The 288,358-nt window shown below is 40.5% G+C and overlaps 2 protein-coding genes and 1 long non-coding RNA gene across 4 annotated transcripts; 2 read left to right on the forward strand and 1 right to left on the reverse strand.

Moving 5' to 3' along the window:
• Positions 1–54,446: 54,446 nt before the first annotated feature.
• cdh8 (cadherin 8) lies at positions 54,447–156,967 on the reverse strand. 2 transcript variants are annotated; one of them, XM_056371828.1, is made up of 12 exons: positions 156,409–156,967; positions 153,791–154,307; positions 117,541–117,835; positions 88,578–88,697; positions 80,204–80,371; positions 79,754–79,941; positions 73,632–73,879; positions 64,698–64,834; positions 61,522–61,643; positions 60,664–60,781; positions 56,789–57,040; positions 54,447–56,598 (listed from the first exon to the last, which is right to left on the reverse strand). In XM_056371828.1, the coding sequence occupies exons 2-12, from the start codon at positions 154,046–154,048 to the stop codon at positions 56,111–56,113; spliced, it is 2,394 nt and encodes a 797-aa protein (XP_056227803.1). In that variant the 5' UTR covers positions 154,049–154,307; positions 156,409–156,967; the 3' UTR covers positions 54,447–56,110. The 2 variants fall into 2 exon arrangements, with proteins under 2 accessions (XP_056227803.1, XP_056227794.1); XM_056371819.1 differs by having other exon boundaries at positions 54,447–56,604; positions 156,409–156,966.
• Positions 61,660–66,775, forward strand: LOC130166304 (uncharacterized). Its single transcript, XR_008827130.1, has 3 exons — positions 61,660–63,403; positions 66,068–66,375; positions 66,581–66,775. It is a non-coding gene; the product is annotated as an uncharacterized LOC130166304 (long non-coding RNA).
• Positions 156,968–175,903: 18,936 nt separating the features above from the next.
• Positions 175,904–181,608, forward strand: LOC130169889 (uncharacterized). Its single transcript, XM_056376937.1, has 3 exons — positions 175,904–176,289; positions 176,519–181,523; positions 181,570–181,608. The coding sequence occupies exons 2-3, from the start codon at positions 177,420–177,422 to the stop codon at positions 181,606–181,608; spliced, it is 4,143 nt and encodes a 1,380-aa protein (XP_056232912.1). The 5' UTR covers positions 175,904–176,289; positions 176,519–177,419.
• Positions 181,609–288,358: the final 106,750 nt, after the last annotated feature.

The raw sequence follows: 288,358 nt of genomic DNA on the forward strand, positions 1-288,358 counted from the left end.
AGCTTTTTGGCGCACAACAACATCTGGCTCAACATGTCTTCATGGGTCCCGAACACGTGTAGAAACAGTTGTGAACAGTTTATATGTATTTTATACCACATTGTAAGGATTAGTTCAGGTGTAATAATATCTTTATGGACAATGATTATGGCTACGTTACACTGGTAAACACCCACACCCTATACACACCCATATAACTGCTGTGTTATTACTGTACTGCTTGCACCTATTAAATGGGGGTTAAAATAAAACGTCACCCGCATACTTAATTTGTTCACTTTTTAATGTGTACGTTATTCATTGTGGTTGTTTACCTTCCTTTGCTGTCTAACAAACCTAATCATAGCTGAAGTGTTACCCCTATGTTCTAAATTGCTATAGGAATAACGCAGGAGTATTATACAAGGCTCAGACTTGATGAAAGATAATAGGCATAATCAATAACAACATTTACATTCAGGCTTGTTATTTTTTTTGTGCACGGGATTGAAGTTTCTTAAATAAACCACTTAAGAATTCTGTCTAAAAACAGTTGTTTAATCTTTGCTGTGGCTCTGGAGGAGCTTTCTGAAAGTCTGAATAAATAACCCTGGAAACGCCATCAGGTTTGGAGACTACAAATGTATAGCAGAAAGCCTGTGTTAAAACCCGGGGGTGTGGAGTTTGTGGGAAGAGAAAGTGTAATTAAAAACATTCAACTTAGTTGCATTATGGGAAGTTTAGGGGCCATGTCCCACTGTGTTGCACCACTATGAAACTCGAGGCCTCAGTCAAAGCTCTCTTATAATGTTTTAAATCATTATTACTATTATTATCATATTTCATCATGGGGTTTCTACCAGGGGCTGGCACTATGTTATTAGACTTTTCTGCACAGTCAGGCTACAGATTATGGATAAAATGGTTTCTTCGGAGTAAATCCTAAGGAATTCATAAGGATTAAATCCTGATATATTTGGTGCCATTTAATGATATTTTTTGAAATGCAAGGTTTGCAATCTTCAGTAAAAATCTGTTGTGTCTCCTATGTTCGATAACTCCATATAATTTCATCTTGGCACAGTTGACAATAATGCATCAGCAGCTTTTGACAAATTATTGATTCCCGACTCAGTATGCATTAAATTCACGGTAACTGTTTGACAGAAGGGATAATTCAATTCTCTTTGCACAGAGAGCTCTTTAGTCATGACTACACGGCCTCGGAATGGCAATGCACCGGGCTACGTTATTATACCTATCAAGCACACTAATGATCTACCTCAGGGGCACAGGTACAGCAGAGTAATTTATGGGAGCTGGCAGAAATCTACAGGCTAATGCCCTCCATCAAATGTCCACAGAGAAATATACAGCGCGGCACACTGTATGCACATGTCACTCTGCGCTCCTCTCTAAACAAAACCGCATCATGTCATTTTGTGTGATTGCCACCTCTGTTATCGTTCCTTTTTCTTTTTTTTCCTTTTTTAAATACCACATGCCATTTGACAGCAAAGCAAATGATACGTTGAGTGTTCCTGTCACTTCGCTGTTGGTTTCTGAGAGAAAATGAAAGATACGTTTTGGGAGACAGCTTAGGTGTGGTAGCTATCACAATAACCTTGCCCCCCCCCCTTGTTAATTCTTCTTGCTGCAGTATGGTTGAATGGACAAAATCCCTGGACAGATTGATACATCGTGCTCACCAGAGTGACGTGAAGAGCCCTCCCCTCATACCGTCACCACCATTACCTTCCCCTCCCTCCTCCTCTCCACCCTCCCGTCCCCACGAGCTGCAGAGGTGACAGGTCATAAATCCCTACAGACATGAGTGTGTGTGTGTGTGTGTGTGTGTGTGTGTGTGGGTGGATGGGTGGGTGGTGGTGCGGGGGCACGGGGAAGGGAGGGTGATGAGGATGATGGGGGTGGTGGGTTGGTAGCTGCAACACAAACCTGAAGGAGATTTCTCCTCATGCATAGAAAGCTGTTTCCCCCTCACCGACAATGTTTCCCTCAGGGATGCTACTGCCAACTCACTGCATGCAAAGTAGTCTCTCCCTCTCTCTCTCCCTCACTCTCTCTCTCTCTCGCTGCATGTCGTCTCTCACGCTCTCTCCATCTCTCCCTCTCTCTGTGCAAATGGGGTACGGGTCTTGGGGAACTTTGTGGCGCGGGATAAAAGGCGGGGAGCGGCGTCTCATGGAATTCGCCACCCTCCCTATCATCCAGATGATCCTGAATGCCAATTACCCTCCCGAGCTCTGCAGGGAGCGGCCTGTCACTCAGGATGCGGCTGGTGTGTGTCGGGCATTGAGGAACCAGGCGCTACGAGTTTGCCATTGGAGGAGTCAAAAGCTCTGTGTTACTCCTCACTGCCGGACAGCAGCGGGACAACCCATAACACACTGCTAGCACACTCAAAGGCCTCGTAATACACGTTTAAAAAAACATGAAAAAAAAAAACTCACTTAAACACATCTGCACTGCCTAACATGGGTAGGCTACATCAACAGGTCGAGGAGCTTTTGGCTCTGAGTCTGGCTTCAGTGGTATTATCTAAAACTAATTCTGTAATGCAATTAAATCCCAGGAGAAAATATTGTGGGGAGAACAAATTAAACAACAAATAAATATAAAAAAGGCATTACAGCTGCTGTAATCTATATTTTATATTAACAATTGATCAAAGAAGTATGTAATTTGAAAGAGGTCACTCTACTATGCTGTCCCTCTCAGCTTGTTTCAACTCACTGTTTTGGGTTTATGGCCTGCAACTTTAATGTTTAGGTGCACTCTCACTGCTCTCTTCAGTGTTGTTTCCATAGCAGGTGACCGCTTCCAGCAGACAGACACAGTCAGTGACTAGCTTGTGGACACAGCCAAGTCAAGTCAATTTTTATATGTATAGCGCCAATTGACAACAGAAGTTATCTCAAGGCACTTTCCAAATAAAGCAGGTCTAGACCTTCTCTTTATAATATTATTTACAGAGACCCAACAATTCAATTCCCACCAAGAGCAAGCGCTAGGCGACAATGGCATGGAAAAACTTCCTTTTAAGAGGCAGAAACCTTGAGCAGAGCTGGACTCAGGGTGGGCGGGCATCTGCCTCGACCGGTAGGGGAGAGATAGAGAGAGAGAGAGAGAGAGAGAGAGAGAGAGAGAGAGAGAGAGAGAGAGAGATAGACAGAGAGCACAGAGGACAGAGAGCACAGAGGAAAATAACAAGAACATTCAATAGTAATGTAATGGCAACTGTAGTGCTCCTATTAATAAAAGCATTACTGACAGCTAATAACATTAATAATTATCATTATTAATTGTAGTACATTTTAGCAGGTTTAGCAGCAGGTGTTTAACAGGATCATGGGGCAGTAGGTGGTTTGCAGTTGCAGATCCAGACTCTACAGCTGCAGCTCTGGAGGCGGGAGGACCTGAGAGGAACAGGAAGGAGATAGAGAAGAAGGGAGAGAGAGGCACACAGCCTGGGCGCTCATGTGCTTTAGGGAAAAAACTAACAGCTAGAATGATGCAGTGGTTTTCAGGAAGTTCAAAGTACGGTGATCTCGTCGCAGAACGACCTGGACTATACTGTGCTGAGTTTACTGATTTAAAAAGCGGAACATTTAGGTGCTTGAAAGCCAGATATTTCCCTCAAGCGTGTTATTGGACTTACATTTGTTAGAAACCCAACTCCAAATTAATGCCAATGTTTCTCGGAATCTGCAACATTTCTAATTAAAGGGGCTATTTGTTTTGTTATTGCCACATAGCTCCCTCCCAAGTAACCCTCTTGTTTTGCTTCTATTGCTATCACCGCTTTTCTAACTTCTCATAAATGCAACGATGGCTGAAGGTCTTGGCAAGATTGGTAGACCCTAAGTAAACAACTGCTAATGCTAATTTTGGCTATGTAGCAATAGCAATAGCTCCTTTAAGAAAATGTTTGCTAAGACGTCCACCAGGTGATAATATGATCATGTGTTTACAGCCTGTTTATGCTGCTGCCAAGTAGTTGGAAGTGTATTTTCATTTTTTCCCTATTATTTAAGACCATATATGTCAGCAGTTATTTAAGTAACTTAACTTGAGGGGTAGAGCCCAGAACTTGAAATGTCAGCTCTAGGCTAATTACTGTAGCTAACCTAAGTATCCTATAGCCAATGTACATTTATCAGCTTTAGCACAAAGGTAAAATGTTGCTCTATTATTTCACCTTTCTCCTTTGCCATCTACACTGGGCTTCACTCTAATATTTTCACTGTTGAAACTGATTAAATCTGTACATAAAGCAAGTGCATCTCCGGTGATAGTGGAAATACAACTTCAGCCTGCCCTTACATTGAAGAGGACAAAGATATGTTAAAAACCTGTACACAAGGAACCTGAGCTGCTTTGATTTTTATGCTACAGGATGACATGTGACTAAATATAAATAAAAAGCTTATATAAATGTCAAAGAATGAACTTTTTTTTATAAGGAATCAACATCAAAAAGTAATTCATTCTTTGTGACCTGACAAAGCCATACTAACATTTTCCTACCTGGACCTATGTTAGGATGGCCTATATTATCTCTCCCTCATCATTTTTTTCAACCACTTTTTGATGATTCGAGCAGCACCACGCTATCGGTCATTCTTGTGAACAGATGCTGCCCAGATTTCTCTATGTATTGCCATTTCGTCTTTATTGCCAGCTGGCTTATCCGGCACTGATGGAATTGTTAAAAAGCAGATATGAGCAGAATCTAGGAGGACCAGCCTTTGTCAGAGCATGCGTTCCCATCAGATGAGAGCATGACGATAAGAATCTGAGCAACGCCTGCAGGTCGTGTCACTCTATGCATAACAATCCAGGGCTGTGTGGCTGAAAGAAAAACACTTTGAGACAGGAGAGAAGGGTGCTGAAAAAAAGCAGTGTTTTGGTGATAAATATGTATAAGATGTCTTGACTCTCCTTTTTGGCAGACCTGAATGATCAATATTGCACAGCGCTGTGTTTCAAACAAAGAAACAAAACAAGGTCTTGTTTGTACTGTCTGCAGCTATTTACAGGTTGATAAGGTATTCATGTCTGTGTATATCCTTTTTTCAGGTCAGAAAATACACATTAACCGTAAATGATGTTTGATTGCCTGTGATGACCAAGTAGACTTAAATCCATTAAAAATACATTGATATGCAATTGCTTTTTTTGTTAGTTTTTTTATTTTTTTATTTCAAAAATCTACATGTCTTGGTCAAAGAATATAATTTTATGGCAACGCATATGCAAGGGGTAAGTATACCTCACTGTGGGTTCAGAAGGAGCTATGTTACTGAGAATTATAACCGTAGAAAATAAGTGTACAGCCACACAAATCACTTAGCAGAAAGGACTACCCTGTACTGGCTCCTATGGACATCATTCATCGTAATTGGTAGTTTGCTGTGCTGTATGTTTTCTACACAAAGTCAGTCTGTGTTCTCTTGGGTGTTGGTTCAGTGAATAGGGTGACACGGTCACTTTAAGGGATAAGGTAGTGCAATATAAAGGACTCACTACTTTGGTCTTTTGGGAGGGGAGTTGTTGTGGTTCCCGGGTTCTTTCTGTGTGTTAATTAAGGACACACATGTTTGTGTGAAAAGAGCTAGAAATTGCCTGCCACTATTTTCTGCAATTTCTACATTGGTGACACCGATGTGGTCAAATGTAGAAATTATTATTGATTATGTTATGTAAATTAACACACAAAAAGAACCCGGGAACCACAACAACAGTAACTCCCCTCCCACAAGACCACAGTACTGAGTCCTTTACATTGAACTGCCTTCTCTCTTAAAGTGACCGTGTCACCCTATTCACTAAACCAACATCCAAGAGCCCCGGATCGTCTTGTCACTTTTCGATAGCAACTAACTGTACCCTCCAATCGCCCTGAAGACGTAGCGCTGCTCAGAGGCCGTATTATAAACTCTTCGTCTTGTACACGCATCGAAGGCCGAAACACTTGTCGACTTGGTGAAATGAAAGAATCCGAGTGGATTATCAGAACTCTGTTGTTTAATTAGGAAAGTATAAGCATCAACTTAGTCAATATTTCATTTACTTTTTTATCCATTTTATTCTATAATTCAGTCTTTATTTTGACCCCATCTGTACAGCTGGGCACACATGATACCGTTACAGTATAGATTACTCACTGTCAGTGGTGGCTATTTTAAGCCAGTGAAGAGGTGGCTGTATCTGTGCAAAGAAGAAAAAAATATGTTATTGCTGAAAGTCTCCATCCCATAGGTATCTAATAGTAGGTCCTGTAATTATGATGAATATATAAAACAACATGACTCTAACCCGAAAAGAAAGTTTACAGAAGTACTTCTACAGTTTTTGGATTCCCCTTGGTGTTGAACATTTTGAAACAGCAGTAATGTCATTCTGACCTTTGGCTCAAGTCGCCACACCATCCTGCTGCATATACGGGCAGAGCTCCTGTGGGGAGGAAGATACAAGCTGGCATGCCGAACACCACTCGAACAAACCAGGGCTTTAACGGTGCGAGAGGACGTATGCATGTGATCAATGGAGATTGCCTGTAAAGGTCAGGTGGAGCTGTTGGTAAACTCTGAAGTAAAACTGGTGATGAGCTTTGACTTTGCCCCTTGATCAGCATCTAACACTCGCCTGGTGCATTGTGCCTGGGGAGCAGTTTGCAGCATTACTGGGTAGTAGTTGGCTCCTCTTTGCCGCCTGGTTGGAGAAAGACTGTGGGGCAGACAGAGGCAACGCCAGGAAATAAAGACAAGATTGATTAGTTTTATTTTGACACACACACACACACACACACACACACATACACACACACACGCACACACAACACTCAAACCTCCACTGCCAGACAAGCAGCCAGTCTGAGTGGACACACACACACACACACACATCAAAATCTGTCTTGTCTGCTGATTTAGCCTGTCATGTTGTTCTGGCGGAAAGAGTAGTGTGTGAACTAGATTTAGTTTTCCATTATATTAATTACTACTCGTAGTAAGGCTCATGTTTGTGTGTACATGAGTATGTGTGTGTGTGTAAGTATGAGAGAAAGAAAGGGAGCAAGAGATTATACTGTGGTTTTGTGCACTTAAGCCTGATGGTTCCAAACCACACAACTGACCTCAAAGATAATTTGGTCACAAAAGAGAAGAATTCAATAAGAAAAAACATATTTTTGCTGCACACATTTCAGTATGGCCAGTGCAGCCAGATCCATAATTGTGAATGCCTGTGACTGACTCACTGACTGACTCCCTGACTGAATGACTGAGTGAGTGATCATATTTCCACCACTGGTCAGCTGAATGTCATGTGACTGAGTGGAAGTTTCCTAATTGGCTGTTGCTCTTTCAATATTAACTGGTGCAAACAGTTTCTATTAGGGGGAGCTTTTACAGGTTGCAGTGCTGCTAACTTAGCGAATTTGTCTCTAGTTTAAGAGATTTTCTTTTTCAAACAAAACTGGCTATAAACCTAGTATATAGCTGGACTGTACATAGGTGCCAACCATGGGCTTAGGGCTACACCTCTTGTTTTCTGACTTTTCTGGATTTTGTATCTTTAGTTGCTGGATACTTTAACCTCATCAGGACTCTAAAACCTGCTCAATAAAAGAATCCGTCTTTGGTTTTATTATCTGTGTATTGTAATGCAGGAATACTTTTCAGATTCACCTAACTTTAACACAACAATAATGAAGATTTACTGTTCAGCAACTCTCAACTCACAATCTGGTCACACCAGCATTTATAAGACATCGGTTCATTCACTGTCACTATAATCAGTGGGTTAGTTTGTAAAGGCAAAATACATTTGTTCAATTCAGCTTTTACATTTGGACCACTGACCAACTGCGAACCATCTGGACCACATGGACTTTTAGGGAACTGCATACTGTACCATCCAATTTGGCACCACTCTGCTCTGCTGAATGAGAAGTAATCAAGCTTTTCTCTTTGTGCCCATTGTATCACAAATGAAAATTGCGACAGTCAATGAACCACTCTGCAAGACCTGCAGGCACTCAGTCTCCAGATCTGTGTCCAAAATCACTCCTTTGTTCGCTCATTCATTGCTCCCTAACAGTCACTCAATATTTGACTCTACAGTGAACAGTAAACTGAGATTGTGGACACTTATGGCCAATCCTCATTTTATGTCATCACTGACAGGTGTATGACTGCAATTTTCACATGAAATGTGATACATTGTGTTGTGAGATTCTTGAAAGAAAGTACTGGACATGCCATGGACAATTTCATAATAGCTAAAAATAATAATAAAGCTAAATGGCAAGAAGTAAATATAGTTCCTTATTTAACAAATACAGAGTACCACCTATGTTGCTAGCACATGTCAATCAATTACACTGTGCCACTTTCTTTTGTGAGGACATACACAGTCTACTAACTGATTTGCAGACAGTATCAAAGTTTAAAGGTTTAAAGGATTTCCATGTTTTGTTATTATAAAGCAGGTCTAGGTTCTATATTAATACTGTGAAAGTATCAAAGCGCTCAGTCCACAGAGAAATGCACACAGCCTGTATTCAGAAACTGAGCCTCAAAACAAGCCGTCAGGACTTCTGTGACTTTGTGATGTCACAACAAAGCAATCGCCATTTTCAGCCATGCTCCAAGCCCCACCCACTTGCACCTATCATCCATCCTTGCAGGATTTGATTTTGTTTACCTGAAATCTGCTAGATTTTTATTTGATAACTCAGAAAACAGACAAAATCAATCAATCAATCAAACTTTATTTGTATGTCACTCTTCATACATGTTAGTGCAGTTCAAAGTGCTTCAGAGACGATTGATAAGCTAAAAAGAAAAGGACAAATCAAGTAATAAAGCTGACAATGACATACAATAAATATGCAACCTTTCAGACCACCTGCCTTTTCTACCTGCCAAGAAAAGTATCTGGCATTTGACCCAACAACACCACCTTGAATTTGGTTTTGTTCGCAGACAGAACAGAAGCTCCTAATGGCAAATGAGGCCACATACAAAGGGAGGCAGCTGTACTGTATCCACTGTAATCACTTGAAGGAGAACATGCATCATCAAGCTTATACACTTGATCCACACCACAGAGACTGCAGCCTGACAGCCCGTAGCACACGTTAGCGGGACAATAACAACCAACCTGTCCGAATAAACACATGGACGCGTGTAGCGATGAGCATTTTGTCAAGCTGTTTATTCTTTTCCCTCCTTGCCAGGGCACCATGTGCCACGAGGCATCTTGCTGCAGGCGAGGCAGGCGTGCACTGGCTGGTCCTATGTGCTTTTCAACATGGCAGCGCCGCACGCAGGTTAATATGATAGTCCCCTGCCTTATCTAATGTGACGAGGGGCCTTTTCCTGGCTGTGCCACAAAGCTGCTTTAAAGCATCTGTCAATGCCCTCCCCTGGATAAATGTCATGTGTGGAATATCTCAGGTGGCAGCTGTGCCATGGCAATGGCAACGGGAAGAAGCCAGAAAACAGCCCAAAGACTTACACTCCTAAACTTGGGCCAAGGGAGGAGGTTTCTTTATTTTTTCCCTTTTTTTAAAACAATTTGCAAGGTCACACTTCAGGAGAAAATAAAAGATTTATCTGAACTCTATTTCTCTTGGAATTCAAAACCTGTAGTGGACCTTTTTCCTGTTTGCTGCTGTACATTTTTCAACCATTTATTACTATTTATTATTTTCTGAATAAAGATGTTTGCTTCTGCAAAACAAGACACACTCAGAGGCTACTTTTATTCTCAGGGCTATTGACATTGACATGTCTTTTTAGATGGAAAAAACTTCTTCCTTCACAAACTGTTTCTTTTCTTCTTTATTTTTTATGCCTTTATTTCGCAGGTAGAGTGGAGACAGACAGGAAATAAAGCATTTTAAACAAAAACTATCTCCGTCCATATAGCGGTTCTAGCCCCGTATCAGAAACGATCTCCATACATACAATCACACCTGCCCAGCATGTACTATATATATAGTACATGCTGGGCATGTGTGAGCCGGAGCAGTTTTTAGATTAGTTACACAAAATGCTATAAATGAGGAACAGCAAAGGCAGTTGTAACATTAAAATACAACTAAATTTAACTTCACAACAGCTTCTAGCAAAGACAACAAGGTCAGTCGCAATTGGTTGCAATTTGTTATTCATGTTGCTTTCACTTGTTGTGGCTGATAAGACCCAATCAGGGAGCGACCTTGGAAGTCTATGTCATTTTTTCCAAAGGTCTCTGTTTCTGCCCGTTGAGACTACAACACAACCCTGGACTTTTCAAACCAAAAGGAGGTCAGCAGCGTTTCCAAAAATCTCAGTTTTAGCTGTTCGAAGGGTGGACGGCAGACATAGACGTAGAAAAAGTGTTGCGTTTTGAAACTAAAACGTAGTTGTGTGGGCATAACCTTAGGGTCACAAGGAGTGGGGTGGGGTTAGGGGTTGGGGGGTGTTGCTGAAAAAGCCTGCAGTACACCTTTCTTCACCAAAACAAAAGCTGCTGCATCCACTGTATTAATGTCATTAATACAGTTTAAATGGAGCCCGGAATGTGGAAGTGGCTGAAATTAAATCATCATGAATGGAGCACCCATGCTACTTATTGGTAATAATGGTTTTTCTTTAAAGGGAGATCAGTATTCATTATATTTTGGAGTCACTATTACTACTACTCGTGTCCTTATAAACAGGCTGAGAATTTTGGATCAATCAAGACTGAACATTTTACTGTAATATCTTGCATATGCAGAATTTTCTAAAGCTTTCAAGGACACTTTATTCTCACTGAATAATGCATTGAATCACTTTCAAGAAAACTCAGTGGCATGATGTTACTTCTTTACATGATCACTTCAGTTTACTGAGATACAGTGAAAGTGAAATATATGGTTATGATCATTCTGAGCACTGGATTATCACTGGAGGAGTTTTTCTTACATATGCAACTATTCTCTTTTTTTACTGTAAGTTGTCTTTTGTTCATACAGGGCACAGCCTTCGTCAGAAATTAATGAGTTAGATTTAAAGATTAATGGTCTAATTAATTTCGTTCCCAACTACAATTTGAGATACACATGTTCAGATGGTGAGCAAGGTGGCAGACACCCACACCCATACATTTAGACTTATCAGAGAAATCTTTTTACACTGTAAACAATTTTATTCATTCTGTGATCTGCACTGTGTATCCTCTCTGTCACAGATTAAGATGACATATAACAATGGAAAAATTTGAATACAAACCTGATATGATTTCCTCCTGCCCCAAAGCCAGAGACATGTTGTTACTCTTGTTCCTTGACTAGGATGTTTGAGCTTCACAGTGCGGGAGGATGTGCAGAGTGTTTCACATTCCCCCGCTGGAAGTTTCTCTGTGCTCATCTTGCTCTGGCTGTATTTTAAGCAGGACTTTATGACATAACAATGAGTTTGGAAACCAGTCATGGTCCAATATGTAACTTCCACAAGTTTGATCTAGAAACTTGAAACAGAATTCTCAGTGAAGAACGAGACTTCTTATGTCTGTAAGTCAAACTTTTGAAATGAATATTTACATATTCTTAGATTATGATCTTTCAATGAAGAAGAAAGGTTAGATATAATTTTAAAATATATTTTTTACTCTTTCGTTGAAGTCTTTATTCAAAAAGTATTTTTTGTCTTAAAACATGTCTGGAGGAGTTTAAACAATTAAATTAGTTATGTTTTGGTCAGATCATTATATTAGCTAATATTAAACTGATCCATTGAAGCATAAATAACCAGGCTGCTGAGATATTCAGTGACCTGGTGAAACATTTAAGGATTTCAACTCAGTAACATGTGATGCATCTATGGGAAAGCGTGAGGGACAGACTTCCTCTGGTCAGGGGATCATTGCCCCACAGACCCACATTTTGACCCACAGAGCTCAAAATGGACCATGAATGGGATCATTTTGAACTGAAATTGAAACAAGTTCTAAATGTTTTCATGAATGATCTGCTGCCTGTCATTGAGTTCAGTGGTGATTTTTTTTTGCAGTTTGTGTTTTAATCTGTTTTGTATGTATTTGCATTTCCTTGTTGAGTTTCTTGTATTCGTATTAGAGGTCCCTTATTGTATGATAGCAAATTTCCATATATTTCAAAGCAGGTCTAGGTTCTATATTAATACTGTGAAAGTATCAAAGCGCTCATTCCACAGAGAAATGCACACAGCCTGTATTCAGAAGCTGAGCCTTAAAACCAGCCGTCAAGACTTCTGGAACTTTGTGATGTCACAACAAAGCAGTCGCCGCCCTCAGCCATGCCCCAATCCCCGCCCACCTGGACCGACCATCCAACCTCACAGGATTTGTTTTTTACCTGAAATCTGCTATATTTTTATAAGATCACTCAGAAAACAGTCAGCCAATCAGAAAAGAGGATCCGAGCCTCTCTTCTGATTGGCTCACGAGCTGTTGTTAATAAAGCTCCAGAGACAAGCCTGAGAGAGGAGATTTAAAACTACACTGACATGGTTTGTGGTTCTTAAAACCACAAATATATTTTCTTATGGATCAAAACTTTAACTAAAACACAGGAAAAGTGTAAAATATGGACTTTTAAGGCCCATCATACAGACACTGCACGCTAGCCTAGTCTATGTTTTGGTGATTTCAGTAATTATGAATTTCGACATCACATTCACAATCATAGTTCTGCACCTTTCTGCTCTCTGACTCTACGTATACATAAATAAGAAAGAAAGAAGAGAACACATAAATCTTCCTGGAGTCTAACAGTCTGTCTGCCAAAGTGAATTTGACAAGTACCAACTGATTGTTCCCGAGGCAAAGAGAGACCATCTTCCAAAAAAGGATGGATTTGTACTTAACACTAGTTTTGCACTGCACCACATTTAAACTGGAGTTTCCAAAAACAAAAAATTGTAGAAACTAGGATTAAGCAGGTAAAACTAAGGACTTTATGAGAATAATATAATAATGAAATAAAACATACAACAATAAAATATCAAAATAATGTGGCCATGTGGAGGTCTGCTGCGATAGCAAAAGAAGACTATTTCAGTGGAGCAACTTGAGAGCAGTCAAATGATTTCAACTCAGTGTGAATGTAGATTGCTGCTGTTCTACTTATCCAGCAAGGATGGAGAAGCCAATTCTTTCCACTCCAGTAAAGACTTGGATAATTGGAGTTTTGTATTAAGATTGACACCAGATGAAAGTTGGTTATTAACACGGGGTGAAGCGTGGCAGATTGTTTATTAGAATCCTGTCACTATTTACAACCCAAAACGGCAGTGCCTTGACATTGAGAGTTCAATTGAAAGTGAGGTATCAAATTGATATTCCAGCAAAGGCAAGTTTGAGCCGCACACTTTTGTTTCCCCGTTGCTTTTGAGTCGACTGATTGTACAATAAATACCATGAGATGTCCATTTCCAACTTCAAATTGCTGTTATTTATCGCAACAGAAGCTGCAGTCTTGTAGGTATGTGGGGAAAAAAAAAAAAGGTTTGCATTTGCATTTTATCCTGTCTTATTTTAAATTCAATCAAGGAGGTGGAACAGAGGTGAATCAGCTGCCATCACAAACAAACACCAGTGACATTTAAAGTGAGGTGAGGACAAAATTTCTCTAGACTCAAAACTGAGACTGAGACAGTCACACACATTAATGACAAAATACACATATTTCAGTTCTACCTTTATTTTGAAATAAATAAATAGATCTGTCCAGGATGTACCCTTTGTCAGCTGGGATTGGCCCCAGCCCCCCTGCGACCCTCCAAAAGTATAAACACTATAGCTAATGGATGGATGGAAATAAATTTAATAAATAAAATAACATAAGGCATTCTCTCAGCCTTTGCTATTATAGATTATGTTTAAATTCAATGAAAATAAACTTCTTTCTTATACTTTTAAAGTTAGAATATGTAACCTCTGCACTTTAAAATGTCTAAAAATCACTAGTTATATAGTTTTTGAGAGATATATATGATTTTAATCATGATAAGAGTCCGTTTCATTTGGTTGTCAGTGGCATCACATCCCCATATGCACATGTGTAACACACAGAAGTTTCCAAATGTACTTTTTATCCAGTTTTGAGCCACATTTTAAATTTTTAACATACGACTCCCAGTGAAAACCTCCTGAAGGAAAAACAATGTGGGTGAAGACAACAACTCCCATGATGCCACCTACCCATAGTTCACAACTTGGACTGGGAGACACCTAACAGCAAAAGTTTAATGTTTTATTATGTTGCAAAGTCATTTTCTGAATATCAAATCAGGTATAGCCTACATGCTGTTGGGCTGCTGTGAGGCTGAGTATGGGCCATTTATATGTCTACATGCACGTGTTTGTGTGCATGTGTGTAACACATGCAGGTAAAAATGTGCTGTATAATGTATATGACTGTGTGCGGTGTCTTCTCTCAAACTTCTTACTTCTACATCTGTGTGCTGTCTTGTCCAACTCAGGATCCTTGGCAAAGCTCATCCCTGTCATTAGTGTGTATGTGTGGAGGGGGGGTGGGGTGTGTGTGTGTGTGTGTTTGTGTGTGTAAGGCAGGTGATGTCTGGTTTAGTGGCTGAGCATTGCTGCTTTACCGGCCCAGTATAAGTCAATGTGCAGTGATCTGCCATATAGGTAAACCAAGTCTGACTCAATCTCTTTCAGTTGCACTGGTACTGACTCCTTTTCTCATTCTTAATCTCCCTCCCTCCCTCACACACACACACACACACACACACACACACACACACACACACACACACACACACACACACACACACACACACACGGACCGAAAATGTTACAACAACCTTATCTGAAGCACACCAGCCTCCTAAAAACACCACGACATGCTTAATGAATCTGCATGGATTTTGCAAAGTAAAATCTGCCTCTACAGTATGAAATCACTTGATGTGTTTTGGACTTGCCCCGTTACATGTTGCAGCATCCTGACTTCAGCCCAGCAGTTTCAGTTTCTAGTAACTGATGATGACATGAAGCTCGAGGCTTTGGCAAAGTGAACATACCACAAAAATTGGCTTATCTATCATGCTATACAATAAGGATTTACAAAAAAAAAAGAAAAATGCAATGTTCTGCAGCCCCCCCCCCCCCCCCCCCTTGCCCTCCAAACTCCCCCCTGTCTCCCTTTCTCCCTTGTTCACAACCAACAGCCTGATTCCCTCTGATGACTGGTGAATAGAAATGGGAGCAGCGCTAAATTATGCACAATGGGGATATCTACTTTCCTGTTTTCTCACAAGATAACGGCTTGTTGTTCCATCCTTTGTTATGGACGATGCGTGCCCATGGGATGATTAGTAGAACAAAGGATGGGAGAAAGCAAACCTGCTTGTAGTTCAAAACAAGTTCTCCATGCCTTTGAAGATGCGCACTTACTTCAGGCAAAAGTGGGTTTGGAAGAGGAGATGTGCACATCGTCGGATGTGCGCACACACATATACACACACACTAACAGAGCAAAATGATAACCCAGACCTTTGACCAGTTTGATCCCCCAATCTGCTGCCTGACGACACGCACATGTAATTAAGGAAGTGCTTGAAAGGGAACAGATAGCATGAACCCTCGAGGTGAAGGTTATGAGAGCGCTGTTTAGCAAAGATATTTGATCCATTATACATTGTTTGTGTCTACAGCTGGTACAACGAGAATAATAAATATTGTATTAGCATTGGGACCTACATCTCCGTCTCCCAGACAAGTTCATAACATTCTTGGCAGGGAAGGGTGGGACCTCCTGTGGCTTTTTCTTCCAGTCCTCCTCTGTTCTTTTCCCTCATGCACGCTGAGATCAGTAGCAGGAAAGACTCCTTACAGGATGCAACACGTGCGCCTCGGCTAAGCGATCGTTGCATTTTTGATTTGGCCAAGGAGCAACCGGAACACAAGCATCAGCAGCTTTTTAAGAATGGTGATTGCTTTGTCAGAAATCAGACCGCTGCTCCTGTCGTCTCTCAATCCCTCTGAGGTTTTTGGCATTTGCCATTTAGCTTGTTGGCAGTGCTGCAGTGTGAGGTATGTGCTGCATCTGACAGAGAATTTTAAATGACAAAACGTAGTGTTTGTTAGAGCAAACCCTTGCAATACATTGCATTGCAATGTAAAGGGGTTGTTTCTGATTACTCAACTTGTTTTCTGAGGGCTTCATGATAAAGTGTTTGTAACTAAAGGTCCCTTACTTACTTTTTATTCCTTCCAGACCGTTGTGTAATCCACAATCTTGCTGGAACTCGCTCAGATTTTTATCACTTAACAAGCAGTTGGAAAAAGCACCAGAGGCAGACGACATCAGTTGTCGGTGAAGACCAGACCAAAACAGAACACAGCATTGACTCAATAGGGGAGGGGTCAGAGGTCACTTACTGGGAGTCAGTGGATGTGTTACAGAAATATCACGAAAGCTGTTCATATCAGACATCAAAAGATGACACCCTCCAACAGAGACAGGTGTTACAATAAGAGCTGTAGCTATGATTTTTGAAATACTGAGGTCATGACACCTCAAACACCCTGCCGCGCTATAATATGTCCTAAAAATGTAATTGCCTACATATGTAATTCTGGGAAAATAACCTACATTTTTATGTAACATATCGAGTTTTTTGCATACATTAAAATCAGCTGTGTGTAATATGTGTGTTATCATGCAAACATCATACATACCTGAGGACATGACCTCAGTGTCCATGGTTACAATGTCCGTCATCCACTTTTAACAGAAGTTCCTTATTGTGTTTACATCATGACACCTAAACAAGTTTAATTTGCTGAAGAAAGCTATGGATTACAGTCAGAATTCAGGAAACAAAGCTAGTAAGCAAATCTTGAGTTTAGAATATTCTATCAGCAATACCCAGCTGAAGATTTTCCTGCCTTAAATTATGTCTTTCTTGATAGTAAATAAAACATAACTCACAAAGCTCTACTGAGCAGTAATACACAATTTGTAAGAACAACTTTTCAGGGCTTTCAGGTTGTGAGAAATAGCTCTGCTGATATCTTTATCTAGACAGGGAGGCTTCACTGAGAGCAATGCTGTATTTCTCAGGAAGGACCTGTTCACACCGGGAAGCTGCCCAGCACAAACACAATGGGATCACAGATGATTTATCCTCATCTGGCATAACCTGCATTACCATTTTATATTTCTCTTCAGGTGAGGCTTTAGCATCAGTAAGATCCTATGTTACTGTCATAATAATGTACTGCACAAGCATAATTAAGTGCAGCACAATAATACTGGTAAAGTCACAGGCAACTAAACAGTCAGTCTAAACATTTTTAAAGGTTCCATATTTTACACTTCTCCTGTGTTTTATTTGAAGTGTTGAAGAGGATATATTTGTGGTTTTAAGAACCAAAAACCATCTTGATGTATTTTACATCTCCTCTCTTTTTGGCTTCTCTCTGGAGCTCTAGTAACGACAGGTCGGTGAACCAATCAGAAGATTGCCCAAGCCCAGCTGTCATCTGTTTGGTTGTGACATCACAAAATTACAGAAGTCCTGACGGCTCATTTTAAGACACAGATTCTGAATATGGATTGTGTGCGTTCTCTGTGGACTTGGCGATTTGATACTTTCACAGTATTGATATAGAATCTAGACCAGCTTTATAATCAAGAGACATGGAAAATGTCACTTTATTTAATATGAGACCTTTAAAATGAATCTCTCATATGTTAACCTGACATTTTAAAACTGTATTTATACATCTCTTCTACAAATACTAAGTTGTGATTGAAAAAAAAAAAAACCTATACTTATTTAACTGATGACACATACATTCACGCTACAACACGCTAAAATCGGACATACCTACCACTCTATTTGTAAAATGTAGTGACATAAATCTGCATGACATGACTCCATAGTACAAGTCACTTTCAGCTGTTTCAGGCTGAGACTCAGTTACATCAGGAGTATTCCTAAGCCTCAGTGGGAAGGTTTTATAAGTTGACATTGGGTTTGAATTCAGCAGAAGTAATCCCTACCCAGGGGAGAGTCAGGTAAATCTTTTATGCACGTGTAATGGATTTTTACTTGTGTTGCTGTGATTCACACTGATGATCACCACAATTCTACTGTGCTTACCACTCCACCAATTATTATACATCATTAATGCAGTAGTTGTTGTGCATATGCTCTGCTGTCGGCCCGCATCTGTTGTTAGACGCAGGTCCTACATATGGTGGGCGGTATTCACTGTGTGTGTGTGTCGTGCAGTCTGCTGTGTTTATGGCGGGCTGCTATGCCCTGACAAAGGTATTGACACGGCTCTGCAGTGTTCTCTCACCTATAAATGTCTTGTCATCGAGAAGCAATTTCAGAACTGAGCCCTTGAATAACTAGTCTGGTGTTATTAGTGTCACAAACCTCAAAAAGCTCCCAATGGACGGCAAGAGGGAAATTCTGCTCTGACCACTGACCATGCTGTCAAGAACAACAGGCCAGACAATCACATTCAGGAGGTGTGAAGATTGACTCAAGAAAATCTTGTTGTTTTTAAAGACAATTGTGAAATCTCCCATGAAGAACCTTGAAGAACAACAATGAAAAATAAAGTTTTTAAAAGTCTAAAATGAACTACAACACCAAGCACCAACAAAACATGTTCATATGTAACTACTGGAAATTACTGGAGTTTTTTTAAAACATTTTTGTCTCTAATCCAGAAAAGTGTGACGTTTTTACAATACAGAAAAATAACAGGGAGGCCAGGATAGGCACAGGACTTTAATTTTACCACGTGTTGTAAGGTTTATAATAGACTACTAAAACATTTGAGATCATGGAAGTATCAATCGATAAAACAATCAATACTCACTCTTAGCCACCCAAATCAGACAGCTGATCTTATATGTGTTTTACTGAAATTCTGAAATCTGATTGTTCGACCACGAGAGATGGTTTAAGATACTTTCTAACTAGATGTTAAAGAATGTAAACGCATTTGTCTCTTCATGATGGTTACACAGTCTTTACTCCTCCAATCTGTAAGCGTTTATTATTGCTTGTGATAATTGCAGCTGGAATTACACTGACACTGTCAAAGACCAAGATATTTACCTTGCTATACTAATATGTATAACCTGTAAATTACTGAGAATTATTTGTGTTTCTATTTTAACATTTCTGGGCTTTATGGCACTGGTCACATGATGTTACTCAGCCAGTCATTGCGTATCCAGTCAGTGAGTGACATAAACATAAGGTGAGTTCAGCCATTAAGATGTGTGGAAATTGTTTATTATAAAAATGGTTGAGACTGTTGGAGTTAACAATAAAGAAGAAAAAAAATGGAAAGTCAAGATACACTTTCTATTTCATTTTGTAAATTTAAGCACTTTATTGTTATTTTTCAAAAAGCCCTCTGTTATGTAGTTATTACTTATTACAGTTGTTATTATCCTTGAAATGCTAAAGGAAAATATAGTTATTATTACATTATTATATACATATATATATATATATATATATATATATATATATTATATATATATATATAGCTATATATATAGAAAGTATTGTTATTATTTTAAATAGGACACAGACGTTGTTTAGCTTGAAGGACTTGTTGTTTTGTTTATACATTCAGAGATATTTGAATATCATAAAGACGTTAGCGGTGTCCGTGTGAGCACTCCGTGTGAAAGGTTGAAGAAAAACATAACAATTCTCCTCAAATATATCCTGGTAGTGCAAATGAGTTGCATATGAATGTGATACAGAGATTTTCCTTTTCCTTTTTTTCTAATATACTGTTTCTGTCTGTGTGAGCAGTGGACCTGTGAAAAGGATAGGAGCCAGAAAATGTCCTGGGTCATGTTCATGTTTCAATATCCAAGGGAAAATCCAGGAATATGGTATTTACCTGTGGTCCACGACTATATAAGATAAGTAAAATGTAATTTCCCTGTGCAAATATGTGTGAAATTAAATACACAAAAAAGGACAGCTTTACAGGGTCTGGATTTATCCTGGCCATATTTACTTAGTATTTTATTGCATGTTCAGTTTAAGAGAGAGAAATATCACAAATGAGTTTATGACATTTCATGTCTGGGTGGTTCCGGATTTCTGTGTGGAGGCAGCTCGGAAGAAGATACGGGGTAAGTAGTTCTCTATTGGCAGTGATATACCACTCTATCAACAGGCTGAAGGAGAGCTCTGATCGAAACAAGCCACAAATCCCCTCAGAGTACATTTTTATATCAATGATAAGTTGTAGATGATAAACAGGTTGGATGCACCGTGTTTAAATCTCATCAGAGGTCGGGCATGGAGTTCAGAGGAGCTTGCAGTCCCCCGTATGCATCACAAGTCAAGCCATTTACATGCCAACTTCTCCAGGTTTCCAATCCATTTTGAGAGTTAGTCACATTTCCGAGTCTGGATCGGCTCGTTCTGCCCTGAGACGTTGCCAGCTACAATCAAACTGCCTTGAACTTTAACCAGTCCAACTATTTTCATAAGCTCTATTTTTTATATGAGGTGACGAGAGCACTCATCGCTTCAACCTTCTGGGGGAGTGTTTTTCATGTTTTTAACAATGCCTTTCAGCTCTCACAGCCAATTCAACATCTTGAGTGTAACTGGCACCCGGTTTTCAACCCTCATATGCCGAAGTCATCCTGTGGGTGGTTTAACATGAGGAAATGGAAATCACTGGCTCCAATAAAGTAGTTAAATGCAGCATAAATGGCACATGGTGCTATAGCCTTCACAAGTAAATCAAACAGTTGCCTGGAGTGTAGGATAAAATCAATATACTTTGAAGAATCGTTCACATTACCAGTCTCTCAGACTTTTTCTGCCAATGAAATGGTGTCCAAAGGTTGAGAGAGTGCTTTTAAGACATGCATATTTCCATTTCCTGAAGCCATTCTTGTTAGGACAAAAATGTAAAGGACAAATAAGAGAAAAAATATCATCAAAAGAGCGACACCGAAGGAAAGACCGTGCTATACAGCTCCAACAGGAAGACAGCTCAGTAAGTACTTCATTGGCAGCTATGTATCTCTTCCCCAACAAAACTTAATTTCAAAAATTGAAATCATACATCTACACTTCCTAGATTAATGCAGTGCAATAAACAGTGATTATGGGCCCAATTTCCTCAGGGAACCCCGATGTAGTGTGGAGAACATACAATTCACTTGATTGATCAGTCCAAATAAAAGGAAAAACTAATCAAACTGTGAATAATGTGGAATAACTCCCTGATGGAGCCATCAATTGAATCATTTTCGTGTACTTTCTAACATGCTTGCCTTTATAGCATATTCTTTTTCACAGGGAGGATCTGATGCAATACAATTATTCAGCTACAATCTCCCTAATGCTGCACACAGCAGCGTTGCTTTTGAAAATCAATTTCAAACAAGTTCATTTTAAAAAGTCACATCAGAGGTGCCACAGATGGTAAAACCCCAGCCTCTGAATAGACCAGACTACGGGGCAGCCAAAAAGACTCGTCTGTATAAATGTATGTGGTAACAGGGAAGCCTGGATGGATCAGAATCTACAAACTACAACTAATACTATGTAGAGACAGCTGACAAATTAAAGTTAAAACCTTAGTGGAGGAACAACAAATGCCTCAAGGTCAATGAAAAATGAGTTTGTTGAGTATGAAAATGCTGTGAATCACACGCCGTGACCTTCACAGTCAACATAAACCTAAACGAACAACATGGGAGATGAGGGACCCTCATGATGGACTGTGCTCTCCACCACCACCATCACAACACCAAATAAGGGACGGTATATCCTGCTTGTTAAAATCAGACGGGGCAAGAAGAACAGGACAATAATCCTGCATCGTACAGGAACGCTGTGGTTAGTACAGACGGTGAAACTTGGACCAGCAGGTCGATCTAAAAACTGTCCTGGGTATTTCTGAGGAATAATTTTAGTTACCCTTTGCTGTAACCCCTCTGACATGTGATAATGCTCTGCAAGCTGCCACCACCCAAGAGCTAATGCTGAAATTTGTTTTTTTATATGGGCAGGTTCACCCCAAATTACATTGGAGTGACTATATATGTATGTTTTTTTTTGTTGTACTCTGTCTCTAAGTAAATGTAAACTTTTTTTTTTTAAAATTTCAATTCAAGTGAGTGGGAAAGTGGTCTTCTTCTCAGACTTTTGGAGCCCACTCTGTATCTGGGATATTAGAGAGATGTAGATTCAAACCGAGGCTGTTGCGAAACACGATCTGTTTCAACTATTTTTGTTTTGGAAGTTTGTTTTGGTTCACTATTCTCAATCCTGGTTCCAAACTGACGCTGCGTCTGAAACCTTCCTTGTACACAGTATATAGAATGATAATTTGGAATACGCAGTACTAGGCACACGGAGAAACACCCAAAGTAGTAATCCAAAGCTGGAAGCAGTTTTTATTTTATGCAGAGTAGAAAATCTCAACAGTGCATCAGCAAAGCAAATCTCTGGCTTTTCTTTGTCTGAAAGAAAACTAGCTGTCACAAAGTGCCAGCAAAACAGATCATCTGCCATTGAAATGACATGTTATTTTTTGTTTGTTTGTTTTTCTGCACTAGTCAAGTAGCTTTGCAGCATTACACTTTAGTGTTAGAGCTGATATCCCCATGTTTTACAAAGACTCTACATTGTTTTGTAGTATCATGTGCAGCAGATAAAATCTACTGGAGACACAGTGAAGATGTTGGGGACAATGCTTTCGCTATATTTAGGGTCCAAAGTGATCAATGAGCTAAAATCTCATGAAGTGGAAATTTTCCTTTGTGGCAGACCTACACTTGTAAAGCTGTTAAGTAAAACCATCCAAATCCTCCCCCAACAGTATCAATAAAAACACACTTGCTTGTTGTGATCGAAGAGCCATGTCACGAAAAGAGGACATCATCAGCAAATATATTAGTGCAAGTGAAAAATGATTCTAGGTGAGGGTGTTAAGCAATTTCTGTGTGTGTGTTTGTGTGTGTGTGTGTGTGTGTGTGTGTGTGAATGAGTGATCGAGGGAGATTAGTAGAGAGACAGAGTGAGAGAATGGGAGGGGAAAAGCAGAAGGAAAGAACAATTTGTACATCTCCGCCCACAGCGCTGCCAGCTCTGTGATGTGAGGGTCAGAGTGTGACTAACCTGCTAGCTCTGGCTGGGCTGCCCTTTCTGTCTCGCTGCACCTGTTTCACCACATTAAACACTTCACATGTTCCTCAGGGTCCCAGCTCCATACTGTTCTTTACCCTCATACACACAGCCTCGGAGAAAAGTGTTCATACACACATACGCACTTTTATAAGCACACACACACACACACACACACACACACACACACACACACACACACACACACACACACACACACACAGAAGAACACAGGGCTACATTAAAATGGAGGGAGAATGAAGGTCGAGAATAATAAAGATGATGTATTGAGTAAAGGTTATTCTGTCTCTAAGATGCTAATTGTTCTGTCAACAGTATTCATTTGCCAGGACTCCCAAAGGGCATGCATCCATTTTGTTTGTTCCAAGCAGATGGGTTCTCTCGCTCCCTGTGTGCGTGTGTGTGTGTGTGTGTGTGTGTGTGCCTGTGAATGTTAGCGCCATGTTGATATGTGCCTTTATTTATGCATATGTTGTGTGTTTGTGGTTTGCACACATTAGCATGTGTCGCTGTGTACCAAAGAATGCAAGTTCAGATTAGAGGCCTCTGCATCTGCATATGTTTGTATGCGTGGATCCATTTGCACAATGCAAAAAAGAATGAGGCGGCAGTCAACTCTGAGGGTAAACTGAACACTGTCACGATGGTCGGGCTGTTTTCAGCAGGGGCATGACTGGGATTTGAAGATACTGAAGGCTCCAGAGTATTAACAATAATGCAACCCAGTGCAACCTCAAAACTCAAACATTAGAGGGGGGTAAAAAACAAAAAGTATGAACAAACCAGTAAAAAAACAGACTTGAGCACTTAGTTTTGCAGTGATCTGTTGAATTGCTTTATAAATCACCATTTAATCCTGTGCATACTCCTGACACATGCAGTCCAAACGCCTTGAAGATCACGAAGACGGATTTGAGAATTAGAAACATAAATATAAATTATAATACTAAATACTATACATTTTAAACAGCCAACAACTGAAGGTCTGCAGGACTTACTGACATATTGGAGAGACGTCCGCATATAGACTTATGAACACGCTGCCTGCGTCATATGAGTGTGGCAGCTGACGTCGCTGACCTGCTGCAGAGAGGCATGCTCACGTCGCTGACCTGCTGCAGAGAGGCATGCTCACGTCGCTGACCTGCTGCAGAGAGGCATGCTCACAGTGGCTGCGTCTCTGCTTTGTTGCTGCAACAGCCAGCTCGGTCTCTCTTTCTTTTGACAGAAAACGTCACTAAAGTGCCACTGTCTCCACATGCAGCTGCTTAAATGGTTAAAAATATATTTATATTTTTGTATGTGAATATGACAAAAGGTCTTTTCTCTGTCTATTTATGCTGGTGCACGGCACGTCAAGTCTGAATAAGAGGCGGGAGGCCGGATCTCTATAGCATGTGACGCGCCCGTCTCGCAGCCAGGGTGTCCACTCCAACCTGTTAACATATGCGCCAAAATGAAAACCAAGATGTCACACACATGCACTGCATCCAGTGTGTTCCTGGCCTTAGACCAATCCTGCCTGGTAGACATTTTGGACACATGAGTTGGGACAACCACTGTTAAAACTAAGTTTGCCTAATGTGGTTGTGTTCTCCATCAACAAAAACAAAATATGACAAACTATGAACTATGTGGTCTTTTAAGTTGGAAGACTTGACAGCAGCAGATGGAATATCAGATCTGTCTGGAGCGACGAGGAGACTAATGATACAATGGAACAAAAAATTATGCCGTATTTTCACGGGTTTCCACCGTTTGAAGTGTGGCTCTTTTTAAACGTGTCATTTTCGTTGTGCTCTCTTCTCCTGCACTGGTACTTTGGGTTATTAGACGTGGGGTTGTGTGAGGTGCTTATCTATTGTCAGTCAGTGTACTACCTGCAGTAGGTTCAGATCAGAGCACTCTCAGTTTAGAAGAGCAGCAGGAGCACCGGCATAGAAGCTGAGTGATGTGCTGCTGTGGACGTTGCCATCTGCAAAGACGTGTTTCACCCACACAAAGGACCAAAGAAAAAAAAAAACAACATAATTTGAAGTACATGTTATGTATTTTCATCGCTTTATTTTGCCATCAAATGGCCCCTTTCCTTTTGCAAATTTTTTTGCAGTTGTACCACCAAATTCCTAACACACTTGTATCTACGCTTAGCTCTGCCTGACCCAAACAGCTGATACAGTTCGCGCCCAAGTAGTGGAATAGTGGATGGAAACACACATTAATCATACATTGTCTGGCCTGTTAAGTGCTGTATTTTTGTGGGGAATTATTTAGTAACAAAATAGTACAAAAACAACACGTGAATACAATTTCAAGAACTCTGCCTTTACAATTTCTTGCTCACTTTTTCCTGTTGATATTTAGTTTCTTTGTTATTGACTTCAGTTTATTATGTCTTTGTACTCTTCGTCAGCCTGGCCCAGGGACAAACCACTATCCTGTATCTCCATCATTACAGCTTCTGCTCCTGTGTCTCTCTTGTTAAGACTTAACTGACCATCATTGCACTGGTTTTTTAAGCACTGCACTTCCCAAAGATCACCTGTCAATCAAACAGCTGAATGTGATGTCTTGAATGCGGATTCTGTGTTAATGTTTTGCATTCACGTTGACTCTCGCTGCTCATTTTAACCAACAGCCAGTGTATTTTATTTTTCTGAAAGTGTTGAGTTTGAGTATATCACTCTCACATTAAGTGAGATGACATGTTGATAAGGACAAATAAAAAAATAAAAGTAACTGCAAGAGTACGTGCAACCTGAAGGCTGCACCAAAGAAAACACTTCACTCTGTAAAGGTCAGTGGAGTTTATACAAGTGCTGCTTGTGCTCTACATGTATATAAATCTCATGCATACTTAAAAGACAAGTGTTGAGATGAATGACAATAAGACATGAGGTTGAGTCTTCAATTCAGCGGCCGAATGTTCAAAGGCGGGGATGGAATAAATGGCTCTCAGTGGGAACAGTAGGTTAGTACCTTTGCCACAGGCCTGCTCTCAGTTAAAGAGACCACTCTGTCAGTGTGGCCGGTAATGAGGGGCACACAGAGACACAGCTCACACTTACACTGTACAGTCTTAAGGTTAAATGAAATGACAGTCTCTCTTTTTTGCCTTAAAGGTCAGCTGAATATTTTATTGCCAGTCGGGCCTGGCAGTGTATTGAAATGGTAATGTAAATACCACTACAGGACAGCTTCAGTGAGGGAGGTCCCCTGAAAGGTCAGCCAGTCTCCCCACTGCTCCCTCATATTCATATACACAGAAAGCAGCACACACACACACACACACACACTGGTGAAGAAACACTCACAAACACGGTCGTTCACTACATGCAGATGCAGCATGAGGGGCAGACTCCCTCTGAGACACATGAAGTGTTAGCGAAGATGCAAACAAATGAACTTGCGCTTCTGTGTCTGTGTACACTTTTATTAGTTTCCTCCTTTTTATTTCTATCACAATCTGTGTTAAACTTCAATGCTCTGGTTCATTTTGCAGGATCATTAGGGAAAAGACAATTTCCTTCCCAGAGTCCAGTCGTGGGAATGAAAATGAAAAGACTCTGATTGGCTGCTTAAGGGCAAATATCTGAGGTTGTGACTGGTGAGACACATTTCTCTTTTAATGCAAGGGGAGGGGTGGGGGGCGGTGGTAGGGGTGGGCGGTTGGGGGGGGGGGGTGAGGGTGGATGGGTTTTTGGGGGGGCAGAAAGTAATCTTAAAAGCCACATTTGATCACAGTGGGAAGGTTTCAGTGGTAGGCAGAGCAAGCATAAGTCAATGCTAATATAGGCTGGTATTATGCGGTTGCAGGTGTTTCTCTGCTGTTACTTTACCTCTAATTGCTGGAGCTGCTTGATCTTGCTGCTACATTCATTCTGACAGGTGGAAATGATGATAGGTTCTTCATATTGAAGGAACAAGCTCCTGTAGACTGGTCACCACAACACGGAGGTGGCAAGACTGTAGGGTATATTATTAAGGTAACTGTACGTTGACTGCATTATAGGAAAGAAAAGAAGGAACATTTGGGTGCTGAACACAATGGACATTTTGAATTGTTGTTATGCATCCAGTGCAACTGACTTGTTAGGACACCTGAATGTAAGGGAGTCATATTTAATATTAGTCACTCCTGTGCTTTTCTTGTCATAACAAGTCACAATTCGCTCTGTTCAAACTGTCTACTAAACTACTGTATGGCTGCACTGCAACAGTACTGCTGGTCATAAAATGATCAAACTGTCAGCAGCAAAGGATGGAGTGCTAAGAGGTTGTATCATAAATGCATATCCATCCACCGACAACCTTTATCCAATAGAAAACAACTTTTATTTCAAACTGGTGCCTGATCGTATGATATCAAAAAGGCCTTGAATCTGTGCCACTATCTTAATCTCTACATCTGACTAATTAACACACTAACTACACACTTGATTGTTTAATCCATTAATTAGTGAGTTTTACAGGTGCTGGTGGGCAGACGTTACTTTTGGACAGAGCCAGGATAGTTTCCACTCTTTATGCTAAGCTAAGATAACTGACTGCTTCATATTAAACAGACAGACAGGAGCAACCAGTCCTCCAACCTGAACAACCATGTAGGTCGTATCAACTTTCAACCCTCTGCTTCGACCCATAGGAGTGAACTTGTCATGGTTACATTAATAAACATGAAGACTGTACCAACAATGGCCTACCTATCTTTGTCACCATGGTTACTGTAATAAGGGTAATGGCTTGGTTAGATTAAAGTAAAGAGTGTGATTTGGGTTAAAATAAGTACTTCCTCAACATTAGACGATATGTGTTGTCGTGGTTACAATAATAACAACATGGTTAACTGTGTCAAACGGTCATGGATAACAGAAATAACATTAACAGCTACTTTCACGTGGGAATCAAACACTGCCCTGTCTGATATTCCTGTGTTTTGTTCATCCATCCATCCATCCACCACAACCTGCTCCTAACATGGACTTTGTCTCTTTATACTACGTCATCGCACTTTTCCCTTTGCTCAGGTCATAATTATTACGGCCACTAGATGTCACCTAATAAAAAAACATAACTGTGGGTCATAATAACTTCCTGCCAAATGACCGATGGGCTCTTGACATGAGAGTGGTGTCAATCGTCTCATCTAATGTTTGGCAGTAAAGTAAATGCGTGTATTTCCCAAGATGTCAGCTATCCCTTTAAAAATCTAGTGTTGTAATTCAGAAAAGCTTGATGGCTGTCAGGTAAACTTCACTCTTTGTGATACCAGACTATAAATAAAATAAAGATTCCCTGCATACACAGGCATGTGTTTTCAGTTGTGAATGTTTGGGCCTCTGCTCAGGTTGAAGGTGGGCAGAGCAGAAATTATATGAGGTCACAGTCTTTAATGAATGCTGAGCACAAGCCTAATGACAACTTAGGTGGCTATCTGTGAAGTGAAATGAGTTCAAACAAAATTCTTCTCAAGTTATGTAGGACTACACGAATGTAAAATATAAATGTATTTTATTTGTGATGGCATATTGACATGATAATATCAGTGAATTACATTGTACATAGTTGTATACAACACTACACAGAGGCTGACTACCTACTGGAGCTGAGAAAAGAACATATGGTCACCATGTTGTGAAAACCATGTATCTCCATAAAGTCAGCTTTTCGTGAGCTGGAAGCACGGCTCTGTTTTCGGCTCTGTGACAATGCATTGCATCAGCTAATCCAGTGTTTTTTTAGTGGTTTATTTAGCTTTATTTTAAATGTAGCATTACATCAATCAAAAAAAGAAACACCAAGTTCTCAGGGTTTATTTGAAAAATGCAAAATCACCAAATTTGGAGATGGGTTTCATTTGACAAAAAAAGACAGAACTCTTGCTGTGTTGAGGAGCTCTTTATTTTTGGGTCAGCTGCTCCAAGTGCATTTAGCTGTTTAGGAGACAACTTGCAAGACATTTAGGAGACCTAGTAGAGTTTTTATGGATATTTTACATCCCTATTTTATGTATATATGATGAATACAAGAACCATCATCCCTGCTTTAATTTATTTATAATGTCATTCAGACATTCATTTTTTCTCTCATATCATTTTTACAGACAATGTTGGAAAGAAAACACTTTGTTTTTTAATTGTGCCATAAAGCCTTATGGGGTTATATAATTATATAATGTCTTTCACTGTACTTCTGCACGCTATGCAACCCTGAGACTGTGTGATATGTGGAAAGTGGATAAGTAGTCGACAGTAACGTGGTCGTTTTGTCAATAGACAGGGAATCATTAAAGTTTTACAGCCACATTTTAAAATGAAAATGGAAGCCTCCACCCCCTCCACACATAAACACACACCCAAACACACATATGCACGCACACATACACACAAACATGCATGCGCACGAACACACGCACAGCATCTCCATCCTCCATCCCTCTCTTCATCCCTCACCTCCCTCCATTTGATTTTGTCTGGGGTCAGCAAAGCTTCCTTTGCTCTCTTCCTCATGGATGCTTTCCAGGCTGAGTTTTCACATATGCTAGGTGGTACGGAAAGTTGCTGACGCTGGTGTAACAATGTGGAGCCCTGTAGAGCACATCTGTGATTTCAGCCCTCGCTGAGACCATGCAGTGCAGCAGAAATTAACCTACTCTCATACACACTGGTGGAAGGCTAGAATAAGTTCATTCTTCACAAATACCACCAAGTTTTTGTTTGAGGATCAAGTCATTGATCCTGGTGCACTCTGAAACCACATTAAATGTGTGCTGTGAAAGGCTTCTAACATATTTTTCCCAATGAATCCCTTCTGTCAGTTAAAGGCATCTTTCCCCTCCAGGAATCAATTAATTGAATGTAAGAAATAAAGCTGTCAGTGACTGCATTATAAACATTATGAACCCCAGCTTTTTTTTTCTCTAGTCACATTGGTATCTGTTGATGTACAACAGAATCACAGAGCAACTAGGGAAGTAAGCAGGATTACACTCTTAGTTTACTGACATCAGTGGCCCAAAAAGAAGCTACAGAAAAAGAAGGAGGAGAAGACCCACTGAACTGTAAACACTTCAGCTGTGCAGTATAGAGAAAAATAATAATAATGATTATAATAGCCTGACAATGACACTCCAGTAACAATACAGAGTCCTCTATTTTCCTGCCACAATGCGCTGTCTATGCTTTGTCAAAATTACTGCAGCTCTTGCACAGAGAACCCTACACCTTGATAGTAAAGAAAAGATATTAGTGTGATAACTGACTTAATATAATAAAGCAGAACAGAATTAAAGGACTTGGGTATGATGTTACATAGCTATAAATATGTAAATTGAATAAGAATATGTCTGAAACCTTGTCTTGCATTAATAAAAGCTGCTCCACAATACACCATAACTCCTCGTCATTACACATGTTGACCAAAAGTGATTAGTTAGACAGCTTATACAGATTTGAGATGATAAATCACAGTATGATTCGCTTGTTTACTTGCTGCTTCTGCCTCTTAAGGCTCAGGAAGAAAAGACTGTTTAGGTCATTTTCTAATGCGCAACTACAGTTTCCAAATGCATGTCTATAATAATGTGTGCAATATCATAACTGATCTCAGAATAGTGGAAGCTGAGTCAAGGGCAGTTTAACAAGCACACTCGTCTGTAGCTAATTGTGGCTAGTCATACGTCAAAAATCAGAGGATTATCCTCAATGCGCAAACGTCCCAAAAACGCTGCTTCCCTCTGTGCTTGACAGACGGCAGGATTTGTCAACAGGACTCAGACCACGCCAAATAAAAAGACTGAAAATATAGATGCAACAGCTGGAGGTCAAGCTAGCTTCCAGACACAATAGCCTGCTGCAGCCACAAGAGTGCAGCAAATTACAAGATAAATAGTTTATTTGTCCCCTAGGGGAAATTCATGTGTCTTGTGTGTCATTGTTGAAAATAATAATAATAATAATAATAATAAAAACAGTTAATAAATAAACAATAATAATTAGATTAGTCCACTTCCTTTGGCTGAGGTGTTGTATAGCCTGATGGCAGTGGGAACAAAGGATCTCCTGAACCTCTCTGTTCTGCAGCGCAGTGAGATGAGACGTTTGCTGCAGCTATAGTTGCTTCTCTGTCCTGCCAGAATGTTGTGGAGAGGATGGTGCAATGTAAGATGGCCTCCATCTTACATTGCACCATCTTCTCCACAACATTCCTGAGTGAGTCCAGACTCCTGCCAAGCACAGACCCAGCTTTTTTCACCAGCTTGTCCAGTCTCTTTGTGTTCATGTCGGACATGCTGCTGCCTCAGCAGACTGCAGCATGAGAAAGTACATCGGCCACCACTGACTGATAAAAAATGTGTAGCATTTCACTGCAGACATCAAAGAACCTGAGCCTCCTGAGGAAAAAGAGCCGGCTCATGTGGCATCTGTGTGTATGTATTTATAAGTGTTCACCAACTCGATGTCCTTCCCTCGAATGTTGACTGGCTGAAGGATGGGCCTAGACCTCTTAAAGTCGATGACCATCTCCTTGGTCTTGGAGGTGTTCAGAAGGAGTCAGTTCTTGTCGCTCTATTCACTTAAGGCCATCGTCAGATCCCTGTACTCCTCTTCTTGCCCGTTCCTGATACTCGCCACAATAGCTGTGTCATTGGAGTATTTCTGGATGTGGCATGACTCAGAGTTGTATTTAAAGTCTGCAACATACCAGGTGAATAGGAACAGAGCCAGAACAATCCCTTGTGGAGCCCCAGTGCTGCTCATCACTGTCCCTGAGACACACTTACCCAGCGTGATGTACTGTGGTCGTCTTGTCAGGTAATCCACAATCCAGAACGTGAAGCAGGGATCCACCCCCATCCCTTCCAGCTTGTCTTTAAGGATGGGGGGTTGGATGGTGTTAAATGCACTTGAGAAATCAAAAAACATAATCCTCATGTAACCACCTGGCTCATCCAAATAAGAATGGGTCGGTGGAGCATGTAAAGGATGGCATCATAAACTCCAATGTGTTCTTTGTAGGGGAACTGTAGGGGGTCTAGTGCATGTTCAACCTGTGGCCTCAGAAGGTGGAGAAGCAGCCGCTCCAGGGTCTTCATGATGTGTGATGTGAGGGCCACTGGTCTGTAGTCATTTATCTCAGCTGGTCGTCCTACTTTAGGGGACAAGACATGAAGTTTTCCATTGGACCGGGACCCTCCCTGTTTGAAGGCTTAAGTTGAAGATCCTCTGGAGAGGCTCAGACAGCTGGGCTGCACAGTCCTATAACAGCCTTGGACACACACCATCCAGGCCTGTTGCCTTTCCAGGACGTAGCCTCTTGAGCTCTGCCCTTACCTCCTCAAAGGACAGGAGACTTGACCTCAGTGTGGAGGGAGTTGCAGCTGCAGTGTCAGGTTGTGAAGGACATGCTGTAGGAGAAGCTGCAGCTGAAGCAGTGGGAGAGAGAACAGGTGAGGCTGTGTCAAACCTGCTGTAGAACAGGTTGAACTCATTGGTCTTGTCCAAATCATCTGATGTTGCCTTGCTGTTCTTGTCCTTATAGCCAGTGATGGTCCTCATCCCATTCCACACCTCTCTGGTATTGTTGTGCTGCAGCTTCTTCTCTACTTTCCCTTTGTAGTCCTCCTTCACCTGCTTTAATCTCCTCTTCAGCTCATGTTACACACACCCGAGCTTCTCCCTGTTTCCATCCCTGAAGGCCTCCTTTTCCTTTTTCTGCTTGAAGAGGGTCTTGATGTTACTGGTGATCCAGGGTTTCTTGTTTGGAAAGCAGTGTACAGTCCTTGCTGGTATTACAGTGTCCATACAGAAGTTAATGTAGTCCGTGGTACATTCAACCATTATATCAAGGTCAGGGTCCTTTGCTTTTACCATTTTCCTGTGACTCCAACAGGACATTCCAATCTGTGCACTCAAAACAGTCAGTCTCTCAGAGACTGACTGGCCTCCGGGGTCCAGTTCCTGAATGAGCGGGTGGTTGCAGCCTGCCTCAGTACACAGGGCTTGTAGGAAGGCTGAAGAAAAAACAGATTATGATCTGATCTGCCAAGTGGTGGTAGAGCTGAAGCAGTGTAGGCCTCCCTGACATTGGCATACAACAAATGCAGGGTCTTATTTCCCCTTGTGGGACAGTCAACATGTTGAGTGAAGCCAGTCAGGTGAGAGGTGAGAGTAACATGGTTAAAATCCCCTGATTGCAATTCATGCATCAGGGTGCTGGGTCTGTACTCTTGCAACAGTCTCGTGAATGACGTCACACGCGACTGCAGGCTCTCTTCGTGGTTGAATGTAAACAACAATGGCGATGATGTGTGAAAACTCCCTCAGTACATAGTACGGTCTAAGACCAACTGCCAACAGTTCAATATACCGACAGCGGATCTTCTCCTTGACTGTGATGTGACCGGGTTTGCACCATCTATTGTTCACAAGCACAACCAGTCCTCCACATTTATTCTATCCACTTGCTCTGGCGCCTCTTTCCGCTCGTACTGCAGTGAAGCCGGATAAATCCATACAATGGTCGCAAGTGTTGTCATTTAACCAGGTCTCCGTGAAACACATGAGACTACACTCAGGATATGCTCGCTGGTTCTTCAAAGTGCCTCCAGTTCATCACACTTTTCAGCCAGGGAGTTGACATTTCCCATGAGGGTCGATGGTAGAAAAGGCTTATATCTCCATCTCCTAGCCTTTAGTTTAACCCCAGCTCTGCATCCACGTAATGGTTTCTTCAGCTCAGCCGGTATGGGATGTTTAACTCCATATCTAGTAAACTTTAAAAGCAGGAGTTCTTCCTTTGTGTACATTATTTTCCCCATCGTCAGACGAAACAACGATGCAGAATAAAAAACATCGATCGACAAAAGAATATACTAATATTTACAAATATATTGCAAAAACTACGAGCTATGCGGACTCGCTGCCACTTGTTACCAGCGTATCATTTGCAAACAGAAAATATCAGATGCTTAATGGGACAGTACGCTGTTCTGAGATGTAGGGAGAGATATTGCTTCTACCTCAGTATCATTGTAACTGATGTCCTGATGTTTTTAGCTTTAACTGGGAAAGTACTGCTTGCCTCGCTTGACCTGATGGCAAACAACTGACTGACCCATTAGATTGTGACACACATTTCTTTTCTTGTCTTTACAGGGAAATTGCAGTTCTGGAAATGTACTCATCATCCTTTACATCATACATTTGCATGGCCCAACCAATATGGTGAGTACAGGTCGAAACTGAACCAATAAGCAGCTATTCAAGATCAAATGGAAATTTACAGGGGACAGTTGGCAGAGTATTGATCGCCTTTTGTTTCACCTCTAAATAAGTAGAATATGACTTGAAGCAGGATGCACATACTCATTCCTGCCTCAAGTTTCACTCTATACTGATAATCTACAATTGGTGGCGGTAATTTATGATCATATGTAGCAAGACACCCACAAAGGCAGTGAAGAAGAAAATTGCAAGCTAACACGACTGGAAACAGTTCACAATCTTAAATATAGATAAGTTATGCTTTACGAATGTATACCAAGGAAGAACATTTTGTTTGGCCTCAAGGATACACACTGAAAACTCAGTTCAAAGAAAATTCAACAGGGCAGCAGTGCAGCTCAAAATCATGGTAGTTTACCACAATAGTTTTGGCTACTTGTGGCAGCAGAACAAGCTGAAAACAAAACTTTGACAATATATCACTGTATTAAGTTGCTAAGGTGAGGGCGTTGGCAAACTACTGCTGATTTACACATTTTGCAGACATGGAAAAACAACAGCATTAATATAGAGTCTGTTTCTGATCACTTAAAGGATGTAAATCCTACATCTCTCTCCGCATGTAGCTCTGCTTTGGAGTCCACACACTCCAGTGAAAAATACTGCATATTTAGCTGTTAGTTGATCCACTATATGTTCACCATGTCTTTGTCTGGATTCTGTTTGATCAAGTGCAGGAAGGGTACCATGGGTTTATCAGAGCTTTTTCATCAAAAATAGCTGCCTACTGTGTTGATGGGAGCAGGGAGACTAAACTAAACAATAAAGAAGCTGTGGGCCATAAAACAAAAACAATGAGCTTAAAGAAGTTAAACATTGTGTGGAGCCGTGCAGAGCTGGCTGATAATTTTATGTGCATTCATAACAACAAGCAACACCTTCCAGATTACTAATATAACCAATATACTACTAATATACAGTATAGATAGATAGATACATACATAGATACATACATTATTTATCCCCAAGGGGAAATTCATGATGTACTACTAATTGTAAATAGGTAGAAGGTAAAAATATTGATCAGTGCAGCTTAATGATGTATTAGTCCAATTATGCCTATACATGTATATAACAGACAGAATTTTCCAAATCAGAGTGGAAGTAAAAGCAGCACTAATCATCTTTTCACTTGTACTTCCAAACAGCAGCTCTGTGGTCACACAAATCAGATCAATAAGACAAATAAGGATGGTCTGAAAACAAAGAGTGTGCCGCCCAAGAACTTCATGACCCTATTTATAACTGAGGCTTTGTCCATCGGAATAATGATCCCACAGCAAGGCTGAGACATTTCTCCAGGCTGGGATCCATATCCCTGTTAAGGCTGCCACAGCCAAACACATGCCAGGAGCAAGAAAATAACCCCTGGCCCCTTTCACGTCTTACATTATTCAAACTTGTACTGTGGGCTTTATCAGTCTTCTGAGTGATGGAGAGGTTGTTTGTTAGTTTGAAACTCCAAAAAATTTGACTTTGACTTGATCAAATCTGACCAGCCTTTTAACTTTGAGGAGACGGAACATGTGGTCGGAGTAGAGACAGCGATTTGGTTATTGTGGAAATAAATTCCAAATATCTAATTCATGCAGGCTAAGTAAAGTGAAAAAAGGAAATGCATTTTAGAGGAATGGCTCAATGCAAATGTTTCATTTATGCACAGAGTAATGTGGTTTTCAGGAAAGACGAGGCACTTAAATATTAGTAAATTCGATAGATGGTCTCATCCACTGTGTTCCCTATGAGAAACCAAACGCAGAAAATTGAATTACATACTGTAGGTTTTTGTCTTTATTTCCATAATATAGAACTTTAATGGAATTACTTCACTAAGAGGAGGATTTTCATTCATCATTTGAAATTCAGATGGGTGCATTGTGGGGAAACTTGCTGACAAAAGTGAAACACATAAAAGTGAAACACAAGGCTGTTTCACCCCATTTAATTAGAGACAGCAGAGGAGGACACAGAAAGAGAGGAAGCGTGAAGACATTCATGCTTACAGAGGAATATTAATAATCACTGTTTTTTTAACAATGCTGTGGAAAATGAAGACTAAATACTCTGCTTGATCTCTATTGTCGCCATCATTTATGTCGGGGCAAACACACGCCGGCAGACAAAGCTATTGGATTTATAATGCATCAAGCTAATATACTAGCACGGACCAATCATTAAAGCTTTGACATATTGATCATACAAGGATAATTCAGGGTTAATGCGTCTCCAGCGTTCTCTACCTTTAATTAGATTTAAATTTCTGTGAACTGAAAACTTATTAGGGGAGAAAAAGGTTAGGGTTATAGATTTTGTTTATTTTGCTGGAGAGTCTGTTTTAGGAGGGTTTTTATATTTTACTTGCCCCTGGTTTTACTTTATTTTTTACTGTAAGGAATATATATACTGTATGTATATACATATATACATATATCTTACATTTCAAGTACATAATTCAGAATATATTCAGAAATAAATGCAAATGAGCCAATTTTGTAAATAAGATTATTTTAATAAAACTTCAAAGGTTACTGAACAAAAAGAGCAAAAAAACAACAACTTATCTTTAGAGCATGATAACTTGGTAATGGTTCACATTAAACTACAGAATCAGTGATTTCTAACAAAGCCCTTGTTTGTTTGTGTGAGTCTGACTTTGGACAATACACTTACATGAAAAGTTAGAAAATATTTGGAGTAGTCTTACCGTTTGTCTGGCGCATTGCGGCTTTCTCTCTGTGTGTTTATTGATTGATTCTGACCCGCCATCTTTGCTAGTGATGTCTAGAGTTACGTCACTGAATTGCACACTCCTATTTGCTCCAGTGGGTGCTGTCACAGCCAATCAGAGTGTCTGATTCAGAAGCGTGGCTGTCAGTTGCTTGTATGAACTAAATGGGAGCAATACTGTTTTATTCTGAGCTCAGAGTGAGGAAAGGTTGTTCTGAGTTTATTGCAGTGACTGAAAACATACAGAAGGATGTGACCAGTCAGATATTTAGTGCAGCAAGAGCTTTGGAGCTGATTTTAAAAGGAGCAGAAAAAAATGCCCTTGAATATTGCCCAAGAGAATAGGAGCACTTATGAACAGATAAAGACATCACCTCTAGCACAACCCAAACAAATGTGTACAACTTTCTTTAAGTTTTCTTTTTTTATTATGGTTTGCAGTACTTTTTACACTTAAAATAAGGAAAGATTCATGCAGCTATCATTAATATTTGGTTGGAGAACCCTTGTCAACAATACCAGCCGCTAAACGCTTCTTGTAGCCATCTAGAAGCTTCTTGCACCTGCCTGCCACTCTTTCATTGTTATGTGTTCAAGCTCTTTTAAGTTTGCAGAAGTAATTTTTGCAACAGCAGATTCCAGCGCTCTTTCCAAAGGTTTTCAATGGGATTTAGGTCAGGACTCATTGCTGGGAAGGTTAAAACAGTCCATCTTTTCGCTTTTGTGCTGATGGGCTTGTGCTTCGGGTTGTTGTCCTGCTGAAACATCCAAGACCTTCACCTCAAACCGTGTTTTCTGACACTGGGTAACACATTTCTTTTTAAAAATGCCTTGGTAGTCTTCTGATTTCATCATTCTTTTGACACATTCATTGCCTCCAGTACCAGAAGCAGCAATGCAGCCTCACAGCATGATAAAACCTCCAACATGTTTAATTCTTGGTAGATGTTCTTTTCCTTATGGGCATCATTTCATTCCCTATAAACAAAGATGTGCTGTATTCCCAAAGAGCTACCACTACTTTGGTTTCATCTGTCCATAGAATCCATATCCCAGAAACTGTGACTTATATGAATGTTTTTCAAACATTAGTCTTGCCTTTTGTGTTGTCCTCCATGGTCTTCACCCATGGAGCACTACTTGGTTTAGTGTGCAGCGTATGGTTCAGGCTGAAACCACCACTCCAGATGACACCAGGTCAGCCTTAAGCTCTTTAGATGTCTTGTACGGTGTTTTTTCCACAATCCACACCAACCTTCACAGACTTCTGTCATTGAGTTTCTTCTTAACGTCACATCCTGAGCATTTCCGATGCTCTCAGCCCTTCTATGCAGTAAACCATCATTCATTGGTTAATTCTGTTCACATGAAAACTGAAAATTAAAGATGAGTCTTGTTTTTTTCTTTTTAATTGAATACCTCAAAAGGATGCCAGCATTTACATTTATTTCTGAAGATTTAAAGATACTTTAAATTCACAGGTGCCAGTATTTTTCGACCATGATTGTATACTGTGTATGTGTTTACATCCAAAAAACGCTGTTGCTCTTTGCCATATAAGGAGGACAACAGTCGGTTTTGAGAAACTAGCTGTGGATATTTCTAGATAGTAAAGATTGCACATACCCTTAACTCTTAAGAGTGCTGTTGATGCTAGCCAACAGACTCTGTCACTTCATTTTGTATCGCAGCATAAGTATGGGAATGTTACTTGTAAATACCCTACAATATAATATTGGATGTTCACCACCATGCTACCTGTTCTGCTAATGGGTGAAGTGAATATTATGGTGCTGAAGCTGCTCAGTAGCAATGAAAGCTGCTGTCTATGGCCCATTTGCTCATTCACTGATAGTGGTAATAACTTTTTTTATTGGCTAATTACTCATTCCTGACGCAAACTAGATTTCCATCAAAATGTTATGCAAATCCCAACTGGATTTTGAGAAAATTGGCCAAAGAAAATACAAATGAATATGTTTCCATCAACTGCACGTATGTGAGTATACTAGGATTTGGTTCATGGAGATAAACAGTTGGTGGCACTAATTCCCCAGTGGATGGAAATGCACCTTTAAGCTACTAATATCTAATAATAGCTGATTTCTAATAATAATTGGAGTTGAGATATTAAGGGGGTGTTGGAGTTTCTAAGCCAAGAATATATTAGAGAAATTCTGGGGAGGGTCTCACATCCCCATCCTGATAATTTTCTTAAGGCCTTAAGTCACAATAAGATCCTAGAAAGAGAAGAAAGTGAGAGTGATGCATTTAACTTTGGTCACCAGTGGTAATGATACAACCTCATCAGAAACATTGCTCGTTCTAATAATAGGTCTTGGCATAAAATCATCGTAGACCTTTGAAACACACACCTACACACAGAGATGCATTTTTATTTTTTATTTTTTTGCCACAGGAAAACTGATTCTGCTCCAAAGTCGTGTGTATAGAAAGCAGCACGTTGCAAAAGACAAAAGCACTTTGCATACTTAGCCAATTAGTGGACGCTCACTTCAGTTCTGCTCTGCCGCCTGGCGCACCAATTCAGGGCACATTCTGTAGTCATCTAAGTAATCAGTTAGTACTTCCAGCCTCCACACACTCCCAGAGCTGCATTTAGAGACACTGTGCCATTTAGACCTAGAAGAACACAATTAAAATTTAAATGTGAAGCTAAACTCTTTGTGCTTTCTTATGTGTCACTTACCCTTGTGCAATGATCACAGAGATATAAGCCTTTTAACTCTGTCTGAACTCAGCATTTGCTGAATTTGCCCCCCCCCCCCCCCCCCCCCCCCCCCCCCCCCCAGGCTTTGGACAAATCATGCGATTCATCAGATTTCTGCAAAAAAAAAAAAAAAAAAAGCAATCAAACTGCAATTAACACAGATTCATGTCATGTTTTTGGTGTTGAGGGAGTGTTACACATTTCCCTTTCACTTTCTATTCAGCCCATTACAGAGGAGAATTTCTTTCAAAATGCACAAACTAAGATGTTTTGCCCACTCAAATCACAGATTCACTTCATTTTCAACTGAATAAATGTAAAGTGATGAAAGAGAGTTGATGGATGAACAGGAAATCCACATAGATTCCAACATTTTTCTGTGTTTGGCTTCTAAAATGCTGGACTTCTATCAACTAGTTTTATGTGGATGTTCTGTAAATGATATAACTAGAGTTTAAAAATAAAGAAAAAGTAACTTGGTACTTTTGTTGTATTGGTATTTAATTGTTTATTCTACCTCAGATGTAATCTATTTATTTCCTCACACACCATGTGGTGTTTTGTCGGCTGCCATCTTATTCTTTATGTTGTGGTCTGTCTGTATCGAAGTGGAGAAATGTAACTGTGGGGTGCAGTAATAAAGCGATGCAGTGTCTGCAGTAGAAGAAAGTCAAGCAGGTCCACAACATTATACAGTAGTTTATTTGTAAACTTGTTTTTTCTTTTGTTTTTATCAGTTTTCATTTTCCTGTGCAGCTTTTCATTTGTTTTGGGTTTTTTTTTCTGCAGTCTTCAGACTGCACCTAACTAATGCATGATGGAATAGTTAAAGTTGATTCTTAAGCTAGCAGCACACTGATGATGTTGCAATGATACATGCATTGATTAGAGGGAGCGCTAACCACTGAGATGAAATCTGTAGCTTCATGACATGTTATTGGCGTCAGGGGAATGCGAAACATTTCCCTTTCACTTTCTATTTGTCCCATTAGAGATGAGAATTTCTTTCAGAAACACATTCATCCACAGATTCACTTCAGTTTGAACAGAAGATGAGCTCATAGGAGCTAGAAAAGGAAATCCACATGTATCCAGTATTTGGTTGGACACTCAATGATTATTACCAAAAAAAGATAGATTGTATCAATGTAATTAAAACTATAAAGATTATAACGTAGAGTTATGATATGTAACTTTTCCACATTAAAAGGTCTACAAATGACTAGACCTACATGTTTTATGTATTTTGAGTTGTGTACTTACATTATCCCAAATGTTTCCAGCAATTTTCAAACATAGAGAAATCTCTGATTTTAGTCATAATGGTCTGTTTCAATTGGTCGTCAATGATGTATTCCCTATGCGTCGACATTGCGATTTCCTGTCAGAAGCATCAAAATTCACTTTTTTATACAGTTTTAAGTCACATTTTTATGATACACTATTTACATCTAGGTCGTTTTCATCTATGTATTTTAATCGGATGAAGGATTTTTGTCATCAGACGTTTGCTGTCAGAGAAAGAAGCTGAGCAAACATTAGGCAGCTCAGCTCCCAGCCACTGCGAGATGTCTTGTGCCTGCTGAACAGCGACAGTGAAACACTTATTTTTTAACGTGAAACTGCTTTTTTCTGTGTTTCTAACAGTTTTAATCCCTTAGTCTGAATGTCTGGTTCATAAGTTATCACAAAAACAATCGAAGAAAAGGTTCGGGAAAAAAAAGCAGTCTCAGCCCCCAACCTTTCCTTGATGTCCTGTGTTTGCTGTACAGTGTTGGCAAGACACTGACTTTTAATGTGAAACTGCTTTATTCAGGGATTTTAACGATTATAATCACCTGGTGTGTTTGTTATGGCGAGGAGGAGACCTCTGTGGTTAATTCAGCTGCTGGTAAAAACCTGCTGAATGACTGGCACTGTAGGAATCCAGGGGAGAGACTTCTGTAAAGTTGGTGAAGACACTAACTCCCATGATCCCACACTACTTCACAATGTCATTAAACACCATCTTTTATTATTGTTTTCATTGAGAAACCATAAGGTTAAGTGTTGGATCCAAAATAGTCATATACTTAGAGACTCTACCTACTGTATTCACATGTGATGGTCATAGTGATTCAAGTGCTGTCTGGATGAGGCCACAGAAACAGGCAGCATTAGCTGTATGCCAGCAGCATGTTAATTATTACATTATTACATTTAATACCATACATATATATATATATATATATATATATATACACACGCATTTAATATCAGATTATTTCTACTTCTAGTCCCATTATTTTTCGAATGCAATAAAACTTTTTAAACCAGACTTCAGCAAACCTGGACGTGCAGCTTTCAGAAGCTATGAGCGAAGACAGGAATGTGTTACAGTTTACTAAGCCAAAGGTGCTTTATACTTATATACTCGATGACCAGCATGTCAAATTGGCGTCTGACGAGTGGGGGCCCCAATCCTAGAAGTTTGGAGGCACCTGTGTGCCTTTATTGAAGCCTTGAACTGTAAAGCAGAGAGCATGTTTTATTCAGATTTCAGACTGAGGTGGAATCTGGTTCCCTTCACTTCCATCTGCAGCTGAGAGATAGCCAGGGATTGATGCACAGTTAAGGGAGGAGGGTTTCAGTGTAGTGGAAATCATTTCTCTCTCTCTTTCTGTCTCTCATTCCCTCTTTCTTCTTTTGCTTTCCTTCATCTCTGTTGCTCCCAAAAAAAAGCAATATTCATGTAGTTTACTCACTGCTTGTCTGCCTCTCTTATGCTCCTCTTTCTCTCTCTCACACACACACACACCACTGTACACGGTTAAGGCTGACTAGGGTTACTTGGGGAAAAGGGTCTGTGAGTGCACACTGCTCATGTTGAAACGGAATCTAGAGTGTGTATTACCTGAGAGAGAGAGGGAAAGAAAGGGGCTGGGGGGGGGTGGGGGGGGGGTGGTGGTAAAGTCAAGGAAGAGAGGAGGAGGAGGAATGGAGCAGAAAAGAGAGAGGAGAGGGGAGAAAAAGGGAAAAAAGGTTTAGAGCAAAGAGGAGGAGAGGAGTGCCGTTGTCCCCAGGGACATAATTAGGTCCAAGAAGGCTAATCATTGGACATAAAATACAACCTCTCTTCCTGTATTAACACATAACCTCTTCCCTTCACTGCCGGGGGGGGGGGGGGGGGGGTTGAGGACCCCATAATCATTTATCCGGTGTCATATCACTTCCAAAGAACCTGTGTGGAGGGCTGGGACAAGGCGGTTTGAGGCAAAAATCATCTGCATCAAAAGCTTCCATGAATCAAACGCATTTCAATGGGAACGACTAACTGAAGTGCTCTTTCTTTCTTTCTTCTTCCTCATTTCCCCCCTTTCCCCCATCCTCTCTAATAGCTCCTGCTATTAGAGAGGATGGGGGAATGACAGGGGTGGGAGGAAGAGAAAGAAACCAAGTGCGAGAAAGAAAGGGAGGGGGGACCTATACGTCTGGCAAATTAGCAGGCCTCCTACTTTCTCTCTTCCTATGAATGAGTTGTCTATCTGGCTCAGTTCCTGTGCTCCCCACTGCTCCGCTGCTCAGTTGCGTGGTAGGTATCAGCCATTTGCCAGCTCACCAGGGTGCGTTTAGATCTGTCCCCCGATGGCCATATTGGAAAATAAATGATCTCGGGGTGAGAACATATTTTGTGATGATTAAAACATGAAGCGTTTATGAAAGATTTAAATCAAATTTTTGAACTTTCAATCTGTTTCATCAATGCACATGTTGTTTTAGGACATTAATGGATTTTAATGATGCACAGATTTTGGGATGAGTCAATAAAAGTGTTTGAAAGAAGCTGCTGTTGATCTGAATACTGTGCTGTCAGAAGTGTATCTCAGCTAGCTATCAGTGTGTCTGGACAGCAACATTTGGCCTGCAATAACCCATCTCTTCTCCCTTTTTTTCCCCACCATTTCTCTGTCTCCACGTCTGCCCCGTTCTTGCGCTTTCCAAATACTTCTCTTTCTGGGTATCTTTCCCGCTATCTCACCTCCTGGTGACTCCCTGTCCCACAGCCCTGCTGCGTCTTTTGCTCCCCTTCTCGTAAAATACAATATTTATCTCAGTCTGTTTGAGTTCACTCACCCTTATCATTGGGTGTGCTCCCCCTGGCTCTGAGGTGGATTAGTCTAGGACTCATTGACATTACATTGGTCATGAAATATGCATATCACGATCAAAGGTGATGGCAAGAGAGACGGCATCTCTACAAGAGCTCAAAACCTGGAGTTGATGTGCTTCTTGAAACTGTAAGCGTCAGTGAATCACATTGTGCAAAGCTGAGATGTTATAAAATTAATTACTTAAATAAAACATAATTTAAGGGGGTGAATATATATTGGTGCATGTGTGTGTGTATGTGTGTACAGTGCAAAGAGTGAAAAAGAGAGATAGAGATGATCAATTTATGTATTTCCCATAGGTGTGCACAGAATATTTTGATTTAGACACTTTGATTTTGATTTGAATTTAATGGTATTGATCGTTTATAACAGAGCCCAGCTGGAGGTGGTTGCAGTCATCTTTTTTTACCTGAGGCTTTGGACAGAGAAGACTGCCAACTCTTTCATTTCCCACATCAAAACATCTCACAGGATGAATAATACATTTGGGGCGGGAGAATATTAGGTTTAAACCAACAGGATTACAAGGCAAGGAACATCAATATATACATAAATCCTCTGAAAATAGTTTCTGGAATTTAGTATACATATCCAAATAAAAGATCTGACAAGATTTACTATGATAGAGCATAGTCTTTTTTAATGTAACAGAATGTTTAGACAAGAGTTAAAATATTAAGGAAAAAGACTAAAGACATGTTCACATTGCATCCATAAAACAAAGGTTTTTTAATGTGAGTGTTGTGTTGGTTGGTGCAGTGTTTGCCTTTTCAGAACTCCCTTGGTTACATATAGGAAAAAGCTTATGGTTTAGGTTAAAGGACCTTCGTTGTCATGGTTATAATAATGAACATTAATGTTGTGGAATGGATATGAAGTGGATAAAACAAACAAGGCTGACTATTGGTTTCAATCAAGAGGCAACCTCCCGGGCTGAAAAATGAAGCCAACACTGAAGTACCGAACCTTCAGTTCCTCAAATGACCACTTGAGGCCGACAGTGAGTCAATCCACATACACTCCCATTTTAAAATGTCAAACTTTCCAGCAGAAATAAACATGTTTACAGCCTGGTACAAAAAACGGTTTTGGTCTCTATGGCTAATTTTGCCTTTCATGACAACTATACTTTATAACTCACCTGTTTACATTTTATTAAGGTTTAAAGTTATGCATAATTGAGGGTGTGGCCGCTTGAGTGACAGGTGGGTCAGTTTATTCTTGCCACAAACCAGCATGCACGAAAGTCTCAGCACAACACATGCCCCTCCTCTGCGCCCATTTTTGGATTAGCCGTAAGTGTGGCAGAGTCAGACACTGCCAAGATGGCCACGGTGAAGCAGCCCACTCTGAGCTTCAAAACTCCTCTTCAGAAACCTATAGGTGACATACTACTACTACTACTAATACATTTTACTGTCTCCCGTGACAAAATAGAGTGTTTTGTTGACCCCACCTGCTGCTAACATGGATATTGTTGCTCTTCATACTACTTCACCTGGGTTGTACTATGGCTCGTAATAAGCTGCTGGCTAAGACAATGTAGGGGCTTGATTTTTACAGGAGGACAGTCTTTATCTTTCAGTTCAAGCAGTGGTCAACACAGCAATTGGCTGTAAACACAAAGATTAGCCCAGCTTGGATCAAAGTTAAACAAATCTTAACTTTTGGCACACCCCTTCAATTCATTCTGCTACTGTGGCTAAAAAAACAAACAAATAAAGGACAATAGACCCATTATGATCCTTTGTGTGTGTTTGTACATGTGCAGACTCTCTTTAATAGTTTTTATTGTTGTGTTTGTTTAATTGCAGAGCATGTTACATAATTTGCCATACAGAAAAGATTTTTTGATTTGCTTCCCTTTGATTTGTCTAAACTTCAGTCCAGAATTGTTGTCCCACATAGCAAACTGCATCCATCTGTCACATAAGTAAGTTAAACTAAAAGCAAAAGGCACTTCTAAATAGCTTTTCTGGCAAAGATCTTTGTGCAAACAGACACTACAAACATCACAGTCTGAAGTGAAAATGTGGGTCTAAGTCTATTGGCCTGACCAAAGTTCCTCCACATAAAACTAATATCTATTCAAACTTTAGATGCCAATATAACAATGCCATATTGCTTATACAGGGTTTTAGGAATAACTGAAGACTAAAATGATATGTTACTGAGGAACAGACTGCTACAGACTATGTTAATGAACCAGTGTCTAGTGAACCAGTGTCTAGTGATTAGCTCCTAGATATCTGTGTCTCTACATGCTGACCAGTAGCTTAGTGAATCGTTCCTCATTACCTCTGAATCAGTTGCTAAATGGCACATGTCCAATAACTAATCATTACTTCCTTATTATGTACAGATTAGTTACTTTTTTGTGTTCCCTCCAGTAAAGTGGTGCATACTGAGTTGTACTGGGGACGCGTCATTACTTCATGATTACCTTACCAGTACTTACAGTTTTTTTTTTTTCACTTCCCCTCAGGAAGAGTATCATGTATTCTCATTCTTTCTAAAACTTTTTTCACTTTATTGTGAAGTGTTACAAACAATATACAAATTTAAAACTGATACTTTATCATGCATCAAAATATTGTTCCCTTAAACCACATACTAGAAAGCAGGAGTTTGGCAAGCCAATCGTAAAAGCCTAAACGCTCAGTTAGCAATAAAGAGGCATGGTTATCATTTTCAAATCTAATTAAGACCTATTATGATACCAAAAGCTCCTTGTCTCAGCTTCCTTAGATGAATGACGGAAATAAAACAATATGGAAAGCAAAATATCAGTTGACGCCTATAAAAGCAGTTTGAAAATGAAGACTGATTAACCAGTGATTATAGATTTTGAACATTAGTGTGTGGTAATTGTAATATTAAATACATTAGCACACCAGTTAACCTTGTCTTTCTTCTGCATGCTGTGGAAAGCATTGCAAAACTAAGTTTCTACTAATATATTTCCTACTGTGCTACAATATGAGGTAAAATGGCACAGTTAATGAAACACAACTTAAGATTAGAAGAAATGTTTTGAAGGTTTAAACTACGGATTCATTACGATGTTATTTTTTTTAAGTAAAATTAAAATATTGTAATAACAGTTTGTCCCTTTATGGTGTTGTTCTATGTAATATTAGAAATATGTTTACAGATGAAACCAAGAAATTAGGTTTTGCTAGGTAGTAGAATGTCCTCCTTTAAAAAAAAAAAAAAAAAAAAAAGCCTTATCCACAGTTACGTTTTATTGTCAGGCGACCTCTCGTAATTATGACGGGAGCAAAAGAGAAAGTCAGGTGACATAATACAAACAAGTCAATGTTGTGTGGAGGTTAGGATGGATTTGTGGGCTGACAAAACACAGGACTTTCACATGGGAGATGAACATCAGTCTCCTGTGTGAAAGTCCTGCGTTTTGTCAGAGTCCACAACCTGAGCTGTGTGTTCATTATTGTAACCATGACAGCGAAGGTCCTCTAACCTTAAAGAGGCTGTTCGTAAGTTTTCTCTGCCTCAAAACATGGTTTCTTGCCGGGAGTGGGTGGTGGTGATTTTCACCTGACAACAGCTTCAGCCATCGTTGTCTTGCATTTACAAGACAAGAAGTTATAATAAAACCTCTGAGCAGCGCAACATCTTCAGGGCAGATTGGAGGCTACAGTGAGTTGGACAAGAGTTATTGGTGAGTAAAGGAATGAAGTTTGATGCTGAACCCGCAACTTATTTTATAGACTGGTAAGTCAGCTGTTAATGCTAACGCTAGATATGTAGCAATAACAAAACGTAAAAATAGCCTGTTTAAGGAAGCACTTATTTGAACCCAAACTACGATTTTCTTCCTAAACCCTACCAAACCATGACTATTCCAAAACTTAACTTTATTGTAACCATGATGTCAAAGGACTGGTACACCTAACTCCCACCTAGGGGTCGTATTGTAGAGTACGATGAAATCGCTATTACTACTACTACTATTACTACTAATATGGTCATTTATGTTGGAGGACGTGGGAAATAGTATTCATCATAAAATTCCCTCTCACCATATGTTTCAAACTGAAAATGCAAAGAAAAGCAAAACACAATCACATCACCTTTTATGTTAATGTGGCAAACTTGCCAGCGTACAGTCGCCTCTTCACACATCCAGTAGATACAGAGCAACATTCATTGGCGTTCATTCAGATCATCTTGCTAGCTGTCTGTCTGTTGTTCTGTGCTGGGTAAGTAGCATACAATGGGTTTTTTTGCTGAAAAAAGCTGCCTGCAGCGGCTGAGAACCATGCTGTGAGAGCAGTGAGAGTGAACCCAAACAGAAAAGTTGGGGGCTGGAGAACCAAAAGATTGAGCTGAAATGAGATAAAAAGGAGAAGGGGAGCTGAAATAGTATAACCTATTTATTAGAGCTTATAAAGCTAAAAAAAAACATAATCAGAATATAAAACCTCATCTACTCAGGGTGTTTATACTGAAAGGAAAATAAATAATGGAAACCCATGATGCCATGATGTTGCTGTAAAGTAATCAGCTGTAATAACTTCCAACAGTGTAGGTGTCAAACAAAGATAATCCAAATGCAGTCCCATGCATCTGCTCATGAGACTGGCTCTGTAGTCCAGCAGGGTGGAGCTTCCTTCATCCCATGAGCAGCTGTGAAGGGACTGGCCGGCTCAGGAACTGATTTAGATTCCAGCTGTTATTTGGCTGAAGCGGAGACAGCGGTGCACCGCAGAAACTGCAGGACGGTTATGGTGCAATTCTGCTGGCTGTGCTATTCACCAACAGAGGTGCTAATTAATGCTAATTGCAAGAGGGGGTCAATTATACACTCCATGGTGCATGAATAGGACCACCGTGTTAGCAAGCAATGAATCAAAACAACAGCTATCCTCTACTTTGCTTAAACCACAAACACAAAAACATACAGGTGTTGCATTACAGGTATAATAAGATTGATTTTCTCTTCCCTTCGGTGCAAAATGATGTTTCTCCAGGGGAAGAACATAGTTGTAATACAAAACCAATAATTTAACAATTACTTGGATTTGTGCACAGATTTCTGGCTTTTGAAGCTGGTTTGGAACAATAACTTTACACCCACTACAACGTCAAGACAATGAAGTTCCTACTGGCCTCCACCCACCTGCAGTCCCACCTGCTCAGCAGCTGAGGATGCTGGAACAAAGAATCAGCATGCAGATACACTGTCTTTTTGTTGTCTGTTTTTTTATTATTTTATTTCTTCTGTCGCTGGTTTGCTTTCTAGATTACTAAAACATGACTTTATGGTCATTTTAATTACAGGAAACTGTAGAGAACAGGCCATGAGTGAAAGAATAAAAGTTTAGCTGAACTGAGTGTCAAAGTTTGCTCAATTAGCTTGGGCCACACAGTCCTTCATGTCAAGGAAACTTTGAAAACTGCTAGCAGAATGAATTAGACCAGCAGCTGGGACCATATGGTGTTTATGTGGTTTGGCGGTTCAGTGACCAATGGTGAAAACACAAGATTGGTTAGATCATTAGAGTGATTCTTTTCCAGTACAGAACATTTAATGGGCCCCAAAAAATTGACTGTCCACTCCAGAAACGAACTTTGAGACATGCCTGCCTTTAATCTTTGATGGTTTTCATTATCTTTTGTTTAGACAGGTCCACTTACGACTACATATAGCTGCACCTGATCGCACTGTTTACTTTGATTTTCTTTTGTAGTCGTGTTGTGGAATATTTCTCGCAGCAACCTCAGAAGATCAAAGTGGACTAAATTAGACATGTAAACATTGTTTGATGGAACTTAATTAAAAAGTTACACTTAAGGTTATCCTGCCTGAATATGTTCAATCATAATGAGGGAATAAATTCTTATCATAAAGAAATGGGTTTGTTTGTGAATTCTGCTGGGACTTTGTTATTGAGAGGAAAAAGGTAAGAGAACTATTTGTCTAAGAGAAATTTCACAGGGCTTCTTTTTTTAATAACACATATATGTTTGTACAGGCTAATGAACTAGTTTTAATGAATAAAAAATCTTTCTGAGATCTGAATTAGATTAGATATGTTTAATTACTCACAGTCATTTCCAAATTCTAGAACACCAGACTGAGGTACGTTGTAATAACCTTTGTGTGGACTGAAGTGGATGAATAATGCTGGATTTTGCAAAGAGGGGCCAAAAGACCTCAGATTCACTATGCTTCACTTGGGTATTGTTAATCTAATAAGCGCAAAGTTTGGGAGTATGCATCATGTATTCACAATTGAAAGTAAAATGATATGGGCCTGAAATCGATAGTCAACACAAAGTACAATATATGCATACTGTCCTACTCACTTGTAGTGGTAGCTCATCATTTGAATTTTATTTGCTGAGGCTTTGAGAAGTCCAGCAGTGAGATACTAAAAAAATGATACCTGAAAACATGGCACGTTTAAACTGGGAGCACTTAGAAGAATAAGAATAACTTTTAAGAGGATAATGTTGATTGTATTTACCACAACCACTGAGCATCATTCAGCGTCTTCCACTAAAGCTTTGGGTTTGAACACGTCTTACTCGCCAGCTCTTTGATACATTTTCTTTTCATATGGTTGCGCTGTGCTTTGTGTAGCTTGCTTTTATACTCTACTTTTTGTCTTCATATAGTCCACACTGACCACATTCTGTTGTATATTTTCTCAGCTTTCAGTCACTCATGTATTTTCTGTATGTGTTCAGTTTTAAACCACACAGCCTTTGTTTCCCAAATTGCCAGAATCTTACTCTGCATTTCCCTCTTTTAGGGAATGTAATTTCACTGGCTTGATTATATTATATGTATCTGGTTTGACTCCTATCTGATGCTAAAAAATCTGCCTGGTAACAGTCCCTTCAGAAACACACCAACACAGTGCTTATTGACTCATACTCTTAGCAACACGAATGAAATTCACTGCCCATAAATAAAAAAAATATTTAAAAACTGGAGGTGGAACTGGATACTACTACTTGATGTAAGTGGGAAAAATTCAAATTAGTCCTTATTAACTAAACTTGAGGCTCTTATTTGTAAAGGTCGTTCTAGTTTTACAAGCTTTAATACTTGTGTTGATACTGTTCTTACTTGGTGCACATTGCTAAAGGAATTAGTGTTTAATCAAATTGCCAGAAAGTAATTGGTGCACAGCAAACCTGGGGCCAGGTAGAATCCACCTTTAGGCAAAATATAATTAATCTACCATGTGTAGTCTGCAGTGTACTTGATAGGCTTGAAGAGGTCCACATACATACGCAATACAGAGTGGTGGGAACGGGGGATCAGTTGGAATCCACTGCTCATTTTTGCTCAGGGCTCCCTAAAGGCGTTAATCCAGCCATTAAAACAGTACAATGGTAAATATGAAAAAAGAAGAAAAAATATCAGGAGGGACATGTCAAACCATGATATTTAGGTTATATCTCAAAATCCAGAAGAGAAAGCAGCTTTCTTAATTTGTATGCACCAAAGTTTGTTTGTAATTGAGGGCATCTCTGCCAGGCAACAGTAATTACAGTTTCTACACCACGCGAGCCAGAGCCACAGGCCTGCCTTATAAAATCTGGCACATATCAGCAGGGTACAACAAGTGCAAGGTTGTCACCCGAGGGACACTTCCATTACGTGACAAAAGTGAGAAGATAATTTGATTTACTGTTTAGTTAGGCAACCTCTGTCAGACCTGCAGCCATACACAGCAGTGGGGGAGCATGAAGATTGACTACAAATGAGTCTGCTGACCTGCCGAGGTTACACATTCCAGAAAACAATTTGTTCTATCATTTACTGGGAGATATCGGTGGGTAAAATGTGTTCCATAGCTGACTAATGGATCAGGTGCATAAAGATAGCAGCTTTCAGGTGTAACATCACTTCCAATCCCAGAGGGCAAATCTGAAATACCAACCACATTTTGGCAAATTTGGAAAAGGTAGATGTATGTTGCAATGTGGAATCGGACTGTGAGGTTTCTCATATCTCTGATCTCAGACATCAAATGTGTTTAAAGGAGCTATTTGTAAGTTTTGCTATTGCTACTTAGCTAGCATTAACAGCTGTTTACTTACCAGTCTAGAAGAAACATTGAGAGTTCAGCATCAAACTTTTTTCCTTTACTCATCAAGAGCTGTCTCCAGAAGTGGAAAGCAATGGCAAGTCTTCATCTGTCACTTCTTTTCTTCTACTGAAGTTAGTATGCTAACCAGTTACAGCTGGACTGTCTCGTGACTTTCCGATACCGAGTCAGTGTAGCGTTCAATCTGCCCTTAAGAAATAGCATGTCACAGGACAAATTATAACCTCATGTCTTGTAAATGCAACCATGGCTAAAGCTTTTAGCAAGACTGGTATGTAAACAGCTGCTAATGCTAACAGTAGCTATGTAGCAATAGCAAAACTTACAAATAGCTCCTTTAATCTTATCTATATTGTTTTCGTTACAAGAATATTATCCCTCTCCAGTGTGTGTGTGTGTGTGTGTGTGTATGTGTGTGTGTGTACTACTCTATATGTAGGCATAGAAGACTGATTTTGAGCCTTTGAGTTAACTGAGACACAGTCAGTAATTGATATGATCAAAAGCTTTTGTTATTTGTGAGAAAACTCAATATCAGTTAAATTCAAACGAAGTCTAATCTTTAAGGATTAACAAAGAAGAGACAATGTTCAAAAAGGAATTTTAAAAAAAGGAAATACAGGAATAAAGAAAGAAAATAGGAAATTGCATGACATCTAATCTTTGCTCATTAAAAAAAAAGTAACAGTGGCAGACAAGTATTACTATTAACACAACATCACAATTTACATCTCAGACTATTTAATGTATTGACAGCTTTTCTTGTTTCTCCCTGTGTATATAGTTTCTGAGAGATTTAAATAAATTAAGATCATGATTAAGACACAATGGTCTCCAAGCTTTATTTCTCTCTTTGATTAAAACACTAGTGATGACACTCAGCAGATTAGGTTGCATCAATCTAATAAGACTATATTATACGTGAAAATAATATTTTAAATTATATACTGTCTTGGCTGGTGACATAAAAAGAGATGAGAATATACACCACATTTATAGTGCTTGTTGATGTCACCCTTGATTTCCTCTGATTCACTTTTAAAAGACTACTGCTGTTCCAGTCAGTGCGACAGAGACCAATCCTACAATTTATTTGAACAGCACTGACGGCTATATCCCTCTGAAAGTTGAATTGTCACAACTTCATAATGTCATGTTCATAATGTCAAACTGATAAAGCACATCCTTAAGACAGTATATTTTCTGAGCAAGCAAAACAGAAACTTTAAGGGATGAAAGGTTGCCTTCAACATTAGAGACATTTTCAAGCCAAAGAAAAGCTGCTGGAAGGGGAAAATGATAAGAATTAGAGATTCCTTTTTTATCCCTGTTGATGTGTTTTTACCTCTATCTTTTTGCTGTTTTGGGTACAGGTTCAGTCTAAAGCGGTAATAATAGAATGTTGAGTCAAGTGGGTTAAAAGTCCATTTTTTGCTTTCCACAGCATCAGGAAACTGACTTCTATAGCATTCATGGAGTGCAGGGCCAGAATATGCTAGGTGACTAAGTCTGAGAAAAATAATGCTACAGGGCTGCTTTTGTCTTTATCACACTGTTTTATGACGCATATGCCTGCCAAAGCGCTTTAAGAGATTCAGCAGAGCCGTCCTGCTGTTGTGAGGATGGGTCCAGTTGTGCTTCCTGCTCTCAGGCTCTGTTGTTGGGTATTATTCTGTGATGTTTCAAGGCTTTTCATTTGAAAATGGCCATAACGAAAATGCCGTCAAAAGAAATGTATTACATTGCTAGTAGTTTTTTTAGAGGGGGTACTCTTATGCGATTCACAGTAGTACTGTAGTTCCATAAAGTTGGAGGACTTGCGAGTGACCGATTAAAAAAAAAAAAAAAAAGAGTGGTTAAAATGAAAGCAGCGAAAGCCAGTTTTGTTCCTATAGTAGGTCAAATTCCAAAAGCACTGGATCCTACATTTCCCATAATGCAACCAACAGCACCTCTTTTTCTCTTTTCCTGGTGTTTTCAAACTCTAAACATAGCCTTTCTGTTATAGATTTGCAGCCCAAGCTCAGGCAACCCTGACATCACTATGACATCATCAGGGTCATTTTCTAAAGCTACTTCCACAGCCTCAAAAGACATCATACAACCATTTTCACAAGCTGAATGGTGTCCTCTTGACGTCTAAACTGACCCTTGTGTGAAGTTGGTGAGGTGTTCCTTCAACATCAGTGACATTCCATCTGTGATTTTGTACTGTCATATCTCAGTTGCGCATAAGAAAACCACACCCATTCAGCAATATTTATAAAAATATATTTCACAAAGTAGGAAACAATACAGGGTATCTTAGATTACAGTACAGGGAGTAAATAATTGAACATACACATTTATAAGCATTAAAGCACAGTAGAAAATATGATCTGCATGTAGTACTATTCCATATATATTGTTTAGTCTACCGAGAACTGCCATAATACTGTATCAGTACAAACTGAGTATGCACGCAGCTGTAGTGCCATTGAGATTCTCGTTATGTGCAAGAGCTAACGTGCAGAGACAAAACCTACCACCTCATTGAAAGCTAATGACGTTAGCAGTAACTCTATGTACAGTACAAGTCTTTTTTATTGATATCATACAGTGTAAGCACAATATGCACATGGTCTGGATTTGTGTTTTCACTTTTCTTGGGGCTAATGCAATCTTTCCTAAATGAGATTGGAGGGAGTCACGTACTACACGTAGGTATCAATTGGACTATTGTGCTCAGACGGTCACTGGCTGTACCCCAGGATATATCATGAGACATATTTCACACAAAATTAGCATCGTGTCAGAAAAGTCCCATTCCTGCGTTTCCAATTAATTAGATCATCTGTAGTTGTTACAGTAACTTAGAGCTCTTGTTTGCCTGCTTACATCTAGTCTATGTCATCATCTGCAGTAAATTCATGATAAAGATTTGGCTCTTATGAAATAGTGATCGAGTGGTTGAAAAAACAGCTGAATGTGAAATAATCTAAACACACTCACTTGAAATTGTCAGCACAGAAAAGAAATGATTTAAGAACAGATATACAAAAACTCAGAACAATAATGAAGAATCAACACGTCTCTTGTCAAAAAACAGTAGATTACAATTGTATTTAATGTTGCTTCTGTAAAAAGAAGGCCTCAGAGTTTCTACATTTGTCTTTTTTGTCTTCACTTAAGTGTTTTATAGGCTAGTAACACTTGCGACCCACACCTGTAGCATGTAAATACAAAGGGTTGTATAAAGCAAGCCTTTCCAGGCTTTAGATAGTTTATAAATGTGGCCACCAGAGAACATATCAAATGATAACAAATTCACCTTAAAGCCAATACTGGTTTATCTTTTTGCTTTTTTTTCAAATCATACATACATTCATCATTGTAATGTAGACCATATATTGCTTTTTCTTCGTCATTTTGTTTCAGATCACCGGTCAGCTGGCAGACATGAAACAAAAGTCCTTCTGCAGCTTCCGTAGTCCAGCTTGCTATCCATGGAGCATGGAGTATATGTGTGTCTGCTCAAGCTTCAGGCAACCCAACAACATCCATTATTTCCTTCCATTGGGCAACTACCAGCAAACCCAAGGTTTTTCTGCTACTGGCAGTCACAGCAAATGACTAACACCCAAAATACTGCTAGACACTCCACGACGGAATCTAAGTTACACTCCACAAGAATCATAGATCTCCTAATAAAGACATTGTTTGGTTCAACAATTACAATGCGCTTGACGTAGTGGATGACGACTGCTATACCTCACTCTAAGAAGAATACAAAAAGGTGGCCTCCCTTGTTTATTAACTGTTTTTTTTTTCTTTTTAAACACCTGTTTTTAAAAGCCAGCAAACCCCCTAGCGTTTTAACACACATGTGGACAGAAAAAAAAATCTGAAAGGTCTTTTTTTTTTTCTAACAAACCAAAGGTCAGGTCTCGCGGTCGCTTTCGCCCACAGAGTAGAGCTCCCCAAGTCTTCTGAAGCGTGGGCCCCACTCTCTGAGATAGTCATAATTCTGGTCCGAGTCTGATGACGCCGTCTCCAGCGAGCTGAGGGAGCCGGCAATGGATCCACGGCCCTCGTATCCGTAGATCTGTATGGAGTCATAAGGCGGCGCTGTGGGATCATTGTCTGCCTCGTGGAGCCGTACGTTGATGAATTCGTCTACGTCCACGCCATTGGGGCCTGAGTGCTGGCCCGCCCGGGGCATGAACTGCAGGTCTGGCTTGATGTCCTTGCGCGGTAAGTAACCATTGATGCCGTCTGGGTTCTGCAGCGTGGCGATGTCGAACGCCTCCGTGTCCTCCTCGCCGCCTCCTTCATCATCGTAACGGATGATATTCTCTCTCACATCCTCGTCATCCTTGATAATCAGAGGTTCATTCTTGTGTCTTCTCAGCGTAACAAATAGTACTACTATTACTGTCAGAAAGAAAGTCAAAACAAGGAGGAAAGAAAGAAAGAAAGAAAGAAAGAAAGAAAGAAAGGAAGAAAAATAGAAAGAAGAAGTCTAGGTCAAGCTTCGACAAGTGGATTTTCTATCAGAACAGATAAATCATCTGTTAACCCACTTCATGGTAATATTTCAATACAAAAAACACCTCACCTAACAGCAGGATGATGCAGGCCAGGATGGCAATGAGAGCTCCCATACTGAGGCCGATGGGTAAGACGTAGGCCTCCACGTTGCAGGACTGGACGATGCCGTCTTTGCTGCAGCCACAGACCCGGATGGTCAGGGTGTTGGTGCTGCTCATCGGAGGGTTCCCGTTGTCCGTCACAATGATTGGCAGGAAGTACATCTCCTGTTTCTGTCGTCGGAAGGTATCATGCTTGGCTAAAACACTGATTGAATTATCTGTCGGAGAGAGAGGGGTACAAAATCACAGTTTTTTTGTTTTTTTTTTGGAGAATGTGTGAAAAAGCCATTATTATTCATGCTGGTGACAGATTGAAGTTCTATTATTAAATTGTGTGAATATCAGTGCAGCATGAGGGTAAACTAATTTCACATCAATCGTCACTATAGGCTTTTTAGCATTCTCACATTCCAACGCCGTAGATGGGTTTCAGCCACCTTCCCTTTTGGTCGACAGTCCAATTTGGGAATTCTGAAGGAAGGCGAGCCCCAGTTTGCTGTGCCCTTTGAAAGCTGAAGAAATGAAGGGACCACGGCAGGCGACGCTGGCTTAGAACATGGCACATGTCGACCCAGAAAGGTGCCAGCTGCTCTTTGATGACACTTCTGTGAAGCTGCCTGCTCATTAGCTGGCTCTCCTTACCCCTGCTCACATTATCAAACACTTGCATTCCCATAAGAATATACTCCTGCTGATCTTATGGAAAATGTACAAGATTTCTGATAGTCTAACCTTTGCCTCTCTGCTTGAGGGTGCACTGACAAGAGGGGTGGGAGGGTGTGGGGGGTAGATCTTGTACGCTATAGAGAGACAGCCATGTTGAAACATCTGCGTTGACAGAGCAAACTTAATCAAAAGATGCAATGCTTCATGATGGAATTATTTGCTTTGCACGATCTGTAATTGATGTGAACATATGCTCAGATTTATTTTCTTACCACTGCTGCCACAAAGTGGTGCGCTCTGCTTTGTGAGCACCGACATGTCCTACTTCATTTGGATCACTCTGCAGTGCATAGCGAGTGTGTACTAAGTATCTACTACACTATAATAAAGCATCAGGGCTTGTCCTGGTATACAGGTCAGTTTCATTTTCCTGGCAACTTTTGATGGTAAAAATAGAACTAAACATCAAAGTGAAAACAGCGTCGTAGATAACCTTCAAACAGATTGAACTCACTGGAGTTACAGGATTGTTTTTTTTATTTTTTATTATCTTTTATATATTAACAGTGTTTCATCTGATCTGATTAAAACCCGGTGTACATTAAAATATTAATCATCACCATAAGAAAAGCAGTGGCTCATTTTATTTTTTAGCTATTAATAACTTAATATGTGGGAGGCTCCAAATGACAGTAGTGACAGCAGAAGTGACACTTACAGTCTGGCAACTTTCTGAACTCTCTGAAGTCTCTTACGATTATGTGAGCAGCTACACACGGTGCATTCATGAATGTCAAACCAGCGGGACTTAAATGGTTTTTAATAACATAATACCAAAGGACTGGAAGAAGCAAAAGAGGTAATGTTAGAAGGTCTGATTTCGTCTAGACGCAAATACTGACTATTGTTCAGGTGACACTTTGTATCACTTCTTTCCTACAGGAACAATTGAGTCTGATTGCTCTTCTCTGCTGATTATATGGATATGTTAATATGTGCTGCTTTATTGTGTAAGTCTAATATGAAGCGGTGAGTGGTTAAGTAGTCCACGTGAATGCATACAAAATAAACATATATGCTCATACCGTAACACAGTGGTTCTCAACCTGTGCGCCGGGTCCCCCTGGTTAGATTGACAGCTCTTTATTTTTTCCATCACAATCGAACTTGCACCAGTAAATGTAGTTTGAAAGTTATGAGGACAGTGTTACAGACTAAGGACTACACCAATTAAAATCGAAACTGACTGATGTTGACATTTGCAGGTGAGTTTTTGAGTTGTGTGGCCCCAGAATTTTGGCTGTTAGTAAACCAGTCACTGATACCAGTGTGTGCACTGCAAGGTGGTGATGCCACAAAACCAAGAAACGCAAAAAGATTTATTTCTCCCTTACAGACATATATGTTGTAAAAGAAAAAAGAAAAAAACAGAACTCCAGCTGGACTTCAAAATTAGTGTATTTAGCTTTTACTAAGTAGCAGCTTCTGTGGCCACAAGTAAGGTTGCCACCCGTCCCGTATAATACGGGATCGTCCCACATTTGAAAATAAAACACTGCGTCCTGTATTGAATCAATAGGCGACGCAATTTGTCCTGTGTTTTTGTTCATCTCATGTCTCTCAGTCCCTCAAAGTGCTGTGAATAATGTAATGTCAGGTAAAACCAAACCAGTTGTAGCCTACAAGTGGATTGGAGAAGTTTATCAATTAGCAATAGACTAATTAGAAGTTTATTTCTGGCATGGTGGTCAGTGTGTTGTCTCAGTTACTAAGGATGTGATACTCCGCTCTGCTGCGGCCCCCGCCACCTCAACGCAGACTTGTCAGTGTGCTCAGTATCTTGTATACATTTGGTCAGAACCTCAGCCATTTTCTCCACTGTGGGCAACCCCTAACCTCTTCACTGTGCAATCCCTACAATTACACTCATCATCGCAAACAAAAGCAGCACACAGAGGCTCACGGGAGCCTGGCACTCTTCAATGAAGTGTCTCCCACAGCTGCCGATTCAGCCACTGAAGTGTTTGGGGGGGGGGGGGGGGTTGCGGCGCGACTGGCTTCTTTCTTCTGTTTGGAATTAGCAATAGACAAGTGGTTGGTGCGGTATGTAATATATAGATAGAGCTGAACCACAACATATTTATTTAGCAATGCAGGCTTTTTTATTTATTTATTTTTTGCTGTGCTATACAAGTGAAACATTTCTAGCAGGGTTTTATCTGTCACGTCATCTTAATAAATGATTAAATCTCTGTTTAACAAAGGGGCAGGGTTCAGGAACCTGCGTGTATTCTGAAGTTGATCTGCACTTAAGCCTCAGAATTATGCAGCAAATCTGTGCCTGTTTAAAAAAAGCCTTTCATTTTTGACTTACAACTTTGACAAGGGTTTTTTTTTGCATATGTGACGTTTATTTTTTTTATTTATTTTTTTCCTCTAATTATTGCTTAATGTGTCTGGCGGGGTATGTCTATACTAAGCTGAGGTTATTTTTCCATTGCCTGTGATTATTACACTGGCATCTCATCTCTTCCTGCCTGCTAATGTACCTGTTTGAAAAGTAAAAAGGTTTTTATTTTTGTCAAAAGTCCATTTGATGACCCGATTTTTATGGACTCTTTCCTCCATCAGAGAGAGGCTGCAGTAAATTAGCCTGCGGGCTCCTTGTCGAAACAGAAGGATAGTACCATATGAAGATTTTTTTGCCCCAAGCTGAAAACATTACACAACGTCATCATGAACACAGCCTGTTCAGAGCCGGGCATGGAGGGGATTGCAGCAGAAGAGGAATGGAATAAAGACGAGAGAAAGACGGCAAATAAACCAATCAAGAGTATTTAGCAAATAAATTTAGCACCATCTGCCACACTGCAACAGCTCCTAGGAAGTCATCCTACATTGAGCCGCAAGACTACCAGGAAAAGCCATTTGGATCCCATTCATTTAGTTTCCCTCAAAACGCACTGGGGAGTAAAAAAGAAGCTGGTGTCCAGACAATTTCACATCTGCTAATTGTGAGCTACACTGATCCACCAGATTTCATCTCCAGAACGGCTAACATGCCGCGGGTTAGAGATTAGACTGGAAAGCCATTGGAGAAATTTACAGAAACTTCACTCATTCTGTCACAAGAAGAGTCGCTTCTCTCCGTGTTTTTCTTTTTTCTCTCTCTCACCTTGGTTGTTTTTGATGGTGAAATTGGGGTTGTTGAGCATCTCCGGGACCAGGCGGTAGTCAAAGTAGTGGCCCTGGATCGGGTCGTCTTTGTCCACTGCGCTGACGGTCTGGATCACCTGCGTTGAAAACACAGAGATGAGAAGATATATAGACGAGGGCTCAAAGCCATTAGAGGTGGCAGCCTATTTATTACCCTGTTTTTTGCCACCCGAGATTGCCTCAGTGTAATACTGGCTGGATCACACCTGATGAAATATACGCTCTATTCATTCCTAGAGTTTGAGATTATTATCAATGAGGTCCTGTCTCGTCTGGCACACTTTCAGGCTCCTGGCTCTATCTGTTAATCTGTCATCATAGGTCTTATCGTGCCGTACGTCTTTATGATTGATTGGAAATTAGAATTCAGGCCCTGCAGGACAGTTTCCCTTTTTCACTTCCTCTTTTTTTTTCTCCCCTTTTCAATAAAGCCCCCTATTGTACATACACAGGTCCCCTGAAAGAGGTCGATTGATGAGATGGAGAATGCTAAGTACTCGTCCAGGATTTTTGGCTGGGGGAAGCATTGTGCCATCTGGAGCAGGACATGAAAGACAGTCTTGAATTATGATCCACTCTGATCAATCCTGACTGCTCTCATTTCCCCTTTGCTCTGCTGACACTGTGTCAAGGGAGAACTGTTGCAGGGGAGAAAAGGACCGCACTCCCACCTCCTCCGTAGTTTCCCAGGGAAATAAATAGGCTATAATTCACTGTGGCCAATCATTAGAGGGGAGGAAAGAAAGAGAAAGAAAGCGAGAGAGAGAAGGAAAGTGATAGATCACTTGTTTGATGAATGAGCCACCTCTTTCCTTACCTGTCCAGGTTTTCCATTTTCACACAGAAAGGCCTCGTATTCGGCAGCAAACTCAGGGGCATTGTCGTTTATGTCCATTACTCTGATGGCCACAATTGCCCTCGATATCTGACTGTGATTCCCTAATAGATGGATAGATAGATAGATAGATAGATAGATAGATAGATAGATAGATAGATAGAAGACAAATGACAAGTCAATGAGCAAAATACAAAACTAGGGTGAAAAAAAGGGAAACAAGGTTACGCATGAAATCCCAAGTACATTCTGTGACCTAGTTTTAATTTCCTTTATTTTCAATCTTTATTTCTCCCTTCATTTCCTGAGCTGATGGGAGGACAGATGATAAGCCACATCAATCTACGTTTCAGCTGGTATCAGTGATGCAAAACAGGATTCTAGGCAACAGAAAAGAAAAAAAATATCTCATTCAAAGTGCTTTTGAAAATCCCCTGTACACTGTAATGTTTAAAACATGAGGGTTAAAACATGCATATTAATGAGTCACTGGTAACTGAAGTCTAAAAAGACAATAAAAGGCAGTTTAATTAGATTAGATTTTGATTGGAATTATTCATCAGGGGTAATTGACAGTCCCTTTCGAGAGTCCACGTAAACTGTTGTATTTATTAATCTGTGGAGCAAATGCCAACTTTTAGAGCAATTATCTATTATGTGGCCCCGAGAAGGCCATGTCGCTTTGGCCTGTTTTTTTTTTTTTTGTTTTGTTTTGTTTTGTTATTTTTTATTGATTCATTTATTACAGCAATTACAATTACAGCAAATGCAATGTCTTGATGCTTTAGACATAAACCTAAGATTCCCTGAGGAGTGAGGCTGTTTTTCATCGTATACATAGTTTTAAAGTCAGACTATGTAACCTTTGCTAAACTGTGGCCATTGTGGTAATTATAAGAAAATGTCATTTGTCTTGATTCCCTTGCATTCTCTTGAGCCAGCTGCAGGGCTGCAAGACCTAAAATGGAGAGTAACAGGAGCATTTGTAGAGAGACACAGTCTCAGCAAAGGTAGATACCTCATGAATGTCGCCTTGACAGCATCTATGTAAAGTTAATGTTAATTACTACAAGCCACAGGTTGACTCATAGACTGTAAATGAAGATGGATGTAGCCACCTTGATGTCACCCACAGGTTTCTGAAGAGCGGTTCTGAAGCTCAGCTGCTGCAGTGTCTGACTCCACCAAAACTCCCAGCTAGTCCAAAAATGGGCGAAGACGTGGAGCACAGACGGCGCGTGACGGTTTGTGGCAAGTATACGCACTTAAAGCGGCCACGCCCTCAATTATGCAGAACTTTAACTCTTCATAAACTTTGAGTAAACGGGTGAGTTATATAAAAATTCACCTCCCATACAGTTGTCAAGAAGGGGAACATTAGCTAAAGAGACCAAAACTGTTTTTTAAACTCGAATGTAAACATGTTTATTTCTGCTGTAAAATTGAACATTTTAACACGTGAGGCTGTAGGGATTGACTCGCTTTTGGAGTCAGCCTCCAGTGGACATTGGAGTGACTGCAGTTTTTAACACTTCTCTGTTGGCTTCGTTTTTCAGCTGCTTGACTAAACCTCGTGGAGCTGTGGCAGGAAAACTTCAGTCTTCAGTGTGATGAAATGAGATATATTTAACTTTTCATTTATGTCACAGTCTAACATTAACTGGTATCATGAAACTGAACAATTACTATAGAAGAGGAAACAAATATATTTTTATTTGCATGAAAATGTCACAAACGTTTGTCTTTTACAAATATTTGTCTTATTTTTCTTTATTTTATTGTCATCTTCTTTTTTTGGAGCAGCGGACAGGATGCCCCAGATATTCAAGGCCTCCAGCGGACCGGTAGACGAGTTGAGAAAGAGGTAAGCAGTGAGGAGAGAGGAAATTGACAGTCTGATAGACAGCATAGATGGATTAGGGCAGAGGGAGAGCGAGAGACAGAGTCCCTCCTCCTTGCAAAAGTGACTTTCCCCCAGCAGCAGACAGGGAATAGAATCTGATTAGTCAGATGTCAACTGGTGCGAGGCGGCAGAACGTGTCTCCGTTTGGGTGGCAAATGGCATCGGGATAGAACTGGGAACACATCTATTCCTCTTCACGCCAGAGAAGACACTGCTTTCCCCTCCCTGCCCATGAAGAATAGCAAAACTGCCATATTTATTTTGGCAAATTCCTATTAGGTGTTCTCGGAGATGCCACTATCTCCAGCCACAGTTACTTTGCCAAGAGGCATGAAAACGCACTTTAAATGTACGGGTGCAAGACTTCACAAGGCAACCAGCTTATCAAATGAGACACTCTCAATTCCTCCGACGGGGCTGCTGCTACGGTGGTGGGATTTGTCTGTACTGCACGGCCAAAACATTATGACAGTGTTTGAGCTTTCATTTATTCTGACAATTAATGTGCGTTTCCTTTGATTAAGGAAAGAAAGGGACAGATAGAGAACGAGACAGAGAGAGAGAGAGAGAGAGAGAGAGAGAGAGAGACGGATAGAGATAGAGCAGAAGAGGACAGGGGGGGAAAAAAAAGTTACAAGCTGTGTAAATTTCTATTCCAATAGCCTTAAGGGGTACATTAAGCTTTATCACAACATACAGCCCCCCTGAAACAATCTGTATGCAAATAAAGCCTTACATATGGTCTGAGCTGTTTGTAGCTCTGCCGGCAAGATTTTCTACGTAGTCAGTGAGTTTTGCGGTTCGCAGATGTTCTTTAATCTGTAATGGATGCTGGCATTGGAGCAATCCACTCTGGAGCATGTCTTTAAAACTGTTTATTTGATACGTCTTAATGTTCTTGCATTGCCACAAATTGACTACTGAGCTGTTTAATTCAATCAAAACTCAGCAAATTAACGTATTTAATGCCTCCGTGGATTCAAATGCTAATTGTTTGTGCCATACTCTTGAAGCGATTAAAGAGGGATGGTTTACAAAGCGCCATACTGTCGAACAGAGGATTGTGTGGAGCAGGTCAGTGATTCCTTTTGACTGGAGTCGCTCAGAGGAACCTCCTGCAGTTCTCAGTTATTTTAAAACTTGCGTGCAAATGAGAGCCTTGACATGACGCTGACTTTGGAAATAGGGCATTACATTTCATAAGGAAGGATTGTGCGCAGCAGGGGAGAAGCAGATGCGGGCAGAGGTTACTTACTGACTTCTGTGGCGGTTACTGTGATGTTGTGCCACATGTCTGTCTCCCGGTCCAGCGGTTTGGCGAGCGTGATCTTCCCATCGTCCACATTGATGTTGAACTGCCTCTCCAGGTCCGTGTGCCGATCGATGAAGTATCTGCAAAGAGACAAGCCAGAAATTTGAGCCAAAACTGTTGAGCGACGGCACCGCCAAAGTGTCTTTAGCAGCTCCTTCGGGTGTTGCGGCTAACGGGACCTTATCCATCAAGAGAAACCTGTAGATTAATGCACATTAAAACCAGCAGGAAATCAATATATTATCATCTGAGGAATAATTACAGGCATCACATGAGCAGCAGGAGGCATTAAAGCCTGATAAGGCCCAAGAAGCCCCTCCCCCCCCTGCGATCATGGGTGACCCCCCCCCCCCGCTGCAGAAAAAAAGACCATTAGTAAATGTTATGTCAGGGTAAGAGATGGGGTGTTGTTAACCCTGTTTGGGCTCTGTCAACACTCAATGGCTCCCAGAGGCTTTGCATTAATGAGTTAGGACAGCATTGTGTCACACAGGGGCTCAAACAACAGAGGGTGGGGGCGGGTGAGAGAGGGGATAATGGATGTAATGGAAATGAACCAGTGACCGGCCTGTTATGTGTGACCTTGTCTAGCCTTAGGGAAAAAATGATTTTCTTTTCTTTTCGAAACCACCAGTCACTATTAGGTTCTTGTCAATAAAGCAGCTCGTGTCAGAGTGACTCAAACCCGCTTTCAAAGGAAACATTTGACAAACTGTTTCTCTGTGCCCCTATTCCTGTGACACACTGACTTTTTGAGTCTTGTACAGTCTTAAAAAAAAAAAAAAAAAAAAAACAGTGGCAAGACATAAAACTCCAAAAAAAAAAAAAAACTCCAGCAGCGGGTATGAAATTGGAATGCACATAAAAGAGAATTTTCCGATGCCATTTGAAGCTGTGAAATCGCTCTTTCATGTTGCAACACGCACAGCGCCAATTCTTGGGACGAGCCCACACAAAACTGACTAAAAAAGAATCTGTCATTATGGGTCATCTTTGGTTTCACACATTTCATTAGCCATTATGTGTGACTCTCATAAACATCCTACTCACCCAAAACACAAGGCCACAGTGATTCACGTGAGCTAATTACAACGTGTACCGTGTACAAGTGTTTCCATACCTCCAGGACAAACTGTCCCTGTTCCTCTCTCTCTCTCTCTCTCTCTCTCTCCGGCTCACTCCTACATCCCCACACAATCTCTTCTCCCCCTCTTTCTCACTAACAGAAAGTTGTTTTTTTTCCTCTTTTCCATCCAGCTGGGTCTCAAGCTCTTCCTAATCCAATCCCCCCTATCCATTTTTTTTTCCCTCAGACCCTCTTCCCCACACAGGCATCCCTCAGTCACCAGGCGCCCTGCTGACCCTGTCTCTCTTCCCTCCTAACCCTGGGTCTCGTAACCATCTCGCAGTGGAACCGCTCATCCCTATCAGTGCAGACCTGTTGGCAGGAACCCTGCAGTATTTATATGAGAGAAAGGAGAGATAGAGGAGGGGTGGAGGAAGGAAGGGATACGGCGGGGGGGTGAAAAGAGAAATAGAGGAAGAGCAGCAGAAAAAAGCCCAAGACAAAGTCACAACAACAACAATTTATATGAAGGAGAGTGCTGCTTATACAAGAATGGTAAGAAATGAAATAAATAAACCACTGGCCCAGATTCCAATTGTTGGGGAGATGTACCGAGCCGTGACATTTCCATTTTTGAGATGAAATGGTGTAAAATCCTCTAGACGCCGGGCTGGGAGAGGTCCATGAGGACTCTCTCCCCCCTCCCCTCTTCCTAACTCCCCTCCACCATCCCTCCCTCTCTTTCTCTCTTGCCCTGCAGACGCAGAGCACTTTCAAGACAGGCAGACAGCAGCAAACCACCTGGGAGCAGCCTCTCTCCTGCAGACTGAGTGGATCCCAGTCAAACGCTGACAGCCTCACGTGGAAGCGAGGAGACAGACCCTGAAATGTTCTGCCACCTGTCACTCAAACTGACAACGTGATGTGAAAAGAATTAAAAGCAAATAAAAAATGATATCCGAGCGTAATATGTGCGCAGTTTTCTTGAGTGTGATGTGGAGGATTGCAAATGCGTGTCTGTGTGTGTGTGTGTGTGTGTGTGTGTGTGTGTGTGTGTGTGTCGTCTCGTTTTAGCTTTTTTCACAAGCCTTGAAACGGCATTGGACTGACCTCAGCCGAACAGTCAAACGTCACGTTAGAGGATGTTTGTGCCAAATATTTCACAGCAGAGTCGCTCTCTTACGACTGATGCAACACACGTCCAGAGACATTCAGCCTCGATATAAAACAAACATAATTTGATAACTGAGATGCATCAGTGTGACAGCAGAAGCTGCTCCATGCATAAAAAAAGATAAGTAGGAGTTGTAATCAGTGAGATTGATACTCTCGTTTTCTTCCTTTCATTCATGATTCCTGATGATTTTGCACTGCATTTGTCACAGATCACCTGTCAATCAAACGGTACAGCCAGGAACGTCTTCTCCCTTTGAGCGTCTGTGTCAATGCTTTTTGTTTCTTTAGCCGTCGTGGCTATCATTGCTCATACATTACCCAGTGATTTCCTTTTCCACCACATAATGAGTGTGAAATGATTCTCTCCAACGAAGACGAATCAGCGTTTATAAACTAAATGTGCAATAAGATTTTAACTGCACTATTAATCAGTGACACATACTAGCAACACAGGCTTGTTTTATTATGATGTAATAGTCTTTAAGCTTAAATTGAATATTAAAAATGGAGAAAAAAAACAAGCAAGGACACAACAACACAGTGGCAATCCACAACATCCTCCAGCATCAGACCTCAAGCGCTGGTCATGTTGATTCATTCAACAGCAAAACACTGAATCCTGTTGCATGCTGGAGAATGTAGGATCCAGTGTTATTGGAGCTGGTCGATATTTAGGTTCTCTCAGTCTCTGCTTCTTCTTCTTTTGATTGTTTCTCTTGTGAGTCCCCCTCTTCATGAGTGCAACACTCACTGAAGTACTGCTTCAAAACATCTATTTACGTCAGACAAAGATTTCACTGTGCTGCATTAACACTGGAGCAATTTTTGAGGCTGATAAATAAGAGTTTTTTTAAAAAAATCAGACACTGATGTATGAGTGAATATTTTTTACATAACTATCCTTGAAACCCTTTAAAGTGAGACCAATTTAGATTAACATCAACCGCTATGGCGAGAGTTGATATTAATAAATATTAAATGTCATGTACCAGTAGCGTCCTGTTATAGAGTAAGAGTTATTAAGTCAGGAAACTGACTCAGTAATATAAGTTACGCAGCAATTTCTGTTTAAAGTTTGTCACCATAAGCTATTGGTCATACCAGACCAAGCAAGAGCATATTAGCAAAGCTCCTGAGCATATTAAATTGATTAATGGTGAGTTTTATAGCTTATGAATTAAAACTTTCAGTTGTAAGAGAAGGGATGTATTTTTCCTTATTTTAAAAGTCGCATAGTGTCACTTTAAATGTAGTTATTGAAAAATTGTGACCATCCAACCGAAACACTTTTTTCTTTTCTTTTTTTTTTTTTTTCTAGAACCTGAAAGATTTTTACTTTCAAACCATCAACACACTGAAGAATAGAGCCTCTCCTCTGATTGGCTAAATGATTGGATGAATTTTGGATCAAATTTCAGGTAAACAACCAAAGAAACCAAATCCTGCAAGGTTGGATGGTGGGTCCAGGTGGGCGGGGCTTGAGGCATGGCTGACAGCTGTGACTGAAGTCTTGACGGCTGGTTTTAAGGCTCAGTTTCTGAATACAGGCTGTGTGCATTTCTCTGTGGACTGAGCGCTTTGATACTTTCACAGTATTAATATAGAACCTAGACCTGCTTTATAATCAAACAAGACATGGACATCTACCTTTATACAGTATGGGACCTTTAACAAAAGTTTTTTTTTTGTCATTTCTATACTTAAGTTTGTAACTTATTAGCATATATACTCACATACTAATACATACCATACAATATCGGCCATGCCAGTATATCGGTCAGGCTCTAGTTAGCAAGCTGTAAAGGTTAAACTGCCTTGGAAAGGTTTCTGTGGACATTTGTGTCTCTCCTTTTTTCACACCTGTGCATGTGTTACAGTGGCTGCTGGGTTTTCATCTCCATTAGAGTGTGAATGTGTGCATCTGAGTGACTGAGTGCCTGTGCACGTTGGGAAAGAACAGGTGAAAAGATCAAGAACAAATGCTTTTTTTTTTTTTTTTTTTCCCCAACAGAGGACAAAATGCCTCTGTGACATTCTTGCTTGTTATTAGGTCAGTAACTCCACTGGGAGGATCACAGATGTAGAACTAATATTTTGCCGTCCCCTGAATGCTGACCAGTTGTGTTTTAACTCTCCCTTTTTTTTTCATTCAGGTTGGATCCCAGGCTCTTCTTTTACCAGGAGTTTCCTTGAGAGTCCAAAGTTACATATAAATAACGAAATATCAAAAAAACCAAAAAACAGTACGCTGACATTAAATTTCCATTCATTTCAAAGCCATCTCCTTTACATGACTGCTTGTATTACCATATGCAGCATGTCAGCTGTCAGCTGTGCTATAACAACATAAGAAAGCCTGCACAAAGAAACAAGCTTTACAGAATTCCATTACATTCCTACAATTCCCTGCAACAATAAAAGAAGATAAAAAAAAAGAGAGAGAGAATGAAGACTAAGATGCAAACCAAACATGTTTAAAATCCAAAGCAGCAGATTCTGGCACCACTTGTCACAGTATCAATATTTTGGAATAAAATACAGTCCCCGCTATTGCATGAAATCCAGCAGTTCGTGTCAGACAGCTATAGTGACTGCCAGATGTCACATTGCTTTTTATTTGTGATCAGTCAGGTAGAAAACGACAGAGCACAGGCTCCAGAGAGAGGCAATACTGGGGGAGTATTTCATGGAGTGCACCTGAAATGTTGTTGGTTGGATGCATTAAGTACAGCTAAGGGGTTGTTTGTCTCCAGAGTGCAGAGGACATGGCAGCCCACCAGAGCACTCGCCTCGAGTGGTTTAGATGCAGACTGGTTTGGTCTGGTCTGGCTCGGAGGGGTAGGGAGGGCTGGAGGGCTGGAGGGCTGGATGGGGGGGGGGGGGGGGGTGAGACGGAGAGCGATTCTAATCAGAGCCGGTCGACATGAGAGCTGGTTCAAATGGTGATCAGATGAACGTTCGCAGCAATGCTGCCATTACTCCTCTGCCACTCCTCCGCTATAGATCCTCCTTCACTAACTATAGCCTTTGTTTTTGGAGCCCCTTCTCTTTCCAATTTTCAAAACACTAAGTTAGAGAATAAGAGACTCGGAGAAAGAGACAGAGTGGAGAGAGGAGCACAGCTGCAGGCGATAAGTATAAAATACGCTTACTCCAAGTGTAAAGATTAACACCCATGTGTTGCAGCTGATACACTCACGACTATTCTCACAAGAAAACTTGGTTTTTCAGCTTTTTCCAGTTTTCTTGACAAATATTGATAAACAGATAAAAAGGCTATGGTTAATAATATAATTATTTTTATACAATAATAGTCCTGTCCAGGTCTGTTTGCTTCACCATTTTTAAGTATGTCACCTAAAAAAAGACCAAAAGACTTTTTATTTAGAGCTGCAATGATCTATCAGATTAGTTGATCGTCAAAATTGGCAAATGATTAGTGATTTCTGTTCCATTTTTAAATAAGAAAAGTGTGAGGATTTGCTGCTTCTTCTGTTTTAAGTCAAATTGAATATCTTTTTCTGTTTTCAACTGTTGGTCACACCTTGGACTCACTAACCGGGGTGGACAGTAACAAAGTACTATTACTTGATATGAGTACATCACTTAAGTATATTTTCAGAGTATCTGTACTTTAGTAGAGTATAATATTTTTTTTGGGGGGGAAACTTATGGCTTTTACTCCACTACACTTCAAAGACAAATCTTTTGACTTCACTACATTTCTATGAAGTACTCGTTACTTTGAAGCAGCTTTTATTCAGCAGAATTAAGTATCTTTTATTATTATTATTATTAAAACTGTGACAGGCCATTCATTGTGTTCACCACTAGAGAAAAATCAATCACAGCCAACTCCTACACTGTCAGTCATGTTGTGCCTGCTGCAATTTTTGAACCGCTCAATTTGAACTTGGCAGTGGCCTAACAATGGTTATGAGCTGTGTCAGAACACTGCCATGCTGTTTTGTGGAGGGTGGGGGTGTGTTAAAAAAAAAAGAAATACAAGAACAACAACGGCTGTCCTTATGTTGATTCCATTGTATTTTTTTTACAGACAGTTCTAATGTTTTTGTAGCTTATTCTACAAGTTTTTTAACCTACAGGTTCTACAGTCAGTCAGTCATTAGTAGGTTGTTTCAGAGTCAGTCGGTTCTGTGAATTTGGAACAATACAACAATGTTGACATAAAAAAAAAATTTACTTGTGAATACTTAAAGAAATACTTAAAGAATACTTAAAAAGAAAGTACTCCAGTACTTTAACTCAAGTAAAAATGTGACTGAACAACTTTCACTTGTATTGGAGTAACATTTGATCAGGAAGATCTATTCTGTGAGTCAAGTGATGGAGCTGTGTACTTTGTCCACTTCTGCAGGAAACTCTAACCGCTGTAGGGAAACATCTATTGATGCTAAGCTAGGGCACATCATCAGCGATGTATCCTGAGGTCATTGGGTGTTTTCTGGTCTTTCCAATATCAGCCACCCTCATTCAGGTGACCCATCCGAGGCTGATCAACTTGTGCTCTTATAGCTGCACTCTGCCACCAAATTATTTTTATTATTACTATAAAAAATAAATGGCAAATTACTCAATAAAGCAGATAATCATTAGCTGCCACCCTGTATGCACTGCAAACAACCTAAGTCAAAATATTTGGCTTACTAAGATTCTCCACTATTTAGAACATATTTCTTTTTCTCGGGAGGGGAATAATTGAGGCTACAGCCTTCTGTCAGCCAGTATATGTGGAGGATTAAAATCTTCCAGACTGCAATCATTTTATCAGCCGAAAGCTCAGAGTTACAGGCTAATACAAACCCTGGCTAGGAGTAAAATCAAATGGTCTTTGGTGAGGGTGATTCATCATATTAAGCCCTCCATGACAATAGTTTGTTTCATCTCATCCCACCACAAAGAAAACACTTGACATCTGTGATAGATCATGCTCATCTTGAAGATTTGCAGCAGGGGTAAAAAAAAAAAAAAAAATGTATGTTTTGGACTTCAAAGAAAATCACAGAGATAAAGCAATTTGTTGTGACAAAATGCAAACTGGCAAGTAAATGTCTGGTTGTGTGTGTAATCTTTGAGCACTTATTCTCCCTGTTGATCAGAGGTTTTACAGGAGTTGGCAGGTGATTAATGCAGCGTTCTATCAGCCACTTACTCCTTCTCCTTCTTCTTTCTCTTGGAGAATAAAATTGAAAGTTTTACTTCAATTAAAAGAAGATTTTTCAGAGGGCTCTTTTCTGTTTCTCTGACTGCAGTGGATTTTTCTTTTTTTTTTTTTTTTCGGCCTGACAGTCACACAAAGTCCTTGAGCACCGATCCATTCTGAAAATAACAACTTCTCCACAAAAAAATCATAAAATTGGTGATTAAAAGCATAATGAACACAGCGAGTGCAACTGAATGACCTCAGGAAAAATAGAAAAAGAACAATAGAGAGAAACAGACTGCAAAAAGGCAAATAGCCCGCTGCAGTAAGACTCAGTTTGAACTCCATCATGCTCCAAACATTTAACAAGTGCCAAGACAGGATGTTGATATCTGGACAGTTTCACGGCGGCAAATGTGTGAGGACTTTGTGTCAGCAGGGTGCTGCCATCTGCATTCATGCTCATTCATTATTCAGCTAATTTTTCTTTCAATAACGGCGCACTGAAGGAGACAAATAACAAGTAGGCAAACATAACTAGCTGTTAATACGGGGCATAATTCAAAAGGATGTGCTATTTTGAGATGATTCAGTTTAATAATACACTGGACTTTTGTACACATAATATCTCACACTGGTTTCTCAGTCTTGCATCGACAAACTTAGGAGCACTGTGACATGGTATAAGGACAGAGAGAGGCAAAAGATGTCATTATACATGAAATATACTTCTCCTTTTACCAGGGGAGGACATCATGCAACCTCAGGGCTCAATTCCTCCCAGCAATCTCATCACTAAACATGAGGATGCCACCAGAAAGGGAGAAAAAAAAAAAAAGAAACCGTAGACTGCACCAGCCCTGCTCTGTAGCCTCAGCCAATCTATGAAACCCAGCCTGCTCTCTGCTCGCCATGCAATTACACACAACCTGTTGAATGTTGTCCCGGGAATGCGGTCAGCAAGTCGCTAGAGAATTAATGAAATGCCAAGATGGAGGGAGAGCAATTGCCTGTATAACCTATCCTCAAGGTGCCCTTGTGGTATTTCCAAGAATAAGTCACACAAGTGGAGAATATAGCAGGGCTGGTAATACAGTGAAAGAGAAAAGTTGCGCCGCCTTCAACTCATAATCTACTTCTTCTTCTTCTTCTTTTTTTTGTACATCTGTGGAAATGAGAGTGATCATTGAGTCACTTCCTCACTGGAAGAGACACTATGGCAGTCTCCAAAGGTCACTGGCAGGCATGAAGAGATTTAATTGCATGCCTCAGAATCGACCCTTTTATTAAAACAAGTCATTATAGCCTGAAAAGAATTTGTTAACCTGTTCTCTCCATCACTTCTTGAAGTTGCACTAAAGAGCTTTTTTTTTTTCCTCTTCCAGACTTGTATTTGTCAGGTCAGTCAATAGCAGATGGTTAGAGGTTTTTTTTCTACATTGCTCACTGTGAACTGCATTCATTCTCGTACCTGACGAGGCTCCCACTGGAGTCCGGATCCCTGGCGGTGACTGTCCCTATGACCGTGTTGATGGGGGCGTTCTCATTCACTTCCAGTAAGTACATGGGTTTGGAGAAAATAGGAGGTTCGTCGGAGTCTTCGACCACAATCTTCACTGTTGCTGTGTCTTTGAAGGGTCCGCTGTTGCCGGGCTCCAAGCGGATGTTGGTGGCCTCGACTTTTAGCGTGAAGGCTCTCTTGTTCTCGTAGTCTAAAGGCTGTGGGGGGGGCAAAGAGAGGAATGATCAAAAACTGCTTCGTTGTCCAACAGAGGTATCCAAATCACTCAAGTAATGTAATTAAGTGTAATATAAAGATGCTTTATAGATTAAAATCGACATTTTACAGACAAAACATAAGATCAGCTCATGAAATACAATGCATTGTTATAGATTAAAGGGACACTCGACACAAGTTTTACACACTGCATCCAGTTTTGACCTCGTCATCAAGGTCACCTTGAATTGGAAAAGAACAAAGTCAGAGATAAGAAAGTCTGTGTTGTTCACCAGGCAGGAAGGATGTTGTGAAAGACGCTATCAAGTTTCATTATAGGGAATGTATCCAGTGATTTTGGAGCCTGACTCATACTAGGGACCAAAAGTAGGGAGAGATCTTGGTCTCTGCTGCTTTGAAATAATTCTCTTTTAAGCTCCTGGACCCTTTTAAACTACCCATCACAGAGCAGTAAAAGTTACTTCCACCTCACCCAGCAAGATTAGGAACAATAGAAGAATCTAAAAGAGGCCACTCTGCATAATGAGTAGTTTTGACACTGTTGCTGAAAATGCTTTTAAACTTGAATTTAAAGGTCCCATATTTCACACTTTTCCTGTGTTTTATTTGAAGTGTTAATACCCAGAAGAAGATATATTTGTGGTTTTAAATCATCTCAATGTAGTTTTACATCTCCTCTCTCAGGCTCCTCTCTGGAGCTCTAACAACAGGTCGGTGAGCCAATCAGGCAGAGGAGGAGACGAGCCACTGCGCGATCGAGACATCTGAGGAGGATTATACTCTCCTGGAAGAATCACATTAGCCAGCAGCTAACGTTAGCAGCCAGCCTGTTAGCGAGATGACACCGTCTTCTGCGGCACTTTTACAAGACAGGCCGCAATGCATGATGGTCTAGCTTTGTGTGCATCTTCTGTACATTGCATTTTGGTGCGCTTCATGACAAATTTGCAGTGCACCATAGAGTGGATAAAATTTACAGTTGAAAATTCGAACAGCGCAACAAAATGGCCGATTCACTATATAGTGGACTATAAAGTGAGCGAGTGGATGTTCTGAGCAGGCCTTTGATTTATTTATCTGATCATCAGTTTGATTTAAATCAAATCAGTCACAATAAATGACAATTATTGACAGAGTTGCACATCCTGAGAATATTTTCCAGCCTTTATCGGCATGAGAGAACATAAAATCTCTCTGCTAACACTCTCTGTGACAGCAGATTATTTCACAGTGCCATCACAACCAGCTCACATCAAATAAATAAAAAATTGCTTTGTGCAGGACATGTCATTGTGTGACTGACATATCTGTTTAATCTCTGTTTTCAATTGCTATACCGTATTTCTTTTAAAGATGCCTCTTCATTAATATTTAAGAGAAAGAGGAGAGTCACAATTTTACTCTTCTGGCATCTCCGAGGACACCCCAGACTGTCACAATTTCATTCTGAATCACCTCTGGTCGCTCTCATACTACTAGAATAATGGGATCAAGTCACTTCCACGCTCCATAACCAGGATTTATAGGGAAATCAAAACTGGGCCTTGCCGCTTGAGGGGATGGGAGCTGGCTTGGGGAAAAGGCGAGGACTAAGAGGAGGGAGATGAACAAAACGAGAAATGTATTCAGTATGAAAAAAAAAGAGGATGAGAGCAAGAGGAATTGTCCCTGAGGTCAGACAGGGCCAGTGCTGAGAGTTCTGGGGGCAGAGGGGGCATGTGGGTGGAGGGGCGTCTGGTCCGGCTGCGAGACAGTAGCAGCAGCCGAGGGGACGGGAGAGGCGACCCAGGGCTTTGACTTCCACACTCCTACACTCCTGGCATCAGGACACTAGTAGACAGACCTAAGCCCCTGAAGCCTCTCCAAGCCCCACTCCTCCACAGTCAGAGAAGCTATTTGGAACACTTTCATTATTAACCTCCCCTTCTTCTCCTCCTCCCTCTCCTCCTCACTCCTGACACCAACCCACCCTCCGTTCCTTCCTTCTCTCTCCCTCTCTCTCTCTGATCCTGCCGTCTGTGCTGAGAAAATACAGAGTGTGGCTGGACCGCAAGCCAATGGATTAATTCAGAGTGTAGTGGAGAGTAAGAGCCTGTATAAGGTTGTGGCTGGATAGTCAAAACCATTATATGGAAATGAGGAGAGGGAAAAAGGCCTAAGTTTTATTAGGATGTATTATTTGAAAGTCATTTATTGGTACAAACATTGATTTGGATGGCTGATGTCCAACAGAGGTGATGCTATCTGGCACTTTACTGTTATGTAATGTCTTTCTTTCTTGCTTTCTTTCTTTTGTTCTTTCTTTTTTTATCGTAAGTAGTTTCACATATTATTGTCGGAATACTGAAATTCTGCCATTCAGTGTTAATAATATGAGTCAACACTGGCTATACTGTAAAAAGTACAAAATTTAAATCATTAATCATCAAAATTAAAGCTGCATCATCCAATGAAACTTAAAGCTGCAAATCTGGAATATTAAAGCTGCACTTTTGCTTTTTGTTTGTTTGTTTGTTGTTTTTCTGCAACTTAGCAGAACAAGCTGTCAACACAACACTTTTTTTCTTTAGCTGTTGTGGGCCATGAAACCAAAACAATGAGCTAAAGGATGCTGAAACTATCCACAGTTGAGTCAGATGATTAATTCCTGTAGGTTGATCCCTTTAACTGACCAATTTCACATCGTTCATAACAACCTGATCTATTGTCAATATAAAAAATGCTGATTAAAGCAGCTTGACAAGAACTTTTTTGACGCTCTTCACCTAATGTAGCACCACATTGAATTAATCCAGGAAAAATAGGCTCACGTTACTTTGCTTCCCCCTTATCAAAATATTTCAGTGTTATTCCCACTTGACAGCATGGGGAAACAACTCATTACATTTGTTCCCAGTGTCCTAACAAAGAGCTGAAAGGGAAGGGGGTTGGGAGGGCTGGCATATTTAATTACACCAAATCCACTTAAATGGTTTAAGGAAAACATGGCAGTAAACAGCTTCTTTGATTAGCAGAGCAAAGTTTGATTAAAATTATTTTTCATTATCAATTACAGAATCAAATAAAGCATCTATGCAAGCTGCTCTTTTAAATACTGTATGTTATCCTAGCCTTGGAATCAGGATGCAAGTCATATTTTGACCCATTCAAATTATTAATTCAATAAACGAACCGAGCGCTTTGAATGAGTAATCCAGAGAGAACCACTTTGATTTTTATTAGTATGCATAGTGCTACTGTTGTACAACTACCGTTGATTATTAAAGAGTTTCATGAGTGTAAAAAGAAAACTGTCGAGCTACAGTATGTAGCAGGTTTTTTGGAGTCAAGGTTGCACAGCCAGTTTTCCATTCTTGTATGATCCTGAACAAACATGGCTTAGCTGAATGATGCTAAATTTCTAAACAGAGACAGCAACAGACACATTCTTCTTTCTCCTGAGTTGACACCCCCTCGCCGCCGTGTCCCACACCACAACCCTGCTGTGTCATTCTTCGGTCTCTCTCAAGCGTTAGCATCAAATCAGTATGTACACAGGCCATTTAGAGACTTCAAAGTTCAGCGTTGGCTGCAGGGGTGAAAGCTCAGCATCCCACTAACATCCCTCGACAGGCCTGGGGGCTGGCAGATAAAAAGCTTAAAAACCCAAACAGCAAAGAATCTCTGCCCTGGTTTGTGCCTCTCCAGCCTCAGTTAGATCAATATGTTTTAACCTTGCCGCAAAGGATCTTTAATAATTTGAATTCCGCGTTAGATGGCAGTTTACAGTCCCGTACAGCTGTTGACAGGGACAGGGTGTGTTGGAGAAAGAGTCACGCTGAATCTTTTCTTCTGTCAGGATAACACTGGTGAGGAACAAAAGAGCGACGGCATAACAACTGCTTCTTTTAAGTCGTCTAAACTTGGGACCCCGCTGTCTGGAGGGATGCAAAGAAACACTAAGTGTGCAAATGCCTCGCGACTTTCCCAACACGTTATCATCTATCTCGCCTTAGTGATGTAGGCAACCGACTCAAGGGCCACAGAGAGAAAGCCGAGCAGACATGGGAAGAGTGAGGCTCTCTGCGGGACATGGAAGTGGAGGTTGCCTAAAAGACTAACACATTTGACATTTGCTTTGTCAACAGTTAGATTTTATGACTTTGTGTCGAGTTTGTTCTCCAGTGCTGATGTTTTCTTTAGTGGCAGTGAATCGTAGTCTCAGCAGATTGCCTTAGCTCTTATACATTCCACCTCCCACGCAGTTCATTGTTCACACTTTGACAAAGTCACACCGCATGTCCTTGGGGTAATGTCATTTTACATCACAACACAATGGCATTCCATGTTTGAGTGATGTATAGCTGTTCTCTCCAGACACTGAACCAACCATGACTCAAGACTTGAGAACGCCCATCCATCAATCATGCGTATGATTCAATATATGCAAACATCTTCTACCAGGCACAGCTTCTATAGACTTAGGATACAGAATACATACATATATAAATAGCATGTGCTTTGGCTATCTTTGATAGCATGTGTTCAAATCTCAGTTTGATTTTTCACAGATGTCCTTGAGATGCAGCTTTGTCTCAACTTGCTTGCAAGTCAAAGTGTTATTAAAATGCATTGCAGTTTTCAAATGTAAATTTCAGCATTGAGCAGAATATAGGATTTCATGCTCTAAATGTCTACAGGCGATCAACAATGTCCAGGTTCAAACTTCTACAGCTTTAATCCAACTTTTATATTCATACTGCATGTGTCTCATGTGTCTTAGCCTCTGCCATACTTTTAAAATGAACTGATGAATACAATGTTGCTAATTCAATACAATGCTCCACCGACGACACATTGCACTGTGTCATTATGTGCTAATGTGTTCGCCTCAAGGTGAAACAAAATCAGGTTTTATGACGGGAATGTCGCTTGTTTGCCTCGGGACCACACACCTGGGAATATCTAGATGAACAAATTTAACATGTATTGTCTTTTCTTCTTGGAACAGCTACTGCCAATGTACCCTTGAGTGAGGCAGTTACCCAGCAACTGCTCTGGTGAAGTTCCTTCAAAGGGCAGCAGTGGAAAAACTCCATCTCTCACATGTGGATGTGTTAACATTGCAAAAAACTTTGGGTGCAGTCCATCTGCTCTTATGGCGATGGTGATGTGGGTGTCAGCAAAACAGAACTTACCCAATGTTAGAATGAGGGCTTGAACACATTTACAATATGTAGCGATTTGCTATAAGCTAAAACAGCTGCAGCCCAAAAGACTAATGTGAAAATAACAGTATAGTGTAAGAAAAGGAAGCTATTCAGACTTCTTATTTTCACACATTTGCCAAATGTGTTTGAATGTCTACACCTGCTGGAATATTCATCTTTTACTTCAAGCAAGCAACATGTGAACGTGATGTTTTTTTTCTGCCATAGGTTTTTTGGAATTGACAAAAATATAGGTTTTAGTAATATATACAGAAAAAGCAAATGCTCCTTTAGCTCCCAAGCTACTCAGCCCCCAGTTTTTTAATATTTAATGCTACACTTTCGAGTGAAGCCTCCTCTCAAATGCTAAGGCATAGAAGTGGTACAGAAGAGGCTCAGCAATCTGTCCTCGTGTTAGCATGCCATTTAGCAAGAAAAACATGATTTATTTTTATTTTTTATACAGCATTTGCCCATGCCTTCGAGTCATTAGCTGGTAGCAGATTGATGTAGCTGCTATACCTTTTCTGGCTCACATTAGAAAAATGCACCTTGTTGCTCCTGCACCCTGCAACCCACGGCCCCGGTGTGTTTGACAATCGGTCGGTGAGTCACAAAGACAGAGATCATGAAGAAGTGACTTTAGCTGAGTTTCTTAGGTCTTACCTTTTTCAGTCGGAGAATCCCCTCCTGTGTCTGCGTGTCCGTGATAATCTCAAACACGCCTTGATCGTCTCCCTCGATGACGCTGTATGTTGACTTGGCGTTCTCACCGATATCTCTGTCATTTGCCTTCACCTTGCCGCCCATTTTCCCTAATGGTAGGTCTTCAGGTATTATAAACTCATACAGACCTGTGGAGGAAGAGACATAGCTCTAGAAATGTTGATCAAATTAAACTAAATCGTGGAAGCATATTACAGCACTGTATCATCATTAGACATTGCCGCCTTTATAGAGGAATGAGCTTCTTAGGAGCCTGTTTGATGAAATTTAGAAGATAACATTTATTTTTCCCAATTATGACCAATCAGAGAAATACTCATTTAGAGCGGCAGTCATTTGCTTCTCCTCGTAATTCGATTTGTGATGTTTTAAGGTCGCGAAGTGACTCACTTTTAGAGAACTTTGGCGGATTGTCGTTGATGTCTGTGAGTGTGACGGTGACTGTTGTCGTTCCAGACAGGCCCCCCATGTGTCCTCCCATGTCCTTAGCCTGAATGACCACCAGGTACTCCTCTCTCATCTCCCGATCCATCCCATGGAGAGCAATTTTTATGGTTGCTGGAGGTGGAAACAGTTCATAGCACATTAATGCAATTATAAACATGACTGATATACTCTGCACAACATTTTAATGATGCTCATGAGAGTATGCACAGGCAAGCATAAGAAAAAAAAGCATAACAATGCCTACAGTAACCTTCATGCCCACCTGACTCTCGAGGTTATAATATGCATTATTTCAAACCATGACTTTACAAAACAAGAGCTCCATACCGAGTGGAGGAGGAGAATTCCCTGCAAGTTTATTCTCTTAAAAAGCAAGTCTCTGTGAGCATAGCAAGGTGGTCATGACTGAGCCAGCTCCAGCACTGAGAATCAGCTGTGTTTGTTTTCAAATGCGTTCTTTCGCTGTCTGCAGTCATTTGTATTCTGATTGAGTGTGAATTATGCTGTCTGTCTTGTATAATCTTGAATATTGTATGCAGAATGGACCTTATTGACTCTGCCACAGCGCTGAATATAAAAAGGGCTCAGCACCGGCATATACGGATAATCCACTCAGGAAACAGAGGCCCGCAGGATCATCAAATGAATATAAAACCCCTCATAAAAGCCAGGCTTTGGCATGACACCCTGCCTCGGTCCTGAGCTGCCTCAGACAATGAGAATATGCTTAGCTATGATGAAAAACATGGGAGGGGTTAGGATGTTGTCTGTGCCTCCATTTTCTATTCTTGAGATAGATATTCCTCAGAGATGTAGCACAATTTCAGGGTGATTTTTGCTTTTGGAGGTCACACGCAACACTGATGATCTAACAACTAGAGAACGTGAAGGACAAGAGTTTGATATAACAAAATAACTACCTCATCAACAAGGTTGTACTGGGGGAAGGAGCTGTAACCTTGTTCAGAAAATCTAAATTATCCAATATAACAAGCTTTCTTTCATTTTACCATTGTTTCACTGGGGTTGGGGTTTTTTCTCCACCATAAGCATTACATGTTGCTATTACCATCATTCTCTATATAGCTCTATAAATCATGAACATCTGCAGGGTAATGACTGAACAAGCAACTTTATGACAAGATATATTTGTAGTTTTAAGTATCAAAAACCATCTCAATGTAGTTTACATCTCCTCGCTTAGGCTTCTCTCTGGAATCAGTAACAACAGGTTGGTGAGCCAATCAGAAGAGATAGTCTGAGCCTCTCTTCTGATTGGCTTTCTGATTTTAGGTAAACACTCAGAAAAAACAAATCCTGCGAGGTTGGATGATACGTCCCGGTGGATGGGGCTTGGGGCATGGCTGAGAGACATTGTTGTGACATCACAAAAATATAGCAGATTTCAAGTAAACACTCACAGAAATGAAATCCTGCAAGGCTGGACAGTGGTTTCGGGTGGGCTGGGCTGAGAGTGGTGGCTGATTAGTCGTTACAGAAGTCCTGATGGCTGGTTTTAAGGCTCAGTTCCTGAATACAGGCTGTGTGCACTTCTCTGTGGACTGAGCACTTTGATACTTTCACATTATTAATATAAAACCTAGACCTGCTTTATAATCCAAAAAGACATCTTATACAATATGGGACCTTTAACTCTTTGGGGTCACAAATATGACGCAATAATAATAATAATAATAATGATAATGATAATTATGTAATGAACTTTTGAACTTGTTTAAACTCAATTAACAAAGGATTGTAGCAAGTATATTATCCTACACAGACATTCAGGTTTTGTTCCATCTGCACACCTCAGTAGAAATCCACATTTATCAGACCAGGCTACAGTTTTCCAGTCTTCAGCTGTCCAGTTTCAGTGAGCCTGTGCCCACAGCAGCCCCAGATTTCTGTTCTTGGCTGACAGGAGTGGAACCTGACGTGGTCTCCTGCTGTTGTAGCGCATCCGCCTCAAGGTTGGATGTGTTGTGCATTCTGAGTGGTTATCTGAGTTACGGCAGCCTTTCTGTCAGCTCCAACCAGTCTGGCCATTCTCCCCTGACCTCTCTCATCAACACAGCATTTCTGTCCACAGAACTGCTGCTCACTGGATGTTTTTGGTTTTTCACACCATTCTGAGTAAAAAAACTCTAGAGACTGTTGTGTGTGAAAATCCCAGGAGATCAGCAGTTTCAGAAATACTCTGTCTCGCCTGCCAACAACAATCATGCCACTGTCAAAGTCACTGAGATCACATTTTTTCCCCAATTCTGATGTTTGATGGTGAACATTAACTGAAGCTCCTGACCTGTAGCTGCAGGATTTTATACGTTGCACTGCTGCCACATGGGGGATACCATCATACACAGCAAAACAAAAGTCTAAGTGCTAATTTATCATGTCAGAATTAAATCCCTCTTTCAGCACCATGGATAGCACCACACAGCAGGGCATGCCAAACCACTTATTTAGAATTCAGTATAATATAAAATGATCTTAAAATACAAACATAAAGAATAAAAAGGCTATTGTCACAGGAGTCTGAGATCTGACAGTGAAATCCATTTCTGATTTTGACTGGCCATCGGGAGCACTGGTCGGCTGCCACATCAGTGGGTGGGTAAGAAAATCAGAAACGCCAGCAACTCGAAATGAGGCAATACGCTTACTGCAGCACGTCAGAGCAATAAAAGCCTTGTCAGGAAATAAAGGGTTTCAGTCCACAGAAAATGTTAAAGGACTAATTTGAAACGGTTACAGGAAGTGTTGAGTTTGTATTAAAGGTCCCATATTTGTGACTTTTCCGGTGTTTTATTGGACAGGCTCTGAGCCTCTCTCGTGATTGGCTGACTGTTTTCTGAGTGAACAAATGAAAATATAGCAGATTTCAAGTAAACACTCAGAGAAATGAAATCGTGCAAGGCTGGACAGTGGTTTCGGGTGGGCTGGGCTGAGAGTGGTGGCTGATTAGTCGTGACAGAAGTTCGAGAAGTCCTGACGGCTGGTTTTAAGGCTCAGTTTCTGAATACAGGCTGTGTGCATTTCTCTGTGGACTGAGCGCTCTGATACTTTCACAGTATTAATATAGAACCTAGAGCTGCTTTATAATCAAACAAGACATGGAAATCTATCTTTATACAAAATGAGACTTTTAACACGTAACTTTAACAGGGCAAACATGAGTGAATGAAAACGAGGCTTCATACTGAAATACTGGTATCACCAATTATTAAACAGAGGGAATTAGAAGTAAAGACTGTTAACCTCTGCAGCTGAGGTACATAAAGGCCCTGGTTATTATTTTAGGAATTACAGCAGTTGCTGTAAATCCCCCACAATGACATAATAGAAACTGGAACACTGCATACAGTACAAAGTGCATTTTCTCACATCCTTGTATATATAGATGGGTAACATTAAGAGAGTCTGAAGGACAAAGTGAGTGAACATAATCACAGCATCATTGACTTTTTAAAACATTAACTTTCCCAATTAAAAAGGACTTTAATATAACTCTTCTTATTATTCCTTCTGCTCTGCTAATAGGAATAAACAAACATATACGAGTGTTTATACTCCACACATTGTATTATGTCACTAGTCTAAGCAGTAAAAAACAAAGTAGCCTATCACGAGTCCGATTTTAGTAAGATCTCTGACTGGCATCAATGAGGTAGGCCTACCTCGCTTTCACTCACACAAACAAATGAATCCATAAATAAAAACAGCAACACAAACAACACTAGTACTCTCTCTTCCACACGCACACACGTACGCGCGCGCACACACACACACACACACACTCTCAAACATACTTCAGTTATCCTGCTAGAAGCAACACTCTCATCTCTGTTGATCATCGTTAATTATTCAAATTAATTCCTAATCACTGAAAAGGGAGGATAGACAAACACTCATTTCCATAGATATTTGCCTCAACTTCTTTTTCTTTTTTCTTCACCGACCATTAACCAAGTGATGAATTGGGGCATGATGTTTATTTATTTATTGAATGCTTTTCATTTCCAATGTGGTGTTATAAGTGTCAAATGCATTCTAATGGTTGTTTTCCTCTTACCTTTTATTTTTCATTAACATTCATTAAAACATCTGGCTCACTTGAATGAGCCATCTGCGTGTGCTCCCGCAATCGCACAAAGCATGAATGCTAATCCTTAAACTGTCCGTTCAGTGCGTTTTCTATAGCCACGCTCCGGCTGCTGCAGACGCTCGGAACGCTGGGACGCCTATAGCAGTGAGGACGAGCCCAAATTTCCAAGTGTTGAACCGAGTATTCATCTTAATTATGTACATAAATTTTGAGACTCCCTTTCTTTCAGCTTGTTTATTGTGTGCTGTTTTCCAAATTGCGAGTCGTCGATTTCCATCTCATTTCTTATTAATGTAATTTCACCATTATTTAATCATATTGCTTACAGACACATGTTAAAAAGTCAGCTGAAAAAGCAATTAAAGATCCAATCTGGAATCTGTTTCGAGATAACTTTATGCATCATGACGCTGCTGAAGAGTTTGCCTTGTGAAAGGAAGAAGTAATTATTATCATTATTGTTATTATTACTAGCATTATTTTAAATTCATAAGCCAATGATGTTACACAGCAGCATACGAGTGCTGGCCCATTTAGCATTTAGGACGACCAATCAGCTGATGGAAAACACGCAACTTAGTGATGCAAAGCTGCACTTATATGACTCATCTGATAATTTTGTAGTTTTAATAATGAATTCCATGCGGCCCTTTGTTGAATTGTGGTGATATTGAGTACATCATGATCAGATAGGGCTGTGGCATTCAAACCATCAGATGACCTAGTTAAACCGGGACAAACACAATAGAGAAAACCATTGTATTTGTCTGAGTGTATTCCAGTGATAGAGGCATACTTTTGTCCTCAGCCACCTACACGTCTAGCCCACACTTCCAGCTGGGAGAGGCAACACTAACTCAGCACCCTCCTGGTTCAGTATAAGGGCCGAGGTGATTTTATCATGTAGATTCCAATCACCTGTGGGTAATATCTTGTGTGTGTGTGTGTGTGTGTGTGTGTGTGTGTGTGTGTGTGATGCTTTTCATTTGTGCTGTCATTAAATGTTGTCTGACGAAGCCTGACGTAAGATCAAATGTTGCATTATTAAATTTATTGGAAGCCGTTGACACAGCTTATAGGGTCTTACTTCCATTTCACTCATCAAATCAGCTGTGTGTGTTTTTCTTATTTAACACATTAAACAACATTTTTTTTTTAAACTTAACATTTTAATTAAAGGTATACGCTCCTCAATTTAGCTATGGAGCCGCCAGTAACACGCTCTTTTTTTTTTTTTTTTGCCTCAGTGCACTGTTTGTGTTTTGAAACATACGCGAGTGTGCAGCTGCAGAGGGAAGGGGGTAGGAGAAGGGAGCGAGCCTGGGAGCCTGACTGAACAGCAGCCACATGCAGCGATAATCCGCCAGCATCTCAAAAAACAGATGGGCTGAGTTACCTGCAGTCCTGTTGTTGTTACACAACTTTTTTTAAGCTATAACCAACACGGTCAGCTCCTTTTTAGCGTGCATTTGGTAATGCTGTCCCTTATGGGCTTGCTAAAAAGGGGTGAGGTTACATAACAGCATCGACATATAGAGTAGATAGTGGTTAACGACACACATTAGCAGCCATGGCTATGGTCTTATGATAAGTGTGTTTTTTTTTCACTATAAATCCCTGTTTTGTCCTTTCGGGAAATATATGAATTTTAAACCTAATGCATCACAACACAATTAGATTACCTCAGGTGGGCCAGCAGGTGGGAAAGCTGTTGCATCTCCACCTGCTGGAACCTGTGCAACTTGTAGCACCTGCAGGCAGTGCACACGCATATTAAAAAGCCACCCTCTCACTCACTGCTGTCACCTCAGTCTCTTTTTTTTTTTCTTCATTGGAATCCACAATATTGGCAGCACAGAGACTGATGCTGCCAAAACCCAGGCAACATTAGAAATCAATATGAGCTAATGTGAAACTAAACTATGAATGTTAATGAATTCTAATGAACTGGTTGGTTTAAAAGATGCTGCAGGTAGAGGATGACCCTCCAGCCTAAATGTCAGCGTGGAAGAGGAGTTTCTGTTGATACACACCTGAATGTTCATGTATATTCATGTAATCAGGATCTAGATGTCTTGTTGATGTTTAGATGTCACAGTTTACCAAGTAGCCAAAAAGCTAAACTGATTTCCTCATAGATCCATCCTGACTCCTAGAAATTATGCTTTACCAATCATGTTGTGATGACAACATAATCGTCTGGATTATGTTTGGAGGCAACATCATTTTAGGATGAATAATACGCCGCATTTATTATCAGCCATGGAGTCACTAGGAGGTGGCTGTGGTTCCACTGTCACACAGAGACTAGGGCTCAGTAGGGAAAGATTTTTTTTTTTTTTTTTTTTTTTTTTGATGAAATGTAAATAAACATTTTCTGATTTAAACTTGTTCTGTATGAAACCAGAGCACAGTCTGCAATGCTGCCAGTGTCTACACACACCCAAAGTGTAAAAAGGCTGTAGTCAGTACAAGTGCAAATTGCAGGATCAATTATTTTGATGGAAAAAATACATTGACCTTGAACATTTCATTGATATGTTCAGATTCAACATGTTTGTGACTTAGGAAGCAAAGTAGAGATTTCTGGCAAAACTTCACCTCCTTCCAAGGAGACCGGAGAGAGGAAAAAGTCTACAGAGGTCAAAACTCCAGCGACACTCCAGATTGATGAGCCTGATGGAGGTCACAAGCCTTAAGTATGTTAATTAATAACATTTGCTCATGTTATTAGAAAAACCTAATGCAGTGAGCATTATGATGTTGGGGGAGCATCATCTCTCTGTTTGTTTGTTTGTTTGTTTGTTTGTTTGTGATTTTTTGCTGTTAACAGCTGCTGCTACCTGCTCATTAGTATTATTGTATGTTGTGTATTCTGTTGTGTTGTGTTATGTGGATTGCATGTATTTTTGACTGTTCTTTACTGGGAGAAGACAAAGACAAATTTCCACTGAGGTGGACAATGAAGTCAAACAAATCCAATCAAATCCAATTATGTTTCCTTCAAAACACATTTACTGTTGCAATTTAGTTGTATAGAAACATCATTTCTGGGAGACAGGGTTGGATATATTACATTTGAATATTTCCATTCAAATCAAAGTTGGTCATTAACAACTTTGAACATTGGGCATGTAAAGCACAACGACTCATACCAATAATGTTCTTCTTTGAGATGCAGCATGTCTCAAGATTTTTGCCAGAGTAAGAGCAGGGACTTTTTTTTTAGAAAACCCTGATGCCTTCAAGTTGCTGCGGAAAGCTTGAAAACATTTGGATAGCACTTGTCAACAGTTGTAATACTTTTATTAGAACCGCTGCAACATGGTTGTAGTGGTATAACAGTCAGCTATTAGACAAGAGATTGTCAAAATATTTCAGCTGGAGCAAGGAACTTTTTCGATCATTTTCCACTTGATACTGCTTGCTTAAAAGCCTGCTTGCTATAGCCCTGCTATAGCCTGAACACCCAGTTGTTTTCCTGGTGTCTGATACACAGTTGGGCCCTGAGAGCTTAAGACAGGCTTCACAGTTGAGGTGTGACCTTAACACGGCAAATTTGCATCTATGCACAATAAGTTGGACCCATCTAAGGTAAAGTTATTCGTAAATGTCATTCGGATGTACTTACCTAAAGACTTGGTCAAACACTGATAGCCTGCTACTTGACCTGAGGTGACTTTGTAAGCTCATTTATCTAAGTCGACAGTGGTAATGAAAAAGGACAATGTTTAAATACTAAAAAGGTTTTGGCCTAATGTGCTTGGTCCTGTCTAGAAGAAGAGGACTATTGAAATAATCCTTAGATGTAATCACTGTCTTACTGTAAAGTCTATTTCTTTCCTTTTTGTCCCATCATGGGCGTGGCGTTCATTCATTACATTTTGTAATACATTATGCTCTCCATTGGTTAGAAACAGACAAAGGATTTGCACACTGTGTTAATAGCTCCCATTAAATTTAATGAAGCAACGTTTCGATCTCACACAGATCTTCTTCGGGCTTTGTCAGGCAAACAGTGACTAACAGCACAAAGAGCTCCATTGTTAGGCTGCCCCACAGAGGTGTCATCCTTTTATGTCTCTATTTTTAAGTCATAGAGATTATATTGGTCCTCTCTGTTATTGGGTGTGTTGCGTTTAGCATGCCATGTCTTCCATGTTCAATTTAAGTTGGAGACAGTAACAAGTCGACAACTACTGTGCTTACCTGAATTAGGGTCTACGGAAAAATACGGTTGTCCCTCCAGTATACTGTAGACCAGTTTAGCGCTGTTCCCATACACTGGATCGTCGGCATCTGAAGCTGTTACCCGGGTAACTGGGGTACCTGTGGGACAGAAAGACAGTTATGAAGTATAACTCTGAAGGGAATCATCTCTACATTGCTGTGAAGTGCAGTTTGGAAGTGCTGAGGCAATCGAGATGAGACTGTTTGACCCTAAGTGGGTTTGATTTGTTCGAAAGTCTCATCTGTCTCATCTCGTGTCAGACTTTTACAACCCACTGCCAATTGTGCAGCAGAGTAGATGAAATCTGGCAGTTTCTAAGAATTTTATCTGCATTGTTTTAATTTCCTAAGCAAGGGACTGTATGAAAATTATTGGGATTGGGAGGGAAGCTGAACCATATGGTTCACTTAAAAAAAAAACAACAAGACACTATATGATTGTCCAATGGACCGTCTGCTTGAAATAGAAAAATTTGACCCTCCCCTCTAATGTATGAAAATAATACAACAGACAACAAATACTAAACTCGAGCTGCACAAATAATTAAAAGTGGCGTTCTTTTAAACTTAATATGTAAATGCAGTAATAATTTTCACAATATCCACCAAACCTCACATTAGAAACGATGGCAAATTGTGCATCCCACACAATGAAGTTATCTCTTCTCTTATTCATTGAGTAAATGAGCTGGTCATAGGTGGCAGCTCTGTGAAATAAGAAAAGGCTGAAATAAAATATAATTTCTTTGTGGGAAAATGTTTGTCCAAAACATCAGACTACCTTCACTAAATGAGAAAATACACCACCTTCCATTTCTCATCTCTTCTCCCTGTAATACTTATGTACAGTCCCTAACTGGATGCAAAAAAAGAACCCAATTCAATGTTTCAGTCTTGAGTTCAAACTGAAAACAACACGATATTTGAACCAACATGTGAACCCACAAAAACAAACTGCAACTGGTAATGTGCCTCCCCGTGCCCTTAATTTGTCTTTCAATTGTGTGTTTACAGTCCTGGCATCAAAGTGTCAATTACTTGCAGCAAAATGTGACATGACTTCAGATGAAATATGTTGTAACGGGTGTCTGGTAGAACTGAGCAAACCAGTCATGTCAGTGCTGATTAGTCACCTTCGTAATGCTAGCTTCTGCTGGACATGTTAGCCTGTGTGCAAATCAACATGATAGTGATGGATGTGTCACATATTCATTATAACACAGCAGGAAAAGTAATCATATCTACAAATTGACAAGTAATACATGTTTTTCACAGCTGTTGGTTTTCAAGACTTTGCAAAACTTTGAATAAACACACTAACAGGTGTATTGCAGCACCTGAATACACTATTGAAAGATAATCAAATGTACCATATGTCTTTGATACTTATCACTTTGAGCAAATCATAAGCCTCAGCACTCAAAGAAAAACACTTTACTTTCTGTGAAAACTTCACTCAATATCACTATTCATTTAAAACCAGTGCAGTCAGCCATTACCTTCACAGCAACAATATTCACTCTAACAGAAATTAAGTTTTTTATTGAAGGTTTGCAGGAAATGTATACAGTGGCCTTCATCAATACACCAACTCCGCCAAATGCTCAAGGCAAATCAGAAACTACATTAGTGAGAATTCAATCCGCCATTGACAACTCCATTATAAGGCATCTGAAAAAAAAAACAGAATACAAAGTGACTATTAACGCAATTAAACGTATCCATTTTAAATCACAATGACCTAGCTCCTCATCAGTCTCAGTGTGAGGGAGTGGTGTGTCAGAGGGAGGGGGAGGGGGGGGCGAGCTGACGTGCTGACAGCGAGCAACGTGCTAGCAGGAAGCTACAGATGGTATGGTAATTGTTTCTGTGAAAGATGTTTGGAGGTGTTCTGACAACAAAGGGAGATGTCCCCCGTCGCAGACAAGCACGGGTCCTGCCACAGGCGCCGAAGTCTGTCCAGTGTAGACAAAAAAAGACTCGTAGCGCAGACCTCCGCCAAGTGTGAGTTTTTGGCTCTCACATTGTGATTCAGAGGCTCCAGTCATGAATTAAAACATGAAAATAAAAAAAATGCAGTGCCAGATGTGATGGAAACACAATCTTCACAAAGTTTACATTGTGTAACCCACAAATCAGACATCTGTATTCCACTGGCACGCTGAAACCCCCCCCCAAACTCACCTGCTGACCGATGTGGAGCACAGAGACGACTTAAGATATATGTCTAATTTACAAAACAAACTGGGAATATTATGTCAAAAAAACATTTCCGCCACAGCAAAACATAAAGGGCCCTTTCATAATCAGCCATTCACGAAAGATGTTTTCCACATCCAGCTACAGTTTGTGAACTCATCTCCCTCTTTACGCCGTCAGCTACACGTGTCCGCCATTGATTAATAGTCGCTGCTCTGTCTGTGGTCCTGCAAACAGCAAAACAAAGCGAAAAGCCACCTTTACACTCTAACTGGAGTAGGAGTTTCACTGTTGCAACCCAATTATTTCACAGTGAGAGAGCCTCAAGTGGTCCTCTGAGACGGAGGTGTTCTAGTAATTCATAGTCTTATCATGACCTATGCTGTTGTGTTGCCAAAGCTTACCTTGTAAATTTCCTACTGCTTGTTATACCCCGTGCCTTTTACTCTGTTTAGATCACAGCAGATCAATGAGCTCCTTTTTGTTTCTGTGTTTCTGCTGTGTCTCAACGAAAAAAAAAACTGCACATTATAACTGGATGTCAGCTGCTGATACACTTGGAATTTTCTCTGCTTAGATCACTTAGTCCCAGTTTACATGAAAAAAAAACAAAAAACTGTGAGATTCCAGTTATTTCACAGTACGTTTTAACGCTGTGCATTATGGAACTGACTGTACTATAGGAAAACACCTCAGCATATGATGTTAACCGCATCTGCTATTCAGAGTTTCAGCATGTGGAAATGTCCCCAAACGTGTTAGATAAGTAAATAAAATATCAAATAAATTGGTTGACATAATGTAAGGAAACATAATTATATGAATTATATTCCACAGATGTTTGCAATAATCCAAATTGGTGCACTCATGCAGTAATGCTGGGAAGCAAATTATATCCTGTGTGCCATAGGTGTTTGCCAATTGTCAAATGAATAAAATGAAAGACAGCTAAGGAAATTGCACCTCTTTTTTTCCGCCAGAGATACAGAGCCTTATCTGCCTTAAAGTTAAATTACTACCACTACAGAGGGAGAAGGCAGCCATCTACACATCCCTAATTATGAAAAGTACCTTCGTACTTCTAAAAGGTGTCTGACTATTGCAAACAGGCTTTATAAATTCAGTTACACTATGGATTGAACCAGGGGTAGTAGAGGGTAGGAAAAAATCTTCATAAAAACAGTGGAACTGGTGAAGCATGAAATAGCTCCCTCTTTCTTTCCCTCCCACAGGGGTAAAATGCTCCTCACCACCCCTGATAAAAAAAATGAAGGATTAGGAAAGCCAGTGTTTTGGTCCTATTTCAAATCACTGCAGATTAGTTCATCCTTCCCCTTGATAATGCGTAGAAATTTCGGGGACACTGCAGAGATGGATGCAGCTGTAGGCCAGGCAATCGGCACAGAAACTCAATTGTAGGAGGGACATTGTCTCTGGCTTTTATTTGAAGCCTGTAGCATTGTAGCAATTACAATAATAGCAACACAACACCTTTAAACTTCCGGGGATGAAAAAGCTGAACGGTTGCTATAAACAAAAGCCGTGCGGGGAGGAATTATCTATGTAAAAAGCCTACAATGGAAAATGTAAACATGAAATGCACATGAAGTCCTGTGCGCTCCACTGCTTTGGCAGCTTTTCTGCCAGAAAACGTGTTACTTACTGTACACACCATTCTTGGTCAAACCTGTTAGAGATGTGGAAGTAGGTGCAATCATGCTATTTCTGGTCCAAATGGATTTGTCTCAGGCTTCTCCTGCTGTCTAGCAGATGCCCAGACACTGAGAGATTGCATGTAACCTTCTCTTGGGAAAGCAAATCTCCTTCTGTTGGTTTGGGCAGTAACCCACAGGGTGACACACATTAAGCATGTATGAAAATACAGCCTGCATTCACACTTGTTTTCCCCCGCTGAGTGTAATCTCATTAATCATGTTCTCAAGTTCACACGATTTAATACCATGACAATAATTTCAACACACATCAATTCCAAAGGTGCCATTATTGTATATGAGGCATTTACATCAACTTTACAGCTGTTTTGTTTTTTTGTTTTTGTTTTTTTTTTTTGGGGGGGGGGGTTGAAGGGCCTGTTGTTTCTGAATGGGCCCTACAATAAAGACATGAGGGTCTAGCCTTCTATTTTATCAACTGAAACAAATAATAGGGCACACACTTCCTACTTACTCTGTCGGCTGACTCAGTGTTAGGAAATCAATAGGAATCTCCTCTGAACCAGGGAGGGGATAAATTGGGGGATGCAGCCCGATTAGACACACACTGCCAGTTGAAGGACATTGCAACTAATTTCTATAACATGCTTATTTCCATAGAAGTATTGCAAGGATAACCAAACAGTGGAAGGTCATAAAGATGTGGGTTTGAGCCATCAAGAGACAGGAGAGGGAATTAAAAACTACACTTGTCTACAACTTCATCTACAAATAGCAAGTTTTTGGACTTGCTATTTGTATCGCCAACATTAAAGCGGTACAATTAACAATTAAAACAACAACATTTCAGTTGACACACAGGAATTTAATGACAATGATTGAGTATCTAACCCCTGCTAGTGGCTGCTGAATGATGGAAGGAAAATAGGGAATACTGTATTTTCTTGTCAAATAACCAACAATAATGACCACAATAAAGAGTGTTGAAAAAAAGATTTAAAAAAAGATGAAATAAAACATTATACTACTCTACAAAATGATTCTGCAAAGATGTGGCTCACATTATGTGATATTCTGCAAAGTGCAAAACACTGCATTGCACAAAACTATTACCAAGTGTTCATTATAATATTTGCATGCACACAGGTTCTATCTTCCAGTAGCTCTAACAAGAACATGAGCTACAATCTTTTTTTTTTTCTTTTTTTTTTTTACTTTTCGCCCTTATTGATCAGAATTCACCCATAGTACAACTCAGCAAACCACACCACAGGGAAGCACTCTCAGCTCAAGTACCATCATACCTATAATCACTCAAAAGAATGTGTCATTACAGTTAATTTACTATTGCCGGAATGCTAGATTCTCTTCAATATCCCTACGTCCAACAAGCGTGGCAGCCGTGTAACATCCCGGCTCTGCTCAGCTCGGACCAGCTCAGAGGCGTGAAGGGTAGAAGACAGGGGGCATTCATATGTATGCAAGCACTGAGCCATAGAGAAGGGATATCACTGAGGCATGGGGAGAGCTGTGGGCTGCATGAGGCGTGGGGCTAACAGTGCCCTGCTGTGAGCCCTACCCGGGTAAAACAATACTGTTTATGTCTGACTGGCTTTACGCTGCAGGGGTTGAAAGAGAGAGGGAGAAAAACAGGGAGAAAGGGGCAGCGGGGCAGAAGCACAGAAATGTGGATGGTTTATTTCTACTGTATATGCACAAAGCAGATATTAGATATTACAAAGTTTTCTTTGAAAAAGAAAAAAAGAGAAGAGGAACACACCACACACTACAGCCATAAGTCAACAGCAGGTGTGAGCAGCTAAAAAATGTAAAATGCTGCTCAGAAGAACTGAACAGACATGACTGTTTTCAAAAATTTCTTCATAAAATAAATATGAAATTTGTTATTATAAAATGTGAGCTTGTTAGCTACAAGCTACTTAGTGTAAACAAATTGCACACAAACTAGCTGCTAAACGCTAGCTATTGTAGTTAAAACTATTCCAATTAATAACATTATTAATGGGTCGTTTCCTACTATCCAATTGCTATCTTCATTAGTTTCCAACTGGCAACTGTTAACAGTACCTGGCTAGCAGAAAACACCTGAGAGAGATAGTTAGCAACTAGCTACTGCAAACAAGTGCATTTAGAAGCTAAAGAAATTAGACTTACGTTCACAGGGTCACTTCAAAAACAGCTAAAATGAATAGAAATCTTGCCCCATGTCTGCTAACTGTTTGCTTAGTTTGCCATATAAATTTTATTATGTGATATCACTGTTCAGAGCTTGTTGCTCTGCCCCAAGTGGTCAAAGAAATCCATGTATGCAGGTTTAAAGAGAAAACTCACAATATAAAGTTACAAACTAAAAATTGACCTTTCATTCAGCTAACCATTTAAACTTACAAGCTTCTTTTTAACAATGCATCAATCAATCCCACCCCCGCTCATTTGTTCATTAAAGCTCACATTCCAGTCTAGGTAGGCTTCCATCACCGAAACAAAAAATATCTTCACACCAAACAAGCATGCAATCTTTGTCTACTTGTTTAGCATGTAAGCGATTATGATGTTACACCTGTGTTAAATGTGATGTTATCGCTGTGGCATTGTGTTGTTTACATCTTTTTACTTAAGTAGTTTGTTATGGTTTTCTAACAGTCCGTTTCAACAATTCTGTGATGATGCGTTGGCCCTATTTCCGGCATTTCTATTTTTGTTTTAGCTACAGTGTCTGAAGTGCATAAAGACTACTGAGCGTCTCACTAACATTATAATGTTTGTACTCAGGTACATTTTTGACATTGTGCTGGAAAAATCTTCACAGTTAATTACTTTTTTTCCCACTTGCTGTCAGCGATAATTTGATTACTATCAACAATTAGACTTCTTGATTGTGGAGCGACATGATTAAATATGAAAAAGCCGTCTATTATTCAGAAATTGCAAACCTCAGAATGCATTCATTGGCCAATTAGACAATTGTTCAATGAAGCCATGTAATAAATGATGTTAACTCGCACTTACTGTAGCTGTTCCCCTGTCATTTACTATTAGTCAGGAGATAAGTCTGTTTTTTTTTTAGTCAGTAAATAGTTTTTGTCTGATCTCCCAGCTATCGCTTTTTTTACAACAGCACATTGAAAACTAATGTAATGAACCCAAGCATAGTGCAAATCTAATAATGCATCCCATGGCAATGACTGTTTAAATGAGTCCAGCCTTCACTTAGCCACAGTTCATCCCCCCCCTCCCACTTTCTAGGTCAGAAAGATGGCGTGCCAAAGCCTTTTTCTAAAATGGCTGGTCTGTGGGGCTGGACTGTCCCCTGATAGCGCCATTGCGGTGACAGGAAAGTGATTATGTATTGATCATGATCACATAGACACTGGTGTAGCTCTCTCTCCTGTCTGTGAGCAGAGAGGATAATAGCTCATGATCAGACAGGGAGACTGACAGCACATCTCTCCAGGCAGTGTCACCAGCTTTATTTTTGGACAGTAGCACCTATTTGATTGAAATGCATGGGCATGGATGGGGAATAACGCAAGAATTAAGAGGTGATTAACACTGTGAGGCAGAGTGTTGTCAAATACAAAGTGTAGTGCTGTTCTGTAGTGTGGCAGGCCAAAGCTCTTGATAACACAGAAACGGTTGTAACGAGGTGGAGAAAACAAGCGTGTCGAGGCATCCTCTCATCCATTCATCCATCCATCCATCCATCCATCCTTGTTCATCTATTCTCTCAGAGGAGAAGATGACATACTTGGAGGACCGCCAGTTGATTTTCAAAGCCAGTTTTAGATTCCTGGGCTGCAGATGGGCATTTATGGCAACACTGCAGATGGGCATTAAGGGAAACCCTTAAAAAAATAAGCATGCTCATAAACAACTGGCATGTGCGAACTTTTTGTCATTTGCCAGAGTACCCTCAAACCTCCCTCCCCTTTATTTGTCACCATTTCCACCAAGGATCCACAGCCCAGGCTGTGACTAAAAGTGGAGGCTCTACTGTAACATGATTTCTTATATTTATATCATGAGGATGTAAGCATTTCAGATTACAGGGAGGCATTGTAAATAATTGCAATGCAGGGAAAAACATGGTCTCCCTTGGTCCATCAGTCTTCATAGCAGGACTAATGCGTACTCATGTTAAACTGCGTGTTTCAGCAGGGCCGCAGGATGCAGCAGAGGAACAGGGCAAATGAATGAGGAACACCCTGCGGAGGCTGAAAAGATCAGGATATACTGTACATGTTTATATCAGGATGTAGCATACTTTTCAAAATTAGACTTGGCCAACATGGGCCAGAGGAGGGCTTACAAAAGAAAAAAAAATATCTTGAAGATAAGATATGGTTGTCAGCATCCAAGAAATTGCTCCCCAGAGCCAATGATGGATAAGGGATGCTGCGCTTTTGAAGAGCAAGGGGACCGTCACACTTAAGCACTTACATTGTCATTGTTGTAGTACAATTACTAGTCTTTCATAAGACAGAGAGGGAGCCGTCACAGAGAAACAGGGGACAGTGTGTGTGTCTATGTTTGTGTGCTTGTCTGTGTGTGTGTGTGTACATGACATCCCTTTTTCAAGGAGTTGGCTACTGAGTCTGCTGCCTTGACAAGCCGTTTACAGGAACGGCAGGAACAAAATAATTAAGAGGGTCCTTTGTTCCCCACTGATGGCCGTGACATATGCCGCCATTTTAAAGGGTTGTGTCATTGATTCACTTTAATTAGTTCATAGGAAATGTGTGCAACATGCAGATAGAGTTCAGTACTGGAAGTCGAGGACCGAAAATTGGGCACTTCACATGTTTAATTGCTCCCAAGGCATTTACAATGGCAAGGTAATAACAAAGAATAAGGCAAAGTATATTTTCTAATGAACAACTTTATCATGGGTAAATGAACAAAATGTTGCTTAATTTGAGAACTCTGCCACAGGGCCAGGGGTGTTTAATGTGAATTATGCTTCCCCCCCAAAAAAAATTAAAAAACGGACGAGAAAAAACAAGTTTCAGCATAATGCAAAACTGTGGTGGGAAATGAACTTGCGGTTAATATTTACTACATCAGCACTAGCTCCTGAGAGTGGAAACCAACCAGAGATCAAAGTTATTACTTAATACCCGAAAATGAATTACTTATGTATACACTGTTGCCAAAATGCCCTTAACAAGGCGTGTAGCCCAATACAGTTCCAGCTGAGCTGCTCACAGGCCAACAGTAGACAAGCCCTAGTGTGTGTGTGTGTGTGTTTCCATATTTCTGTAGGTGTTGGTGTGAATGCAGAGCCACAGGCAGTATTATGGGAAACAGGACAGGATTATGGTCATGCCAAGAAATGAAAGGAAGCACATTACAAAAAAACAGTGTGATATTATATAGGGATTTGATTCAGTTATAATATATGTTTTGCTAGTGTTCAAAATCGGTTAAAGGTCATGTATTTTACACTTTTCCAGAATTTTATTTAAAGTTTTGATCCATAAGAAGATATATATGTGGTCTCAATGTAGTTTTACATCTCCTCTCCCTTCTGTTTGGAGCTCTAGTAACAGCAGGTCAGTGAGCCTCTTCTGATTGGCTGACTGTTTTCTGAGTGATCCAATAAAAATATAGCAGATTTCAGGTAAACACTGAGAGAAACCAAATCCTACATGGTTGGATGGTGGGTCCATGTGGGGCATGGCTGAGAGTGGTGACTGATTTGTTGTGACATCACAAAGTTACAGAAGTCCTGACGGCTGGTTTTAAGGCTCAGTTTCTGAATACATTTCTCTGTGGACTGAGCACTGTGATACTTTCACAGTATAAATATAGAACCTAGACCTGCTTTATAATCAAGAGACATGGAAATCTCATATTATACACCTTTAAAATGAATCTGACAAAATGATGACAAGATAGGGATGCCACAACTAGACAAAATAATAAAATTCCCTTTATAAACAAAGAATATATAACAAGATGGGAATTGGTATTAACGGACGGATATCAAGTAAAAGGCACCATGTCTTGCCCACTTCAACTTCCTGTTTGAGGACTCTTGCTTAACAACAAACTGCACAGTGGCCCTGCTGGTCTATCAAGTTCTCACAGCAAGTTAGCAGCAAACGTTCTCAGAATCAAATCCTCCTGCCAACCATTAGGCCACATCAGTAGGACAGAAAGAACAAATGATATCTCAGCAAACTCCCCTTGAAGCCCAGACAAAAAGAAAGAAGCAGACAGCACTGTGCAGACATTGAAGAAGCCTTGCCAATTTAAGACAAGGAAGAACACAACCAAATACCAAATTATCCACTTGGGATTTCTTTTCTTTTTTTTTTTTGCCACAGTGAGTTAAGTCAATCAATTTTCAATTACAATGTTGATCACAGTTTGTGATTATTTTTTAAAGGCCCATTTTCTCAATCAGCTTCCTACTAGGAGCAAAGGAGTCGTAGATGAACATGAAATTATCTGCCAGCGTTGGTTCACATGAGATGAGAGATTTCTGAATTTGAGTTTCGTCTTATCGCCAGTTGAAGCGAGTGAGGCTCAACCATGAAAAGTCATGTCTTCTTTGCAAAAAAAAAAATAAAATTTAAATAATTTTTTATTGTATTCTGACAATTGTTGGTGGGTTGTTTGCTTATTGTTACCAGACCACTCACTGTCTGTCAAATCTGATCAATGAATCACTAATAAAATGAATTACAAAATAGTGTGAGTAAAACAACCTGAGTATGGGACTAAAATTCAACTAAAAGTAATAATAAGTAATGAGAACTAAATTTAAACTAAAATCTTAAAAGAATTACACCAAATGACCTTTCAAGTGATTTCACTGTCAAAGACAAATTTCCAATGTCAGAATGAAATCATTAGTTTAATATTATCATATATATTTTAAGTCTGGGTTACTAGTGACGTTCAATGACTTTTAGCAACTTCTCCAGCACCAGGAAGCATCAAACAGAGCTGAGAATGTGAGTCGTTTGGTTTGAGGCCGGCCTTTGGAATGTAACACAGTAGTGATCCACAGTCGCTGCCACATGTATAGAAGGAATGTATACTCCGGGTAATACTCCGGGGGTTTACAGGAAAAGTCAATTTGCTTTAGGTGTAAGTGTGAACATTCACATTCTTTCACAGTGTGTTATTTTCATATTCTGGGGGCAGCAGCAGCAGCAGCAGCAGCAGCACTAAGGATGATGTTTCATTAAAAACAAAGGACAGAGTTGGAGGGAAATGTTGCGGTCGTTCTCTCAGCAAGGACTCCCCCAGGCTGCTGCAGTGCATGAAGATGTTCTCAGTCAGTTCCATATTTTCTGCTCTTGCAGCCTGCGGAAGTCAAATAAAACGCCAAGCCTCGCCATGGCAGTGGTAGCACATAGTCTGTGGCCCATAACTCCAGCAATTGGCCCATCTAAAAGCAACGTGTGACAGAGGTCCGTCACCTCCCACGCAACTGCATTAAGACACTGAACTCCACTGATTCCAGTCGTACTGTGGGTTTTAGTGGTGAGCAGCGTCTAACTAATACACTCTGTCATCTGACAGCCGTCCTGGAGCGAAAAGGGTTAAAGCGTTTTCCCAGAGGAATGTTGAAACGTAGTACGTCTACGTGACTGGTGACTTAATGTCTCCGTCAGCCGGTGAGAGTGGCGCTATGCTGCTGTCTGACAAGCAATCTATCACAGAGAACACACAGACAGAAAGCTGCCCGCTGCCACATAAAGTGTCCGCACGACAGTCATGCTCAAGTACACACCTATGGCACACGCACACACACACACACACACACACACACACAAACACACACAAACACACACACACACACACACACACACACACACACACACACACACACACACACACACACACACACCTATATCCGCAATGGAGGTAGACATACATTGATGCTCTTGTTAACATGAAAACACAGGAAGACAGACAGACTCTAAGCACCTAACACACCTCTAAACTCTCAAAGTAGTTGGCCAACAGAAAAAAAAAAAAATGACAGAAGAGGAGAGCGACAGAAATGGTGGAATGTGGATTTACACCCCTAGTAATCCCAAGGTTTGTTTACACCAGAAGTGAAGTGAAATTTTAAAGGGCTATCTCTGTAGTGTGCTGGAGAGCAGATTCACCCAATTACACAGCAGCCCCCAGTGTGACATAGTAAACCTGCTGTAGGATTGACTGTGTTTGTGTTTGTGCGTGTGGCTTTACGTGTGTGTATGTGTGTGTGTGTGTGTGTGTGTGTATGTGTATGTGTGTGTGGACATCAGACTGTGACTGTGGTAAAACCACAAACTGACTAAATCCATACTGCAGCGTCGAGAGCAATACAGCTACCAGTGCTCCAATACACAAACAGCCAGAGCAGGAGAAGTCTGTGTGATGCCGCAAATCAGCCGCTGCATGACGGCAAGACAGGAGGCTAAAACACAGAGTAACCACACCTGAATTAAGTACCAGTCTGCAATAAAACAGTACAAAAAAAACAACATTTAAAGACCTGAACTAGAAATGAGAAAAAAAAGAAAAGGTAAAAAACTTAATTACAAGCAAGACTATAAATTTTGATGACATAAAAGCAGTAAAAGTGTGGCAAGCCTTTTTTTTTTTTTTTTTTTTCACTTCCCCTTCATTGTATCAGACAGCTGAGGCATGGCAACAACTGTACAAGCCGGGCGAGGGCTTTAGTTAATGGGGACAGACATCAAGAGGAGGGCCTCGCCCTCGCCGGAGATTTGATCCTTTCGTCTTATCTGCTTCTTTTTCAAATGACCTTGCTGTACTGACTTTTATGCCTCTCCCCTTTATTCTCTGCAGGTGATTGGATGGGCCTCTCTGGTCTCAAATCTCTGCCACCTTGATGAATGTGTTCCACCCCCATTTTATGTTGCATTGACCAATCCCACTCCACTACCGGCTACAGAATGCCACATGAATCTTGTCAGTATCCACTTGGAGGTGTACTCACACTCACACTCACACATACACACACACATACACCACATACAAAATGAAGATATTACTAACCGCCCTCTTTTTTTCCCCTCTTTAAGTCATTTTTTCTTTGTTTCTCTTACTGTTAAACTAAGTCTACAGTCTTTTGCAGGAGCCACATGCAATTTTAAAAAGTGCTATTATCTCTTTCAATGGGATGCAATCGCAGCTTTTAATTTTAAGTACTGAGTGCCAGGTGCCCGCAGGGTCCAAATAACTATGGTTGGTACCTCAGACAATTAATAATGCAGACATGGAGGGATGAGAGCACAGGAGATCCTGTTCGTGCAGCTCCACGTTCTAAAATCACCTGAAGCATGACAAGGGCGCACAGCCTCCAAAACACACACCCACATTCTCGTTGACTTTTTGGCTGCAGAGCCACGGGGAAAAAGTTCTTGCTATTTTTTTCAAAAAAGAAAAAGAAAACAAAAAAACAAAAAAAAAACAAGAGTAAGTGGGGACGACATTCTGCACAATACATGATACAGCAGGAAAAAAACGCACAGGAGCAAAGAGGGATGAATGCAGAGAAGGAAAAGTGTATCAAAAAGGCCCTGCAACAACATTAAATATCCACAACTCTCCTCTTGAATAATTAATAGGTGAGCCACGGCTGCATGCTGAAGAATGCGTATGAGAAAGCATCCTGGCATCTTAGCAGATATGAGTAAGCATTTGCCAAGTCGGAGGTGCGAACTGGAGCCCTCCTCATTTTGCCTGCTATAGCGATGATGCAGAGCGGACCTCCCACTCACCAGCATGACTTCAAACCATCCCTTGTCACTTCTGGCTGATATGTAACACAGCTGATAAGCACACACAAACACACACACACACACGCAAACAAGCACAGACAGACTCACACACAGGAAAAGTTAGATTACTTCCACAAACCATGGAAATAGAACTTTTCAAGTGTCATATTTGAGGAATCACGGACCGAATTTCATGAAGTCCCTCAAAAATATTTTCTGTCGTAATCATCGACGATGAATCCCTCCCAAAGTTAATAACTAAAGCTGTAAAATGTTGCTGTGTTGTGTACGCATAAATAAATGAAGGAGCATCAGCAACAACATTTCTAAAAATGTCCTCTGTCTAACACTGTAAACAAGAACATGTTGTACAGTTCAGCAGCATTGCAGAGAGAAAGAACTCGGCTCAGTGTGTCATCTGTGGAACAGGGGGCAGATAGGCAATTAATGAGTAAGTGTATGAGTGACTGAGTGAGAAAAATCTTTCAGCCGACCTACACCACATCTATCGCCAGCAAGATGTGGTATGTGTAGTGAGGACACCTCTCCATCTGTTGAATTCCACCGAGCGATAACACGGTGGGTTTGAACAGAGCTCTTCAGGGAGCTCTCAGATCGCCACATGGTCCTCTCACCTCTCATGATTCAATGTGTTGGGATTAACACTGGCCAGACGTGGAGCCGGCCGTCTTAAAGAGGATGTGAAACAACCTTACCTAAAATCAGATTTTAAAAAGTTGTTAAAGTCACGGATGAAAAAATTATTTTTGTTATTTTCTACCCGAGCTGTCCAGCTGGAGGGCTGCCATGTTGGAGTGGCGTCATTAGCGTAGGTCACAGCGTTAGTTGTTTTCTGTTGATCGGTGAAGACAGTGATTCTGAATACACACATCCATGTGTAGTCATGCACCTTGCTGTAACAATATCCACCTGACTGGCATGTACAGTGCATTTTATTAACATCATTATCTCTGTAAACTCAGCAGATGGTATATTATAGTTATAGTTATATCTTCAGTCTCTGTTCTATTTTTGTTTTTATTTATACTATTTATTATTATAAATATATTTAAGATAGTCTATAGTTGTTGATAATTACGCCTTTAATTGTCTTGGTTTCTTTGATCTAATTCATTGTTTTGTATTTGATTTATGTCAAGTGGCTGCAGTACACTAATTTCGCTGTGGGATTAAAAGTACTCCATTTATCCATCTAGTATCTTTTAATTAATGTCTTGTTTCCATTCTGGTCTTCACTTACATTTTTTTGTTTTGACTAGGTGCCATTAGGTAATAGTTGATCATTTTTGCAGTGCAGGACCAATTCAGGGCTCCAGTGCTATTTACACAGTATGTAAGTGTATAGTGTCTCTACTGGATGGACGGTCAGACAATCTTGGGGTTGAAAAAGTAATTTGTTGTTCCAAAAGTACATTATTGTGCCCTGCATTGGTTCCTGATGACTACAATGTTTTTTTTTTTTATAATTTGCCACTTGACACGTGTGATGACTTTTTGGCAGTCAGGCCGTGTGAAGGAAAATCTAGCTAAAAACATTTATTGCACCATTGCAAAAAGGAAGAAAGAAGATGATCGTGAGGAAAGCAACCGGATTGGGGATTATCTAATGTTTGGAGTCCTGACTGACTGCTTCGGAAAACGAGGTGAATGCTTTCGGGCCCGGGTGTTTATAATGGTTGTAGTTCATTTTTCATTTCTGACAGTCATTTTTTTGCCTGCTATATTCTATAACCGATGTTCCAACAGATAACTCCTCTCTTTAGGCTAGGGGACGCGTGTCTGACTGTGTGTCGAGGTGGGGGGTGGGGGTGGGGGTGCAACAGGCGGTCATGATTGCCACTGTTCGTAGTGAAAGATGTGATCAATGAGGGAGACTCTCAGAGACTGTTTTTGACAGATGTTGGAGAATGATGATTTTTTTTTTTTTTGTGAGGAAATATGCCCGTACCAAAAAAAAAAATGATTTTGTCGGTATGGGCATAGATGATGTCTGTACCTGCCAGCTCGTGTGGGTTGCTGAATGCCGTCTCTTCCCTGCCAGGATGGCACGTTGCAGTGCCCTTTCCCTGCAGCAGACTGGTGCCTCTGTACCGCTGCTGTCAGAGGATGTTGGGCGGTCAGCAGAGCACACGTTATAGGTGGTGAAATTGAAAACAGATGGAGCAACTTCAGATTTTAGTCTGAAGCCAAACAAACCCCATGACGTAAGAGGTGAAAGTACTGCATGATAACGATAGCTATGAAAGATATAATGGGATTTCTTTTGGCTTTTATATGCTTACATATGTCGTGTTTGTTATATATTTGTTGATTGAAGTGGAAATCCATTCTTCTGTTGACTTTTACTTAGTGGCTTTTCTTCAGTTTCCATCTTTTTTCGAATTTCTCCCTTTTTGCTTTCAGAATTTTCTGTTCACCAAGCCTCCTCTCCAGTCATTTTTTACCCCGTCTGGTATTTTTTCTCTTTTCTAATAGCAAATACCAAAGCAATACCAAACTAAATGAGCTGACTTTTTTTTTGTTTGTTTTTTTTTCCCATTTTTCTGCTTTAGTAAATCTTGCTTTGATGGTTTTTGGAAGTTTTGTTATGCGACCAATGTAATTACATTCAAGACTATTAAACAAGGCACATTAAGTAAAGTCAACATACCAGAGTTCTATCTGACTTCAGCAACGATGGACCTATGTGCCAGAACTGACCTGGAGAGCCCACCAACACCTGTCTGCTTGCAAAACCCTCATCCTTCATCAGCTGAGCTCCCCCGTCATCTGACCCTCGTTGCTCAGCAACCATTGTGTTTTTGGTTCCCACTGAAAGATGTTTGGTGTCAAGGCGAGGCTTCAAAAGTCGCCAAAACTTTGCCTCTGCCGTCTGTGAGTTGATGCCTGTAGTTCTAAAGAAGTAGATTGTACCTCGAGTGTTCAGAGGAAACACTTCACCACATTCTTCATTTTACTATTGCCAAACTAAGTGATTAGTTCAACTGTCATTTAAAGATCAACTTTATTGATCTGTTTGATTCTGACCTCTTCATGAGTTCCTTATTAAGTCCTTATTTATTCAGTTGCTTGTAGACATTTAGCTACAAATAAATCCTCATTTATCACCAAGTCGTGGTCGTGTGTAGTCCTTCAAAAGCAGAGACAGACACCCCTGTATCAAGAGTTTACTACTTGTGATTACAAGACTGATTCATCTGGTTTGACTTTAAGTGAAGGGGGTGCCCCGATTTTGAACAAATGCAAATTTAACTTCGAGTGTAGCAGCTGCTACATCTGCACTTATGTTTGCAGCAAACGTCACAGGTCTCAGTCGCAGGTGAGATCGCCGTGGAATGGATCCTATTGCTGTCAAGTACACACCTTTTGAACTAACTCAGGTCCTCAGTCACATAAATACTTTGACTTTTGTATGAAATGACACCATGATCAGAGCCACAGAAATGTTTTTGTAAGAAAAAATATGTCACATGTATTGAACATGTAAATAATCCACATGCTCCAGTGTGATACAAACAGCATTGTGGCAAAAAGGCTGTGTATCTGTGGTGAATTGTACATTGATGAAGCAATAACATATTCAAGGCCGTGCTATACTGTTTGGTACTTGTGTGCAGTGGGTCACAGGGTCGTGGGCTCAAGGCCACCTGCTGTACATCAGTGCTACTGTACCACATCTGTGTTACTGATATTTTTTGCTGTTGAGTGCAAAAAGGCTTTATCTATACTACAAATTTAAAATGCTTCCATAAAATATGTCATATCCATTAAAGATAAATATAAAAAAAATCTTCCATCAATGTCTGGGTTGCAACAGCCCTTCAGTTTGCTCTGCTTTGTGTCAGCTTACAGATGCCTGCACTCTCACACTGCGGCATCAGAAGGGCAGTGAACAGAGGCTGACTACAGGCTGTGGTCAGTGCACACACAGGATGTGCCTTTTTGACAGCTGGCTCACGTTAGGGGTGAAAAACGAAGGCTACTCAAATCATTAACTAAGGTATCAAAAGCACAATTGAACAGCCCTTCATTACCAGTAGGTCTGCACTGAAGCTTTATTCAAAAGAGGGTAAAGTAAATTTGCAAGTCATGGTGAGGGCTACAAACCAGTGGAAATGATGTCTTCTGTGGCTCTATAGGAGTTTTGTGAAGCATGAGAAAATTCTCTGTCTATGCGGTTGGAGACCACAGTTTTTGAACTGAAAGCCTGCATTATAGTGAGTGTGAGGTTCGACGGACATTGCCATTTACCAGGAACGCAGGTGTAACAAAAGACTTTATGTTAAGATTCAGGATCTGTCGTTTGGAGCTGGACCAAATTAGGGACTAAAAATTGGGATATCTCAGTCTACCCTGCATCGATTTTCTTTTTTTCTCTTACAAGTCTCCAACTTTATGGAAGTGCAACACCACCTCACTGCAGTGGTCTTTTAAATTTAGTCATCATAATAGGCTGTGTGAAATTATTCTTTCATCGTGCACCAGCTGTCTCTAATAGTGCCCATCAGTGACTCATCGGAAGTGTGCAGATTCAAAATCAAAGCCAGCAGATAACAACGGCTTTACCATCCATTCTGACCCAGTATTAATCCAGTGATGGTTACAATTAGTGCTCCAACTTACGATAATGTTAATTATTAATCAATGTGCTGTTTATTCTCTCAAATAATCCATTAATCGTTTTTGATTCGTAATTGAATTGTTTGGTCAATAAAAACTTATGAAACTGTGAAAAATGTACATTACAGTTCATGAAGGAACAAGGCGACATCTTAAAATCGTATTTCTGTTGGTTGGACAAGCCGAGTAAAAATAAAAGCAGCATATTCTTACAAATGAGAAGCCGGAACTGTAGGGAGTGTTTAGTATTTTTGATTGAAAAGTGACTAAAACAAAACTAAAAATAACTAAAACAATTAATCAATATCATATTAGCTGCTGATTAATGTTCTGTTATTTGAAAAGCAATTAATCTGTTTCAGCCTTAGTTAAAATAATGCTTTGTCCTACATCCAGAGACATTGTGAGGAAGTGCCACCACAACACTCTCTTCAGTTTGACTTGTTTTCAGGAGGTAAAGTAGTCAAATATTCGTTCATACATGCGTTTCAAGGCTGTAAAAACCTTCATTACAAACACTTAATTAAACGAGTAACCTGGGATATGGAAGACGATGTGTTTTTTTTTTTTTTTGACGAAATGTTTTTTCATTTGTTAATTGTAAGACTGAAGCCATTAACATTAAAGAAGAAATTGCATTCAGCCAAGTGAATTTTATTTTCAACCTTTGCTTCCTTCACGTCCCATTGTACCACTGTTGACCCTGTTACATGAAATCAATTTAATCACATCCACTCAGTGCAGCAGCACAGAGGGTGGCATCTCTGACAGCCTCAACTATTCACATCCCCCTCATCATCACAAAAAAAAAAAAAAACGGGCACACAACAGCGTGCACACATGCCCTGTAACACACACACATACACTCACACTCATTTACCTTCGCTTTCATGAACTTTGTTTGTTATTTACCTTCTTCCTTTTCATTTTTCCTCCTTTCTACTTCATGGGCACAGCCAAAAAAAAAAAAAAAAAAGAGAAGAAAAGGCGACTTTGTTTGAGAAATGACACTATGGCTACAGAAAAAGGCTGCTTTTTGTCCTTAGTCTCATTGAGAGTCTTTTGCTATTCATCGGGGCAAGGCAGCCAGGCCAGCGAGGGAGGCAATCTTATGCAGATCACATTGAAGGGCTTCATTACCTAGAAGCCAGCTACTTTTTGTTCTCCCTCAAGGGAAGAGTGAGAGAGAGCATTAGCTTAGCAAAAGAGAGCGATGGTGAGCAAAAAGAGAGGGAGAGCGAGGGAGGGAGGACATACAGAGAAAGAGAGGGGGGGGTGAGAGAGTGGGTTACAAAGAGAGTGCGTCTCTGCGGGCTATACAAGGGAGCGGGGACAAATTACACCTGAACAACAGCATCTTTACAACCGCACGGTGGCTTTATGCTAACACAGAGAAGGTATGTTTTTTTAGTAGTGGGCTTATATGAATTTGTGCATGTGTGTGTGTGTGTGTGTATCTGCCTGCATCCTTTAGAAAAGAACTAATGCCCCAGGAGGCTCTAAAGGGCTTGTATTACTGTATCTGGACAAATGACTGATGATGCTCCATACATAATGCAGGGGTGCATTGGATAATAAATAACACTTGATGAATTACTGATACACATTTGTATGTGGTACTGAACAGCTGAGACTTTTGTGTATGTTGTTATTATCCCCCCCCCCAACAACATATGTTTTAGGGGAATACATGACTTTCCCTTCTTCCCTACATAATGGCAAAATGTGAAACAAAGAGATGCTGCATTAGCAATGACTCTCTATCAGCTGCTGGTGCACCTACAGGCAAGAGCAGTGAAGAAGAATGGATATACACAAAGGAAAAGAAAAGGGAGTCACTAGGTTATTGACAGGTGACAAGTATCACAGACACAAAGAGAGGTGAATAAAAGCCAGCCTACAAATACACCCACATACACACCAACGCACACGCACACACAGATACACAAGTGCAGATGCTGTTGCCAAATGAGGTGAGATAGATAGGAGTAGCAGGTTATTTACAGAGAAACTCCTGCATGTCAGTTAAATCCTTTCTGCCTCGGAGGCCTGTCCTATCCCCATTTAGCATGGCCACAGAAAAGGGCAGGCTGGCATGCACGCTGCCTGGCAGTTAGACAGGCCTGAGAGAGTCAGAGCCTTGGCCAGGTTCACTGCTCTGACCTCCTCTCACCCCAGCTCAGCCTGTGAGCCGCCCACCACCATCACCACAGCGCCGGTTTGCCGCGTCCCTGCCCAGCCCAGGATACTGCTCGTCAGATGTGCCCCAGCCCAGCACTGGCCCAGCTCTGGCCCAGCTGCCCACTATGTTAAAGGGCCAAGGGCCCCCTGCCACTCAGTCCATCTGCCAAGCTGCAGACCAGAGTCTAGGATCAGAGAAGAGAGAGACACAAACACCAGACACTCTCGCTCTTAGCTCTCTGCTCAAAGCTCAACAGAGAAATGCCAGATAAAAGATGCACTATAAATGTGCTTCTTTTACTTTATGTGGGTTGCTGTGACCCTGAAATACTGCAAGGGTTTATACAAATTAAACTGCATTTAATACATTCAGACTCAGATTTTCCAAGGCCAAGATACGCTCAAGATATACTGCAAGATCAGCAAAGTACAATAATATTTTTTAGGTATATCTAGGAAGGAGATTTTTATAGAACATCTGGCCCAAGTGGAGCATGAAATGCTCTCAAAATAGCTCAGCTTTCCCTTCATTGATCTGAAAGATGGCAATGTGTAGAAAAGTAAGTGAAGAGTAATACGAGTCAGAGAGATGGATAGATAGATAGATAGATAGATAGATAGATAGATAGATGAAACAAACAGTATTTAATAGCTGTCCTTTGTGCAGGATTATGTATGAGTGTATCACATATAAAACTGTGTGGGTATTAAATCAAGCATGATCACAGTGAGTTTTCTACGGTTGCAATGTTGGAAGCATGAGACGATCAGCTCTGATAAAGGTCTGCATCTTGCTCATTTTCATACGTCTCCCCTTGATCAAGTCTGCTCATTTATCGCCCAAATCTGTGATGACAAGCCTTTACATATTTTCCCAGCTGCCGGTGGTGATGAGAGCGTAATCAGAAACATCATTAAGGCCCTACATAGACGGCTGTGCCTGTTAGCCCTGTTACCCACACCCATAATAACTCTGAAAATGCAAATCAACTCCAGGTAATCTATTAATGTCACTTCAATTTTATGTCTGCGTTCCAATTTAGCGGATCTTGACACTTTTTGGCGAGGATCCGTGCCTCTGTATAGGTATTCATTTTGGTGGAGGTTTGTGAGAGCACGGCCCATGCGAACAGGGGACGGGCCATCTGTCTACGTGCCCGTTTATTAATCGCCCTGATAATGAAGCACACTCACAGCCCAACACTCCTGGGGCATCTCTCACACGAGCTCCAATCCTGGCAAAACAACGTTCAGCAAGTTTGTTTCGCCTGTGTAGCAATTATTGTCATTTGCACCCCCTGCTTAGTGCAGGGAGGAGGGTCTAGTCACCTCCTCCTAATTACCTGAAGCGTCACTTCAGGACTTTGTAATTTTCAACTACATCGCAACCCCCTTGTTAGCTGCAGAAGGGTAGCAGAGCCTCATAATTCCAGCATATGGTCGACAGACATGGGGGGGGGGGGATTTGTCAGCTTGTACTGGCCTTAAAGTCGAAGACCCCCATTAACAGGAAAACAGGATCGACTAATCCTGTGAGATCTGTGCAAACCATGGAAATGAATTTTAATTCTAACCATGGCGGGGGCTTGCACAAATAAGTAAGAAACTTACTTTTAATTGAAGTGACAGTGAAACATAATTATCTAATGAATATACTTATGAAACTGAGAACATAGGAGAGACGTGGAGAGGTAGAGTATATCAAATATTCATTTTATTAAATGGATTGATAATGATTTGAATTTTCATCCCTCAATTAAAAGACAGATCACATTACGTGCCTGAAGATTAAAATGAGGAGAAATTACACAACCTCTGGATTTGTAAAACACATAAAAAAAATCAATTAGATAATCTAAAAAATACTACGTATGATTAAAGCTGCGCTAATTAATATTTTTATATTTACAATAGATCAGACGAGTACACTGAATGCAGAAAGGGCTGCTCATAGTGATGAAGCAAGAGAGATTATATTTATATACTAGTAATTTGCAACAGCCCATCTATTATTAATATAAAGAGGAGATATTGTTAATTAACAACATTTAGCAAGGCATGAATTCCTGATACTGAAAATTGGTAAAATCTTCATGGGCCGCATATTTAATTTGTTTTTCCACCAAACTATGAGCTTTTTCAGCTGAAACAACCAAAGCATTATTAAACGGTTTATGGTTATTTTCCGGCACTTGCTTGGTTAATGTTAGGGAAAGACTGTTAATACAGAAATAATACTGCTGTGACTTCCAGCTCCAGACACAGGAGTTCATTAGCATTTAGCGAAAATCACAGTCTTTCCCTGACCTCAACCAAAGTGCTTTTGTTTCTCAATGTAACCACAGACAGGACAAAGGATGCAAACCATGATCTGTGGTGTCAAAGTCGTGCACTTGCTACATCCCCCGCCCTCTGACTTTTGTGTGGTACATAGTACTACATACATACTTACATTGTTTAGCACCTCATTCATCTGACAATACCAGGCAATAATTGTGTTGCTCATTAGAACGTAAATAGGAAAACAAATAGTACACACTATAAATGTAATTTGTAGGAGATAGCAATTTTACTACAGTGACCGAAGACTGAGACCAACTCAGCAAAAAAATGTATAAAATAAAAAATACAAGCAAGTAAGGAGATTTCAAACATGGAGGACACATACATTGCATTAAAAAAAATGCTATAAATAATAAACTCTGCAACTTGTACACAACGGAACAAACATGCTCGTAAAATGCTCTGTGTATAGCTAATATCGCAGGATGGAATAATCCCTGTTATTGAAAAGTGGTTTACATATTCATCAGTTTTATTGTCATCCACACTGTCCAACAAAGTCAGTGCAGTGACTGAAATAAGGGTGTAAGGTTTTTCAGACAGGACAGCAAACTGTTAAACCGATAGAAAGGTCCTATTTTATTTTATGTCTTTATAGGCTGATTACCCCCCCACACCCAAAAAAAAAAATCATTGTCATAGAAACCACAGCAAAGCCTAAGAACTGCAGATGCTGTACTCCTCCTGCCTTTGGATATTCACAGAAAGCTCAGAGGAACTGGAGTAAATCTACCAACAACATATGTTCTCTCAACAAAAATAAAACATACTTCTACGAGTCTAGTAAGAACTAGACTCGTAGAAGTACGTCTAGTTCTTACAAGACTAGTTCTAGGCTGGACTATTGCAATTCCTTATTATCAGGCTGAACCCAAAAAGTCTCTAAAGACGCTCCAGCTGATCCAGAGTGCTGCTGCACTTGTACTGAAAAGAACTAAGGGATCAAATCTTTCCCATATTAGCTTCTCTGCACTGGCTGAATAGAATTTAAAATCCTCCTCCGCACCTACAAAAAGCCTTTACTGGTCAGGCACTATCCTAAAGAGGTCCTAGTTCCCTGTTACCCCAGAGTGGGGGTCAGGGTCCTCAGCTGTCTGGCTCCTCCACTGTGGAACTATCTCCCTGTTTGGGTCCGGGAGGCAGCCTTAAAACTCTCTGATAATGCTTATAGCGAGGGCCGGCTTCGGCTTGCCTTGAACCATCCCCTAGCTACGATGCTATAAGCCTACACTGCCAGGGGGCTTCCCATGATGCACTGAGCTCCTCTCTCCATCTGTACGCATTCATATCCCATTAATTCATCTTACTAACTCGCCATCTCTTCTCTCCTGTAGTTTGTGCTTTTTTGTCTCTCCCCTCTGTCCTGTTATTATTATTATTATCCATCTCAATATGCACCCACACTGAGCTATGCCTCTGTAAGTAATATTGTTAAGAGTAGAGCCTAGACTTATATGAAAAGTGTGCTGACATGACTTGACTCTCTTTGAACTAGTTTGTTTAAGAGAATTAACTTCACTTTGATTATTATTTACAGTCTGCAGCTCGTAGGAATCAAGTATTTCTGTTTTTGGCTACAGAAGTTTCTGTGTCTGAGTCAAAAATTTTGAAATTAATTTAAAAAAATGTATTTCAATTTATCCAAGTATATAATTTAATGATAGGCTAACCACATCATATCACATACAATGACCTGCTGTTAGCAGTGCTTTAGCTGTTGTTTTCTTCATGAATTGAATTTTCCGTTGCATTATTTCTTTTTTTTTGTTTTTTTTAGTTTATTTATTTATATGATAAGGACAATGCAATTTCACATAGTTGCAAAACGGTGAATGAAACTAATGTGTTGCACAAAGAGTTTATAGGTATCGCTAATTCTCGACTCCTGTCCCTTGTTGGGCTTTTACATGTGTAATGGAATTAGTCAATTAAATTTTGTAGAATAACAAACTGAATAACCAAACAATTTCACTTGATATAGCCCCATTCAATTAGCTAGTTAGCAGTTTCTCTGTGGCAGAGAGTGCAGTAAGCACGATGACAAGTCCTACAGCAAACAGATAACCAAACCACAGTGCAGTGACTGCAGCCTGGGCAGCTACAAAGCCAGATTTTATTTAGTTGCAGTGTCTGTGAGCTCTCCAGTCACTGCACTTGCCTTCTGTTAAGTCTTTGTCTTGGTTTTTTAACAAAGCCTTTGGTTTCTAACCTACAACCTCATTTCCTCATTTCCAGCTTTTTTACAAATTGGCAGACATACAACCTCAGCATGAAGTTTTTCTCTTTTTTTTTGGGTTTGTTTGTTGTTTGTTTGTCAGGTAATGGTGCACAGAGACTAGTGAAAATCTGACCTACATTTGTCACCTGGCTTGAAACGTGACTCCAAACGAATGCTAATGTTGCTGTGTGTCTGCTGAATGTGTAAATATGACACTGGTTTCTGACAACTTCATAATCTTAATATTATGTTACCTTATTTTGCTGCACCATAAAAAATTGCAATTTAACAATGAATGCAGCTTCAAAACACATCTGTTATCCTCAGTTACTCAAAAGTTGACATTTTGGAGATACGTTTTTTTCCAAGCAGCAAAAAAACAAAAATAAAATAAAACCATGGAACCAACACAGAAGTGCCAAAAACTGCAGTTCCTCGAATGGCCACTTGAGGCTGGCTCCAACAGTGAGTCAATCCCCACTTAAAATGTTCAACTTCACATACACATAAACGTGTTTTCAGTTTGGTACAAAAGAAGGTGACAACTGTGCGGAGGGTGTATTTTTATACGACTCGCAAATTTTAATTTTATTAAGGTTTAAAGTTATGCATAATTGAGGGTGTGGACACTTTGACTGACTGATATTTTCTTGCAAATAATAACTGTGCGGTTATGTGACGAACAGAGCATGAGGAAGTCTGTGCTCCTGTATATTGAGGTGAGTGATATTACATTATTTAATTTAAATGTTAGCACTAATTAGCAGGTATCGGTGTCAGCGCTCACAATACTCGGCTCGTTAGCTGAGCTCATTAACTAAGTACTTTATATATACATACATGCATATATGTATGTTTTTTTTCTCCCGACTACAGCACCGCATAGCAACACTAATTCAACCAAAGACAGACTTGTAATAATAATGGATCACTGGTGAGATCAAACTCTATTCTGACTGTCCTCTCCTCCTGCACAGCCACCACCTCTGCTCTCCACTTCCTCTCATTGTTGCACTGTACTTTCAGAGACAGTCCACTAAACAATTAAAATGGTAGTCACCTCCATTCTCAGCCATTCAGGAAAATGAAAGTCAGAGAAAAGTCACAGAAAGCCACAAGTCTTATCCGACCGGCCCTTTTAAAGGAAGAACAAAAGGTCTTTCTCCTTCATTTCCCATTAACCTCTATGCTCCTCCGCACACAGGAAACATGGTGACCTCAGCGGCCCATGTCACATATCTCATCCGGCTGTGGGTACCGCTTCCTATGGGGGATGGTGACATTCAATGAGGAGGGGTTTTCTATCGTGCCGTGTAGTGCTTGATAGATAAAAGGTGGGTGTTGATATTTGTCCGTGGTCTCGCTGATACCCCACGGATACAACTCTTGTTAAGCGGAGGAGCCGGTAAGACATTGATGAAGTCTGGAGCGGAGCTGACAAGCCAGTGGATAACATCGTCAGTGGATTAGATTCTTTTGATTGTTTGATGCAGGTGGATTCATACACGAGCACACTCAGCACTGTCTGAACTCAACGCCATACATAATGCGGCATCTCTTAGCACATGTCATAATTACATTTTAATGCTTCCCGTTTTCTCCTTGAGATTTGGTCGTGTGCAACCCAACTTATTTTAGGCTCCCTTTCCCGTGGACTTTATTAGTTACCCACTGCTCAGCACACTTTCCAGTAATCCACTGAGTCCTGCACAAATTCTCATTTCAGTGCGATAAAGACGAAACACCACGATGGAGAAACCGGTGATTTATGAATATGAGGCAAGAGAGATGAATGACTTAGTGTTGGTTTGTCCAGAGCCTCCGATTGTTCCCTGTAATGCTGCAGCACATGAAAACTTAACAAGAGGAAAACTAGTTGCTGAAAGAAAAGCCTTTCAAGCAAACAACTGAGCTTTCGTGAATGTTTAATTAATCAGTAGTGACAAAAGGGAACAACAGTCAACAAAGAGACGCTTATTTCTTATGCATTATTCCCACTGGCAAATCTGTCAACTACCACTTTCCTCTCTACCCCCATCACTATTGGCTGTCCCCGCACTGCACTGACAAAACCCCTTGGAGAGCTACAGTACATTTCAACTGAGATCCAAAACAATGAGCAGCAGGGATCAAGTAACAGAGTTCAGACAGCGAGAGTTCACTGTTATTCTGTGTTTACATGGATACTTTTGCATTGTGTTTTGTTCCTTTTTGTTTCCACCGCAGTCGCAACAGCAGCAGCCGCAACAGCAGCAGCAGCAGCCGCCGCAGCAGCAGCAGCTAATAAGAATCAGCCACAATGATCATGAGGATTCAAAGCTCTGAAATCACTGTAACCTCAAAGAAACGAGTGAGAGGCTGCAACCTACAGATGGGATTTACGAAACAGATTCCATTACATACCTAAGACCATCTGCTCTGGCGTGTTATGTCAGCTTCATGACAGGTAACAAGAGGAAGCTCGATGAGAAAACACAATAACAAGCGCATACCGCCCAACAACAGACCTCGGCACCCCTGCTGAACCCCACCAATGTCAAAACGGCATAAAGACACACTCTGATCTCCTTCCTGCTACATTTTCTACAAGACTCCTGCTGCTCTGGGGTCAGTGGCAAAGGCTCCCCTGACGAAAAAAAAAAAATCAAAAACACACACACAGTGTACTGATCCACATGTAGGCCTTTCTGCCCGTCCTAGATGAGCTATACATTTGAATGATGTGATCATCACGCAGCGGTCATTTAAATGCATGGCTGCAATGAGAGTGTGAATATATGAATACATTAGCATACAGTGAAATGGAAAGTGTTTGCAGTGGTTTGTGTACCAGTTTTGTGGGGGCTTGTAGAACGGTAGCTTGTGGCAATTAGCATCAGTCAGCGCTGTCAAACTAAGTGACAGTGTGGTGCTAACAATTTGTGAGTGTAAATGCAAAAAAACCCTTTTATGTGCTTTTGTTTGGCTTCTTCTGCTTTGTCTATAATTACAGCGAAACGCTTGAATCTAGAATTAAAAACTATCTATGTGCAGATTTTTCTCTGGTGAGGTTTGTTAAGCTGTAAGAAAAAAAAAAAGTTAAATGCCCAATTCCACATAATAGGGTAGTGCACAGTGGTTCCTACAGCTGCAGTAGTCCAGTCATTTATGAAATATTTCAGTCTCAGCCTTCTAATCTTTCCATAAATATTTGATCGTAGTGATCACCAGCTTCTATCACTTAACTGACTGCATACATAAAAATGTTAAAGAAAGCATTAAAGATTCCACATATCCCCAAATGGTCCAAACCATAACATAGCATGGCCCTTGACCTACACTGAGTGAAATATAGCATTTTTTAAATCCTTGCCAGAACAGCAAGTGATGTATCCACAGCACACATGCTGCTGTAACTACAGCATGTCAGAAATGCGCTAATGGTGCTTTTTCACCTTCTGCACAACATGTCTTTGACTTCCTGTGTGTGAAAGAGTTTTATAGCTTGGCATCTCCTGCTTTCCTTGTGTTGTGAGTATTTTAAATTTACAACATAAGGCTGCTTGGAACATGTTTTGCATATTGTTAGTTGGACTTCTTTGTGAGTGGGCTGTTTGTAGAGGATGTAACATTAGCATTAGGCCGCCTTGTTTGGTGTCTGTTGACACTGAAGCCAGTTGTTCAGTCGCAGCGCTGAGCTACGGGTGAAGTTCTAGCGATTTGATTTGATTTATCATTCTTGTATTTTCATATGCTGAGATACTTTTGGCGGGCAGGCTTGTAAATAGGCATACTCATTTCCTCTTGCTGTTATTCACTCATTATTTTTTATGCAATAGCCCATTAGACATCAGCCGTCTTAGAAATCTCACACACTGATTAGGCGGCTGCGTGCAGCACAGACCAGAAATAAAGTCTTGTCCATTATGACTTACCAACAGCAGACATTTCTGGAACAGAGGCTCGGTACGGGCCTTCAATGAACTGCGGCGGATTGTCATTTATGTCCTGGACTTTGATGATGAACTCGGATGGTGGCTCCAAGGGCTCGTCCGTATCGGCATTAATGACCTGGGCTGTTAGCGTGTACTCGGCCTTCTCCTCGCGGTCCAGCCTCTTCATGGCGTGGATGTCACCTGTTAACTCGTTGATGGCAAAGATGGTGCCTGCCCCCTCACCCGCTAGGACATACTTGATGTTCCTGCTGCCCACATCCAAGTCTGTGTGTAGCTGCAATCAAAAGGCAAAAAAAAAAATCATAAATTTAAAAGTTTCAGCAGAGTCCACAGTTTGATTCCACTGTGTAAAGAAAGACGAGGGGCTTTAATGAATTCAAGTTGATATGCTCAGCACATTCTACAAGTTCTCCCCATGTAAATGCAGATCTGTGTGCGGTGTGACTATAATGTGTTGTTCTATTGCTGCCGCACTTTGCGGCAACTGAGTGTAACAGGGATACTAAACGTGGCTCACCGTAGCCTACACTTTGCTAAATGAGGCCCGCTGGGGACAATAACTTCATAAGTAGCACAGGAAATGGACCTTAGCCTACACTGTTCCTCGTTATACATCGCAAATACATCATACAAACACACATTGTGGGGGGATATTGCTCCCTACAGTCTGAAATTCACAGAAGAAGCTGGGAAGTGCTTTGCCTGTGCATTCCACAACACTGCAAGAGTAGAAAAGTATCAGAATTCATAAAAAATTAAAGAGGAAACTCTGCACACGATGATTCATGCTCACAAATAACTAGCCCCAAAGTTACTGGACGATACAACATGTTCCTCATTATTTTTGTAATTACAGTTTCATTAGTTCACTAAAGCTGCATTACGTGCTAGGCTGAGTGGTTGGCTCCCAACCACCACATGGGCTGAGTATAACTAATGAGTCTGACAATGCTACATAAGGCCATTGAAACATCTGTGGACAGAAGAGCGGGCGAAACCTTCTGCTGTTTCGAGTTAAAAAGGTAAATTGGAAGACCAGCAGATACAACGGTGCGGAAAGAAAGAGGTCAGAGGAAAAGAGAAACACTAGAAGCTTCGACATGAGGGAAGCAGAGAACTTTGCTTTCTTTACATAAACAGAGACAGTGCTTCTTCATACTGTAAGTCACCTTTCATATAAGCCTCTTGATCCCCAAGGTGAGTCACTTTCAGAAGGGGAGGAGAGAAACACCGAGGAGAACGTTTATACAACTCCGACAATGTTCGGCGTCGCTGTGACACGGCTGGCAGCCCTCCGCTTTTCAGTTTGTATTTTTGTTAATGTGCATTGCTCTCAAAAACACACACACACACACACGCACAGACACAGTCGAGCACACGGGCAACTCATCAAAACATCTGTATTCAGCAGCTTTAATTTCATTTCCTGCCACAGTGTTTCAACAGAGACTCCTGTGGGAACACGGTTAGGGTGCAGAATAGCAAGGTAGAAATCTGTCGGTGAAAATCCTGACCTCTAAACCCCCCCGCAATGTCTTTATAAGCCGGCTTTTATGCATATACCGTCTCTGAGGTGTTGTTTGCAGACACTGACAAAGCACATTCACTTAAATTGTCACACCTTGCACTTTTGTTTTCCTAATTGTGCCATCATTTCACATGAATGATGTAGCTCATTAACACAAATGCCTCACAACATCCTGCACACTGAGAAACTCTTTAAATGAGCTGAAATTAATGATGGTCTGTCATTGAGTTTTTTATCCTATGTGAGACTTGTGTGCAGCGGTACGCCTGCAGCTCAGCATATATGACTGTGTGCGTCCACGTTTCTCTCGCAGGGTAGTAACTTCACTGTTTTAGCTTGCATGTTGGATTTGATTTGCAGCAACAATTTAATCCTGGTGTGCTTGGCACTGACACTCCACTACTTGACTTGGCACTAATACTGGATAAGTGAGGTCACCCCTAGAATGTGATGGTCTTAAAATATGTCAAAATATGTCTGAATGTGTTCATTCTGGATATTTTTTCAATGTCAGAGTGAACTGACAAGCTCAACTTTTACATTAATCATGGGATGTTTGAAAAACGTATAATTCCTTGGCAAGTGAGCAAACTAAATATATGGATGAGGACTTTGTAATTCAATCACAAGCTCCAGAGCAAGCGAGTAAGTCGACCTTGTAGTTGAGAATGTTTGGTCACCTACTGTTTCCAAAGTCAAGAGTGAAACTCAGGCACATTTGATTAGTTGATTAAGTTGCACAAACATATAAAGGCAAATGAATGAGAGTACACTTCTTAAAATGAAATGGGCAATAGCACATATTGATTTGGTTGCACCATGACCAGGTAGGGTCTCTGTTTCCCCACTGTCAATCAATCAATCAATCAATCAATCAATCAATCAATCAAACTTATTTTGTATAGAACCTTTCATACTGGTTCTACAGTCGAACAACTTGATAATAAGACAGTATAAATATAAACAGTTAAATGATTGAAGACAAATGCACATAAATGATAAAAGTGAACAAACAAAACCAATAACAGATGAAAGACAATAAAAACAAATATATAAATGGCAATGAAAGCATTTTAAAAGAATAAATAAAGAAATAAAAGTCACTGTAATCAAAGCCATTACATGTAAAGATATCAATATTTTAATAATATTAATAATAATGAAAAACCATTTATAAAAAAGTAATGTCACCACTCCTGATGGCCACACTGGAGGTGTTCGATACATGTATGAACTAATCTTTATAAATACATTTGCAAAATAAACTGACTACACAGAATCAACACTGACCAACTCAGTAGCTTTGAGCAGTGGAGCTCCACTGACTGGGTGCCGTTTTCAGCTCAGCCGTAATTCACAGTTTGTTATTTCCTCATTTAAAGTCTATTACAAGACTGTGAATGCCACAGAAACAATCATAGTCTGTAGTAACACAGTTATAAATAGTGCACAGATTTTAACCTTATGTGCTGCGCCTGTATAGGTTAGCTTTGTGAACGTGACAGCAGCAGCTTGAAACCTGAAGACTCAACTGCTCAACAACTTACTGTTGTACGTACTGAAGTGCATTTGAAAAGTGATGGGACTGCTTATGAAAAAAGCGAAGGTCAGAAACAGAGACCACGGAGCTAATGCCAGGTGACAACGAGGAAGGTCCGAGGCACAGGCCGGAAAGAAGAAATGCTGACGGATCAGAGCTCAGAACATTATAGAACAGCCTGATTTATTCCCAGCTCGACACCTCTCCTTCCTAATATGTTCAATGAAATCTTAAGAATCTTAGGGTGGGCATTGGACAGCGTGTCCAGCGTAATTTCTTCAAGGTATAGACAGAACACCATGCCGTATAGCCATTTTCTTAAAGCAGGGAGGGGAAACTTTCCGCTCTCTCAGGATAACCCTTCTTGCTATGGCCATATCAAGCCTGAGGGCTTGTTGTAATTCAGGAGGAAGAGTCAAAGAGTAGTTGGAGAAACCCAATATCATCAAGAGACAGTCAGGGATTAACTGTCTGCTGTATATGTCACTGTACAAATGAAAAATGTCATCTCAAAAACTCCTGAGCCTGGGACATGACCAGAAAGGGATGACCTAGGGTCCCATCACTTGACTCAGACTTATCACAGGAAGCAGAGACAGAGGGAAAAATCCTCTTCAGCTTGGGTTTGGAAAAGTGCAGACGACGGATGACTTTAAACTGAATAAGCTGAACCCTAACCTTAGCATTGATAGAACATGCTTTTTATCCTATCTAACTTTTTCACCTATAACTCATCCAAAATCTCCTCATCAGTATCCTCGACCCAGGCCTCTGTAATGTGGAGAGAAGGTTTACCCAAGAAAAACACAAACAAACTGTGAGATTAAATGTTTTGTGGTAAGGATTCTAGTCATAAGGTCACAGAAGTTGTGTTCATCATATCAAAGGGAGGTAAAGGCTGCCTGACAACATTTCTAATTTGCAGATAATGACCAAAGTGTCAAATAGGGAGATCAAATTTCAATTCAAGTTGAGCAAAAGATACAAAACGATTGTTAATGTAGAGATCCTCATAGACTGGCTGTTATCTGACCAATGCGAAAAAAAACCATCCATCAAGCCTAAAAGAGGGGTTCTGACATATGGGACAATAAATGGACAATCAATTCTGAGAGACCCAGCACACCTTTTATTAGCCTTAAGATAAAATCATCCTTCAGTTGTTTGATGAGGCCCCCATCAGTGACGCTGCATCACTAGAGGGGGGGTGCGCTTACTGAATCCGACAGTGACAAACACAAACTGCACAAAGGGCTCTCTGACCGTGCCTTGAATTTTTACCTCCACCCAGAAGGTTATGCTTTCACCCGTGTCTGTTTGTTGGTTGCTTTGTTTGTTTGTCTCTCAGCAGGATTACGCAAAGAGTACTGAACCCATTTGTATTGAACTCAGTGAAGGTATGGGACATGGGTCCAGGAAGAACCCATTATATTTTGGGGCAGATACGGATCATTTACTTTGAATTTGAATTTTTTTCCTCTGAGAACTGGTGTAAGTTGTTTGACATTGGCCTTAGTGGAGGTCTGCTCTCTACTGAACGTATTTTCTACTTTAGGGCATTGATTGCTCTCCTTCTGGACAGTTGTAACATTTAACTTTTTATTAGGTAACCAAATTATATAGCTGTCAGGGCCATGATGAAGTCTGGCTGACAGGTTAATAAAAATTGTAGGTAGATGAATAAATGCTCCACTTTAAAGAAAAAATGGCACAAGGTGTGCTTTCTTTTCAAGAAAGATCCTCACTTTTTTAGAAACTGCCACTTTAACTCTGCATTCCCTGAAAGTTGAGGTGACCTGCCTGTTTCCAGCTGCAACACTGATGTCTGCTCTAAACGTCTTGGTAAACAGCCATTGTGGAGTGAACAAATGGTCATCTAAGAGTGCAACAACTGAAGGGTCTGTCACAGGTCCCTGGCATTAACTAAGTTGCCTGGGCAACTAAAACATCACCAACAATCAGGTATTGGGCAGATAGTGGATACTGGTATACTGTAGTCATGATGATTTTGTGCTACAATGCAAAGTGGAGGCACAAAGCACTGACACAGTATTCTGAGCACAGAGCGAAGGTTGTTTGGACACACGGATCATTGCCCAAACTGTGTTTATTTTGAATTTGACTAGTAATAGTGGTACTATAGTGAAACCTTGAATAAAAATGGAATATATACAGTCGTAATGTGTGGTTCCATTGTACTTGTCAACAGTGTAAACACTGATTGCATTATTGTATGAATGTAAACAGAATCTATCATAAAGAAGCCATAATGCCATCAGTGAATGCAGTGTGTGTATACGGGTTGGGTAAGTTATTCCGACTCTCGCTTTAGTCGCTGCACTCTGGCTGTTGAAAAGAAAGACATACATATATTTCGAAGCTGCAGTTCAGGATGATGAAGAAAGCCTTGGCTGACTGAAAAAAATTATCCCATAGCAGTACTTTGCAGTGCTCTCCGCTTTGTGCCACTACTGCTGTGCATGCCCCTACACACACACACACACACACACACACACACACACACACACACACCTCCATTTACCAACCACAACTTCCAATCAGGGACTGCATGGGACTTCTTACCCTGTCAGCGCAGGAGGAAATACGTCAGTGCCTGCTCAAGATGAGCTTTTATGGCAATCACTTGAACAATCACTGTGTCCTAATGAGGAAGAGTGTTCAGATTCCCCAATCAGGCCCGGGCTACGCATGCTTAAGCGTAGCCCTACAGAGAGAACTAATGATTTTGCTGCTTGTCAGGGCCAATGGTTAGATAGGATATTTGCTCCTCCTTGCTCCTCCTATGTGCACCAGTAGGACTGGAGAAGGAGAGGGATACTGAAGCAAAGAGGGAGGAGAGTTTGTCACTGTGATGTAGCTTGTCAGCTCCTGTCTGCTAGAACAGACAGTAGCTGTCTGCTGCACACAGCACATTTAGTCTGGGTCAGAGATTACTTCTTTGTCTAAATCTAATCAGAGAAAACAGAGATATACATATAGATACTGTTTGTAATACAAAAAAGTACTACTAAGATTCTGTACTTGAGTCAAAGTATCAGTACTACAGTGTAAAAATACACCGTTACAAGCTTTGCATTCAAAATGCTACTTAAGGAAGTGTGCTGCAGAAAAATGGCCGCTGTGACTGACATGTTATTATATGTGACATTATTAGATCGTTAATACTGATGCAACAGTGTGTAACCAGCATTGTACTGTTGTAGCTGATGGAGCTGCAGCTTTTTAATCTTAAACGCAGTGTGGAGTAAAGAGTACATGTTTCCCTCTGAACCAAGGGCGTAGGTTTGCATATGGACGGTAGCGACATATTGTCCCAAGCAATATTTGAGAAAACTTGTTTGCACTGTTTCAGGGTCATTAGTTATTCCCAATGTGCCCTTCCAGAGACTACGTCTCCAAGACACTTGATTTAGGCATACTAGCATTTGATTGACTGACAGGGCGGGGACTATATTAGGCTCACGTAAGGTACAAATATTGCACTTCCTGTCCGACACGGGGGAGGCGAGAGCGAATCAGTATCCAGTAAATTATAAGTGTTAGTCCAGACCTCAAGCATGGGCAAAAAATGTATTTGAGATTACTCTCTTTCCTCTATTTCCTGAACTGCACACATAACTTAATTTTGTCCATGCCAAAATGTTTTGTACTTTGTAGGTGTCATGCCACCAAAAAAGAGACATCAGGAACTTTTACACCATCCAGAGTGTCAGTATTACATAGTGAACTAACTAGCCAGTAGCAAAATTGATTTCAAATGAAAACCAGCTAGCTTGCTAACACCGCCAGCCTTACGTTATTAGATTGTTAATACTGATGCATCACTGGGATAGCAGCATTTTACTGTTGTAGCTTGTCAAGGTGGAGCCAGTTTTAAATTAAAATCAAGGTGAAAAGGGGAACTGCAGCACTGGTAGGACTACTGAATATAAACATGTTGATGTTGGAAGCAAACATATGGTTTGATTTTTCTCTTTTCCATTAACAACTACTTTTCCTAAAGTTAACTTTTAGTCTTTGATCTGTTACTGTGTCTGGTTTTTATTTAAATGTAAATATGTAAAACCACATAAAAAGTTGTTGTTGGTGGTCTCCCCACCAATGTTGAGACCAAACCTACACCCTTGCTCTGAACTGTAGTGGAGTACAAGTGCCTCCAAGTTGCACTTATGTACAGTGCTTGAGCACGTAGCTCCTTTCCACCACTGTTATTTATAATAATACAGTATAAAACACTTGATGACATTTAATGTAGCAAATGATATAAACTGGCAAAGACACAGAGCAGCAGGAAAACATTCTGTATAATGCATCACTATGTTGACTCCAAATGTCATTTTTAGTGCGATCCTGATGTGGCGGAGATGACAGGCTTGTTTAACCGAGGTTGCATGACCAGACCAGGCAGTCATAGTGGTGGGGAAATGTCATGTTAACCATTAAATATGCAGCAGACTGCATGTTGTTATGTAAAATGTATGGGAACCCCAAGGCCATGTGCTGCGTGGACTAGTTTACATAGCACCTTTTGTAACAGCCAGATGTTGACCTTTTTCTATTCAGTTCAGTCAGTTTTTATGGCCCACTTTTCCTCCTCATCTGGTCAATGTGACCCAGTCTCACAGAACAAATCCAAGGAATTCATTGAAGAGGGCGTCGAGGACCAACAAGGGGTAATGTATTACCCAAACTGGTAAAATTAGAGCTACCATTTTTTTCTTTTTTCCATCTGTACACCCTCAGGCAACTGTAGCCTAAATAGTTACTCTAGACAGATTCTGCTCAAACATGTCTGGAAATGAATAGTAGTTTCCTCCCATTTGTTGGATTTCGACTCTGTTAATTACACCTACATGAATAATCTGTAATTCTAAATATTGCAATAACATTTTGAATGTACGGAACAGATGGTGCGATGCATGATATATGATACACTTAGCTATTCTTGGGAACATTTTCCCTCCAGTCTGTCTCATGGCACGTAGTGTTTTATCAAATTAGACACAAAAGTTCCCTTCTGGTGTGAACCACAACAGACTTTTTATTGTAGGAATCCATATTGTGAACATTAGAAAAGTCAGAAATATTGTGGCCTCAATTTTTCATCATATAAATTTAAAGGTGAAAATAAATACTTAAACGTCCCATATTGTAAAAAGTGAGATTTCCATTTTCTTGGTTATAAAGCAGGTCTAGGTTCTATATTGTGAAAGTATCAAAGCGCTCAGTCCACAGAGAAATGCACGCAGCCTGAATTCAGAAACTGAGCCTTAAATCAGGCCGTTAGGACATTCTAACTTTGTGATGTCACAACAAAGCCGTTAGCGCTCTCAGCCATGCCCGAGGCCCCGCCCACCTGCACCTACCATCCAGCCTTGCAGGATTTGGTTTCTGTGTGTTTAGCTGAAATCTGCTATATTTTAATTACATCACTAATAAAACAGTCAATCAAACGAGAGGCTCGGAGCCTCCTCTCTTCTGATTGACTGGCTCACCAACCTGTTGTTACTAGAGCTCCAGAGAGAAGCCTGAGAGAGGAGATGTAAAACTACATTGAGATGGTTTTTAGTTCTTAAAACCACAACTATATCTTCTTATAGATCCACACATCAAATAAAACACAGGACAAGTGTAAAATACGGGAACTTTATATAGCGATAAGATTAATGAATATTTTCTTCTCTTGTGAAGAAATACAGATTCTTCTCATAACTCAGTTAGAATAATACTCTTATCCATTGATGTTCTTTTGCACTGCCCACAAAGGAATTCAATCCATAGGGATTTGTGGGTATCTGTTACAAGAGAACAATAATCAATATTGCTCCCGGGAGATGTCAGACATAGTATTCACGAAGGGCCAAAAAGGGGAAAGAGTGCCTCGCATGTTTTCCCATTTATTATCACTGCAGACACTTGGAAAGAGATGGTGTCATGACCCACATACAAGCAAAGGTGGTGGTTTGTAATTGAAGCCAGCTCCACTCGGAAAAGGTGCAGTAATTACAATCAGCACGGAGACCAATAGTGTTGTATCTTCTCTCCACAGCAATTTTTTTTTCAGCTTTCTTTTATTTCACAGGGAGCTGAATTATTGGCGAAGCTTTCGCCTTCTGCCTTCATTCTGTTTCATTTTCCTCTCGGACAATCATAAATTAATGAGATAAACAAAAGAACAAGACCATTTGTGCTGGATTTGTGTGCTATTTGTACCAAGGTCAATCAGGGCTAATGTGTGCTGTGTCCATCCCCTGCACTTTGAGCAATGGCACATGTGTTGCATTCACAGCCACCGGCGCATTTATTGCGTCTGGAGAATAAGTCAAAGCAGCTACCTTTAGTACAAGAGGGCAACACAATTAGATTTAGCCACCCATGAAAAGCCTTTTGTTTGCGAGTGCGGATGCATGGGAGGATGCAATTTTAATCATAGGAGGGTACAATGTCACTGCAGAGGAAGAATGGGGAATAAAACAATTCAGCATAATACATCCAGGCTGTCGGCTACATCGGCTCCCACTTCAAGAGTGACCTATTGTGTGTTGTTGCTAGAACAAGACCGCATCAGACGTTCAGCCTGTTCACTGGTGTGCAACCCTCAACTCCAAAAAACAAATTAAAAAAAAAAAAAACAAAAACATAAATTAAGACTTCTGGTAGAACATGTGTCTAATTCATGGCAGCTTTGCATGTCGAGCTCCGCAGCCAGAATTAAGCCTTTTGCAAGAAAAAACCTGTGATTTGAGCAAAACAAACAAAAAGAAAAAAGGAGAAAAAAAAAGAAATGTTGTAAACAATAAGAAGACAGCCGTGGAAAAGTGTAAATGAGCTCAGCTACGGGCGCCGTGGCGCACATGCTGCGTGTTAAATAGAGGGAGATTTTTTAGCATTAACCTCGACTACTGTCATTACCCTACCTGTGGGCCCCGAAACTCATCGGTATACACAGCATGCCGAAGGTGGGTGGTTGTGGAGGGGAGGGGGGTGGGGTGCAAAACAAAACAAGCTTAATCAAGGAGCACAACAGTTTTCTCTTTCTTCTGTGCGGCTGACCTAATCAAATCAAGGAATGAGATTGATTTCACGAGGTGCAGATGGATCCCGTAGCAAGTCTAATTCAGTGTGCCGGCTCTCCACTATGATGTGTGTTTTCTCGGTCCAGATGGTGCTGCTCGGGTTTGTAATTCATATTTCAACATTTTACTCCCCGCCTGCCCTCCCCCTCCACTCCTCTCCACCCCCTCCCTTCCCCTCCTCCCACCATCTTTCTTTCACTTTTTCTTTTTTCTTCCTTGCTCAAGGTTTACCGACTGACTGAACGAGTGTTGACGTGGTTAAGTATCACAAACTCGTCTGTCAGACATGTGATCCTGTGATCTTGTTAAATGTCACACGCAACACATGCTGACGGGCGAGTTTCATGGTCGAGCTGTTGGAGCTTATGCCTGGGAAAGTAAAGCAGAACAGGAGAGTCCTGGCTCGTGGGGAACATGATTACTACAGTACTTGAAAGCAGCATTGCTGGAAGAAATGCTCAGATCCCCGATAGATTGGTGCTGCACATTAAAAGCTCCATTAAGACATGACGGTTTAAATTAGGGCAAACACTTTTATATATTATTTTTTCTATGTATTATATTGACATGTTGTGGGGATGGTGTTGCAGTTTTTTTAAGTCTAGAGAAGGGTTCAAAGAGAACATTAATAACAATAACCCTGTGGATGGCCTTAACATAAAGTTGAGTCTACCACGCCCCCCCACAATATTCTGTACAATCTTAAAAACTCCTATCATCGTTCCTTTTCTTTCTTTCTTTTTGTTCGTATTAAGGCCTATCACTGTGATAAACCAATAAGCTAATGATAGGAACTTTTATGTTGTCGCCACCGGATCACATCGTAAACTTGTTAGCTATCTCGGTCTGATTGCGCGGTAAAACATTCCATCCATGGATAGTTGCTTAGCAACAGGATGAATTCAAAGGAAAGACAGTTAAGACACAGATGGTGAATCGCCAAGTGATCCCTCCTCCATCAAACAAAAACGAAAAATTGAGCTTCCTACATGGCCTCTGTATTGTTACGGGGTGAAATGTGGGTCGCCAACATTTTTGAGATTTTCAAAAAAAAAAAAAAAACAGTTTTTAGTGGTACTATTGTACTATAGTAGTTTTACTGTTTTTGCGGCTGTTTTCTTGTTCCCTTTCGTAATGTTTACTTGAGTGGACCCCAGGACGAGTGGTTGATACTTTGGTAGTGGCTAATGGGGATCCAATTAAACAAATTAAGTGGACCATGATTTGGAAAAGGTTGGGAACCACTGGTATAAGCTGATCATTGGTTTGTATTCACTGCTACTTTTCAATCTAATGCATGAAATGGCAAAACGTAACTCAAGCACAAGTACCACAAAACTGTTCTTAAGTGCAGTATAAATGTACATAGTTACTTTTGCACCTTTAGAAACTTTTTTTTTTTGCCAAAATGTGAAAGTATAACAGATTTCATTTTCATGCACACACTGCACCGTATGTAAGGGTACAGTACGTACCTAATGTGAATCTGTGATAAATTAAACTTTAATAACGATCATTAAAAAATACTGTGAACAAACCTGCAGGTGGACAAAAAATCAAGTCTGATTTTCTTTCTTCTTCCAATCAGTGTATTTCAAGAAGTGTTTCATATATCGCATACAGAGACGTGCACAAATTTCCATAATTGGAAGACATGCAGTGTTGGAGCCATTATTTGGGGCTTATTCCTGCAGAAAAAATGCAGATGTGCTCCACAGTGCCTGTTCCAGCTGTCAGAGTCATTGTTCTCAACCTGAGAAGCCTTGCAAATTAGCCAGTTTCAATGTCAACTGCCACTGCTGGAAAGGCATGCATTGTTGCTGTTGAACATTCCTGCAGGTATATACTGAGTTTTCTGTACGGGGTCTTGAATAATGGGCTCTGACGGCTTTGGCTAACCTCTTTTGTTTTGTCTTATACTGAGTCTCCACTGCGGGGTCCTTTCTGAGTCCAGATCTGCAGGCTCTAGTTCTATTATATTAATTGTTGATGTTCAACAAATGCAGGTGATCAGACAGTCATCATGTAAAGACAGCTGTAGTTAAAGCATCAGATTGATGAGCAGCTTATAGAGCGAGAGCAATTGCTGCTAAAAGAAAGAAAAAAAAAAGAAGAGAAAAAAGGATCATGACCTGTATGTGTTAAACATCTAAGAATAAGAGCACTGATCTCACCTGCAGTGGGATCAATACCCCAGCAATACTATTTTGACTAAGTATCTTTTTTGTACATCAGCAGCTTCTGCCAACCTCCAAACTAACAAAGAGAGACACAGACAAAAGGCTTTGCATGTATCTGCTGTAGTTTCTCCACATTCAAAGCCAACGTCCCTCTCTATGGGGATGCAGCTTTTAATAGGCAGGTATTGGAAAGCAGTATTTGCTCAGGCCTAAGAACAAAAGGCAGTATAAATGAGGGCTTCATTGGCTATATTAATAATCATCTGTGCCTTCTCCTTTGAGAGGCCTGTGATATCGAGTATCATTAGACATGCAAATAACAGCTCCATTTTCCCGTCCCTGGGATTAGGAAGGAAAGAGAGAAAAATGAAGAAGAGGCATGGCTGTGGCAGAAACAATTAAGCCATCCTCTTCGCGGAAGCACTTGGCAGCCAGCTTCAGACTGGTAAGGGGGGACAGGAGGGGTCCGTTGGCTAGGCAGCAACGTCAACACGCTTGTCTGAGTGAATGTGCAATTGCGCAAAGCATCGCTTTAAGATGTCAGATCACCTTGGAGTGGATGGCTGCTACAAGCACAAGCACTCCTTCTGTGTGTCATGATGCCACTATACGTGTTTCACACTCTGTCTGGAACACAGACCTGGAGATGGAGGGTGAGGGAGGGAGGGAGAGGTGAGGTGAGAGAGGGAAGGAGAACAAAGGAACAAGGAGCAGAGAAAAAGTAGACAAGGGGAGAGGACACAGTCATCTCTGTTGTCTTATGCGATGACATGTTCCTTTTATCCCTTCCCTCGCCCCACGCCGTCGACCATCGAGTGCATTACCACGTCGCTCAGAGACAAAATTCCCCCAGCCTGCCTCTGCCACATTAGACAAATATCCTCTCGCACTTACATAATCACGTCCTCTGGCTAAAAAGGGCCAACCTTTACAGCCAGTTGCACCACTCCAATAGCACAAAGCAAGATAAATGATATCAAAGCCCTACAATGGAACGGCACACTCAGATGAAGTACAAATAAATATTTTCATACATTAAAGTTAAAGTCGTTTACTTTTCCCTTTGGTGCTTTGGGCATGGAAATTGCCTCTCACCCATTTCCCTCATTCCCTTGTTACCTTCACTTCATTTTCAAGTTATCCTCATCTTTCTACTCCTTGCTATCACATAACAAAGCTTGCCTGAGCTTGGAAAAAGAAAAATCAATCTTTGTCTGTTAAAAGGCTACCGACAGAAAAGTAAGAAAACCAGTTAGGTCTAGGGGGTATTAGACCTGTAAGATCCGGCGGCTGAATTAAAGGGGCTGTTTTTTTAAGACCAATAAAAACAGGTAGTTTCTCTGTGTCAGCCTATAAAAGCGGGGGAGAGAAAAAAATCATTAAAAATGCCAAATCTCAATGAGAGGCTGGGTATGAAAGCATGCAACCCACCAAGTTCAGTCCATCAACCTGGAGACAAAGATAAGACAGTGAGTCAAAAAGTAAAAAAAAAAAAAAAGTAAAAAGTGACTCCCTGAATCGCTCACGTCTCCTCACATCTCTCTCTCTTTCGCTGCCTTCCCCTCTTTATCACTCTCTTTCCTCCTCTCCTGCTCTCACTCTGTGTCTTTTTCTGGAATCGCCCATCGGTAATGTCAACAGAGATTTCACGGCACAGTGCCGGTGCATCAGCCGGGCTCACATTTCCCCTACCTGTGATTTACATCAGAGAAAAGGCTCATGGGGGATTTTCCATGCCAATGGAGGGAGGGGAGTGGTGGCAGTGAAGGTGGTGGCGGTGGTGGAGGTGATGATGAGTGCATAGGGGGGTGGGGGGGTGGGGGGGGGGAGGATGGAGTCGGTACCCTGGGGCTTGACAGAGCAAGACACTCTAACAATGGTGGCGTAGACCACCCGGCTGAGAGATGCTTTTACTGCAAAGAGAACCTGCATGACTGCATTCAGGCCCGGCTCCTTAAATGTCACCATCCTGCTTACACAGCAGCACATACTGTAGGTCTGACTGAGTTATTTCCATCATGGTTCGGAACTGGAGTGCAGCCTTCGCGGTTAAACGTATGTATAACACGAATCACAGCTGAAATACAGTATATTGATGTTTGGATTTGCTATTTTGAGTCTATATATTGACACACAGAAATAACAGTACATCAGAAAAAACGAAAAACACTGAATAAAAGTGTTTGTTCATTCAAATTACTAATAAAAAAAGAAAGGAAATAATTGCCAAATAACGTAGATAATATATAAATGTTGGAGTACAGGGACCACATTCACAATTCTTTGCTACGATAATGACAGGCAGGCTGAGAGGAGTTTGGAAATTACATGTACTGAAACTTTATTGCATTATTTATTGATCCAAGTCCTATTTTAGTGAAGCTACTTTCATTCTTCCAGATAAAATCAGTTCATTCTGTCGACTTGACCCCAAATAACCCCTGGGACGCCCCCAAACAACGAGGCAACATCGAAATGAGGTGTTGAATGGCTTTTCAGAAGTAGTACAGTAAATGGTAAATGGACTGCACTTATATAGAGCTTTTCTAGTCTTATCTACCACTCAAAGTGCTTTACAATGGAAGCCACATTCAACCATTCACACAGCACTTTTTCCAGACACATATAGAGTTTCTTTCTACCATATACACACATTCATATCACGATTCAGTCGTTTTGATGTGAGCACATGATCGGTATCCAGACATTTTGTAAAGAAGTGAAAGATGGAACGATTACTTTGATTGGATATGATTCAGAGTCACGGCCCCTTCTGTGTGTATTAGCAGCTTAGCTTGTAATGTAATGCAAAACTAATAGGAATTGTTCTCTGTGACAATCCCTACAATGTCGCATTTCTAGAGATGTAAGTTCAGTGAAAGACTATGAAGATGTGTTGAGAATACTAACCACTCAGAGACACTGAGAACCCCCTCCTGACCAGAGTTCAGTGTGTGTAGCTGTGTCATAGCTGCTGTGTTTTTGTCTGTGCTGAGCTGATTAAGACGCGCAGCATGGCTCTGCATGTATTTCAAGCTGGATGGATACGTATTGATTGTTAAATCTCCAAACCTTAATAAAAACATGAGATAGATAAATGAGATGTTTTCTCATATCTGCATTCGCATTCCTACACGCAGACGCTGTTTGCGCTGGTTTGATTTGCTTTTCTATCTCTGAGATTTGGAAATGAAGGAATGAAGGAACACTGTAATAAACATAATTAAGAAAAAAAAAAAAAAACAAAAAAACTTTCTACCAAAGTGTTGACAGGTTGTTCCGTGAATTAAACACAGTAACAAGGGCACTTTTTCAGTACAGGGATGCTGCTGTGATTTTCTCATGTAACTTCTCAGTGTTGTAAGAGCTGCACATGAAATTCATTCAATTGATTGTGTTGGTAAAATCTCAGCCTTAGAAAAGGCAAAATGTGAGAATACTTAAGGAAACTTCTGGGTCAGTGTTGTCTATTAATGCTTATTTACAGAAAACATTATTTTTAAACAAGATAAATTGAAGACACCTCTGATGAAAACTTTTAACCTTGTAAATATGTCCATATGATGTTCTTATATTATACAAGACATATCATGAGTGAAATAATCAGTCAGAACTATGATGGTATATTTCCACTCTGGGAACAGAATAAAAAATAGAATTAAGAGAATAGAATATATATAGAATATAGAAACCAGAATAAAAACAGATTCAGACAGCCAGGGTTTCATACGTCACAAACCTAAGGAACCAATGCAGTCAACCGGGGGGGGGGTTAAACCTGAAACCTTGGCAGTACAGAGAGCGAGAGTTTGCATTAGCACAACCACTAACACTGTGTCAGCCACAAACTAACAAACATAAACATAAACAAATAAAAGATGCTAACTACGCTAACCGTTCTTAAACGTCTGCTAGCCGCTGATTTCGGTCTCAACAGACTCCTCGTCTGAGCCTGGGTCTGACTGAGGCTCAAACATGTGGCTGAGTCTCTCTGATGTTTCCTCCTCTAACCATCTCGATACTCTCTGCTCTTTCACCTGTCCACCTGGAGCCAGCAGGTGGTGGGCGGGGCACAAGGTCTGATTCAGAATTTCTCATTGAGGAAGTAAGAGTACATGAGCTTCTAACCCCTCTATTTTTTTCCCACTTTTTATGTGGGAAAACCATGTTATTTATAAGTATGTATTTTTACAGAGAATAAAACATGTGTTGAGAGGAACTTTGATAAACAATTTTCTGTAATGAAAGCTTATTTCTGATGGACTTTGCTCAGAGGCCTCTATTATTTAACTGAAACCCAGAATCAGCCTCATGTATCTGTGATTGCATGTAAGCTCCCAGCGTGTGTGCTCCCTGTGTGTTCCACATGTCCAACCAACAGAGGACGCAGTTAAGTGAAACCGTGTTGCGGTGGTTGTCATGTCCGGAGCTAACAAGTCGGGACACGGCGTTGCCATTTGTCTCCCATAATGAGACATGAGAGCTCGCAGACATCTGAAGGAAGTCAGCATCGCAAAACGACTCCTTCCTGGAAAGACACACAGCGAAGCTTGCCAGGAAGGCAGCCAGTGTGTGTGTGTGTGTGTGTGTGTCTGTTTGTGTGTCTTAGTGTGAGTGTATGTGCCTGAATGAATGTGTGCATACTTGCCTCCCTTGCCGGCTTGTTTGTGTGTGTGTGTATGTGTGTGTGTTTGTGTGACAGATATGTGTGTGCACCCTTGCTTGCTAAAATGTGTGGAAAACACAGGCTGTGGTGTGTGTACGTTTTTCTGTGTGTTTGTGTTTGCGCGCGTGTGTGTGTGTGTGTGTGCGCGCGCGTGTGTCCCTGTACAAATGTCCCCTCCCTATTACAGCTGAGTAGTAGATGGATGCTGGCTGTCACACCTGCCTGACTTTGTTCCTGCCAGATGCGGTGGGGTCACAGGGAAAGCGCCCAAATACTCATCAATCTCAACCATTGTCCAACATTCTTTCGGCTCCAGCAACAGCTTCCAATATCCATTTAGTCGCTCCAGATGCTGGCAAAAATGCTTACATACACAGAAACCGGGTGGCCAAACCTATTGACCTGCACCGTTGGCACGGACAGAATAAAAAAACAAAAAAACAAAGGACGTCACAGGCTCAGGAATAATATCTTAGAGCCCTGTGACAAACAAAAGTTTAACTTTGCATTCACCTGGTGAGGTCTTAGTCGTCATTAGGCTGCCAGTAAAAGAAATTGAATTCCCGAAGGTGACGCCGTGAGCAAGTGCCAGTATACGTCCTGCAACCAGAGGTCCTTTCATTTAATAACATCAAAGCCAAAGAGAGCAGCTTTTGGAGTCATTGAAATAAAAACAAACATAAAAAAAACACTCACATGTCATCCAGGTGAATACTGGAAGGTTAAAAGTCTGGCCGTAATATCCAAAAGCAAAATAATGTGCATCATTTTTTTGGTCACAAACACATCATTTTGCCTTTGTGAACGCACCAAACTCAATTACATTTGAAATACACTCCTGGCCTCATACAAGTGCCACAAAGAGAAGCCAGGAAAGTAATTTCCATCATTCTGGCTCATGCAGAGTTTTGCAGTTCCCTTGACAGGAAACAGCACTTGAGTAGCCAATCCGCTAATGGGAGGGAGAGGAATGGAGATAGAAAGTATAAACCTGACAAATACATTTTATCCTGCTGGATAGTTTTTCTGCTTCCTACCGCTCCAAGAAAAAAAAATAAAAAATGTTTTTTGATGAGTTTGAAATATTTATAGCGGAGAAACAGACACAGAGGAGAAGTTTAATGGCACTGAGTGAAGACAAGCTGCTGTAATGGCTGTAAGCAGGGGAAATCATCGTAGAATTGTGTTTATAATTTGGTGGTCAGATGCTATTGCTGTAGGTCACACTGTCATGTTCCAGAAAGATGTTTGGATGCAGCAGCAGATCAATTTTTTTTTTTTTTTTTGACATAGCATAGTTACTGAAGGTGCTAAAATGCTCTAAAAACAGTAATAGTGTGAAAATACAGCTCCCTCAGTCTCCCTGTCTTCCTTTCAGCAGCGTCTCTCCTGGAGTCTTTTCTACATTTTCATCTCTCGGCTCTTTCTCTCCCGTTTTTAATTCTCCCTCTCCTCCTCCGGGCCACCTAAGGGTTGGGAAATAATGTACACAAACATAACAGGCGAACGAGAGAAGTGCTCGTGTTGTTTACGGGAGGAAAGTAGAAAAAGAGCGCACGAGAAATAAAAAAACAAAAAACACGGTATGTGTTTCCATCCCCGCACCCATTTTAGTTGTGAGGAAATCAGAAAGCCGGGAGAATTCCCCTCAGTATGCAGATGCACTTTGATGCTGTCACTCACACGGTGTGGAGGGTTAGGCTTGGTCTCCGCGCCGGAGGCTCATGACCACACTTGGCAACAAGGAGCTATTATGATCCCAGCAACTTTGGCTCCCCCCTTCAGTCTCCCCTCTGCCTCTCTTTGTCCTTCTCCCTCTCCCAAATGGGTCACCCACTGCGAGAGACTTGATGCTGACGGTAACACCACGGATAACCAGAGTTGGTAATGGAGGAAGGAGGGGTAAGGGGGGGGGTTGATTGATTTATCCTGTGAACCAAGCTGATCAGTCTCACACACACTCACACACACTGACAGAACCAGCACCAAGAGGTCTGCCTACTTAGGGTGGAAAGTAATTACGGTAAATACATTTACTCAAGAATTATATTGAAGTATATTTTTTTTTGTAGGTGTTTGTTCGACTTGAGTATTTTTACAATAGTTACCAAAGTAAAAGGAGGTGATTGGTTCTTTCACCTCTGGAAATATGTATAAAAAAAGGATCCCTCATACTGTAACAATTACAATGCATACTGTAACCATGATGTGCCAGCACCACCTAAAGCATTATGGGAACATGATTAGAGCTGGTTGAAAATTACATGTTTTTTTTGTTTTGTCACTGTCACTGTGAATATATCATTTAGCAGTTAAGGCTAAGGCTGAAAATGTTCTTTTAACATGGTTCTAATATCTCTGACACAAGCGCTGTCTCCCCTGTCCGCACTGTAAATATACCGTAATTATTCCGTGTGCTTTCAAATTCAAATTGTGTGAAAATAACGTTGCATGTCATCTCTCTGTTTCTATTCTCTTAAAAAAAACAAAAAACGTTAAACACTATCATCCGAACACGAGTCTTTCAGCTGCACCTCGCTGATGGGTCGGCCTTCACAGACACTGTTTTTGTTGTTGTTTGTACTTCCCAAGGACTAACACCGCACTAACACACTGCCTTCAAAATCTATTCTATGACATGACAAATGCTGTTGTGTTTGTTTACCTTTACGCATACCTGTGGTGGTTTATGCCAAACATTGTATCCTTTCTAATGTAATGCAGTGTAAGAGTCAACAGGGTTGTGAGTCCTTGGTAGGCAGAAATCACACTTGCAGTTTTGGACTCAGCATCTAGACAAGAAAAAAAATAAAAAAGTATGTGTTCTGCAACCCTGAATTTGAAGCAGTATTTTCACAGCAGAGAAAAAACAGTGAGGGTGGCAGATTTGTACCTCTGCATGTAAATACACACAAGACATGACCGTTGTGTGGAGCTTTTAAATGTTGAGAGTCTTTCTTTCAGTACAGCTATCACAAAAGCTGGATGTCTCAGTCCTCTCATTCACAACAGTATGTGTCAAGGTGTTACAACAGGTTAAAAAGTAAATGTCTGTGTGACCGGACGCTTAGAGAGCGACAGCGAGTGCGAGGTGAAGACACAAAGTCTGTGTACGGCAGAAACACAGACGGACGAGGGGACCAGAGACAGAGTCACACTCAGAGAGAGGATGACACTCACTCCGCCGCCCACTCCTCTGCACGACAACACTTCCTCTCTGCCTTGCCGAGTCCCGGGGACATCTTCCATGCACGCTGGGTGTCACAGCAGACGGATGACTAGCTTCAGCAGAACCATGCCATTTCCCCTTCTCACACTAAACTGTCACACCCTCCCTCCCCTCCTCCATGCCTTCCTGGCCTGCTGGGCCTTACTGCTTCTTGGCCAGAGATTCACACACACACACACGCACACACACACACAAACACATATTCATACAGCATGAACACACGAGTACAGACATCTATGAGTTTCTCTTTCCCTCTGTGATTTACACTTAGCAGGAAACTGCACAGCCACTCACAGTCATCTAGGAGCCTCTTCTCCCGGGCTGAATGAGTAACTCCACCAGACTGGATTCCCACTGTAATGGTAAAGGCACGGCCCATATGGCTCAACAGCAGACGCCACTAACACATTATAAACCTTTGTGCTTAAAGGTCTTTTACTGTGTTTTATTTGAAGTGTTGATCCATAAGAAGATATATTTGTGGTTTTAAGAACCAAAAACCATCTCAGTGTACAAACAGTCAGCCAATCAGAAGAGAGGCTCAGAGCCTCCTCTCTTCTGATTGGCTGACTGTTTTCTGAGTGATTGAATAAAAATATAGCAGATTTGAGGTAAACACTCAGAGAAACCAAATCCTGCAAGATTGGATTATGGGTCCATTTGGGCGGGGCTTGGGGCATGGCTGAGAGCAGTGACTGATTTGTTGTGACATCACAAAGTTACAGAAGTCCTAACAGCTAATTTTTAAGGTTTCTGAATACAGGCTGTGTGCATTTCTCTGTGGACTGAGCACTTCGATACTTTCACATTATTAATATAGAACCTAGACCTGCTTTATAATCAAAAAAGACATGGACATCTGCCTTTATACAATATGGGACCTTTAATAATAACGGAATGTTATTATGATAAAACGCTGTTGAAACTTGCAGCTTGTTTTACGAACTGAACACTCTTGACCCCACATGACTGTTACAATAGTTTACGGAATATAAATGACAGCTGATTTGAAGAGCGGCGACTGCTGTGAATGAGTGCAACAAAAAGGACATCCAGTCCTTCTTTGCGCTCACACCCTTGAGCTGTGGCGTGTGCCTGAGAACAGCTTCCACCACCAGTAATTATTGGGACAGTTGCAACAACTGTCAGGAAATTATCATAAGCAGCCTACTGCTGTTTTCTCATGCATTCCAATGATTGCAGAATAAACAGGAGAAGAAATAAATCGGGCATAAAAAAAAAAAATACACTACCCCCATGACGGCACACAACAAATGGAATATTCAAGAGACCAGAAAACTATGGATGGGGATGAAAATGTCTCGCTAAAGGAATTCAAGATTCTCCAACATATGAAAGCACAAATCAAAATTTGCCACCAATTTGCTCTGGGGACAGCTGCTTGTTTGTGCCCCCAACCCCCTCCACCCCCTCAGAGTCTAGAGGGCTCTGAAATTTAGCCTGTGGCAAAACACACACAGCTACTGTACTTAAAGAGCTGCTCTGCCAGCGCCATTTATATTTATCAATACTCATGTATTAGAGTTCATTTGGAGAACAGCATTAATGCCTCTGGTAAAAAAAATAAAAAATCTAACCCTCCACTGTCTCCCCCTTTAAATCTCTCATAAATCTCAGAGCATCCCCTTCTTCTACCAGTGTCACTGCAGACAGCCACACTTTTCAATTTCTGGAGTGAGAAAAGGACAGGGGGTAAAAAGCCTCTTCCAGTATTACATCTTTTCTACTTTATTACCAGTCTTCTGGGAAAATGGGGGCAGCTTTGCAGCCTGGCTATCTGTTTACATTTTCTTTACAAGACTATATTGGAATTATAATTGTGTTCTATGGCGCCTTCTTTTGGTGCCTTGCTCTGTTTAAAGGTCCTGTGGACCTGGGGAGATGAAGAAAAATGGACCCCTTTTGAGGGATTCGATTACTGAGAAAGAAAATGCAGCTGCACACTGGCTCTTTTTTTTTTTTTTTCTTTTTCCCTTTTCTGCTTTCCTCCAGGTGCCAATCTCTCGGGACGCTCGATATTAGAGCTGGAATGGGGCTGACGCAAACACACCAACATCAACGAGCTGGGAAATAATTTATTTTCTGCAATTAAGGTGGAAACAGACAAAAAGGAAATGTAACCATGAGATAAATCACTACGAATCAGTTGCTTTAAAAAGAATTCTAATCTCTCTGCCACTGTCCACAGATCCCGCTCCAGTGATATTAATTGCTTTATTGACTTGAGTAACTTTTTCTTCTTTCTTTTTTCTCCTCAAGGTTACTAGAGGTCAAAGTGTTGACGTGCTGCATGTTTTTGGTCGCTTTGATGTTGCCTTAGACTTTAAACAGCACTGTGCTGAAAACTGGCTTAAAAAAAAAAAAAAATGCAGTTACACTGTTTTTGAATCCAGCCTTTGATTCATAATTCAACAGAGTGAATCTTGTGTTGAAACAAACTGGTGTACTGTAACTAAAACATGATGTCCAGCTAAATAAATGTTGAAAAGTCACATTTTCACTTTTGCATACCCTGTAAGTGCCGCTGATTGATTCATGTGAAAAAACTATTTGAGAAATTACGTTGCCTCCAAAACATTTTTCAACTCTCCAGTTTAAAAAAAAGAAAAAAAAAAAGAAAAAGGCTTTATCACTCGTCACGATACGATGTGACATGCAGGTTACACAAACACAGCATAAATATTCCATCACAATATGGATAATTGCTGATATTCCTGCAGCTCAACTACATTGCGTAGTGCAGTGGAGTGAGACAGTGAATTTGGGTTCTTAATAATGTTTGGAATTAATTAAAATGCAAAGCCACGAGCCCAGAGTGCAACCACAGGTGGTGGTAAAGAGAGCGCAGTGAGAACAGCCGCGATCACTGCGAGCCCCCATAACTCATGTCCATTTAACTGATGATTTCTAATTTTATTATTGTTATTCATATTATTTTTTTTTTTTTTTGCCACCATTTCAATGAGATGGGTTTGCCATTTTATGCAGCCATTTCCTGTGTAATATCATTCTGTCAATAAGTAATTACTTGCTTGGCAAATTGCTGTGCAAAATGTTCATCGGAGGGGAGAAGATCCATATCAATTGTTCATTTGCATAATGCAAATGAATCCACGGAGAGGAAAAAAACAACTTTGCTGCCATCGCTGACAGTTGGATACCAGCACTGCTGCTGGAGAAGCACAAGTGTCTTTACTACAGAGCAGCACAAAGGTCTACAGCGGAATTCTGTAGACCTTTGTGCTGCTCTGTAGTAAAGACACTTATTATTGTCCTGCTCTGAACAGGGGCAGGAAAATAAACCAAAGGTCCAGAGTGATGCAACAATCTTTTTTGTTGTTTTTGTTTTCCAGCTGGTGGAAGTGGAAAAAAAAAAATGCTACCAATATTTGACAAGTGGAGCGGAGGTTTGTGAGCAGTTGTCCATTTGTTGCAGCTCGGGCATTAGCAGAGGATGAGCTGCCCGCCACTCCATTAGGCTTTCCCCTGATAGAGTAACACCATTTTAGCCCCCTGTTTACTTAATATGCAGGATCCGGCCCCGTCTATTTGCTTCTAATCAACTGATAAGACGAAAGGCCTTTTCTACAGCCCCTGGAGGATGAAAACCAAACTCCTAATGGTCATTAGTAGCAATTATGTTCCGTAACTGGCACACCCCTTTCTCCTTTTGCTGCGTTGGCTGCTTAGGCGCGTGAGGATCCGATGTGGACGCAGGGGACCCTGAATGCAGCTCCAGAGTGTTTCAAGATACACTTTCATATGCTGAGGCTAACCACGGCTCCTATTTGATGATGGATAAGTTTAGTTTCTTGTCTGATTGCCTGCTGTGATTGGGATAAGATGCTATTTGCTCTCACATGCACACAGTATTGAGTGTGTGTGTGTATAGAAAGCATGGTTATAGTGCATCAATTGCTCCATGACCCCCCCCCCCCCCCATCCCGCTCCCTCTCCTCCGCTCTGAAAGCATCATTAACAAAGCACTCTGACTTTACTGTAATTGCAGCGTTGTCAAAGGCATCTTGAGGACACTACATGAAGCTACAGTGTAAGTCCATGCATGCGGCAGCACCTCCCAATTAGCTAACTCAGCTCCTTTGCTACAGGATTCAGGAGACTTGTGATTTTTATGCAAAACCATGGAGATCAAACGGCCTCTGCCCTAATCCCCGGAGTCGAACCTGGGGAGTGTGATCCTTATCGACAAACGCCGAGTCTGTGCAGAGCACAATCCAATTACGTATGCACAGAGACCTTTTTGACATGCATTCTCCCTCCGCACCAGTGATGCAACAAAGGCAGGAATCCCGCTCCTATTTTTGCATTGTAAATGTTAGCACACACATATTGTGTGCAGAAATCCTGCTCAAGACATCTGATCTGAATGCTGCCTGGATCTGATGTGGTATTTGTTGAAGTAATACAGCGCACTCAGGTATCTGCTCGGGTAAATCCCTCCATCCTAATTTCATCAATGTGTTGGACTGGATATGATCCATTTATGAACCCCTAGAGATCATTTCTAAGAAGCTCCGGTGGATGAATAACTGGATGAGAAATGGGATATGATGGTTATTATAACTACTGTTGAGCTAAACTCACATATAAATAGAAGCAACATCACACACTCAATCCATTGTCTTTATCAGATGTGTGTGTGCGTGTGTGTGTGAGCAGCAGCATGAGGACTAAGATTCAGCTGTGTAAACAGGACAACAGAAGAGCCTCACACACACTAAAACACACACACATACACACAGCACTCAGCGGTGACGAGGAAAGCCATTGTCAGAAAACTAATAAAGAGGTAGCGTGTTGCTTTGGTGCGGTAATTACACATCCCAGGATATCAGCATGGTATTTATAAAAACACCGGGCATCAACAAAGAAGAAAAGGTCATCAAGACAGATATGACATTAGCATTTTTGACTGCACACACACACACACACACACACACACACACACACACACACACACACACACACACACACACAATGTGCACACACATGCACTAGCAGAAACGCGCGTGTGTACGTGCATGCACAGGTACGCAGACACACTAAAAAGATAATGTCATGTTTTCTTATCTGGCCACTCAACGAGACACATAGACAACGTGTGTTTGTGTTTGCATGTGCATCTGTGTTTATGCGCCGGCGTGTTACTGTGTGCGGAGAGAGACACTGATAAACATGCCACATCTTGGCAAGTGGTGATTCAAGCGGGCGCCGGCTTCTGTAAACACTGGGAGTGCTGCACAGATTGAGACGGAGGGAAATGAGGACCTGTGTGACTGCTTTCATCCAGATGGAGGCTACAATGGTTTTGGGGTTGGCCCAGGTCGTTTTCCCCCGATGACAAACCATTCAAAGATCTGTGGAGCCATTAAAATATTGCTGCCTCACCACAGCTGCTCCTCGTCTTCATGAGCTAACAGCAGCGACGCGGGCTTCATGATGCAGATAAAGCACAGAAAGTAACATAAAAGGGCACTGTGCCATTTGGCAGTGTTCCTCCTCTTAGAGGCGAAGAGAGTCATCTCATGAGACCCGGTGGGGGTTTCCCTCCAAGACACAGCGCCTTGTTTTTGTGGAATTGAAAGTATCTTTACACTTCTTGTTTTCACTTTTCAGTATTTAAAGAGAATTTCCTCAAAGGATAATATCGTCGACAATGTTTTATCTTTGGATATTCACTTCAATGCTTTACTCAGATGATTCTTAATTATGCTCACTTAAAAACGACTAATAAATCAAGCTTTTATTTTTATTTGAACTCTTATTAAGCAGCTTTTATGCTTTTTAAAAAAAAAAAAAAATATTGCCAAAAAAAAATAACCAAGAATAATATTTATAAATGGTACTGTGGGGGTTTTGCATGATCTCGCTGAGTCTACTCCGGTTTTCTGCCCACAGACATGCAGGTTAGGTGAACTGGAAACTCTAAATTGCCTGTAGGTGTGAATGTGAGTGTGAATGTGTTGGTCTGTATGCGTGTTAGCCCTGTGATAGATTGGCAGCCTGTGAGGGCGTACCCTGCCTCTCTGCCCAATGCATACTGGGACAGGCTCCAAGCCCCCTGTGACCCTGAACAGGATAAGCATAGATGAAATGGATGGCTGTTTTTATGACAGTCTCATGTGTTCATACATTATTGTAACGCTTTTAAATATTCATATTCAATTTTTTTCCCCCAAGTAATCAGTTTGTCTTCAGTGTTTATTTTTTAGTTTGATGAATGACCAAGAAGAGAACATGTGTGGTTTCTCTCTGGGAGCAGGTGTTGGTGATTGTCACTTGACGGCCATGGTTGCCTTTACAAAGACAGCGAAGCAGACTTCCTCTTCCTGAGCCGAATACACACCTCAGCATATGCTGGGTCTTTCCAAATGTTTAATGTTGTAAGGCACAGGCAGCTTAAATTGTTAATAGCACATAACAGAAGCTGTGTGTTCGTTGAAAAAAGGTGGAAACTCATCTTGTATGACGTTCTCCAGTCAGAGGGGCCAAGTCTCCTAGAAATACTGGCTCTCAAATATCACTCAACTGCTGCCTTAGTGGCTATTTCCACAAATATGTATAAAAATGGTTTCATCCTGAAATGAAAAAAAAATAAAATAAATAAATAAATAAATGAAAAATAAAATAAAAATTGCAGAATAACTTCAGTATGATCATGATATATATTTCCTTTTCACAAAAGTGAAAAGAGCTTCATTTTGACTTTGGATTCTGCTAAAGCTCAGATCTTTGTAATTTTTAATAAAAGTGTTGCACAGGGTTTAATCTTCTGGACATTACCATCAAGCCTTAAAAGCAATCAACCTTCACAACGCTGCTACATTCAAATACTTTGATAACTAAATGTTCACTCTCCTCCGACATTACACCAGTCCAGCCTTTCATCAAACTCATCTGTGATGATGTTCCACTAATTGGATCTTCTATTATTCATAATAGCAGAAGTTTTTCTTGAAACTCTGCATTTCATTAAAACACAATAAAGAAGACCGGGTGTTAGCAAAGATTTGTTAATATTTCATCAGATAGACCACTGGTGCATGTCCAATCCACAAGCAGAACAACAAGCAGTTGGGGCTAGGATAAAGGCAATTAGCCAGACTTCGATAACAGACGGCCTCTAGCCCCCTAAAAGCTTTTCACATGTTTCTGGCATCCTCTATTCAGTCTCCCTGAGCACCTCATTTCGTCGCCATCGAAAGAGGAGAGAGCAGCTGAGAGCGGCGACGTAACACGCCGTGTCCCTCATTGTGCACGTGGCGCAGACAGACAAGGCGCATACACCAGGATTCTTTGAGAACAATTTCAACATCCTGCACGCTCGGCCCTGATTCCCATTAAGCATTCATGATTCATCTGGATTTTATATTATAACGTTTTGAATTTTTCATGCATCTACCCCATCCTTCCCCCTCCACATCCCACCCTCCTTTCTGATCCGACAGGGGGAGAGAAAAAAGAAGAATTAATCAAACATTGGTGGTGTAAAGAAGAAAGTGTCACTTTCACATACACAAAGAGGTGTGTGTGTGTGTGTGTGTGTGTATGTGTGTGTGTGTGTGTGTGTGTGTGTGTGTGAGTGTGTGTGTATGCGTGTGTGTGTGTGTGTGTGTGTGTGTATGTGTGTGTGTGTGTGTGTGTGTGTGTGTGTGTGTGTGTGTGTGTTTCTCCCATCACCACCTGCTTGTTACATCCAGGGTTATTTTTATTTATTTACTTTTTGCTTGAAGTCATTCATTTGTAAAGCTCGGGCTAGATGTATCACATGCACCTTGGAGACACAAACACAAGGTTTATTAGCATTATTAGAGAGATACAGGTGTCTTCACAGGTAGAAGTGCGAGTAAGGTGGGAGGATAAGGTATGGAGTGTGTGCGGGTGCTGCCCTTTTTACATCCCTCCTCTCCTCCCTTGGCTATTATTTCAGCTATCTTTTTGTTCTTCCTGCAGAAAGGATCATTAAACCGAAATAATTCATTTGTGAGAAAGGTCAAAGCCACAGTCTGTTGGCACCCAGATACCACAGTTAGGAGTGCTAGCATTGAGAGAGCAGAGGGAGCATTGGACAGAGCCATTGATTCTTCTTCTTCTTATGTGTCTGTGTTTTTTTTTTTCATTTTTTATTGTCAACTCAATGATTGAGGTGAGCAACCCTCTGCCTTCCACCCGGCAGGGATGATAATCATTATCTTTAATACCTGTTATAGGTGAAGACACGAGCTTCAAGTAAATGTCACATCCACTGCTTACGGAGGCCGCTTTGTTGTTATTATGTTGTATGAGATGGGCGAGAAAGGTGGGGAGGACGGAGGGAAGGAGTGAGAAGGGAAAGTAAGGAGGCAGAGGAAGAGGATTGAGGACTGCCATCTTTTAAGTGCCAGAAATAGGCACACACCCCCTCCAAACTCCCTCTCCGCAACTCCCCCCCCTTCCCCCCCGGATCCAAAACTCCCACCCCATTGTCTCTCCCGCTCCAGCCCACGTGTGCTCTCAAGCTAACCATGAAGCCAAATGCACATCCAGCCGCATAATAACAACATCCATTCTTAACAAGATTACTCCGGCAGTCCCAGTTTGGCTGATGGGACGTGTATGGGAGCAGAGGCGCAGGGATAAGCCGCCTGCAGCCGCCTGCGGCATTTCACATACGCTGGGCTCTATCCATAGGAGAGGAGCTGCCTGGGGAGTTGAGCCAAACATCGAGCCCACAAGAGCACACTGGCACAGAGAGCAGGAATCTTTAGCTGCTGCCGCTGCTGCTGCCGCCGCTGCCGCTGCCGTGGCTTGTGCCCACAACCACTATGTCAGAGGCAAGGGCCAATTAGCAGGTTTCAGATAATCATAATCTTTTGATTTGAATAATCAGATTTGAATAATTGTAACCTCATTTACTGCTACTGATGCTTGGCCAGTGTTTTGGCTGGAAAACACAGTCCGGATTCATAAGTAAGCAGAATGTCCAACATCAGGCTCTTTTAATGTTGCCTTAATTTAGCTGTGTATCGCTGCCTGTTTAAGATATGATTACACACGAGCCTGTGTCTTGTCTGAGAAATAAACATCATTTAAATGTCAGCACAACAGAAAAGCCAAGAGGTTTAAGTTTGTTAAATTGCAAATTCATCTCTTGACGCTTTGAGAACGATCTAATCCAAACAAAGAAAATTCCCTTATTTTGAAAAAGAATCCAGACTAATTTAGCCAAAGCTTCGCCCAAGCCAAGCATTTGAGGTGAACCGCTTTAATTCCTATAAATTAGTTAGAGCAAAGTTCAAGGCAGAGTGCCAGATGATTTAGCCTGCTAAGCGCTCCACCTCCGCACAGCCAGCCCAGGCCAAGCCCGGTGAGCCAGGGAGTGTGAGGGAGGCAGAGGAGATGAGAGGAGAGGGGGGGAAGCAGTTAAAGGACGGGGTGGGTGGGTGGGAGTAGAGTTCGACTTAATGAGAGGCGGAGGCTTTTCTGGATTTCCACTCCAAGAGTTTGACACCATTGACTGACAAACACTGACATGGGAGGGAGCTAATCGCTGTGACACGGTTCAAGGTGAAACCACAAAAGGGCCATTTGCCATGAATTAGCACTGATGCCGAAGCTCAGGAACGTGGCCCCCACGTGAGCCGCTCACTGTACAACATGGACTTAATGATTTTGAGCCGCAGATGTGAGCGACAGCGGCGAGCTTGTTATTTTGCTGAGGGGACTCCGAAGTCGCGTGAATGGATGTGCTTTCCTGTTAAATTCTTATTGCAGCTGATGCATGTACACAAGAGAGCTTCCACCGGATCACGGACAAGATGCGTCATGCGTCTCCTTGTGAGACACTGAACATTGAACTGCAAAATGATTTCAACTCCCTTATGAAAATAGAGCATTTGATTTAATGCACAGCGGTTTTCGAGGTGCATGTGAGAGGGAGAGAGGAGACAGGACATTGTGAGCTGTGTATGCTCCATGGTTGTTACACGTGGGTGTGTTTAGAAAGACATAAAGAGGGAAACAGAATGAGTGCTGGGTTTTTTTTTTTCAAAAAAAAAAAAAATGACACATCTGCCAATGGCAAACTGTCAGTAGACATGACAGTAGCTCTATTAAATTATCACTGAAAGGCTGGTAAAAACAAAATCACTTGGCAATAACATTTAAGATACAAGCAATGGCAATACATTTGCTGGAAAAGTAATAATGCCAGCAGTATGAGGTCACCTGTAAATTTGAAATACCGCAGATTTCAGGCTGCAATTTCAGCTTAAAACACATATAGTGAGAAATAATTCACAAATATATCCAACTCTGACACCTCTGCAAATGTTTGCAAAGATACAGCAGCTATAAAGCTTCCTGGACACACTGTGTTTACTGTTGCACACATAACCCTCATGTCTAAATGTGCTCCATCCAAGCCTGTGTCTGCTCATCTCATTCCGGTCTATAACACTCCTGGATGGACTAGTGTATGACACACACACACACACACATACCCGGACATAGACATACGCAGCTTGTTAATGGGAACCAGGGCGACAACACAAAGCCATAGACAACCTGTCAAGCTCTTCGAGGGCAGCACTAATGCGATCCCACAGCTCTATCAGAGCCACCGCTGGGCCCAGTGTTTTATTACAGACCAGGAGGGAGAGACAGAGGAAGAGATTGGAAAGGAAGAGGAAGACTGTGACCATGGCCCATTGATATAATGGCCCTGCCGGCATTAGTGATATACTGTACAGGTGAGCCTTGGGGAAAGAGAGGAGCGCAGTAACAGGGGCAGGGGAAGGCAGGAAGAAGCGGAGGACAGAGGGATGTTAGCATGTTTTTTTTCTTTCTTTCTAAATTACACAAGAGGAGGGAATGGAGATCTAAGGGCTGAGAGACAGAGGAGCTGCTGCTAGACTGCAGCTCAATATGGATCTTTGTGGTGCTGCCTGAAGAGAGATCACAGCGCTGCATTCCAGGAGCTGCTGTGGGTGTGAGAAACCAAATGGAATGAAATTAAGTCCAGCAAACATTGATGGGCTTTCCTTGCCTGAATTTAATGACAGCTTTTTGATTCAACCCTCTCACTACAGCTCTGGAACCTGTGCCTAATTTGGGCTGTATTGGAGAATTTATTATATCTGAGCCAATGCTTATAATTTTTGTGTCATAATGGCTATCAATCACTGGCAATAATTCGGCTAATATTCTCATTAACTCCCACTCCTCATCCATCAGTCAAAGGCTGAGTCTTATATCCGCTCAATTGCTGGAGCCCCGAGTATATGCAGATTAAGTTGGGGGATCCTCGCTAATCAGAGGCTACGTTGGCACAACTCAGTCAAGAAGGGGGGGCTCAACCTTTGATCTGTTGTAAACCAGCAACAGTAGCCCCCCCCCCCCCCCCCCCTTGCAGGACCAGGGAGTCTCAGGCTGCTCCGGCGGCTGCATTCAGGACTCAATCTCGCCTTAGCTTTGCCTCGCTGCCTTGCATCGCCAAAGCTAAACACTTGGAGAAATTTTAACAATGTCATTGTACCACACCCCATCAGCCCTGGAGGCAAGCTTACTTGGGCTCAAGAGTCACTCTCTCCATAATCACCCCATCACAGAGAGAGAGGGAGAGAGAGAGAGGGAGAGAGAGGTGGAGGTGTGGGGGGCGGGGGGGGACAGAGACAGAGAAAGGCAATCCAGTCGAGCAGAAGAGGCTCGCATCAGTATTTATAGACTGATGTCCCACATCTTGTACTAGCGGCCCAAAGTGCAGAAAGCAACAAAAGCAACAAAAAGGTCTGGATTGAATTCGGAAAACTATCCCAGATAAAGATGGTATACTCAGGCCCACATCACGGTGGTAAACACACGCACACCCAAAAAAAAGAAAAACTTCGACTTCAACGTATAACCTAGCGAGCCATAATAATTTCACTTTATCACCATTATTGTACACCATTCAGTAAATGAATACATACATACTCGGGGCAACTGCTTTATCCGAATGTAAGCTGTGACCTCTTATCAGCTGCACCTGAATGCACCTGTATAGGGGAAAACAAGAATGAAGGATTGAACCAATTCAAACAAGTCAGTACTAGAAAAAGGTCTTCAATTCTTTTGGGGAGGGGGGGGGCATCACTTAGGTTACTGAAAATCACTTCTGCTTGTAGAAAAGCCCCCTGCAGACTTATATTTCACCAGCAATCTGATACCACAGTGGCCCTTCTTGTTGGGGATCCTGTCAAACAGCTTGTTTGGAAGAATGAAGCTTGTGCTTCCTTCCCCCAGAATATACATGAAGAAAGACAAAGATATATATTTTTTTTTCCTAAGGACATATCCGTTGTCTTTGCTGAATCGATAATCAAAGCCTTTTTTTCTTTCTGTATCGCTGTCAGTCCTTGCAATCTTGCAGCTCAGCCTGAATTGATGAATATTAATGGTTGATTATCAATTCTCTTTGTGGAAAAACACATACAATGCTGTGGCAGATAAAAGTGTTGGACAATGGGATGAGGGATCAGTCAATTTACCTCATCTGCACTACAATTCCACAGACGTGAATCCATCGTTATTAATCCTCACACACACACTTACACACCTACACACACACACAGACACACACACACACACACACACACACACACACACACACACCACATGCTAAATGATCAGGAGGAAAGTAAAGGAGTCTGGAAAAGTTACGTCCGAGGCTGTGAGATATTCCCGGCGCTAACCGCCATCAATCTGCCCTGCGCTACAAAGAAAACACATTCTGCCTTTGCTTTGGTGTAAACACAGTAATTTGTTAGCTGTTTGTCTTTAGTTGTTTTGCCTTTAATAGCCTGATGTAAATGAGTTGCTTTTTTGTGTGTGTGTGTGTGTGTGTGTGTGTGTGAATAATTGAAATAGCTTTAATTGAAGGGGCAAACTTTGGCTGAATGTTTGGGTAGGCCTCGTGCCAGAGTGAAGATTACATCCACCTTGTGTACCACAGAACATTTTGTTTTAAAACCCAGGCTGCACTTTTCCATTATAGTTGTGCAATGGTAAATCAAGAGCTGCTTTGCCTAAAATTACCCTCTCCTTGCCTTCCAGTGGTCCGCATGAGAGTCTTTACTCACTCAAGTGGTATCTCCCACTCGCCGTCAACAACGAGCAAACGTGCGTCCCCTGGATCAGTCCATGATAGCGATATGTTCAAGCCTATCTACCTTCACACCCCATTTGCCTATTTCTATTCTTAATGACGGGTTATTTCTGAACTGTCCCCGGCTCATGATGAGTAATCCTGAAATCCCTTCCAACACCGTGTTCGTTTTAAGCTACAGCCGAGCAACAAGCTTTCACAGCTGTCTCCCCTGCTTCACTTTAACAGGTACTGCATGTCTGCCTCTCCGACGCCAATGAGACTGATGGAGGCTGACGAACACGCCGCACAGTGAATCACAATGTCACGAAACGACGCGCTGAAGAAGAACAGCAAAAAAAAAAAAAAGGGAAGGATGCTGTCACACCTCATGGCCGTCCTTCTCACTCTTCCACTCTTCCACACCTCTGCACCCCCCCCCCCCATTCCCCTCGTGTTTATGCTAATAGTGTCTGTTGAGGGAGAACACAGAGAATGACACGCCGTAAAAAAATCGATGGCACAATCTCTCCCCGTCCCTCTTACAAACACTCACTCTCAGTCCGAACGTTGGGGTAGTTGAGGGGAGCCCGGCCGCTGACAAAGATTGGGGATGCGTGTATAATTAAGCCTCAGAGTGCACCAGCAATAAAAAAAAAAAAAAAAAAAACAGTCACGCACACTATGGGATGGAAAGAGTCCAATCTTTGCCTGGACTTCCTTGACGATCAGCCCACAACCACAGACACCGGCAGCCTCACACATACAGCCGAGGAAATTGTGCAAAATACACGCAGAGTTGTATGACCCATTCGAATCACACCTCCCACCCATTTGATTCATTCTTTAATTAAGTGTGAGAAACACAGAGAAAGGGGAAGAAAAAGGAGACAGAGGTACTGAGAGAGGGGGGAGAGAGATTTATACTCTTAAACCAATACAGTGCCATCTCGGTTTAACATAGGACTTATCTTAGCTCTGCCAGGCATACTCATGAGCACTTAACCTTGCAGTGAACGCAACCCATCATCATCGCCTCGCAAAAAGGCAAGCCACGTTCTTCTTCTTCTTCTTCGCCCCAGAGCTGCCCCCCCCCCCCCCCCCCCCCATCTCGTGCCCAATCCCCGCACTGTCCTTCAACATAAAAAATGCTTATACCTATGAGTAACCTATCCTAGAGTCAAGTTTGTTGCAAAACATTAGCCGAGACCTTGAAGGGAAAGCATCCTTCATGACTGGGGAACAGCCTGTTTCTCCGCCACCAAATCCTCTGTTGCAGAACAAGAATCTGCAGAACATTTCACACTCAGGCCAGAGGCACACAGCGCAGCGAGTGTGAGTTTTTGGAATTATGAACCGAAACTCTTGTTATCAGCATCTTCTGTTACCTTATGTCTGTGCAGCTTTGGCCTTTTTTTTTTTTAAGGAAACATTTTCAGGTGAAATACCTATAAATATACAACAGTTTGCCGGCTGATCTGTCAAATCTTTGATGCTCAGTGTCTCACAGCTGCAATCCAACCTTCAGCTTCCAAGCTCGCGACGGATGGTCACTGTGGCCCCGATGAGTGTTTGTTTGTTTCAGCATTCTGATGAGCAGTCATTGTCGAATCCAGCAGAGGCTGCCTAATTGACTCGCCTGAAAAATTAATGCATCACTTAACAGCATTTTTGTGTTCGTATGGTATTTAGAAAACACAGGTGCAAATCCCGCATGGTGGCAAATGTTTAATTGATGCAGCCATATGACAATGCTGGAGATAGAGAGAGAAAGAGATAGGGAGAGAGAAAAAAAAAAAAAACAAGAGGACGAAGAGGAAGTGAAATTATAAATATTTACTTGGATTAAAAGTGACTTATTTTCTTATGCCACGAAAATGTATCTTTTTTTTTTTTTTTTTTTTTGCTTTTGTGCTGCCGGGTGCCATGTGTGAGGGGTTGACAAAATATGTATCACAATGGCCACAATGAACAAGAAAGGCATACCCACCAATTATCAAATATTAGGCACCAAAACACTGTTTGCAAAAGCTATTACTGAACAAGATCAAATATTATGCTTGATGGCCTGCACTCCAGCCCATGCCAGAGTGGCTGGGTGATATTCTGGGGGAGGGAGGAGGAGGTGAACGTGACTGCCAGGCTGACTCTCCCCAGGTGAGTTCCCAGCAATGAGCTGTGAACAAGCTGCTTTGGCCAGGCTGGCCAGCAACCTTCCCCTCCGCTGAAACCTGCCTGACACTTCCACACTGGCCAGGGAGCAGGTGGCCCTAAGCCGCGGGATTAGCCCACAGTTCTGTTCGATACAGAGCCGCGAAACTACCCTTAACTAAAATAGCCCTCTCTTATCCAGGCTATGCACAATTTGTAAATCATGCCATTTCGGGAGAAAAAAAAATGGATGTGCGCCACAACAGGAGATTTAAAAAAAAAAAAAAGAAAAAAAAAAAAAGGGGGGGGGGCATGCATCTGTATTTAGTGCGGAGAGAGTAACTGGTAAAAACTAACAAAACAATATGTGTGACTGCTACAGTGTCTTGGTTTTCAAGGACATCCAAAACAGCAAAAAAAAAAATGTTGCCACCATTATTTGATGGGAGTTTAATTATTTCCAAAAGCATTCTGAGACACCCCCCCTCCACCACACACACACACTCACACACACACTTCCCCCCCGCCCACCGCCTTCTCTCTTGTCCCCCTATCTCTGCTTCCCCTTGACAACCAAAACCCTCCCACTGCCCATGGGATGAAAAAAAAATGGAGGGAGCATTCAAATGGCCGAATTAATGTTTCCACATGATAAGCGAGCTTAATATAATGCTGACAATCACAGCACACTCACCCTGCCAACTAGAATTGGATCGGGTCCAGAAAATTCCTCCAGCACAAACATTTGATTCCAAACCCATCCTCTCTTGGCGCGGCTCAGTAATCTTTGTCCTTCGCCAAGACCGCTCGCCACTGCTGCGGACCCACCAGTTTGTGTACTTTTGGACTGGCCTATGATAGGAGACATAGACACGCAGGGAACACAAGTAATCCACACCAGCAGCAAGGACATCCACAGATCCATGAGCATCTCCTCGGACCGCTTTGGCATCCTGTCCTTGTGTGTGTAGTTTTGTTTGTTTGTTTGTTTTTTACAAGACTCTTCTCTCGCCGCAGCTCGTCTCCCCCTACTTTCTTTAGATCAACAGCTCCTCAGATAACAAGAAAAGGTTACTTGTGTCCTCTTTCAACGGCAGAGCTTGCATTCATGGTGTGATAAAGGTCACTTGCATGGTATGCCTCCATAGCAGTTGGCGAGGGGCTGAGGCGCTCAGCACAGCATCCATTTGGTGTTATTCCGAGGGGAAGACCTATAAGGGAGCAATCACAGTTTGTTAGATGTCTTTTAGTCTTGTGAGGAGTTGTCAGGGAGGTTGGGGAGGAAAGGGGGAGGTAGGAATAAGAAAGTAGAGTCAAATAAACATTTGAACAAATCAGACAAGACAGCCAGAACGATAGAGGGAGGGAAAATGTGCTTCGCAGGCAAGCGAAAAAGATAAAAAAGGATTTAAAAAAAAAAAAGAAAAAAGAAAGAAATCAAGATGTCACTTCATCATCACTAATGATCTGTCTGTGGCAGATATGACCCTTTATGCCAATCTTGTTTTTGTATTATCCTGCTACAATTGCACAACAAAACGGGTATGTCTGTATTGTGAGGTTACTGAGCCCACCACATCAGATTGCGTTGCTTTAAGCTGTTGTTCTGGGGATTATCCTGGAAAGATTGTGAGCAAATTACATGTTTCCTTATGATTAATGTTTTGACAATACATTTTGGGGTGAAATATCCTTTTATGCTGCAATCAAATTCCTTAGATATCCGGTGCATGTGTGCATGCATGCGTGCAATAGTGTCAATATTAAATAGAGAGGCTGGTTGCAGGTGAGCTCCACAAAGTCAACAGCGCTGCAGCTCACTGATATCATAGTGCTCCTGATGAGATCATTGTGAAGGCATTTAGAGGCAGGTTTGGAACATTGGATCAGATGTGTAATACTACATTGGAGTCACTGTTTTCTGATAAGCGTGGGCATAAATGTTTTGGTTTTTTTTTTTTAAATCAAATTGAAATAAGCAAATTAAATACAACACAGTGACACTTCTGTGACATAAGATCGAAAGGATGCAACCGAATGTAAATTTTGCCCTTTAATCACAATCAGTTTAAGCCTTAACATCCATCTCACTCAGCTAGGTCCTTTCAGTTGTACAACACACTGATGTTGCATTGTTCACCAGAATGCAAAACCAGAGGCAATAAATAAACAAATAAATAAATAAAATAAAGCACAGACACAAAGGGATGGCTTTGAGTTGTCCTTAGCTCAAACTGATGCAGGTGGACATGCTATCACAGCACAGACTGGCTTGCTTTCAGCACAGTGTCAGTGTTAGTTCTGATAACTTTTACTACACGCAGTATGTCACTGTGGTCATATGCCGGTGTGTGGAGTAATTCATGGTTCCAGCAATGCAATTCCAAGGACAATAAGATGTAATGTATTCCACCTGAAGGCAACTGCAACACCATAAAGTGTGGAGAGATGCGAGTTACTGTGACATTCTCCAAGTACAGGCACCGACCTAAAAGGTCCAGGTTAATAACAAAATATTTGAAAGGAGAATATAAACCTGAGAAAATACAAAATTACAGCCCATATAGAATTTTCCTATTAATAACTGACATGAATTTGTGATTTTTTTCCCCCCTCTTTTTTAGTGTATTATCAAGTCACTGGGGTGCGTGACTAAGCAAGCGGTTTCAGCACCACGGGGGTAGGACAGCTCCCCGCCAGAAAGCAGCCGGTCCAGACGGCTCTGCGGAGAACCGGGCGCCGGCAGCCGAGGAGCTGTCCAAGGTAGGAGTCCACAGACGGGGGAGAAATTCGTGTCTCAGTTTCTACAGTCACCCGATGAGACAAATAAAACCGCGAATGAAAACCATGAAGTTTGAGGCATGCTACTTGCCTTTTACACCTCTGCAATAGTCTGCAGCACATACCCCGATTACCTGTATTCACCCTCTCTCTCCGTGTTTTCTGAAGTTTTTTACCCTTTGAGGAGACTAATGTTTCCCATCAGTCCACCTCGGTGCGTCAAATGTGGACCCGGAGCGCGTGAGCAGTCCAATGTACAGAGAATAAACCATATGTCGGCAGTATGTGTGCGCGACAGAGGCAAGTGAAATGTGAATAAAGAAGGTAGTCTAAGTTGCAGACCTCTCCGTGGACTTGCTGTTTCTCTCCGTGTCATCTCGCTCATGCAAATGTGCCGGGGGAAAAAAAAATGTACTTTAGCCCCGTGATGGATTAAAGGGAAGTCCTATTAAACCCCTCCACAAAACACCACTGCACAACAGTAATACCTGTTAGGTTTATAGCTATATGATGGTGGCGGGCTGTACTTACTAGTAAGACTTGCATCCCTTTCCGCTGCTGCATCATTTCATCGTTTATATATTTTTTTTCCTTAAAAATACGCAAAAAAAAAAAAGTCCAACACGTTTCGTTCGAGGCGGGGGGAAAATGAGCAAAAATAAATGCGGAGAAGCGAGAGGCTAGAAATCCTTCCTGCAGTTTGTCAAGGCGGAGTGACAGTGTTGGGGGTTGTTAGTTAAGAGCTCCGACAGGCTTGCTGGCCGACTGGAAAAGTGAGGAGGAGATGGAGGAGAGATGCGCGGTGGCGAAGAGAGCCTCCCCTCCGCGGCGCTCATTGGGTTGATGAGGAGCCGGGTCAACAGGCGCACAAATGAACGCGCGCCGCTCCGCACGGGCACGGACGCGCCGCAAAGGTTATCGTCTCACATTGCCGTATAGCTGTAAGATATCACATAGGCTGTTGTGCAGGTGAAGTCTTCCGATCGTGAGTGTGTGTGTGTGTGTGTGTGTGTGTGTTTTCCTCCGCGTTCTAACTCTTCTCTTTGTTGAGGAAACGACGCGTGAGTTCGCCCTCACTTCTCTCGGTTATTAGTGAAATGAAAGAGGCCCGGAGATCAGTGAAACGAAGCCGAGGCTGCTCATTTATACTGTCATTTGATAGGGTTAAGCAATGAACAGATGGACACGCACACTGTGGCCCTGTGGCTGGCACAATGGAAAGTAAAGAACTATTCTATCCATTCAGGCTTGTGCTCCGTTTCCTCTCCCCTCCGCTCACTGTTCTGTGCTGTAGTTGATTTGTATTCTTGACACATGGATTTACACGGGAGGAAATTCTGTGCATGAAAAAATAAAATACTAAAGCCCAGTCTATTAAAATACAAGGAGCAGGGAGAGTGTTACACAGGTCTTATTAAGACAGTCAGCGGAAAGGTCATGCTCATCATTGCATGGCCAAATGTGAGTGTTTGTGTGTGAGTGCAGTAGAGTGTGTGAGTGACAGCAGAGGGGTTGCCCATGCTGCTGTCCATGGAGAGAGCCCTCTAGTGTTTGTGAGGCTACTTGGCAGCAGCCAGACAGGCCTTGGGGGGAGGAGAGAGGAGAGGGTGTGGGGCTGGGGGGGTTGGGGAGGCAGCCTTTATGAGTGCATCAAGAGAGGAGGGTCAGTGCACACACACGCGCGCACACACACACACACACACGACTTTTCACTCAGCTGTGAGAACCTCTTCACGAAACTCATTTGAGCGTTAAACACACACTCAGCGTTTTCTCTGCTCTGGCGATGACGTCATGCTCCCACCAGCTCAACCACAGAGCTTGATGTGCACACGGCGTGCACACTCACTGATAACAAGTCTTGGTTGAAGAGTGAAAGAGTTTGCCTCAGAGTGTGGCGTGTTGTTGCACCTTACCACCTTAGCACAACACAGCGCTTCCTCTTAGGTTTCGCCCCGGTGGAGGCCTTTTGACCCGAGCGCCAGAGATCCCAATTAGCAAAGACATCAAGTCCACCATTATTTATTTCTGTACCATTTAATTTTCCTCCCACTCATGCTTTGATGTTGCAGCTGCGTTTCAGATGGGAATTCTCCAATCATCTTTTTTAAAAGCTTCTGCTGCATAATACATCAGCCTGTAAATGTTGAGCTGTGTTTCTCTTGCTCGATATGAATGAAGATTTCATTGACGGACACTCTGGGCGCGCTGGGTACGTGTGCATAGAGTTAAACGTATAAATAGGACTGCTCGGGGGGGGCTTCATTTAAAATCACTTTACGTTAAAGTAAATAAACAGCCAAAAAGCACATGACAGTAACTGAAGCCGTTGGCATGGTGTAATTATTTTTTTAGAAGCAGTCTAATCTTGCTCCCGCTCTGTCTGACACATATGGACCGCCTAACACGACGCAGCAAAAGTGTCAAACTTCAAAGCACTAATTCATGCTTAATAAAAGAATATATATTGTTATAAAGATGTGTCGGCATCACTGCTATCCATGGCGCTCTCTTTAAAAGGTAGGATGAAAGCTTCACTGACACCAGGAGAATCTGAAACTATCAAATCGTTCAAAATCTCTTCTGTGAGCAGAGTTTTGTGCAAATGAGAAGGTTCCAGCTTTAAATTAGTGATTAATTCCACTGACATGGCCCCCGCCAGTGATCAAAATATCAGATGGCTTTGAAAAAGGCAAAGTAAGTGAAGGGGAAATGGTCTTTAGAACCCAAGCATCCTCAATCGATCATTAGTTACTGCTTTGTCAGTGGTATTAATCACAGAGCTGCTGCCGTGTGCGCCACAGATTTTCACATCTGAAGCTCCGCACAACAAGTCACCACCACCGGGACTGTTGCTATCTGGAGATTTTGCTGCTTGATTTTAATTTTCTTGTGTTTTATTAGTTTACTGACCAATCATTGAAGGCACAAGCTTGCTCACACTCATGGATATTCACCCCAGGATATTCTCAGTAGCATATGAGCCCGTTAAAGCAGGTGTAAAGACCCTCAAAGACACAAATAACCACCACCGCTGCCCCTGCACCCTAATTTGGCCAAGTTTCCAAGTCAACATGCATCACTCATCTTGATGAGCAGTCTACCTTGAAACAGCACCCAGCTGAAGGCTGTGATAACCAGCAAGTGTAAACTATGTTTTTAGCTTGATGCTTTGTCTTTAGTTTGCTTTGCTTGTCCTTCATTGCTGTCATTGCTTTTGAGCCCCCCCTGCTGTGTGAGTGCTAGCCTCATCTTGACAGCTACAATTGGCTCATGACTGGCCAAGCTCATCCACAATATATGCTGCGAGATATTTAACCCTCTGAGAAGATGCCCGCAATGAGAAAAATGACAGGGTGTTTACATTTTCCTGACAACTGACCTCTTGAGGTTATGTGAATATGAATGATTTCAGGAACCTCGGATCATATTTGAATCCCAGCTGAGAAATATAAGTCAGACATCATTATTTTCAGTTGAGAAACATTCCCAAGTAAGGCCCCATCTTACTTTTCCGACAGCTCAACCAAATCAACCATTGTCTCAGATCCTAGAGTCTTGATTTGGGTAGTATTTGCATTTTTAAACAAGGACGTGGTACAGTTTCTGCAATTAGTTCTGAATTATGTTGCACAATAACTAAAACTATACAGCGTCTTATTACCATATGGTATCTAACTATCCATATGACCCCAGTGCTAGCTTTGTTCTACTGACTTCAAATTTAGATTGGAATTAAAATCCTTCTAATTATCTAGAAGCACATTTGGCTCCACTGTACATCAGTGTGCCCATGGTCCCATACAGCTGCACTAAAATATGTATTCAAACATGTTTTTTGTAACACTGAAGCACTTTGTAACCCTTGTTGAGAAAAGTGCAATATGAATTATGAATGCAACTAACAATTATTTTCATTGTACATTAAAAAGGTCCCATATTTTCCTCTTCTCCTGTGTTTTATTTGATGTGTTGATCCATAAGAAGATATATTTGTGGTTTTAAGAACCAAAAACCATCTCAGTTTAGTTTTACATCTCCTCTCTCAGGCTTCTCTCTGGAGCTCTAGTAACAACAGGTTGGAGAGCCAATCAGAAGAGAGTAGGCTCTGAGCCTGCAAGGTTGGAATCTCGGGTCCAGGTGGGTGGGGCTTGGGGTCCTAATGGCTGAGAGCTGTGACTGTTTTGTTGTGAGAAGTTACCGAAGACCTGACGGCTGGTTTTAAGGCTCAGTTTCTGAATACAGGTTGTGTGCATTTCTCTGTGGACTGAGGCTTTGATACTTTCACAGTATTAATATAGAAAATAGAGCTGCTTTATAATCAAAGAAGACATGGACATCTACCTTTAAACTATATGAGACCTTAAATTTGCCAGTTAGTTCTCAGTTAATTGCTTTGTCCAAATTGTCATAGTTCAGAAAGAAAGAAAGAAAGACAGAAAGAATAAGAGTAACCAAACAGTAACAACCAAGAATCCCAAACATCTTCGGTTAATCCTAACCCTATCATACTGTATAAAACAGACAAAGGCTTGCTGCCTCACATTCGTGAAGCTAAAAAAAAATAAAAAATCATCATCTTCATCATTTTCTGTCAATCTATTACTTCTTAATTAATCTATTAATCAACTAATTGGTGAAGCTCAAACATAAACAGTTTTACTTAATCATTCTATCAGAAGCAAAGATGGAAGTTGCCTGACATTGTCTTAATGCCGCAAGGCCGAGTGTGTGAGTGTCCACAGACACCATCATATACCAAGAGTCAGCACTGGTTTCTTTTAACCACAATCTGTCACCAACCAAGTGTTTTTAAATGCCTTAACTTAATCACTCCTTAAGACATAGAGACCGCAGATGAGAAAAAGAGTCATGGGTTGTTTTGGAAGACAAATGACTTCCAAACAATGGAGGTGTTGTCAGTTTTCACATTTAGAATGAAACTGTGTAATATATCTCGACCATCTGGTGCCTTTTCATTGCTAAAAAAAAAAGATAAAATAAAAAAAATCTCACATTGCAGCTTTAAAGGAACCGTTGGGACCACTGCTCCCTGGATTTCCCAGGCGATCCAGAGATTGAAACTAGCGTAGTTTCCCTCCAGTCACAAACGTGTCTCACTAATGTTTGGGCTACTGCCACAATCATTAGGGCAAAAGAGAGGTTAGAGTCACGATATCAGTGAGTTACAATGCAGTTTAGGTATTCGGGGGGGTGTGGGAGGTGGGAGGTGCTCTGTGTCCAAAATTATTGTCTCCCTCCTCTTCCTATTCTTCCCTCTCTTCACCTCATCCCCCTGTCTTGGTCAATAAAACACTAAAATAGCATATCGGTAAAAGTGTTCTACTCAATATGCCTGTGGCTGGTGGACATGAAAGGCTTGGAAATACTCATTGTTCTTCATTGTCAAGTGCTGTCCTCTCCATTTGACAGTATAATATTAACAGCACAATTGAGTACCCAGACTGGTTCCTTCCATTCGGCTCCTTCAGAAATCGCCGCGGTTGATTTCAGGCAGGTTTTTAAAATCCTTTTTTTTTTGAGCTGCTGTGAATTGTTTAAAATGTCAAAATATGCAAATCACTCCTGACCTCTTTTGAATCATAAAACGCAGCATAAAATCAAACTTAATTCAAGTTGAGTATGAGGAAAACATTAAAAAAAATATCCCTCCTGCTTAAACACTTCCTGTTCAGACATTATGCAAAGTGCACAAGCAATCCCCAAACACTTGAAGTTGCTGAGAAATTTTGGGTGATGTCTGTGTATGAGCAGGCCAAGATATAAGTACAGCATGTGAGGCATTAGCATTCCTAAAAGTCAGACTTTAATTGGTTGCAGATTAAAGTTAATTGATTTAGCTGATAGTTTTTAAAGCTCCTGAAGATAATTAAGTGCAGTGTTGAGAATTCTGATATGTTGACATTTTGAGAATGAACAACCTGTAACGTGTGGGTACAACATAACGTTAACTAGCATCTTAATCATGCAAATTGAAAAACACAGCAGATTTAATTATCACCGGTCGAATCATTGGTCCTCATTAATTACATTTGGCTTATTTATTCACATTCACATATCTATTCCACTTACTTCCCAATTATGCAGGACAGTCCTCAGACCCCCGCTGATATAACAAACAGTAATTCCATTCCTGCTTCATTAGGGGATGCATGTAATAAGACGCTGAGGGAACGGAGGGACAAATGAGTATCTAAGGTTGAAGAGCTGCAGCAACAAAAATCCAGAGCATCACCAATGATTATTACGTTTTCTTCATACTCACATATTTATCTATCTATATAGTCCCCTGCAGGGGTAAGGAAATGTGTGACGAGAAGGTTCAACTTACAACTCTGGTGACACAAATGAATTAAATTACCCACATCCCACCCAGAAATATTAAATAAATAACAAATTTATCCACCGTATTAAAAAATGTTAATTGACTCAACCAGTAGGGAATAGGTGTTGTTTGTAAATATATATGCATATATATATATATATATATATATATTATATATTAATTAAGCTGAATTATTGAATGAACAATATTCATATCATATTTGTTTCTTTAGTTGAGAACAGAAAACAGATGTTGGAAACCAAAGATCTTCTAAAATGTGCCTGTGGGTGTCAGGAGTGAATTGAATTTTTACTTTGAGCACAGAACATACCTTTATTTCTATCAGATAAACTACTTACCCAAGATCTCTTTATAACAAGTAACTCCAACTCTAATATGTGTAATTTATTCAGACAGTGAAAAAAGATCAGATTATGGCTGTTGTAGTGAACATAGGCAATTCATAATTTTTTTTCTTGAGTGTTACCTGACATAGCTGTGCTGCAAATCACACGTCAACTGCACCATAAGATTACATTAGCTAAATGATGTAATGCTATGGTGCAGCTAATACATTAGTCAATTAATTACAAATAGTATTACTACTCCGGATGGAAACTTTGACATAGCAAATGTCAGTGCCACATCTTAAAACTGCTACTGCTGGTTGCTGGACTGTAAAAAGTAAAATTTTGACCTGATGATGGAGGTGAGGTAAAAGTCAGGGGATTACCAAAGTGAGTAGGATCCATCCTTTAGGGACATGGATGTCAGTACAAAATCCATCCAATAGTTGAGATGTTTCCGTCCGGAACAAAGTCATTCCCATCCTTAGAGCCTCTAGCATAGCAAGAAACTCATCCAATGTCAGAAAGTCTAATGGATGGGATGTGTTATATTGGTTGCAACAGCCTTAGTTTGAAAGTTATAGTGCACTTATTAGGAGCCAATTGGGTCGGCTGGGAGGAGTTTAAAAGGTGGCGCAAAATGAAACACTTTAATGTCACTACATGAGACGAGAGTCAAAACCGACAGTGGACTGTCCGGACACCAAGAAAGTTAAATAGAGTATTTACTACTTTGACTTTTTCCTATATACAGTATCTTTGGACAATAGCCCAATCCTCTGATATGGTTACCCCAAAGTATAATCTCTCCATGGGTGCTCACAATTTCCCACAAGTAACTACCTCAAAGATTTCAAGTTCTGAAGTAGATATCAAGACAACAACTGTAAGTTGAAATTGACAAACCCATTTGTATGCATTGATTTGATAACAGGTGAGTGTTTTTCAGTAAACTTCAATGAGTTTTTAAGGCAGTTCTCACACTCACACAAGAGTTACATCAGAACTTTAAGTGAACTGTGTCTCTCCGTCGGCTGACAGTTGTGATGCTTTATGAGCAGGGGGACACAATAGCAAAAGTGAATGTGGCAAAAAGAAGGAAATTTGACATTAATCTGGTGTAATGTGAGGGGGAGGTTATAGATGAAGACAAGTGCTCGCAATAGAGTTCTATGATTAGATGAAGACAGACATCAATGGACATTGATGGTTGTAATGAATAGACAGAGTGCTGCGGTAATGACACTTTACCTTTAATAGTGCTCATTAAGAAGACTAGCCACTTGGTTAACGAGGATGAGAGATGAGCTCTGCCATTTGTCGTCAGGCCACGGACAGAGGGAAGGGTCTTATGAATTTCCTTGCTGATAAGAGGTAGAAAAAAAATAATTGCATGCACTTTTTAAAGCAGGGTCAGAAGGGGATGCATGCTCAAAGAAGAGGGTCACATTTGGAAGACAAGTAAGAAAAAGGTTACACTTATACTTTAAAACTTGCTTCTAGGCAATAATAAACTGTTAAATTGATACTTAAATAGTTTATTCAGTGTCAGAAATGTCAACTATATATATTCTGAACTGAACTATTACCAATAAATGACTAGGAATTACTGAACTACTGTTGATTGTGCATAAGGAAATATAACTGTGTATTGAGACAACAACAACCATTCTCATTGCACGATACATTGACTGCGTTTATATGATATGACGCCGTTACCCAGCTAGCTAGCTTTATCAATCGCTGTTTGTCCATCTTTCACCGAGAGCCTCAGAGATGTCAGCATAGCTAAATTTGATGGATGATAACGCTAACGTATACTGAACTAGACAGAATATTATAAATGAGCTATGTTGCCACACTTTCAGCATAATAAAAATGACCTTTCATATTGTCAAGTAACGTTAGTGTACTGAATGGGTCTGACAGTGGCAGCTAACGTTAGCTACTGTTGCACTTTCATCCCGAGTCTTTTACAAAGAAACAACTCAACTAGGCTATACGCAATCAAGAAAGTCAGGAAAGGTCTCATTTTTAAGTTACATTAAAATCTCTTCAAACATTGGCAATAAAAATGTGATTAACACATGTAAATTGCTTCACATTCATACAGTATAGTACACTTAAATGATAAATGATTTATTATGATAATGATTTATTTCTGTTTCAAACTGGGTCATTTGTTGTTGAGCTACATGTTGGTCATTTATGTTCGATACCAAATGGATTTGAATTGTGCACTGATGCAGAAATAGACAGTTGAACAGCAGGTTAATGTCACTGTGTGTATTAACACACTATATAATCTGAGTAAAGACGTTTTGATGTATGTATCTATTCATCTCTTGTGGATACTTGGCAGTACACCCTACATTTGAAGATGGACTAGAAATGGCTTGCAGCTTGGCAACTATGGGACTACCTAATTCTTTTTTTCTTGCACTAAGACAAGATCTCAGAGGGATTTCCATTTTCTAATTAATAATTGGTATATGGGGCTGACGCTCTTTGAGATTATTTGAAGTCATTAGAAAATACCCCCTTCCTCTAAATCTTAGGAGAGAATGAAGGCGACTAGCAACCCTGCAGGGATTGCACAGCTATACCAAAAGTGTTTTGTTCAGGAAATTTAATTGTGGCATCTACAGACTTGTTCCTATGAGTAATACAAAATAATGACTCTGTTCTAACATGAAATTAAAAATAAAAATGTTTTCTTCTGCAGGCTGGAATAATCCTAATGGAAAAATATTAACGCCAACACCCTAAGTCCTGATGTTCTCAGTGCTTTACTTCATTGTTTGATGATAAATTGCCACTTGTCCCGACTCTCAATCAAATTCCCTCTGTGTTTGGTTTAACATATCTTGTAGCTTTCACAGTCCAAAAAGGCTTCTCCCTTGCTGCTGCATACAGCGAGTTTCCTTTGTTCTCTATAAAATTAACCAAAACAGACAGCCAAGTGTGAAGTACTGTTTGATGACAAACACTGGGAAATACTGTGAAATACTGTATCATGAGAAATTAGCAGACAACGCAATTTGCAACAGCTTTTAGATCATGTCTAACAAATAAGCCTAAAAAATAAGATGTAAAAGAAGAACAAAGGGACATGGATATCAAAGATGACGTGTCAAGAGTAGCAAAAGGAAAGAAAGGTACTTCAGGACAGGAGCGTATGGAAAGGACTTGAGGAGAATGGAAAGCACCAGGACAAACACATCTAGGCTATTGATTTATTGGAGGGTATAGTCTTAGAGACGGGTGCAAGATTGATCAAATGGAAGGTTATCCTTACTCACAGAGGCAAGCTGTTTGCCAATATCCATCACTGGAAACTCAAAATGGCTCAAAGGATCCTTGACATTCCCCAACACTGTAGAGCCAGTACCTGACCAGGTTAGGAGATTCTCTGTTTGAGGAGGGATTGTGTTAGACTCCACGCTGACTGGAAGGCTGTACAACATCCTTCATGGTGGAGGTAAAACCAAGGCCAGTGTCAGGGTCTTTTTAGATTTAGATCTATTATTTTCTCACCTGGAAATACATTTTAATATTCTGTGTATATATATACATATATATATATATACATATATATATATACATACATATCAAGGGCCATACCTATCTACCTTCACATCCTCTTTTTTGTATATATGTAGCAGGGGTGAGTGAAAGGACAAACAAAATTATCACAACAACTTTTTAAGTAAATTGGTATCAATGAATATTTTGATATAAGGGGGTGGGGGGGTGGGGTGGGGGGTTCGAGCTTGTAAAGTGATATTCACAAATAATGCCAAAGTTTGCGGTTGTAAATCAACCTTTGGAAACTTGTAAAATAAATCTGCATGAGTAATTCAAGTTTGTACATCAGTAGAAGAGATTTGTATTTGTTCTAAGAAAAAAAATGTGTGAACAAATGATGAGGTTACATATAGACACTGTGAAAAAAGAGGTGAACATACAGATACAAAGCAGAAAACTGTGTTAAACTTATTCACACTGTGTGTTACACTTAAGTTACAAATACAAATTTTGACCCTGTTTTCACACCTGAAGCTGATTCGACAAAGACAATCCAATCACAAAGCAGATCCCTGTGGTTATATACACAGCACATTACATGTTCAACAATATTTAATTAAACCTATCCAGATCGCAGAGGAGCCTGCACTGTTGTCCATCTTGAAAAATGTACAAACTTGTGAACATTACTTTACAAGCTCAAAATATATTTGAGCTTTTACCCTAATTTGAGACTTTGCAACTGCACCATAGCTGCAGGCAAAACACCACCCCACTCCTGCAACCCTGTCTCCTAAAAATTAAGTTTCTATACAACTAGACTGGAAGAGCAAATGTGTTTGTACGAAACATAATTACCAGATTACATTTTCTATTAACATAATGAGGACAAGACATTAATATACGTATCTGGCAAGGAGCAAAATACTTTCCAGTACAATATCCACTTGTAGTGACTACAGCATTATTAAACTTATTTATGGTTGTGTTTAGGCGCTCACAGCACTTAGTTAAGCTTATGGAAAGATTGTGGTCTGATTGTGGTCTCATCATTCCTCAGAAGAGCGGTCCAGGCGGAAAGCTAGAAAGCTAGACATACCTGAGCATCCCAACCACCGTTTGGAGCCTAACGGCAGGAGGGAGGTAACAAGAAACACAAAATACTGAAGAGAGAAGATGCAAAGTTAAGAATATGCAGTAGTGTGTATATAGTTGTACAGAAACATAATTTTAGGAGGTGGGGTTGCGGATCCTCACACCTGCACAGGAGGACAATGAATGAAGAGGAACTGGATCCCTTTTCATCCAGCCCCCGAGGCAGGTACAGTATGTGAGACTGTGCATAAGTTAAATAGCTGAGTAAATGTTACCTGATCCTATATAATATTCCAGCCAGGGCCGGAGGCATTATGGTTTCAGGTTGTCCGTCCGTGCCATTCTTGTGAATATGATTTCTCAGTAACACCCTGAGGGAACTTCTCCAAATTTGCACTTGGACTCAAAGATGAACTTATTAGATTTTTGTGGTCAAAGGTCAAAGTTCAAGGTTACTGTTACCTCACAAAACATAGTTTTTGCTATAACTCACAAATTCAAATGCTAATTCTGACACCATTTAAATCAAATGTGTATGCGGATAAAATTAATTGATGACATTTTATATCCAAATGGTCAAAGGTCAGCTTCACTGTGACATCATAATGTCCTGCAAAAACACCAGGTGGTAATTCTAGTTTCATGATGACGCAAAGTCAATAGTTTTTTAATGATTATACACTTTTTAGTTACCCTGTGGAATCTTATTTAACGTTATAGCACTATGGTCTATTTTCAAGATAATTTGCATATAAAGAATTCCTGTAGTATTTATACAGAAAATGTGGGAATGAATCATTCAATTTTTTTGTCTCAATTAACCTGGGTTCTGTTTTCTTGAGCACGTCCATGGTCGCCTGGTCATAATCCTTCTGGTGAGTGTTACCTGCCACAGCTGACTTGTACATAAATAGAGGAGAATGAGGAGCCATCCTCAGTCAGTGATGTTGCTGAAGCAGAAGGACTCAGAGCAGACTATGCAGTATATATTCATGTTTTTTATCTGTTACTGTTTGTCCAATTAAAGAATTTTCTACTGTGTGATTTGCTGTTACTTTCCTTGAATGACAGTGTCATCAACTGTAGCACTCCAGGATACTTCTTGTAATTATTAATGTCACAAGGACAAAACCCTCTCAGATCGACTATGATTATTACTTTAAAACAGTAACAGATGCACCAATTAAAACCTAGCAGGCAGATACAAGAACTAACAACTTCATTTTTACTGTCATGTAAGAACATAATTGTAGCTAAAGCATAATATTTACAAAAAATACAAACAGATGAAGTTGCATTTTTAGAACTAAGAAAAGTGACAGAATGGGATACCCTGAACCAAGATTTATGTACAAACCTGTAGATAACTTCATAAACAAGTCACGTTTTATGATCTCTCCTGTGGTGTAACAGTACAAACTGGAGTCTGGCAATGAAACAATTGCTTTTTAAAGTTCATGTCTTGAATAGAGAAGAAAAAATTTGGTCCAGTTCGACTGCAGTAAAGCTCTATATATGCTGTCAGTCTATATTGTCTGAAAAGAGTAAACACCAACTCATTAGCATTTAAATGTCTGACAGTAAGAGCACAACAGAGACAGAACTACAGTGTGTTTGCGACAGGGAGACATGCAAGAAATGGAAATAAATAGTACAAAGTCTCTTTGATATTCAGAATTTTCTGCCTCTTACGTTTTAATTGAAACTACAGTGTAGGTGACCATTACCAGTCAACGCATTGTATTTCTCCTAAGACCATGTAATTTTAGTCAAGAGTGTTTATGTTATTCAAGGGCTAGATTTGTCTCAATATTATTTGTGTGACTCAAATAATAATAATCTGTAAATATAAACCACCTTCCACAAACACAAAAAAATTCATTTGTAGACTCACAAATATTTCCTGAAAATATAAAATGGGTTCCATGAATAAAATCATATCTGAGAATACAATCAACTAATTTACAAATTAAATTAATTAATGTGGCTAATTTTACTTTTGCGTGGCAAGCAAAGCGGGTTTGTTATGCGTTGTTCAAAACTTGAAGAAGGCAGTGACAGCTCTGCTCCGGAGATTTCTCAGCCTTCTAATACTGTTTTTACACCAAAGTTAGCAGACACAAGCTATTTTTTTAAAAGCGAGTAAGCACGCTAAAGAAAAGGCAATTGACTCCTTTTACACTACTGGACGTGTTTGCCGTTCTGTTAAGAGCGATGTAACATACACACAGGAGAGAAAGACTGAGCGGCTAGCCTCTAATAGAAGTTACAGCATGGAAAATAATAATATCATAATACATTTTCTTTTTCCTTGTTCACAGTGTGGGCATGCAGCAGGCAAACCCAGTACTGCTACTGGTCCCTTATCCTCATCTGTGACACAGATGTGTTGGACTTCTTATTATTCTACTGTTTAAATATTCACTTGGTGAAATGATTGCAGGTTGTGTGTAAATTACTTTTTGAACATTTTCAGCACATATTAACAATACTGTGATAATATTGGTAACTGTGATAATTCTGGTCACTATAATCGTTTTTATACTGTTTCATCTTTAACCAGATTTCGCTGGTTGCTACAGAGCGAGCCACCGTGGCTACAGGGCCTGTCTCTCAGCTGCAGCTGTCTCGAAGCTGAGGCTGCTGCTTCCTTCTCCATATGCTGTTGGGTCAAATTCCACAACTCTATATTAGTCCTCATACCAGCAGCACCAAATATCTGACACCAACATTGAACCAGGAAGCCTAAACCTCAGTGGAATCAGCGACTTCATCCCAAAAATAAGTAAATAAACAAGAAAGAAACTGAGCACAGGGAAGTTGGTTGCACTGAGATGACTTCAATTCAGTCACCATGAGTGTGCATCTGCCGCACACACAAAGCACCAGTCATTGCTGAGCACCGATGGGTGCAGCGGAGCGCACCACCCTGGCCGCAGGGCCTCTCTTTCAGCTGCAGTTGTAACAAAGCTCCAGCAACCGTCTCTTCTACCATACACTGTTGTATCTGATTCACAGCTCGGCATTCAGTCTCATTAGAGTAGCACCAAATATCTGATATCTGATCTCATGAAACTACTTTTTTATCAAATACATTAGTGTTTTTAGTGTCAGCTTTCCCCTGTCACTACTGAGAAAACGGCATATCAGAGCCATTGTTTTGGTCCCTGAGTTTGAATATGCCCTATGACCGTCCTTAGAGGTAGGTCTACAAAAGTACAGCCTGTAGTTTGAGCAGTTTGCAGAATTCCTCCACATGGTGTCATCTGGAGGAGTTTTTCAGCTGGAGGCAGAGAGACATTTTAATGAAGACAAGGCAGAGGGAAGTTTAATGCCATTCATATACAGTACATGTACTCCCTAGAGTAGAAACATTGGTGAAAAATCAATGATGTCACCCTTTAACTGTCAGGGACCGAGCAGTACGGCTAAGGCAAGGCAGCTGTAATTAACAAAAGTCACAAAGTATTTACAAAAGTAATCTGTCAATCAGAAACAACAACACAATTTAGAAGATAAGATTAACTTAAATCAAGACCAGCAGATGCCTCCCCTGGACACCCAGTTGGGCTCCATTTCCTGCTGACTGTCTATAAGAAGCCATTTCAACAAGTGGCCCATCTTTTGGCCAGGAGGAGGACTTACAAGGAGAACAAAGGTAAAACAGATTAATTCAAGAAAACCTAAAACCCATAATACACCCTCAGGGCGGACTGGATGCTGCTGTGACTCGAGATCGGAAACTGACGAGATGGATCAACCAGAGCTAGCTGGTTAGCACGCTAACTTCAGTACAATAAAATAAGTGATAGAAGTAGAAGCAAAACAAGAGGGTTTCTTTCGAACCTCTGGAAATAGCGCTTAGTGAGTAAAGGAATGAAGTACAATGCTGAACTTGCAATGTTTCTTCTAGACTGGTAAGTAAACAGCAGCTAATGCTAGCCTTGGATATGTAAAACTTACAAATAGCTCCTTTAACTCTACTAAACCTAAAAGACAATATACTAACACTGTGACTGTCACATTCCCAGTATCTCTGTTGGATTATTATACAAAAATACACATATAGTACAGTTTGTGGCCGACTTTTGAATTGCTTTTGGCAGGGAATTCATATTATGAGTCATTTACATTTATCAGTTTAAATTTTTGAATGTGTGAATGGATCTTGTCTTTTGCCCTTAAAAAGTGCAACATCACATGTAATGGGTGTTGTTCCAGAGGATGGGTCTTTGCTTGTGGTGCACTAGCACTGTGTGTTTTATTGGATGGAAACCCTTCAGTAGATAAACTGTTGGCAGAGATTTTCAGCTGAGTTAAGAAAATGCTGCATCCCCAATCTGTTTCATGTCAGACTTTAAACCTGCATCAAACTGATTTTTTTGGTCACTGGGGAGCAGTGGGAACAACGCAACACTGACATATCAACACCTTTCATGGCTGACATGGCTGAATTGTTGGCAAACAACAGCAAACAAAATTATTATTATTATTATTATTACTATTTTTAATTAATTTTGCACAATTTCAAATACATAGAAAACAAATAGCATACAGTGTAGGGAGAGACCAAAAACCCATATAAAAATTATGAGAAACTGATAGATTCAAAATATATATAATAAATTTAACAGCGATAATGAAAACAAGATAAGAGCAAAAAATGTGAGAATGTAATGTGTGTGCAATATGAGCGAAATAAATAAGACATTAATACATGGACAGTAGTACATGGGAAAGATGGTTATAAACAGCACTTTTTACCTTCATTTGTAAGATTTTATAGAGGAACAGTTCTTTGCCAAATGGAGAAAGCCATTCGATAATTTTATACGCCTAAATTTTTATTGAAAATTGACCTCTGCAAATGAGAAATTTGGGAAGATGAAAATCATAAGATGATGAGTCGAATAAGAATGGACCTGTAAGTTTACCTCAAAGTACGTTTCTCAAAATGCTCAGGAATATTCCCTTTGATTCAATATATTCCATAAATAAAAACACATATTTGAAAAATGTTGATATCATGAATAAAAATAATCTGTAGTTTCTGAATTAAAGGAGCTGATGAGACGTGTGAATCTGATTGGGTTGCAATCCTAACAAAACGTTTCTGGAGGACCAATAATTTCTTCAGAGTAGTAGAAAAAGTACTTGCCCAAACTATATTACAATATAAAAGATAGGGCTAAATTAGACTATAATAAAGAGAAAGGAGACCGTTTGTGGTCACAAAATGGCTAACCCTCCTTATTATACCAATAGATTGATTTATTTTTTCTTTGTTCTCTCCAACTCAAAGTCTCATCAACAAAAATTCCCAGGAATCTTGCACTTGAGGCATCTCAATTTCCCCAATTGTAATGTTACATAAATCCTTAGAGTGTGATTTTCTGCCACTGAAAATGATAAAGTTAGATTTTTTTGTATTCATAAATAATTTATTTAATCTGGACCATGTAACATAGGCAGTTAAACCACCATTTGTATCCTTAATCAGTGAATTAAAATTTGAATGGGAGAAGACTAGAGTTGTGTCATCTGCAAACATTATATTACCGACAAGAGAGCTGTTGTTCCAGGTAGCCTTGTGCTGACCTGGTGCTGGGAGTTTTGTTGCTCCTTGAAGAGCTGAGAGGGGAGCAGGAGCTGCTGCTCCTGAGCAAGCCATGGAAAGAAGAGAAGGAACAGAGAAGGAGATCTAGTTTTGTATGGTGACATCCTGGGGGGGGTCACATGTAACACAATGGCAAACACTGACTGTTCAGTGATATCCCTGGGGGAGGGTCGTCCCCAGGTATGAACAGTGAGGAACTGTAGGGAAGTGAGTTCTATTGTCTGTAGAACAAAGAGCATTTGGTCTTCACCACCCCGAGTCCCAACAAAACCTTCAAAATTGAGTTGTGATCTTTGACCAATCTGTCCTTTGATAATTATTCAACCAGCTTATGCATTCATGTTTTGTTTTCCCATGAGGAATACTGCAAAAGCAGCTGCTTGGCTCTTAACTAGAAATAACAAGAGATCACATATCACACCAATTTTATCCTCTCCACAGCGGCTTCCAATTACATTCTGCATCCACTTTAAAATACTTGTGCTAACCTTTAGAGCATTGCATGGTCAAACACCCCAGGATATTGCTGACCTCCTCCTCACGTCTACAGCCAATCAGGCTCTTAGGTCTGCTGAGCAAAAATTAACGTCTGTCCCTCAAACCCACAATAAAACCTGAAGTGACCGTGCTTTTCAAGTTGATGCACCTAATTTATGGAGTACTTTGCCCTTGTCGTTGCGATCCCGAGACTCCTGTGACATTTTTATGGAGCAGCTGAAAACATTTTTATTCAGAAAGACTTTTGGTTAGCTTGTCTGAGCTGCTTCATTTTATTTATTACCTTATATTGACTTAGTTCGTCATCTGTGTTCAGAACTTCTGTACTCGTTTGCATGTTTGTTCGTATTTGTTTGTTGCTGCTGTGATTTTAACCAGTCAGCCCTGTGCTGTTTGCTGTCATTGTTTTTAAACAGTTCATTTTTCATTCTAGCAAAACACTTTGTGAATTTGTATCTGTGAATGGTGCCATATTAATAAACTTTACTCACTTATCACATTCAGCAGACATGGAGCAACATTCACATTCATTTGGAGTCATGTTTGTATCCACCTGATGAACAATATTCACTTGGTAGCAGGCAGCCGTCTGAAGGACGCCACCGCCCACCGGTCCAGAGTTCATTCATGTTTCCCACAGTTAACGCCCCTAATCTTGCAACAGTCCAATCACAGAGCCCAAAAAACCCGCGCAGTGTGAAGCCTACCTTGAAGAAATGTCTGTCTCAGAGCCGCCCGGCTTTGGGTCAGTTAACAAAACAACCATCTTCATCTGACCGCGTTGTAAACTCTGCTTCATTGCAGCCTTCTGGATTGAAAACGCCGTCTGCGTCGGGAAGAGAATTCCCAGTGAATGTATGTTTCCAGTCATGGTTTCTCCAGGAGCTTCCGGTCGTGGCGGAACTACAGCCGACTCTGCACACCTGACTGACAACTGCATCTACTGACTGAGCAACGGTACCGTGAGTACCCGGTGAATATGTAGTAGATAATTACTGTTTGAACTGCGACACTGTTATTCTCATTTGAATTTCCCGGTTTATTTGTGTTGTGTGGATCCGCGGTAAAACCCGGAGCGGTCGTTTGAGTTTACCTTCTTTAATTTGGTGAAACTGGATTGAACTGAGCTGATTTTGGGTTGTGGGGGAAAAGAGAAACAGACTTTTTACTGAGTGAACTTAACTTTGGAAACGCTGGGCCACACGCGCGCGCGGCACACACACACACGCACGCACACACCCAAACTTACTTTCTTGCGTGGTTGAGTGCAACATTGAAATTTAATTTGAGTTGTTTGCTTTTGAAGAGCTGTTTTTTTGTGTTGAATATTCCCGTGCTATTTTGCTGTTTGCTTTATTGTTTTGTATGGTTTGAGGATTATTTGTCAGTGTAACTCGCATTGGCACCTCTTTTATCTACCTGTCAAACCTGCAGCAACTGTCCTTTTAGCTCTGTTTTGGTCCCCACCAACTCCTGAGGGAAATATACAGCTGTTTTGCCACTAAATGTTCTGCTATATTCAAGTCACTTTCTTTGTTGCGCTGTGGGTTTAGAGATATTGATTGTAGATTTTTTGTTACGTTTAGGACTGTCTAATTACCTAATTTATCCACAAGGGCGCTTTACATTTAAGGCAATAGCAAAACAATTGCATGTGGTGTTCTTGGCCTGCTCAACCAACTCTGCTGTGTCTGTTTTGGGAAGTGGGCTGTCTGTTCCTACAGGGCTGTCCTGGAATATTTGTTAGAAATAGCTTTTTATCTGTGATCCAACTGGTTGTTAGTATGTTGTGAAGGATTGAATGTTATCAACAGCATTTCCCATTATCTTATCAAGGAAATATTTCTATCATGATCAGAGTTTGTATTGTTTACTATGATATGAAGCTTGTGTACTATAACTTTTGTGGAACAATACAGCAGTATAGTTTTTCCTGCATAGAGAATTGTGAAGCGGCTGCCTCCGTCAAATTTCGTGCCGCCTCTGCCTCCCGACAAAATTCTAATAGTTTTTTTCTCAGTATCCGGTGGATTTGGATCAATACGGGATGCTGTTTGTCCCATATTTTCATTCATGTTATGTCCTCAAAGTGCTGTGAATAATGTAATGTCAAGTAAAACCAAACCAGTTGCCACGTTTTTTCACATAAAAGGTAGCAACCCTACAGATAAAAGGTGGCAATCCTACAGATGAATATTATCTCTTTTACATCCAAGCACACCCAGCTTCTTGAACAGTTTCCCTAACTTAACGTTAAATCCCATTGTGCATGTTTTTTTTCCAGAAATGTCTCAAATCACAGATTATTTTAAAAAGAGAGTTCGCGAGGAGGAGAATCGCGAGGACAGGTGAAACAGTGCAGAAATGATTAGTTCTTCTAATACGGGAAGAAAAAAAAAAATCATGAATAAATTCATGTTACTGACAAGATATGTTTTTTTGTCAGGACTAAAAGTAGGCCTAGTTCTTAGCCACAAGTGGAAGATGCCGGGGGAGAAGAGGATCAGAGTGCGAGAGAGGAGTCAAGGCGAGAGTACCAAGTGTAGCCCTGTGGCTATTATTTTCATTCATTCATATACAGATATTAAAATGTTTGTGTTGTTAACCAATAATAGTTCATGAAGTGTAAATATGTTTAAAAAGTCATTTCGTATACAGTTAAAAGTCAGAGATAAAAGGGTGGTGTTAGTTTTAAGATCCATATGATTGACCACGTTTGTTTGTGGGGTAGTGAAGCATCTCTTTAATCTCTCATCTTTGAATGTATGTAGCCTTAGCCAATCCTGTCCTCACCTTGTTCAGGTAGGAGGTGCTTAGCATCCCTGACGTGCCGCAGCACATTAGCGACAGCCGAGGCTGTGTTATCGGCATCCGAGCTGGATAGCTGTAGATTGTAAAGTAAATAAAATACTACTAACTCCCAAGACGGACGGAGAGTCGTCCCCTGGTTTATGTGTGAGAACTCTGAGAAGCTGCCAGAGGTAAATTCATGTGTTTTAATGTACTTTGTGCTGTTGTGTAATTTGTAATGTGTTAAAGACGAGCTGAATTGCTAATCGCTGCTAGCCTTTAGCTTAGCCTGCTCATAGACTAGCCTATGGTTAATTCTGCATTGCAGTTAGCAATTGCTAATTTGTTTAAGACCTACTGTTGGTTTTTCGCCATGAATAAGCCTGTAACTTAGTTACTAAGAAGAATTATGTGATTCAGGACCGGACATTTGCCATAAGAGGGAGAGAGTGAGGACCGGGAGAGCCCTGGACCTTTGGAGGGAGACTGTAGCTGCTGTACTTGAACGTGGCTCACCGCACTGTGTTGCTGCACGCTCCATTTGCTTGCCGTTGAAACTGCACCTTGCCTTTTGCCCCTTTTCCATCTTATTCTCTGACTGTTGCTGGACTCGTGAGTACACCATTAACACTGTGCACGTGCTTTTTATTTGTTTATGCTGGTTAAAACCTAGTGAAACGGCCATTCGTTTTCGGCCTCCACGCTCACAAGCATCGACCAGGCCTGCAACGTTTTCTTTACATTTAATAGCCCTGCGTGAATGTGTGTGTGAGTGTGGGCTGTGGACATTTGAGTTTATTTGTTTATTTGATTTCACATTTTATCATTGGGTTCATCATTTGTGTGTCAAACCTTCCAGACCAAATGAGAGTTTTGAATATTTTTATCAATGCATAGGCCTACTTAAAAGTCAACAGTGAACTATTTGACTAATTTGGAAATCCAATTAGTAACCTTACAATAAATAATTATTGTTGTTTCCTCTAAATCCTGTGTTGTGTTTACAAGGGTGATATTTTTGTATACATATTAAATAGGTTAAAGGGAACTTTTATTTTAAAGGGTAAGTACCAACATTTTGTGTTACTTCTTAAATGTTATTGGAGGCACCGCCAAGTTATTTTATATCACGTTTATCACAGGTAGCGCCATCTCCAGACGAACTCAGGCCCCGTCCCACTGTACTACAACACCCCAATTATTTGTCAGTTAATATTTCCTAGCTACATGGGACTGGGGTTACATAAATGGAGGCACCGCTGGGATTAGTTCACTGTATGACCGATTAAATTTAAGTAATTAAGATCAAAACTCACATACAATGATGGCTCACTCATCCAACCCCCAGTTACTAGCTGAGCTTCGGAAATGGTGTGAAGATGTACAAGTAGATCCAGCCAATGCGTTGATACTGAGTAATGTACCAACAGAGGCAGTTGTAGCTGATATAACAGAGTCACTGGAGGCTGTAAAAGTACTCGGCCGAGTTCGCTATAAATCTAAACGATTAGTCTCACTGCTACAGCAAGACATGATACTCTGTGAGTGCCAAAACCCAGTTGACCCTAAAACAGCTCCCCCTGAGATCTACCCCCTTAATGGTGGAACCCCATGGAAAGTGACCCTTCTCACACGTGCCACCTCATTGCCTGATGACTTCACACTGAAGGTGCTCAACTTACTACAAAGTGAAGGTAAATCACTGAATGATCTCCAACCATTATTTGAGCAAAGCACACCCACACAGTCAGACCCAACCTCCATCATTCGTGCTGTGGGAGAGTTGCTGGAAAAAACAATGCGACCCCCACAAGAAAATAATGCTTTCCGCAGGTTACGTGTTTTTTCAGGAGTGATGCCCACACCTGCAGGGGAAGAGACCCTTGAAAACTGGCTAGAGCAGGCCCAGTTAATGCTGGATGAGTGTGACGGTTCTGGAAAAGAGAAAAAGAAAAGGATTGTTGAAAGTGTAAAAGGCCCAGCATTCGAGATAATCCAGGCTGTGAGATGCAATGATGCAGAGGCGCGTCCAGAAGATTATTTGGCAGCCCTGGAAAATGCATTTGGGATCACCAAGTCCGGTGAAGATTTTTATTTTGCATTCCGATCCATGCAACAGAAGTCAGGTGAAAGGCTATCAGATTACCTGAGGAGATTAGAAAAGGCGTTGTCAAAAGCAGTCCAGAAAGGAGGCCTTTCCTCTACGTCCAGAGACCGAGCACGGGTGGAGCAGCTATTAAGAGGTGCCGCATCAGAATCTGACATCCTGCTACTCCAGTTGCGCTTGAAAGAGAGGTTAAGGAACCCTCCCTCTTTCATGGAGTTACTGAGTGAGATTAGAGTAGAGGAAGATCAGAAGGTAACTAGACGAAATCTCACCACAAGCGCGCACACAGTGCGTGTAGCAGAAGAGAGTACAGCCCGCTCTGCTGAGGTAGATGCTCTTAAGACTCAAGTAAAAGCTTTAGAAGCTAAAGTACAGCAGCTATCAGTCAAAGAGAGACCCTCAGTTTTGCACATTGATCCTGAAGTGCAGTCACTGAAGGAACAAGTGGCTAGTTTGCAACTGTTAAATCAGCTCAGAGAGCAAGCAGCCATGCAAGAGACCCCAATAACACCAGAAAGGGACCACCAAAGGTTTAGAGCAAAGCAGCCCTTTAAACCCAGAAAAAGCAATAACACCTTAGATGGACAGAGTGTATTTTGCTATCGCTGTGGTGAGGATGGCCACATCACCAAAAACTGCAGTGGCACTGACAACCCCTCCAAAGTGATAAGCAAGCTAATCAGAAACAACCAAAAGCTCAAACAAACCCAAAAGGGTCCCCCAGCCAATTCCACTGGACCAACAGGACAGGTAGGCCAACTCAAAAGTAGTTTCCGAGAGTTCAGCGCGCCAGCAGACATCCCTAAAGGCTTAGTGGGTGAATCTAGCATTGGAAAAGTACTAATTGAAGGACAACCATGTGATGCTTTAATGGATGGTGGCTCTAATGTGTCAATTGTTTTTGAAGATTATTATAACAAGCACTTGTCCCATCTACCACTTCACTCCATTTCAAGCCTAGAGCTATGGGGCCTAAGTCAGGTAAGTTACCCCTATAAAGGCTACATTGCAGCTGAGATACATTTTCTCGAAGATGGTGATCAGTGTGAGCCTAAGGTGGTGCTTGTGTTAGTCTGCCCAGAAGGTAATGGCCCTGAAAAGCTGCCACTCATTGTTGGCACCAATGCCCGAGCATTCAGTCATGCCCCGCAGTCAGGTAAAGTTCAAGGTGACCCCAAGTTAGCTCGAACCATGCGTGTAAGTACACAGCTACCTACCCAGTCTAAGTCACTACTCCCTCATAGTGATCCTCTGGCGGTAGTTAAGTGGAGTGGACCTGGACCTCTTACTGTGCCTCCTGGTAGTGAGCGTTCAGCTATTTGCAAAGTGTTGTGTAACGAGAAACTTGAAGATAGCATTCTCTTGGTAGAGACTCCCTCCAACGGAGCCCTTCCCGCTGGAGTGTTAATGCCCTCCTGCGTCCTGCTCTCCACAGAGATGGATTGCAACAGATTTGCTGTATTGTTGAAAAATGAGTCTGCCAAGCCAAAAGCCATCCCCAAAGGCACAGTGATCGCCTATGTGCACAAAGCAGAAGTTGTCACCCAGCTGCAGCAGGCAGAGACCCCATCTGGCACACTTGATCCTGCTATCTTTAATTTTGGTGACTCTCCCATTCCAGAGACTTGGAAAACCCGACTGGCCCAAAAATTGGCTGATCGGCCTCAGGTTTTCTCCTTATCCGAGTGGGATGTGGGTTTGGCGAAAGGGGTGGAGCACTGTATTAGGCTGAAAGACCCTAGCCCTTTCCGAGAGAGAGTCAGGCGCCTTGCTCCAGCAGAAATTGATGAAGTCCGCAAACATCTTCAGGAGCTCCTTGCTGCAGGGATTATCAAAGAATCCCGCAGCCCGTACGCCTCTCCCATCGTGATAGCTAGGAAGAAGAATGGTAAGATAAGGATGTGCATTGATTATCGCACCCTTAATCTGAAGACCATACCTGACCAATACACCCTTCCTCGGATTGATGATGCTTTGGCCAGCCTCACAGGAAGCCGTTGGTTTTCTGTACTTGATCTTCGCTCTGGCTACTATCAAATCGCAATGTCCGAGGAGGACAAGGAAAAAACAGCGTTCATTTGCCCGCTTGGTTTTTATCAGTTCGAGCGGATGCCCCAAGGCATCACTGGGGCCCCTGCCACATTCCAGCGATTGATGGAAAAGGCAGTGGGAGATATGAACCTGCTTCAGTGTTTAGTTTACCTTGACGACCTCATTGTGTTTGGTCGCACTCTGGAAGAACACGAAGAACGTCTTCTGCATGTACTTGACCGACTGGCAGAGGTCGGCTTGAAACTTTCATTGGATAAGTGTCAGTTTTGCCAGCCGGAAGTAAAATACGTGGGACATATTGTGTCCGCAGACGGTATTGCGACCGACCCCAACAAAATCAAGGCTGTAGCCCAGTGGCAGCCACCCACCCACTTGAAGTCGCTGCAGTCATTTCTGGGGTTCTGTGGCTATTATCGTAAGTTCATCAAGAACTACTCAGCCATAGTTCGCCCTCTCACTGATTTAACAAAGGGATATCCTCCTGTGAGGAAGGGGACAAAACCCGCCAAATCTGATGTCAATGACTATTTTCGACCATCTGAGCCCTTTGGTGAGCGCTGGACCCCAGCCTGTGCTGATGCTTTTCGCCAAATCATCCAATGTCTTACCAGTGCTCCCGTATTAGCTTTTGCCGATGCAACAAAGCCTTACATCCTACATGTGGATGCCAGCATGGACGGGCTTGGAGCGGTCCTCAATCAAGAATACCCTGAAGGGTTGCGACCTGTGGCATTTGCTAGCCGTAAGTTATGCCAATCAGAGAAAAACTACCCTATCCACCAACTTGAATTTCTGGCCTTGAAGTGGGCCGTAGTGGATAAGTTCCACGATTATCTCTATGGTGCCAGATTCACAGTGAGAACTGACAACAATCCGCTCACCTATGTTCTCACCACGGCGAAGTTGAGCGCTACAGGCCATAGGTGGTTGGCTAGCTTAACTACCTACGACTTTGACATTAAGTACAAGCCTGGCAGAGAAAATGTGGATGCCGATTGGTTGTCCAGGAATGCCATGGAAGAGGACGACGGATGGAGACACATTCCCCAATCAGGTGTTAAAGCTCTCTGTCGCCCCTTTAGTGTCACTCAATCATCTAAGCTACCTGACCGTCTCATAGACCAGTTGGGAGTTCCCCCAACTGTCATCCCCCCTGCTTATGCTTTATCCATGCCGCTCGGCGTGAGTCCTTTGGAACCGCTAAGCAAGGAGGAGCTGCGCACAGCGCAAGACAGGGACCCCGACATCGGTGTTGCCAAACAAGCTGTACAAAGTGGAGTCTGGCCTCCGACCTCCCAAAGCCACTCTCCAGATGTTGCTTTGCTGCAACGAGAAAGCAGCAGGCTTCTGATAAAGTCAGGCATGTTATACAGGAAAACCGCCAGACCCGTGGGCGGCCAGACTTTCCAACTAGTCCTCCCGAGTGAACATCGTATGAAAGTGCTTAAGTCTGTTCACGATGATTCTGGCCATCTAGGAGTTGACCGCATCACTGACCTGGTGAAAGACCGATTTTATTGGCCAAAAATGGCCTCTGACATTTCCCAGTACATCAAGAACTGTGGCCGATGTGTTGCTCGTAAAACGCTTCCTCACAGGGCCGCACTTTTGAAACAGATAACCAGCAGTGGGCCCCTCGACTTGGTGTGTATAGACTTTCTGTCTATAGAGCCTGATTCAAAGGGTATGACCAACGTTCTTGTGGTAACAGACCACTTTACCCGATATGCACAGGCTTATGTGACCAAAGACCAAAAAGCAACCACCGTCGCCAAGGTGCTGGTTGAGAAATTTTTTGTGCATTATGGTCTGCCATCCAGAATTCATTCTGACCAAGGGCGTGACTTCGAGAGTCGTCTCATCAAAGAGCTCTTGGGAATGTTGGGCATAAAAAAATCCCGAACGAGTCCATATCATCCCCAAGGTGACCCGCAGCCAGAGCGTTTTAACCGAACACTCTTGTCTATGCTCGGTACTCTTCAACCAAGTCAGAAACAGAAATGGAGCCAATATGTCAGTTCGCTCGTCCACGCCTACAACTGTACCCGTAACGATGCGACAGGTTATTCTCCATACTACTTAATGTTTGGGCGTGAAGCTCGTCTGCCCATTGATCTGTGTTTTGGAACTTCTCCCGATGGAGACGACTGTAGTGACTACTTACAGTATGTTGACAAACTGAAAAGTGACCTGAAAAGGGCATACGAGTTAGCAGTGACAGTTGCTAATAAGTCACATGACAAAAACAAGAGGTATTATGACAACAGAGTGAGAGACCAAGTGTTGGAGAAAGGAGATCGTGTGCTCGTAAGAGCTCTGGGCTTGCCTGGAAAGCACAAGCTTGGCGACAAATGGCACTCTGACCCTTATGTTGTTGTCGAAAAATTGCCAGACTTACCCGTGTACAGAGTTAAACCTGAAAAGGGAAGAGGCATGGTCAAGACTTTGCATCGGGACCACCTTTTACCCATAGGGTATCTGGTCAGGTTTCCCTCAGATTTGGAGGTGAAGCAGCTACCACAGAGGCCTGTGACACGATTACATCAAAAGGAAAAGTCAATTGAAAATCCAGACCAGGAAGAACACTCGGAAGACGAGGAGGAAAACTGGAACTTACCTGCTGACCGGAGGGAGGACATCTTACTGGCCCTTGATCTGCTGGCGGATCACTTGAGTGGAGATGTTCCCCTGGAAACTGCACTAACTCCGCATAACATTGTTGAAGAGGACATTGGTGTGGATACTGAGGAGGGTGTGGGTGCAATCCCAGAAGGACAAGACGCAGAGGAAATTCAGCAACTGCCAAAGGACACTGTGGTGTACACAGGTCTAGAAGAGGGAGAGCTCCCCTCTACTAGTCAGTCCCAAAGTAGTGCAGAGCCTGTTTGTAACCGTCCCGCCCGAAGACAAGTGAAGCCAGTCGTGCGGTTAAGCTATGATAAACCTGGCCATTCCACTAATAAACCTATTGTAGTTGTACATAGAGGATTGAGAATCACTATCAAAAGAGACTCCCCATTGCTTCGTCAAAGTTGGGATGATGTATGATGACACAAACATATATATGACCTTAGTCTGTAGCATACATGCCAGACCTTGATATTGACTATATCGGATGTGACAGATGTAAACTTGTGTGATGAGGACATCAACACCCTTTGGAAAGGGGAGATTGTAGCCCTGTGGCTATTATTTTCATTCATTCATATACAGATATTAAAATGTTTGTGTTGTTAACCAATAATAGTTCATGAAGTGTAAATATGTTTAAAAAGTCATTTCGTATACAGTTAAAAGTCAGAGATAAAAGGGTGGTGTTAGTTTTAAGATCCATATGATTGACCACGTTTGTTTGTGGGGTAGTGAAGCATCTCTTTAATCTCTCATCTTTGAATGTATGTAGCCTTAGCCAATCCTGTCCTCACCTTGTTCAGGTAGGAGGTGCTTAGCATCCCTGACGTGCCGCAGCACATTAGCGACAGCCGAGGCTGTGTTATCGGCATCCGAGCTGGATAGCTGTAGATTGTAAAGTAAATAAAATACTACTAACTCCCAAGACGGACGGAGAGTCGTCCCCTGGTTTATGTGTGAGAACTCTGAGAAGCTGCCAGAGGTAAATTCATGTGTTTTAATGTACTTTGTGCTGTTGTGTAATTTGTAATGTGTTAAAGACGAGCTGAATTGCTAATCGCTGCTAGCCTTTAGCTTAGCCTGCTCATAGACTAGCCTATGGTTAATTCTGCATTGCAGTTAGCAATTGCTAATTTGTTTAAGACCTACTGTTGGTTTTTCGCCATGAATAAGCCTGTAACTTAGTTACTAAGAAGAATTATGTGATTCAGGACCGGACATTTGCCATAAGAGGGAGAGAGTGAGGACCGGGAGAGCCCTGGACCTTTGGAGGGAGACTGTAGCTGCTGTACTTGAACGTGGCTCACCGCACTGTGTTGCTGCACGCTCCATTTGCTTGCCGTTGAAACTGCACCTTGCCTTTTGCCCCTTTTCCATCTTATTCTCTGACTGTTGCTGGACTCGTGAGTACACCATTAACACTGTGCACGTGCTTTTTATTTGTTTATGCTGGTTAAAACCTAGTGAAACGGCCATTCGTTTTCGGCCTCCACGCTCACAAGCATCGACCAGGCCTGCAACGTTTTCTTTACATTTAATAGCCCTGCGTGAATGTGTGTGTGAGTGTGGGCTGTGGACATTTGAGTTTATTTGTTTATTTGATTTCACATTTTATCATTGGGTTCATCATTTGTGTGTCAAACCTTCCAGACCAAATGAGAGTTTTGAATATTTTTATCAATGCATAGGCCTACTTAAAAGTCAACAGTGAACTATTTGACTAATTTGGAAATCCAATTAGTAACCTTACAATAAATAATTATTGTTGTTTCCTCTAAATCCTGTGTTGTGTTTACAAGGGTGATATTTTTGTATACATATTAAATAGGTTAAAGGGAACTTTTATTTTAAAGGGTAAGTACCAACATTTTGTGTTACTTCTTAAATGTTATTGGAGGCACCGCCAAGTTATTTTATATCACGTTTATCACAGGTAGCGCCATCTCCAGACGAACTCAGGCCCCGTCCCACTGTACTACAACACCCCAATTATTTGTCAGTTAATATTTCCTAGCTACATGGGACTGGGGTTACACAAGTCTTTAGGAGTTTATTAACAAGTGTATGAACCCCGTCGTATGGCTTAGTACCACCCCCACCTAATTTTCGGCTAGTAAAAAACTCTGTATAGGTAAATGCAAGACAAATACCTACCTCTGTTACAATTTTGAAATTAAGTTTTACATTAGCCATTTGTATGTTCTGCTATTGCTACATAGATAACGTTAGCCTTTACAGTTTCCTTACCAGTCTTCTAATGAAGTTAGCACACCAACCAGTTATAGCTACAGCTGTCCCATCACTCTCTAATAACGACTCACTGTAGCCTCCAATCTGCCTTGACAATATAGTGCTGCTTAGAGGGTGTATGATAATGTCTTGCGTTATCAAGACAACAATGGCCAAAATTCTTATCAAGTGACAAGAAACTATGTTCAGCGGCAGAGAAAACTTTTAAATAGCCCCTTTAAGTTCAGCAATGAATATCACTGAAATGAATATTCGTTTTGCCGAGGTTGCAGTACATGTAGAGACATTTAGCTTATGCATGTACTATGCACATGATCTTAACTGTGAGATTAAGTGAAGGAGAAAACCAACAAAACAACATTTTAGTGCTGTTATGCTCAGAGGGCTTTGTGCACATACACCATTGCCTGATCTGGCCTGGTCTGCTCTGGGAAGTTATGGCCTGTTGAGCATCTATTAATTTACATCAGCACTCTTGTTGACAAGAATCACCACCAGGTTTACTGCCCTCATTGTTTCATCTGTTGGGGCATGGGAGTAAAATGAGACACAATTAATTCCTGTGAACCAAAATCCACCCTGTCCATTAATCTTGTAATTGTAACACAACACAGCAGTGGAAGCAGCGGTGGCAGCTTGTCAAGCAGGGAATGTGAGGTGAGGGAGATGCAGTTGTCCTACAGATTGACTGTGAAAGCTTTAACACACCGGTGATCTTCCTAAACATGTTTTAGTTCCATCACTTGTGGTTTCAAGTTTAATGGAGCTGAATATGAAATCAGATATACTGCATGGACAGTATTCGTGAGCTCTTGTTTTTACTACATCCATTACACAAATGCAATGTAGGGCTGCCAACAACTAACACATATTTTCATTTTCAGTATTAACTTTATTGTTGTTGTTTTGTCTATAAAATGTTATACAGTGAGTCCAAAGCATCATCTGGCAGCTGTTTTTTTTCTGGCTGCACACATGAAAACATAGATTTACTTTGACACAGTGGCAATAATGGATCTAACAAAAACACTAATAATTCTAACAGTTTAACTTACCTACTTAGGACTGATAAGCAGTCTATTACTTCAGTGGTTTACTGTTCATACACAAATGATTCAGTCAGGTTTCTCATACAGATATTTTGAGCTTCAAGGTTTGTTCTTGGAAGTATTTATAAATAAACTATTTTACTCATACATGTAGAAATACATATTTTATATACATTATCAATCAGGCATTGCCTGCTTGTGTGCCAGATAGCCTAAAAAGGCCATCAGTGTGCATAATAAGTAATGCTAAATATTGGGGTAAAATTAAGTATTACTAATTACGGGATTATTAAAATAGTTGATTGTTATTTTCAGTCAACTACATGATGAATCAACTAATTGTGTCCCAGTTCCATACTAATTACCTCCGCCATGGAAATTATTTTTTTTTACCCGTGTCTGTTCTTTTTTTTGTCAGCAGGATTGTTCAAAAAATACACAACTGATTTGAACCGAACTTGGTGGAGGGATGGGACATGGGCCAGGGGGGGTTTGGATCATTTACAATGAATTTGAATTTATTCCTATGAAGCCTGGAATGTATGTTGTTTAACATTGGCCTTGGCGGAGGACTTTGTTCTCTGAGAGTCCCTCTAGTTCTAAACAGGTGTTTTGTATGTAGTGTAGTATTCATACTGGAAAAGAGCCAAAAATCCGTAGTAAGCAAAACTGGTGTAGGTGATGGATGTGCTGTTGACATTCCCCTATTGTCACTGCAACGCGCAAGCTTCTCAGAATTATAACTTCAGAAAGATCTTGGAAAACAAACCAAAAACAGTGTAAATTTTTCATGAAAGCATTTAATCTTTCTCTTTGAAGATTAATTGGCAGTGGCATTCAGAAGTCGCAGTTTGACATTTAACTCGTATTGTGTCATTTCCTGTTAATATAAAATGCTATATAGCATGTTGATTGTCAGCAAACTGCAAAAACAGAATATTTTAAAAAAATAGTATGTGGTACATATATCATATACAAAGAGTTTGTAAAATGTCCTATATATTGTATGTACTCCATGTTGTTAGTGAAGATAAATCTCTACTGTAAAATGGCTGCATATAAAAACTGTTTGAAAGGATCAGGACAAAAGTACTTCTAACTGCCCTCTGTGGATCACCCTGGGTAACCAGTCTTTAGAAGGACACGCTGCTGTTGAGTCTTTCAAATGTAATTTTCTGATGCTTTGAGCACCACAAACATTACTCCACTAACCTCCATTCTTTTGCAATGGAGGCATAAATCTCAGACAAAATCTCAGCACATAAAAACAAAATTATCTGCATGGGTAGACACCTCAAATGGTAGGTGATAAATTATGTTGTTTTCAGATTTGAGTGAAGTGACCCATAAATGAGATAGTGTTGTCATGACACATCTGGAAAGATTAGAACCCGTGACATGAGGATTGAATTAGTTGCATTTGTCGGTTTAAGGCACAACCTATGCATCACTCCCTGTGGACTTATGATCATAAATATTACAGCTTTTTCTAGTCTACAATACATATATATTGACATGAAGCTGCCAGTTTGATGTCTTTGTCATCATCATGTTTAGTAATCTTACTCTCACTTAACCTGTGTGTGGTGTATTTGATGAAATAATAATTCCTCTGCACCCTGAATCTCCTTTCGAAGAGAAGCGCCAGGTGTTTCCCAGATAGCGAGATTTGTCATCTGCTATGTTGAGCTGGTGTGTAGGCCGCTATATCATACGAAAAGTCCCACAGTTTCCCACTGCAGGCGCTTGTGTCACGCTCATCACGTTTGACAGCTGTTCAAACTTCACCGCATCTGCTTATTTGGAGGAAAAGTCTGCTGCTATCATTAGCACATTCACAACATTGCCATATTGCCCCTTTTTGCATCTGTTCTCAGAAGTAAACTGTAACTGATGGTATTATCTAAAGCCGTGATTCAATAATCTGGCTAATCCTTTGGGACTTCTTAGAACTGGATGTAGTAGGACTTGAACACTTGCTGTGCTCTTGGAAAAGTAAGGAGCCTTAGAGTCAAGAGTTGAAATTATGGTGAGCAGGATAAAACTGTTTTTGGGATTAGGAATATTTCATTTGGAAAATTAATGAACATACTCTTGCGGAAACGGAGAAAACTTTTATGCTTGCATAAAGATGTGAACACAATATCAAAACTATGAATGGAGAAGGACTGACAAAGGTGCTTTTACACAAATATTATATTTTATTATTCCCATAAAACACAAAGAGCAGCATTGCAGTGTGGCAGTGATTAAAATGCATGCTTGTTTAGCGGATGCACTGGATTGGAAGGCTCCATTGTATTTGGAGTGGGGCTATGTTTAGACTGGAGGAACACGAAGGTCATAAGAAGCTTTGGGGTGAAAAAAAAAACACATACCACCTCCTACCCTCCATCCCTTATTCCTCCACACTTTCCTGCAAACCCTGCCATTTCAGAGATTTATAAATAGTATTAAGCCTGTTCTTGGCTCTCTTGTCGTTATGGGCCGCTCAGTTTGAGTGGCGGTTGTCACAGACAATTTCTATCATACTTTTATAGGAAAAAGGCTGTTCACCGAGGAGTAGAAAATTCCCTTTGAGGAGGCAAAGTCTTAGTTGGAGGAAAATTGGGCACAACAAATGCTGATCTATTTTGGCAAGTAATTGTAAAAGGCATTAAATATTCCACTGTTGCCAAAGGTCTCCCGAATCTTTCAGGTAAACACTTTGACTTCAAGCAAATGATTTCAAGTGTTAAGACAACAGAGAAGTACGGTCTGATAACCTGCAGCCATTCTAACCTGCTTTAAATTCCTTTACATCTCAAGATTCATGCATTTGCAAGCGGTTACTCCCATAAGGACAGCAGAAAAAAAAATTCCTTCGACATATAAACCAACATATGTATATATAAGCTACATCATTAGCTGCAAGTCTGTGTATATCTTTTTTTTTTTCTCTTTTTTTTCATTTCATCTCTGATTGTGATGCACATTGTGAGCAGAATCAAGCCTGGCTGATGTATCAATAAAACACTGTGACGAGACACATCATGTGCCTAATTGCGAGGGAGGTAAAACAAATCCTAAGCAAAGCTATAATGTATATTTTAGTGCTCTGTTGGAAGGGCTTAGGCAGAGACACAAGGCACAATCTGACAGGCATCGGGGAATAGCAGAATAAAAATAAAGAAATAAAAAAGAAATGGCAAATCCCTTTTAGACTCAGAACTGAGAGAAATAAATGATGTAATTGGCAGAAAATGTCTCCATCTGAAGCCTTGTGATTTGGAGAACTTCTCCATTCGTTCTGACAGAGGAATAAAATTTATACACATACTGCAATAACTAAGAAATAGCCTCGACTCTGGGAAGGTTGCATGAAGCTCTGCTTGGTTCGTGAAGCTCTTTGTGAGATCTACCACTCTCTAAAGACACCTTCTTTTTGCCTCGTAGCTCAGTAACAACACACATTATTTGACTGCTGACATAATTCAACAGCTCACACTTATTGTAAATGCTACATTTTAAATAGTTTGACGTGATCACACAGAAGACGTTTCAGGCAGCAAGGTGCACCCTTTTCCTGTAATAGTTCTTAATGAGTCTGCAGCACGGCATGATGGGTTTTGCACCACAGGCGCCTTACGTATATATCTGCTTCTGGCGGTTTTGCAGGAGCGCCTGGTTTTCTCACAGCTGAAGATGATCCAAGTCTTGATGCGCTCCCAGTGGAAAAGCACACTATGTTACTGTCATTATTTTCTCTTCTCGTCAAATTGCATGAAAGCGGAGTAGGGCCTTTCTTCTAATTTGGAATTGGAGAAAGAGTGAAAGAGTTTGTTGCTTCACAGACACAGACTGTGATGAAGGAAATCCGGATTGGATTGTCATTGCTGAAATGAATGCTAAGTTTTACATTAAAGACACGTTATCAGACATGTGATATACCCATGTACTGACTACATCCTAAGAACAGATGACTAATTTGAAAACATGGTTGATGGGAGTCATCTTCATGAGGGACCACATCCATTTCTTGGCAGCAGTGTTGGTTGGCATGGTTTCACAATTCTCTCTATATGCATTTGGTTTGATTAGATGTTGTTATGTGAATGCTACACACCTGGCTCAGGGTCTGGTGGATTCCCAAGTACCTGCAGACGTAGCTGTAAGAATCTCTGTTAGAAATACGTTACTATATTCCTGTGGAGTTTATCCGAAAGCCCAGGTCGCTGAGGGCGGGCCACTGTATTAATCAGGTTCAGCTGCTCACAGGACCTGCTAATGTTCGGTACCCTTTCTGGACAGAAATATGTACAGCCGTGTCAGGCTACTCTTTCTTGGTATTGCTATTTTATATCACTCACTCATTCACTACTCCCAATTTACTATCTATCTATGGAGTTCTATGTATAGCAGTGGTTCTCAAACTTTTTCATATTTAGAACCCTTAAACTGACACAAATTAGACCACAGACCTCATCTGTTAAGATTTTGTCCCAGGGTGAGCCATCCAATAAGTCTTTTTCCTTTTAGATGTTTTATTACAGAAAGTGTTTAAAACCCATGACTAAAATAGTCGTTCTATCATTGTGTTACTTATGGATGGAATTATAGTGAAAATAAATGATTACCCTTTTTGCTGGGGACACCCAGGAACCCCCTCAAGGACCCCTGGGGGTCCCTGCAATCAACTTTGAGAACCACTGATGTAGAGGACTATATAGTGAGCGATCTGTAAAAATCTGTAAAATCAAAAAACACTTTCAGATACTACACAGAACATCGGTTGTACACTACTTTTTCACAAAGCCCTGTGGGATCATTTGAGTACACTTTATAGGGTATAATAATCCTCACTATACATTCTGACAGCAGTAGCAGACACAGCCCTAGACCATCCTGCCTCACACAGTCTGCTCACACCTTACCTAAATCTCTTGTTAGTCACTTTGGTGAAAAATAAATGGCAAAGATCAAATTATTGATAATGTACAAGTACAATGACATTGTTTGATTGTCAGAAATGAGAATTATTGACGCTATTATAAATTGTAGCTCCTCTAAAAACACTTTGGTGTCAATTATCAATTTCAATTATAGGTGGACAGTCAGAGAAAGCACTGTCCAGTGAGATGGCCTGTGGCAAGTGGACTGCTAGAGTTAAACTGGTGATAGCTGAAGCCTTTGTCACTGGAAATTACATTTGTTGCATAGATAACATTGTAGAAAGCAGTGACGGAGTGTCTGTAGTATACAGAAGAAGAACTTTCAGAGGAGTCTTCTTCTGCGGTCTTTGTAGTTCAGGAGATAGAGCGTGTCTTCCACTAACCAGAAGGACGGTGGCTCAATTCTGGTTCCTCCAGTCCATGCGTCTGTTCTGTTTCATTCCTTGGAGCGACATATCGAACCATATGTTATATCAGTGTATTAGTGTGTATGTTGAAGCGGTGTATGAGGAGTAGAAAGCGCTCTATGATTTGGTGTGTGAATGTGTGAATCTGGCTTGTAGTGAAAAGTGCTTTGAGTGGTTGATAAGACTATGAAAGCGCTATACAACTACAGTCTATTTACGATTTCAGTACCTGACTAATTTTCCCAAACATCAGATACACTCAAGCGTTTTTAAGTCTCAGAGCTTATTCAGAAATGTGAGAATGATGCTGGCAGTACTGATGGCATTATTAGTTGTAGCTCTAGTCTTCTAATATTAGCAGTTAAAATTGACTGGATGGTGTTTGTGACAAAAACTTCCACTGACTGCGTCGCCACAAACACTGCAATCTACATGTAACTGGATAACAATTGACTGTGAGTACTTTGTAAGTTGCTTGTTATTGTTCAGTCATTACATGTTATACAGTTAACCTGATGTTTTTAAACCTGAATGAACTGCTGAGACATTTGTCCTGATTTGTCAAACCTTAAAGTGTCGACTGTACAAACCTCTTCAGAATGTTAATATGTTAGGAAAGAAGTCAGTTTATATGTCAGTTTTGTCAGAGAGTAGAAATGAGTAAGAGTAGGGATGGGCATTTTCAGTAATTTCAATATTCGAGTACTCTCATTACCTTATGAACCGACTGGAGACACGGACCTCCCTGACCAAGCCTACTGTTTGGCTGTCGGAGAACATGCTATGCTAGTTTAACACCACATATCTTGCACTGCACATCATTGTCGTCTTTTTTATCGAAGTATTTCCAGACATCACTTTTCCTGGTCACGGCTGCCACGGTGGATGCAACGCCAACTGAGTTGAACTATTGTAGCCAAAAACAACACGTACGCGGGTGCGCGAGTAGTTAAACACTGCTCGAATTTTATATCTTTAATATAAGAGGAGCTTCATCATCACATACGCCTCAGACTAATCAGATGAATTGGGCCACATTTCCTTATGTTTGCAGTCTAGCTGCCACAGCACTTATTGATTAATAATGTTGGCTTCAGAAGGTATTTGACTAATCACTTAATTGTTTCAGAACAGAAAGTTATTTTTCTGTGATTGATAGTGTTTGTTTCTTTCCTTCTCAATTAAGGATGTTCCACTTAATTAGCAAAACTGGTGCAGCTGAGGTACCACCTATGGGCCAAATTACCGGAGTGATGAGAGAGTAGACAGGGCAGAGAAAAAAGTCTGGACTCCTGACTCCACTAGAAAACATACCATACACTAATTCTTGAAAACTATTTTAATAAGAAATTACTATTGTAAACAAATATCAAAATATGTTTGCGTTGTTATGTAATTACACAAAAACCCTTTTAATCGACTTTGTTCTGTTCTGTTAATTTGATTATGCAAGTGTTAGAAGTTAGATCAGGTCTTCAAGGTAGGACGACTGTTGAAGAAATCTACAGTCTGAAGAAGAGGAAATCCGACTGGAGACAAAGCCAAAGCCTGTTAGTACATATATATATATATATATATATATATATATTTTTTTTTTTTTTTTTTTTCTTCTTTTCTTTATATTCTACATGAACATTTTGACCTTTAACTTCACTACAGCGTCATTCAGTGTTATTGATATGATAAACCTGACAACAACTACACAGACAAAGTCAGCTGCAACTTAGTGAAAAGGTCAGTCAGTTACCTGGCGTCTCCAAGAAATGTATGAATATGTGGGTAGTTGAGGAATGTGTTCAGTCAGAAATCATTTACACGTTGGTTGTGGTCTTTTGATTGGATTTGTTTACAATGCAAAGTATAGAATAATACTTACCCTCATCGGCCTCCAGAAACTACATTTAGGTTATGATTAGTCCTTTAATACACAGTAACATACATTCTTTTGCAGCGACTCAATAGTGAATATTCATCATGTGGTATATACCAACGTAATGTTCTCCAGAATGATTACACTAGTTGACAATTTGAGTTCTTTGGCCAGTGGAAACATTTACGGTATTGTGAAAATGGATAACTTCATGTTGATAGTTGACTGTGGTTATATTTCCAACCCACTTTAGTTTACTACATACTATTTAATCATTTTTTGGAGACTTGGTTTGGTCCAGCCAAACCCTCACAACAAACACCAGCTCCTATTATCCCATCACCACTTTTGCACCTGCTCCACACACACCACCACCTCACTGTCTCCAGATGGAACATATGAGATCAGCAATATACATGTAAGACATTAATTTGACCTAATCAACCAAATCAAGACTTCTTTCTACAGTTAAAAAAATAAACTTGTTACCATCTGCTCAATGAAATCTGGTGTAATGAGTTGACTGGAATTGCAGAAGTCCATATTATGAGGTTACCATAGTATATAATACACCAGAAATGAATTGCCAAAGTGTCTTACCTGACCAGCAAGCTGAACCCAAATGGCCAGGAAATGGAAATGCCTGAATTGTGGATTTTGAGGACTGGCTTAAACATCCTGCCAATTTTCAACTGGAGCAGAGTGTGGTGAATTTTTATGGTTTGTTTTGTTTTCATGTCATTGCAATTTAATTTTACACTAATCCAATCACATTTACCAAAATAAGCACATTTACTAAAATGTCAAATTTCTGTTTCCTTTAAATGTCAGACAAAGAGACTTTCAGTATATAGAGTAGTAGTAGCGTGTATTTAAAACATAAACACTGGTAGTTGTAATGGGGGTTCATGAAATTTGGAAGAAAATCTGCTTAAGTGATGTCTCCTGTGCCCCCACTGATGATGACATCCTAAAGCATGCTGTACGATGGTTTAACCTGGCAGCAGATAGGGAAAGATCCAGGAGGCGTGCCACTGTCAGCGTCCCTACAGGAAGATCAGCTTACTGTAATTTCATGTTAAGAATTAGTATTTTGGTGTGCAGAGTATCTGCATGTCTGTAATTTAAAAAAAAATTACAATCCCTGAGATTTTCAATAACTGAAATATTTTTTGATACAATTTATGGTCAAATTTCATTTAACAGTAATAACCAAGGACAGAATCCTCACTCAGACTTTTGGGGAGGGGGGTTGAGAGTGAGAGACTGAGAGAGAGAAAGAGAGACAGACAGACTGACTGTGTTTGTGTGAGTGTGTGTGTGTATGTGTGTGTGTGTGTGTGTGTGTGTGTGTGTGTGTGTGTGTGTGTGTGAGTGTGTGCGTGTTGTTTGAGTAATACAATGTCTTGGTGCTGACCTCGAACTCTCAAATGATCAGCTTGCTTTCCCTCTGCCTCTGTTGTCTCTTTGTACTGGAAGGTGTGCGCACATACGCACCACCTGAAGTACATTACAGTTACTCACTTGGCAAACATTTTTATCCAAAGTGACATACAAGTGAGGGACAACACAATAGCTTCAGTGCAGTAGGAAACCTTGGTAAATCTGTTAGAGTATCTAGACGATCAAATAAAGGCGTTCACCGAAAGTGCATGGTAAGTCCATGCACTAACATGCATGTTAGACATTTTAGGTTGTTAAATGTGTTCGGACAGGAAGTGGTCTCGTAAAAGATCAGTCTTCAAGACATTCTTGAAGATGGAGTGGGACCACTCTGCTTTATTAGCCTTTGGTAGCTCATTCCACTGGGAACCACAGATGAGAAAAATCTGGACTGCGATTGTACAGGAAATGCCAGACGATGTTCTTTGGAGTAACACAGTGGCTGAGAAGGAGAGAAAGTCTGTATGACTGAGTTGAAGTAGATGGGCACGGACCCAGATGACAAAGTATGAGCTTGAACTTGTATTGATGGATCACAATTTTTGGCGGGGTCAAATTTTCATCTCTCATACATTGGGATGGATATATTCCCCGTGGTCAGTTATGTACATCGTAATAGCTATTGAATATATTTAAAGTCTGTGATGACCTCTTGTATAAGGATTAAAAAAGGATTTTATCCATATTGTTCACCTTTGGATAAAAGTTGCTATGCATTTTTGTTCCCCAGTGTAACTGTAATTTTATCTGACACCAGCCTGCTAACTAATGTCTCTCATACAGCTGTAGCAGAGCTGAATTACTGCTTCATAAAAAAGCATTTAACTGGAGCACCACAGGGGGGCTTAAAGGATAGGTTTAGATTTTTTCAAGTCTTGAATGACTATTTGAATGCATGAATATTTGATTAATATTAACCAAGGCAGGCTGGTTATGAGAAGTCTTCAAGCTCTTACAGAGCCGTAGAGATGCTGGTTAACTAGATGTTCAGTATTTCTGTAGCCAGTTTTGACCAGATGAACCATTTTGAATAAAGGATCTGGAACGGGTCAGCACCAAATGAGCCACTTCATGAACGGGTCCAAATCGGATTCAGTTCATGAGATGCTTCATGAGCAAATACAGGTAAGGTCTGGGCCAGCTTTGGTCTGGATCTGTGATCATTATCTGTTCCGGATCAGTCCCACCACCGAGTACAATCATTTTGACAACCATTTTGTGGACCCATTCAAAAGCCTATGACACCTCCAGGTCAAATCCGGCGTGGAGTCAGTTGGCTATCAGTGCTGCCTCACCATGCTGCGAAATGCAATATTTGACAGGCCTGCTGTGCCTAGCTGCAGTTAGGGGGAGGGATTTAGCAAACTGTCAAGTGACAATATCAGCTGATGTGCTAATGCTGCATTTCAACTCAGTCGGTGATGTCACAACAGGCGTATCCCATCCACTGTCAAAACACATTGTGTGACAGTGTCCACGCACCTGCTTGTGGTGTGGCCAGAAATGCAACATGCTCTCAAGTCAATGCAGAAAAAATACCTATATCCAAAGATAAACCAACAAACTGTATGTTCACAACTATATTTTACAACAGGGTTATTTGAGGTAATTGTCATTGCAGCAACTGAAAAAATATAGAGCTTTTGTGTATCTGTCATTGCATGTATTCAGCGTATTATTATGCACCAGATATTACACGATGGAGTATCATTTGATTGCATCAGCTGCAGAACTATTCAAATAGTGTTTTGCCCTTTTGACACAGATTTCCATGTCCGTCTGAAGTGAGAACCCCCTCCAAGCTATGAAGCAAACCAACAACAGCAAACTGACAAATCAAGACATTTCTCTTGTATATTCCAAACAAGAATGAAAACCATCTACTTTTCATGTGAAGCAGACCTTAAATGTGTGGAATTTAAATTCAGCAACAATAACACGGAATTAAATCACAATTTATATCTGTCTTGAAAAGGATTTTGTCAGCTCTTTATATTTCAGTGTTGTGCCCTGTTGGTGTTCAACAGGCAGTGACAAATCAATGGCACCAGCTCCAAACCTATTTGCAGCCCAGGTCTTCCTACAGTGTCAAAACAACAGGACCAGGGAAATACTAAAAATATGTTGACAAGGGCAGAGAGCCCACACTGCCTCAGGATTGAAAAAACTGAATAAGAATAAGAAGGAAAAAATTGGTCTTCACCTCCCACCATCCCCACCCGCCCCACCCCCGCCCCCACACACACACACACACACACACACACACACACACACACACAATTTGAATCACTTGCTCCTTGTTAAAAGGACCCAGCTCTGGACAAAGCGGGGGTGGTGATACCCCTAATGAAGATGAATATTTAGCCGCTTTAGAAAGGCTCCTGGAAGGCTGCCCGGCCTGCACTTGCTGTTCCAGTCAAATTGGCGGCACAATGAGCGTGGAGGGAAGGGGCCCGACACGCTGGCTGAAGTGGGGAAGTAGGTGTGGTGGTGGTGGAGGGGACCAGTGCAGATGATTGGGGTGGCAGACAGACAAGGGGAGGCACGCGTGCCTGTGTGCTCCTCTGGCAAATGAGCAGAGAGTGATGCGTACGCTGTGTTTGCACATATGTATATATATATATATATATATGCATGAACATACATGTAGACAACAGTACAGTCCCGTATCAGAGGAGGGAGGCAGGAAGCTGGAGAGCTGCAGTGGAGGATAAGAAATAGACAGTAATTTATAGGTAGGGCTCATTCCTTTTCATCCTCACACCATCCTATTTACAAATATTTTATAATATTTCAAGATGTCCTTCAGATATATTCTTGTATGTGTGTTTATTTTTTTTTATACTTGCGTGTATTGGAGTTATATGTGTCCACTTGAAAGCACTATCATGTTGTCTTACGAGGATGTAAAAATAATGTAGAATAAACCATAAACAAGAAATCACTTGTGACAGTGATAGTGACAGTATAAACAAACAAGACATTGATAAAATGGGCAACAATATAAAGTGTCTTGAAGGGGAATTTAGTTTCCAAAGCTCTGCTGGAGGGTCAGTTGTGGCTGAAACATCCACCCTGACAGTAAAGAAACGTTGGATGGTCAGTGTGTTCACACTGTGTGTCGCTGAGATTTGAGAGGTGTGTGTGTGTTTTTTGTTTTTTTGTTTTTTTTGCTTCCTATATGCAAGCTTCTGCCATTTACTCATAACACACCACTCTGCATATGTTTGTAGCTATTTTTATGCCCATCTCCACAGAAGCATGATTCCAGCTTATAGAAAATGTGATGTCCATCTTTTGTCATGGTTCCCCACAGAATGAGCAACCATTCATATAATATATAATGATAAAAATACCAAATTATTACATAGAGAAACCATGGTCATATGTACAGTGGGGTCTTTTCTAACACGTGCACTGCTTGTTTTTATGTAAAAATGTTCCAGATTAAACAAGTCATATTATAGGAGGTAAATTATATTACAAAAATCAGGAGTTTAAAAAGACCAACCACTCTGTAGTTGATCTATTTGTAATTGTATTAATTATATCAAGGGATAATTAGCAGTTTGTTTTCTTCCTATATTTTTCTCTTGACTTCCTGCTACTGAAAGCACTTTCTGCGCTGTGTTTGCACATGGACCTTGTTTATTGTAAATTGTGGTCAGCAGCGTGACTCTGCAGGAAGCCAACTTTTAAATGAATGAGAAAAAAAAAATCATTATAAACTAATCAGATTCTTTAAAAAACATTCTCATTGTATTTCAGTCGAAATTGTCTAAAAAAAATCAAAATGATGAAACTAATCTCTAAGTGAATTTTGAAAAGCTCGGTGCTGTGCCATGTGCTGTCACGGTTCAGACTACCTTTGGCCGTGGCTGTGAGCTCACTCCTATTGCCAGGTGGAGAGGGGAGATGGAGAGAGCCGCTGGCCATTAGCAGTGTTGGCTATTGGAAATGAAAAGAGAAGAAATTTGGGGCAGCTTTGCCACCCGTTTGAAGTAGGGACAGCTTGTTTGTGAAGTGGAGGCCGAGTGCTCAGCTTTCATGTCCTGCTCTTATGTGACCTAGGGAGACCTCAACTTCATAAACCATATTGACTATATCGCATGAAAAAAAAAAAAAAAAAAAAAGACACACAATCTATTCCAGCACTTATGGTGCTCGGAAGCCTCGAGCTTTATGAAGTGAGATGAATGACAGAGCTCTGGGAGTTTCAAGGCCAGCCCCTGACACGACTTGCTAACCAGCAAATATTAAAACATTTCCCAGGTATTGGCTCATTACCTGAGTAATAAATAAGAGGTTTAAGTGAATGATGTGACAGTTCATTTCAGGCTGCATAACAATACCAACGCTGTGACATTTGCTATATTTTTTTTTTTTTTTTTTTTTTTTTTTTACAATATTGTCACACTCCATCAGCACTCACTCTGTGATCCTGTAAATGATTGTGTGATTAAACATGAATTAAAAGTGAAACCATGAAATTGCAAGTCCTCTTCACCTCCTCCTCTAAAGTTGAAATCTTGTGCTCTTAACGGGAGTTTTTGACACAACTGCTGATCCAGCTCTCAGGGATGAGGGCTTGAGAGACTTAGACCTTTTTTTGTCGTCTCTGCATTTCTTGCGAGGGAATTGGCAGATTATTTGGTCAACCTCGATCAGTTCCACCACAGCTTAGGGGGATACATGCTCGCTGACTAATATTGCCCAGAAATCCATCAAAGTCAGAGGCCTTGTCCCTCTTTTAAAACTCGTGCGTTCCAATCAAGCGTCTCAGCGAGTCAAAGCCATCACAAACAGAGGCCATATTCCGCCTGCAACTGACACTGACAGATCCCGATGAAAATAAATTATGCTGTCTCCGAGCATGGAAGTACCTACTGCAATGTTGAATGAGACGACTTTAATCTTCAAAGCACTCCTATAACATGATGCAGTTTTCTTTGCTGCTTTAATATCCTCAAAATAAAATAAAAAAAAAAAGTTAAGATGCTTTTGACACTCTCAAGAGTTTTGATGGAGGACACAGAAATGTCTTTCCCTGTCAGGGAGTTTGATTGTTATACATCACAGGTTGTGTAAGTATTTAGTCATGTAACCCACAACTGTAGGGTGAATTCTGGGAGGTGATTGCAATAAATACTGTCACTCCAAAACGAGGTCAGAAGCATTGTTGCAGTTTTAAGCTTTTAAGTTTTATTTTGAAACCGTCATCAGGAACAGGTAGAGCAACTAACAGCTAATAAACACCAGGTGTGCTAGCTGATTGCCTGTGACATCATCAGCTTAATTAATGCAGCTGAGCACTCAGAAATCAATGGTATTTAATATGCACACTGTCTGGTGTGAATATGATTCACTTTGTCACTTTTCCAGTGTAAACACGCTACATATTCAAACCCTGCTCAGAATTAGTATGTATCGAATTTAGGACACAGCTTAAACAAACATACAAGAGGAGCTAACAGTGCTGCGTATGAATATTTAAAGGGGCTATTTGTAAGTTTTATCTGCCGCCGGACGTTGTTTCTTGACGGGAGCAGGTGGTGGTGATTGTTGCTTGACAACTGCTTCGGACATCATCGTGTTCACAAGACGAGGTGCTCTGTCTACGGCACTATGTCTTGAGGGCAGATTGGAGGCTACAATGAGTCGCTATGGGAAAGTTACTGCACAGGTCGAGGCTAGCTGGTTAGCATGTTAACTTCAGAAAAGATGTGATAGAGACACAATCGCTTTCCGCCTCTGGAGACAGCTCTTGGCAAATAAAGGACTGAAGTTTGATGCTGAACTCACAACGTTTCTTTTAGACTGGAAAGTAAACAGCTGGTAATGCTAATGTTAGCTATGTAGCAATAGCAAAACTTACAGATAGCTCCTTTAACATCCTAAATGATTTCAAGCATCTAAGCAATGAAGTTCTGAAACTTCTTGTTGAATCAGACATGACCTAAGACAAAGCTGGAGATGTCATGAGGAAGATAATTCATCTATGGACAATAACACAGAAATACAGCTCAATCTGCTCCTAATGACACTGAATATGTAAAACTGCAGAAAAATACATCTGTCTAATATAAAGGAACGCTTTGGATTTTTTTTTTCTTTTTTTTTTGCACTCTTAACAAGCAAAGACAAAAAGTTCACTGGACTTTTAGGTGAACTTTAATTTGACATAGACTGTGGTTAAAAACAAAGGATCCGTTGTTCCTTCATTTGGGGATAAATTATAATAGGAAATTTTTTTTTTTTAGGCAGAGACACAAATACATTTGATGTTTGAAACAGAATTGATCAGTCATGGTAAAATACACTGTATGTTAAATCTTTGCCTTCACACATCTCAAGTACATTAGCTATTCTCTTCTTACCTACAGCCATTAGATATGTCAATGCTCTGCTTTGCACAGCAGGACGCCAAACACACAAGTGTCAGCGCACTTCTTACACACATTTTCACATTCCTCCTGGTCCTAAGCTGCAGCACGTGACAGAAAAACAGTTATTCAGCACAGGTCCCACGGGTTAGCTGTCTGCTCGTTTGTTAATGACAAGCATTTGGGGTAACCATCGATTTCCTGTGGCACTAATTAAGAGTAGACTCATTAAAACGTTTGCTATACATCCTGTCTTAACTTTGCAGGTTGTTTTATTCTTCTCTCTTTCCTTTCATTCTGCTTTGATCGTGGTTTGTCTTCTCTCATACTGAGGCGAGCGCTCATACGTCTACGCACAGACTGATCACAGAGAATAATGAGAATACAACGATACTCGACTCCAGATAAATGTCGAGGCAGATACGTAAATGCATTGTAGGTGTTAAATATGTTTCAAACAGTGACCAAGTCTTCTTATTTTTTACCCTTAGGCTGAGATTGTTCATTAAATTTTGAATTATATTAGTAAACAGAGCTAATTTTGTCAGTTTCTCCCCCAAATATTCCTGCACCTGAGGGGCGGCACAGTGTTAAGGATTTAATATGATAATTATGGAAAAGTCTTGGCTTTGATTCAAGCTAAGATGAAACTAAAACTGGGAGGTATTTGAGCAGACATTCACATCCATTTAGAAGTGCAATCTGTATTAAAAGCCCAGTTCTTCTCATTCCGAGCAGCCATATTGATCCGTTCAGCTGTCCTCCCTGTGTGTGTTCACGTCTGGTGCCAGGTCAGATATCTGTTTCTGGTGCCTGCTGACGTCCATGTGCTGCCGCCTGAACACAGTTCACAAGGTGATGTGTTTCAGTCTGGTTATTTAACCGTGAAAACTATTCCACCTGAAACCTCAACCTCTCTGGTATCTGACAATGGAGCTTTAGTTTGATGGTTTTACTTTTATGTTTTGATATATTTATCCATTAGTGAAATTCCTGCCTTGTTACACTAATAAAAATAAAAGTCAAAGCAGTTTTTTTTTTGTGATGCTGAAATCTTTGAGCGATGCCATTTGAAAAACTCAACAGCAATGTGTCCTTCCAAAGATAATGTCCCTGGTAACTCAGGATAATCCACAGACCTCGCTGCTGACAGTTTTCACTTAAAATGCTTTTTAACCAAAGAAATAGTCATTATAGTCCCTGCAAGATGTGTGGATTATCCTGTGTATAATTTTATGTGCTAGGACATAAAATCACAACATTGTTTTTGAAAAGAAAATGTTTGTTTTTTTCACTCCTTTTGAGCAGCACAAACAAAATTCCATTAACCCCCATTGTACTGAAGCCCTGACTTTCAAAAGTGGATATTTTAAAAACTTAGCACATAAAACCAAAACTATCTGCACAGCTAGAAAAGAAAATGTATATGTTCTCTTTTTTGTGTGTGTTTGTGATTTGGGTGAACTTACCCTTAATGATTATTTTAGATGCTCTCATCTAAGCAGGCAAATGCTTCTAATAATAATAATAATAATGATGACGATAATAATAATAATTCATTACAAATATAGCAGGGTTTTTGCTACAGTCTGACTTGGTCATGCACATCCAGTGGGTAATAGCTCATATTTGCTAAGCTGTGTAAATAATTTCAGTTAGCAGTCTTTGCTCTATGTGTTTACATATTTATGATTAACATGCATGTAACATGTACAATAAGTACAGTAAACACATTATATCTTATTAGACTTTCTGACTTTCACACACTGCTGCTTTCAGCCAACACTGGCAGAATGGAAAGAAAAGGAAAACCTCATGTTATTCCACCATGGAAGGGTTCATGCATTCTTTCAAGATTGTTTCCCCAATCTCTTTCGCTGAATCCATCACATTCTTATAGAAGCTCGGTTAAAGTGAAACCAGATACAAAAAGGGAAAAAGAAAAAAAAAAAAAAAAAATAGTGGATTCCTTTTTGGTTAGTTGAATCAATTAGCTTTTTCTTTGATGCGATGCTAGCCACGGTAATTTTGCAGCCATTCTGCCACCAGTTTGTTGAAACAAGATTTTGTAGCTGTAATTAAGCTTTAGCTTTAATAGCTTTAGATTAGTTATTGGTGTTGCTTCTCTCCTACTAGTGTAAATGACCTGTGTGCTGTGTGTGTGTGTGTGTTTTCTCTGCCAGCCAAAATGGCAGAAAATAGGAAAACTGACCCAAGATTGTTTTTCAGTGCACTAAAACACCAAGTAAACCCTAAAGGCAATTTGATGAAATTTTCATAATAAAGGACTGAAGTGCTTTTGGAAATGTAAACATAATGGTGGACACAGAAGCAGGGAGACCAGGTACAGTCAGACAGTATAGAGTCTCAGTTCATTGTTATTTGAGCCTTTGTTTATCAGTGTTTTCATGAAGTAGCCTAAAAAGAGTTCCATCTATATACATTATGCTGTCATGGCAATACGTCTAGACACAGCAGTCCAGCATTCTACAACACTTAGTATAAGCTGCTATGCTAAATGGATTGCTGCCAAACAGAATTTTGTTGTGTTTTAATATGCAAAGTGGGCAAGAACAATTCAGTTCCGGTTAGGAATGGGAATCGAGAACCGTTTCCAGTTGAGAACCGGTTCCAACTGGTTTGAAACACCGACATCATTTGTCTTTATGCTTAACAATTCCCTTATCGATGCCTTCCACTTAGTTCCACGTGCCTTGCAAAACAATGTCACGCTTTCGTGAGAGGCAGTCAGCGCAAACGACAACGAAGGAGTTAAGGAAAGTGTGGCTTAATTTCACACAAAATGACGCTAACAGCACATACTGCAATGTCTGTGGCACTAAGATTTCAAGCAATGGTGGAAACACCAGCAACATGCTGGAACATTTGTAGACGCAGCAGGGCATTAAATATCAGGATTGCCATGTGTTTGACGCTCTACGCAGCCGGTATACGAGTGCTTCACAGTCTCAGCAGAGCAGTGAAGGTACGTATTAGTGATGTGTCGGTCGCGAATGAGAGATCTTTTTTTTTTTCTTTTTAAGTTAATTTATACAAGGCAGACCTAAAGAGGCAGACAGCACCCCCTCCAAGAGGGATTGAACAACTACAGAGCAGTTATCTATCTTGTTCAGTGTTCACAGACTCATAAGAAAATTTGCGTTGTTGACAGTGAAAACCTCTATAGGCCTACTTTTACCACACAGAAAATCCACAGGAATCGATAAGGTAATTGATAAAGAATTGGATCGATAAGTAGAATCAATAATGGCATTGTTATCAAAAACTTTTTATCAATTCCCATCCCGAGTACTGGCACCATCAAGTGATAAGTAAATAAATGTTTGAGTGTCTGAACAGAGACAGGACAGAAATGTGTATACACACACACACACACACACACACACAGAGAAAGATCATCATACAAGGCGATGGTCCTTTTAACTTCATTGTTGCAGAAGAAGCTACGTCCCACTGATCCAGGAACACATTAAAAAGCTCTATGTTATAAATGCATGAGGTTATTATAAAGGTCAGGTCTACCTGTGATTAAAAGGAACCGACGTGGAGAGATTCACTTCTGTTGTGAACAGCCAGGCTACTGCTCATGCCACATGGAGTTGAACTGGCAATACCCCACTCACCTTGTGTCCCCTTTGTGAGTTGCTCTTGAGAATTGTCTTTATTGCCCCCCAATAGTGAAATGAAACTTCAGCCCATGAATGACTAACTTGACAAATTGATTCTGCCATAATAATACAGAATTGAAATAAATGTAAATACTGTACATTACAGTGTAGTGGCTGATTCTCAGTAAGTGTTGCATAGTATTGCTATCGATGTATTACTATTCTGTCAGTTTATTATTTCACACATATTGTTTATCCTGCAGCTACAAAAGGAAGTACTCATTTTTTTCTTTGTTTTAAAAAAAAATAATGTTTCAAGAGCTCTTCTCTTCCTGAAAAGCATCTCGTACTTTCTGAGCACCTTGAACCACAACAATCAATCAGCCAAATAAAAAAAAAAACATTCTTAATGACATACCACACTTTCGCAGTCCACATGATGAACTGTCGGCTCCGTTGGCACTTTGTGAACACAACACTTGTCCCATTATAATGGCAGGCACTTTCTTCTCCTCCAATCGCGCTCATGCTAGTGGGCAGCACTTGGAAATGTGTGGAATGAACAGCCTGCAACAATATCAAGTGTTAGCAGTCAACTCAACAGAAAGCTAATGAACCATAGCAAACAGCTTGTGGGGTGTAGCAAGAGAGAGCAGTTGCATCAAAAGCCCTTCATCGGCAGCTTGAGCACGCTTAAGTGAATAAACTGCATCCTAAGGCTGGTGGAATACAGACATAATACAGTGGCATGTATACAACTTAATGTGAGAGAAGTAGGAGACAGTGTTGGTCTAAATAACAGCATAACAAAGATTCCACTTGAATGACTGTGGAAATGAATCACATTGACTTTTACATGGTGACTTTGGTGTACATGGCATGTGTGGAGGTTTGTGTTCAAACACTGTCAGGTTGGCTGTCATAGTGATAATAAGGATATTGATAATGTTGATAAGGTGCGATAAAGTAAATTTTTTAATAGAAAAGTTACTTAAACTTAAAAAAGTTTTTTAATAATAACAGTAGAAATGATAACAGCACCAATTGATATTAGTAATTATTATTTTATTTCAGAAAATAGATCCAACACCCAAACCACTGTGCCAGTGTCGTAATACAACCTGTTTGCATTGGTGCCTCAACAATGAAATGCTTTCAGGGGAGAAAAATTTAATTTATTCACTTTCAAAACATTAGCTCCACAGTTTGCAATATTATGTATTGTTCTTACTGTCAACAAATCCAATGAAAAGATTAAAACCAACAAAAAAAGTGAGCAAGTAACACGTATCTACCATGTAGCCAATATCGATACTAATTCTGATACCAAATATCAGGATATATGTCACTACTCACTAAAAGTACAATATAGGTAGTCTTTTTTCCAAATTCAAAATCTGTATGGAACTCGCTGCATGACAATGATTTTTGCATTTTGAAGTTAACATTGGGTGACAACCACACATTGTTCCGCTTGACTGAGATGTTGTTAGTTAACGGTGATCGGAGCTGATACTATATTTACTGAGGAGGTGTCCTTCAGGTTCATTCATGCTCCTGCAGCTCTTCATCGAACCAGTGCACCTGTGTGAGGCTGTGTTTTGTCTTGTATTTCTTCACAAGCCAAAACCAACTTGCTAAACTACATACATCCACATAACCCCTCTGTAGTGTTGATTTTTTTTTACCTATATTTTCCAAAAGTTCATTGTTTATAAAACGTCAGTCCTTATTTTCTGTTCTGTTCCAGCATCGCATCATGACCCATAGTTACATTTAATTGTTAGGTGACCTCTTGTGGCCAAGGTAATTACGCAGGAGTGAAGGAGGAAATCAGGTGTGAAAAGAGCAACCACTAGGAGGGTTGGGTCAGAAAAACATAGGACTTTCACATGGGAGACCCATTTCAAACCAAATGTCTTTGTTTCCTTTATCCATGACTCTTCTACAACATTAACTGCATGTTATTATTGGAACCATGATGACAAAGGTCCTCTAAACTTAATGACGTACTTATTTAAACCCAAACCACAACCTTTTCTTAAACCTAAACAAGCATTTTTTGTACCTAACCAAGTCGTTCCATTAGCTTAACTTTGTATTTATTATTGTTACCATTTCGACAAAGGTCAGTTATGCTGTTGCCTGTACGCCTGCTGCCATAGGAGCATTATTTTGGGAGACACTCCTATGGGTCGCATCAGATGATGAGGGACAACCAACCTATCAGAGGAGGTGTTATAATAATAAAAAATAATGTGGATCAGTCATGTCTGGAAGATGCACAGTTCGCTCAATAAGGTCAGTATCAGCGACAATAGCAGTCCAGCGGATTGGTGCATCCATATTAACAACACATTAATTAGATATTCTGTTGCACTGGCTGACGTGTTCGTTCATTACAATCAGTGTGGGCAGTGTTTCAAATGGGAAATAACAGCAGTCTCCTGTGTCATGGTCCTGTGTCTTTTGAACCCATCCATCCACCCCTTCCTCTTCCGCTTAATTCAGACTTTGATGCAGACGCTGTTTATACTGGGTCACCTGTCTGTTTCCTTTGTTCCCGTCCTAATAAAATGGCTCTGTTTTTGAAAAGAGGACGGGAGGGAATTTGTACTTAAGACGAACTAGCACGCCATTGTTTTTCTTGCTTTTTGTCTTTTTTCGAGGGGTGGAGATCAGATGGTTGTTGACGTTAAGAAAATCGCACAGTTTCAGGAGGAACAGACAAACAGGCTTGATGCTGAAGCATAGGATAAACAGAGAGGTGGTTACTATTTTGTAGCCTTCCCCTGCATCATCTCTGTAGTATTCAGACCCTGGTATTAATTAGAATTCATGTCCTCGCTCTCAAAGTATCCTCTTCCCCAAGTCATCTGCCCTAGCGTTGTGATCCCCAGCTAGTCTTCCTCGCCGCAAATCCTGCCCCTGTTTCCCATGCAGGTGTTGGACTTGTGATGTGAATGGCAGCATGAATGCTAATAGGCCGCTGTAATAAGGTCTTTGAAGTATGCAATACTCTGTGGCAGAATCATAATGTGAAAATCCCCCTTTGAATGGGGAGAGTCGGCCCTGCTTGACACTAGCAGGCCCTTGCTCTCTCCCTTTCTCTCTCTCTCTCTCTCTCTCTTTCCAACCCCTGTCATTCTGATTGCACTGTTTCTGCTTCCCCCCCACCACCACCATCTCCCCTACATCTTTTAATATTCACTTCTGGCAGGAAGACTTGCCTTGCTCTGATAGGTCTTAGATGACAAGCAGATTTTCCAAATACCAACATGTGGGATGTAGCGATCCGTGGGAAAAAAGTGAGGGAGTGGACCCAACAGGGAGGGGGCAGGATTATTGGTTTAGGAGAGAAATAGTGGGGGTTTAGGATGGGGTAACATGGATGGGGTGGGGTTGGTCGGAGGGGGGGCAGCTAAGGTTCATTATACCCGTAATGTTCCAGTTGAGGATGCAGTGGTTATGCGGTAAGTTTTTTTTTTATAATTTATTTATTATTTCTTTCTTTCTGACCACTTTCATCATTTTCATCTATAAAGGAAAGTTAGAGAACTTGTCACAAGTTTGAACATGAATAGTGAAAGTCTCTGGAATTTGAATCTAATATGACTGAACAGGGACTTTGATGAAATAAGACATTTAAAGCACACAAACACAATGAAACGTTTTGTCGTTGTGCTACAAGTGACACTGTGTCTGTTAGCATGGATTCCATTCATTGGAACTCTGTTCATTCAGCTTTTCATGTATGCCCCTGAACTGTTTTGAAGGCTTCACCAGAAGACTGCATGGTATTGTATGTGATCTCTGAAGTTTGGATTGCCAGAGAAGTCTATAATGGCAGAAAGCTTTGTCCATTTTTGATGAACTGGGGCCTAAAGCAGGAAATCATCAAACCATTTGAGGCAAATTTCAAGTAAGTTAACACAACTATTGTGGCCCTGAATAGTTTTATAGCATTGTGAACATTTTTCCAATTCTACTCGCTGGAAATGATATCTAATAGAAAATGGAAAATTATTAGACTTCATGTAAACCTCTATGATATAGTCAATTAAAAAGTAGCCTTCATCAAAACCCATCAACAGCTGCTTATTCCAGTGCTCTGCAATAAACAGATGTTTGCATGATACACGGGACATTTTCAATTATGTATTCTATATCTAGCAATTTAAATTTACATAAGATAATAAATAAGTTCACTCCAAATACGGATAAAGAAAATTTATTTTCCGTGGTAAGCAATATATGAAAATATATAACACAATTAGCTGTGACTTAGCTTAGAAAATCACAATGTCATTTATAAAAGTGAAAACGAATAAAAGTCTATGATTGGATTATAACCTTGGTCATAGTATCTCATGCAGTCATTGTATTTGTCTGAGCAGGGATGGTGATTATAATGTGATTTACTTCATTAAGCTGCCTTTAGCCAACGCTATTTACCACAAGCCCGAGTGCATTGTCTGTTACATTTCAGTAGCTCATTGGAGGTGACGTTTTTTTTGTATGCTAACAAATTAATTGTTGATAGACCATGAACAGCTCAAATGCTAAGCCGACGTGCTGAGGCAGATACCCAAACTACATGCACATCAAACCCAAACGAGTATTTGTGCAGATGTACACTGCAATATATTCAATTGCTAGATTTTATCTTATGATTGGACCATTGTCAAAACATACATAGTCTTTATTGTGCAGTTGAGAAAACACCTGTCAAGATCTAACAATTCAGAGAGCCGCCACTTTACGGCACTCAGCACATATGCAAAGTCCTTAGCTTCTTTTAAATCCCTACCATGTTTGATATAGTTATTTATTGACATATGTTATTTATACTGATTATTCATATTTATTTGATCTTATTCATTGATTGTTTTCACTTCTTCTATTATTTCGTTTGTAAAGCACTTTGTAACTCTGTAAGGAAAACTGCTATATAAATAGAGTTTGTTACTATTAATTTGTTTTAAATTTTCTTTCTCAAATTGTAGTTGAACTAGCAATAGCTGCTGTTGTTTTTTTTTTCTTGTTATCACTTGGGTTGGCAGAAACAAGCTGTTAACACAACAATGACATCTAATATGGCAAAACTAGCCTAATGTAAGTGTAATAATCCCTCTCCTTTTAGCTCTGCTTTGTTCTCCACCAACTCCTCAGGAAAATATCTGGCTTTCTAGCTGCTAAATGCTCTACTATGTTCACCAGCTTGTTGCTGACTTTGTCTGCTCTTTAGTGCTTCATGAGCAGGTATCGTACGGTGGGTTTTTAGAGCCTTTTCACTGAACCACAGCTGCCTGCTGTGATGAAAAAACAAAACAATGAGCTGAAAGAGGCTAAAAATACTCTGTACAGCTGAGAGGAACTACACAGTTCTCTGTGATTTCATTATTATAATCAACCCGTCACATACTGTACATGTAGTCATCTGAGACATTGCTTATATAAAAATAAGTAAAATCCCTATCCTTCTTTAAAAAAGAAAAAAGAAAACAGAGCTTTGTCCAACTTGTAAACAATATGAAATAAATCTGCAGTGCAAGAAAATAAGTCAATAAGAGTCAAAACATTTTATAAGCCCTCTACCCTGGAAATAATTATTCTGGACTGAGGGAGTATTGATGTAAAACGTTGCAGGTGATTTATTTGTTGTTCTGTTTTCCCGTCCTCCATTGTCTATACCTGCTTCATGCTTTCCACAGAAATGTGTTTCTGACAGCCTCTCAGTAAAGGGCCCTGTGTGCTGTGCTGTGGACATGTAGGTATAGAAAGCGGTAAACTCAGCTTGAAAGAAAAAGAAAAAAAGAGTAACTGATGTTCAGCTGTTGTAATTACATCAAATATATATTTTTCAGTTTGGATTTTTTTTTTTCCTTTAAATATCTGTGATATCTCCTGGGGTCTATCTGCCTATTAGTCTCGTGTTGACACTCGTCGCTGCTCCTCTTCTTCATCCCATCCATCTCTGCTGTCACTTCATCGCTTATGCCACTGTCAGTCACCCAGTCATGCTTATAAAGCGGCTGAGTTATGAAGTGCTTTTATTTGCCGGGAGCACCATTGAACTTGACCCATGATAAAGCCTTGACAGAGAATGTGTTAATGATGAGACCACGCTGACTGATGTGCAAGCCATACAGGAGTCAGGAGGGGGAAGTTGCGAGAGGTTGACTTTTTGTCAACCGAACGCATCAGGGGTCTCTGCCGGCCTGGCGGAGTATCGACCTCATCGACATCATCACCAAAATAATTATTGTCGTCGTCACCGCCATCGTATGTCATCCTCTCTGTAGCAGCAGCCCCTGCTCCTTCACTCCTCTGTGCTCCTCGTCTTCCTCGCTGATTCCCCTCCCTGCGTGCTTTGGTGAACAGATGTCTCATTCTCTTCTCTGCATCTCTCATTCAGTCTCTCTTTAAGCTCATCTATTTCTTCTTTTATCACTCCGAACAGGTGATTCGCCCCGTCTCTCTCTGTCTCTGCTTTTGCTCTCCGTGCTATCTCTCAGTCGTTCTCATTACAAAAGGTGATCACCCATTGAGCTCATCAACCCGGAGTGAACTCCCTCCACCGGCTGACTGATGAGTCTGAGGAGGGGGCTGTTGCCACACTGACAGCTTCTTCAGAGGAGAAACATATAAATGGCTCCACTCCCGACTAAAATGCTACGCGCGGACCCTCCTGTCGCACCCACCCCGCTGATACCGCGTCGCTTCTTCGCTGGTATTTCTTAAATGCCAGTGTCAGTCATGAATAGGTCAGGACAACAAGCACTTAAATAAGGCTTTGTCACTGATTAATGAGAGGAGGAGAGGGCTGGGAAGGCCTCTGACTGCCTCGCGCAGATAAAACAATGAATGTTTTGTAAATAGCCACGGGTGCTTCTCCCCGTCTCCCCCCCCCCCCTTTTTCCCCTCTTCTCTCTCTGTTCTTTCCTTCCCCCGGTGGAGAGAAACATCGCCGTCAGAAAACTGACAGCTGCTCTGGGGATCGCAGAAACACATGTTCCCAGCCGCAGGACTGGGGGAAATCCAATCAGATCCCAGCGAGCCTATGGTGGCTCAATTTGCAAAGCCAACAGGCCTGTTACCAGTATTGTTGTAATGGTATTAACAGGTTGGATCCCAGCCAAGGAGCACTATGGCAGTAACATGCTGATTTTATTGACTACTTATCCATAAAAATGCATCCCTTCTCACTGCATTATACTCACGCATGGCACAAATCGACTAATCTGAGCAGATTAAAGTCACTTAGAGGAGATTGGAGTTCACCCATGGTTTTATTAAAATGCACAAATCTAATCAGAGACGATGTGTAAATTGTCTGGCTAAAAGGAAAAGATGTTACATGGTGTAAAGCATGGCGGGGGGGGGGGGTGTTTATGTCGTTTATTCTTGGCTATCAATCAGAAACAGCGCCTTCGTAACTATCAATCAGCTACAAAACACAGATGACCTCAAATCACATTTTAGAAATGTTATTTATTATATCATGAATTAAAGCAGGTAAAAGCATCATTGAGATTAAAATATGTTTTTCAAGAGTGGCCCGGCCCAAGAGAGCAACACAAACAAGACACTACAACCAAATCAAGTCAGTTTTATTTATATAGGGCCAAATCACGTGTTACAGTTTCAGCCATGTTCTTTTTTTTTTTTTTCTTCTTCTTCCAAAGTAATTAACTCCTGGAAATGATTTACCCTTGAATAGTTGTCAGATCAATTTCTCATTGGAGGCCTTTGTAAACCTGCTGTGGCATCCGCTGCCTGTCAGATCCCAGCCACCGGGCACATCAGGTCCCACATGAGTGGGTTTAGAGTGTAACACAGTACAGTGAGCCGTGAAACACAGACCGGACTCCCGTAGGTTTGAAGTGACAATTTACAAATGACATGAAATATTTTCCATCACAGTGATGGAAAAAGTCTGCGCTGTCACAACAGATGTGATGTTTCGAACATATAGAATTCATGAAGGTGTTTGAACGAGGCCTAAAATAAGTTCTACAGCTCAGACTGTCTGTCGACATCTAATCAATACCACGCCAGCTACCTTGAAACTATAGCTGATGTGATTTTACTGTTTTATAACATTAACTTCAACTGCCTGCAGATAATACATTTGTTATTATATAGTTATTTTCCCCCTTAAATCCAAGGTGTGCATCAGGAAATTTACAGAAAAGACTGCATCAGTTCTCAGACAGTTTATTATTTATAATTGTGGTTTGCCTGATTATGCTCTTATAGCAACACAGCCTAGTCGCCATAAGAATCAGGTCTATAATGGACATTCTGAAATTCTGAAAAATAATAATAATATATTTTTCCACTGCACCTACAGTAGTGTTTTCTGGCGCATATAGTTTTGATTTTATCTGCATATTTCTCAACATACAGCGGGGTCTAAAAGTCTGAGACCACTGTTCTTTCAACACTGATACTGATCAATCTGCAAAGCTTCAACGTTCAATATTTTTAAAGGTTTTAAAGTCCGATACTTTCATCGATGTATTTCTCTCTACAACAGCTGCACGCAGTAACTACGGCACGTTTAAGATTAGGAGAAAATCATCGTTAATGCTTTAATAAAGCAAATGGTGACCGTTGGATTGTGACAGGACGCTAACTCCTGTTCCATGCATGAAAGTCAGAAGTTTTACATGTCGATACACCAACCTGATCTCCATACAGGTAGTTCCCACAATGGCACTTGAATGTTGGCATTGCACACAATCGTGCGAAGTCCTGGGGCCAGATGCATAAATGATGCGTACACACAAAAAACATGCGCACAAATGAGTATTTTTAAACACAGACTGTGAGGTGAGAATGTGTCACCTCACACTTTCCTTTGACCATGCGTAGACATGGTTTTCCAAAGCAATCCAAGTCAAAGTGAAGTGGGAATACAAAACAAGCCGAGACACATAATTTAACTTCACAGAGCTTTATTCATTATCATCATTATAAGTTTTTGTTGTTTACACCGCAAAAACAATTTTACAATTAACAAACGGAAATAATCGTATTTGTGTGCTCAATCTTTCCTCTTGCATCGCTTAATGTCATTATTATTTATTGTGAGTCATTCTGTAAACTGTTTCATACTATTCTAATATTTACAAAACACAATATTACACACCTGTCTGGCAGCCTAGGCGTCCCTAGTCCCAATAAATGAAGTTCAGAGTAAAACAGGACTTTACATTTATTGTGATTGTATTCCAAGTAAACTGATGCACATTTTTGCCTCCCATTTGTAACAGCCTCACTTTCACATTCACTGAAATTGGGCTTCCGCGTACAAATATTTCTGGGTTTGTAGTTTTAGTCATGAGTTTTATGCATCTGGCCCCTGGACTTGGCCTTTACTTCAGAGGTACTCCTCGTGCTGAGATAGGTGCTTCTGTCAGGCTGATGTTGCCTCCTGTCTGCATTGTCTGAAAAAAGGTCTTTGTCCTGTTCAGTGTCAGATAGTTTTACATCCACTTCACTTACAAAACTAAGGAAGTTGCTCTTGCGTGAATCATCTCATATTGATAATCAAGTCTTTTATGGCTATTTTGGTTCATAACATTACACTTGTGATATTTTAAACTTGTGCTTGGAAATGTGTCCGTACTTTTATTTCCTTGGTGATGGATACAAACCAGGTTGCACTTTGTCCTGTTATGATTTCGCTTGCCAACACACACACACACACACACACACACACACACACACACACACATACACGCCTCCTGTAAATATCTTAGCCAGAGCCAGGGAGTCTATTTCCAGACACATGAACGTTTCAGCCGTTTCATTTGACAATTCCATGCCTGTGGTGTAAGAAGTAATTGATCATATTAGGTGGAAGTGTCTCTGCAAGCAGAGAGCTGGTTTGAGTCCAGATCGAGCCAAGGTCTCCCTGTCATTCACAGTGTCACTGACTGAATGATACATGTTTAAACCTCCTCTGTTTTAAATTAAACATGCCGCCACACATAATTACAAGAGCTGGACTGTGTGTTTGTGAATGTGTGTGCTCGTAGCCACGCGATCTTTTTTTTATGTGTCTTTATTATGAACAGGATGATTTAGTGCGCCATGGCGTTGAGACATTAGGATGATACTTCTTGCCCTCTCACAGTCTTCCTGGCAGCTTCCCAAGGACAGGCGGCAGAAAGCAATTGCTATTAGTGCGCATATATAGTCCGAGCAGATAAATATAGGCTGCTTTTAGCAGATGAGCCACGGTGCCATCAATTAAGATTAGGGCGAGTGCTATCACAGTGTCATAAAGAACAACAAGACGGCATTCCCTCAATGTCAAAGGTAAGATGAACATGTACAAGCTGTTGGGAAAAATCAAAGAGAAACCGATGGCTCATATACATAATGCTCACACTGACAAATAGCTATTGATGTTTCTTCATCAATGAGAGTGACACGGCTCAAACAGCTTGGAAGGGATCCCGATCAAGCACTGAAATGAAATTATGCCGAAATTTGGCGAGGATGAATCTAATTCATTTATTTCAAGCACCGCTGTTATTTTCTCCCGATACGACGGGTGGGAGGGTGAAATCTCGGACTTCTTCATGCAGCTCGGGAACATTTTCGAGCTCAAGTTGAAGTCTGCCTCCGTCCCCACTGTTTGAAAAGAAGACTTGGAAAAACATGAGCAAGGGGGGAACAGAAATAGAGCAGCTGGTTGTGTGTGAAAATGAGAAATGGCAGGGATGGAATTCATCTTTTGCTCTGTTGTCCAATCACAGTCCACAGCTCCCCACCAACCCTGTTGTTGCCCAGTGTTCTTGTCTCGTTCCCCTGTAGTGTCCTCTTTTCTCTGCCCTGGTTGTAGTGAAGAGTATGGCAGCAATCTCCATGCCAGGCCAGAGGGACGTGGACAATGTGTGTGCCCTGCGACTCTCCAGTGGCTTCCAAGTAAAGGCCATCACTCTCCCTAATTAGCTGGTCTCTTTTGGGCTGTGACTAAAATCACCTCTGTGGCTCCTTCCTCCATCGGATCACACCTAATTTTAATTAGACCCCTCGGAATATTAGGCAGGGTCTTTGTTCCGCTTCCTCTCATTAAGGAGCCAGACAAATGAGTCTTTAAAATCCTTTATACATTTCCTCTACATTTCTTCCTCTAAACCCCCCCTCCTCCCTCTCTTCACTATTATACTCATCATTTTCTTCTGTATGGTCTTTCACTGTGATATACAGTATATAATCAGCCCCCGGCCAAGCTAAAACCATGTGAGCAGTGATTGCCCATTCTGTCCAAATAGCCCGGCAAAGTTCACAGTTTGTAAGGGCTTCAAAAAGTGTCTGAGGTGAACCACACAAACCTGCAGACTAGCAGGGCAGACAGAAGAGGTACAGGCAAAACAAATATTCAGCGACTGATACGTTGAAAATTAAATGTGGGATTCCATTGGGTGTTTGAGAAAAGATTATAATTAGACAAATTGCTTGATCATTTTGTTAGTGAGCAGAAATGTAAAAAGAAATGGACTAAAATACAGTATTACAGTAATACCTATGATAATACACTTACATAGAGAGCTTAATTAGCTGAAATTAAAGGACGGCTGTGGCTCAGGAGGTCGAGTGGGTCATCCTCTAATCACAAGGAAGGTGGGTAGATCCCTGGCCCATCCAGTCCACAAGTGTCTTGGCCAAAAATGGCTCTAATGGCTGTTCCAACAGTGTATGTAAAGCGCTTTGAATGGTCGCTAAGACCAGAAAAGCGCTATGTAAATGCAGTCCATTACTTAAATCCCAAGGTAGGATTTTAAAGTTGGCATTTCAACCAAGCTCTGTTTGGATTGTTGATTCAAATCCAATGCCTCTTTTTTAAAATTTTTTTTTTTGTTACCTGTTTCTAATAAATTGCTACACGTTCAACAAGGTCACAGTCCATTGTTGATGTACGGCACCTGCAACCAGGCACAATGCTCAGCCGTGGTGCCAACAGATTCAAGAAGTCCTCCAAATCAGACAAACAAAATAATATGTTTGTAGTTACATAACTTGTCAGTGTCTTCCAGCTGTTACAAATCACTTTTGACAAAAGATGTGGAACTTCAAAAATGTGTTATTTGAGCTACAGGGTTAAAGATACCATGTGGAGGGTTTGACCACTAGTGGAGCAATGATTTAATGAGGGTGTAAGTTTTGTATTGTACATGTGCATGAGGACAGTAACACGCAAAGTAGCAATACAAATACATGAATATCATTGGGCAATAGTGCTGAAACAAATGCTTTCTTATGAGGAGTCTCCTGTAAGAGAGGAACTAATGGCAGCTACGGGAGCGTCTTCAGTGTGACGACGGAGATAAGCAACTGTTAACAACAATGGCGGCTCCTAAAGACTTTAGTATAGATGCTGCTATAACATCACTTACATTAGAAATGGAGAATATTTCTTCAAAGAAAGAAGAGCAGAGAACGGCACTAAAGGCTTTTCTCAATGGAAAAGATGTTTCTGCTCTTTGCTGACTGGCTTCAACAAGAAGCTCCACTGGTGGTGAAAGAATGTGAAGGAAACTACAGACGTAGTGTAGTCTAAAGGTGATTTTTTATTTTCTTTTATAGCTGCTGCTTGTGTGTGTTCATGCTTCCAGTGCTAGTTTTGACCGTGCCAATTTTCTGCTGAATCGAACGGAAGCTGCAAATATTTTTTTGTCCCGTTATCTTGAGGTAACAAAGTTTTGTTTTCTTGAGAGAACGGGATAACTATTCCAGCATTTTACCAACATGTTACTATCTGTGGTTGTGTACTTTAAAGATTACCACCGAAACACATATTAGTAGAGCTGTTGATACTCAGTCTCTAATTTCTGAGACAAATATTTATGTATGTCAATTTGTGGAAAGAATTCTTGCTTAGATATCCAGTACAGTAGGTGATTGAAATGTATTGTAATTACTCTAGAATGGATTTGGAACATGATCTCGAAAATATAACAACCACACAACTCAAGCTTTAATTGTCAGGGTCACAACAACATTGCAACGTTAAAGTTGAGTTATTGGCCAATGGGACAGCCTCCCTAGTGACTTCAATACAGGCAGTATTTAGTCTCCACCAGAGCATCTGCACCGTCAAACTCTTGTTTCCACTTGTGGGTTGTAGTCTGGGCATTTCTGTTTTTTTATACTCTCTTGTGTTTTTTCTTGCATAACTGTTGAACAACGGTGGCTTTTGAAGGACATTTACGCTTGTGGGTTCTTGACACCAAAAGCTGACCTTTGCATTAATATTCTAAAACGGTGCTTGTCAAATTTTGGGAATTTTGACCCTCTAAGAAGATGCAATGTCTACTCCTGACCCCTTATCACAGGTTATGACCTCAGTGTAGACATGACTGGAGATCAGTTTAACCTTTTTCTGTCTTGGATTATTTCATTTCAAGAGCTGTTGAGGCCGAGAAGGGGGAAAGTGTTTCCAGTATCTAACAAATATGAAAAAAGCAACCTAATCATACAACAAAGGTTTATTTTTCTTACTTATCCTTTTAATCACATTTTGTGACATGTCAGATTTAGTCCAGGTTGAGAACTGCCAGAGATAATTACTATGTTCTGCTTTTAAAGGTGTCTGGAACTTTACTTAAAGTGATAGCTTATTTGAGGTGGGGCTGTGTGAGGTACTTGTCTATAGTCAGTGTATGTATGCCAGTGAGATGCGTGCTATATTTTTGAATATATTTAGTGCTTTTATCTTGCCATCAAACAGCCCTTTCCTTTGGCAATTTATAGTTAGTGAACCATTGAACTACTGTATTCCTACATACAAGTGCACCCTGCACGCCGTGCAATGTACTATGCCGCATATCAGCTGTTTGAGCAGTTTGTAGACCAGGAAATCAAAGCCAAGAGACAGGAGACAAGAGGATACCTTTATGAACCACAGAATACAGAAGGACAACTTTTGCAGATGGAGAATGAATAGGCTGAAACAGAGAGATGGGAAACTTTTGTGGAAGCTGTAGTCCAAGAAAGAGCCCAAGCGACCTGGTGGTGCAGATATGTGAACTGTAAGCCCATGCCCACAGATCCAGCGCGCTACTGCTACCATGAGTGGGACTTGGTTACAACACAACTTGAAAATCTTTCTGAACCAGAGGATGCCAGTGCCTCACAATTCAGTCTGCATCACCCACAATCTAGAGTCTACCTTACTGAACACTGAATACAAACTCGAAATCGTACTCGAAGTGTTGTGATCCACTACGCATCATAGGTGCGCGTGTGTGTAGGAATATGGTAGTTCGACAGTTGTGAAAATGTAGTTCCAAAGGAAAGGGCTTTTTGATGGCAAGATAACATGATGAAAATATTCAAAATTAAGCTTACACTTGTGTTTTTTTTGTTGGCACTGTTTTATAGTGGCGTAAAAAGGTTTGCAGCTGGTAACGTTCACAGCAGCACATCACATCAGCCTCTGAGCCGGTGCTCCCGTCGGCTTCTTTAAACTGGGAGCACGCTGATCCGAAATCTACTGCACTGACTACAGACAAGTATCTCACACAACCCCACTTCAAATAACCTGAACTCTCACTTCAAATATATTTGAATGTGAAGTAACATTGTCAATATCATAAGAAAAAAAAAATGTCAAACCTCAAAATTGACCCAGAAATGTGAAGCAGGCGACATTAGTGAATGACGAAGAAGAAGAGAAGTGTGGAGAAGGAGGAAGAAATTCTTCTCAGTTAATACTGTGAGTTTGATCTGTGTCATCCCAGGAACACAGACAGCCTGGAGCATGTAGTGCAGTTCCTCTTTATGGGCAATGCTGCTAACAATGGGCATGTTGACTCCTCACCAGCTGCTAATCTTTTCTGATGGTAGCAGCACCTGTAGGAAAAAAACAACAACAGTCAAAACACATTAGTATCTCCCAGTGGCAACTCAACAGAGTTCAAGTTCATAATCTTTCTCACACATAATATTAACATCTGCAACCATTTAGCCCAAGTACATCCAGTCTTTGTGTGTGTGTGTGTGTGTCTGCGCGCGTGTGCGTGAGTGCGCGCGCAGACACACTCACACACACACACGTGCACGTTTACTATTTGTCTGTGTAGATGCACTCATGGGTGGTTGAGTAATAGATGCTGGTGCTCTGCCAGTGCTGCACGCCCTTGTTCATGAATTATAAAACCAAGAGCAATTATGGCTTTTACTCAAATTAACCAAAGCATGCTGGATGCAAACTGTAATTGGGTCAGTGGTTATTTCCTGCAACACACCTGGGCTTGCAGTAAACGCTGGGTATCAATTATGAATGGCTCCTGTCCTGCCCAGGGTGTGTAGCAGACCATGGCTCAACATAGCATATACAAGTGCATTAGCATAAACATGATGACTGTAATAATCTTCATGATAATGCCTCAGTGTCTCTTACTCATATTGTATCAGTGCCTCTCTGTGTGGATTCCAGGATCAAAGGGGATGAAATGTGCGTTTGTTCTTTTAATGTGCTCATTTTGACACACTGTTATTATGCACGGCTAAGTCAACTCTATAATGTAATATTTCCTTGGATTTCTCTTTTTTTAAAAAAGCATATTTACATACTGTATTAAGTACTGAATTACCTTGTCTTAGTATACAGAGTTGTCTCATTGCCCCGGGCTCAAGAGCTATTCATAACAGTTCAGCAGATTTTAAGTTAAAAGTCGTGGTGTGCCAGTGAGGTCTCTCTTCTGTAAGACGTAAGTTTTAGTCAGTAAAGTAAAAGCCAAATACACAAAGGATGCTTGTCTTATATATCCATAAATAAACCAAGTCATGTGTCATACTTCCATACTTTTGAGTGCGCAGGTGCGTTCACTGGCACATTGATGCAGTGGTTAACAATGTCGCCTCCCAGCAAGAGGGTTCTGGGTTCAAACCTGCCGACTTTCTCTGTGGAGTTTGCATATTCTCCTCATGCCTGCGTGGGTTAATCGGCGAGTCAAAATTGCTCATAGGTGCAAATGTGAGTGTGAATGGTCGTTTGTCTCTATATGTCAGCGCTGTGATTGACTGGCGACCTGTCCAGGGGTTAACCTCGCCCTCACCCAATATCAGCTGCGATTGGCTCCAGCCCCCTGTCACCCTAAAACGATAAGCAGTATGGCTAGTGAATGAATAGTGTACAAGGGTGGACACTTCTCACCCTCAACGGTCGCCACCTTGGCTGCATAGCCAATCTACGGTTTTCAAAGTTGTGAAAATGGCGAACGAAGAAGTCAGCGTCGATGGTGGTCAAATTTCCATATCACATGACACACAAAAATGTAAATAATAGCCCAGAAGAATAGAAAACAAAACCAGTTTCACGAGTCAAGACCCAGGAGATGATGATAAATCAGTGGGTGTTTATGTTATGTTACATATTTGTATGTTATTCTCCCAAAAATCCTGTTTTTTTTTTCCCCAAATTGACATAGACAATAAGTTCAGAAAGTGTCCCTCAGTATAACTGCTATAGATAGAAAAGAAAGAAAAGAAAGATTTCGATGTCAATCGACACATCCAGTAGCATTACTGAGCAGGCTGACGTCCTGACTGCCATGTCCCACACAGGTTTGATGTATCTGCAGCAGTGATGTGGTTCCCCAAGCATTAACCAAATATCACACACGCTGCTCAGCTGGCTGTTCCTATCCGGGCCATTTACTTCAGCAACAGTAGAGAATCCCCTCCAACTATGAGAGTGTGTTGAAACATACAGTATCCCACCTGTGCCATTTAACTACCACATGACCCCACAATACAGTACAGTGATCAGTGATCTGACCAGGCAGAGCAGGAATCAATTTATCAATGGACTGACTGTCAGAGGTGTTTTCAGGCGCTCCTTATTTGTGCGGATTTAGTTGTAAATAAGTGTCGTTCTACACTAGTACTCTTGAAGCTCCATACAAATAATCACATTGATTCCTGATGTTGCTGTGTTGTTAAATGTCTGTCTCTATTTATAACATGGTTTCTGTTGTGGTTGTATTTATCTGACAGTTGCTGCAGACACAAAGAGAATTTTCAAAAGGATAATACCCCAAACTAACTTGAAGATTTTAGATTATACAGTATATTGTTTCTTGTAACAGCCATGAGAATACAAAGATCATGTTGTGTGATTCACTGTTAATCTAACACCGAGGGGTAATTTTTTTAATGTTATACGATAATAATGTTTAATGATATAATAAACAATGTTATAATAAGCTATTAATTCACTTTAATTTGCAAATTGTTTTACGTATTTAGGAAAGTCAAAGTAATGGATTAATAGAAAAGAAAAGCAATAGGAACAGTGTGCTCAGCAAGACATACAATGACTGCATCCACCTTCTGGAGAGATTACACGTTGAATATACAGACACTATTTGATCAGGTTGATCAGACTGAAATTAGATTTAAATTTATAAGTACATGAAAGACGATGAAAATAGTTGGATAGGATGATTTATATATTTATTTATGTATGTATCCTTTCATACTTGATAATAAAAGTCATAATAAAGATAATAATTAATTGATTAATATGCAAATCGTCCACATGGCAGATAGGTATTTACATGTTTCATGTGCAAAGCTCCAGACAGAGCACATAATTGTCTTTCCATTAGAGCTTCCTTATTAACCAAGTGGATGGCTTCCCCAGTGAGCAATGCCCTGCACCGATTGGTTCGAGCACCTGGGGAGTCATAGAAGGTCTCCAAGACGGAGCATGTGGAACTGGGGGTAAAGCACATGGGTAGTGTCCCCCATGATATCATGGACCTTTGTCCTAACGTCTTGCTCTTTGCGGGGGCACGTCAGTGATTTTGGGACAGGTGGTCACTGTATTTATGTTTTGGCAGTGAGGGATGGGAGCCAGTAAATGAAGGAGATACCTAGAATACTCTCACTGAAAGAACTGTAAAATATTTGTACAGCGGGTTTCTAAACACTGAATGAATTCCGTTTACTGCGGAAATATTAACGATGGTGTGCTTCCTTGATTATGGCTTCCATGTTTTGCTCAAACCTCGAGGTCTTATCAAAGATGGTACCAAGATTTATACTGGTCAATCAGGTGTCTGTGCTCTTCTTTTTTTCTACATGAAGAAGGATGAATGAGGCCAAATACAGAGAGGTACTTGAAGAAAACCTGCTCCGGAGTGCACTCTACCTGAGACTGGGGGCAATGATTTATGTTTTGATTTTTGTCTCATTAAAATCCAGGGCTGATGCCAATAATTGAATATGCACTCCGAGCTAACAGGGAGATTCTTCTTGGGATACTGATAATTTTCCACTAATTATTCGTGCAATTTGTGCCGTTTAAGACTTTCTCATGTTGATCTCCCTATAAGCGCATAGTCATTCCAGTCTTTTCTCTCTTCCCATGTGTTTGTGCCACATGATCACGTTGCTTGGAAACTATTGGAGAACCAAAGCTATGTACTGTACCTTGCACCGAGAACAATTCATAGCAATGTGATAGCTAAACCTGTAAGACTACATAACAATGTGTCTGGATTTACTCGTTAGAGCTTGTAGCACAGTTTAAATATTAAACCATAATGACTTTTCACATTTGCTCAGCGCTACCTGATGTACACCTACACCACATGACATCTACAGTATTTTTTAACAGTAATTTGCTCAGCCTTTGATAGTTGAAGTGAATGTCTTTAGTAATGTCTGCCCTTGTGCGTGTGTGAACACCTGCCTTAGAAAAAAAATGGTGTGACTCTGACCTCAGGCTCAGTAATAAAATTGTCAAATATACTCAAGAATTGTTCAAGTCAAGACCCTGAGGAAAGTTTTTTGTATTTAAATTTATAATTCATTCACATTTATAAAATAGCTATTAAACAATTTAAATGCTCTGTGCTCCTTCAACTGCACAATGTAGCTTCAAATAACTATAGGTAGAAATAATATTTTTTTAAGCATGTGAGAATCAGAGTTTATCAATGTCATATAGCCTTTGGTTGACATCTCATTTGCAATAACAAATGAGATGTCATAATAGCAAAAACAACCCAGGCTGACATATCTGTTTTTATAGCTATTAAAAAGGGATTAAGGGAAAGAAAGTAGTTCCACTTTTGGTTTAAAAGAACATAACGAGCAGACAGCTGAATAAGCTGCAAAGCCACAGTGTGCTGGATTTTCCAAATGATGGCTCAAATATTACTTGTACTTCAAGATAATGGTGTGATTACACTGGGACATGAGTATATGTTCTTAGGTCTTGACAAGTAAGTGAACCACAACCAGGGTATTTGTTTTAATGTGGATATTCAGTCCTTTCAGCAGCTGGTTTTCAACCCTTGTTTCTCTTCAACCACTTTACATGTGTTGATCTCGACTTTCACAGGCAAAGAAAAAATAAACAAAACATAACATAGGAGCTTTAGAGCAAGCAAGAATTGGATTGCATAGTCACAACTGTATTGCAGCCATAATGATTTTGTAGCCACAGATCCCTGTTGAGCGGCAGTCTACTCCATCACCAGGTAGTCCCATATGAGGCCTCTGGCAGAAAACCCATTGCACCTTCTCCAAAAAGCCCATCTACCGCTCTGCAGGTGCATGTGTATGTGTATAAAACTGTATAAAACTGAACATTTTTTCTGGTCAAAATGAGCCAAGTAACAACCCCCCGGACACACACACACACACACACACACACACACACACCTCCTAATCTTTTTTTCACACTGGGACTGCAACCTAAGTTTTCTAACATTGAAATAATCACTCATTAAACTTTATTACATAATTAACTAGAGAGACTCTTACAGACATTTCATTAAAAAGAAAAAGAAAAGTTTGGCTTGGCAATTGTGACATTTCAGAAGTTGCTGGCTTCAAACAGTATTTTGGAAGAGAAAGTCTGTGTGATGACACTCTGTTGCGCTAATATAACAATATCAGATCAAGCAGTCAAAGCTGTGGGGGCTCATAAAGAAAAACGGCGTATGAGCTAAAGCTAAATCACAACTACAGTGTTCTTACTATCATCATTTGTCTCATCTCTTACGAGCCGAGAAGACATCAAGCTGCTGCAAAACAAGAGGTGAAAGCAAAAAAAAGGTTACACTGCAATAAGACGGCTTTGCGGCAATAGATTATTTCCCCTTTAACAATTCAAGACATCCACAGTCACAGATGTCAGTGCAGATTTACAGTAGAGAAATTACCAATATGTGAATTGATTTATATGAATTAATAATAATGTGTAGTTTCTGCCAAAACGAAGCACCCTTTTTAAATTTAAAGCAAATGTAATGTCAAAGGAAACATTATATTTAACTTCATTTTACTATATCTTAATTTCATTTTAATTAATACATTTAGATTTTTTTTCTTTTGCAATGAAATAAATATAAATAAAACTCACCAAAACTTAAAAGAATGAAAATAAGAATGACAGTTAGTGACAATGTATTGGTTTACTTCATTTATGACGTCATCTTTTAAGAATTTCTTTATTTAATATGGGGTCTATGCAAATCTAAGCTAAAAGAGGCATTTATGTACAACAGTGCAAAAGGTTTTTTTTTTTCCTCATTTTTAAAAGAGAATACTCAAACTCAAATACTCCTCTGACGTGACAAAAGCTTTTGAATTTCTGCCTCTAAGTTATTTTGGTGAGCTGTAGCAGCATCGCGTGTTACATGGCTTTGTCTATTCACTGCGGGCGCCGTGAAATCCAGCTATATGGACAGTCATCACATTCTATAGTCGTACAAGATTTGGATGACAGAGAATGAAACACGCTGTCGGTTTCCTTCTTCCTGCAGGAAACAAGATCTCAGATCAGCGGGGGGGGGGTTCTCGGATATGTGGGTCAATCAGCTTAAAGAACGGCACAAGCACAGAATCTGTAAATCATCGCCTTCACATTTCCAACGGTGTGATCCCCTCTCCGCATACACGATGTATACAGAAGGCACTTTTGTTCATGTTAATGGGCCTTCATGACCAGCACACCAACTTCACTTATGGATCAGTGTCCAACTTTGAGGGAGGGAGAGAGAGTCCAGAAGCGTCAACCTTGAACTGGATGTTGTAGCCATCAGAGACATATGGTAAGCATACATACACTTCAGAATGCGCCATGGCTCTCTTCCTCCTCCACAAAGCATTGTTTCTCTGGATCTGTTTTGAGACATGCTCACCTTGAGCTGTTCATCTGTTTCTATGGTGATTCTGCTTGTGAGTTTTCTCACTTTTTTTTATTGCCGTCAGGTTTGAAACACAGTTTTTGATCTGTGCTGTGCAGGTGCTGATGTTTTAGTGGTAATTAATATTATATATATATATATATTATTTCCACCAGATTAAACCACTTTACAGGTGAATGAACCTGACTGATAATTGCCAAAATATGGAATTAGTGTCTCTTTACAAAGATGATAATGGAGATCACAAACCTAGAAAAGTGGACAAGCACCATAAAAGTGACAGAGGTGGACCAACACATAATTTTATAATTATATAGCAATTAATTGTCTAAAATAGCACTTCTGGCTTTTTTTTTAAACTTTGTTTCCATGTGGGCTGTAATTATTCAGGTTTCCCCTTTTTGTTTTTTTTTGCCGTAGGCAGCCCACCAGCAATGTTCTAGAGATGAAGACATGTTAATAAGATGGAAATCACTGGAATATCCTCTGTGAGGAATATTGTCTTTAGTGTCATCATCATTCTCTGGATGTCATGTCAGGCTTGCCAGGAGGTCAGTTCAGGTTATGGAGAAGGAATGAAAGCAAAATTAATCTCGTGCAAATGATGAAATAAAATAATGAATATGTGAGGCGGACGACTGGGGAAATAATGGAAAGTGAGACACTTGAAGCTAATTCAAGCTTCAGTGATTAAATTTATTGCGCAAGTTAAAATAATAAAACAAAAGCGATCATCTACATTATCAGTGCATCAGCATGAAGGTCCTAGTTTTGTTAATATGCACACAGTCATGCCAATGATTTCACCTTAATCTGCTAATATTGTCTGAGAAAAAACAGAAACAATAGAAGAAAACCAACAAGTCCTCCATATATATGGAGATATATATATATATATATCCAGACTTTTCCCTTTGCTCCTGTCATGATTACTACTACTACATGTCATCTAGATGTCACCTGACAAGAAAACCTAAGTATGGGTCATAATAACCTGATGCACAAGTGACCTATGGGCTTTTTTTTTTTTTTTTTTTATAATGACAGTGTCAAGTAAGCACTGCTTTATTTGCTTAACTCCAGAAGGTGCCTTTAATGGGGAGGACCGGATACACACAGTCTGCTTACTCGCAGTATTTCAATATGTGGCACACCGGGATGCAGTTAAATGCACAGTCAGAGAGAAATTTCTGAATGAATTTCATTCAAAAATGTCCATTCCAGCTGTAAGCTGTATGCTACACAGTGGGTTGGGTAGGAGAACTAGTATTATATACACCATAGCATAAATGTATTGTGATCTGCTTCCTGCTAAACTACCGGCATTAAGAATTTGTGGAACTCAGACGGATGTAAAATAACATGTTAAGTTGTGACTTAAAAAGTACAACTTGGAGGAAGTTTGAGCGTGAAGAGGTCCCCTTGCCCTCTGTACCCTCCAAAGTTTATTGCCTGTTTTTTTTTTTTCTCCCTACGACCCACAGGCCCCCGCTGCTTATGAAAGTCATTCAGAACAATTTAGCTGCATCGTCCCTCAGCCCCATTGTTCAGTACACTATGAATACACTGCCACCCAAGATAATGCTAGCGCAGCAAGCCAATCTCCACAGAGAGACACCTCAAGCGTGAATCAATACCCCTGACTTGTATGAGACAAAAGCTAAGACCTTGCCAAGCCAAGAGCCACTTTGCCAGGGACATGTACTCATGACTTTCCCATGTATGGCAAAAGCCCAAAGACACTGGATCAACCACAGCATCAAACAGTGACAAAAACCTGGCTTAGTTCAAATCCACTCTCATTTTAGAGCATTCAGGGAACTGATGTAAACTGCGAATACTTCTTTTTTTTTCTTTTTCAAATGGTTAATTGTTTATAGTCCAAACACAAAAATTCCAGATTGATGAGTCCCTTAATTAACGCATGATCTTTCAGCTTGTCACCTTTTTATTTTCTGACTTGGTAACTGAAAGTGAAGTGAACTACTGTCCGTGTGGTTTAGCACAACACAGGATTGTACAAAAATAAGACTACATACAAATATACACCCACTCAGGGACAGAGAAGGAGGCAGAGAGAGAAGACAGAGAAGACATGAACACCAGGAAACCCAGTAAAAGTGAGTTATAAAACACTGAAATCACTTCTTCTTTGCTCCCTGAAGAATTCTTGGAGGAAACAAAAAACACATGAAATACAGAATGCTGAAATACTGATGCTTTTATTGAAAATGAGCTAATGTGGCAGTGGATCATATTTTTACATTGCTGTGAAGTACAAAGAATGGCAGTTGATTCGGTTTCGCGGGCAGTGACTGCTTGTCACTAGTACAGAAAAAGTGTGTGGGAGGCGTGATTGTTTGGGTGGGTGTGTGGGCTGATGGGGGAGCCACAAATCTGGGGTGCTCTGATGAGTTTGTTTGGAGCCCAGCTGTGTGTTTGCCTGTGACGCCTAAAATCCATTAGAAATCTGCTGGGGGTCAGGACTCCACTTCAACTGCGATGGCTCTGTGCCTCGGAGAGGCCCGAGTGTCCCACCTCAACCTCATTTTCTCCACAGAGCAGGGGCTGTGAGGCAATCAGGCTCCACGGGAGAGATGCCTGGAGAGACCTGAAGCATCAAAACATGCTGTCCAACCATCCCCAGAGACTCTAACACAGTGTGGCTTGCTTGAAAGAGATCTTTAGGTGAAGGCTGATTATGTAGTGGTGGGCCTGTGTGATGCATCAATGGATTTTGTGGAATATAATGTTTGAAGTCTTTTTTTTTCCAAACTGAATTTTGTTTTGAGGGTTTCTCTTTCATGTGGTGTTTGGTTGTCAAACACAAAGCTGCTATAGCATATTCATCCTCCAAGTCTGTTAGCTACCTAATTGAAAATGTTGTGAGGAAAAGGAGCTTTACTCAAACTTCTGCAACTTTTGTTATCACAACAATTATTGGTTTTATTAGTAGTAGTAGTAGCAGTAATAGCCTAGTTGTTTTTGTGGTAGACTGGTAGCAGTATTACATACATTTTTTCTGTTAATCATTTCATTTATTTATTTATTTTACACGAATACAAACATAATAATATTAATGGGTGAAAATAGGACTGCCCAATAAGCTTCAAAAGCGTGTGTGTTGGGGCACAGTCACTGCATGTACAAAATATAATTTCAGCCCAAAAATGTCTAAATCATAATACCTAATACCTAAAACCCCAACAGGAATAACTAAATGATCCAAAACATCTATCCATATATCAATTTAATAGGCAATATACACAATCAGCAATAAATGGTAGATAAAAAATAACGATAACAATATTGGCTCAGTAGAGTAACCAGTTCTTAAGACTCCAGTCTTTCAGGGAACACAAATTTAAACATATTTTAGAAACAACTGCTGTTTTAAGTTCTTTTTTAAGAGCAGATAGGGATAGTGACATTTATAGTGTCATCAAGCTCATTCTGTGGACCTCTGCACACCACACTAAAACCTGTGCATTTAAATTCATGTTTCTTTCCTTTTATAAGATACTTTTTTCTGGTTTTGTATGATGCGAGGGAAGGTAAGTAGGAATCATGTCACAGAGTCTGTCATTCAGCTTTAATACAACATTACACATAGTACAAGCATTGTGAAACATATTACATTCACTGCGGACTATGATATGTATGACTTTTTTCTGTGGAATCTGCAGTTTCTCAAGATAACTAGGCTGATTATTATACCACATAATATGACAGTAATATATATGAGGCTTAAATAAGGACTGATATTAAGTTTGAAGTGCTTCAAGTGGTAGAAAATGCCTCAGCTTAGAAAAAAAACCAACATATTTGGAGAATTTTTGGTCAACTCATCGATATGGCTTTAGGAATTCGTCAATGTGAACCACCAAAAATTTGGTGGACTTAACTCTCTCAATTTCCTGACCATTTATTTATAATACGAACATGTTCAACATTATTTTGATTTCTACTGGAACGAAAAACAATGAAGTTTGTCTTGCTTATATTTAATGGTATTTAAACCATGTATCCACTTTAACCAGTTCCTCATTTAGGAAAAATTCCAATGCCACAGTCGCCTTTATCAATGGCGTTAATGATTTTTTTCGATTATATCAAGAATCACCATACAGGTGGTGCTTTATTTTCTGAAGCCATACTGTGAAGAATATTGCATTTATCTAAGTATTCACTGAGTCTACTATAAACATTACTCTACACACTTTAGAGAGAGTAGGCAAAATAGATACAGGTCAGTAGTTATGCATATCATGTTGATCACCAGACTTGTAGACTGGTATAATTCTAGTAATCTTTATCTTTTTAGGCACAACCCCGCTAAGTAGTGAAAGGTTTATAAAGTAGACGAGTGGCTCCACAATTTCCTTAGCTATGGCTTTAAGAATTTTGCTACAGATTCCATCTATGCCAGCTGTATGGGAGCTTTTCATATTCTGTCAGTTTGAATCAGAAAAAATGAAATGAAATAGTTGCCTTGCAGATATTTTACAAGAGTAGCACCCACAGCCTGGCTAATTTTGTTAGATTTTTACCTATGGAGATACAATGGTTGTTGAATCTATCAGCAAGGTCAACATTTTCAAGATCATTGCTGGCATCTCTAATGTGTTTCTCTTTGGTGTCAGTAAGCACAGAGGTTCTGTGACTCTGGCTGAAAACTTCAATGAGCACCTTCCAGGATTTGTTTTTGATTACCCCGAGAAGCCTGAATAAGCTCAAAGTAATGTCTTCTCTTGTCTTCTCACGTGTGAGCTTATTTTTGTATTTAGTGTATGATTCTTTATTTGAATCACTTGGTTTTTTGATATAGAGTTTGTAGAGTTTTCTGATCTGCAATACTGTGTTTAATAAACTTTTCAGGTATGGTGCCATGAATAGAGTCAGTTATTTTGTCAAATAGAACATTATATGCAGTGTCTGGGTCATTACAGTTGTAGACCGAGTCCCATGTTTTGTCTTGCAGGTTTATGTTGACAGTAGTTGTAATGTTTTTTTTCATTCAAAACTAAAACAAAAGTAGCTAGATAGCTACATATGGGCTTGCAAGATGGTAGATCGCAATTCAGACAAGGCTTCACATTAAAGGGACTATTTGTATGTTTTCTCTGCTGCTGATTGTGGTTTGTTGCCCGGTGCAGGTGGTGGGGATTGTCGCTTGACAAGAGCTTCAGCCATCGTTGCATTTACAAGACAAGAGGTTATAATACGGCCTCTGAACAGCACTACGTCTTCAGGGCAGATTGGATATCAGAAAGTGATGAGACGGGCCGCGGCTATCTGATTAGTATGCTAACTTCAGTAGAAGAAAAGAAGTGATACAGACAAGAGTTAACATTGATGTTGCTGTTTCTTCTAGACTCGTAAGGAAACAGCAATTAATGCTAAAGTTAGCTGTATAGCAAAAGCAAAACTTAAAAATACCTCCTTTAAAGCATAATTTTATTACAACTTTAATCCAATTTTTATTTTATTTTATTATTATATCAGTTCTATCAGTGGTAATGACAGTGTAGCATTGTCTCACCCCATTGTTCTCAAAAGTTGTCGGACTTAAGTGGAAACATGAGCACAGGTTTTAACAAACCTTAGGTTAGCCAAACTTATTTTATAAAAGAAAAACAAAGGCAAATGTCCAAATTTAGTACATCCCTCACAGTTTACAGACCAACCTCCTTGTTCAACTTTGACATATCATTGCCATAGCTGTGAATACATGCAGTTTTCCTGTGTGGGATTATTACTGACAATTTGGATGTGCTAAACTCCAAATAACGAAGCTAACCTTAGCTGTAACCGCCCACCATTACGCCATATGGAAGCTTGACGGGGCTCCACTTAGGGGGTTTTGGGGTAGTGGCAGTGAACTGTATAATGGCTTTATGGGATGTTTAAGGGGGTTTATAGTTCTCAGTGCAAAATGTGACAATATGAGTAACCATCAGGGGCTCCTTTTCCCGAATTATTTTCTAGGAGCCCCAAACATTTGCCTTTTTGCCTCCTATGTCAATGAAAATATCATTGTGGATCTAAAACAAAAGCTAGGTTTTTTTTATTTTTTATTTTTTCCAGTTGAAATGATCAAACAAAATAGCAAGAATCTAAGTAAAAAGTGCATTCTGAACACTAAGGCATGACTCAGACATCCGCAACAACAACTCTTCAGAAGGAAGTTGTCAAATTGATTGGACATGTTGACATCCGATCAGAGTGATAGCATCTCCTTTCATCCCCAAGTTATTGGCAGGGTTGGTGGCTGAGGCTGGGGCAGCTGGGCAGTCCTTGAGCCATCACAGGGACAAGTTGACAAGTGAAGGATATGTGCAGGAACCAATCAGTGCCACCTGCTGTGCAGAAGAGGCAGAAAACATTTTTAGGAGAGGCACATTTACTAGGAGCCCTCCTGTCTGTATTGAGAGCTGGTAAAATGACCAGTTCTTGACAAGACTTCAATTCATGGGTCACAAAACATGTCAGAGTAATGGCAGAAAGGTGGAGGAGCATACTTAGCTTGGCAGGTTCCTTTTAATGCTAGCTGCCTCTGAGTTGTGATCTATGTGATACGGTGCACATACAGATTAACTTTCAGCAGACTTGGTTTGCATGTCAATTTCCTCTCTAATGTCATCTGAGGCAGAGGAGGGATCTGCAGTATTTTCACGCTGGCATCAGTACGAATACATCCATGGGCCTTAACACCATATAAATTGCTCTGAATTAAAAACACCTCTATGTTTACAGAGCCACCAACACTGTCTTACAGGAAGAGATTAAAATGCTTAAAAAATGACTTTTAGATATTAAAGTTTCTCATTGTAGTCAAACTAATCAATGGTTATCCAGCACGGTTAGATGGCAAATGATTTCTCCTTCATTTGTGGCCCTTTCAGAGGTGACTTCATCATCGGTGCCTGAAAGACACAGTGCCCCTGAGTAACAAATGATTACCTCTGAATGAATCCCTTAAGTCTCGCTGCTAATGCAGAACAATAGGTAGGGAGAATAGGGAGGCTGTGCTTTGCTTCAAGATCTATTTTTTATACCCAGCATCATTTTTTGCTTCACTGATCTATCACTAAACAACAGCTGCTGAGCAGGAGCCAGAGAGACGCACTGCAGGGAGGATGAGGCAAAGTGGGAGAGGGAGAGACATGGAGAAAGCAACAGTGGAGGCAGAAGAGAAGAGAAAAAAGCATACAAAATTGAAGACAGGAGTTTTAAGAGGCGAGGTCACCGGTGATAGCCTGAAGCTCTTAGGTGTGGTGGCCCACTGAGAAGGAGAGTGAGAAGAGGGATCCTGGCAGGTCTGCCTCTCTCATGACGGATAACAAGTCACCTGAAATGGCTTCCTGGGTGGCAGCCATTAGACAGACAATTTGCAATCATCCCTGGCCCAATTTCGCTCACCTTCTCTCCCTCTCTTTCTCTCTCACTTTTTCTCATATTACTCGGCTTCTCGCTCCGGTGCCCCATAGACCTTGGCAGCTTGAGTGACAGGGACTTAACTAGTCTAGTCACACAAATGTGAGAGGGGAAATGAGGAAAAGAGAGGGGAGAATTTCATTCATCTCACAAATACCAAATAACCTCTGCTGTCTGGCCCATTTACATATTGCCTCCACATTCTCTGTTGGCCGGGTTGCACTATCCTGTTTCCAAGGAATCTCATCTGGAATTCGCCGATGCTGTGTGACACCGTGGTGGCATAAAGCAGAGGTGTAGCTACAGTAGCAGATTCGAGTGCAGAAAGGTGTGGACTTAATGTCTGCATCATCATAAATACAGGATGCAGCATGTAGCACAGAGGGTTGCTGAATCAGATCCCTGGCACTTGGTAAATACACAATATGACCAAAAATATGTGGACACCATAGTATTACACCCATATGTCCCAGCATAGAGGCACCTAATACTGTACTTTCCCCATTTCCTGCTACTTTATACTTCTGCTCCACCGGCTGCACATCATACCGACATATACATTTTGTCCCCTTGGAATTATAACGTTCTGACATTTTTGTCAAAATTTAGTTATTCACATATTTATATTCAGTGACAACCTATTAAGGTTTTATATGGTTCTACTTCTAAGTTAATCAGTACTTAGAATGCACACAAGATGACCAATCAGGTTTTGCTTATCTGTCAGTGACAACAGGAAAAGGGGCCGACAAGAAAATAAACTCAGTGGAGATGAGAAAATGTCCCGTAACTCGAGGTTTATAAGAATAAGGACAGCAGCACAAATGCAAAGCAAGTTCACTCTCTTTTTTAATTAAATAGTGAAATGATTGGATCTTAAATACATGATACAACTACATTTGCTCATAATTCTTTTGTTTCTTTCTTCCACCAAAATGAGAAAAAATTTTGATGCATCAGAATCAACATTTCTGATATAAAATAAAACCTAATAACTGCATTTACACTGACCTGCTGCACTTACTCCCTGTCTAACTTAAAGGAAACTTAAACTAATGGTTCCTATCTACTTGGCATCAGTGACTTTTATACTTCTCCTGCAATGCTTCCTTGAAAAAGAAAAAATGATTCATCATAAAACTAGAAATAATTGTCATAAAAAAAATGCATTACATTTAACTTTATGATACATGTAGACAGTTTGTTACAACACTATTGTTATGTTTTAAAACAAAAAATGAGTAAACTGTCTTCTTTTCATGTTTTGCAAGATAAAGCCTCATATTTCCAAGCAGAAAACAAGCTCTCTGGATTACAAGGCTCTACTTTTTACATTTACAAATTTGATAGGATTTTGATATTATGCATGTAGAATACATTTAGTGTGTTTGTCATTTACATGTATGAAAGACACCTGTTCTCCATACCAGTTCTGCTATGTGAAATACAAAAACTTTGAAGCTCAATATCTCAAAACCACACATAACGTAGATAGAACCTTATAATTCCAAGGGGATGGTTTTATTCCACTGCATTTACCCTATCTGGCAGCTTTCATTACTTGTTAGCTATAACCATAACTAAAATATTTTAGAGTTTAAGATTTTTAAGCACAAAAAAAAATAGGATCGGCTTGTAAAATATGACACACTGTATGGCTTACACTACCCAACAGTATGTAAAATAGATACAGCTACAGCACTTAAATTGTGCTTATATATTATTGTCAATAATGTAATATTATGCTATCGCCTATCATCATCTTTTAAATTGATAGGTTGAACTTGATCAAAAAGAAATAACCCATCCAGCAGTTACAGCATTAGATTGTCATTGATTTGGCGTTGTCTTTGTGTTTCTATGATGAGTGTAAGTTCAATATTCGTTCTCTCTCAGCTCTGTTTTAAGTCTCTACCAATTCCTGTGGGAATTATCTGACTTTTTTTAGCTGCTAAATGCTCCACTATGTTCAGCAACCAGTCGTTAACTTTGTCAGTCAGCCGTCTGGTGCTGTGCGGCAACCTTTTTAGCCTAGTGAGTCTGAAAATGATGCTATGAGAGTGGTAAGATTGAGCCGGATAATGAGTAATGGGTAATAATGAGCTGAAACTCACTTAAAACAGAGCTCCACATTGTTTTCACATTGTCATTTTGTACAGTGTTATTGTAAAATTATAAATTATAGGTGGTTTAATTAAAGGATGTACTGTTTCTTCCATCACTAATCAACGCACCCCTGCTGTGTCACAGCCATCGTTATGTTACCGTTTCCTTCTCCAGATCATAACTGGCAGAATTATCATTGTCCAACAGTTTTTTCTTGATGACAAAGTTTAATAGTGTGCTATGGTGTGTTTGTTTCAGTGTTGCAGTTCTGTGTGCCCATTAGTTAGCTGCTATAGTTTTAACTGTATACTCTTCCCTTTGATGCTCCCCCGTTGAAGCTTAAGGGTTATGTTTCTTTGTTATGTAATGACAGCAAGAAAAGGGACATTTGGTCCCAGAGCCTGAAGGTTTGGTGCCATTTTAAGAGGACATGTATGTTGCCTGGCAGGAGGCACTAACGTCAAGTACATGCTATATACCTGCACATATAGACCACTACGCCTCTGCCTTGAGCCAGAAGAGCATTAGTGAGGTCGGCCACTGATTTTTGGCAAAGAGGTTTGGCTCACAGGTGGCGCTCCAATTTATTCTGACAGTGTTGGTTGAAGTTGAGGTCGGGGCTCTGTGCAGGTTGGTCTGTCTTCCAGACTATCTACTATAGCATTAAAACATCCCTCAATTGGAACTAATGGGCCCCTGGAAAAGGAAAAGGCTGTTCTTAAATCTTAAAGTGTTTCATTGTTACATTAAATAGCCACGACTAAATAAACAATTAAAATTAAAGCTAAAAAAAAACAAACAAACGTATATCTATTAGTATGATTATTAGGATTAACACTGAAAAACATGGCTGTGTAGGTGTGGTTTGATCAGACCTGGCCGGTTTATTTAGACTCTAATGTTGCTGAACTCTGATTGGTTCATGAAAATATGCAGCTTGTTCAACTGAGCTTGGCCAACTTAAAACCACAGACTAAAGCAAGGGCAAAAAAGCAAATACAGAAATCTTTCCCCCCATATGCAAAATAATATATGTACAGTACATGTTTTAAACTTATATCCTAATACGTATATCCAGGGTATGTATGTGATAATAATATGTCCTTTTATTGGTGACATATATGACAACATCACTCTTGATATAGGGACCTATCCTGTATGTCATATATTACACTGTGTGGGTCATGTGAAGCAAAATGTCCAACTTTTACGAGAGAGTGTTTGTTGATGTAGGACGTGACTGCTCATAGTAAGAATCTGCTTGTGGAAAAAGGTTATTCATAGAATAAAGGTAAATGGACAGAGGTGTCCATATACTGTATGGCCATATAGTGTTTACACCACATCACCATCAGAGTGCCTTCAGGTTCTCATTTAAGATTCTCTGTGATAGTTTTTCATTGTATTGTAACATGAAATGTGGTGGTTGAAAATTGGTTGTCAGGAACTATGGGAGTGCTGTGTTATGAAGTGTCAGCATACGGAGTGATGAGGCACACAAAAGCCAATTGCCCTCTTTTAGCCAGACAGCTGCAAGACGGTAAGTGAGAAATAAATTCCATCCAAGACTACCTACAATCACGAGTTTGATTCTCTGCCTGTACCTCCACTCTTACGATTAATCAAGGATACATTTAGCGGACAAGTAGCTTGGACATGTTTGGGACTGAAAAAGATGTTCAAATCAGAGGCACAACTCACTTTTCTTTTTTTCTTTTTTTTTCTTTTTTTCATAGCCGGAGCTCCGCGAGCGCAAAAGAGCCTCTGACTCAACTGGTGAGCCAGATGTTGTCCTGTTATTCAGCATGTGGCAGCACTCTGCAGCGCTGACACTGTTTCATCTTGTCGGAGTGGAGCAGTGTGCAGTGTGATTATGTTGGTGGTCTTCTGTTGTAGTAGTGCCATGCTACAATAACAAGGCACATGTTAGCAATGTGCACTGTGCTGATAAATCTCACTTAAAAAGAGACAAATCGCCGGCAGCTTTGGGCCCCGACGCCGTCTCCATGCAGGAAGACGCCTCGACAATGACACCGAATCATGATCTGAGTGAGGTGGACAGTCTGAGTTAAGGCCAAGGTTTGGTGCTGAAACCGGGAGAGTTTATGTTTAATGAAGACAGGCCGATTGCTCATATATATATATATAAAAAAAAAAAAAGTTACAGCTGTTCACAGGCTTCTCTCATTTTGAAATGTCAGATTTCCCCGAGACGAGCATCAGCAATCGGGCCTGATGTAGTCTTACTCCAAAGGTTCGACCGTCTGCTGCTGCCTGCTGTTGCACCCCCCCCCCCACACACACACACACACACACACACCACACCACACCTACATGTCCCAGTACTCCTATCTGCACACAACAGATATGCACACATGCTTGCTCACAGTGATGGTAATTTCTAGAGAACAGCAAGCAAATGTTGGGCAATGAATTAACACATCATTAACACCTGACCCACCACACAGACAGACTGCATTTTAGGCCAATAACTATAATTTTCTTTACCCCCACATTATTTTCCCTCTTTCCTCTGACTTTCAGGATGTCTGCTCTGCCCCCTCCTCCTCCCCCATGTTGTGTTTGTCAGTACAAAAAAAAACGTGCTGCACTGCAGACTGAGTCATGCTCGTCTTACGCTCTCAATACATTTCTGAGCGTTTTATAAAGGAGCACACTGCGCTGTGAGTGTTCATTTCCTTTAATAGCTCTTGAGCTGTGCAAAATAGGGGAGTATGAACAGTGTATAGAAAACAACTAATAGAACAAAATGGCAGTTAACAACAGTGTTGACAATAACAACCAAGAAGGGGAGAGACAAAGTGAGAGGTGGAGGGAGACGGAGAGAGAGAGTCAACCTGAAGGTTTTTCATTAAGAGTAATTTAGCTGCTATTGTCCACTTTTCTTTGCACAGGTTTAAATGAAATTGGATTTTATGACAGTGGATTTTATACCCTGAATGTGTACAGTGTTATGGATATATGGATATATAAATCACAGTACCTTGTGATTTATTACATTTAAGTGTGTTACTGTCACACATAGATAAATATTAGAATGACCTTTTTTTTGCGGTATCACATTCTTTAGTATCAAAGAAATCAGTAACCCTTCATCCATTTAAAGACATTTCACACTCAAACTGTTCCTGAAAAGTAATAAGCTGAGCATCGGTCTGTCTCTGCTCCAAACGGCAGTGAGAGCTAGACTTGCCAGTTTCAATATTTTACATGTAAACAAAGGAATTCTGTAAATCCAATTATCCTGTTACAGAGCTGTTATATTTTATTACATAAGCTTTAAAAAAAAAAAAATGTCATTGGTTAATGAGGTAATTCTATCTGGTCTGTCCAGCCTTTAACACACGATATCTACGACCCGGGTTTGATAACTTAATGTTGCTTTAAGCTAAAGGTCTTAATGTAACTTACAGAAGCTGTTAGCAATATTATCATATCAATGTTGGATCACATAAATACTTGCATGTTGAAACAGGTTGCTCATAGTGACAGATAATTATCACCAGATTCTTCAGTCCCCCTCATATCTATGGAGATTTAACTATAACATCTTTCAGCTCATTGTTTTGTCTTGTTTTGTTTTTTTTTTTTTTGGGGGGGGCATCCACCTTCACTGTTAGGTGGTGTGGCAGGTTGTTTGTTGTTTTTTGTTTTTTTTAACTGTGCAGCTGTTTTCATGAAAAGGCTCCAAATACCCACGGTATGCTACTCGTCCAGCATTACTGCAGACTAGGTTAGCAACTGGCTTAGCAGAGCATTTAGCATTATTTCTCTCTAGATGTTGCGAAACAGAGCTAAAAGAAGAGGATATTATGCACGTTTTTCTCCATATTAGGCTGAACGATATGCAAAAAATAATATTTGGATTATTTTGACAGGTGCTGTGGTTGTGATATGAGTCACGATTTTAGTGGGAATTTGATTTTCATTCAAAAAAATATAAAATTTATTATGTGATTTTTTTTTTTTTTTTTTTAATCTGGGATCTGTACCAAACAAGCATGTTCCCTTACATCTGGAGAATGATTTATAGGCAGGGACATACGAGTATTTTGTCACACATTTTACCTTTATCAGGAAAATTGCAGCTCCTGTGATTTAGATATTGCACTTGACCATATTGCAATTTCGATAATATTTCGATTACTTGTTCAGTCCTGCTCCATATCTGCTGTTTGCTTTAGAAAAAAGAAAAAATATTTTAAAAAGAGATAATATGTCATTTAATGTTTTAGCTGCCCCAAAGTGACCAAAGAATTTGTTATTGTAAGTTTAAAGGGTCCTTTCATTTTTCTTATCTAATGTAAGCAATCACATTCTTTTAGTTTTAAGAAACCTGTACTGTTTATGTCATCTTAAACTCTTTTTTAGCACATTGTTACCTTTTATGTTGCGTAACTGCTACCAACTGTCAATATGCATGATTGCCATCTGAAGTCAATCAAAACACCCAAATCCACAAATTTGGAATCATTTTTATGTAAGGTAATATCAGGCCTGGGCAACTGAGTCTGCTGCCTGCTGTGACTGAATGAATGTGACTGACAGTGGTAACACAAAATTTCACTAACACACTGACAAAGGAACTAAACCACATCATGGCCAGAACTTTTTTATTAGGATGAATATCTGCATTGATACCGAGCGTATCGGATCAATGCATCCTTTAATAGAAATGTGTGTCATATTAACCTGTGCACGTCCGTCCTCATGAGCACTTTGTAAGAACGAAGGACACAAAGACTGTGACCTCTTGCTCCTTGATTGATTATGTGATTATGATTATAAAGTGTCTCTACAGTTTGTTTTAAAGTGGTTTTATTGTTTGTTTTCGATTGGCTCAAAGTGTACAGCATCATTTTGATGCAGCAGCGGGAGATGACATGCTACAGTTATTTAAATGTCATGCTGACAGCCCTTAAATGAAATATAAATTATAGTAAAGACTTCAGTGGAAAACGTTTGGCAGCTTTATAAGTAACTTGACTCTTTCCATTGTCTAACTTAAAGCTTTATCTGTCATGACAGAGACATTGACATGTGTGAGCGTCACAGGGCTGGCCGTGATCCACGCGCTGCTTTCAAACCAGCCGCAGCCAAAAGATGACACATTGCACAGATATTGCTCCTGTCTTGGTTCAATTTGCATTCAGCGTCTTATTTGGAGACCACCCACCGCAGCGCAGGGTGGGTGGGGGTGGTGGGGTGGTGAGCAGGCTGCTTCCCAGGAATGTTTAGTGAGCATCTGGCACTCCCTGATGTCACTGTACTCTTTAGCCGTCTTTCAAGGACTTAAACTTACACCCATAATGCTTTTAATACCACCTTAATTAAAGTCAACAGTGCACTCTGATGCTCTACTACACTGCAGCATCTAATGTTATTTCCCGAAGGTGTGATTTACTGTACGATATTGCCTATCCTTTGACGCTCGTATGTTTCTGTCTGTCTCTCTATCTGAACTTTTTCAGAGTAAAAACATTTTTCAGAGGAGGTCTTGATGGACAAAGGCTCAGAGCGGCACTCAGCAATGTAAACACAAGAACACTTGACTGTGAACATATAGAAAAAAATAAAGCACTTTGCTACCAAAATACTTTCAAAGGACAGAAAGGGTGTTGAGGATTGTCTGCGGATGATGTTTTAGCTGTGAAAACTACACCTACAGCTTTGTCTTTATCTTTGATTCGAAGCACTTATTGACGCCATGCTTTGTTTTCTATTTTCATTTGTCTCCATCCTTCACTGCTGCAGTGTACTTACACTGTATTTGTAGGTAATGTCTCACCAAGCCTGTTTTCAAAAAGACATGATGGGACAATTATGTTTACATTCAGAGTTGTGTGTAGAGAGCATTTGTTTCCTTCCATGTTTACCGACCAGCACTATTCTTCACTTCTTATTGTTGGTGCATTGCTGGTATGACAAATATATCAGCAGATAGCAGGAAAACCAGTGGCAGAAATTTGAATTGCATTGCTTGTATCCATGTGCGTCCATTAAAGTGTGACACGAGAGTGGATTTTCACCCGTCCTTTCCTTTTTCCACAAAAACACTCCTGTCCAGATCCAGACCCATGGCGAAATAATAATAATTTAAAAAAAAATCCTGTCCCGCCTAATCCTGGAAGAATGATTTCTGTCCCATCCTGTCCTGTTAAGAGACTCTGACTGCATTGTTGACATTGGCATTTTTTTTAGTGTTTCCTACAGGTTGAGAATTTACACATGGTGGTTGTGGGCACAGCGTGTGATCGATGTGTAAGCAGAGACTCGTGCAGTTTAAAGGGGGAGACTGTAACCCAGGTTATTTTCTGTAGCTACAGATTACATATATCCCCTAAAGTATTGGGCTCAGTTGAACAGCTAGCTTTACAACTGTTAAAACGGAGGGCCTTAAAACCTCAAGTTTTTGTGAAAAAAGTTACATGATGTCGAGGTTGCTAGGCGACAGGCCCCGTGCTTTGCGATGCAATGGTAAGAGCAGGCACAGCTGGAGATGCAAAGAAAAAATCCTCCGTAGACCAGACCGTCTCAATCGATTCGGCCTTCGTGGTCAATGACGGCCACGAAAGGCAACACCTTCGTAGACTGTGTCCTCCGAAGGATGCGACCGCTGAATTGGGACAAAGCTAGAGAATCCACTCGTCTCCACTCAGTTACTGCGGCGCAGCAGCTCACATAGGTGTGTGGCCAAAACTTATTTAGATTTAAATGAAATAAGGTTCTAACATCAGATTTATTGGCTCTGGAGGAAGCAGCCTCTCTGATATTTGGTGGCGTGGTCAGTCCATACATGTGGCTGCCTGCAGCTAACCAGCCACCAGAGCAGACAGGAGAGAATAAAAAAAAGAATAAAGACTGAATAGCAAAACGCCTGCTCCCAATGGAAACGTAATGCATAGTGAGATTGACTCCCATCCAGCAGGAATCCCACATGATTCCATGACCCACAGGATTCTCGAGAAATGGTCAGCCTCTGGTGTCCATGTGCTTGTCTACAATACAAAGACTCATGTATATAAAAACATTGAACTATAGTGCCACTAGTTGTCAAAAAATGACACTTAAACGAACCAGTTCCATTTAAACCAGGCACTTGTTTGCAGACTAACGACATTATAACAAATGTCTCGGCCACTGTCTCAGTAATACATAGACTCTCCTATGTAGCTAGTTAGGTAGGAAATTAGCTTTCTTAACATCACCACTCCAAAGCAATAATAGTCTCTTTAAATGATTAGATATAAATGCACATAACATTTCACAAAATGGCCCGTCTGACCCAAATTTGAACAGGAATATTCCTCACAACAAATCTGTGTAGCTGTTTTAATGCCTTCAAATGTCATGATAGTAATTTTATTTCAGTATTGCTGATTAACGTTAAGTGTACTATGTATACCACCGAGTCAGGCCTGGATATGACATTACATCAATGCTTTTAACATCTGTTCTCAGTATGGGCTGTTTTTAAGATGTGAGCCTAATTCATATTGAAGCCTCTCACACTGAAAGTCCATCCACTCATGGTGTTGTAAAGCACTTTTGATAAGCATTTCCATCCTAAATGGCAGATGGAAATGTATGTGAAAATGTGGATCTGTACTTACCAGGTGATATGTGCTTATGATGAGCTGCTTGATGGCTTACGGCCCCTCTCAGCACATTATTAATCATGTCTAACGACTTCAGATACTGCACTAAACAGTTTGCCCTACAGGATTTCCCCACTGCTGTAGCCAGCGTTCAATATGCCGCCTAAGGCATGACTGTGTTACGCATGACGAGATGTGTGTGTGTGTGTGTGTGTGGGGGCGTGGGTGTGGGTGTGGGTTCACATGTGTGCTTGCATAGGAGAGAGAAAAGGGAAAGATGGTGAGGAAGAGAGAGGGAGGAAAAGGGGAGAGAGAAGGAGCTGCCTGATCTCAAGCGGCAAATTAGGGCCTCTCTGAAATCGATAACAGGGGAGCCATGCACAGATTTCATTAGTTGGCAAACGTGTGCGGCTAAAGGGATGCAAACGGATATTGATGTTTGAGATTGATTGATCTCTTCTTTTCTCAAAAATGTACACACTGAGTTTGCGATGCAGAGTTTGTTTTGGGTTTGTTTGCTTTCTGAGTGCACATTCAATCTTAAATACCAGTTTGTCTGTGACCTTTTTCTTCGAAAAACAAACTCACTTTTTATTCAACAGATAGTCATCTGTTGAAAGTTGATATCACAGATACTTAAAATGGACTCGCTAGGTCAAATGACAGTCATACCCAGCCTGCCCCTCTCCGCCCCTGTTCTCCGCCACCAGCCGCAAAATATTTCTTCCATAAGATTTAAAAATCAATAAACAAAAGTGACATTCAGGCCTTTTGCATCTTAAGCGAGTCCACCTTGTCACACAGGCCGCATTACAAAATACATCTAATGCACCCTCCCAAGTAAATGTAACAGATAAGCCTACATGGCTCAAATTCCATTTACTATTACATTTTAGCCTGATTAGGTCCCAGATGGGTGTGGTTTGCCACAGAGGGGGAAACCAGAGTGGGCTGGAAAGGTTAGGTAATCATGGGAAAGTCAATGTAGGATAACATTAAGTGATGGACTACTTCCTTGATGTTATCTGAAGTCCCCACATGAATAAAAGCACACTCAGAGCAGTTTAAAACAATGCTAAAATGTATTTCCAGCAATGAGTCAACATGAGACAGATCAGCAATGCTCAGTGCTATATTTACAGAGAAAAAGGATTCAGGTGTGATAAATGAATTTATAATAATAGTAATATTTATTTACATTAATGGTCCCATATAGTAGAAAGGTAGATGTCCATGTGTTTGATTATAAAGCAGGTCTAGGTTCTATATTAATACTGTGAAAGTACCAAAGCCTCAGTCCACAGAGAAATGCACACAGCCTGTATTCAGAAACTGAGCCTTAAAACCAGCCGTAAGGACTTCTGTAACTTTGTGATGTCACAACAAAGCAGTCACCACCCTCAGTCATGCCCCAAGCCCCGCCCACCTGGACCCACCAACCAACCTCAAAGGATTTGATTTCTCTGAGTGTTTTCCTGAAATCTGCTCTATTTTTATTTGATCATTTAGAAAACAATAAGCCAATCAGAAGAGAGGCTCTTTTCTGATTGGCTCACTGACCTGTTGTTCCTAGAGTTACAGAGAGAAGCCTGAGAGAGGAGATGTAAAATTACACTGAAATTGTTCTTAAAACCACAAATATATCTTCTTATGGATCAACAATAAAAAAATAAAAATAAAACAGGAAAAGTGTAAAATATGGGACCTTTAACAGACGTGGTTTGATGTCATCATGAAGCAAAGATTTGTTTTTTATATCATAATTATTAATTTATGTTATTCTTGGTAACTTTTTGTGGCACTTTTTCTTTACTTTTCCGTACAGTTATTGCTCCTCAATAAAAGTTCAATGTCCTCGTCTCAGGTGCATGTTTATTACCATATCATATTTTAGATGCACAGCAGCTCAGATCTATGGGACGTAGCCAGGTGCTGCAGCAATGTGCTATTCTCCCATCTTAATTTTTCATCACTCCTTTGATTTCCTGCAGCCATCTGATAAACGTGGCGTTGTGATAGCCTTAAATGATTAATTGAGCCTGAATATGTGCTTTAAAATTTCCATTCATTATGGTGCGTCACATTTTATCTGCCGCACATTTAATCATTCGCCATATGCATATTAATGATTACAGTGGTACCTGTGTAATGGGAGTGAGTCACTTGATGTAAGTGTCTGCTGCTGTACCGTCACACTACCCACAGTGCTGTGTGACACTTATTCCCTTAGCACAGAATCCTTAGCTTCATTGTGTGAGTTTTAAAGACAGTGAAATGACTGATGGCTCTCTGAAAAAAGCCTTTTTGGTGTTTACTTCATGGTTTAACAGAAAACCATTAAGATAAATTTCTAACCCATGATATTTTGTTGATAAAAGTATCATAGAGTGTTAAATCTGTAAGAGATTTTATATCAAGAGACTTAGCATGGTTGTGTGAGTGTTTTTTTTTTTTTTTTTCCTTTTGTAAGCTTAAGATTATGAGCAAAGATTTGCTCTCTGTGTTGGTTCTAGTGCCACCTGCCCAATTTAGAACAGACTCTCTCATCCTCATGTCCTGCCACACAACATCCTGTTTCAACTGGAAATTATAGGGGAATTAACAGGATCATGATGCCACTGCAATATATCATGAAATGAAGACAATTTATTAAAAAAAAAAAAAAAAAAAGGAAGTAAATTGCCTGAAATCAGTTTCCTTAGAGAAACGCGTTGCATGAAGGTAGCTCCTCTTCTTCCTCTTCTCTCTTCTCCATTTCTCTCCTCTTAACCCGACCGGTCAAGGCAGATGGCTGCCCAGCCTGAGTCTGGTTCTTTTGGAGTATTCCTCTTGTTACGGTTATGAGGTTTTTCCTTTTCCAGTGCCGCCAAGTGTTTGCTTCTTTTAACAACTGTTGGGTTTCTCTCTATAATATTCCAAGGTCTTGCCCTGACTCTGTAAAGTGCCTTGCGATAATTTATGTTATGATTTGGCACTCTATAAATAAAAGTGCATTTCTAGTTTACTGTTTTGAAAGACAGAGCAGAGAGGGGAGGCTGGTCTGTATGGCCCCTTACTGAAAAAGTCAACATACAGGAAGAAAACTTGCCTGTCACATATGTTTGTTAGAATTTTCGGGCAATGAGTAAAAGCATCTTTCTTAACTGATGAAATTATTCCCAGCCGATCTTATGTGTAAGAGAGCTACTCACTTATTAGACGATTAAATCGAGACACAGACATGTAGGAAAAGATACAGTCACTGACGACTATGAGTACAGTCAATTAAAAGATTCTGTTTTTGCAAATATTCACAAATGTTTTGACGGACCTTGTGGAGGATGCGATAGAAAGCACCTGCTGTCTCCACTAGGAGAAAATGCATTGTGAGCCTGTCACAATCACAAATTTCTGCAGTAATAAATCAAACTTTGATCGCTCGCACAGCTCCTCAGATAATGCACAAACTCATTTACCTCCCCTCCACTCAGTGTGAAGTTATGGAAAAACAAGCTGCCTTCATGCAAATTATAGGTTTGTTTATTTGATAATCCTTCCATTATTTAATTTGTTTAAAATGACCTGTTTCATAATCTCACCCACCATGGGCGGCTTTACAGACGTAAATAATTGCCCCCACCTGTAGGGACAAATACAGTTCTGTATGTGCCCTGATTGTGTGGTGTTCTGAATAACACAGTGGAACAGAGGACCAGCTCCATGTTTTCAACATCACTGCATGTTTATGACATGTTACATGTTATGCATAGACGGTATAAAATAATGTAATTAGGTAAAGTTATCTCATGCCACTGAATCAAATTGATTACTATTGTAAATATAGATTTGTTGTTGACTCAGAGTCAGTTGTTGATGACTTATTGTTTGTCTTGTCATTATGATATTTCACATTATTCATTGCTTTCAATGTCATATCTTTTCATATAAAACTAACTACACATGAAGTGAAGCTGTTTCTGTACAACTTTTAAATTGCAACAGTTAATAGATTGTGAAGGGATTATATTTTCTATTCATGTAATGAGGATATGTTGTTAATTTATGTATTTGGAAATTCACGAATACGTTATACAGTAGGATCCAAAAGTCTGAGATCATTTCCCCCAAAATGTTCACAGAACAATGCCTGTGTTCTTCACCAAAAATCTGATCTTGCACTATGATATCCCCTTGTCGTGAGTGCAGCAGGTGCTTTTATTGCCTCAACCCTAAACATAGACAGGAATCTGCAAACCCCCATCTCTGGTGTCACAGTATTGGGCTTAGTAAACCACGTCGTGACTCCACTGCTCTTAATAAATTCGTTCAAAACATCAACAGCACCCACACACACACAACAGCATCATCTGTTGCCTCTGAACATATTTCAACCAGTGATTATGTTTCCTAATAAATGTATTTGCTGTTAAAGTTTAATTGAATAGAAATGTTATTTATAGGAGACAGGGTTTGGCTGTGTCTAAAAACAGCAAGAGTCCACTTTAAGATCAAACTGAACTCTCTGGATTCTCATCAGACACGTTTTCCTCAATTAATCATCACTAATATAATTACAATATACACACACATGTGCAGGCACATCATTGCTCTCATCCCACACTGTCTTTTTTCTCAAAATATAAATAACTGTTAAGGGTATAGTTGTGGGTAGAGATGGGCGAAAGTATGAATGACATGCTGCAAAACCTTTAATGATGGAGTAACGGCTTTTATATTTGTCATTCTGTGTTCCTGAGACTATCACATAAACAATTTCCAGTAGTGACAGTAATGATCATAATCACACATTATTTACATTCTGTATTTACTTTATCACCTGTGTTAGTATTGCGTGATGTTTCAACATGTCTCCTAGAAATTATGTTCATATATGACAAAACTGTTTTCCCAGGTATGTTGTGGTGGCATCATAATCGCTGGCTGGATTATGTTCAGAGATGAGGGTGTACAAAGCCCACAACTGTCACTCCAGAGACTTCCACAGTCCTGTCTGTGGTTTAGGCAACAAAAGCTTTTTGGTCAAAGGTTTTGTATAAAGGTAGATGTCCATGTGTTGTTTGATTATAAAGCAGGTCTAGGTTCTATATTAATACTGTGAAAGTATCAAAGCGCTCAGTCCACAGAGAAATGCACACAGCCTGTATTCAGAAACTGAGCCTTAAAACCAGCTGTCAGGACTTCTGTAACTTTGTGATGTCACAACAAAGCAGTCACTGCTCTCAGCCATGCCCCAAGCCCTGCCCACGTAGACCCACCAAGATTGCAGGATTTGGGTTACTAGAGCTCCAGGGACAGAGCTCTGGTAACAACAGTAAAATTACATTGAGATGGTTTTTGGTTCTCAAACACACAAATGTAACTTCTTACACACTTAAAATAAAACACAGGGAATGTGTAAAAATGGGACCTTTAAGTTTAGGGGAAAGATGAGGGTTTGATTAAATGTTCACAAACACTTATCTGCAATTTCCCAAATACGTAAATTAACAACGTATCCTCATTATAAGTCCTGAGAATAGACAGTACAAGACCGCATGAATTATGACTGAAACCTCTGAATATTTGGAATAACATTTTACTGAGTACACTGTAAGTCTTGTCCTTGCAGTCATGAAGATCTCAGAATCTTTTTTTTTTTTTAGACTGGAGCGCCTTCTGCATTTCTGAGTGCGTGTTCAGTCTCCTGCAACTGAGATTTTTCTTATTTCTTGAGAAGTGCAGAAGAAAATAATTGATGGTGACATGAAAAATGGGGGGTGGGAATAAAGAGCTGGGGAACAGGATAGAGCGGATGAATTCCTAAGTATTTAGTCTGAATCCACCAGCACCCCACCCAGAAGGAGAAGAATTTTCTCCTTGGGACATCAATCCCTTTCTCCCGCTGTGCACAGGTCAATTATATCTCTATTACAGTAAAATGCAGATAATTTTCTCGCAGGATGTAGACACAGAAAGACTGATGATCGGGGAAGGTTGCAGAATCTCTTGTTTCTAGGATATATGCTGCATATACAGTAGACATGTAGCGAATTTGGAGTTCACGGTCATAAACAAAGGCAGGATTTCACTAATCTAATCGTGACCCACTCTGAAACCCAGCCATAACCTTAAACTACATTAGTGTGGATTCAGCTTGACACTTTGAAGCATCAGCACCTTTGCCTGGGTGGAGAAAACGTGTTGTTTTTGGCATCCCACACCATAGGATTGATGCCAGAGCTCAAAAGCTAAAGGTTTCTGGGTGGTGCTTTTTATTCATTTCACGCAATATTTAAAGATCAAGGGTTGGGAGAACAATATGGAGATGGCTGTTTGCAAAAGACTTCAACCTCGTTTTTAAAAAAGCTGCTGAAATGTCACCCCTAAATTTGCCAACTATGGGAAATCTGTTGCATTCAGCAGTTCTTAATACTGTTATCTCTTCTACAAACTGTCAGCATTCCCATATTCCTGGAATTCCTGGAAAAGTTGAGGAATTCCAAAATGATGTTACTGGAATACACTGGAAAGGTCATGACTGTGTGCTCATATTTCTTCAGCTGTGGAAAATGTTTAATGTCAAGTTTGTCTGTTGGTTGATTTAATTAGTCTTCAAGGAATAACAACCCATTAACATGTTTCTGTGGGGCAACAAAGCTTAAAACATTCAGGTCAGCTCAATGAAAACAAATATTGGTAATGGAAATTGCTTTGCTCGGCAGGTTGTGTAGAAAGTCAATTAATTTCGTAGCTACTTTGTCTTCCAGTGGCCTTCTTGATTTTTACTGGAACTTTTATCCATCCATCCATCTTCTACACCTGCCTGTCCTGCTTAGGGTTGAGAAGCATCTCCCAGCATGCATTGGGCAGGAGGCAGGGTAAACACTTGACAGGTCACATTCAGACAGAAAAACACCCACAAGAAATTTAGAGTTTCCAGTTCATCTAACCCACTGTTAGTCCTTGTTAGTCCTGCACTGACAAATTTAATTAATTACTAATTTTGTTTTGCTGAGCGAAAAAATAATGACATTGCTTTACTAATTCCTCCTCATCAAATGTAATTAGTTACACTACTCACTGCATTATTTACAGGTACGACACGGGCCAGGGCTAGCCCGTTAGCGTGCTAACTTGAAGAAAAGACGTGATAGAGACGAGAGTTGTCATTGGCATGGCTTTACAGTGCTTGGGACAGCTCTTTATGAGTAAATGAATTAAGTTTGATGCTTCACAATGTTTCTTCTAAACTGCAAAGTAAAGATCTGTTAATGCTAATGGTAGCTATGTAGCAATAGCAAAAACTTCAAATAGCTCCTTTAAACAACTCATAAGCCTCCACACTGACATGTTACCACATCTGTATTGAACAAGTGTAGAAATAAAAATCATTATTTAAGCAGCCAGCCGACATTGCAGCAGTAATTATCTGAATGTCAGCTGATCAGCTGCAGGCTAGCAAAGAAGACACAACATGTCAGATGTCTCTTTTTTTTTAGCATCGGCTAACCAGCTCCATCACATAGCCCCTGCGCCAAACTAAGAAGTGGCTGCACTAGACCAGTCTGTCCCCTGTTGGATTTCACAAAACATTACAGTAATACTACACTATACATGTAAGCGTCCAAGAAACTTGTGAGGACAATTGACTGGCAGGTGTACATATTCAGACCTGATGCACCAGAAGAAAGCTTACATTGTCCTTTTATCTGATAATGTATTTATTTGATTTATTTTTTTTATCTGCACTAGGATGACTGGACAGTGAGCGGTTTAATGTTTACTGTCCTGGTGTAACCTCTCATTGCCAGAACACCCCAGCTTCTAAATCCAGCTGGGGTGTCAAAGTGAATAGATTACTGCAAATATCACACTGCAGTAAAGGTAATTCAATTAACAATAAAAAAATTTGTCAATTAAACTTTAAAAATCCAGTTGTATTCACTCATTCATACTTGTGTAGTGAAAGGTTTGTCAACTGATTTGTCTAAATACATTTGGACTTTTCTTTTTTTATATATAATGTCAGCAGTTTATGATTGATCCTGTCTTTGCTTTATTTTTAGAACACTGAATTTATGTTCTTATTGCTAATGGCATATGACAAAAAATAATAATAATAATAATAATAATAATAATAATAATAATAATAATAATAACACTAATTGAAATAAAATATTCATTTTAACCCTGGCTACTGCTTAGGTACCAGGAAAAAGCCATGTTTGAGAGGTTTCTAAATGTAAAAAATAAGACTAGCCATCATAAAATGATGTAGAATTATATTTGAACTTTACTGTAGGAACTTTATTTTTAGAAGTCTTATCACTCAATCTTTCTGTCTTAAGAGTGCTCTGAAAGGACAGGGTGGGAACATCAGACAGTAAGGCCCGTCAGAGCAAAGTGTTTGCACAAGCAGGTGTGTGAATATTTGTGTGCATGTGTTTGTGTGAATGTGATTATGTGCAAGCTTTCGAAAATGTCCCTCCTCCAACAATATACCATGAATTTGTCGTCTTTATTCCTCGCGCTCAATACATTCATCTGTTCTGGTGACCCACAATTCCTGCCTCCTTGTCCTTGTTATGCCAGATGCCTCATGCACTACAGATGTTTACCGAGCACGTGTGTCAGCCTCCCCACGGTGATTGAGCCGCTACAAGGATAGATGGAAGATGGTAAAAGAAAGCCTGCCTCCCCCTCCTGCGCAAGGTTAATCTCATCCTCAGCCGCAACTAGCATGTCACCCTAATGAAGCCCCAACAGACGAACACTTAATAAGAGTTAAGAGTAAATTAACCTTGAAGACTTTGCACACATATATCCCTTTTTTCATACATGTTCCGCATCCATTTCCCACGATCAAGGACGAGTGTTCATTTAGCTGGAGGAGGTCAGAACAAAAGCATTCCCTTGACGGTTGCAAATTTCTCTCTGACATCTATGTTCCAGACAGAGGAGCGAGGAGAGGATGAGCCCCTCTTTCCCTCTTTAATGTTGTCTGAGGCAGATAAAAAGCTACAAGCTGCTCCCCCACCCACTCCCTGTTTTTTCTCCTCGCTACTGATCAATGCTCTTAATGATGGTAATCAATCAAGAAAATGAAAGATTTACTCTCCAATATTAATTTTGCTCAGCATCGATTGAGGAGCAAGGAGTATTACTGCCATTAATGCCTTTTGAGGTGCTGTATTGAGTTGCTTGCCTCTAAAAACAAGTCATTCATCTTTCATTTCAACAGTTTTATTACACCTTTAAACTTAATTAGAAACAGATAACAGTCACCCGAGGTGATATTTAGTAAATTCTTTGATAATCTTGTTTTTTCTTGTTTTAAGATCATTATGTTAAAATCAGATGTCAGATCCCAAGTGCTAATGTTCTGCTACAGTTAATTTGCTCATTTGGCTAAAATCCTTTTACTGTATTGTGTAGAGATAAACTCCCTTGCTGTCATGTAGGAACCTTTTATCTCCATCATGTCAGCTTTTCACAGACTAAAAAAAAAAAAAACAACCTTGTTTCGGCTTTGTGATGATGCATTTTGTATGTTTTGAAAAAGGTCAACCAGGCCAGAGGTTGTGTAATTTACTCATTCTGTTAAGTTACAAGTTTTTCCCCCGACAGTGATCATTTTAATTCTATTCACCACGTCATAACACACATGTAGAAACACAATGTTTCCAGCCTACCGGCCGACTCGGGGGTATGGTGATGACAGACGGCGCTAATGATACGTCAATCAGCGAACCACGAGGGGCAGACAACATGCCAAACCGAGAAAAGAATTTACGCCACGAGCTGATTCTCCCCACGATATGGTGTCATGTTATCGTATCAGCTGATCAAAGGCTGATAGGGAACTTGAAAGCTCTGTGCTGCTTTTACTGGAGTCTTTTTTTTTTTTTTTTTTTTTTTTTTTTAACCTGTCTTGCAGCTTTGAGCACTGTGAAGAAACAACACCACTTTCATCCGGCGTGGCACAGTGTTTTACGGCCACATGGCGAGGACACCTGCATCAAGCAGGAGAAAGGCTTTTGTTGTTGTGTTATCATATATTTGGTTAGCTGTTATTTCAGACCACCGTCATTTAAAAAGTGAAATCTGAAAAAAAAATTTGGCTTACTTTCTGTTGCTGTGGATATAAATCATGTGCAGATGATGATCCCACTTAGGGTCACTTTCTTGTTATCTTGACTTGGATAGAGTGCCTTCCGCTCTGTTATTCACTAGTATAACACAGCATAATACTTTTAAGCCAGGTTGCTGGAGCGTCTTCTTTATCCCCGTCTTTCCTTTCTTTTGTCAGTAGTATACATGCTCCTCAGCCAGAGTGAGAAAAGTGGAGCAGGTTTTGTTGATGACTTAAGGGATGGAAAGCACACCGGGGCTTCTAATGCACCTAGTATTTAAATAATCCCCGGGTCTCCTCCATCCTTTTGATGCCTTTGTTCACTTTTAAAAGTTATCACCATAGAGCCTGTACTGTTGGCTTGGGGATGAAGAGAGCGGGAGAGAGACGGAGAAAGAGAGAGAGAGAGAGAGAGGGGAAGATGTCGAATCGTGCCGCCATACCTTTTCTTCTGCATCCAGTTCCCAGAGCGTGAAAGAACATCTGAATACACATTTGAAATCTTATCTCACTCCAGCTGTACTGGCGAATTCTGCCTTTTCCAGGCACTCTAGAAAGCAAGGCAAAAGGGATCCCAGGAATAATCAGCCATGCTTATCTTTCTGCTGTACTGAGGGGAGCTATAATGAGACTCACTCATCCATAGTGGAGAGCTTAATAATTCATTGTGGTAGCTTTGCAGGTGAACCCTATCACATTACAATTTAAAAGCTCTAAAGCTAGTATTGCTGAAGGGGAGAGAGCGGCTAGGATGAATGCTAGGCTGAAAAGCCCTCGTGCATACAGGTACATGGATGCCACACATACTCCCTCACACACACTCACACACACACACACACACACACACACACATACATACACTCTTAATGAGCTCCAATTTTCTCTAAATAGACTTGTATAGCAGCGTACAGACTTCCTCGCAAGACTATCGACACCATAAGTGACAACCAAGAGGTACTTTAAAGAGGTAAACACAAACAGCGTTTATTGTGAAGAGGCCCTCCTTCTCTTCTTAATTTGAAAAGAGCTCATCATATTAGCAAGTGTAAATCACTCCTCCCCCGGGACCAAAAGTTAACATTCTGTGGGCGCGGAAGCTGAGAGAGAAACAGCAACTAAAACAAATCTTTTTTTTACTTGTTTTTGTCTCAAGGGCAAAAGAGTTACTGTCCAGCCTTTTTTTTTTTTTTTTTTTTTATATAATGCCACCGCACCGCATCTCAACCCCACCGGTGGCAAGGTGCCATAAAAAAAATCTCACAAGGGGGGGGGAACATTAGTATTTCTGTGCTTCGACACCCTTGTTTTCAGTGGACCTTTGCTCTGATTAAGGATCTAGAACAGTCTGCTGGCATTTTTTATTCCCTCCTAAAACTCATTTTCTTGCCGGGAACCTTCAGACATTCTACAAAGATGGGGTCGGCTTTGCCAGTGACCTCTGGCACTGACTGTCAGTGGAGCGCATCCCATATGGGTTGGACTGTGGCCCACACTTTTTCCAACCCCCCCTCTCTTTCTGTGTCTCTCTCTATCTGTTGCTCTCTCTGTCTTACCCCCCCCACCCCCCTTCTTCCTTCCCTATAGGACAGCACGAAGAGCTTGGGTCGCTTGGCACAAGGACTGCATACTGGAGTGACCTTGCAGGGCTCCCTAATGGAGAACTTGGCGTTGTTCCACAGTTTCTCAGCCAGCAGACGTGCACCCCCCTCCCACCACCACCACCACCACCACTACTACCACCTCTTCTTGCTCTATAGATCCGGGCAATACTCACCTCTAACCCCCCCCCCCCCACCCCCACCCCCACCCAAGAGCTGGGACACATCACACCACTGACATTAATTGTCACCAGCAAAGGCGGCAGCTAAAAGCTCCCTGCCCTGTTTCACTGAGGGGATACTGTCGAGTCACGGGGGAATTCAGTTCACTCCAAGGAACCTATACAATGAGATGACACAAGAAGCACTTGTGTGTGTGTGTGTGTGTGTGTGTGTGTGTGTGTGTGTTTGTATGCCTGTGCTCAACATGACAATGTGTTTGCACATGCAATGATGAGAAATTTCAAAACATGTTGGAATCACGTTAACCTCCTGTAACCCTCAGGAAACAAGTGTGATGGGATTAACTGATAAGTAGGTAATTCGCATCTAAGAGTATTATCTAGGGATAAAACAGTGCTTAAGTCATCTGAGATGATACGCCGCTACAAACCTATGCCTACAGTGAACCAACAATAATATTATGATGTATCTTTAGCGCAAAGCCAGTATTTAATGTGCTTGATGAATTTGAAGAAAGTGTGCTGAATTAATATGAATCTTTAGTAGTCTAATTAAAAGAAATGTACCCAATTACACATACTATAACGTATAATACTGCTTTAACATGAATTATCATCAGAATCTAACTGAGGAAATCAGGGGACTAAATTCCTCAACTGAACCAGTCACAGTGGTAAATATTTCCATGTTCAAATGTTTTTTTTTTTTTATTTGATTTTCAAACATTTACATCTAATTTCAAAGCCCCAAATTATCATTTAATCTCATAAAGGCACAATGTGCCAAAGATAAAAAATAAAAAACACAAAAAAATCATAATAATAACAGCTCTTTATTGTAAGACAAGATTTTACTTTTAACCACCTTTTTCCCCAGAAGTGTAACTGGTAGATCCTGTAGAACTTGTTAAATGTTGAAAATATGATCTTTGAAATGCCTTTGAAATAAAAACTGTCACAACCACTTTCAAACTAGTGATTTGAAATGGAGAATCTTCCACATTTACATTTTTTTTTGGGGGGGGGGACTGTCGTACATGATCAACGCAAACATCTCTGCTTTCATTCTCAGGGAACACGCTCAGTTCCTGCAACCACCGCTGCAATGACCGAGTCAATAGAGAGCACAACAAATATAAGCCGGCAGATTTGTCAGATGGTAGGAGGGCTGGGTTTTCCAAAATGACACATCTTACTAAGGAGAAGGCCACTGCATCAGCCTGGGCGTCAGAGAAATACAAATCAACTGTCTCTTGGTCTATGACGTTGTTGCACGAGTGTTGTGAGACTGGTTAAAAAATCTCTTCTGACTCCTTGTGTGTCTTAGTGCCCAATTTGAATGTTACAGGCTGAAGAACTCTTACTGAAATACTCTTATCACTTCTTTTCTTCTACTGAAGTTAGCACGCTAACCAGTTAGCCACAGTCTGTCTCGTCACCTTCCGAGTGTGACTATGACTCACTGCAGCTTCCAGTCTGTCCTGAAGAAGCAGCGCTGCTCAGAGGGCGTAATACAGCTTCTTGTCTTGTAAACAAAACAATGGCTGGAGCTTTTGTCAGGCGACAATCACCACCACCTGCTTCCGGCAAGAAACCATGCGCAGTGGCAGAGAAAACTGACAAATAGCCCCTCTAACAAAGCTTCTAATTTGAAGGTCAAATTCTCTCACCATCTTAGTGAATACAAATGCCAGACATATTTAGTTGAAAGAAAATCTAAATTTCTTCCTTTTAATCAAGACCTTGGAACAACCAAAAAGGCCCAGCCTGAGGATCTCAGACTGCGCTCCAGCTTGCACAGGACTTCAAGGATTGTGATATAGCCACGGGACATAGCCAGCTGAGCCATGAAAGTAGAATCTTAAAAAAATCAATTCTCAAACTCACAGGTAGCTGCAGCAGAGATCATTTCTCCTTCAAGCATTGCTGCAGCATTTTGGAGGAGTTGTAAGGGGAGGAAGAAACACTTGGGGAAGAAACTGCAGTGAGGAACAGAGTGAGTCACAGTAATCCAAATGAGGAAAAAAAAATGTGGAGGACTTTCTCCAGGTGTCCCTGGGATAAAAAGGCCTCAGTTTAGATACATTTCTACTGTTGGCAGGTGGTTTGCTTGGATGTGCAATTGGTCAGCCAGGTAGATAAGATACAGCTTTAGCCTACTGTCACCATGAACCAGTTGGGAAATCCCTAAGGCAATATAAATAGGAAAGAATAAATGATCCAAATATTTGACATGTAACATTTGATGTAGCAGCACTTTTCTTCTGATTTCAGGGTTGCTCAGTGGAAAAGGAAGAGTTGCAGGGTTTGGCTTTTCCCAGGAGAGTCTGTACAATCTCAGACCGGTTTTACAGTTTAAGGGGAAAAAGGCGATGAGAGATGGTGCATCCTCCCAGACAAAAATTCACACATTGTTGTTGTTATTTTTGCTGACAGCAAAAAAGAAAATGTGATAATGTCCAATACCCACACATCAACTGCCAGCTGGGTGTTGTTCAGTGACAAGCTAGAGTTGAAATGGCATGAGCTGCTTGAGGTATTCCTGTAGGTTTTTCCTGGAGAATAGTGCAAACCATAAAACAAAGTGTCCATATATAGTCAGATTGTGTGGTTAACAAGCAAGATTTGTGAGTAACAATATGCTGTGCATTGATTTCTGTTGAGAGCACATGATATTGTTGGTTTTTTAAGCTACATTTGCCTCAGTAATAAAATGCTGTCTACATATACTGTATAGCCGCAGATATTGGGTTGCAGGTGTACAGTGGATTACAAAGGTTTCCACAGTGATCAGTCACCTCATGTGACTGATTTAACCTCTTCTTAACTATGTGCATATTAAGTGACATTAATGACCCTACCAGTAATTACTTTTGAGGGCCATGTCCTTCAACTGGAGCTATGCAGACATTTTTCTCATAGAGCTTTAACTCAGACAGAAAAACAGACAGAGAGAGAGAGAGAGAGAGAGAGAGAGAGAGAGAGAGAGGGAAAGTTGGATTAACTCAATCCTGTATCTTGTAAAGATTTATAACATTAAGCACAGACTATCAGCAGGTGTGTGAGTGTAGGTGATCTGAGTTGTGTGACAGTCATTATCATTATCAGATAATTGGCTAGAATCTCTGAGCATCTCAGGACTGGTCTCTTAGTCACTGTGTAGCCGAGGACCAACCCAAATATCATTATCTTAAATGGGACTTCCTGGAAGACTAATGTGATTCCTTCCTCTCACACCAGCTCTGGGTGATTGGAATATATTTTAAATCAGAATTCACTTCTTCAAGTTTCCTGAGGTGGCACTTGGTAAATAACACATTTCCTACCACTGTTTTACAGTACACTGCTGCAGTCTGTACAGTACATGCTGTTTGATAGTTGGCCAGCTGGGTCAGCAGGATGTTTTATCTCATAGCCTATATAGAAGAAGGACATGGTGTTGGAAAGATATGACTGACATGACTCAGACTCATGGGAGTTTGTACCCCATTTTAACTTATTCTGTATGCTTTCCAATAACATCATGTTGTGTTCAGCTTTGGTCAAATAGAACCACCAACATCATTTACAAGTACTTGATTCATGCAAAAGCTTAAGTATTCTTTTTTCTTTTTTGTAAAGTATCAGTTGCAATCAGGTTCATCAAAAGACTCCAGCTTCTAGTCATTGCACAATTGACCAGCTGTGCATGATGTAACCTCAACAGATTGTCAAGGCAAAGACTTCAGTTGTAACACACATCTAGCCAAGTAACAGGACCTCTTACCATGCGCCAGCTGGGACAAAACAACAATTAAGCAACAAAGTGTCAGAAAAAACCTTAAGAGTCTTTAAAGCCGCATTAAGTGATATTTTTATATTGGCAATGGAAAAAATGAAAAACGTGTAATTCAAAGGATGTCACTCGTATTTAATTTACTCTCACCATTCTGATCAACCCCATCGCCAAAAGAATGTGGTAGCTAGTTATGCAGATCGTAGTTGTATCTGTGGACACTGAGTTTAACCACTGTACCGGGTGGGCTGGGTCATAAAAATGAACATACTGATGTGTGTAATAATATATAATGTATTCTCTAAAATGTGAACATATTTTAGGCTTCATTTTTCATCAGGCACGAATTACGCTCTGTGTTTGGACTGCTGAACTCATTCTATTTTGTTATTTAATAAGGCAGCGGGCAAATGAGCTTTTTAATTGTTTGTGCTCTGGAATGTCAGATTGTGTTCAGGCTATTGTGGAAATACATGACGCTGTTTTCATTTTACCAAAAAAGGAGAACTTTTACTTGTTACTTGTCTAAATAATGATAATGTGTGATTGGTTGTGGGTCTATTTGTTCAGGTGACATCAGAGCCGTTCCGTGCAATACTAGTGGTATCTGTTTTCAGCAAAAAACACTAAATCCACTGTACACTGCTCAGCACCAAACTGCGGATAAACAAAGTTAGTGACTAGCTAGTAGCATTTCACAGCTAAAGAGCCTGATATTTCCCCTAGACGTTGGTTGAGACGAAATAAAAGCTGAGAGGAGAGTAAATATTGGACTTGTGTTCTTCAGGTTACCAAATACATGCAAATCAACATGTGGTTTGCTTAGTAGAAAAATTGGTGATGTGAAAGCTATGAATCACATGCTGGTACAGACCAAACAACAGAAAAGATGTGTTTGTGGTGTGAAAGCATATGGAACAACCACAGGATTTTTCGATTACAAATAATTCATTTTCAGAATCTGCTGTTGGTGAACTGGTCAGAAAGCGATCTAATAATAAATCTGTATGTGATGTTATGTGAATCGTTCTGTAATCATGTTAACATGTCTGCACATCAGCACGTCAGCATGGGGATCCTACTTGATCAATCAAACAGTTCAAAGCAACTGAACTGATCTGCTGCAGTTGTATCCTACTGTGTGACATATAATACCCCCCAGAATATCGCTATACAAGATGCCTGTTTGACAGTATTCGTGACATTCGGTCAATTTCCAGTCTAATGATACCAAAAATGCTTAGAATCAGTTATTTCTTCACAAGCTCTTTGTCACATCAGAGAATATAAATATACACATTAGAGGCTGAGTGGCCGGCTGTCAGTCACTGGAATTTCCTTTCCCCACGTGGGTCCTGATGATGGTCACCAAAACTGTCCAATCAACGAGTAACCTGTCAGTCTGTATGACTTAATATTTACTCGTCTTGGTTTGTTTGTAAAAAGCCAGTGCAAAGAGGAACTATAATATTTCCCTTGGTCCAGATTGAATGAACTGAACTCCAGGTAAAAGCTAGTAAAGGCTAATTGCTAACACATTGGCCATACAAACTTTAAAACTGAATAAAATGCCAATTAATGTGTTTCCAGCTTGTTGCACTGTCCCCAAGTGGCCAAACAAACCAACTAAAGCAAGTTTAAATATGCTTTATTCTACCACCTGAGAGCAGAGAGATGTGCAGTCAGAACAGGGGTTGTGATTGATTGATTGATTGATTGATTGACAGACACTGAATTATAGTCTCCCAGAGTCATTAGTGTGACTGATTCCCTCTTCTTAACAGATAGCCAACCATGACAAGCCATTTGCCTGCAGCAGTCAAAGAAAACCAAATACAACATGGATGCCCACAAAAAAAAAAGAAGAAATACAAATAATCATAGATGCCATCAAACCAAACATGCAAAAATGTCCATTGACAATCCCTCACAGAGATGACTTTGCCATGAGGGGATTTGTAGTTGAAAGTGAAACTTTATAAGATCAATAATGTCAGGGACTGTCAATAATGACTTGCTTACATGTATTGATATGCTGACAACTCAAAGAATGGCTTGTTTGTCCAAAGGCTTTCTTCAGATCAATACACTTGTCAGTTCAGTGACATTATGTTCACTGGTCATAACAGGACCTAATGATACGTTGCTGCACAGTTGTATATAAATGCATTTACCCCTCTGCTATTAGCTGTCAGGGATGTGATCATGGCTAGAGCTTCAGTCATACTTCTACCACCTGTATATGTGGGATAGATTCATTTGCAGCTGGTAAATTAAATCAATCAATCCGTTGACTAATCTTACATAAGCCTGCTCTGAGATCCAGATAATCTCTGATGGAAGCTCAAAATCCCTAACCTGGAAGTGGTTACAGGATCTTTGTGTACCTGACGTCCCTGATGTTAAATGCCTTTGTGCAGCCATTTTGGATTTTCCTAACTAAATTTAAAAGGAAATCCTGATAAGGGCTTGTTTCCAAAACAGTCGATCTTAGAGCTTTTCATAAAACATTTACAAGAAATGTTTTCTGAGAATGTCTCTACAAACTCTCTTAATTCTTTGAGGAAAGTTTTCCAAAGCTGCACCTTAGAGCAAGTGCACTTGCATGGCCTTAAAAGCTCATCATTACTCATCCATGGTGCTGGAGAGAATGCTGAATACACTATAAAGTAACTTAGTATATATATTGTCTGTAAGTTGTGTTATGTATTACAAACACATAAAAAGCATGCAAGTTGTAAACTATAGTTAATTTCATTAACAAAAATTGAGACAAGATGTATGCTGATGACCTTTGTTCCTATGGTGAAGATGAGACATTGACAAGACGAAACAGATGACATTAAACAATAACTGACTAAATGTCCACACAATATCATTAACTAATAAAGAGGTGGCTGAAATTGATTTTTTAAACAAAAGATTTCAAGGGGTTATTTGTAAGTTTTCTCTGCCACCGAATGTGGTTTCTTGTTGGGAGCGGGTAGTGGTGACTGTCGCTTGTCAAGAGCTTTAGCCATTGTTGCGTTTACAAGGCAAGAGGTTATAATACACCCTCTGAGCAACGCTACGCCTTCAGGGCAGATTGGAGGCTACACTGAGTCACTATTGGAAAGTAATGAGATGGGCCAGAGCTAGCTGGTTAGCGTGCTAGCCTGAGTAGAAGAAAAGACATGATAGAGATAAGAGTTAACATTGGTGTTGCTTTCCATCGCTTGAGACAGCTGTTGGTAAGTAAAGGAATGAAGTTTCACACTGAACTCACAAGTTTCTTTTTGACTGGTAAGTAAACAGCTGTTAGCTAACATTAGCTATGTAGCAATTGCAAAACTTACAAATAGCGCCTTTAAAGATGCAATTAAATTTTTTTTTTTAGCAATAAATGCTTCATAAAACATAGTTTGTTGGTCGTCCTTCAAGTTCGAGACACACTTTTGTACATTTTTTTTTATTATTTTGAGTGGGTGCCTCAATAAAATGTTTCATTGAATTAATCACAGTTGAGACTGGCAGCACTGAGTTCAGTAGGCTGACATGCAATGACTGATAATACATAACCGTGAAAACCAAAGGACATTTCAGTTCATTAAAATTGGTATATTATACCAGAATAAAAAATGCATATAGCAAGTTCAGGCGGTGATGGTCAAACATCACAGATATTCACTTAAAAATAGTGTAAGGACAGTGAGAGGAAGAACTGGTCAAACTGTTCTCCTATTGGACAGGAAATAAGCAAATTCTGTATTTATTGTGCCGTCAATATATTATGACAGAACTGTTAATAAAACTGCCCTCTGAGTAAACTCAATGTGTAAGACAATATCCTCTTCCCTATTGAAATGTGAGGAAAAACTGCATATGATGTGGTTTCCCAGACACTTGAGGGGTTTGAGATGATATAAATCTTGCAAGAGGAAGTTGTGCGCCCGGCAATATAATTTCTGTAATAGTGAAATCAATGCAACTACAGCATGGACAGCAGGGATGCATTTTAATGTCAGGTGTGAATGAAATCAGATTAAATCATATCTACACAGAGACTGGATCATGTAAATGTCTGAATTTGATATCATAATAATATTCAGCAGGTCGCAATATCAGTGCAAGCTTTATTTAATATGTAGCTAAATGCCATCAGTCACTATCCTAATGCATCTCATCCCTTTTAAATATTCCAGGTAGTTTTTTTTTTTTTTATCTTGATCTAAACATGTACTAGGATTATCTGAGAGTGTCACATACAGATATCATTCCCTGTCACATGATTGTTCGCCGAGTTCATAGTGAGCTTTGCCAGACTTAATTATAAAACTGTGAACTTCGATGGGAGAAAGCCCGACATCTCGTCTGTTTAAAACTCATTTATCACGACAGTTTAAAAAAAAAAAAAAAAAAAAGCTTGAAAAGGAATGGAGCACAAGGAAGATAGGAAACAGAGAGGATGAAAGAAAGGAAGAAAAGAAGGAGAGAATGAAAGGGAAGTGGCTCTCCACGGATGGCTTGTCATCTGAGGTGAGACTGAACAGAACAGAGGTAAACAATGGATGTTTGGTAAAAGGCAGAAGCAGTCAGTCAGGCAGTAATAAAAAAAAATAAATAAATACAAAAAAAAAAGAAAGAAAAAAGAAGGAAAAAATAAAAATCAGCCCCAAGTCTTTCTGAGGGGAAGCTGCCAGTCTCCATTTGTCTGAGCGTGCAGCACACTCTGTCACCTGCCATAACTACCCATCAACTGCCTGAGTTTTCCAGCCCCAACATCCTCTGTAGTCATGTGGTGGGTTTTGTGTGTATGTGCATACACTGTATGTATGTGTATGTATACATGAGTGTGTGTGTGTGTGTGTGTGTGAGTGTACGTACGTGACACGGTCCAGACTGAATGTGAGGGCTTGTTTTCAAGTGTATGAGAGAGACACAGGTACTGATACCAGATGACAGACTTGACTGTGGTGAAGCATGTTGAGTGTTGACCTGCTACAGTGCCTGTGCCAATGCAAGGTTTCTGTCTGGGCTCATCTACTGTAGACCTTCATTTCCTCTTGCTTGAAGACAGACACTGTCTGCATTTCACTCCTGTGAAGATCAAGGTGTTACATGAACAACTGTGCACCACAGGAAAATAAAATAAAGTCAGCGTTTAAATATCCAGCATGGTGTCACAATCCATAATTTTGTCTAATTAGTATATATAATGTGTGTCTACTGTATCTATATTACTTTAAATTGTAACAAAAATGTAATGAAAGTTAGATCACATTTTTTTAATGAAGATGAGGAGGAACCATTTATAATGAACATCTACAAACTGTTTAGTGCTAATGCAAAATATTCACACTGAAAATAATTTATTCCTGTCGATATCTGCTCCAGGCTACTGATGCAAGTTTCTATGGTTCTGTTTAGGCTCAACTCAATGCACTTAAGTTCTGATCATCAATATTTGCATCTCATGTTGTTACGCCCATTAAATAGGTTATGTATTCACATAACACTATTATGCACCCAACAACATTTGGTGTCTGTTAGTTGTACTAAGTATAAACTCAAGGTCTCTTCAATATTTCCTGAGAAATTTATGAAAATGGAGGGAAAAAAATTCCCTGCCTCACAATGTTAGGAAATTATAAAAATGGGTTCTTCAATGGCACATGCCCCATCCCTCCACCAAGTTTAGTACAAATCAGTTCAATACTTTTTGTGTAATCCTGCTGACAAACAAACAAACAAACAAACAAACAAACAACCATACACAGGTGAAAACCTAACCTCCTTGGTGGAGATCATGAAGCTGTCGGTAAGGAATTGACCTTTCTCAGTTATACCATGAGTAACATCCGATTTCATGTTGTGCGCGGCGTGACTAGTTTATAAACACAGCTGCAGGACACAGATGCAATTTGTGCAATCAGATGCAAATTTAACAAACAACTGCAGTCAGTGCTGACCACTGTGACAAATACATTGCACCTCTTGTGACTGCTTCAGAATAAAAAGCAACCTGCATTTTGCAAAGTGAACACTTTTAATGTGAAGCACCAGCAGCAGAAAATGTTGTGTTTACATCAGCATTAACGTAATACAGCTGGGATCTGGCTGCGGGGGATTGACCATGCCTGTATCGTTTCCTGTGCTTGTACATGTGAAAGCAATTTGAATCCAGGGAGGGAATGATTCCACCACCTACAGTGAAAACTACTTCATGAAGAGGTAAACACATTGATTGGCTATTGGAAACCATAAATAGTGTCAAAAATGGGGTTTGATTTCATGAACATCTTATCAAAGGAGAAATTTTGATCTTGGTTAAATATTGAAAAAGACAACATAATGGGACGTGCCAGAAAGTGCAACCCAGGAAGCAACATTTCCAACAAAATGTATTTGATAACGCAAATTAAGTTGTATAACTTTAGTTATTCACAACCTAGTCTTTATAGAGAACAAGGTTGCATAAAACACACAAGCGTGATTGGCTTGTCGTGTCACACCTGTCCTTCACACGAAACAAAACAGATCGAGCACATTCACACCAGTCTTTCATATTCACAAATCAAGATCAATAGCACAAGACCAGAATGACACTGCTAGATTTTGAATAAACAAGGCCTCTGCAGAACGGTTACCCTTTCCTGTACAGGTCCAGTCTTTTCAGCTATCGCTCACCTCCACAAAAGTTATAGATTTCAGTTTTAAATTAGATAAATTTATGTCTTACCCAATGCAAAATTCCAGGAGTTGGAAAATGAACCTTCAATAGGTTGCATATTTCTAGGACATGCACACAGTATATTTCAAAGTGTCAAACTGGCTGTGTCTAGACATAACGTCTGATGTACATCTGATTCTTCAACGCTAAAAAAGAGGAGACCTCTGGAGACCAGCCTTAAATAACATATTACAGTGTTTTCTTTCCCAGTATCAGCTTATAATATTAGACTTCATATTGTGTTCACCCACTTGTTTTGTTTCTGTGAAGGACAGCAATTCCAGGTGCAGCGAGGAGCGATGCAAATCAATCATTTTATTCTGAGAGAGATAATTTATGATGTGCTCGAAGGGTTACGGATTCAATCTCCACCATGTTCCCACTGTCATGTCCCATGTTTAGGGCTGTCATCAGTCTTCATCAGGCGCCCCGCTCCACTCCTGCCACCCCTATCTCCAGAGTCACGATTTATCCCGCAAATAATTGATTATGACAGGTTGCATGCAAACATAGAGGGAGCTAAATGTGATTAATCACTTTGTTCGATTAATTACAGCTGATTATGCATTTTAGGCGCCAATCTCACAGCAGATGATCACTGGAGAGGTGCCCATATATTCATTAGACCTTTACCTGGGATTGACCATCCTGTATGTGAAAGAATCACACAGTGTGAGTCATGACTGCAAAGGCTTTGCATTTCCTTTCAGGGGAAAAAGTTGTATTTTTTTCCCCATTTCAGTAAATTGAGTTCAAAAGAAAGGTAACATATTAATGCCCTTTCCTGAAAAGAACAATTTAACCAGTCTTTTTTGACAATTATAATCCTTGAATTCTTTGAACTATGTTTTACGCCACTAAAAGTCTAAGAGCAAATTGTGGAAAGCTTGTTGCCCCCTTTGACTTTCTTTAATATTCAAAGTAATACAATACCATTCCCAGTGAAAATTGCAAATCAGATCACATAAGCAGGTTCACAAAAAAGCAATTAAGATTCAGTGAAACATGTAATTTAATCAGACAAAAAAAAAGAAATATATTAAGGTTAAGAGTGGAGTATTCAGCCCTTCTTCCTTGCCTATTATTCAAATGAAGTCACCATGCAAATGGTGGTCTTGACAAGCACACACCTGTCTGGAGTGACAGACAGCGCAGACTCATTGAAAAGACAAGCAAATAACCAAGGCCGGGCTCAAGTCATGCCTCTCAAGTCGGCTGTGTCTCCAGTAACATGATCGTGAAGAAGGGGAGCGGTTCTGCCGAGGCGAGGTTGTCAAGCAGTCACTTGTTTCATCGCTTTTTCATTGAGAATTCTGCTGCAACGCTCAGCATCAATTAAGCCTGCCTTACAACAATCTATATCAGTAAAACGTGTTCTTGTCGGACGAGGCATTAAGTCGATTCCTTCCAAATTACAACAAATTAAAGGAAAATAGACAACAGCTGCCCATATGTAAGGAATAGCTTCACTAACTTCTAATTGTAACAATAGACTACTGAGGACGGTTAATTTGATGAGCGTCAATTCTTCAGGGGGAATTTACATCCTGTCCGCCTCTTCAGAAAGCTGTTTCTTGCTCCTCTTAAGAGAGCAAACAAAGTGGTAGCTGCATAGGATAATAAAAAGGATTTTCAATTCATAAGTGCTTTGAGCTAATATCCAGTGTTGTGTACTATATAATGTTTAAACACCCACTCAGAAGACAGCAAGAGAGACTTTTCCATCAATTGTGTATACTGTAACTTCTCTCTGCTGGAGACAGACACTTTTAATGTTGCTGCATAGATCCGTGCAGTTCCCATTAATCCTCAAAACACTTCCTCGTTGTATCACCACCATCAGCCAGAGAGGGCATCGGGAGTTCATGGCATGGATGGTGGACAGCAGCAGCAAAACTCTGAGAAGGAAACCCTGGGCTATAAATTAAGAGGTTGTTGAGAGGATAAGGAAAAAGCTGAATGCCTGTCGTCTCTCGTGAATGCTCCAGACTGCTGATCTAGTGAGTCTGTGAAGTCTGTCTTGAAGTCGAGTTCTATTCCTCAGTGTCTGTCACAGGGAGCCAATACTTAGTCCCATCACTATGATAGATGGAGGTATAATCGCACACTGACACTCTTGACTGAGAATCGCACTTGTAAAAACACTTGAGTCAGCTCGATTGATCATGCGTTTTTGGAGTCTGGATACTTGAGAGAACTTAGTTTGTGACAGTTTTCCTTTCTAAGGTCAGGCTGCTTGAGCTAATGGCCGCTTCATCAAGACTGTGACCCACCTTGAAGGCAGCTGGCTGTATGATAAGAACAAGTTAAGGTTAAAAGGATTTTGTCAGATTGACCCTCTGTCCTGCAGCTGCATACATCTGCCAGCTCTAGACAGAGTTATAGATTCAGTGGAATGACAAGCTGAAGACTGGAGCCGTCCAGTATGAAATATTACAGCTTCTAACGCAATGATGAAGGGGAACTGAACAATTCAAAAGATTGTAGTGAGCAAGATGGCTGCAGTGAATCATTCTTGTTTGACAACTCTTTATCGATCCATCAGCCAGGCTTTAGGTAGAAAGTACTTTTTGTGCAACAAAGCAATCTGAAGCACTTAAAAAATCAAAGAAGTTTAAACACAATCTGTAAGAGATCCGTTCTATGGAAGTCTGTCTCTGCCAGAAGATAATAAAATAATAATATTTATAAGTAAAAAAAATGATTGGATAGTAAATAAAAAAATTGACATGCCTAGTTTATTACACACTAACTAGGAGTCAGTCATTCATTTGAGATGATCACTTAATACTGACTTTGTATCTTACAATTATGATTTAGTAAGTTGAAATGTACATTCTACTTAATCCAAACATAGCATTAGTATTTAAGACTTAAAGCTGCTGTGATCAATATTTTCATATTAACTTTGGATCAACTATGTATACACAATAGGACAGGGATCAGCCCTTGACTGTAAATAAAGATGGACATAGCCTCCGTGACATCACCCATAGGTTTCGGAAGAGCATTTTTGAAGCTCAGAGTGAGCTGCTCCGCCATCTTGGCAGTGCCTGACTCTGCTGAACCAGGTTTTAAACATGTTTATTTCTGCTGTAAAGTTGGACATTTTAACATGATCCATTTGTAGCCAGTCTCAAGTGGCCCTTCATGGAACTGCAGTTTTTGGCACTTCTGTGTTGGTTTCATTTTACAGCCATGGAGGTTGCTCCTTGGGGTAAACCATAGTTACAAACTACAATGTAATTATCAGCAGATTCTGCAGATTCCCTCACATCCACTGTACAATTTAGCATATTTTTATGTTCACTTCCATGGTTTTCCCAAACACCAGTGTGTGCATTTGTCTGAATACCAGTGTTGCTATGTGTCTGCTGGACTGTTTATTAATAACTTTGCCAGAGCTTGTTATGTTTCCACCAGTTGGCCCAAAATCCGCCAGGTTTAAGGTGTGTGAGGAAAGAACATAAAGCAAATTCTCACCTTGCATTATTCATATGAATTTGACTGCTTTTTGTTCAATCTGAGCTTATTCAACAAACAGCAAAAACAGCAAACTGATTTTAACTGATCTCAGAACTCACCAGGTACACTTCAGTCCTTCTGGTTGTATCCCCACAGTTTCTGACCTCTGTATGTTTATTAGATAGATTCCAAAAAGACATGGTACATGCTCAACTTAAAACTTGCATGGATGTGACTTTAGTCACACCACTATATGCAATCCTGCATCTGCCCTCAACTTGACTTGGTAAAAAAACACTGTACATATAAAATCCCGTTTACATCCTTCCTGAACGAAGCTTTAGCATCTCATCACCATCAGTGGGCTTCAGCCCATCAACATAATGTACGAAATGCAGTGAATTCAAAGGCCGCTTGCTCAGTCAAAGTGGCATGTTTTAAGATTATGTTTGTTGATTGCAAAACCCTCAAGACTTCAGGAAATGCAAAGGAATCTCTCTTTCCAAGGACCATTAAATCACAGTCTGTTCTAAGGCTTTTGTAAATCTTGTGATCTACTATCTATGGTTTCAGGGTGAATAGTATCTTTAATAGCTCAGTGTAAATAAAAGGCTCATACACAACGTGAGGTCCTATCTCAGCACAACTGCTATTGTTCAGTTGTGTATTTGCATGTAGGAATGTCCTATACATGTTCTGTCTTTCAGATTACAATAGGAGACAATGTTTTCTGTGAACAATACTTTCTTTATTTTATGCAATTCTGATGTCAATTGTATGATAATTACATAACATCCATCATATGGGGCACAAGGCATCATATAATCAGACTTTGTACTCTAAAGTTTCTCCCAGAAGCATCAACACGCAGCATAAAAAATGTCAGCACGGTGACCCTTTACTTGTGATTTGTGGCGTCTCATAATGGCGGTGGCCACTAATGATAAAGGAGAAAGTCTTGCAGTTGCAGAGGACCATTTTTATCCTCAATTAGAAATCAGAGTGCATTTGCAAAATGAAAGCAGGCATTTATTCAAGAGCATAAAAAGTCAGATCAAAGGCAAGTAAGAAAGCAGCACAACATGATAAACACAACAACTAGTCAACCTTTTGATCCCAGAGAGATCTTTGAAAATACAATTAAACACCCGGAACAAACCAACATGTCAATCAAAGCTTTGTGTCTTTGAAATCCAGGGAAAAAAAAAAAAGAATCCTTGCTGTGAGGAAAATATGCTTTGTAATAACTCACCGAAGAGAGATCAGAACCAGCATATTTATAAACTTACTTTGGTTTTACTGGATAACCCCTGTCCTTTTTTAGCAAAAGCAGTACCATTTCAGTGTTGTGTTTTCTTTGTAGCAGATCTCTTTGCTATTTCTGCACCAAGCTTGAAGCACCATCTATTATTTCCCTGTGTGGTAACCATTTCTAATATCTACCTAACCTTAGTCAAGAGTGGAACAACTTGGTGAAAACAGCCACTTAAGACAAATAACATATCACCGGGACTCATGACATGAGCGTTTGACTCATCAGATTAATAAAATCATTAAACTGTATAAAAGCCCTTGCCATTCAACTTGGGTCCCCACAGTGTTTCACCTTGTCAGCTTGGCAGCGAGGGGCCCTCTGTCTCTTTGAGAAATGAGAGGAGGTTAGTCTCGGCTTTTGCAGCTCTCGCCGAGCCCCTCCGTCTGCCGGCACGTCTGCCTCGCTCAACGCCATTGATTACCTGATGCAAGCAAAAGCCAAGTTTGCCGCTCTGATCATTAATCCTGCCGCAGCCTCGCTCTTAAACAACACTCCCCCACCCCCACTTCTTTCCCCTTCCTCCTCATATCTGGCATTTATTGAAGTCACGAGGGCATGGGCTAAATGAGGCCTGAGTGATGGAGGCTTTCGGGGGGTGGAGCCTGCCGTCAACTGACAAGAGCTTGGCGTTTCCACAGTATTTTAAGGTATGAATGGAATTTCCCACTGAAATCAATATGTCATGGCAAGGGAGAATCTCTGCTGGAGCAGCTTTCAGACACAATGAGTTACTAATGTCTGCTGCTTTATTAATTCTTAAAATAATAATATTAAAAAAATGTAATTACACACTTAGTTAAATGCTACAAAATTTTAGAAAATGTGTAATTGTATATATCGAATTAATATACAAAAATATTTTTTCTACAAAAAATATAAAATTATTCATAATTTCTCATTTAATAAACAATGTTATAGACGATATTAATAATACCTAAATACAATATTATTATAATTATTATTATATTAAATTAGGGATAATCTAATAATAATATAATAGGGATAAAATTGGCTGAAATCCAAACAAAAACAAAATCAAACCTGAGCAGGAAAGATATTCTGCTGCTGCTCAGCAACAAACATAAGAGAAATTATATAACAAGGAGAATTTAGTTCTACACTGACGAGTGAAGATAATGAAGGTGCATAGAAAGTGAACAAAATATATTTTGAACATTGAACAGAATCAATGGCAGCATTGTTCTTGTTGTTTGCACCACTGATAAATGTGAAGAAGTGTCTGTGTGTGTGTGTGTGTGTGTGTGTGTGTGTGTGTGCGTGCGTGTAACATCCTACCAAATGTTCACATGAAGTGCAAGTAGTAAAACTACCCTATTCTAAAATACCCACATTGTTTCAACTAACATAACATATTCATCATGACCAATAACATTTTGTACAATTACTCCAAAACATCTCTTCTCACTTCTTTTTATGTTCTGCAGTCAAAAAGAAAGAATCTGCTCTTAACAGAGCTCTGGAGTATTTTAAATTGTTAGAAATTTGATGAATTTATTACTGGTTATGAAGTGTAGGATTTTTTTTTTTTTAGCTTTATCTTTCAGCAGTTTGATAAATATAGGACCAGACGTGAGCACTCTCACTGAGGTGCTAGAGATTTTCAAAAGCCCAGGTTTTTGTTTCAGCATTTATTCAAAGTCAAAAGCTGTTCTGGGCTCTTACCTGTTGTGTTTGTGAAGAAAAAAAAAATCAAAAAGGAAAACCATTATTTTTAGAATTGCTCTTTTACCCCTGGGAGAGAACCTCAGACACAAGAAGCATCAAAACTGTAGCCTTGTTGCATGTCCTCAAAACCGCAGTCAAATATGATTTCTGTGACACCCACACAAAGTGTGGCGGAGACACTGACTGCGAGGAAATTTCACACTAGGTAATTATCTACTGTTTTCTTTGCCTTTAGGGGGAAGGTGGGCGAGGACAGCTGTGACGGGGGTGGTGGTGGGGGAGAGAATGAGGTCTCCCTTACACCCTTAGATGTGGAGGGTGAAAATTACACAGGCTCCTCCATAGGCTTGGAGAGCCACCAGACCTCATCAAGCAGCAGGTGAGCGCTTTTTTGCATCACTCCCTCAATGTCCTCCAATCCAGTATAAATAGAACAGTATGGCGGCACAAGTCACATCTCATTTGGTGTGTTGTGTTTCAGCGCACCTCCACTGAGACGCCGGGCACCGAGGGCGGCTGCGAGAAAGCAGAGCTATGCTAATGGACAGGAGCCGGGGGCCTGGAATTTACAGTGCCTGCACAAAAGCCATTCTTTGGGCCTTCGGTCCCACCCAGGTGCGTACAAACACACACTTTGTTACTTTTCCTTTTGTGACGGTGGAGTGAGGGCACCGTCTCAACAATATGAATGATTTCTGAACAACACAAATCTTATTCACAAAATAAAATGTAATGAAATTGTCATAATTTCCCATTAATACACAAAATGTGGAGGCAAATCTCCCAGTGGGCAAAAACTAAAATTTCATTTTGATGTTCCATCTGTGATCAGTGCGTGTTCTGCTGTTTGGAGACATCTCTGATTTTATATTTGAGCTCCTTTTTACTGTTGAATTATTTCCTGTATCTGTGTCACATGGGTTTCACCACTTCCCCACCCCATTTAGGAGAGTAGCAGCAGATCTGAGTGTAGACTGTAAATAAAGACAGATGTGGCCCCCGCGATGTCACCCACAGGTTTCTGGAGAGCGGTTTTGAAGCTCAGAGTGGGCTGCTCTGCCGTCACCATCTGGGCAGTGTCTGACTCCGCTGAACTCCTGGCTGATCCAAAAGTGGGCAAAGAGGTGGGACATGTGTGGAGCAGAGACTTCAGTGCATGATGGTTTGTGGCAGGCATACACTTACCCACCTGTCACTCAAAGCAGTAAGCCCTTAATTATGCATAACTTTGAGCCTTAACAAAATGGGGGAGTTATCTACAAATTCACCCCCCCGTTCAGTTGTCATGAAGGGGGAAATTAGCTATTGAGACTAAAAGACTTTTTTTGTACCAGGCTGTTAACATGTTTATTTCTGCTGTAAAGTTGGGCATCTTAACTTGGGAGTCTAGGCGGATTGACTCACTTATGGATGCAGCCTCTAGTGGTCTTTCGAGGAACAGCAGTTTTTTAGTAATTATTGGTTCGTTCGGGTCTAAGTCTGTTCACTCCAATGGGAGAAGTGAACGTGAGCACAGATTATGATTTTCGCCCCATAGTCGCCGTAATAAATATTGGATCCATTTTTCACAAGCCACGGATCTTCCGAACATTCTCACATTAAAATGTTATTTTTCAGACAGACAAATCAGGAGAAAATTAGACCTGTCTCTGTCTCAGCAACGCAGTTAACTCTCTCTGTTGGTTCTGGTCTTGTTTCACTGCTGCAGTGCTGCTGACGTAGATTTCCAACCAGAAAAATAGGAGTTTAGAGATTTAGATTTTAATATGAAACCATGAATTAAACATTAAAGCTTTGATAAAACTTGTGTTACTTTGCTTAATAATACTATTATTGTTATCATTATTTAACTGTTTTTGGAGGGAAAACAGAGAGTATTATTAGACTGATATGATCTTGTACTGGATTGATCGGATATTAAGCTAGCAGATAAAAATGAGCAGCAAAATCAGGCGCAATTTTGTAACTGTATCTAGTGTTGTATTGCTTTGTATTGTATTGTTGTCTTGTTATGTAAGCAATTATGACCACGCCCACTTAGGAGACAGGAAGAGTATACCGTTTCATACCATTAGTTATAAAGTATCTTTGACACACCTTCAGGTCACTGAAAATGCTGCTGTCTAAGAATAACTGTTAATAACAATAACTGAATCAGAAGTACCTTGGAAACGCTCCAGTGCTCTCCAGCTACTCGCTTAGTTTGTTTAGTGCTGGGAAGGCAGTGCACAGTGGGTTTATCAGTGAGTTTTTTCACTGACAATCAGCTGCTGGGAACCATGCTGATGAGAGTGAAGAACATTAAACATTAAAGTTGTGGTGCCAGTAAACCTATACATTGAGTCAAAAGCCACTTAACACTTCAGATAGCTGAGGGAAACTGTAATAATTCTCTGTGGGTTTGTCACTATGACTCTTTTTCATATACACAGTCATTTGATCCATTGTTAATATAAATACATGGATGATGGCAGCTTCAAAGACATGGTAAATCACAACTGATAGCTGAAGGCTGTATCTTTTCACACATCCCAACTCCATTTATTGTCACATCAGGACAGTTATGTAACTTCTTCGTTGTGTCTATGGGAATGTGGAAATTTTTATCATTCAACAAGGATGCTTGAACACAAATGTTTCATTTACCGAAGTGATGAAGTTAGACAGCGGTGGCAATGTCAGCTGGACAGGTGCAACCCACCAAATGTGTTTAAGATTTGATTTATCAAAGTATTGAGACCATCTGCAACCACAGAAAAATGATGTTTGTGTCCCATCACCAACAGGCAGCTATTATAACAATAGACAATAGATGCCAGCTTGAAACTGTTACAAGATGAAAAAGTGCTTTTGCCTTCGTGTTTTGGCTTTTGTATTTGTGTTGTATTTGTGTCTGTGTTGGCCACCGTGTTTATCCATTTACATATAAAAGGTATTTGGTTACCAGTTGTTCCACATTTCAGTTGCAGTCTTGGGCTACTACGACATTTTAGAAACGAAGCACAATCAGCTTGACTTTCCACTGAACACACACACACACACACACACACACACACACACATGCATTCCTTCAGCCTTTATCAGATAAACACTGCACCCTCTATTTTCTGTATGTATAGCTATGAGGCAGTGGGGGTTAATACTGTCAGCCTCCTTCATTAGATATACAGTAGGTGCAGGAGAGAACAGGAGAACAATAGAGGACTCGCCAGCATCTCAAGAGGCTCCCAGCAAAACATGGATTAGGTGGAGATTATTAAATGTCAGCTCTTAAGACGAATACTTTTTACAGCATCAAAGTAAATCAATACTACTTATCTTTGATAAAAGAGGCAGAGTAGATGTGCCAGCATAGCAGTCTGACAGCTCTTTCTTTCTCCCTACTCAAAACCTTTACTAATCGAATTGAAAAATCCCATAGGAATGTTTTCAAAATGCATTATAGTGCTTTTGTGATTTTTACATATGTATGTGTTTGCTTCTTTGCCATATTAGTGTGTCCAAATTGCTCTTCTCTCTTCTGCCTTCTTCCTCTGCTGCTTGAGAGTCTCAGGTTTTATTTCTCGTTTATAAAAAAAAAGAAAAACAAGGCTTTATAAATCAAATTTGAAATTCTACTGGCTTGTTTCCAATGTGAAGTACAAAGTGCTCAGAATCTGTCATTTTTGGGAGAACAAACTCTTTGAGAACATTATTGGGCAGTTCATAATCTCTCACTGTCTCGCCTGTCTCTCTGCCTGGCTATAGATATCAGTGATATTTTCAGGTGTACCACATTTATCTCTCTCTCTCTCTCTCTCTCTCTCTCTCTCTCTGTCTCTGGTCCTAATACCAGTGGTTTCTCTAAACATTCTGTTTCATGCTGAAAAATCCATTTTCTCAAAGGGGCCAAGATTGACATCTGCAAATATTGATGGTAAACAAACCAATCAGAGCAGCTCTGTCGATAGCTATATGGAGCCTGCTCACAGACCTCATATATGCTGCGCCTGATCCCACATTACTCCTGCGATGATGGGCAAGTGCCTCTACCCAAAGAGTGTGTGCCATTACTACACTTTTGCTCTCTTTGTGTGTGTGTGTGTGCGTGTGCACGCGTGCGTGTGTGCGCACATGCGTTTTTGTAAATTTGTTGTGCACCCTCAGTGCTGTCTCAGTGCCTGCATCCAAATCATAATTACAATGTAATATCACGCGTAAGGCAGTGCCCCTGCTGTTGTTTCACTTTCTCCTCCTCTTCCCTTCTATGAATATCAAATGCTCTCATGCTGAGCACTGAAAGCTGCACAGCTCTTTCGAAGTCACACAGACGGAGAGTGTGTGTGTGTGTGTGTGTGTGTTTTTGAGGAGGGGGGGGGTAGTTAGATAGTACTTTCCTCCTCTGGATTTGACAGAAAAAGGTAGCGGTAGGACTACGCCTTGTATCCCTCTGGTCTGTTGTTACCCCTGTCCAAGCATGACAACCTTATATCCCATTCAGCCGTCCTGTGTAGGGTGCACATGAGATTTTCTATTCATGTCACATAAACTGCAGAAAATCAAAGAGGCTATCTCAGATGCAGTGTGAGGCCATGTGCCAGAGTCTTGGCAGGGCTGTGGTATAGAGTAGATAAAGCTTGCGAGGCTGTAGCTATGCCAGTGGCGTAGAAAAGAGGACATCTGTCAAACACTCAATCAAAAGAGTCATTCTTTGTAGAGATCTGATGAAGTTCTACTGGTTTTATACGACGATGAGCCAAAAAACTCACATTAACATTATCTTTTAACAACGGTGCATGTAAAGCTCTGGGATATGGTAGATGGTTGGTTCTCATAGTCAGTGTGTTGGATGGTCTGGTGGAAAGACCTGAGTGACTTTGACATTGGACAAATTTTTTTCCAGACAACAGTGTTGGAGCATTTCCAAATCAGCAAAGCTTGTGGCGCTCCTGGTCAGCAGTGGTGAGTAAACCCACTGAGAGTCATCCATGTGAAATGGAAACGTAGGATATCTTCTCTGGTCTGAAACGACAGAAGGGCTACAATGACGGTTATAGGAGGAATGCCTGTGGAGCTGCAGAGCCGCAGCCCAGTCACAGTGCCCAAGCCGGTCCTGATGTTTTGGATCAGCTGTTGTTGTTTGTTACTCACTTGTCCAGCATGGATTGCATTGTTTGTTTGCATGTCATTACTTTTACAAACGTATTATCTCCACGAGATGCAGAGTTTATTTCTTTTGATTTGAGCAGTTTTTATGTTCCCTTAGAGAATCGATTTTTTTCAAGGGATCGTATGACAGATGTTGTCTTTTCAACCCACTAACACAGTCGAGAAGAAAGTAGCACTTTTCCCCCACTTCACAGTGTTTATTGAGTAAAGCACTAATTCAAAGAAACTGCCTCCAGCAGTAATATAAACAGATTATCCGTCAACTCAGGGCTGGGGTCTCTTTTGTCTATGAATCAGAATCAACAAACACGTAGTAGGTACACATTCCGCTCTGCAGGCAACAAACAGATGCAAACACAAACAAATTCAACAATGTTTGAGGGCTAGATAATATCATTTTGCAGCAAATGGAGGCATGTTTAACTTTGTTAAAGTGGTGACTGACAGACAGGGAAGATATTTTTATAAAGGGAGCTCAATACATAATTAAAACCTCACCTATTCAGGTATTTATTTATTTGGTTGTAATAAAAGCAATACATTTATTTTAGATTATGATCAGAAGCAGAGTGAAGCAGAGCGAACCTTTCTCATTTATCATAATGTGCATGAGTTGAGTATAAACATTATCTATTATAGTTAGTTTTTATTTCTTTGTCATCTTCTTTGCCGTCTCACATTGGATAACAAGACACCATCATATATGAAACATCAAAAATTTAGCATCTACATACGTTCAAATAATATATTAATGTGAACCTGTTCACCTGATCACTGGTTGTGACTAAACAGCATACAGGGGGGGGGGGGGGGGGGCAAGTCTGGTGACATGGTGTGCCAACAACCACCCACCTCGCCCTCTAAACACAGATAGGACCAAGGAGATGATAGTGGAGAGGAGACAATCTGTGAGCCCAAGGTGGAGACGGCCATATCAGAGATGACCTCACTCGGACATGTGACATCACCCAGCTGGTCAAGAAAGCACAATGGCAGCTGGGCTTCCTCAGGAGACGGGAAATTTTTACACGTCCTCTACAGCTACATCGTCACGGACTGCAAACACATGCAGAGAGTGGCAGAGACTGCTGAGAAGATCGTCAGGGTGCCCCCTACCATCTCTGCTGGATATCTGCCACCGGAGAGCCCAAACAAGAGTCTGCAGCATCATCAAAGACCCCCCACCCAGCCACCCCACCCCCCGACTCATTGTTTTCACACCTATGCTCTCCGGTGGTTCTCAGAGTTTTTAAATGGGGTGGCAAAGCGGGGGTTCAAGTGAACAGCGTTCCAGCACCTTCGATTAATAAATAAATAAATCTGAGTGTCTGCGCAGAGAGCGAGACAGACACACACTCCCACACACAGGCAGGAGACCCCCAGCAGATCATCACACCAGGCAATGGTCCTTTTTAACTTCATTGTTGCAGAAGAAGCGACACGCCGCTTTTTCAGGAACACATAAAAAGTGCCCCGAGAATGAACCGTCCTTCAAAGTCACTCAGATTTTTCCATCCATGCATCCATTATCTATACCGCTTATCCTTACAGGTTTGCAGGGGGGCTGAAGCCAATCCCAGCTGACATTGGGCAAGGGCGGGGTACACCCTGGACGGGTCGTCAGTCCATCACAGGGCTGACATATAGAGACAAGCGCTCATATTCACACTTATGGGCACTTCTAGAGTCGCCAATTAACCTATCGTGCATGTTTTTGGACTGTGGGAGGAAGCCGGAGAACCAAGCGAGAACCCACCCAGGCACAGGGAGAACATACAAACACCACACAGCAAGACCCCAGGCCCGGGAGTCCAACCCAGAACCTTCTCACTATGAGGCGACAGTGCTAACCTCGTGTTTCTGTTTTGATAAACAGCATTCAGAGTAGAAGGCAAATTTCACTGTACAGGGAAGCTTGTTTTAACTGGGCACATGACAATTAACACTTTTACATGACTTTTGACTCATCTCTCATATAGGACAGGCAAAACTACTTATTTACTATTATGTTTTTACTACAGCATAGCTACTCTCTGGTAATACAATATCCACTCACAGCATCTACAGCAAGTTAACAGTGACTTAAAGCAAGAGACAGAGCAATGGCCATGAGAGCTCAATGCACTGCTGTGACCTCTCCGGGACACCATACTTTACCATATTAATCCAAACCCCTAACACTAACCTTGACCACAAATTGGATTCAAATGCAAACCCTACTCTCTGATGTCGCAGTCCTCCTCTGTGTGCCGTGTAATTACAGGTCTTCACTTGAAGTAATGTCGGCATGATAGCGGCAGAAATTAAATTTCTTACCATCATGTAACTGGGAAAAAAATCAGTTCGATATCAAAAAAATAGTAAGAGACACAGTTGAGACATAATATATGCATACATCTGCACTTCTTTGATAAATTAAATGCAGCAGAATTCTGTGTCATACTCAGTTTTTGTTTAGTCCAGATCAGTCCACTGGTTTTTACTTTCATTATTAAATTCTCTATGAAAACCCATTCTCTCAAATTATTTCTTTACGCCACAAAAGAAAAAAAATACAATTTTAATTGTATGATTTTAATAAACTTGACTGCGGCAGCTAGTTTGCCACATTCTGTGACTGCAGGACATTAACTGAACCTTACAGGATTCTGTTATGTGACAGGGATGCTGCAGTGTGAGTCAGAATCCATTTGGCTGTGATTCAGTGGAAAATGCCAGAATATCGAATCAGATTAATCTAATGAGGAACATTATGAGGGAAAACATTTGCACTGTACTTGGCTGCGTACATATAAACATTTTGGCTGTAATTTATTGTGCAACCTGCTTCAGCTTTATAATATGCCTGGTCGGAGCCAACATGTCAATAAAATTGTGTGTGTGTGCCCTCCCTCCCTAAAGCTGAGTAAGTGAAAAACTATAACAGCAGCAGAGATTTCACACAGGTACATGCTTGTTCTTCTGTCACTGCTCACATTAGCATTCTTCATTAGATATGGTAGATATGGAAAAATAAATCATTTCAGCAGCATTCTGCACATTAGTAAGGTGCCTCTGCTGCCTGCTGTCTCATGGGAACAAGTGAGATGATGGCTGCAAATTAATTTGTGACACTCTGAATTGATTTTCTAATCCCGCATGGTATTTGATAAATAACCCTTCAGAAAATGAACACCTCAGACGATAAATACAGTTATTATCTCTTAGAGGGATAATTAGTGCTTCCTGCAAAGACAGAGCACCCTTGGTCCTCTGCTGCATCGCCGCAACCCCAAAAGTAACACAACTAATAAAAGTTACATTATTCAGTGATCCACAAACAAAAGGAACATTATATCATTTGACTTCAAAGCGGCGCAGAGCGGCTGGACACAGGTGGTGCAGGAGACAGACGCACAAACAGGAGCATCCTTCCCACAAGGTAGCTCAGTATCAGCAGTAATATCTAGCCAATTATGAAGGGTGGTTTTAAGTAAAGTTATTAAACTTACCTGAGGGCATGTACTGACAATTAGATAAAGTTTTGGATGCTGTTGTTAGACTGGTTATCTGCACTAGCCTCTTCACCCTCATTAATGGGCTTATTTATGATAGCATGTTATCCCAGTGTTAATTGAGACATTGTTTATTTGTTTTTGTTTATTTGTTGGCAATGAAGGTAAGTAGTACAATAATCTCAAATAGTTTCATTAACTTTCCTACTTTTGTGAAGTCCCTAAGTGGGGTTTAGGGACCACCAAGGGGTCTTTTAGGAATTTCAGTATCAGCAGCAAACAAATGAATCACATTTTGATTTGACTCCTAAGGAATGAAACTGTTTAAGTTGCTTAAGGGTAACAATGTTGGCACGTCAACCACTTTGGTCCATACTAAAGTATCTCAACAAATGCTGGATTGATTGCCATGAAATTTTTGACATTCATTGTCCCCATAGAATGAATCCTGCTGACTGGAGACACCTTTTTTCTCTTCCTCTAGCACCACCAGCAGGTTGACAGTTTTGTTTTTTTGCGAAATATCTAAAAAACCGTTGGATGGGTAGCCATGAAATCTGATGCAGATATTCTTCTTGTCCAGGTGATGTATCCTAATGACTAGTATTTCTCTAGTGCCACCAAGAGGTAGACATTTGTGGTTGTGAGTGAGTGAAATATCTCTGCAACTATTGGATGAATTTCCAGGAAATGTGATGCAGTTTTCGTTGCCACCCTCAGGAAGAATTCACTTGACTTTCGAACTTTACAATCACCATCACCGTTTCACAGTTTGAAATCAGGCAGTACTGTGGTTCATGAGCAAATACCTGCAAACCTAATGTTTTTCCCATCAGCCTCACTCTAGTTTGTGCTAGCTAATGTTATGGTAACATTTGCTAATTACCTTAGCAAAATGTTACGATGTCGCCATACCATAGCAAACACCCTTAATTAAAATCATGGCTCCATTATAAGAACTTGATACCAGATCAGATACTGGATGCTGCCTCTTTACAAGTCAAAACACAACGCCTCGTAGTATGGTTGCTTGTCCCGACCCTTGGATATGACCAATGCAGGTGTACCAGAGCTATGTTGTCATGGTAACAGCAAGAAACATCCAGTGAAGCTTGTGTAAAGCTTGTGGTTTGATTTAACTATTTATTCAGGTTTACAGCATGGTTTGGGTTAAAATAAGTAGTAAATAAGGTCAGGGGACCTTTGTCGTCATGGTTACAAAACATGCAGTTATGGTTGTGGTTATGGATAAAAGAAAACAATGATCATCGGTCTCACATGGGAAACGAACAGGGGTTTCCTGTGTTTTGTCGAGCCATCCATCCACCCCAACCATCCTCCTAATATGGAATTTATAGCTCTATATACTTTTTATCTTACGTCCTCCTTTGCTCCTGTCGCAAATACAACGGCCACTAGAGGTTGTCTTACAATAAAATGCAACTGTGGGTCATAAGAGGCTGTTTGCACAGTCGACCTACGGGGTCATTTTTTACAGGAGCACAGTTTCGCCTTAGGTCTGGATTGTGCTATAAAAGAGCTAGCTCATATGATGTGCCGACAAAAGACAAGTTTTTATACCTGTTCCAAACATCCACAGTCGAAGGCAAGGTGAAAAACCTGTCATTATGTAGAGCGGCAAGTTGTAGTAAAAAAAAAAAAAAAAAATGCTTTTCACATTCATAGTATTGCACTTGGTTGTCCACAGAAAAAGTGACAGAAAATATTACTCTATGGCTGGAATAAAAAAAGAGAGAGAGAGCTTGAGAGAAGTTCAGACTTGCTTCAGACTTCTTTCTCACCTCTCCACACCTGGCCAATCACTGCATGACATCTGTGTGAATGTCAGATTGTCAGATACAGAAATTGTGAAACGGAGCCTGCCCAGTTCCAACATGTGAAAGGTGCGTAGGTGGGTGGGGGTGGGGTTCAAAAGCTGTTTGACCATCTTCTGTTGGAGTATACTTGCCCCTTTAAGTAGTGGTCTGTGAAACCTTCCAGCATCGCTGTGCTGTCTCATTTTCTGATCATTATCTCTCCTCTGTGTCTTGGCAGTAACCAGGTTTCAACTAAATTATCAAACTCTGTGCAGTGAAAATGTCATTAAATTGTCTCTGCGGTCTAATGTGGCTCCATTTGGGGTTCTTGATATGGAAAGGTTTGAGAACCCCTAGGGTAAAGTATATGGACCCCTCTGGCTCCGTTTTAAAATTCATTGAAAACAAAAAGTTCCATTTTGCCAGTTTCGACACGCTGAGATTTAGTCTTTTAGATTCACCCTGCAAAGTAATACTTATCATTCTGGTAAGGACTTTGCCATAACGCCAAATTAGTGTATCTGACGCCTCCCCCCATCACGACAACTATTGTTTACTGTCTGTGTTCTGCAAAGTAGGATGCGAAAAGGTTGTGAGGGGCTTTGTGCGAGTGGAATGGAGCTTCACTGACAGTATGGCATTCACTCTAAATGTAAATGAGAGGGTTTTAGGAGGGTGCTGGTCAGGTAACATATACCTACAGTAGTACGTGCTCCTTCAGTCTGGCCTCAGAGATGACAAATATTGTTACCAAGCAGGAGACCCTCCAAATGCCGTCACCCTCTAATGTCATACATAAAACACATGTAGTATGGAGGGGAGGCAAACTGGTCTGCACGTGAGTGGAGACACAAAGGCAGGTGCAGTGACACAGAGGCAAACAGTAAGGTATTCATTAGCACCTAGACACATACAAACTCTACCTACATAAGCACATGCAAAATACACATAGGTCCATCAAATGAAAACACAGATATGGAGCTAATTTCCTGTCAAAAAATATATTTTACAAATGATTTTTAGGATTCACAAACAAACAGTGTGGTTTGCAATTACAAAACACCATTAACAAACCAATGCCCTTTGCTTTTTAAATACAAAATGTACCGATCAAATAAATACACAAACTATTTCTAATACATCATGTTTCGGAGGCAAATACAGAATGTCTTACAGGTAGAAATTGTAATTTGCCCTCCACAAGAGCAGGTGGCACAGACACACAGTAGAGCAAAGCAGCAGTTCCACCGGCTTTGTCCTAGTGGAGGTATGACAGTTACCGAGAACATGATACCTGAGAACATAGCAAGAATGGCGCTTGTCCATTGTTGCACCTGCATATTGCTGCGTTTCTTCTATTTCACATGGGTTCTGTAAAGAATGCGGCCAATACCTGTCGTTAGACCAAACATGGACAAGCTACCGCTATCTAGACACCCGGCTATATCAGATATAATGGCAGGTTTTCTGTCAAGTAAATCTGTTCATCAAGGAACATTTTGCTATTGAATTGTGGAAAATTAAATTTTGAGCTTCAAGCTGCTGATGTTGAAACTCTGGATTTAGTTATAATTCAAATTATGTAATTCATTGTATTTCAGCCTCCCCTGCAAATGTCAAACAGATAGGATAATACACATGCTGCGCGTAAGTAGTTCATGTGCAACGGTGACATTTCACATTTGTCATGGGGCTGTTGTCTGGGCAGGCCTGGTCAGGAAGTTCATCAGGTACTTTTAAGTTGATCTTGAGGTTAACTTTCCATTATACCCATCACATCAATAGAAAGATGGTGCCCTCGTTCTTGCAAGATTATAATTCACGCACAAATACTGAATTCAAATGAACAGAATAGAGAAGGTTATGAAGAGAGCAGTGCAGGGGGATCACAGTACTGAAATGCAGTTTAAATTATCATAAGGGATAATTTGTTTTTTGCATCTATTGAGATTTGAGAATTTACCTCCAATAATCCATCATTTGATAGCAAAAAATGCTATTTACTGTTATCAGTCCATCCATTCATCCATTTACCTATCTCCTAGACCCTTTTTTTTTTTCTATTCAGGCTGAAACCTCACATAGCCCAGACTTTACAAAAGAAACACCCTTGACAGATCAACAGTCTATCACAGGATTAACAAATCTTGACAGACAAACACAATCACACTCACAACTGCAGGCCAGAGCAGAGTTTGAGTTGAAACAGGACAGAAGAAACAAGACAACCTAGAACAAAGATACAGAAAGAACATAGACTCCACATAGAAAGACTACAGTCAGCCATTGAGGTGTAATGTTACCAGTTTAACTTTATGTGAATATGATGAGAAAAAAAATGTTCTCCAGAGCAAATTCTCTGACAATTTAAAAAGAAGACCCTTCTCTGTTTTTCAGGTGTATTAGCTAATCTAGCTAACATGGCGTGTATTGTAGTAGCTACACAACTAGCTATTTGTGTGTCTACCAGCTAGCTCTTTAGCAACAAATTGGCTCGGGCTCTGGCAGGACCAGCTGACCTGCAGGGTGAGGGTTACATCAACAATGCGGGTAGCAATGCTAGCGCTACGACTGGCAAGCTAATCTGCTTGCAAGTTTACCTCTGGCTGTCTCTATCTTATAGATTATTGTTTAATGACTTTTCTATATATCTACTTGCGGATGATCAGCTTCAGCATCAGGCTTCTGGGCCTTAAGACGGGGAATGTTTTTTTCCTTGCTGCTTCCTGTGTTTGGATATAGAGAGATGAGGGAATGTGCAGGGCTGGGTTACGTCCTATACAAGCTCGGTCAGTCTTCTGCAGCCTTCTTTTGTCATGGACCGTGCACACTCTACTGGCACACTGTGCAATCAATGCTACTTCTGCATTAACCATTTCAGCAATTGCAGGTTGTTAAAGGGGAAAGTTGAGGCTGTATGTGTATAGAACCCAGTGTAGGCTATAATTATAATGTCAACATATTAACAGAACATACAGATCTTAGTTTTCTGGTGCTCTCTCAATCTCTTGCTCTGAAGGAGGGTTAACAAAAATCATGTGACTGCTTTCTGGTTACAACTCTTCACGTTTCGGACTCATAAATGATGGATGATTACTTTTATTGATGGCTAATATCAAAGGCAAGCTCAGTGTAGAAAGAAAGGACTGGCAGCGCCGCAGCAGCAACACTGGCGATGTGGACACACACATGCGTGTGAGCCACAGCATACACAAATGTAATATATGTGCACATATTGAATTTTTTAAATATGAATTATGTAAATGTACATTTAAGATAAAAACATACATGTAAAAATTATGGTATGGATGGAACCTATTAGAAATTTGAACAATATATTGACATATAGGTCTAGCCCTCACAAATATGTATGTTTATCTATGTAGGCTTATATTGTAGATGTGTGTATGTGATAATAATATATCCCCATATAAGTGACATATATGGCAAAATCACTCTTGATATAAGGACATACTGTATACTGTATAACATATATTACATTTCTGTATGGGGCAGCTCATTGGAGTAGCTGCCACATGCAGGTGAGGTAGGCAGTGTGGCCACAGTGCCATTGGATTTTAGAACCACTGGTTTATTGACTGATGTTAGCTAAGCCAACCCTAACAACTGTGATATCTGCTGCTGCTGCATCCAGACACTGGTGCTTGAGAGCATCATCTCTGCAACATTCAGAGACATCCTTAATGCTTAACACCTGTGTCCTTCCTGAGATGTCTGTTGTGGAAAAAGGGAGCTGTGAAATGAAGAAGTATCATACATTGCATGGCCTCTCTGCTAACAGCCCGGCAATGCAATCCATCATATTTCAAAGATGCACAGATGTTTTGTATATTTACAGATGTGCAACATTATACCTGTCTGTGATTATGCAAATTGGAGATAAGTGTCTGGATCACAATTTACTGTTCACTGAAACTACTTATTGTCTATTATATAGGGAGTCAGTAAGTGAACAAGTGAGTGAATTCAGACACAGCTTATATTTACAATGAGTCCAGTGTGTTTGGCTTTGTGTCTGCACCACCCACACACTGTCTTGTTACTGTAAATGTAGATATAGTGGGTCCAAGCAGCTGCCTTGTGCTAAGGAGTCTAAGGAACTGCTTCCTCTCACATTCCGGCAACAGGAACAAAGCAGCAGACTGCTGGTGGAGTGTGCTACGCAGCTGTCATATTTCATATGTCGTGTGAAGGGTCTGATTGTTATCTAACTTACTCTAAATATTAAACGTCTTCGTCTCACAGTTTCAACATTTTTCGACCTCTATGAACTCTTGCTACAAGTTTAGGTTTAAACAAAGTGTTAAACTCTTCATTTAAATGTCACTGTAAAGACAGTTCAGATGAATTTGACTAGACTTAAATTGAAGTAAATAGTCTGTAAGTTTGTAAGCCTGTGGTCCACACGCTGACACCAAAGATGTAGTGGGGCAATAAATGCAGTACTTACAGTGCTAGATAATAAATCAAATTCTGAAATTCACCACAGTACTGTATGGATAATTTTGAAATGGTTATACTGCAGCTGGAATCTCAAAACTTTCATCTACTTATATTTCAAACAGCTTTTTACACTCAAGTGGCCAAAAGCCTCCAAGCTCTTTACAGACTATTATGACCAAGTCAAACAGCAGCATACAAGCGATTCCTCAATCAACTTAAACTTAAGAGATGCAAGGTTTTCAAGGCCACGCAATTCTAAAGGCCCATTCAAAAACATTTGGCCTGCGCTCCGTGTGCACACACCCTGATGGCTTGGGCTCTGCTACAGACCTTGTCAACTCCTAGAGACGCCCCTGTTTGGCAGACTTCTTTCTGCAGTATGAAATCCTCGTCTCCAACACCCTGATTGTGGTTGCAGCAATAGTAATGTGACCGTGACTCCAGTCTGAAATTTCAAAGGTGAAGAACATATGTACCTTTTACAGACAGTTCCGGTGTTGGTGGATCAGAGCACTGTGACGTTCCCTAAGGGCAGGACTGATGATACATTCAAAGCCGGAGAATCTGTGTGCGCTGTAAAAATGCATTCTGTGATGCAAACAAATGATCAAAAAGCAGTTCAGAGTGTTGGTATCCAAAGAACAGAGAGACGCTTTAATGCAGCAGAGGTAGCTGGCAGGCAGGGCCACGACCTTAACTGCAGGTATTTTCCTGCTGAGGGGAGGGCGGGGCGCAGGGTTGGGGGTAATGGGGGGGTTGAGCCAGGTAGGAGGCAGTCATATGCCAGCGGAGAGACGTGCTTGTATATACTTGTGTGTGTTTGTGTGTGTGTGTGTTCCTTGAAGAGGAAAAATGGGCACCAGAACACACACATAAGACCCTCCCTGGAGGCGTCTAGATAGTAGGGGGTTGAGTGGCAGTAAACCGTCTTCCAGTCGCCATCAGAGCACCACCTGCAGGAAGGAAACTTTCAGAACACACACATACTCAAAGTGTCCATGAGCACACATGCTGAGGCCTCCTCCGGGCAACCTTCGTCAGACTGTCAATCTGCGGGCCCCCCTCCCTTCCTCAGCCCGTTGGACTGTACAAGAATTTTAACTCAAGAGGCACCAAGAGAGGACATACGTAGCACTAAGTATGAAGAAAGCTAATTTCTCAACATAAACAGCCCCTGGCTAATCTGCGAAGGCTTGTATCAAACTCCTTTGAGTTTCCAATTCAAACACAGGCTTGTTGTGGCATGCTGTCAGAGTGAATAAACTGTATTAAGGTAGTCACAGACAAAAATGTAAGAGATAGAGGAAATGGAGCTGGAATAAACTGATTAGACTCAAAGTTCCTCTCCAGACATGTTTCAAACTATGTAAAAAATACTCGGCTATAATTAA

The sequence above is a fragment of the Seriola aureovittata genome, chromosome 1, assembly GCF_021018895.1.
Source record: "Seriola aureovittata isolate HTS-2021-v1 ecotype China chromosome 1, ASM2101889v1, whole genome shotgun sequence".
Lineage (NCBI taxonomy): Eukaryota > Metazoa > Chordata > Actinopteri > Carangiformes > Carangidae > Seriola > Seriola aureovittata.

Coding starts and splice junctions, on each gene's coding strand:
- cdh8 (XM_056371819.1), bottom strand. CDS start 154,048: ATGCCAAAGCGGTCCGAGGAGATGCTCATGGATCTGTGGATGTCCTTG. Junction 79,942..80,203: donor TCCGCCAAAGTTCTCTAAAA/GTGAGTCACTTC, acceptor CTTCCTCCACAG/GTCTGTATGAGTTTATAATA. Junction 57,041..60,663: donor CACCATCAAAAACAACCAAG/GTGAGAGAGAGA, acceptor TCTCTCCGACAG/ATAATTCAATCAGTGTTTTA.
- LOC130169889 (XM_056376937.1), top strand. CDS start 177,420: ATGATGGCTCACTCATCCAACCCCCAGTTACTAGCTGAGCTTCGGAAA. Junction 181,524..181,569: donor TCGGTGTTGCCAAACAAGCT/GTACAAAGTGGA, acceptor GCCACTCTCCAG/ATGTTGCTTTGCTGCAACGA.